This window comes from Ciconia boyciana, chromosome 18 (genome assembly GCF_034638445.1).
Source record: "Ciconia boyciana chromosome 18, ASM3463844v1, whole genome shotgun sequence".
NCBI lineage: Eukaryota > Metazoa > Chordata > Aves > Ciconiiformes > Ciconiidae > Ciconia > Ciconia boyciana.
Window position 1 is genome coordinate 3,365,261 of NC_132951.1, and position 278,811 is coordinate 3,644,071.

At 50.7% G+C, this 278,811-nt stretch overlaps 9 protein-coding genes and 2 long non-coding RNA genes across 27 annotated transcripts; 3 read left to right on the forward strand and 8 right to left on the reverse strand.

The window, feature by feature from the left end:
* Positions 1–12,036: 12,036 nt before the first annotated feature.
* GPSM1 (G protein signaling modulator 1) lies at positions 12,037–93,864 on the forward strand. The gene is made up of 14 exons (XM_072882957.1): positions 12,037–12,192; positions 39,320–39,541; positions 40,083–40,218; positions 40,513–40,655; positions 42,195–42,318; positions 43,427–43,542; positions 43,822–43,977; positions 45,719–45,827; positions 48,876–49,002; positions 62,965–63,035; positions 66,636–66,815; positions 89,168–89,327; positions 92,651–92,859; positions 93,319–93,864. The coding sequence occupies exons 1-14, from the start codon at positions 12,134–12,136 to the stop codon at positions 93,505–93,507; spliced, it is 2,001 nt and encodes a 666-aa protein (XP_072739058.1). The 5' UTR covers positions 12,037–12,133; the 3' UTR covers positions 93,508–93,864.
* A 1,733-nt stretch (positions 93,865–95,597) lies between these two features.
* Positions 95,598–100,782, reverse strand: LOC140661189 (uncharacterized). 2 transcript variants are annotated; one of them, XR_012045661.1, is made up of 4 exons: positions 100,559–100,782; positions 98,255–98,465; positions 96,515–97,733; positions 95,598–95,864 (listed from the first exon to the last, which is right to left on the reverse strand). It is a non-coding gene; the product is annotated as an uncharacterized lncRNA (long non-coding RNA). The 2 variants fall into 2 exon arrangements; XR_012045660.1 differs by lacking the exon at positions 100,559–100,782 and having other exon boundaries at positions 98,255–100,538.
* Positions 100,783–101,132: 350 nt separating this feature from the next.
* Positions 101,133–102,806, reverse strand: DNLZ (DNL-type zinc finger). The gene is given in 4 exon segments (XM_072882959.1): positions 101,133–101,408; positions 102,070–102,209; positions 102,541–102,729; positions 102,732–102,806. Coding segments are annotated over 4 exon segments (555 nt in total). The 5' UTR covers positions 102,792–102,806; the 3' UTR covers positions 101,133–101,242.
* Positions 102,807–103,062: 256 nt separating this feature from the next.
* CARD9 (caspase recruitment domain family member 9) lies at positions 103,063–115,683 on the reverse strand. Of its 2 annotated transcripts, none has more exons than XM_072883065.1 (14): positions 115,529–115,683; positions 112,251–112,419; positions 111,836–112,059; positions 110,558–110,695; positions 109,783–110,108; positions 109,179–109,358; positions 108,831–108,980; positions 108,223–108,348; positions 107,909–108,100; positions 107,301–107,342; positions 106,633–106,678; positions 105,127–105,197; positions 104,305–104,387; positions 103,063–103,382 (listed from the first exon to the last, which is right to left on the reverse strand). In XM_072883065.1, exons 3-14 carry the CDS (start codon positions 112,017–112,019, stop codon positions 103,286–103,288), a joined length of 1,635 nt encoding a protein of 544 aa, XP_072739166.1. In that variant the 5' UTR covers positions 112,020–112,059; positions 112,251–112,419; positions 115,529–115,683; the 3' UTR covers positions 103,063–103,285. The 2 variants fall into 2 exon arrangements, with proteins under 2 accessions (XP_072739166.1, XP_072739165.1); XM_072883064.1 differs by having other exon boundaries at positions 108,831–108,983.
* A 227-nt stretch (positions 115,684–115,910) lies between these two features.
* SNAPC4 (small nuclear RNA activating complex polypeptide 4) lies at positions 115,911–136,699 on the reverse strand. Of its 3 annotated transcripts, XM_072883320.1 has the most exons (24): positions 136,561–136,699; positions 136,134–136,286; positions 134,148–134,188; positions 132,949–133,107; positions 132,281–132,406; positions 131,322–131,400; positions 130,702–130,783; positions 129,748–129,852; positions 129,078–129,150; positions 128,630–128,794; positions 128,247–128,394; positions 127,127–127,233; positions 126,746–126,840; positions 125,919–126,013; positions 125,214–125,299; positions 124,099–124,491; positions 122,965–123,054; positions 122,492–122,723; positions 122,316–122,386; positions 121,891–121,989; positions 121,628–121,655; positions 118,859–120,969; positions 117,379–117,494; positions 115,911–116,417 (listed from the first exon to the last, which is right to left on the reverse strand). In XM_072883320.1, exons 2-24 carry the CDS (start codon positions 136,171–136,173, stop codon positions 116,378–116,380), a joined length of 4,581 nt encoding a protein of 1,526 aa, XP_072739421.1. In that variant the 5' UTR covers positions 136,174–136,286; positions 136,561–136,699; the 3' UTR covers positions 115,911–116,377. The 3 variants fall into 3 exon arrangements, with proteins under 3 accessions (XP_072739421.1, XP_072739419.1, XP_072739420.1); XM_072883318.1 differs by lacking the exons at positions 136,134–136,286; positions 136,561–136,699 and adding an exon at positions 135,214–135,564; XM_072883319.1 differs by lacking the exons at positions 136,134–136,286; positions 136,561–136,699 and adding an exon at positions 135,214–135,562 and having other exon boundaries at positions 115,912–116,417; positions 117,364–117,494.
* A 1,390-nt stretch (positions 136,700–138,089) lies between these two features.
* Positions 138,090–140,201, reverse strand: ENTR1 (endosome associated trafficking regulator 1). Its single transcript, XM_072883327.1, has 4 exons — positions 140,015–140,201; positions 139,640–139,924; positions 138,808–139,055; positions 138,090–138,201 (listed from the first exon to the last, which is right to left on the reverse strand). The coding sequence occupies exons 1-3, from the start codon at positions 140,126–140,128 to the stop codon at positions 138,927–138,929; spliced, it is 528 nt and encodes a 175-aa protein (XP_072739428.1). The 5' UTR covers positions 140,129–140,201; the 3' UTR covers positions 138,090–138,201; positions 138,808–138,926.
* A 115-nt stretch (positions 140,202–140,316) lies between these two features.
* On the forward strand, positions 140,317–146,650 carry PMPCA (peptidase, mitochondrial processing subunit alpha). Its single transcript, XM_072883325.1, has 13 exons — positions 140,317–140,470; positions 140,600–140,802; positions 141,019–141,098; positions 141,447–141,529; positions 141,855–141,949; positions 142,112–142,212; positions 142,621–142,884; positions 143,122–143,214; positions 143,481–143,599; positions 144,087–144,177; positions 144,301–144,363; positions 144,606–144,750; positions 145,083–146,650. Exons 1-13 carry the CDS (start codon positions 140,418–140,420, stop codon positions 145,250–145,252), a joined length of 1,560 nt encoding a protein of 519 aa, XP_072739426.1. The 5' UTR covers positions 140,317–140,417; the 3' UTR covers positions 145,253–146,650.
* An 85-nt stretch (positions 146,651–146,735) lies between these two features.
* INPP5E (inositol polyphosphate-5-phosphatase E) lies at positions 146,736–158,953 on the reverse strand. Of its 4 annotated transcripts, none has more exons than XM_072883322.1 (11): positions 158,794–158,953; positions 156,823–157,890; positions 154,863–154,986; positions 154,019–154,116; positions 152,609–152,733; positions 152,334–152,453; positions 151,833–151,940; positions 150,710–150,871; positions 150,002–150,117; positions 149,403–149,593; positions 146,736–148,275 (listed from the first exon to the last, which is right to left on the reverse strand). In XM_072883322.1, exons 2-11 carry the CDS (start codon positions 157,677–157,679, stop codon positions 148,143–148,145), a joined length of 2,034 nt encoding a protein of 677 aa, XP_072739423.1. In that variant the 5' UTR covers positions 157,680–157,890; positions 158,794–158,953; the 3' UTR covers positions 146,736–148,142. The 4 variants fall into 4 exon arrangements, with proteins under 4 accessions (XP_072739423.1, XP_072739425.1, XP_072739422.1 ...); XM_072883324.1 differs by having other exon boundaries at positions 149,403–149,539; positions 158,812–158,952; XM_072883321.1 differs by having other exon boundaries at positions 158,812–158,952.
* Positions 158,954–159,419: 466 nt separating this feature from the next.
* On the reverse strand, positions 159,420–190,966 carry SEC16A (SEC16 homolog A, endoplasmic reticulum export factor). 9 transcript variants are annotated; one of them, XM_072883536.1, is made up of 33 exons: positions 190,824–190,965; positions 184,014–186,599; positions 182,712–183,245; positions 181,974–182,119; positions 178,841–178,926; positions 177,766–177,901; positions 176,773–176,971; positions 175,449–175,626; positions 174,531–174,673; positions 173,600–173,661; positions 173,225–173,363; positions 172,728–172,970; positions 172,304–172,401; positions 171,504–171,585; positions 171,195–171,312; positions 170,841–170,952; positions 170,441–170,549; positions 169,814–169,954; positions 169,584–169,697; positions 168,737–168,941; positions 168,298–168,546; positions 167,519–167,607; positions 166,407–166,454; positions 166,067–166,225; positions 165,746–165,823; positions 165,458–165,514; positions 164,639–164,750; positions 164,163–164,300; positions 163,377–163,477; positions 162,941–163,015; positions 162,282–162,341; positions 161,306–161,380; positions 159,420–161,071 (listed from the first exon to the last, which is right to left on the reverse strand). In XM_072883536.1, exons 2-33 carry the CDS (start codon positions 186,522–186,524, stop codon positions 161,003–161,005), a joined length of 6,666 nt encoding a protein of 2,221 aa, XP_072739637.1. In that variant the 5' UTR covers positions 186,525–186,599; positions 190,824–190,965; the 3' UTR covers positions 159,420–161,002. The 9 variants fall into 9 exon arrangements, with proteins under 9 accessions (XP_072739637.1, XP_072739636.1, XP_072739635.1 ...); XM_072883535.1 differs by having other exon boundaries at positions 175,449–175,503; positions 182,712–186,599; positions 190,824–190,966; XM_072883534.1 differs by having other exon boundaries at positions 175,449–175,566; positions 182,712–186,599; positions 190,824–190,966.
* A 703-nt stretch (positions 190,967–191,669) lies between these two features.
* LOC140661202 (uncharacterized) lies at positions 191,670–195,917 on the forward strand. The gene is made up of 3 exons (XR_012045662.1): positions 191,670–191,990; positions 194,278–194,430; positions 195,484–195,917. It is a non-coding gene; the product is annotated as an uncharacterized lncRNA (long non-coding RNA).
* Positions 195,817–240,469, reverse strand: NOTCH1 (notch receptor 1). 2 transcript variants are annotated; one of them, XM_072882989.1, is made up of 34 exons: positions 240,259–240,469; positions 238,463–238,544; positions 220,678–220,940; positions 219,959–220,297; positions 216,510–216,632; positions 216,122–216,355; positions 215,823–215,978; positions 215,517–215,702; positions 214,948–215,061; positions 214,277–214,390; positions 212,990–213,223; positions 212,548–212,658; positions 211,577–211,769; positions 211,179–211,324; positions 210,732–210,845; positions 209,613–209,732; positions 209,113–209,265; positions 208,420–208,648; positions 208,055–208,256; positions 207,796–207,949; positions 207,369–207,553; positions 207,039–207,171; positions 206,467–206,586; positions 206,245–206,357; positions 205,124–205,695; positions 203,964–204,392; positions 203,016–203,164; positions 202,175–202,391; positions 201,729–201,819; positions 201,287–201,452; positions 200,251–200,546; positions 199,762–199,909; positions 199,552–199,649; positions 195,817–199,096 (listed from the first exon to the last, which is right to left on the reverse strand). In XM_072882989.1, the coding sequence occupies exons 1-34, from the start codon at positions 240,314–240,316 to the stop codon at positions 197,627–197,629; spliced, it is 7,512 nt and encodes a 2,503-aa protein (XP_072739090.1). In that variant the 5' UTR covers positions 240,317–240,469; the 3' UTR covers positions 195,817–197,626. The 2 variants fall into 2 exon arrangements, with proteins under 2 accessions (XP_072739090.1, XP_072739089.1); XM_072882988.1 differs by having other exon boundaries at positions 206,467–206,724.
* Between the last annotated feature and the right edge of the window lie 38,342 nt (positions 240,470–278,811).

A 278,811-nucleotide genomic window follows, 5' to 3' on the forward strand; every position in this document is an offset into this window, starting at 1 on the left:
CTAGTAACAAAGCTCAAAATCTCTTGACTTACCATGTGTCCTGGGCTTAGTGTGACTGGAGTTAAATATGCAGTTTAGTACACACCTGGGTATATTTGTGACATTAAATATAAGAAGGAAAATTCCTTTTGAGCTGGAGAATACAGCATCCTTGGCAGCAAAGACTCAAAGCTCTGTACACTCTAAGCATGTTTTACTGTTCTCCACAGCTTTTTCTTCAAATGTTCCTTTGTTCTGCTTTAACCTCGCAACAAAGCATCAAACAGCTACCAAGAATGGCAAGATTTCAGCCTCTTCCTTCAAGAAGAGTTTTATGTTCAAAATCCAAATAGTCCAATCAAAATCTGGGAATTGGGTCCTCCTGTCCTTCCTCTGCTGCTGCCTGTTTCTTTGCCGTCGAGTCCTGCCCACACAGCAGATGCTGCCAGCCAGAGCTTCCACTTCCCTTTTGCATGTTTTCCTCTCTGTAGTGCTTTCCTTGGACCTTCAGTGGCTTTCAAAACACCTCCTGCCACCTTCCAGTTCTTTATCTCCACTCAGCAATTTGCAGGCCATTAATCTCATGCCTGCATCATTTGCCAATGACAGTGAGAAGCTTTTCTAATTACCTAGGCAGAAACTCTTGGGCAGGCTAGTACCTTGTGGTGTGTACAGATGCACCGTGAGAGCTCATCTCTGATGCACAACAGCTGTCTGGCATCAGAGCTGATCTGCTCTGTCCTGGTTGGGACACCAGTACAGGTGACTACAAGACGTTATGAGAGCAGAAGAGCTTTATATATCCCACTTACTAGGAACAGTCCCTGGGGCCATTGACCCTCTGCTCATAAGTTCACCTGCTTTCCCCTTGATTATATTTGTTTTACCACTAAGTGCCAATCCAAAATACTGTCAATGGAGAAGCAGCAGTAAGCTAACACAACAGACTGTCTTTTGCCTTGTTATGCTCTGTCAAGTCAGGTTGGCCTCAGATTTGCCAGAGTTTTATTGCTGCTATCCCCTGGGATGCCAGACAGCACAGTCATTTAACCCAAGATCGTTTATGACTGTGACTGGAATTTGTTTGTCTGGGCTTTTTTTTTTTTTCCTGCCTCTTCGGATAATAATGTAAACCAGCAAAAATATTGCCTTATTATTGACAAAATTAATCTATACGGAGCTAAGTGCAAAGGAAAATAGATACTAGCTGCATACCCATCTCCAACGGAAAATAAACATAGCATATGTTTGAAGGCTAAATTCTCTTGCTGATGTAAAGTGGTGCAGCCCTGTGCCAGTAAATAGAGCTATCCCAGTTTATGTAAGTAGAGAAGCTGACCCTGAGGAATTTCTGTTTGCTTGCAGCAAAGTTGGTGGGCGTGTTACCTCACTGAGCGAAAGAACAGATCCTGGCCACCTGGAAATGATGGTTATTTAGGGGCTGAGCCACCGTGAGCAAGGAATGCCACCACTACGCAAGAATTTGGTAAGAAAACCTGGACTTGGTTAATTCTGCTGTCTGGTAGAAAGGTAATAAGCTTGTAGAGACCTAGATAGATGCGAGTGAAATGTGCTGTCCTGTGCGTAGCCTGGACTGGAAGCGTTCCCAGATGCCCCTTTTATGTTTCTACAACAACATCATTTAGCAGCTCTCGAGTGCAAGTCGAAAGCAGCAGCCAGGAGGTAGACACACTGCTCTGAGGAGCCAAGCCACTACCTTCACTCCTTTTGCTTTTCCAAGGAAAAGTGAAGGGATGGGATTGTAATGTAGACTAACACTGTGCTTTGCCACTCCCAAACCTTTCATTCAGAATCAGGACTCTGCTCTTTTCCAAGAGGCCAACGCAGCCTTCGGGCTGCAATCAACAAAGGACACAAATATTTGATCTCAATAGACAACTTGAGCAAACGTTAATATTCATTTCATTCCTTAGGCAATACAGGCTGTTAATCACATAGTGTGATCGATACTGCAGTACGTTACACTAAAACATGACTGTCGTGTCAACCATAATGTTGAGATTTGCCAGCCCAGGAAAAATATCAAATATCAGTAGATAAAACTGATCAATAGGTAAACCAAGAAGAGTGGTTTATACGTAACAGAGCAGATTGTCTAATTACAGTTCTGACATAACGCAGGGTAAACACTCTAACTCAGTGAATGCTGCATCAGACCCAGAGCTTGTGTTTGAACTGCAGCATATTTAAACACCATTCTTCCAGATATCAGCTAATGGAGGGTGCATTCGACTCCTAAGAAGTTAGTTGTTCCACTGTTTAATTACCTACATTTAAACCTCACATCTTATTTCCAGTCTGAATTTGCCTAGCTGCAAGTTCTGGATGTGCCACTTTCTACTAGACTAAAAAGCTTTCTATTCCCAGAAATTTTCTTGTCTATAAAGTTAACTGTCACCTAAGATTAAGTCACACCTTAAAATTCACTTCAGCATGCTAAATCAATTGATGTGCTAATTTTGCATCACTCCTGTAGCTGATATTTATGCTCTTTGCTGCAGCGTCGCTTTGTGGTCTCACACTTGGTTTGTTAGCTCCCGGTACCCCGATAGCCTTTCCACAGCCCCTTCATTTCAGCATGTGTGTTTTCATCTTGTTCCTGTCATCAGAACTGCAAATGCAGTTGTTTGGCTGTGCTGGACTGTTTGGCTGTGCTGGAATGCGTGCTCCAAAGTGTCCCACCCTACCAAACCAACCAATCCCACCTCTCTCATTAATTGTTACTGTTATTCTAAATTTCATTTTTTACACAGACTTTGCCAGTAATGGCAGATCATTGATAAAAACGTTGAATAACATTGTACCAAGAGTAAATCCTTTTGGACACACTAGAAATTCCTCCATCAGATAATTACTTTTAGATGCACGTTACCAAATTTTCCATCCGTTTAATATAAGCTACATTGATTTTGTTGAGTACTATTTTTAACAGAATGTCATGCAAGATTAAGTCAACTGCTTTGCAGAAGTCTAAGTCTATTAATATCAGCAGAATTACCTTTATTAACTGAATGTATAATCTCCTCAAAAGAAAGATTGCTTGTTTGATGAGCAGTTTTCTGGAGCAATGGATTGACATTCCATGGCCCTTTTGACTGTGTCCCATTTTAGCATGGCACCAGTATTGGACTAACAAGGCTGAATTTACTTGAGTCATCCCAGTTACTTTTCTAAGATATTTCATTTCACTATTAGTCTCTTTTCAGGCCTTTGAAACTTTCCTTGTGTTCTGTTATTTGCTCAAAAATCAGCATTAATGGTGCAGAGAGTGTGCTGTGTGCCAGTTAGCAGTGCTAAAATGAGAATTATTACTTTTAGAAAATGCTGCTTAATGTTGCTATAATATTGTCCCAATATTCTATTAGAATGATAAGAACAGACTTGTCTTCAAGTGGAAGAAATGTAGAAAAAAATTTGTATATCCTGCCATAAACACTTAGCGGAGCTGAGCTGTAAATAGTGATATTTTTGCACTGGCTTTCATTGCTGATTAAGAAATTGATGGTTTAGACCTGAGCCTGTGTGGTTAGACTGCAGCTTTGGTTATAACCAGAATATGCTTCCTGTCACAAAGAGCTGGTTTGGGGACGGTGAGGGGTGACGCAGTCTGGTGCTACTGCAGGAGCCTCTCTGACCTTGCGGTGTGGTTGGTGACAGAGTCACTTTGTCCGCTCCTTCTGCTCCTTCTGTCTCTGATTCTCTGAGCTGTTGGTTAGTTAAATAGAAATAAACCCTGTCAGTTACACGGTGAGTGTTTGGAAAGCACTTGCAGAAGCTTGACTAAACAACGCAATTAAAGTGTAACTATCGGCAATCTGTTTTAAAAACAAACCCAAACACGCTTGCTTGTAATTAATGTCATTACCAGCAGTTACAATTTAAAAAGGAAATAAAGCCCCCTTCAAAGGTGAAAATCTGTATTTTTCCCCTGGGCTTTCAAGTATAACAAAAGATTACTTCTTATTTCAGTCAATGCTAACAGGAGGTTTTCCCAGACTTCCAGCAGGAGAAATTGGGTTTTTGTCCGTTGACTATTGGAAATTGAAGTTGGTTAAACAAACCCATTGCCATCATTGTAAATATGAGCTGATCATGACTAGGAGCTCTGGGGTATTTGCCTGAGCAATAAAGCTTTGATAAAGTGCCTCCAAGAAAAGCTCCCTGTTACTGCCATTCAAGTCTTCCAAGCCCGTAAAAAAGCCAGCATATTTCTGATGAACCACAAGAGAGACTCCCATCAGCCTCTTGGGGTTTTGGTTGAAGTCCTAAGAAGACCTCTTGAAGTCGGCACCTTGCAGGCTGTTAAATGCTCCTGCAGGAACAGCGAGCGGGCAGGGACCATGCTCTACAGAGCACGTGCCCCCAAGCAGTGAGAAGCGATGGGAATTTACCAAGAGATGAAAAGGAAGCAGAAATCCATGTGTTGCTTGAGCATGTCCAGCTTGCTGCAAACATCACTGAGATGCCTGGGGGCATGTGTGAGAGGCAATTAATAACGCCAAGACTGTTCACATCCCCCCCAGCTGGTTATCAAATATCATCCATCTTGGATATTGCAGTCAGCTCCAGGTTTCCCTCTAGGCCCATTAGTCAGGCTGGGTCTCAGGTAATTCATGGTCATGGCAAAGCCAAGCTGAAACGCAGACCACACCAGGAGCCAGTTTTGCTTCCAGGCAAGGAGGAAGGTGAGTGTGTCTGCAGAGACCCTGAGTGCCCTGCACTGGGGTCAGAGCAGCATTGGGGCTGCAGTGCCATGGCAGGCTGGGCCAGTCTCCCCTTGGCAAGCTGCATCCAGAGAGAGCAATGCCAGGGCAGAGGAGGACGCTGGCATGAGGGAGAATGCTGTTACAACATGCATCAGTTGCCTGTGCTTGAAACTTGCTGAGTTCAAGAGCCTTCCCAGCACTCTGTACAAACAGTCATTCTGCTCTGCGGTGAAGAGTGAGATTTCGGCTCAAGAGGAGGTGCTGGCTTTTTGGATACAAGGCATACATGACATTAGCACAAAGAAGTCAGGACAGTCCCCTCTGGCCCTGCCTAAAAAAATCCCCACCTACCAAGGAGGCTAATGTCAGGCCATAGGGTTTCATTGCATCAAACAAGCTATGAGATTGAGGGCAAGGGAATTTTAAGGGTCTCTTGCTATTTATTTAATGAAGCACTTTCAGTCAAGCTTGAAAGCTAGAGGAAGCGGATGAGTTCTGCCTCTTTGTTTGCCTGTTCCGAGGCTGAGAGGAGTATTAATGAAAAGGAAATTCAGGGACATCAGAGACACAGGATGTATAAATATGCACAAAGCTGGAAAGGCCAAATCCTCAACTGCTGTGTGCAGCCAAACATAAAGGAATGTAACTTGTGAAAACTGTTAAGGTCTTGAGGTGTGTTTTCATGCTGTACCAGGAGAAGAGAGGGGTGGACATGAGGGCCTCACCCTGGGGTGGGGAAAGAAAGTTAAGAGCACACTTGCTGTGTTACTACCCAGGTTCTGGGAAGGGGTTTGCATCCAGCTTTACTGCCCAACAGGCATCCTACCCACCACACCACTGGCTGGCCTGGGCAGCGTAGCTCTGGGTGTGAATGTGAGCCCCAGAGAGGGTCTCTTTGCTCAGCAGTTGTGGCTGTTTCAGGCATGCATGCACACAGCTAAATTATTCAGAGAAGCTCATTACTCAGAGCTTTTTCCAGGTCTCTGTGCTCCAAGAGGTTTTAAGAGACAACCACAGTCAGCAAAGCAGCTCTTCACTCTCAGGTGATCCTCCTTATTTCAGGTATGAATAATATTCCCGGCTGTGAGTGTCTATTACAGGTTATCTGGAGATTGTAATAGCCCTTTTTTCTTCTACTTTGGCGAGGAAATAATGGTTCCTCACTGAGTCCCATCCTCTCAACAGAGGAATTTTGTTGCCTTAGGAGCAGATTCAGTGGAAAGAAGGATTGCAAAAGCCCTTGAAAACTGTAATTCCTTTCCAGGTCCTGAAAAAAAGCTGTGTGGCATAGCCGTTTTATTTAGTCCTGTTAAATCTTCCAGATGCATGCAGGGTTCATTTCCCCAAAGGAAGGCATTGAACCTTGTTCTTAATATGTTGTTTTAAATAACAGGAATGGCTAAGCACTCCTGCTGAAACCCACCTGTCCCCTCACAAGTTTCCTGCATGGCTCTGGGCTGTTCTGAGGAGACTGTTGTTGCAACTCGTGTAATTATGTTTTATGAAAATCCCAAAGCCAAAGCAAACGTTCCTGGTTCAGGCAGGCTGTGTGTGGCCCCGATTTGCACACCAGCCTTCGCACCCTCCAGGGGCATTTCTATTATTCCCTTTTTCTTTAATAAGGCTAACTCCTCTCTTACCCGTGTTCACACTGGTTTCAGGCTTATTCAAAACTGCTTTGCTCGCAGCTCAGTAATATATTTAAGATCTTCAGACACTAATTCTTATTCCTTCCCCAGGAGGGATAGGTAGAAGTTACTTTGTTATCTCCACTTTACAAAGTAGCGTATGGCAGCACCAACAGTGATGTTTCACAAGAGAGCAGTCCTGGCCAAGGCTACGCTGCCCATCATCCCCTCCCTTCCAGTCCTGCGTTCTTCATCTGGTGCCTGCATCTGTGCAGACGCTTGCCCAACAAACTGGGGAGGAAATGGCTCTAGCTGAAAGATACCCACTGTGTATGCATGTGCGGAGCATTTGCTGGGTTACATTTCACTTGGACCAGTTCTCTAACTCAGTTCAGTGTGTGGCCACAAGAACACTTGTGCTGGACCAGTGCTCAGGAACCATGGGGATGGGCTAGGAGAAACAGTGGAAGCTTTGTGGGATTAGCTGTTTACTGATCTAAACCAAGTTTGAAAGGTCAAATGACCTGCCTGGTGGCACAGCCTTACTTAGTGACTGAGAAGAGCAGAGGTGATATAGATATAAATCTGTGTTTGGAACAAGAAAACTCCCTTGTTCGTTATGTCAAGGTCTTTTGACATTTGTGGATTTTTTACTCTATATTAAAAGTTAAAATATAAACAACACAACATATGCATACTAGAGTTTGTCTGCAAAGAAAGAGCACATGCACCAGCCTGATTTATCCTGTCTCTACAGGTTTTTGTCTCTTCACTTTTCGCCTTTACCATCGAAATGCTTTTGACAGCCATTGTTTCTTGCTTGCTTATTCACCTCTACTCACTGTAAACTACTATTGTTCGTTTTAAAGGAATTCTGCTAATTATAAATTTGCATCTACCCCCCTTCCTGCTACTTGAGCTAGCATTTAGAAGCCTGCACACAAAAAGAAGTTACATCCACTGAGGTACTTTGATATTAAAAAGGTGCAAATTTCCTCAAAGATATGTTTATCTCCATCTAAATTCACGGCTGTAGAACCATCTAATACAAGCCAAGACAAAGTTTCCCCAGTCTCGCTGTGTCATTCTTTTTAGGCTGGTTTCAACTAGTACTATTCTGTCTCCAGACTAAGATCATCGAGCTGCCTAAAACATGACGGAAGGGGGTAGGGAAATTATTACCATCCTCACACTGTTCTGGTTTGTCTACTTTGTCTGACTGATAGCGGATCATTTATAGCCTCTGTCCTCCTCCAGTCTGATAGCGGCCAACTTTCAGCCTGCTAATAGTTTAATGATATTTTTGCAAGTGGTGCTGCTAAAAGTCTGATTTCCTGTGTATTTGTCTCTTGTCATAAGATTCTTAGTTGAGTATGAACTTGTTGTGGTTTAATCCCAGTGGGCAACTAAACACCACCCAGCCGCTCGCTCACCCTCACCCCCAGCAGGTGGGATGGGGGAGAGAATTGGAAAGAAAAATGTAAAACCCATAGGTTGAGATAAAGACAGTTTAATAGGACAGCAGAGGAAGAGAAAATAATCATAATAATGATAAAAGAATGTACAAAACAAGTGATGCACAATGCAATTGCTCACCATCCGCTGACTGATGCCCAGCCTTTTCTCAAGCAGTGATCGCTGCCCCCCGGCCAACCCCCCCAGTTTCTATACTGGGCATGACACCCTATGGTATGGAATAGCCCTTGGGCCAGTCGGGGTTGGCTGTCCTGGCCGTGCCCCCTCCCAGCTTCTTACTGGCAGAGCAGGGGAAGCTGAAAAGTCCTTGACCAGTGTAAGCACTGCTCAGCAACAACTAAACCAGCAGTGTGTTATCACGTTATTCTCATCCTAAATCCAAACCACAGCACTGTACCAGCTACTAGGAAGAAAATTAACTCTATCCCAGCTGAAACCAGGACAGAACTCTAAAACAAGCCCTGTTCTGCTACCTGCCTACTAACATCTTCAGCTGCATAACACCATTGGTGTTATCATTGCCCCCTTCTCTTGTCTTGGCCGGTAATAGGTCTCTTCATCCTAATATTTTCAAGAATCTCATAGGGACCCTCTATCTTCAAAGCCTTGTCTTTTTGCCAAACTTGCTGAAAGAGAGTTAGGAGTTAAATGACTGTCAGTGGGGAAGAGGCAGGAACTGGATGCACATTTCCATGGACAAGGATCACCTGGGCCTTCTTTCACACCAAAAAGAGCACAAGAAAAAACATTCAGTTATACATCCACAGAAACAGAGACCATAGCCTGCTTTTCCTTGCGAGCTACCTTTAAAGGAATTTAGAAAACGGCAAACTTTTTCCAGTACGCTGGACAATAGAAAGGTGCTTTCAGAACCTGGCAGTTTAAAAAAAAAATGACAGTGCAAGATGATGGTGTTTAATTACAGCTGTTGCCAGTAAAAGTTGGCAATTACAGTGCCACTTCAGCAGTGATTTCAGCTGGGGTCTGTCAGCTTCGGGAACCTGAACTGCAGTGCTCTTTTTGCACAGAAACCCCAGCAGAGGCCACCAGCAATCCATTTCATGAGCTGCAGGAAGGCTTCCATGCTAATTAAAAGAGAGCTTTGTGTTTTAGAGGGAGTGCCTGACTCTAGTGTGTCTGGATGCTGAAGGCATCGAGGCAGTAGAGGAATGTTCCGATGTCCTAGCAATCCTTAAACGATTGGCAAAATTTGCTGGTTGACTACTGTATCACAGGTCTGTATTCCTGTCTCACTGCCTTCCCTTCAGCTTTCCGTGCCCTGTTGCTTTCATGGGTGTTTCTTCCAAGTGGTGGGAAATGTGACAATAGTTAGAGCTCTTTCATATTGTGTTGTGATAGCTTTGGCTATCAATTTTTAAAATAAATATGAAAAACCGCTCAAGAAGTTTTAAGGATCCTGCAATGCTATTGCTTAGCGTTGTGATTCTGCCTGTGTTTATAAGTGGAGACATAGAGACATTCAGCAACTAGGAGGAACAAGTCGATGCAGGTAATTTGGTAAGTCTAGCTCTTTACTAGGAATCAGCAGTGCCTGAAGATTGCAGGAACAGAAAGCTGTTGGAGGTGCAGAGGTACGTAATGTCTGACTACCTAACATGACCCCTGTGTTTCCTGTGATGGATTCTAGCCTATTTTGTATCCTACCCCCTCTTCCATGATCCAGTTCTCCCTTTTGCCACTCTTTGCAGCAGCCCTTTTCGTGTTTAAAGATTACTCCTCCATTTCCTCTTGATATTATCTGAACTGAACAAATCAATTTCTTTTACCTTTTTCTCATAGGTCACACTTGTCACGTTCATCTGGAGTCTTTCTAATTGCTCCGTGTCCTTCCCAACACATGACACAATGTGGACACAATTCACCAGATGAATTAGTGGCATTTTTAAAGTATTGGGGTTTCTTTCTCTCTGTACTCTTGTAATTTGCCTGTTTCATTGCAGCTGAGCAATGGATCTGAGTTGTGGCTTAGGTCCAAGTACTTGCAGGGAGCTTCTTGGCATGAGTATGTAGGGTTAACCAAACCCAACCCACAGCAAAGTAATTGAATTATTTCATCTAATGAATTCAAATCTATTGTGACCTGTTTGCCGCTTCTACAAGAAGAAAAAGAAGCTGAGTTTGTCAGTTGATAAATTATCCATTGCAAATTCATGAATTTTAAGGCCAAAGGGGACTATTATGCTCATCTTAGTCTGACCTCCTGCATAACCCAGGCCATGGAACTTGACCCAGTGATTTCTGTGTCATTAATGTGTGGGTGACCCATTTGCCCGGAGCTCTGTGGAATACCATATATCTGGCCAGAGCCCAAACTGGAAGCTGGCCTCCACCCTTCTTTCTTTTGCTCCCCTTTCCAGCATTGTTTCTCCAAAGGGCAATTACCCTATCTGCCCACATTCATTAAATGCCTACCCAGCGCTGTGGGCTTCGGGCAGGAAAGCACCCTCTGTCTCCCATGGTTGAGGAAGGGCTGTAGCCAGCGGCAACAGCAGCTGGTTTTCATCTTTTGCACTAGTATTCTTGACTTGAAGAGGGGTTGGGGGGTGGGAGAGATGCACGGACAAACGCATCTTCTGGAAATACCAAAATCTCTTAGGGCTGAACAGTTACTTGTTTCCCTGCGCTTGTGAACAGCTGCTTGTGCCAGGATATTTGTTGCTCTCAGTGAAACCACAAACCTGAGTAAAAACTGGCTGGTATGAGGCACAGTGTCCTGCACACCGACCTGGCCCGTGGGTTTGCCCACAGTCCCTCCAGCATGGCTTCTGTAGCTGGTTGCTCAGGGGTGCAGAAGGGTTCCTTTTTTTGGGGGTGGTATGGCATGTACCCAGGACACCAGCGCACCTCCCTGGGCAAGGAGGCAGCTCTTGGCAGGATGGTTTCAGCTTTCTCTGCTGTGGTTTATCTACAGAATTGAGACTATTCCTAAGTTAAGACACAGATATGGGTTTGTTTATGGGCTTTTGTTTTGGATTTAAATGACCAGTCAGTTAGCTCTGGGGAAAGAGGCTTCTGTGGTTTGCTAGTGGGGTGTCATTGATGACGTTTTTTCCTGAGCAGGACTTTTGTGCAGGTCCCCAGGGGGGAAACAGTCCGGTAGGTAGGGCATGGCTCTGGATTCCCTCTGACCACAGGGGTCTCATGTCTGCAGAGCAAGCTGCTAGAATCCACTGAAAGCCACAATTTATACCTACACTTCTTTGGGGTGTCTGTGATGATAATGGTGTTTAATCTGTTGCTGGATAAGTGGCACTAATTTACAGACAGGCTTCTGCTGAGTGACCAGCTCACTGACTTTTACAGGAGCATCTCAAGCCTTGGAAAACAGAGGGAGCTGGATGCAGCTTTTGAAGATGACCTGCATCCACCTTGAGACATTTGGTTGACAGTAAATAGTAAAGGCCCCAAGGCTCAACAGGACAGAGTTACCGCAGAAAGCAAGCTGCTGTGGGCTGGAGGGAAACATCCCTTTTCCTGGTGAATCCCTCACTACCAAAGACAGTAGCCAGACTTTGCTTCGTGGCTAAGTCTGCTTGTGCAGACTCATAGGGAGGGCATGGGCCTCTGTGGCATGCCCCTCCTGACTCACCTAAGGTAGACACAACTGTGCCAGGTCCTGCTCTCTGCTGCTGCTCCTAACTGCCTCCAGGTGTAGACATTTCCTTTCTAGGACAACAGGGCTTAGGCTAAGCAAAACCACAGACTTCTTATCATGGAATTAAGTGGCTACATATGGCATGGGTCAGAAATCAGTAATGCTGTGCAACCCCCCGTTTGTGTTAACATGCAGGTATGGTGTCTGCACCTTGCTGTGTGTGGGGGACTGCTGCGGCTCTGTCTTTCCCTGCTGTGGCCGCTCTGAAGGGAAGTGTGGAGGCACCGCAACGTGATGTTAAATACAGGGGGCACGCATGACCCGGGGCCCACCCTGCTGCCACGGCTGCCGTGCCGCTCCCCTACGCTGCGTCTCGGGTGGAGGGCTGATGGCGAGGGCAGCTGCGGGCTGCCCCGCCCGGTGCTCAGCCCCGCTCTCCCCCGTCCCACCGCGGGCTGCCCGGGCGCGGGCGGGCGGGAGCCGCGGCCGCCGGGGCGGGCGGCAGCGCCGAGCACGGCGGGCCGGGCGGAGGAGGAAGGGCCGCTGCCCGCCCGGGGCTGACATCAGCCGGAGGAGGGGCCTGCCCGCGAGTTTCTTTGCTCGGTGCATCACTTCCCGCCGCTGCCATACTCCGCTGCCCGGTGCCGGGCTGCAGCCGCGCCTGCCTCCGCCGCGGCGGGCGGCTCGGCTCGGCGGGGCCGGCGCCCATGGCGTGCCTGCCCGGCGGGGACAGCCCGGGCTCCGCCGCCCGCCGGCTCTACTCGAGGTGAGCGGGGCCGGGGCGGGCGCTCGGCCGCGGGGGAGCCCGGCCCCGGACCCTCCCGGCTGGCCCCGGAGCTGCGCCCGCCGGCCGCGGGGCCGGGGGCCGCGGGTTCGCCGGGGAGGGGAGGGAGCGCTCATCCCTGGGAAGTGAGAAGCTGTTGCACGCCTGGGGACCCAGCGGGAGTAGAGTGAGAGGAGAGGAGGGGAAGGACGTGGTGTTTCCTCTGTGGGGCAGCTCTTGCCTCGTGTGTAGGGTGGTGGGTGCTGAGGTTGCCGAGAGGAAAACTGTGGTTTTCCTTGGCACTAGCCCGGAGCGATCAGCTCCTTCTGTTAAGGAGGCTGATGCTGAAACCTGCTTTGTGCTGGGCATTTGCATGGGAGGCTCTCGGTCGCACTGCAGAGACTTTGAAGTCTCAGCTTTAAAATTGGGCGCTACAGGAAATCACACAAGGCTGGAGAAAAAAATAGCTTCAGGCTGTCTGGCGTTCATGAAAATACTGTATCTTGCCCATTCTTTTCATTGAGAAAAAGTCTGAACTAGAGTCAATTGGAGGCCTTACGACATTGCTTGAAGCGTTGATGTTTATGCTGTTCATCCTCATCGTGTTTTATTTCTCCTCTAGCAGTCAGAAGTGGAGGTAATGCTGTATCTGGACTAGAGGGGGGGGGGAAATGCTTGAAGTATATGCAATATTGTAGCTTTTCATCAATTCTCTTTGCATGCTTTGCAATAATTAGCAGGGCAGCTAGTGTATTGTCTAGTTTAATGAGTAGTGGTTCATTAGGACAGCGGGTGTTTCTTGTTTTCGTATTGTGTAGCAACTCCTGGGAAAGTGAAAAGAGAATGCAGAGTTAAAACCATTGGTCTGCCTACCCCGGTGGGGTAGAGCTGCAGAGAAACACACTGGCTTTTAATCAGACTGGATCTTTTTCTTTCTTTCTCTTTTGTTTTTCTTGAAAACTTTTTGGGAAATAGACTTTGGTCATTTTTGTGAAGGAAGTTGTCGTGGGGGACTGCATACCACTAACGTGTGCCTGTCCAGCACAGTGAACACTGCCACCGGCTGTTTAGTGAAGAGAGAAGTGGGAAGCACCTCTCCTGTGGCTTAGCCTGGGTGGCTCTGGCAGGGCGTGCGGAGTTAAAATTCCCTGCAGCGCTCTTCAGGATTGCTCTGCAGGCCTTGACCAGTACACGTGGATGGAGCCTCTCTGTCTTTCCTGCGCTGTTAACTGGAGTTGTAACTTAGAGTTTCTTCCTTAACTTCACTTGTATCGCAGTGTAGAAACTTCTAGCTTGAAGTGAATGACTCTCAACTCCATCCCAGAGGCATATCTAGGGTGATAGGTGGAACCTCAGGTGACTGTTTGGGTGGTAAAGCCATAATGACTGGTATCAGTCTTCCTCAGTGTGGTTTTTTTTTGCCTGGGAGCAGTAACTCAGGTGTAAGAACTGCAGAAGGTGCTTGTGCAGGCAGGGAGTGCCAGACCCCTTATCTGGGGGTGCTGGGGGAGGTAAATTCCTTCTAGGAAGAGGGATGGGGTGAAAGGAAGCATGTCACAGAGAAATGAAAGTGTTTATTCATTTTACTACATCCCTTGGTATTTCCCTAAATTCAGCCCATCCTAAACAAAGGCATCTGTTCTGTTGTTGTGTTCCTAGCAGACAATCTGTGTGGTGACGGGGCCAAACTCTTCTATTTAGAGAGACTGAAGTCAGGAGTATCTCTGCTGCAGCAATAATACACCATCTGCATTTTTGGAAAAGAGGTCCTGTGCAGCTCTTTACGTCAGCTCTTGCTAACCTTTCTGATGCCATTTATTTCATTGCTGTTGCTACAGCAGAACCGTTAGTCTCGAGGGAGACTTGTTGGAAGTGCAGGGCTTTGGAAGCAGTTGAGCAGTCGTGACTCTCTACAGGGCTGGCGTGTCTGCAGTGGCCAGCTCCTGGTATTGAATGTAGGATCTCTGGCCAGGGCTTGTTGGAAACATCGAGCTCTGTGATCATGCTCTGCAAACTTGAGCTAAGCAAGTATTACATGAGCCGCAGCTAATGCTTTACCTTCCAGGGGGTTTTGATCTGGTGCTAATTTAAGTGCATCCAATTCAGCTGTGTGTAACCTCTGAGGACTTTTGTTGGACAGAATCCAGGCTGTGGGAGCTGTGAAATACCTGCTTGCAGCAGGTGGCCTTCTCTTCTCTGCTGCTGCAGGTACAATCTCACTTGCCTCTCTGTGCTGGTTGGCTGACCTTGAATGCGTAGGAAGCACCAAGCCCATCAAATGATTCCGCTGGACCATAGTTCCTGAGTGTGTGTCAAGCTCATGCTGGGGACAACTCCGCCAGTGTCCGGAGAACTCCACTGGATTTGGCCCTTTGCTTTTAGAAGACCACTCTGGAGATTTCAGAGTCTGGGAGCGAGGCGTGGGCGCGTTCTGGGGAAACCATCGCTGTACTGCATTGACATCACGGAGACATTATTGATCCCACACAGAAAGAACATTAGATAATGCTGCAATCAGACCAGAAATGTATAAATCTGGCATGAAAACTCAGATGAAAGCACGTCTTGTTCCTCCCTCTTGGGCCTCCCTTTCCCTTCCCCTGCTCTATGTTCTCTTGCAGTGCTGCATATTTTCAGTAGAGCTGTTGGCTTTTGTAATGTTTACTAACTTCTCTTGATTGTGTCATAAACAGTCTCCGACTCGCTCATTAATGTCACTACAGTGGGTACCTGACCTGAATGTGCATCGGGCAATTAGAGTGTTCTCTCAGAGCACCACAGATTTTTCTAGAGAAGGCAACTTTCTCCTGTTCTGATGGGAAAACTGAGATGGAAGAGTTGTTGGGCTTCTGACATGGAAGGCAGTGAGAGAGGGCATAACTCGGCATGGGAGTTAAGGCAGAATAAACTGGTGTTTGCAAAGCAAATTGGGAAGAAAGTCCACCATTGGGGTGGACCTCCCTCTGGAATGGTTCCTGTTCATTTTGTACGTATCCAAGGGATCACAACAGCATGAAATATTCTTATCGCTTTCCAGGTGCTAGTACTTGTAAAGTAAACTTTCAAAACTTTGTAAGACTGGACTTTATATAATGCTAAAAGCAGTGTTGCCTTTTGTTCCTTCAAAAGCAAAAAAAAAAAGTTACATATTGCTTTCTTTTAAGATACAATGAAATACCACCTCTTAGGAAGAAGATGAATAATTTTTATCTGCCTCAGAGATGAAAAGTAGCACCACCAGCAGTGCTAGTTTTGGTGTTCATTAGGAATTTTACCGAATACTCCAGCGAATAAGCCTTCTAGTAGCAACAACTGTGTATTAACTTGGGCTGGATTTGAGCAGCAGTGTGATGACAGAGCTTTGTGCCTTGCTACAAATCCTCTGAGCCTGAGGGTTGGAGAGCTGTTGGCTCACAGGAGGATGGCAGAGGAAGAGTGCGATTAGCTTGTTCTGTGGGACTGGGGAAGGGCTCGGCTGAAAGGATCCCTTTAAACTTGCTAAAGATACCTCTGAACTACTGCGGTAGCAGCTATTGCAGACCCTGGAACTAGCTGAAGTGGCGGCAGGGTTCAGGAGAGGGAGCAGACCTCACCTGGGTGCTGAGGCCTAGGGTAGCTCTTCATGGATGGATGGGAAGTAACTACTTGGATGTCTTTGCCTTATAAAAATACTTGGAGTTGGTGCAGTTGAAATCTGTTATGTAAGCAGGACCTACAAAGAAAATACAATGTTCATGTGACTTTAACCTGTTTGAGCTTGCAGGCTATTTTACCTGCTGTTTGTGTCTGACTACCTGGCAGATTTCCCCTGTCTCCCTGTTCTGATGTTCCAAATTGCCACAGCTGTCCTCTTCTTGTCTCCAGGTCAGGATTTGCCTGCTGAGAACAACAGCGTTGCGAGTGCTGTGACTGAAGGTAGTCTGTCCTGGATGGGCAGGTTTGCAAAGTGGGGGCTAGTTGGCATCACAGTGAAAATATGGTGTTTTGCACCAACAGAAAGCTGGAAATTACCCTTTTTTGTCTCTTTACTCCATAGATCAAGCTTGAAATTGCTTGATTATTATATTTGCGAATGCTGTTTTAGAGGCTTCTAAAAGATTACAATTTTTCTTTTGTAGGCCTATGCAGTCAGTTTCCATTAGGCAGAAGGATGTGAAAAACGGGACAAACATTTCTAAAATAGCTGTGCTGCATAATAGGTGGCCTGAGCAAAAAATTATATGATAGCTTAGCATGCAGTATTGGTTTTGTTGACATCTGTTTTGGGACATTTTGAACAACTCACTCGTAGTTTCAGCATTTGTGAGTAATGTGGTCATCCCAAAGCGGAGCCAAGCAGAACATTTAGTCTCCACCGCAGCAGGGAGAGGGGACCCTTGCTGGCCGGGCCTTCGACTGGGAATCAGCGTCTGGCTTTGTTGCAGGTTTCCCCAGGACCTTGGGCATCCTTTTTGATTCTTCTGTGTTTCGCCTTGTGGGGTGCAGGGAGAGAAGCTCTCTTTTTCCTTCTCCCTTTGGTCTCTGACGTTAAACAGGTAGAGGATGTGCCTTGCACCTGCACAGTGCCTAGCACAGCCTGATCTTCATCTTACTTCTGACCTCTAGGTGCTGCTGCAATACAAACAATTGTTGTCTTCAGGGCATTAATTTGACTTGTATGTGCACATGTAAATCAAGTTGAGATGATACACTGTTTTTTTTTCCACGTGCTGGCTTGCACTTCAGTGACTCAAGTTATGCCAGACCTCCTGCTTGTTGTGCCTTGTGCTTCTGGGGTGAGAGCTGTCCCTCTGGATTCTTTATCCTGAAATACTTTGCCTTGTATGAGGCATTTGTGCCAAGCAGACTAGGAAGAGAACTTTGTGAATTGGCCATGTGTTCATGGGTTATACGGTGTTTGCTACTGTGTCAGCTGAAGTCAAATAAGCTCATGTGACTCGTGCATGGCCTGAGGGCACCCCTTCAAGCCGGTTCCCTGCGAGATGAACATTGACACTCGATTTGGTCACCCCAGGGCCTAACGGAATGGAGAGCTGGGTCTGGAAGCGAGGCAGCCTTTGACCCTTCCCAGCTGGGATGTTGTCTGTGAAGCACAAGTGAGCCGTGCTACCCAGTGCTCCCTGACTAGCTACTGAGGTGCCTTTTGCTAGCTGTTGCATTAATCATCAGATGCATCCCTCCTGGGAAAGTATCTGAAAGAGCTCACGGCAACAAGGGAGACACTGCCTGGAAAGGGTTCCTATAACCAGGAGATTGGTGGGGGGCTGGCTGGGGCTGTCTTAAGGACAGAGAAAGTCCTTGGGATTTGTAGTGGTAGCAAGGACCTCTTACCGCTGGATGGCAGTTGGATCATGGTGACCAGGTGTTGCAATTTAGTTGCCTCCATGGGTGGAGGGTCCCATTCTCACTCCTGCTGGATCCAGGTCTTGTCAGAGCTTTGGCTGGTGTCTGCAGCATCGTGGCTTGCTTATGCCACATGAAAATTTTGTGTGTAATTAATTTGTTTTCCTGGTGGATGTAACTAATTAGGGATCTGCTGCCTTTTATTTTCAAAGTTAGGGGAGCAGTGCCTATTATACCAAAGGATGAAAACTCTTTATGAAGGCTGAGAAATTGATTTGTTATAGAAGAGTGATTTTAAAATTCCTTTGTGGCTATTCCTCTCTTCAGCTGAATGCAGTTGAACCATGACGGCTCTGGTGATGGTAGCAGAGACTTGGGAGGTGATGGGAGATGAGAAATACCTGGGTGAAGGAGAGAGAAGTGGGCTGCATAGCTCAGTTGGCATTCCTCTCCTCCAGTTCAGTGATGAGAGTGTCCCAGACATTGGATTTATTCCTGGTACATTACATAAACCACAGCGGAAAGCCTTTCCTTGGTGTGTGCCTTGAGGATGAGCAAAATCATGGCTAACAGCAGGAAGGCTTAAAATTGGATATGTTGGTAAAAGGCTGGAGAATCAGATTCTTTCCCCACTGATTGAGGCTGCAGGCTTGGAGGGAAACATCTGCAGTACACTGTGCAGATAGGAAGGGATTTTTTTTTTTTATGGACTGGGGCTAATAGAATGACTTTGTTTTTTAAACAAAGCTCATCAGGATGGAAGATCCTGCCTGGATTCAAACCAGTAGAGTGTCTGTGTGTGTGTATGTTCCCATTAGAGCAAGAAGTCTCCAGCCCTGAAGGCTGACTGCCCTGAGGGGTGACGTGCCTGCTCCTGGTTCCCTGCACCAAGCTGGCCGCTCTGCTTGAGACGTTGCTGGTGCTTTCAGCTGGAGGGGTGTCTGAAGCTTGAGCGAGGACAGAGGAAAGGCAGTGGGGAGATGGCAGTTGTGGGGCAGGGCAGACCTTCCCTTGCCGCTCTGCAGGACCACCCTGCTGCCACCTGCCCAGCCCGCCTCGTCGTGCCCCGAGGTGGATCTGGGGTGACCCTGGCTTGTGTCCTGCATAACCGGTGACTTCTCCGCTTGTCCTGTGGCTTCCTGCATCCCTGCTGTTTTAAAGTGTCCCCGGGGCACAACTTTGTTACTGCACCATAATCATGTGCAGTTCGTGCTCTCCCTAGAGCAAATACTGGTATGTCACAAGCCTCATCTCCCTGTACTCCTGTGTTCCAGCCCTGCTTTCTACTCTGGGCTGCCTTATCTCCTCTCCAACAGATCAGGCCTTCTGTCAGTAGAGAATATAAACTGTGTTTTTTGTGCTGGTGAGGTTGCTTTTTTGCTGTCTTGTATTTTTGTGCTTTAGGTGATGTCCAAACTTGCATTCAGCCTTGCTTGAAGAACAGGTTTGAATTCTGTCTGGTCTTATGCTGCAAGAAGCCACCAGCAGCAAGTTTCCTGAAGTGGAGGGATGCATCTTATTTAACTCTTGATGCTGTTATGCTTTAAGAGCAATTTTATCTCCAAATTGCTGCTCAACTATACCTAATTTCCCCATCCCTCCCAGTCCTGCTCTGCATATCACTTTGATCAGCCAGCCCAGCTTCCAGAATTCAAAGCCACTTCTCTGTTATAAAAAAAAAATGCCAACAAAAGCCATGAAACAAAAATTCATCCTGTGTCTGGGCATGCAGGCTGCGTAGCCTGACCACAAAGTGAGGGTGTTGAATTCTGGGCCTGGGCTATTTATGTTGTCAGTGGGAAAGCTTTCCATTGACTGAGCTGCTCCCTCCCTAAAGATACTTTTAATTAAATGTTATTTGACAGATCTGACTTTCTAACTGGCTTAGATTTAACTGGTGTAAATGGAATATTTTTTTCTCCCCACTGAAAGCTGAAAAAAGTAGGACTAATCTTGTTGGAAGGCTAATTGCATTCAAAGTCACGACTATCTGTTGTTTAATGTAGTAAGCTGATAGAGTGGTAAAAAAAAACCAAACACCCAACCCCCCCCCCCCCAAAAAAAAAAAAAAAAAAAAAACAAAAAACAAAACCAAAAAACAACCTCACAACCAGAAAGGTAACAGTCCTGCCAGTGCTTGGTGAGGAGAAGGGGAAAGGGACACCAGCTGCCTGTGGCTTGGAGCAGCAGCTCTCTAAACAATGCCCAGCAATGTTATGCAACTGCCTAGGGAAGGAAGTGAAAATTTATCATTACAATGCAGTTTCAAGGGCAATATTAAATGAGCAATTTGCAGCACAACCCTGTACTTAACTGACTTAACTAACTTCTCCTGGGATAAAATGACAGGGCTGGTAAGGGCAATAGCCGTGGCCTCTGCTCCCACCAGGAGTGGAACGAATACAGGCTCTTTTTAGAACCGAATCTGAGGCACTGGGCTGAGAGCCCTCAGAGTGGGCAGCCAAACCCCACACCAGTGTAATGGCCTGATCCTGCAAGTGCCTCACTGATCCCTGGCCCATGGAAGCCTGGGAAAGGGGGAGCAAGCACGTGCTGAAGCATCTCATTGATATCTGATTGCTCTTCCTTATTTCAGTGGAAGCAATAAAAACTCCTCTGCAAAGCCCTAGACATTGGAGCTGCAACACAAACCCTGAATGAATTACTTGGAACACAGTGCTACTATCTGATTGCTACCTTCAGGGTAGAAATAAATAGCTTAAAAGTCTTCTGCTATTCCCAGTTTTCTTTCATCAAGAGGATTTTGCCCAAGGATGACAGGCACTGGAACCACAGGCCTTTCCTTTCTAACTCTGAGATTAGAAATGATATATCTAAAGAAGCTTCATTTTCAGCTGTGAGTCAGTAGCTCTGTGCAGCTGCTAAACCTGAAGGAATTTTGAATGAAGAATATTGGATTGTCTTGTCTCCCCTCATGCTTTTCTGTTACGCTTTGCACTTACACCCTCTGGAGCAGCCAGAGGAGCTCTTCTCTGGGAGTTGGGGGCTAATGCATCTTTCCTCCAGATGTTGCAGGAGAAAGATTAAGAAAATTGATTTAAAATGGGGAAAACACCAATGTTATAAAAATAACATAACTCAGTGTAGAAGCCGTTTCATGTTGAGCCCTGGCTCCACCTGAGAGCAGATGTTTTGTCTTGGAAGCTGCTTTTAAAAATGCATGGATAAAACTTAGTGCCATCAGCTGATATGTGCAGTTTGCTCTCTGAGCTGCAGAAAATGACGGCTGTGTTATGCTCCTGGGAAGCAGCTTCGAACATGTGCCATGCAACAGGGCTCCTCTCCTGCCCTGGGGATCCAGCTCCATTTCCCTCCCGTGCTCTGGCTGCCAGGGAGCAGACCGAGATGGCTCGTGCGAAAGCGAAGCGCTGCCCCTCTGAGCCCCTTTCGTGGACGCCGTGCAAAGCTTGCTGTGGACGTGGGTCTGGCTGCTGATCCATGATGAAACCTGGGGCAAGTTATTTGATTTGCAGCCTTGCTCATGCTTGCCTGCCTTGTCTAGCCTGTGGAGGAATGACTTCTGCTATAGGATTGCAGCAGACTCAGCACAGCGAGACCAGCTTTACAATGGGGCTTGCAAGTGTTGTGGCAACACAAATAATTGATAGTTGTGTAGAGTTCCTGAGGGGAAGCTCCAGCACACGGCTGGGACAGGCAAGTGGTCCATGTGTGTGCGGTGGAGTTTCTCCATGCCTTGAGTAAAAAAGCTGCTCAGCCGTGCATATGTACAGGTAGAATGGAGGGCTTTGCTGTACCAAATGGCTTTGCCAGGTTATGTGTTTCCATGACTTTCTTGAGGCTCCTGTGATTTTGCAGACCACCAGGCTATACTTGCTCTTTGGTGGGTATCACAGCAGGTGCCTTTTCAGAACGCTGGCCCCATACAGCACACTGGGGCTTGGCTGGCGGTACCTCCCTGGGCACTTTGGTGTAAATTGGTATGATTTCCTGTGCTCTGGCTTGGAGCAGCTTGAGTGCAACTTAGCTGTGGAGCAAGTTTCTCCTGTTATCCACACTACAGAGTTGAGGTTGTTCTTTGTGTACTCCATCCATGGTACATCCATTCATGCCTGAGGAGGTTGGAAAGTGCCGATTAATATTTATTTCTCTGGGGCTGTTTGTTAATTACTGTTATTCATGGTTTGCATTACGGAACTGCCTAGTGTCCCATGCTGCTGCGCCAGACTGAGTGGATCCTGGAAGGGTTATATCCGTTCCAGGGTTTCAGAGTGCTTGGTAAACATCAGTATTTTATTGCAGCCTTTCTGGGAAATATTGTTTCTGTTTTCAAGGGTGAGAAATTGTATAGTCTTCAGGGTGAAAGAGAATATAGGTGGCAAAGCTGGGAGCTGAACGTCCTGACTCCCACTCCTTCCCTTCAGCGCTTCCTTACCCATGTCACAGTGAGGTTAATTGTGAATTGAAGAAGAGACCTTGGCTTTGTCTTTTACTGAACTGTGCAGGGCAGCGCAGCACTTGCATTGCACGATATTACAACAGTTCTGCTGTTCTGCTTAATATGGGAGGGAGCAAAAGGCTGTTTAGAAGGAAGTTGCCAGCTGGTGAATTAAAGACCAGGCTCTGCCCATTTACAAGCTGTGCCTTGCAAATGCGGTGGGAACACTGCAAACCACAGGCCCTGGGAGAGGAAAAGGAGCAGCGTGGGTGGCCATGGGGTCTGGTCACCATGAAGAGTCCAACTCCAGATATTGGCCTGAAGAAAGCAGGAGAACAGCCCCAAGTTGTTAGAGTGCTCAGGCACTTGTGACTCTACATATTTATCTGTCTTTCAGGCTTTGAGAAGAGAGCAGTTAATTTAAAAAGAGAGAGAGGGGCACAGAGAAAAATGTTCCCTGTCAGAAAATTGCCTGCAAGTTAAATCGCGTTAAGACCTGAGTGGAGTTCCTGGGTGCCCTGCGTTGAGGGGTGGTTGTCTTTGGGGTATGGTGAAAGATGGAGAGAGAAAAACACACATCTCTCTTCTTACAGTCGGGCAGGAAGCTTTTGGGATGGGCAGTGGCTGCCAGTGCTTTGAGGAGGGTCCTGTCGTTACTGTAGTCCAGCCATGTTCTTGTAAAGTTGTTATATCACAGCTGATACTGCATCAGAAAACAGCCCCTTTTTTAGCAACTGTCTGCAGAGATTTGTATTGAGAAAATGGCATTGGGGATTGTATCTTGCTGCAAAACACAGAGGCCATCAGATCTGACTTGTTTACTGGCCAAGCTTTCTGCAGCATGAAGGCAGGAATATAAACCACCAGTGACTAAACAAATGAAAATATCTAGCATCATAAGCAATGTGTGTTTCTCTTTCCTTTCTGACAAATGAGCCCTTCTGATTTCAGCGAGGAGTAGCTTGCTTGGGAAACCTATGGGCCAACATCTCATGGCGAGTGAACGGGGACTTACATACATAAACGCAGATGAATGCCCTGGAATCGTGAGACTCCATGTGTGCCTCGAGGCATTTCCTGGCCTCTGAGTTCAGCCGAGTGTCTGAGCTCCTGCACGGGTCTAAATAATAAGGCATACGAGTTTGCTGTGACGCACCCAGAATTTTAAGGCTGCAGCCCTTGGCCAGCTCTTGTATCAATTGCTTCCATCAGGGCTGTAATCCAGGAAATTGCAAGCATGAACTAGTTGGTTGATTGAAGTCTGTGGTTTGGTTCTTTCCTGGGTAAAGCCACTGGAGAAAGGGAGGCTGTCGTGTTATCTGCATTCATCCCTTTCATGTGCACTGCTGGGAGTGCAAACAGCAAAAGTGTGCCAGCAAATACCACAGGCTCTGTGAGGAGATTGTGTTCAATGGGGAGCTTTGACAATGTGTTCAGGTGTCTAAGGAGTTAACAATGAAATGGCTGAAAGTACCCACTTTTTTTCTCTGCTGTTCTGGAAGAAAATGAAAACTTGCTCTGCAAAATGTACGTTTCCTTCAATAAAGCCATTCTTTGGCATCAGTGTTTTTGGCAGAAATTTGTCATCAGTCATGCCATTGAGTGAGCATTTTGCAGAGAGTTGTGTGAGAGATCAGCAGCGGAAAAAGAAAGCCTGTGAAAGCTGCATGGGTGTCTGAGACACTGGCCTCCAACAGAGGTGTCCTGCCGTGCCATATGTCTGCAGGAAGGAGTGCCAGGGCTGCGTGCTGTGGCTCTGTCCTGCCCCGTGCCTGAGGAGCACGTCAGCTCACCGGCGAGCAGACGTCCTCCGCTACGTGGTCTGTGCTCTCTGTGACTGGACCGGTCCTGGCCCCAGCATCCAGGACTCTCCCTGTCCCCGTTTTAAAGCCAAATACACAGTGACACAAGGATGAGGAATGAGCAGAGAAAACTGTTGTGTGACCTGCCCTTGGCTTCCCCCCCACTGAACAAAATGACATTCTCCTGTGGTGGAAATCTCTTTCTCTGAAGGACCCTGGGTGAGGGTGTGATCAGTGTGATTTCAGGGAGTCCTCCCAGGTTTGCTGAAGCAGGGTCAGACTCCAGCTGTGCTCGGTGAAGCTCCAAGCCCATGTGCAGAGGGCAGAGCTCACCTGCCCAAGGCTGGGGTGGCTGTGCTAACAGCAGCCTTGGGAAGGGAAGGAAGGAGACGCTGTACAGACCTGGCTCCAAACAAGAACTGAGTCATTTGTCAAGGCTGACGGCTCGCTCTCAGAGCTGGTTGCCTGAGGCTAACATGGCATGCAGACAGGAGATGTAAAAGTATATCTATCTATATACACACACAGAGGAGAGAAAAGTAACAGCTCAAAACGTGTGACTGGAATTAAAATAAAAAAAAATAGAATTCCCAATTAAAGCCATGTGAGTTGGAGGATGTAACTGCTCCTGAAAGGCTCGTAGAGGCTGTTTGTACAGCACAAATGCAGCCACTCCATAATGCCCTGGATTAGAACAGGCAGGCTTCTCCAGCACACGAAATCCGTGTGGAAGCAGTGTTGTTCCTGCATGTCAGCAGCTTCCACAGCCCACCACCCTTACGGGTTAAGGTAAGGAGCTGTCTTGTCACCTGTCTCATCCTCCCTGTCGCTGCTGCCTGTGCTCCTGAAGTGCCTTTCTCTGTGCAGCCTGCTGCTGTGCCATGTCTTTCTTTCACTGCTAGATGATGATGTCTCTATGCAGGAACAGAGATTTTTTTCTGAAGACATGCATTATTCAGTAGTCAGGATAAATGAACTCCCTTGATTTGGGCATGTGTGTAACCCTGATGCTATATTCTCCCTTCTTTCACGAGCGTAAGGGAGGAGGGGAGCAGTGAATCCTTTCAGTGCTACAGAGCAGCCTGTGTTCTGTATAAAGCCATTGCAATGCCTCTGAGGTTGCAACAAGGAGCTAACCTAAACCTAAAATAGGTCTGCGGAGAGATCTCCACTATCCGTTCCTGCTCGTTGTCTCCTTAACTGCGTGTTTCCATCAGGCAGGTAATACATGATATAACATCACACTTTTGGCTTCATCCTTTCTATGTGCACCATAACATACACTTGCTGTGCCAAGGGGGACTGTGCAGCAGCAGGGAGGGTAAGAAAGAAATACGGGGGATGGAGGAAAAAAAAAGGAATTGGAAGTTAAAGCCATGAAGGACGTGGCCTTAGGAAGCTTGATTTGGAAAGGGTGTCCCCTTTCCAAAGGGTATCGGGTTCTAGCCTCTAACCCCGCAGGTGTGGCTATAGGTGCGGTGCGGCTGCGTGGCTGGTTGCCGCTACATACAGCGAAGGCAGAACACCCTGGTAAGCCGAGATCTGCTCCTGCTCTCAGCTGGACTAGGAGCCTCACCTGGTGTCCTAGGGATGGGAGGGTGTCTGCTGTGGCATAAGAGTAGCTGTTGCGTCAGACTGGAGAGAGAAGTGCCAAGGTTTGGAGGGAGTCTAGAATATTTTGCTGGAGTTGGATGTGCTGCAGGCCTTTACCCTACTTTGTGAGGAAAACAGGAAGCTTTTTGGCATAGAAAAGCTTAAAAATCTGGTGCTTCATCCTTTTATTCCCCTTACCAAAGGCTCAATTCCAAGAAACACATAAAAGAACATAATTTTGTTATTTTTTTTCATAATAAGTTTTGCAATTTGCTTAAAAAGCAAATCATTGTATGGACTAACTCATGATTTTGTGATAGCAATGAAAAAATTATTGGGGAGAGTATTAACATTCTTGCTGTATCCAGGAAGACTTTCCATGAAACATGATGTTTATACAAATTCCTCCTATGGAAGAACAGGACCAGAGTCCATGTCACAGATTCAAAGATGTACCATGCTTTGTATGTGGCAAACTCGTACAACAATATATGCTTGGCTGTTATTTACACGCATGATTGAATTTCACTAATACCATAGCGTTGGAGCAAAACCTGATGTGGTGCTGTGTTGGAGAGGAGCAGGGTCTTGCCTCCGTGCACTTGATTCGTACAGACGTTCAGTGCAGCGGTGCCAAGAGTTTCCAGGGTAGATGTTATCTGTGGAGCTATACTAGGACAGAAGTGCTAAAAATTTGGGAAAATGCGGTGGAGGACTAAGCCACACAATCCTCTGGAAGAAGTGAAACCAGCTTGCAGGATGCTGGAGCTCCAGGGTTCCCCGCAGATGCAGCAGACACCCACCACAGACTGTGCCGCACAGTGCTAGACGGTGGGTCTGTTCTCCTTGGATTAGCAAAGCAGAGCGTAATTCTCACCTTGCATGCGAGCTGTGTTGCTGTGAGGCGATGGCCTGGCCTTCTGGGAATCCTGCCACGCTCTGATTTATGGGCTTGCAGATTAATCTGATGGCATGTATAGATTTTTCCATAATGGCATGAAGAAACCAAAAGCACTTTTGCTGTTGTTCTGCTGAGTCTGGATTTGCACAGAGGAGCCTCAGAAACTGTGTCTAGAGATGCTGGCAAGGGCTGCAAAGGACCCCTGGCTGGTATCTGAGCTCTTGGAGAGCTTCTGTTTCCTGGTTTTTCAGACAGATGTGGAATGTTATCTTTACAAAATCCAGAGGTGTGCCCTGTGGCTGTGCAACAGCCAGGGAGAACAGCAGTGGCCTGCGCCTGAGCGCTCTCACTGTTTGCCAAGGCAGCCTTTTAAATGAATGCATGTGTCTGGGCTGATTTCCGATTTTTAGCACCCCTGAAATTTTCAGGGAGAACATGACAATGCTCTTAACAGCCCTCAGAGTGTGAGACAGCTGCAGAAAAACAATGTAGAATTGGTGTAATCTGCTCTGCTACAGCTTTGCCAATGAAAATCTGTCCTAGTGTCTGGCGTCGCTTCCAGCCTGGACGCGAGCTCTGCCCACCTGCTCTTTGAGACCTGGGAGAACTGCCATGTCTGTTTTCCTTAGCAGCTTTCTCTGGTTTGGGCACAGAGGACTGTAATCACCGAGGGAGGAACCATCACGGGCTCTCGCTGGCATGCTCTGGCTTGCTGCCACCCTCTTCACTGGCTTTACCAAGTGGCAGTTTGAAAAAGGAGTTGCTGCTTGTTTGGATTCGCTGGATTTGATTGCTTGGTTCCTGCTAATTGCTTTTCAACAAGTTCTGCAGAAAGTAAAGGAGGGCCAGGTTCATTCTGTTTCTGTCACTAGATCACATCCAAATCCCTTTCAAGTGTGAGTGTTGGTGCAGAGCATCCTGAGCAGTCTCTTGGTGAGCTGTGATGGCTCAGCATCTCCCTGGCTCAAAGCCTGGATGGCCCGGGAGCATGAGATCTGGGGTATGTGTAGATAGATCCCAAAGGCCTCCCTCTCTTGGACCGAAATACTTGGCTTGGGGCTGAAGGGAAGCAGATGAGACAGGAAAGGAACAGAACCAAACTGGCTGTAGGTTGCTGAGGAGTCAGTGGAAAAACCGTGGTGTGGACTTTGTCATTGTTGCCTTTTATCCTGCATTACGACGACAGTCCGTTTGCCGTGCCCTGCGCGTGGATCAGTGGTTGGCATGGGTATGTGGGTAGGAAAGAAGCGGTGTGCAGGCAGTGCCTGCAGCCTCTCTGACTGCTGGCGCTGGGCAGATGCAGGGGAGGTTTGGGATGAGGCCGTGCGTGTGGAGGGGGCATGGACAGGGGGCTGGGTGGCTGGGACAGGCAGAGGTGGCTTCCTTTGTCTGGCCGGGCTTAACTGTAACACAGTCCCTAGTGTTGCTGGGACTTGGCAGCATCTTTTCAATATGCAGTTGTTTTCCTGCTGCAAGTCCATGCTCCAAGGCAGGAGCAACTGGCAGGTTGAGAGAGGAAGGAGAAGGGGGGGCTGCAGTTGGGGAGCTTGAACTGAGAAAAGACTTGGGCCTCTGGCCTCTGCATTTCTGGGAAAACAAGACTTGCTTTCACTTGGCTTCAGAAAAGTAGTCTGGGTGTGCAGGAAAGGAAAGGAAATCTCCTAAGGCCCCTTGGCCTGTGCAATTGTACGGCACAACTGAAACAATTGTGCTGGGTGGTGTTTGTGGTGCTGAGCCTGCCGGCGGGTGGGGGTGGCAGGATCCCGGGACAGGCTGCGATGCTTTGCAGTGAAAGCTGTCTTACAGCTTGAGTCCCGGGCTGCACGCTCGCTTTGTCTGACCTGAGCTGGCACCGCTGTGTTGTAGCTTCGCTGTCGTCCCTCAGGACTCATCCCTGGCTCTGATGAAGAGGACAGGAGGGGCCAGGCAGAGCAGCTGGGCTGGGGTCCTGGCTGGCCCCATGGGAGCTGGCCGCTGAGCCCCTGTTGTGTGTCTGTGGGAGGCAGGTGTGCAGAAGTCAGTTGTGGAAAAGACGTGTCTGAGTCTGGACACCTCTCGTCTCATTTACAGTGCTTGTAAATTTGGAAAGAGAATCCCCCAAAGCAGAATCCAGCCATTTTCAGTTACAAATTTGGCATGAACGAACCCCTGTATATTGGTGGGTAAAAAGTTGAATCGCATAAATAAAATGGGTAATAAATAAATCGGCCATTTTCATTGTATAGCTGTTGATGAGCTATTTGTTTTTCTAATGTATATCATAATTTTAACCGAGTGTATTTTGTAGCAGGAGCAGTATGCTGATTTAAATCGCAGCATATATTTTAGTGAAAGGATGTGTTGACCTAATTGCCAAAGTAATGTTATAATGAAAAGCCATTCAGACTGCATGTCCTCTCTTGCCCTCTGGTTTCTGGAAGTGACTGAAGGAAATAGCACTTCTCTTCTGGTGAAATCGTCCCAAGAGTGTTGTTTCATTGCAGCGTGATGGATTAATTTCACTGAAGGCGCTAGCATTATACAAGAAAGCAAAACGCTCTTGGAAAACTCAGGAAGTTTCCCTTGCTGTGCTGAAATCACCGAGTTCATTTCCAGTATCCTCGGTGACAAAATCTGAATGCCTAAAACTTCATCCTGATGCAGGGGCTGTTGTGCTTGCTACTCTGCATGGCAGATTTCAGATGTTGGAGCTGTTACCTTTGACTGTGGTCTGCAGGTACGGGGGTGAGAGAAACTCCTGACAGCACAGATTGAGCGTCCTCCTTTGTGCCTCCGGGGAAGGAGAGAGCATCATAGTCCCCTAGCATTTGGCAAGCTAGTGCTGCTGGCCTCTACGCTTATTTTCCTTTAGCTCAAATGGCAGCTGGTGGTGGTGGTTGGGCTCATACCCTGCTGATGAGCCATGCAAAGAGATTATGATCCAGGCTCTTCAGGTTTCACTCTCACTCTTCTTGAAAGCAAGTTCTCCTGCACAGTCCCTCTTCCGAGGCATCTTGATCAGTTCATGTGTTTGGTGGATTTTTTATTTTTTTTTACTTGGGAGTCGGAACATGTTTTAATGAATTAATTTTCAAATTGGTATCTCCTTAATCATCATTTCCTTAGACCCTGGAAAGTATTTGCATCTTATAATTTAAGTGCTTTGAAACTGCGCATCAAGTGAAACTGTTAACCAGGACGAGATGAAATTCACATTTGCACCTTAATCCCATCTGAGCTATCTCAAATGCTGCCAGTTAATTACATCCCACCATGATCCTTTGATATTTGAGTAATTTTGGAGCACAAAGGCTTAAATTTGTGTTCATTGCCTGTTAGAGGTTTCACTCCTCAGATGACACAGAAAAATTTCATTGTGTTCTCTGTTCTTGCTATGGATTAAGCTGTATTTGTGGGAAGGATTTGGTATATGGATTAAAGATAATTATTTCCAGTGTATAATTTATTGAGAGCCCAATCCTTCCAGGTGTAGAGCAGGTTTCTAGAGGTCATGAGTATCTTAAGCTCCTGGAGTTGAGAGCATCTCTTTGGGCAGAGTTAGATCTTCGGTGATCATTTGGCATCACCGGATGGCACGAGCCACTGGTTAAGCTGGTGGCACGAGCTGTGAGAGCATCCTTGCCTGGGTGCAAAAAGCTGTGCCACAACCCCAACAGAGGCTCCGGTTTGAGTCGTTCACTTGGTGCTTGCAAAGGAGGACCTGGCAGAGGTGCTGGGAGCCAAGGCTCCTGGGTTCCTTTCCATTCTCTGCAGCTGACTCACTGTGGGCAAGTTATGTCTTGCTGTATCTTAGCTTCCTTCTTGCAAAACGGGGTAATAGCTACCCTTGCACCTTTGCAAAATATTTTGCGGTCCTTAGGTTGAAAAGTCTCTACGTGTACCAGTCTCTTGGCATCATAAGTTGCTTCACAAAATGCTACTAAAACAGCACGTAACTCCTGTCTGCCCTCGGTTCTCACCATCCCCGTGGATCAAAGCCACAGAGGTAGTCGTTCTGCGTGGCGCTTGGTCAAAAGGAGAGTTGTGTGCAGCCACAGGGGAGTTGTGTGAGCAGGAGAGTGCTGGATGACTTTTGCTTTCAAGCAGGCAATGAGGAGTTTGAATTTGAATTTCTGACAATGATGCAGCTTGTTGGAGCCATTATGAATTGAAATGGGGTCTTATTCAGCTTTGCTAATAAGAGGGTAAATGCAACTAAATACAGCTGTCTTCCTCGCTGTCATTTGGTATTTATTAGCAAATATGCAGTGGAATTGAATCCCCTGTAAGTACTCTGCAGCTAATGGTAGATAGCAATTAACTGAAATGACTACTGTTGAGCACTGATGCTACCATCAGTGAGTGGAAGAGGAAACCTGGAGCCGGCGCAGAGACCCAGTGGCTTCCAGAACTCCCTGTAGTTTTCCCCTCTGGATTGCCTGTTTCATGCCCTTATCAAAAGACTGCGGTAAAAACCGCTTCATCTTGGTACTCCCTGGAGCTCCAGCTTGAGCAAACACTTCTCAAGCAGCACTAAGTGTGTGTGTGTGGATATATATTTTATCATTTTCATTTCGGGGGTCACTGAAAGGACTCACTGCAATACCGCTACCAGTGAAAGTGTGTGGAGTGGAAACATCCTCCCCTCCAGGTGTGCTGGTGGCACAGAGCTGCCCCTGCAGCACCTCACATGCTTCAGGAGATGTGAAGGAAACTGGCCCAGATGCTTGGAACTAATTCAGAAGCTGGGAAGGACTGGGTGCAGCATTCATTGTTCCTTCTTTGGCCTTTCCTCTCCGAACAAAACAAGAGGTTTTGTTTTCTTCCCGTCACTAATAAGGTGACATGTAGGTCAAAGTGCCGCAGAGGTTCTGCCCTCCATTGACTGGAGGGAAACCAGCTTCCGTGTGCTGATTTCAAACTACCAAAACTAGTTTGAGTCAGGCTAATTTCAGGTATATCTTGATTTGTTTGTCACCCTTCCCTACCAGCCTGTGCTTGATACGGTGCCTCTGTGGAGACACTGCTTGTCAGGAGGGGATTAGTGCTTGGGTTGTGACGTGGGTGGGAAGCGAGGGGCTGTGCTGCAAGGAGAGCTGTCAGCAGGGTGGAGAGGCATTGCTGGCTGTGTTGCACAAGAGCTGGTCTTGGGAATGAGCTAATTGAGTATTTTCATTAGTGCCCTCCCTGCAAAACAGAGCAGGTTGCTAATGGGTGTGTTGATGATACGAGGTACGAGCAGTGCGGGGGAGGATGAGTATTGAATAGGAGGAACTGGATGATTGATAGGTCTGGTGTCATGGCAATGTGATGATATTTAATGGTATGAAGTTGCAAGCACGTGTACTTAGGAGCTAGTAATAAGATTTTCTTCCCAGAGATGGGAGCTCATCATTTGGGAGCAAGTGAGAGAGAGAGGCGGCTGCGTATGTACTGGTGGCACAATGACGTGAGCCCCCAGCCTGTTGCCAGGAAAGCCTCGCTTGATGAGGAGCGAGGACCCTGCCTGGGGCAGAGTAGCCAGAGAGCAACTGCCCGAAACACGTTGTGAGAGTGCCCCAGGCAGAGAAGAGCAGTCTAGTCCAGCTTGCAGTGCTGGCCCAAGGCTAAACAGGTATAAATTCACCATGAATAAATTCGGGCTGTGCATCAGGAGGATCTGGGATAGCTTTCCTCATGTAGGGAAGCCCATGAAAATAGTCAGACCCTTCATCAAGCGCAGCATGGGCTTTGGACAGGAGAAGCGTGAGCTGGCTCGTGTGGGATGTGAGCTCCCTCCCTCGTGTCCCTGCATGGTGAAGGGGGACCGTCCCTGGGGAGTCCGAGCAGCTCGTCCCTGGCTGTGTTATCTGGTGGTTCAGAGTCATCGGCTGCTTGGCCTGTACAGGAGCTGTGCAAAGGCCAGGAAAGGAAAGTGCTGAAGGAGAATAATTCCCAGCTTGATTACTTTCTTTAAGGATGTGCTGCCAGTTAATTATTTAAATGCATATTTAGTTAGTTAAGCCAGTGAATATACATTTACACTGAGCACTGGATAAACTTGATCCCTTTTTGATTGGGAAAAAATGTTTAATTGCCCCTGTCATCAGTGCTCTGAAATTACATTTATTTTTGTATAAAAGTCAATCAGATTGCAAGTAAGATGCTAAAATCTGTTGCTTCATTAATTCATATCGATAGCTATACTAAGGGGAGTTTTTACTACTGTTGGTGTTTTTGGTGGGGTTTTTTCTGCCTTACCTCCTGTCTGAAAGCTTGGGTTTTATTCCTGACTTTAGAACTACAACAGCTCTGGGAATGAGTTTTGCAGTTGCCCCGGCTAATATGTATCAAATACCTCTAAATATCTTTTTTTTTTTTTTTTAAGGCAGTTTCACCTTGCAGGCAGGAAGAGGCTCTCTTGCCCTGTGGGATTTACAATATTTAAGGCAGCAGACAACTGTCTCCTAGCTCTGTCTTGTGACATGATTATTTTCTGTGTAGCTTGATGGATTTGTTGTCAGCAGGGTAAGTGCTGTGAGCATGACAGTCCAAACAAGGCAGCCCTGAATATGTGAAGGGGAGGGTTGGAGTAAGTACAAGTTTAATTGCTGGACACTGTATGGTCTCCTCTTTTTCTGCCTGCCTGGAGCGGACGTGGGGTTGAGGTGCAGACCTGAGAGGTGGGATATCGCTGTGTCCTGCTCTGGCTTCTGTGGCCGTAACTCCTGGGCTGCAGGAGCTGCAGCAGCCTGGAGCTTCGGGTCAGTGCATAGCCCATGATCCTGCAGAGTAGCTCTTGGCTAAAGGCAGTCTGCGCTGTTGTTTTCCAGCCTAGCAGGGGGTGGACAAGTGTGGTGATGTCCATGCAGTGTTATTTTCTTGGAATATTTGGCAAGAGAGGCGCAAAGATTTGGGGGAGAGCGGTGTGTTGGAGGGTCTGATTGTAGGTAGCTCCAAGCTTCTGAACACACGTTATGAGTAGTGTTCCCCCTCTGGGGACCTGTATCATCACCCAAGTCCTAATTATAGTGCTGTTTTGACAGCAGTCATAGTGATCATTGTTAATGGCACTGATAACCCCTTGTGCTCTTTGCTTTGTTTCTTACTTGGCAGTGTTCTCGGAATCCCCAGTGCTCCCGGGACCCGCGCTGCCTTCTCCATGTTGCTGTGTTACTTGAAAACGTTTGATGCATGAGAGTCCTTGCGTTTTGCTTGTGCACCTTTTGTAAAGGCGCATTTTTGCTCTTAAGGCAAGGCAGCCAAAAGGCAATCTGTGATAACAAATCATTAGCTGCTATCTGACAGTGATGGATGATCCTGGGAAATCTTGGTGTTAAAGGCAATATCTGCTCTTCCTGTCCTTGTCGGCTCTTTCTGCGTTCAGATCAGTTATCCTTTAAAGAAGAAGTTGAGGGGGAGGTAGGGTGGCCTGCCCTGTGTTGGGTTGGGAAGAGATTTCCTCATCCCCGTGGTGGAAGGTCACCCTTTTCTGCCTCATATGAGTGTCAGAAGCAACATCCATTCCCGGGTTTGAAATTCGCAGCTGTCGCATTGATGGGGGCCGAGTGATCTGCCAGCATTATGCCACTCACTCATTCCTCTGGCAGAATGCTGTGCAGATTGTCTAACTCATTTGTGGCCAAACATTGGGTTTATATTTGGCCTCTTACTGCTTTTTAAAAAATGTGTTCTTTTTGTTGTTGTTTCTTAAACACCTATATTGCCCTTTTTGAAGTACCTTTTGCAAAAGGATCTCAAAGCGCTCTGGGAGCCACCTTTGTTGCTGTTTTACAGATGTGTACGTAACCCAAGGTGTGGAGGAGCTGTGGGACTTGCTCAGAGCTCCAGCTGGGAACTGATGGTGGGACTCTTTGCTGTACACACCAGCCCTGTTCTGATTTCTAGATTACAACTGGTGTCTTCAAAACTTTATTCTTGGCCAAAACCTGGCCAGACTTAACGTGGTCTGTCTTCTCCACATGTTCAGAAGAAAACACTCTGCTATATGTGGTATAGTCTTGGTTTGGTCTGGGACTTGATCATCTGGGAAGGTTGTCAGACCTTCCTGGCTGCTTGTGGTGGGCCTGGAGTCTGGGATGTGACTTCTACCAATACTTGGAAATCCTGCCTATCTGGAGGAACACGCAGATCTGTGTGAGTGGTTTGCACTGATCTAGGGCAAGGCTTATGAACAGGGGCCGCTCCAAGTGAGCATCTCCCCTCCCTGTGTCTTTGTTCAAACCCACAGGCAGGGACATACCATGCTGTTAGCTAAAAGGTTGAGTGGTGGGGGAATTGCATTAACGAGCTCTAGCATCTTAGCTGTGGAAGTAAGAAAAGCAGCTCGTGTTCTGCAGTGTTTCTCTTCTGAACCACACCATATGGCCAAGCCCAGCACCTTCAGCTTGTCAGCAGTAATTTGCTGGCTCGGGAGGGACTGAATCTTCTTTTCTGGTATTAAGACGTGAATAGTAGGTGCTTGCTGAGGTGGTACAGGCCCAGGCGTGTTGCCTGTGTGTCAGCAGAGGAGAAACTTAATACCTGGGGGGTGGGGAGGTAGAGGGCTCTGTCTTCTCAGATGGGGATGTTTTGGAGCCCATTTAAATGGGCAGGGATGTGCTCTGTGGGATCTGCCTTCTCCTGCTTTTCCCCAGTTGGAGGACTGCTCAGATAATTTCTGGAAGTTGCCAAGCTTCCTGGGTGGCAGATGGATGAGGCCTCTTTGGAGCCTGTCAAACTAATGTGTGCTTCTGCCCAAAGATGACCCTCTTTTCTCTTTTGGAGAAACCCTGAGCTCCTCACCTGACAAGGAGAGGTTCATAGCTCCAGAAGTCCTTCTGCTCTTGGAGCAAAGAGGCACCAACAGGAATAGCTGATGTGACCACAGAGGCAAAGTGCTTTGGGAAGAGACCAATTCAGAAAGGAGGGAGCTGCTTGCCTTCGACTCTGGCCATCTCATGGAGTCTTCTAGGGTCCTTCTTCTTCCTTGGGCAGTGCTGAAAATATGTGAATGAACCAAGACGCTCTCTTGTTTCTGAATTTCGGCTGTGAACTCGCCTATCTGGTACCTGAAACCAACAGTGGACAAAGGATATTCTATTTCTTAGAGGAAAGAAGACATTACTTTCTCTAGTTCTCCGGAAACAAAAGCAATGCTCCTTTCCCCTTCCCTTTCAAGGGCAGCTTATGGAGGTAAAAAGAAGTGTCCCAGATAAACAAAATTCAAGATTCCAGCAACTGATACTGATAATGTTGCTTGGGCAACATTACTGATAATGTTGCCCAAGCAGATGGAGTGACAACTGGAGAGCAGTTGAAAACTGGAGAGCAGTGCATGTTGTACGGACATGAAGATGTCATCAGCATCTTCAAAACCCCGGATCCTACCTGTGAACTTAACAGAGAGACCTGGCTGCAAAATTGTTCCAAGCAGACCTCAGCCTCACTGCTTCCTTCTGCCAGTGGGCTTGGAGCTCTGGGTTTATGTTCAGAAAATGCGTAACCCGCAGAAGAAGAGGTAGGGGAGGGCTCAGGCACGTGCTGTGGGAGGAACTGGGGCTGTAACTTGACTCTGTCTTTATTCACAGTTTTCCCTTCCCTTTGCCAATCTGTCAAGGTGGTTCAGGTTGGTCACTGGAACAGCGGGTTTCTACCTTCTGCCTAAATCACCCTTCTGGTCTTTTCTTCTGGAGAGTTGAGCTATGGCCTTTGGAAGCTGTTGTACGGGTAGTGTTTCAGTGTGCTTGAGTTTATTCGTTGACCTTTAGTTGGTTCCTCTGCCCTTGGCACTGTGTTTCTGAGTGCTTTTAAGCCTGCGGTGACTGAACTGCAGGTAAAGTTGCTTCCCAGAACTAGCTCTGGCTGTGGGGCCCCAAGGATGTGGGAAGGGAAGGTGGGTTTTAGAGGTGGGTTGTGTTTCTATTAATAATTGGTATCCTTGACTCCTGTCCCTTTCCATGGCAGCAAAGGCTTGGCGGAATGTGATGCAGAGAAAAAGCCTCCTCTCCCTTCCCCTTGTTTGCTTAGGTCCCAAACTGAGCAGTGATGTTAATTAGATCAGTCAGATATGCTGCAAAGCAGCCTGTTCAAGGACAAACAGATTTTAATTACAGGCTGTGTGCACTGGAAGGTCAATGTCACTGCCTTGTGCCTCAATAGTTACTATGGGAACACCAGGAAAGCCCCCAGAGCTGTGAGTGTGTGCAAGCATGTGTGCAAGTGTATCAGAATGCAGGTTCCGAGGCACAGATTTCACTTCTGCTTCTGTTTCCACCAGCAAATATGGCCTGAGCAAGATGCCCCCTTTGGAGTGTGTAGCTGGGTTTTGTTGCTGTAGGGTTTTCTGTGTTGTGGGGATGGGAACTCCCACTTCAAGTTGTTCAAATCACACAACAAGGTTGATCTGAGCTAGACTGCAATACCGTGAATTAGGGAAATTGGTCTCCAGCTTGGTTTCTAGACTGCTTACAGTTGGTGAACTTGGCTTCTTAAAGAGAACCTGGATTTTGGGAAGAGCTTTGTTTGTGTTGAAACTTGAACTGAAATTATTTTGAAATTCGCTTCTGTCTCTGCCATCTTCTCACTGGAATCAAACGTTAGTTCCTGTGATAGTGGCTCATTCCTGCATTTCAAGTCCTCTCAAGATTCATTTCTGCTAAGCTGCCTGAATTTAATCTTGCTGATTTGAGTGTAAGGTGTTCCTTGTCTTTCTTCAGTCCCAAGCCTTCTTTCAGCTGTTTGGGATGTATTGGCAGAGACTTGTCAATACCTGATGATGACACTAGATAACCACTCTAGCGATCTACAAACCATGAATGTGCCTTGGGACTGATGGAAGTTTGGTATGATCCCCAAATGGGTCCCTCTAATTCAACACGCTGTAGCAGAAGCTCATTCTTACTAATTTTCATGTGGTCTAGCAAGAGGATCAGTAGAGAGAAGTTAAACGTTTTTAGTATTAACAGTCTTAATGTTTTTATTTCCCCTATCAAACAGAAGTTGAGGCAGGGACTGATGCTGCACTGGCACCACAAGCAGCCTTCTTGCGCAAGTAAAATAGCCGCTCAAATGCGGGCTTTGCAGTGAGCTTGAAATCAAATATTTGTGTGGGAGTTTGAGGTGGGAGCTCAAATGAGCTACTGCACAATCCTGCGCTCCCTCTTGTAACTCGGTGGTTTTGGGGACAAATGAACAGTGAGACAGGAGAGGTCACAAGTGTGTTGGAGGGAGAGTCTGAAACCAGCTCTTTTGCTTTTTTTGTTTGGACAGTCCTTGTGGGTTGTCCTGCTTTGGAGGATGCCGTTGGGCTGCCAAGTGTTGGGTGTTTGGAGCCATACGGAGCCGACTCAGCAGGGAGATTGCCAGGCAAATAGGATTGGATTTTAGACAGTTTATGCACTGCTCATAGAGGAACTGGCTTTGTTTCCTGGCAGCTGAGAAAACACCATTCTGCCTGTTTATAGGAAAAATGTGTCGGGATTGGTATTTTGTACGTGCATCTCCCCGTGCCCCTTCACGGCAGGGGGAGGCAAGTGCTGGGTGCAGACTTGGGCAGAAGATACTGGAGCGCAGACCTGGAGCAGGAGGAGCTCTGCCCTGCGGTCAGTGTCCATGGGGGCGCGGGTGCACGGTGGCAGGTGCTGTCCTTAGGGAGAGAAGCCCAAGCAGCGCAGAGTGCCCCGGCTTGGCCAGCCCACCTCAGCCTCGGTCTGCAGAGACCCGGTTGCAGGGGCTGGGCCTTGGCACATCCCAAGGGTGGCTTTGGGGGAAGCATCTTCTAGGGCTCAGCAGGAAACTGCTGCAGGAGACATCAGGTGGGCTGCTGCTATTGCAGTGATGATGAGCGAGGTGCTCTCTTAGTCTAGGTACCACAGTCAAGCTTCCTGCAAGTGCTCTTTGAGAACAGAATAGAAACCGCCTTCGGACATTTATTATCTTTTGTCTGACCCTTGCTTTTCTGACTCTAGACAAATGGGCTGTGTTTTTTCTGAGCAGATGTCCACCTTTGACTTAGATAGTTTTGACTTTTAAAAATACATTGAGCAGAAATGAAAAAGCCAAAAAGAGCAGAGAAGCGTCTGAATAGAGGAGCAGGAACGTGCTGTGTCCATCTGCCTCGTGAAGGGGCTGGCTTTGCAGCAGGCAAGACACTTACAAATGTAAGCTTTCAAACACGCGCTCTGTCCCTTCTGAGACCTGGAGGATACACATGGCCTAATGGGGATAGCTGTAACTTAGGACTTGGTGGAGCACTCAAAGGAGCACATTTTCTTTCTCTTGAAGCAGTATCACTGGTCTCGCTTCTCTCCGCTGCCTTGCAGAGCACTTGCTGACAGCACAGCATGCACCGTTGCCAAAGGTGGTCGAGAAATGCAAGGGAGGAAAGCTAGCCTGGAGGCCAATGTGCAGAGTGCCTGTGGAAAAAGTGACAGTGGGGGAGTTAATGAAAAGCAGACACCGAGCACTGGAAGCTGCTCAGCCAAGAAATTCTGCACAGTCCAGGGTTTTCTCTGGTATCCAATAAAAATGTGTTACAATTTGGCTACCCTCTCTGTTATCCTGGGGAAAGTGGTGCAGGAGTGAATAGCCTGGGTACATGGCTTCTGCATTGTGCACCACCTGGAAGAAAAACAGATGCCATGTTACTCTTGTGATGTGAATGTGTGTCTTGAGAGCCAGGAGCCCCGAGTTTCTTGTCCGGGATCCCTACTGGGGAAGGGGCTGCCTTTGGCCGCTTGCCCATGCAGTCTGTAAATCTGGATGCTCTTGTGTCTCATGCCTAGGAGGTTGGTTTCTCAGAGGGGCTGAGTGCCCACCATGTCCACTGAAAGCTGGTGTCCGTGCTGCTGAGGTCTGCCAGCTGCCTGTCCCCGAGTTACCATCGCCCAAACAGTGTTTGACCTGGGGCTGGTGCCTTGGTGCTTGGGGCTGAATGCAGAGAGGCAGCTGCTGTCTGGAGGGTGGCTCCCTCCAGGATTTTTTTTTTGTAGGGTTTTTTTTGGTGCAGTAAGTAATTAAAGGTGTACAATGAAGTAAACTTTTTAACCATTGCACAGCAGCATGGGTGCACTGCAGTCTTAACCCCTTTAGAAATGACGGTCTTGCTTTTGGCAGAATGGAGGCATCCTGCCTGGAACTGGCCCTGGAAGGAGAGCGCTTGTGCAAGGCTGGGGACTTCAAAGCTGGGGCAGCCTTCTTCGAAGCAGCGGTGCAGGTGGGGACAGAGGACCTGAAGACTCTCAGTGCCATCTACAGTCAGCTGGGCAATGCCTATTTCTACCTAAAGGAGTACTCCAAGGCCCTGGAGTACCATAAACATGACCTGACCCTGGCCAGGTAAGCACGTCAGCAGTGCTTCGTCCTAATTGGACGCAACTTGTCAGGGCTTGAGCGAAGGCAAGTTCTGTGGGGTCTGAACCCAGCAGCCTGAGAGAATCTGCCTCAGAAATAAGCATCCAAAACTAGCCCTGAGGCATGGGGTGACTGTCCCATGGAGAACTCAGGAGGCAACAAGAATGGGCCAGGTACCTTCAGAGCAGGGAGGTAGAGAAAGGGATATGGATGTGAGGATGGTGCTTGGAGCAAGAGCAGGACAGTGTCTCGTTCTGTCCCCAGGTGTACTCATTGTAAGTACACCTGAAGTCATTAGCGCAGTTCACCCGAGACAGCAAAAAACAAGAATCTGTCTTCAAAATTGAGAGCTTGTATGAAGCACTGCAGTCAGGCATGTGTGCTGGGAACTGCTGGATGTGGTGTACGTACCATGCAGCGCTTGCTGCAGCTTGGCTCACTGCAGCTTGAATTCTGCCTCCAACAGTTAGTGAATAAAAGTCTGTGAGCTCTTTAACACCTCTTCTTTCCTCTGGTCGTTTTGTAGAACCATCGGGGACCGCATTGGAGAAGCCAAGGCAAGTGGTAACCTTGGGAATACATTGAAAATACTTGGGCAGTTTGATGAAGCTGTCGTTTGTTGCCAGAGACACTTGGACATTTCTCAGGAGCAGGGAGACAAGGTAATTGGTTCATGGCATCCAACAGGAAATAACTCCTAGCTTTAAAAATAATCTGTCTGCAAGTCAGTAAATGTGATATGAAGGTGGGCTTTGGAAGGAGGTGGAGTGTAAAGCTCTCCCTTCTGGCTGCACCGCAGGTCTCATGCTGCTGACAGTAACAACTGCCACGACAGTGAAGATGGGAAAGGAAAATGTGGGCCTCCTGGCTTTGACCATCTCTGCCCAGCAACGGAAAGGTCCATATTGGGATGTGAAGTGTAATATCTCGCTGTTCCCTGTTCTTCCTCCCTTTAGGTAGGTGAAGCCAGAGCACTCTATAATATAGGAAATGTTTACCATGCAAAGGGAAAGCACTTATCTTGGAACATGGCCCAAGACCCAGGCTACCTGCCTCAAGAAGTCAAGGAGACGCTACAGAAAGCTTCAGAATATTATGAGTAAGTATGCAAGCTTGGCCAAACCTTCCTCCTGCAGGGAACAGGGCTGGTCAGGCATCAGTGATTGCTAAAACGCACACAGGTACACCTTCGCTGAGCTCATCCTGCTCAGTTCATAATCTGTATTTGTGGTGTTCCTGTTCTGCTGGCAGCTTGCAGGGTCTGCAGGTTAGCTGAGCTCTGATAACTGTATGATAGCTGTATGGGGTGCAAGACGACAATTTTTACTGAGTCCTATTGGAAGCATTTCTCATAGCGGGGATTTGTTTCCTGGGCCACTGAGGATGTGGGAGCTCTGGAAGATGTTTGTTGCAAAGAATGAGACTGTGGGCTCAGTGTTGTTGAAAATCAGGCCACTGAATGAGATTTTGCATGTTGTAATGAATTAGGAATATTTTCCTGAGATGCCAAGTTATGATGGCAAATGAATCTCAAGGAAGGTGAGAGAGGGACTGCAAGCTTTTATAAAAGTAGAGCTAAAATGCATCCTGGCATTGCCTTGGTAAAACTCAGGGTAGTCTGAAGTATGATCATGCAATTAAGTTCAATAGTCTGCTCCTTCTCAGAGCTGTATTTGGAAGCCAAACTGTTAGCTCCTGTAGCCCCTGCTGCTCTCTGCTGGCCTTGATGAGAATGGATCCCTGTGTGTCTCCATTGCTGGGGCCACGAACAGAGACTCTCCTTCACCCAAGGGAAGAGGCTTTCACTTGAAGTCCCGGTTGTCCTTCTCATGGCTCTGTAGTTTATCTTGCTTGTAACATTCTTCCCTTTCCTAAATAGTTTCAGGGATCACTCTGATGTCCCACAAGGAAGGTTGTCACCAGACTTCTGGGCTAATGTTTTTCTCCTTGTACTTCAGAGTTTTGCTTCAGTAATGCAGGTTTTTTTTAAGTAGCCTTCTTAAATTAAGAGAGTGACAAGATCTTATATCTATCTTCTCACATCTGACGATGTGATAGTGCCTATATATAGCTCACCATCCTTCTTCCCAAGAATGGTGCATGTAGCATAGCCAGTGGGTAAATTTGTGCCAGCTGAGAGCTCTACGCTTCCCTATGTGTGCTATATGTGTAAAGGGGGGAAAAAAACAAGGTAAAAAGATGCTGGGAAGCTCCATGAGCAGAGCCCTGGCGTGGGACTGTGGATCTTGCTCCTCTCCCCAGGTTTGTCCCTGTCCTGCTGTAGGTAGTCTCCTTTCTCCTATGCTCCTGGTTCTCCCCTGGCCATTTCTTATTTAATGTGGGATCCTGTCAGACCATCGGTGTGTGAGCACTTGTGCAGTTCCTGTACACCGCTGCAGATTGCCTGAGGTTGAGAGAGCAGCAGGGACTTGCACCACTGGATCTGCACGAGCTCCCAGAGCTGCAGCTAGCATAGGTCACGGGACTTTCACCTGCCCAGGGATGCACAGGGCAGGCGGGTGGGGAGGGACCATGCCTTCGCCAGGGTTAGCTCTTCGCAGTGCAAGACTCTTCGCTGTGTCTTCTGCAGAGAGTGTTGGCTGTGTCTCACCAGACGTACTGCTCTGACTTCTTTCAGGAGGAACCTGTCCCTGGTGAAGGAGCTGGGGGACAGAGCTGCGCAGGGCCGTGCTTATGGCAACCTCGGCAACACCCAGTACTTACTTGGCAACTTCAGTGAAGCTATAGCCTTCCATAAGGAGGTAGGAAACTGCTGCACCTTCTTCCTTGGGTCAGGAGCTGAGACTGGCTGTTGAGGAGCAGCCTTTCTTCTCACCAGAGCCCAGGAAGTACAGGGAGGTGTTTGCCCTCAGCTGTTTTTCTCCCTCCTGTGTTGTACCTCAGGATATCTAAGGGCAAATTGCAGCTGGGCCTAGCAAGCTTTTTCTGCTCTTAATTTGTATCAGTCTAGATTTTAACAAATGCAAGCCATGAATTTAATTCAGCTGCTGAAAGAGCTGTTGATCAGGAATAAATGTTGCTTGTAGAACATAACTACTTTATAGAAAGCTTTACACAGGGGTGAGGTGACACAGTCCCTGCCCCAATTCAAATGCAATTCAGCTTCTATTTCAGAGTACCTACCAGTTTCCTTGCAGTGGAAGGTGCTCAGCACCTTGGAAAGTCAGCCCTGTCACAGCTCTGCTGATTTTTAAATGCTGGAGGACAGCAGCCAGCAGTGCTTTGGGAGAAGGGGCTTGAAAAGGAGCAGGAAAACTCTGCGCGGTATTTGGGATGAGGAGCAGGTGCTGCAAAGTGGAGGGTGAGAAGTGGGGAAGCGTGGGGAGCAGGGGCACGTGAGAGGAGAGGCAGGACCGAGGTGCAGGTAAGGGCAGAGGTCTGGGGAGCAGCTGCAGCGCAGACGGTGAGATGGAGCGCGCACACGTTGATGTTCATTCTGTGCCGCAGCACCACGCAAAGTGACGGCCTTGTTTCCTGCACATTAGTCTGCCGGTCAACCACATCCCTTCACAGCCTGACCTACAGCTCTCTGCTCACCTCTTTATTCAGCTGTTGAAGTATGTGTATAACTCCTTTTGCACTTCAGCTAAAGAGGTGTGGACTGACCAGGCTGGAGAAGGAGTTAGAGGAAGATGCAACATTACTCCCGCTTTTCCAAAGGCCCTTCCTGATCCTGAATTGCAAAAGAGGGAGAGGTTTCCTGCTGCCTCCAGCCCCAATAGGCCTGTGCACCACTACCTTGCTGGGTGGGAGCTTTGCAAACCAAGAAGTTAATCTCCCAGAAAAGTTGCTGTGTAACAGAAACCTGGCAATGGCCAGCCTGTACTCACTAATCTGTGTCTGCTGCAGCGCCTTGCTATTGCTAAGGAGTTTGGGGACAAGGCAGCCGAGCGGAGAGCGTACAGCAACCTGGGCAATGCACACATCTTCCTTGGGAGGTTTGACATCTCTGCTGAGTACTACAAGTAAGTGCCAGGGGCTAAGGCAGACTTGGGGCACGTATTCCCTGGAAATCCTGCCCTACTGCAGTGCATTCATAGGTTCAGGGGGATGTGACAAGGGACCTGGAGGCCGATTGCATGTGTGGTGCTCAGCAGTGGCGAGTAATACAGCTGCCTGAGAGCCTGCAGTGTGTTACAGGCATCAACTTCAACGCAGCGCACGCCAAAGCGGTGACTTTCCTGTTGCCTTGCGGAGGTGCCCTGCAGTGACCAGGTCTCTTCATTTCCACGTGTTCCATGCAGGAAAACACTCCAGCTCTCCAGACAACTCAAAGACCAAGCAGTAGAAGCCCAGGCTTGCTACAGTCTTGGAAACACATACACACTGCTTCAAGACTATGAAAGAGCAATCGAGTACCATCTAAAACATCTGGTGATAGCACAGGAGCTGGGAGACAGGTAAGGAACTGCCTCAGGAGATGGCGTTTGTGCTCTGATGGGGTCAGAGCACTGGCCCTTCCCTATTTACTTACTGTTCTCTACTGCTGGGGCTACAGAGCAGCGACATGTATTCTTGAATGCCTTTAGAAATCTCTCTGAACCCAGGCTTTAGTCCAGTCATCTGTCAAAAATTGTAACACGACTGACACCTTTAGCATGTCATTCAAACCCAGAGGTTATGCCCTTAAAGCTCTGTCTGCGTGGGCTGAGTGAGATTTTTAACAAGAGGTACTTCAGGAAAATGCATTGTATTCAGTGCTTTGCCATGAGGCTACTGCTGTTTTATCCCAGAATGGCCCCTCTAAAACTCCTTCAAGTTCACAAAAATTGCATCTTCCTTAGAAACTGTGTGGTTAGGGCATGCATACATACATGCCACTTTGTCCTGTTGCTCTGAGATGATGCTGGAAACTTCCATGTAGAAACAAGTGATGTTACATAGAGCATGTGGAGATGACATATTTTGCTTCTTGGCCTCATTCCTTCTTCTTTAGGAGGCTTGGCCTCTCTTTTTTTTTTAATATATATATTTTTTATGAGAGAGTGGTTCCTTTCTCCTAGATGCTTTCTCTGTGATCCTGGAGCCTTCTTGCAGCTTAAGTGACTGTGCAGCCACCTTGTTCAGTGTTACTGCTGATGGCTCTTGGGAAGCTGGGTGTCCTCCACTAGATGGAGCAGAGACATTAAAATGGGAGATCTGTGGCACTGTCGGGGCACTATCTGCTCAGAGAAGGTATAATCCCACCCAAGGGTGAATCATGCTGTGGGGGTGCAGGCTTGTGGGCTCCTGCATTTCTGGGAACACACCCTATGAGCAGAAGGTATTGAACAGGGTGACAAGAAAAATGTTTAAATGCTGATCAACCCGCCCAAACCCCTGAAAAGGGAGTTGCAGTCATGCTGAACCTCCCCCTGCGCCCCCATGTGCTTTTTTTATCCCATCACCCCCCACATCTGCTCGTTTGCAGAGCTGAGCAGGCTCTGCTGAGCCGTAGTCTCTGCCTGTCTGTGCAAACAGGTGCTGAAATCTGCTCTAGAGACACCTCGGTGTCTGGCTGGGGCTGGGGGTGAGGGCTGTCCGGGGCAGGTTTCATATTCGCCTCCTTTCTCTGGCTTCTGAAAACAAGAAGCAGCGCCCTGGAGGCCTTGTAGAAACAGGTCAATATTTGCTTGGCTGTTGCATGCAGTTTCAGTTTGTGCATGCATCCTGGGTGACAGAGTGCTGGTATTTAGCAGGAGAATGTTGCGTGCCCGCAATATTTCCTCCTTGCTATGTTCTTGTTAATCCAGCTCTTGGCTGTTGTTGAACAAAAGGGCTGGATGTTACATGCCCTCTTGGTGCATTGTGCATGTCTGGAGAGGAAGCCTTGCTGGGCGAGGTGGAAGCTGGACGGGAGCTCTGGCTTCTGTTCTCAGGCTGGTGCTCACAAATGAAGCCACGCCATTCTGGGCCCTTGTTACACTGTGGGTGCAGGCCCATTTCTGCGGCTATTGCTTATCCTCCGGCCTTACTGACCTCAGCATGAGAAGAGCGTAAGATGTACAGTGCATTTCATTTTCCTTTGCAGAACCTTTAGGTGAAAGCAAGCATAGCCAGGAGGCCTGGCTGTCGGTGCTCTCGAGAAGGAGGCCCTGAAAGGGCTGCTGTGCTGCTGGGTTTGCCCAGCATTTCTGTGGTTGACAGTTTCCTGTTTTGCAGGGTGGGAGAAGGAAGAGCCTGCTGGAGTCTCGGAAATGCCTATGTCTCTCTGGGGAGCCATGAACAAGCTTTGCACTTTGCAAGGAAACATCTTGAAATCTCCCAAGAGGTAAGAGAAGCTGGTTCAGATCAGAGGGAATCAGTCCTCCCTGTTGAGAGACTTTATTTTATGCCAATAACTTATATTAATGTAGTTCTCTTGCTATGACGGCTCTGGAAAGCCCTCGTCTATGTGCTGTTTGAATGGTGTCTTTAGGAACTGCAGAGCTTGGCTGGAAAATATTCTTTTTATGGGAGGCTCCCAGCCTTCCCCTTAATTACAGCTAATACGTTTGCTGTACATTGCTCTTAACTGATATTCCTGGGTGAGAAAGGACCTGGGGACTAGTTGTCTGGTCTGCTGGCCAAGCTGTTGTGCAGCCAGCTGGTGTGAAGGATCTCAGATGCCTCTGAGTGTCCAGTGTGTTAGTAAGACCCCCCCTTTTCTGAGCACAAGGCTGCGAGATCCTGACTGAGATGGACCTTGTGATTCTAGCTGTGGTCTGACCCAATTTGCTGGCAAGTTAAGTACCTGGAGAAAACAAGGCCAGCTCTTACCTGGTGGCTGGGTGCTCTAAACCTGCTATAGTTTGCACTCCAACAGAGTGTACGTGTGACAAGTTTTTTCCTCGCAGTGGAGCTGGCGGGGGGTCCTAGCTGTGAGGTGGCCAACTCTAGCATTGTCCTAATACAATCGATTGCTGATGCTGGACGAGCACAGCCTGCAGCTAGCCCTGTACTGCTGCCACACCATTTGGGGTTTCATGTGTGCAGCTACTCTGGTTTTCACAGATGTCCTTGCCCAGCTAGCTGCAGCTTTCCTGGGGCAAAAACATACGGCATTTTTAGATGGCTCAGAAGTACAGAAAGCAAGAATGCCATTGTTTGCTCTTTCCAGTGTGTTATGAGGAAATCGGCCGTGGCCTCTTTAGTCTTCCCCAGATGAAGAAATTGCCCTATTGAAGCACTAACTGAAATCACCATATGTAAGTGCTTTGTGTGTTCTCCTGCCTGTCTATTAGGTTGGTTAAATCTTGGGGTAGGGCTGACATAGCAGCCTAATTATGTATTTAATTATACTTATCAGACATGCAGAAGAAATACTGTTCTTTGGCCTCGTACATTTTAGGACAAATTAACTTTTTCCAGCTTTCGTCTGCTAGGACTGTTGCAGTGCGGGGCTGATTACTCAGGACCAGATGGCAGCTCGGCAGCGTGCAGTGCAGCTGAGGGGCGATGGGAGGACAGGAGCTGTAGGGGTCCTGGTGACTTCTGGGGGTGGACGGGAAACCCGACGGGGTGGGGGTTCATAGTGGTGTTATCATTCTGGGGTGATGGCTGTGATTACAGGGCATGTCAGGAGTAGGTTACTTGTGGCAGGTGGCTAATAAACTCCCCCACGTCATTAATTATGGAGCAGTGCAGAGATTGTCCGTTTGTGAGGAGGGCCTGCATTAGCTTCTAGCAGCTAGTGATTCTGTTAAAAAACTGATGTCTTATTTTAGCCTTGGGAACCAAGTGAGCCACTTGTGCTGTTGTGGCAAGCACCGGCATTTTGCCCAGGAAAAACCTAGTGAAGTTAAACCTTTGCACACTGGTGCGTTTAGCTCACTTCCCATCACCCTCTCCCCCTTCTACCCTGACATAAATCTGATGGTGACATTTGAATCCAAATGAAATCTGCTCAGGGTAAGCACATTGGAAGCTGCTGCAGGATGATCAGAGGTTACTGAAAAATTTCTTCTGAAACAGCTGGAGTGAAGGATGTGTACCTAAAAAACCTTGGAAGCTGTCCCAGCTCTCAGACACTGCTCCGGAGTACCTTTCCCATCTCTGCGTGTGGCGGGGGGCTCCTGGGAAACTGAGACATCCGAGCTGAGGGCAGAAACCAGGGCTCTGCTATGGTGTGTGTGGTATGTCCTGCCTAGGATCGTTGTCCTGCCAGTGTGTTCCTCTGATGTTAATAGGGCCTTGGAGAGGATCTGGAATGAGTGGAAGTCAGGGAAGCATTGAACAGAGCATCAAGGACTGTGAGACCTAACCAGGACATAATAATTTCTCTGGAGATGATGTCAACAGCAAATCTCTTGTAATTGGCAGGGGATTTACGCCTGATGATAAGCTGTTTGATCTGCCTCCCTTTACTAGTGCTTGGGGCTTTGTCATAAATAATGTGGGGATTTATGATTTTGTTCTAGGATGGCTCGCACTGCAGTCTATCTCGAAGGACCACAAAAGAGCTGTTGCAAGGCATTTAATAGCGGGTCAGGCCTCTCCAAGGGAGCAGCCAAGGTCTTCCTCTGTAACAGAGGCTGCTGTTCCTCTAAAGATTAGAAGCTGATTCTGAGTGACCTCTCTGTGTTGGCTGGTGATGTGCAAGCACAGTAATTTTCTTGTTTGGTTAAACTTTGAGGAGGGCCCAGCAGCATGTCTTATAACTCCCCAGTTTAAGTAGCAGGAGCCACTGGAAAGATCTCTTTCTGGACATGTAACATCATCTTCCTCAGCCTCAGGCCGGTGAGAGATGGGAATTTGGAAAAATTTGGACTGCAAAAGATTTTGGAGCCTTGTGTGGGTGGGATCACTAGGAACAACTCAAAGCTGTATGGACCTGAGCCAGGAGAGAAGGACTTTTAGAGCATCCAAGCCCTGAGTGTGACACTGCCCACGTGGCTGATAGTAGTGTGGCTGTCTAGTGCTCAGTAACTATGGAAATACTTGAGGAAGAGGGTTGAGAGTTTCAGGGCTCTCTGCCAAGCTATATGCGGCTACAGGATGGACCAAATGTGCACGTTTCCCTCTGTCCCACTTCTGTAGCAGTGGGTAAGCTGTGTCCCCTCGGTTCCTTGTACCAAACTCCACAGAAATGCGTTTTGAGGTACAGCCAGTACGCAGCACAGGATACATGGACCCTCTCCCAGATTACCACTGAGGAATAGTTTTGGAGAGTTGCTTTGGTGTTGAAAACTGAGCTGTGTGGTCTCTCAGAGCGTCTCCAAGATCTCTTCTGGCTGGCTGTGTTTTCTTTGGTATGGGACTGGCAAACCCTTTGCTAGGGGCTGTTTGCATAGAGCATGTTGCCTTTTAACCAGCTGCCCTGTTGGTTTTCACTCTGTAGATTGGGGACCGGAACGGTGAGCAGACAGCACAGGTGAACATGGCCCAAGTCAAGTTGGCCCTTGGCTTGGGCCCCGGGGATGAGGACATGGGTACAGCTCATCACTATTCTGGCTATGAAGCACAAGGTGAGTTTCTGGGCTTTTGCTGGCATTGAAAGGTCTCATGAAAGATGTGGTATGGTGCGGGGGGAGGGGAGGTGTTTGCAGGTGGGCAACATGGGAGGAAATATGAATGCCAGCGCAAGATGAGGCTATCAAGTGCCTTTACCAGAAAGGAGACTGCGGTATGTTTGCTCTGTGCTTTCCATAAGCTGCAAGGGCAGGGAAGGATCCGCCTCAAAAAGGGCACAGAACGAGTTAATGGAATTAATCTGCATTGGGAATGAAATTCCATGTGCCAAGCAGCAAATCAGCTTTTGTCTCTCTTAAAGCTCTGCAGGGCCCTTTTAACTGATTTGACTCATAAAGCAAGCTTTCAAAAGGTGACTGGCAGGGATTTTTGGCTGCTCTCCTTCTGATGAGCACCCAAGGAACAAGCACGGGCTGAAGGCAGGTTGTGAGCATCGGCACGCTGGGCGCTGTCTCACCCCTGGAACACCTGCAGTGATGCCCAACTTGGAAACAAAGATGTGGCAAGATTTGGGCACAGCAGACAAAATGGCTTTACTCGCTGCCCTGGGTCATTCTGCCTCTGCTCCCCAGGGAGCAGGAGAGCACAGCTGAGTCCTTGCCACAGCGCGCTGCCAGCCTGACGTGTCCCCGGCTCGGGGACTGTCTGCCTGCCCTGGAACTGCCCACTGCAGACATTTGTGGGTGCCTGGTATGGGGCACTTCCAGCTGGTTGCTCTGTCACTGTGGACAGACTTATTAATTCACACAGACGAAACTGCATCCCGGGAGGTGCTGGCTGATTAAGTATGACCTTGTAGGTGCAAACATGTTTTCTCAGGCAGTGTGTTCTCTTTCCTGTTGGTAGAACTGGCGTAAAGAAGATGATGCTCAGCTTGAGGCATGGTGTTCTGGGAGGCAGAAAGGCTGGCTGCGTGTGTTTGCTCTCTGTATTGATCTTGAAGGTGTAGCCTGCTACGTCAGTGCTAAATCTCTCCCCGAGAAGTCGAGCTGTGGGCGAGGGAGCCAGCGTGCCCTGCCGTGCCCCAGCAGGAGCTGCACTGGAGCTGCTTTCTCAAAGGCCGTGTGGGCCACGACGGCTGCCCCAGTCTCCTTTTGCACGTCAGGTCCATCTTTATAACTGCTGGGAAACTTATTAGCTAGGGCCTTCTGTTCATTCCTGGCACCTCGTTAGGGACTTCCTTTTGGCAAATTATTTTGCTCTGGAAGGGGAACAGGAAATTAACCTTGATGTTGCTGCTGCTCCTGGGACGGAGTGAAGTGTGGAGGAAACGAACTGATGGGGTGCCAGGTCCCTCGGGCTGGGGAATGGAGGGGTGCAGGAGGACAGCACCAAGGACTGCATGGGCTGCATGCCGAGACATGTTTGACTGGATGCATGAGTATATTGTGTGGAAGAGCTGCAGCGGGAAGGAGTCGGGCCAGATTTATCTGGGAGAGGGGCTCTGCAGCTCTGACCGTATTGCATAACCAGGATTGCACAGCCTTTTCCTAGCTGGAAATAATAATAATAAAAAAAAATAAAGCGAGAGGGTCTCTGCTCTTATAACACACTCCCCATTGTATCTGAGCTTGAACGCAATCTGCTATGGACTGGCCTGGTGTCCCACTGCAGGCAGGACAGTGTGCCTTGGGGGTCAGGGAGGGTCTTGGTCCCAGCAGAGCCCCTCCTGGGAGAGCTGAGCCTGGCGCGTGGCAGTGTTCCCCACACGGGTGGTGACACAGCCCCACTGTCTCCCTGGCACAGCCCCACCGACCGCCTCTCACAGCACGAGACTTGGAGAGCGTGTGGCACTGAAGGGTTGGGATTTTTGCTTAAGGCACGTGGCAAGCCTGGTCAGTCACTGGGCTTAGCTCTGGAGGTGAGGCAGGGCAAGGCAGAGCCAGTGTGTGGCCCAGGGGCTGCTCACTGCCCTCCAGTGATCCAGATGTGCCTGTGCTGTGTTAACATCTGGAGCCAGTAGTGATTTTTCTCTCATCTGACAGAGCAAGAGCCATGCCAGTCTGTGTGCATGATTGCCGGAGGGTGGGAAAGAGGGGCTGAGCAGCCATAGTCAGCAGCAGTGTTCACTGGAGGTTGCAGTGACCTCGTTAATCTGTGGTGTCATTGCTCACGTTCCCAAGGCTGAGGCTGTTGTCAACAGAAGGACAAAGTGTTCTCTGGAGGAAAAACAGCAAATGACTGAGGCTTGCAGTGTGCGGAGGGAGGGAGGGACCGCAGGGCCCGGGGCAGGTTCCCTTGCAGAGTAGGGCTTTTCCAGTCGGCGGGACGTGGGGGATGCTGCCCCTCACCAGGTCCTGGGAACCTGCTGGGGAGGTAAAAATCAGCTGGGGAGGTAAAAATCAGCTGGGGCTGTGCAACACCATCTTGAGCAAGGAAGGGAGCGTGAGCGTTGCAGTGCTCAGCCACGTGCGGGCTCTGAAGCATGCATCTCGGGTGGGAAAGGTGCTGTCCCTGTCACGTGGAGATTTCGAGTGAGGATGGGTCTGCAGGGCAGCCTGTGGAGAGGAGGCCTGGCTCCCTTGATTTCTCCTTAGCTTTTATTCTGGCTTCAGCTCTCTTATTCTGAGCTTCAGTGGAGGATAAGAGAGGCCACCAGTGTGTCTCTGAGCCCTTGAGAAGAAGGGAGATGTATTTAATGGCTGCCAGGAACTTTGGTACCCTCCTGTGCACCTATTAAATGATTAGAAAAGCATAATTATTTATATTATTAATAGCAGCAATTTACAGCAAGAGGAACATCTGTTTCTGTAATAGGAAGCAGGTGAGAGAGTTGAGATTCAAGTTGACTTCTGAACCAGCCGTGCCTTTTGATGTCAACAAATCTCATGGTGAGGAGAGCTTTCAAGTCTTTTTCCCTTCAGATTATTTTCCCTGCTTAAGGTTATAAAATGTCTGCATATTCATAAGGATGCTAAAATCATCTGATAGGGCAGGCATGTTATAAAACACATTAACTTCATCAAGCAGGTAGAATAAAGTTTCATAGCAAACTTGAGTTCTGGGAAAATCTGTTGGCTGAGAAACCCTGAGCCGGGCCATCAGACTGTGATGTCCTTCACAGGTTACTTTTGCTTCTAAGTCTTGGGCATTGACCTCCGCCGGGGGCCTGGGGGAGGAAGGAGTGTCTGATGTTTTCCTCTGCTGTTTTGGCTCCTCTTCCTGAGCTCTTTGTGATTTTAATTAATATTCTGAGAGCAATTGGACGTCAGAAGACAGAGCTGCAGGCCAGGGAAGTGGGGCAGTGCTGCAAAAGTCTTGTGAAAGCAACGACCTTGTCAAGAAATGCAAACACAGAGAGCTTAAAGCAACAAACCAAAAGAAGCTAGAAAGTAGCTAAAACATGAAGCAAATAAACAGAGGTTGTGTCCGTTTCTCCAAATGCCCAAAAATGTGGCCCTGAAAACTGGTCTTGCCCTTTTTCTCACACCACAAGTTAAGCCTCGAGTACTGGTAGGCTTTTGCCTTTGGAGAGAAGTAAGGGAACTTGCTGTGCCTATGAGGGAGTTGTTTTGTAGGGGTGAAGACAACCGTGAACAACAAGAAGTGCTGCCTGGTGCTGGGAGATGTCCCACAGTGCAAACAGCCGGCTCTGCCCTCGGCACCGCTGCTGGATGCAGGGTGGGTGCCCGTGCCACCCTCGCTGGCTGCCCTTTTCTAGATCAATGGGCTTGGGCTGAGGTTTCAGCATCTGCTCAGCAAGGAGTCGGCTGTTCCTAGTGCTCTGTGGGCAGCCGTGAATCAGGAGCATGGAGCTGAGCCTGGTGGCAGTGCCTGCCTGGGCTGTCCCTGGGTGGGTAACGGGTCTCTGGTGCACCCTAAACAGAGCGCTGCCTTGCAGCGTTCCCCTTTTCAATTCCTCCATGTCAGCTCTCCCCTCTGGAGGCTGGCACTGGCCGGGGTAGCCTGCCAGCTGGGAGGGGAGCGCAGAGAAGGGGCTCAGCCACCACCAAAGGGGTGGAGGTGCCGGACAGAAGGCAGAGAGCAGCCCTGGCCCAGCCTCAGTGCCTCTCCAAAGTGAAAACTGAGTCTGGGCTGCTTTTCATTTGTTCTCAGCAGCGCGTCAGCCTTGGTCGTCATCTCTGATGGCAACGGTACTGTTAGACACTGAGCAACACCTCTCCTGGCAGCTGGGTGTAGGTGGGGAGGGATGCAGGTGTTCTAGAAGGCGTTGGCATGTAGATGCTTTCAGAGAATTGTAAGCTGGTTCCTGGCATGGTTTCTGTGCTGTTTGCGGCACGCACACGCTGCTGCCCAGCCATGCTCAACAAGCTCTGAGGGCAGGAAAGGACTCGGCCGTGAGCCTGACTTCCCCCGCTCTCTCTGCACATCATCTGCTGAAAAAGGGTAGGCACAAGGCGAGTCTGCTTGGTTGGTGTTCAGGAGCCTCGGTGCTGGGTACCGCTCACCCCTGTGTGAGAGGCAGCCGTGCTTCAGATTGTATTCTCAGGTGGTGAAGTGGGCAGCTGAGCCTGGGTGGGCATGAAACCCCCTTCTTCCTGAGCAGTAATCAGCTCTGTGTGGCTTTGAATGTGGGTCTTTGCATCCTCAATGCAGTTTTGAGCTTGCCTTCTTCACAGGAATCTTTGAACCTTTGGATCAATTAGACAGGGATAGAAGAAACCTGCTTTTATGTTTCCCAGCCTGTTTGTTTGTTTTTTGTTTGTTTGCTTGCTTTAAATATCTTTGAAGTATCTAAGAAGTGTTTAGGGCTGCTGAAATATGCTAGATTGACCAGCCCTCTATTGACGCAAAGCAGGAAGGAGGCAGTGCTGCTAACCCGTGCCAGCCTGTACCTCGGGCTGGGATGCTGCCCAGGGACAGGGATATTCCTTCTCCATGGTTTGCTCAACCCTTCTGCGAAGGACTGTGCTGGGTGACAGCCGAGAGATGTGGCCCTTTGAGACCAGCGTCCTTCTGCCAGTGGGACAGCCCTGCTTGCTGAGACTGCGATTTCAGTGTCTAGGTAGTGTTTGCCTTCTGCTCAGCAGTGAGCACAGGGATCACATTGCTAATGGCTTCAGCATGGAACCTGCCTTGTTCTTACTGGTCAGACTGAGTAAGCACAGCAACTGAAATTGCTTAATACTAAGTATTCTCAACTCTATTTGAATTTTCCCAAGAGCTGATGGGCTGCAGCTCAGCTGTTTTTCATTCTGAAAATGAAAGCCCGAGGCTGTGCTGGTTAATTGTACCTGCTTGTGCAGGATTTTGATGGATGAGGTTGTTGACTGGAGCAGAGTAGCTTTTGGCCCAGCGGAAGGCAGAATGCAAGGTGGTCTGGTTGCTTTATTGTGCTCTAACAGATGCTCAGTGGAGCCTTAGCTTCTGAGCTCAGAGGAGCGCTAGCGCAAATGTTCCCACGTGCCTCCCAGTAAGGCACCTGCAGGAAGACGTCCGAAAAGACCTGAGTCTGTGGTGCTCCTTGCTGTGATGCTTGAGGGAGCAAGGCAGGAAGGACAGGAGTGCTGCTTGCATGGGGGGCTGCTTGAGTGAAGATTTAGGACTTCTAAAGGATGCCTCTTCATTATCTTTGTAATGAGTTACCTCTGCTGTTACAGCTGTTAAGTCATTCCAGCAGCACTGATGGGGGAATGAACCTCTGAGTCATCTGGATTTAAACTGAGTAATTTAGCACTCAGTTCAGACTGCCCCAGTATTGGCTTTATGAAGTTCTAAGATATTCTTCTCAAAGTGTTAAGAAGTATTTAATGTTCTTCTTTCATCTTGCTCTATACGGGACCCTCCTTCCCAGCTTCAACCTAAGTACAGCAAGACTTCTCGGCTCATGGAAGAGGAAATGCTCCAGGACTGGAGGAGAAGATACTGTGCTAATGAAACTCAGGTTCTTGTTTTATCTCGATGCCAGGGGAGACTGCCAGTGCTGGAAAGGAGGATGAGGAAGAGGCCAGTTCTTGAAGCCTGTAGCGGAGAAGGTACAACGTGGCTTTTGGCAAAGCCATCTCTTAAATCAAGGGACCTCTTGTTGTGGGGAGAGCTAACTCTTTGGAAATTGTCAGTTCCTTACACAAACTCCTGCTCCGAGCTGGGAAGCCTGAAGTTCCCTTTGGCTGCTGTTCCAGGCTGCTGCAGCCATCCCAGCTCTGGTGTGTGCTGTCTGGTTCTCGAATGAGCTTTCCACAGGCAGTTTTCTTTGGTAGCAAACGTGTAGGAAATGCCTATGGTTGTGATGATCTTCTGTCTAACAGTACAGTATTACTATTGGGAACGAGATGCTTCTGCTTACTGCATTTTCTTGCAGCACAGAGCAAGAAAGGGACTGAGAAGAAGAAAGTTCTTTCTCACCCAGCTAGAATTACTTTTTATCTCATAAAGGTTTTTGTATGGATGACCGTGGTTTGCTTTGGCACTTCACTGAGCAAGGCAAGGCCAGACCTTCAGCACGAGTCACCGTTATCTCTTGGCTGACCTCAGGCACCATAGTCCTTCACTCAGCAGCAAGGCTGGCCCCTAGCCTGGCAGGGACAAGCACTCAGACAACAGACCTTTGCTTAGCAGAGAAACCTGGCAGCTTGTAGAGACAGAGCTCATGAACTCAAAGTCCAGTGTGGCCAGCCATGTTCCAGTAGCTGGAAAGTGCCTGGCTGCTGCAAGCTGATGACTGATTCACAACAGCATCCAGGAGGAGGGATCAAGTACATTGCCCCTTGTTTTAGAGGACTTTACCGTGAGTGTTTGATCACTGCAATGCTCTGACATGTGCGTTGCTCTTTCTCTTGCCCTCCCTGAGTCAGTCTGTAGGACACAGCTGCTGTAATTGGGCTTGTCTAGCTGCTGGAGATGTTGCCTGTGTTAATTACTGTGTGTCACTTTCCAGCTCAAACTCACTTTCTTTTTGATCTCCGCTTGTTCAACACAAGCTGATAATGGAAGATTGGAGGTCATGAGACTCTGCTATATACTGGCAGAGAAAATCCTGCTCTTAGAAGAAAGGCAGGTGTCCCTGCCAAGCCTTTCACACTGTTCTTGAATTAGCCCTGAGGTTACATGCCTCCTCCTAGCCTGCTCCACCCAGCTGAGTCTATCTCCCAGAAAATCCTCCTGTCCCCACAACTGTTAAGCTGTTAAGCAGACCATTGCCCTGGGGGAGGTTATGGTTATAAGACACTGCCTCTAACATGGCTCCAAGCTTCCCACAAGCTCCAAGGCTTGTATTTTGGCTGTCAGGTGTTGCATGATTGGCTGCTCTGCGTTTTCTAGATCCTGCAAACACACACCAAAATACTTCATTCTTTGACCTGAATTGCCAACACTTTGTTTGCAAATAAGCCTTATTCCTTATTTATTTGCAAATAAGCCTTGCTCAGTTAAAGAAAAGCTAATGCCCATTGCACGTGTGTGGGAAAACTAGAATCAAAGATGTGCCCAACATCATGGCAATTAGCAATAGTTGTAAGGCTACAAGAGGTGAGACCACCTTGTACTCAAAGTTTGCAGCTTTCCTGAGCTACACTGGTTTTGCCCCCACTGGGGGAAAGTTAACTCCCTTGTGCCGTCTCTGTCTCCAAGGAGGACTTTTGCTCTTACCTCTTCCATGTGGATGTGAAGGCTCTTCTGGCACGTGGTCCAGAGTGTCTCCTTATTCCCTCTCCCCATCTGAGAAGCCTCTGTGCTAGCTGCTCACCCTGAATGCAATCGGCCAAATGTCAAGGGGCTCCTGGCTGCCGTGTAGATGTGCAATATTGCTGTTATTTTCAGCCAGTTGTTCAGCTGTCAGACTGGGTTCTGGAGGATGCAAAACTCGGGTGACACATACGCAAAGCATCTTCTGCCACATCAGGCAGATGAGCATCTTGATTCAAAAGTAACTTCTCTTTATTACCGCATATTGTATATACTTTTTTTTTTAAAGGAACAGTTTTGCCATGGAGAAAAAAAACCTGCAAAATTGTTTTTCTGGAGAAGGTTTTTGTAGTGCTCAGGATCTGTCTGGAAGGCTGATATTTGCTCAGCTGTGTGCTGTCTGTGTGCCAATGAATACAACACATCAGAGCAAACATGCTGGAGCCCGATCTTCCCAGCAGAAGAGGTTTCATTCCTGTCCTTTTGGCTCCCAGTTCTGATACTGGAGACCTGAGGATGGAGGGCCTTGCATGGGACTAAAGCGTTCCTGAGGAAGTCTGATGTGACACCGCACTGAAAACGACCTCCCCGCAGCTTTCCCTGGCCCTTAGCTATGGGTTGACTTTATTATTTTCATTTGTACTATCCCTTCTGTTGTAAGCCATACCTGCTCTTGACTTTTGCCTGGACTGTGCAGCCAGAAAAGCACTTGGGTAACTCATACGATGAAAAATGTTTTGCCCAGCTAGCCGTATCCTCAGACACAGAAGGGGCCAGAGCTGTCCGGATTCCCCTGGTCCTTTCCTCTCTAAAGGATGGTGGGTAAGCAAATGGTCCTTCCCATGGATTGACACACCACACAAGACAAGACAGTATCTCAGTTAATAGAGGTACAGAGAAATAACCTTTTCATGAAAATACAGCAAGTGCTTATGCCAAGATTTGTCACGTTCTTTGTGGTGCAAAGCTTGTGCTCTGTGGGGTAACCGCTGCCGCTGAGCTGTGCGTGCTGCTCAGCCGGGAGGGCTGGAGGCAGAGGGGAATGATGTTGGCCATACAACCTTTCACTGTTGGTCTTCTGTGGAGTCCACTGTCAAGTTTAATTCTGCTTCCTCTGGTACAGCTACCCTGGAGGGATACAGCGTGTTCCCAGCCTGCAAATAGAACTGTCGCTCGCTCTGCGTCAGGGGGGGTTTGCTTCGTCTCAAACAGGGATGGAGTAGGCAGCTCTCCAAGCTGCTGGAGATGGGGGAGAGCCTAGGAGTTATCAAAGCACATGTCAACTTGATGAGAGCTCCTGGCAGGGCTCCTTGAGTCGCTGCTACGCGTGTTCTGCTCGATCGTGTCAACTCTGAAATCTCAGGAGCGCCAGTTGGATATGGAGTCTGTCCACAGAGGAACACAACTCTGCCCACACTGTCTACCCAGCTTTGTCCTACTGCAGATTTACATGGGATGATCCCATCACCGTCCTACGATAAAACACTTCCTTGCGTTTTCTGTGGCTCCATCTCACTTTGTAGCAAGGTACTGCTAGAGAATTTTTGCTACGTGAGCATTTCTCCTCTAATTGGACCCTGAAAACCAAGGACTTGCCTGTTGGAGGGCCTGCCTGTGGCACAGGAATGGAGTCCTTCCCTCTGGCGACCGTACTGATCCTGCCCTTCCAGGCAGTGTGGAGCTGGTGGCAGATACCAAAGGGACAGGAGAAGAATGTGGGGGGAAGATGCTGTGCTTGCTGCGTGCACCAGGTCAGCTCTCTGGTTTAGCCTCTCCATCAGACACGCAGGGCCCAGTGTTGCTCTACACTGATCAGCTTAAGAAGCCCAAGGAAAGTAGGGAGCACGCACTACCAAACTTCTGGCTATGAAGAAGAGATTGTAGATGAAGGTTCCTGTATCCACGGCATCACAGGTAGCATGAGGATGTGCAGAGGGGCCATCGCCATCTCTGCAGGGTGGGGATGTGAGACAGAGAAAAAGATGGGCATCTGACGTGGATATGTTGGGTTAGTGTCCCAAAGATAGAAGAATAGGGAGTATTTGTGAGATGGGTGGATATGAAGGAGCTGGAGGAAGCAAAGATGTCTCGTATGCATGTGAGCAAGCACACAAGCATTCCCCTCTGCTCTGTTGCAGTAAACCTCCCCCTCCCTGGAGTTCATTGCTCCCTTCCAGGGAGGGAGGTGACTACTTCATCAAGTTTTAAAATACAGGAATGTGAAAACCGTTAAACTCACCTCAGGAACCAAATTGCAAAAGCAAAATGTAAAAAAAGAAAAAAAAAAAACAACAAAACCCCCTTCGTTCATGGTGGTGTTGAGATCATGGGGGGGGGAAGAGAGATTTTTGAAAAAAAATATTTAAAAAAGAAACAACAACCCTGAGCCTGAGCACTGAAAAGAACAACATCCGAGGAGCTCCAGGAAAACAAGGCATGAATACAGCCAGTCAGTAGCATTGCTCAGCTGATGTTCACAAGAAGGTTTCAACTTGCTCTGTTAGAGACCTCAGTAAACCTTAAAGACAGAGAGAGCATTTAGAAATGCCCCTGAGGTTTTCCGTTACTCTGCAGTAGGCTTGGTAAACACACCAATAAATACTGGAGAGAGAGGAAAAAACCTTCCAGAGGAACAGACCCAGGTTTTCAGCTGCTCAATCTTTTGCATCCACGGCTGCTGCTGCCGCTGTTGATCGGCACTGGGGAGAAAGAGGCAGAGTTGAACTTTTGCTGAGTATTAGGCGGTGCTGCAGGTATTTCTGGGAAAAGTAACTTGGAGGAGGCTGGAAGTTACATCTGGAGCCATCTGAGGGAATGTCCTGGTGGGAGACAGAAAATTAATGGGACTCCTTCTGTCGTGGGGTGCTTGTGAGTATGGAAATCTCTCTGCTGTCCTGGAAGATGAGTATGCGTGGGCTACCGAGCCTGTCTGCTGCGAAGTAAAGGGGAGAAGCCCCTGCAAGTGCGGTGGGAATTGCTGCCTGTATCGATCTGGTTTACGATAGCCCTGACTGATAGGTAGCCTCTTAATTCTTTTAGCTGCTCGTTTTAATGGCGCTGTGTGCTCCACCTGCGGGACAGCTAGCAGTGAGTGGGGACCGCAGGACCGTGGGCTTTTGTGAGACCAGCGTTTGGCCCCGGCACTGGTTGTATTTTCTTCTGGAAGCCAATAGCTAGGTTGGATGGCTCTGAAGTTGAGTTTGTAACTCCTAACTTCTTCCTCTCTCAGCTCAACTGAACGTGAAATCCATATGGTAACAGAGGAACACCAGCATCAAAACAACTGAAAAAGACAAATTGTTCTGCAGGCCCTAATTGCTGGGGTAGTCTCAGCTGACTACGTATATTAAATTAACAAAGGGGAAGGCAAGTTTTCTCAGATCAGAGATTAATGGTTTCTGGCCAGCGATTTAATGCTATTGCAAATGTACAAAAGCACCTGAGGACGGAGGTGTATAATTAATGACTCTCTAGGCTGTTGGAAATGATGTGTGTTTATCTAATCAGACACACTTTGCTTCTTTCTTGCTTTCCTGGAAGTTGCTGTTAAAAGCCGCTGTGACGCACGCTCACTTCCAGATGCTGGCCTCACCTCTTGGGCATTGCTTTGAAACCCAAACATACCATCTGATTAAGAGTTTGTAGGTGTCTGTTATTCCAGACCCACCTCGCTGCTCCACACGTAAGACTGTAGGTTATTCCGAGGGAAGCTGAGAACCATGAGCAGCGATAGCAATGTCCAGAACGTCATCCCGTGTAACTGGGAGCTACCGGGCACAACCCGCCGCTGCCTTCCCCTCGCTGAGCTCCTGCCTGACCGACGTGGCAGCAGCCAAAAGCCCTTCGCTCATTTGTCAGCGTGGGAGGACTTGGGGCCGGTGGCAGCCACCCTGCCCCTGCACAGCCGCCTCCTCCCTGCTGATGCCCACAGGTTGCTGGTGGGAGCGTGGTGGAGCGATAGGAGCTGGGTGTGGGGTGTCTTGTGTTTCCTACCGAGTTGGTACAGGACCTCGGCTTTGTTTAAGAGCTCTGGGTCCTGCCAGCTGAAAACCGGTATCGCTGATGCCCTCGAGGAGTGTAAGCATGGGCAGCATTTAGCACACGGAAGGGGAGTCCTGTATGGAGCGAACCGGTCTCTCTGGCAGGGTGGGGGGCTGTGCCTGCCCTCCGAGAGTGGACAGCCGTCTCCATTTTATTGTGGGAGAGGGCTTGGGCTTGATCACTTGAGCTGTCTTTGCGGCTGAATGCGCAGCCCGTGATAATAGGCGCGTTCAGCTACCAAATACCCGTGTCATTGGTATCCAACAGTACGAGCCTTTCCCATCCTGCTCACAGGAGGTGCTTAAGATATGTTAGCAAACATAAGATACCTTAGATAAGATATCTTAGTAAACATAAGCAAAGGTTGGAATAAAATAGTAAAATTGAGAGTTCTGCCTGCTTTGTTGAGGGCAGCAAAGTCCTTTTTTTCCTGCACGCTCCAAAGGAAGGGCAGTCCCGTGTCTGAACCCTTGCCAGTGTCAGCAGCAATCGCTGACCTTCCGGGATCAAATCCTGTTGTTACTGAGCTGCTGCCAAGTGAGCAACTGGCTTTGCAGTGCGGAAGGGGGTAGAGTTTGGAATGGCGACTACATATCATTACACGTTTTCCTTGCTCCATAGCCTTACGGTATATTTACTTCAATATCTCTTCTTCAGCCCTGATGTCAGGCCCTTCTGAACTCAAAGCCTGGTAACGAAATCACCTTAAAATGAAGCTGGTGCTAATGTGCTTTTTGGAGTAGAGAGACAGAAATGTGCAGAAACATTTTGCTGATTTGAGTCTTTACGGCTGCAAGAAGTAAATCACTTCAGGGTAGCGAAGAAGTAGCGAGGGGCAGTGAAATTAACTTTAGGTCATTTATAGCTAAAACGCAATATATGTGCATGACCCTTAGTGAAGTCCCAGCTGATCTGAGCTTCTCTTTGTATCTCATGAAGCTGAGTAAGGTTGGACTTTTCAAAGCAGCAGCATCTTCAGAGTTGCTGTAGTTTAGATACAACCGTGGTCGCGTCTGGAGCCCTGGCTGAGCTGGATGTGTGTTAGCGCAGGAATCCCTGCTACCTGGTGGCTTTTTCCATTTAATCACTATGTTCCGCTTACAGTCAGTCTTGAATTGGTTTATTAATTTTGTGCCTTCTCTCTCAATAAGTTTGCCCAATGAGCAGCTCAGTGGTACCCTGGGTTCGTACAGGGTCTGTGGGGGCTGCTGTGAGATAAGCAATGGTGCTGGTAGGTTGTGGTGGGAAACTGGGGGAATCTTTAGGTTTGGTGAGTTTGCTGTTGCGGGAACCACACAAAGCTCAGTGGTTTCCGTTCTCAGAGCTCAGCATGGGGATGGGTTTCAATTCACATGCGTTCATTCACCCTCCCCCAGGGTTTCCCCTGAAGCTTGGAAGTTGTCATGGGACCTTGAGTCCAAAGCTTTCATTTCTGCCCCGTTTGGTGTTGCTGGTGTGGGATGATGCAAAATTCAGCTCAAGTGAACCTTCAGGAAAGATCAGGGAAGGGGAGCAGGAGGGTGAAAGGGCAGAATTTTTGCCAGCCGTGGTGAAGGCATCCCAGGGCCATTTTGTAAGTCCTGGGTGTGTTGGTGAGCAAGGCAATAGAAGCCTGGAAGCAGGCTGGAGAGAGATAGGGAGGTAAAGAGAGTTTGGAAAGCAGGAGTCGGAGCTGAACTCTGTTTCACCTGCTCTGTTATTACTAGAATACTACATTAAAATGAATTTTATGAGATCTCAAATAAATATAATGAAGACTGCCAAATTTTCTGATTTCTCTGGCAGCTTCAGGGCAAGGTTTTGCTCCCCTTAAGGCTGGGCCTATGATAGATTTGCTCCTTCACTTAGTTTTCCAGCCCTCATGACTGTAGAGAAAAACTCAAAGCTGCGTCCTAGATACCTTCTTTCAGTTAAAAACATGAAGATAAAGCAACCAATCCACGCGTTTATTAAAACGTTTATTTTTGTTATAATTTTTCTCAATGTCAGTCCCCTGACTTTTGTTGTTTAGAGTGGGGTTTGTAACTCCTGAGTCCCAGAGACGTCATTTGAGATCAGGGTCATAGTGTGACCTAGCCACTGGTTCGATAGCAAAAGCTTCACGCAGCCCTAGCTGTTGCTGACTGTGCTGTGATAGTGTTTTGAAAAAGACCCAAAACAATAGAGGAAAAAACCATGTTTGAATCTCAAGGACAGCACAGCTGCAGCATCTTGTCGTTTTGACTTTGTAGTTAACAGGAGTGGAGGGTCTGCCCCGGCTGAATTTTATCTGTGTGACATTAGTGCTGCCAGTGAGTGACACCCTCCTGATGTGAGAGTGCGTTGTTTTGCAGGAGCCAGGCCAAAGAGACTCCAAAGGAACAGCATGGACAGCTTAGACCTCCTGAAGTTCCCTTCTGAAAAGGTAAGCAAAGATGTCTGGCCTTAAAGATTAAATATCAGTAGGAATCTGTAATAGCTTGTTGACTGTCTTCATTTGCGGAGAAGTATGCAATTAGCAGATATCATTGGAGCTGATGGGATTAACCAAAGAGGGTTTCTAGAGAGCTTGGAGGAGAGGAACAGCTGGTCTAACTAAAGAGGCACTTAACAACTGAAAGCTGAAAAAGCTACTTTTATGGTTTTTTGAAAAAACAGCCTTTTATTGAGAGGATAATCGTTAGCATTTTAGCCCCTTTAGTGGCTGGTGGCAAATCCCAACGCCTTATTAGCCCAGCGGAGTGCTGCATTCAGCACAAGTAGGGAAGGAGAGGTCAGAAGCAGGAGATGGTGCGTTGCAGGAGGCAGAGGGTTTTGTTCAGGGGCTCTAAGGATTGCCTCTGCTCCGGTTCGCTGCTGGAAATGTCAGATCCAAGCAGATCAGCATTTTCTCAGTGTCCCCAGGACAAAGGCTGTTTCTACAGTCAGCTGGGAGGCACTGAGCCTTTACACCTACAGGGATCATTGCAGTTTCTCAGAACATCCTGCGCAGGATCGCTGCCCAGCAGCAGGCACTGGTGCTGCCGTGGGGCTCAGTCATGCCTGTTCCCAGAGGAGGTGGCCAGGCGGGCAGCCATGCTCTGCCTTTTTGGAATGTCTTTGGTGCAAATAACTTACGTTCATCCAGCACTTTCCGGGCACAGCTCTCCCGAGTGTCCCAGGGAGCATTCCCCCTTTTACAGAAGTGTCACAGTGAGAAAAAACGCACCCAAGTTGCAGGTAGGTGCAGATGGTCGATGGGAAACCACCTCAGGCTTGCAAAACCATCTGAGTGCCTAAACATCCCAGTAAGCGCTGGGAGGGCCAGAGAAAAGCTCCTCCCTGAATTAACTCTCTTTGGGAGTTAAATGCCAAACACACTTATGTATTTTTATTAATTCTCCCAACTGCCTGCTGGCCATTTTGGCTCCTGCCTGCTTTAACCAGTACGACTCCATCTCTGGGGTGTTGATAGCCGGGGCAGTGATGCCTGATGCCAGGGAGACATTGGATTGTGTATTCTCATCAGAGCAGCATGGCCCAGAGGACTGGCAGGGAGAGTTTTGCTGATGTGTGATTTGCTGCTAGTGCTGTTAATGCTGTTGGTTTTCTACTCTTTGCTGTAAAAGCTGAGCCTTGTTCAATAGTTCAGGCAGGGTTATGGGATTTCAGGGATTCCACAGGGAGGATGGAGTAAACAGGAGCTGTGGGTAGTCCGTAACCGTGGAGTCAGACGTGAGTTGTCCCGTTCCCCCTGCAGTGGTCTTGTGGGGTGTGTACAAGCTCACCTCTCCTTGTGAGAGTGTTTTGGATGCAATTCCCCTGCTGCGGCTCCTAGGGAGAGGTGATTACAGTCATGGGAGAGGGTTGTTTGCTTCAAGCTTGCTATGGTGAGGGTGATAAGATTGTGAAGAATAAATCAGTGGAGTGAACTGTGATCTCTCCAGCACCCTCTCGTTATCGGCTCGCCCTCTCTGCCCTTTGTTTCTGCCCGAGATAGCCTTCAAGTCAGCAGGGACTCCTCTTACTGCACAGGCCAGAAACTTGTCCAATGCCTCTGTATGGAGTCGTGTGTCTGGGCAGAGCATATCTGCCAGGACGCACCCGCGTTGGCTCTGAACGCCCCAGCAGATAGCGGGAACGCTGCTTCCCTGATCATCCTGCTCTCTCCAACCTCTGCCTTATTCCTTGTTTTGAGCTCCTCTGGTTTTAGCTCCCAGCCATTGGTTCTTGTTTAGTCCTCTCTCTACCAGACTAAAAATCTCTTTATCACATGCTGGTTTTTACCCTGAAGGTGCTTACATACTGTAATTGAGTCATCTATTCTTTTTGTCATGAACTAAACAGTTTGAGGGCTCTAACTAAGGCAGTAAGGCATTGTAGGGCAGTTTCTTTCCAGTTCTGAAATCCACTTTTGTGTCTGCTTTTCAAAATGTGGACACCAGCCTGGCTGTAGTTGGTCCTATCGATAGCATCTGGGGAAGTTAATCTCTTCTTGCTTGTTCTCACTATTCCTGTTTGTATTGCAAGGAATGGAAAAGTCTTTTTGGCTACAGCATCCCACTTGAGCCGTTGGTGTGCTGTGACTTCAGATCCTATTCAGCATCCTTGGCTTTTCAGTGTACATTCCCTTAAACCCCAACCTCGTGGGCCCTTGGGTTATCTCCTGAGCGGTGCTCGAGCTTCTTTCAGCTGCAGGTAGTTGCTGCAGTGAGGACACCCTGGGGAGTCCCCTCAGTGCTTTATGTATGATAAAGAGGTGGTTTGCAGCCCCGAAACACCGAAGCCCAAAGCATCAAGCAGGTTTGGGCACTCGGTTCCCACTGGTTATATGTAAAATGCCTGGTGCCTTTAGTAAGTGTCTTTGGAGCGAAACGCTGAATACTCTTGCTGGTGCTTCTGTACAAGGGCCTCATCTGCGTGACAGCAGTAATGAGGCTGTTATGATAATACAGGCAGGGCCATTAACCTGAGTCTTTTGACAGAGAAGGGGTAGAGTTGTGTGTGTCTTACGGGAAGGGGGTGAGAATGGAGGAGCCAGGCGTGGGGCAGGGCCTGGAAAAGCAAAGTGGGGAGCTGCAGCGAGAAGGGACAAAAACTAGAATTCAAGAGATGCGTAATCTCTGTGACCTCAGTTTCCCCACGCGTTACGCGGGGGTGATAATCCTGTATTTTATATGTCTATGGGAGCACTGAGCAGAAGCATTTAGGAGAGCAAAGGAGGACAGCAGTGAGACTGCTTGTACCCATGTGCTGTAGTTAGTCATGTTACCCTGCGGTCCGCACATACTTCTGGTAGCATGAAGGCTGGCAAAAGAGCTGAATGTGACTCCAGCCATTCATGTTAATCTGCCTTTTAGAAAACCATTGGGTAAGGGCCCTTCATCTTGCTGAAGCCAGTGGGAGACATTGAGGCAGGCAATGCTCCGTGTGTGCTGGGAGCCAAATCATAGAGGTGGGAAATGCTGTGGAGCATCTACCATAGCCGTGTTCCCTGGGGCACGGTCAGGTTATCCGTGGGTCAGTGTGGGCTGCAGCACGGCTGAGTGCTGGGAGGAAGTGAAGATACAGCAAGTGGAGGCACTTGTGCCAAGAGTTTGGTATCCTGGGCAAGATGAGCTTGCCACTCTGTTTGGAAGACGTTTTTATGAGTGCAGTTGCCAGAAATCACTAGCAGCAGTGACTGCTTCTGGCCCTTTTCATCCGTCATTCCCTATGCCTGTAAATAAACCAGCCATGTCTCTACCTCCATACCTGGATTTTTTAAGAGGATGCTACTTCTCCCTGACTTCTCCCTGTGGAGAAGTTGACTACTGTGTGTTGTTTTGGTGATGCTTCCTCTCCACTCATTAAAATCACCCGCTGTGGAGATAGACAAAATGTCCTCATTTAACTCTGCACATCATGAGTGGCAACTCACACCAGCTAAACTCCACGTTAACTTCTTGCTTCTGTACATCTCCTGTTCTGTGGACACTTGCCAACAGATCTCCACATAAACCTGAGACAGGCAATTTTTGTAATTACTGTTTCTTGCTTTCCCAAGGACCAGAATGGGGACAGCCATCACGTGGGAGACCTGAAGATCTCTGGAAAAGAGTTCTTATCATTACCTGCAAGGTCAAAGAAATACCGGGAGCACCAATCCAGTTCAGAGAGAAAGTCCCAGGGGTCGAGTACCTCCCCACTGGATACCAGCGAAGTCCGAGTCCAGGTGTCACAGTCGGTAGGAAGATGTTTGTTTCCTCCAGTACTGATCTCAGAGTTTCTTATAGCATATTCGTTCTTACCTCATTCCTAACCTGGTATGGGGGTGGCAGTGTGGCCTGTTGGCTGGAAAACAGAGCCTCTATATAGCTCTGCTGTTGACTGTTTGGGCAACTGTAGGCAAATCATTTTGCCTTTTTGAGCCTCAGCTTCACTGTCCGTTAAGGAGAACAATGGTACCAACCTCCATCATGAACTGGTTTATGAGAGCTTGGTATTTAGTGGTGGTATTGGTAACCTTCTCTTGAGGGATGAGAGTTTAGACCTGAACTTTCCTGAGTTTGGGGCTGTCAGGATGCGATGCTTTGAATTCCAGAAGAACACAGCAATTTGGAGCCCTTGCTGTGTGGAGCCTGGCTTGATCAGCCTCCTGGGATTCACGAGGAGTGGGCTTGTTGCCTTCAAGAAACAGAGCCCTTTTCAGGTTTTTGATGAGCAACCAAAAATGGTGGTTGCCTTTGCCAGATCTGGGACCTTAGGTATTGTTCCCTCTCATTTCCTGATCACATTGATGGTCTCCAGGGTGGCAATGTGTAGAGTGGTCTCTTTGAAGTCATCAGTTATTAGGCAGAGATGATAGAAAATCATTATCTAGGAGCTTCTCTTCAGAAGCAAGTTAGGTGGAGCATGCTTCCTAAAGAGCAGGAGCTGGCAAGAGGAGCTGGCCCTGATGTCAGTGATTTATGGGTTGCTGGCATGCAGTAAGTTCTGTGTTGGGTCTTGAAGAGCTGACTCAGTCTGTGCTTGGTTCCCCGGAAGGTGGTGGGGATCCGTGTCCTGGAAAGGCTCTCTACATGCCTTTTTGACGTCTTTAGCCTGAACAATTGAGCTATTTGGTAAGCCGTTATCTTCCGGTTGTGTTGATGTTTGTTGTGACACATGGCAAATACAATGTACTGGGGAGGTTTCCTGCAGCTGTGTTGGTTTTGTTCTCAGTCCTGGAGACAGGGATCACACCCACAAATGGTGGCATGTTTCTGGATCGTGGGAGGGGGCTTGGAGATATTTGAACTCAGTGATCTCAAGGGAGAAGCCCCAAGTCCTCAGCTTGTTGTTGCCAGGAGATGGAACATAACAGCAAAGATTTAATGATTGCATGGGTTCTTGAAAGTATTTGGGCTCTTGCTTTATATGAGGCTGTAACACACTCTCCAGTCCTGTGATCATGCAGTGATTCCAGATGGAATAAATCCAAGCCAGGAAAGATAGGCCTATTTTTTCTTGGTATTTACAAAAAGTAAAATAAAATATTTTCATCCTGGGTAAGAAAGGGTCTGAGCTGCAGAGCTTGAGATGAAGCCTGTCTGTAGAGTGGGGACGCTTGAAAGTGTTTCTAGCACTGAGTCCTTTGTTCCCGCTCTGCGGGTCACGGGGAGAACATGCACATGCACGCAGGTACAGCAGGACATATGTACACATCCCTTTTTGACCACGGACATTCCTGATTTTCAGTTCTCTGACCACTGGAGACAGGATCTTTACACCAACTGGGTTTTTCTTAGACTTCTCTGAGCTCATTCTTCATTCCCAACAGTGCTTGTGGAAATGTTCTAATAGGAAAAGCATTTCCTACTGCTCACCGGTGCAAACATGATCACTGAGAAGGAAAACAAAGCTCATCTGAGCCAGAAAGGAGACAGCAGCACGGGGGCATCCAAGGCAATACAAAGGCAGAAAAAAAAACACTTCTGCCAGAAATAGCCTTGTATTTTTAACTCAGACGTTCAGCCAGAAACCAAACAGAAGTCATACTCCATCCAAGAGCAAGGCAAAAAACATTCCTCAGGAGTGTAGCTGTGAGTACATAGGCTGTGTCTAAGAAAAGCCCCCATGGGACATTGCCAACCACCAGTGACCTCGTGATAGTACACATGGGGGTTTGGTGAATGTCCATGAACGAGCAAGCATAGACATACACGCTCCAGTCACAGGAGGTGCCTTTCAGACACCTGGGGCACCTGCTGGTTCCTGACTCTGATGGAAGTGTGTGAGCAGACGAGGGACGCGCTGCTCCTCCACCCTTTGGGGGATGGAGGACCGCGCAGCAGGGATGCAAAGCCCAGGGTTCGCTCTTGCAGAGGGGTGGCTCGGGCTCTGCCTGACTGCTGCAGTCTGATTCTTTCACCAGCTGTTCTCCCAGGGCTTCTTCCCTGTGTGCCCTGACTTTGCAGTCTGTGTGTGTTAGCTCCCCGCCTGCTCTGGATTTGCGAGCTGAGCCCTGAGAGTCCATTTTTAGTTCAGTTCCCAGGCATGCCTGGTGCACAGGGTAGTGAAACCACGGAGAGTGAATTCAACAGGATATGCAGAGCAGCAGTGTGTGGAAAAAAATGACATCTTCCTCCTTGCAGACACTAAACGTGTCCCGTTTTATCCCAAGAGAGAATAGATCAATGCACTCAACAGTGCTCTTGGCTGGAGAAGGGTGGCTGCCTGTCTTACGTTTTAAAGAATGACCCTTATTTGGTATCTAATGGACTGTAGTCCGTACCCCATAAAAATGACAGTGACAAGTGTTTTATTGGGTTTTTCTTCAGGCCAGTAGATATACAGAGTTAGGTAGCGTGGTTGCAGTCTTTGCAGGCAGATGCTTGGAATGGCAGAGGGAAGTTTGCTTGGCAGAATGCAGGTGGGACACCAAAGCCTCCCAGCATTGCTCTCGGTGAGGCAACCTGCCATCCTTCTTGCCAAGGAGGCCAGAGCCCCCAGCTAGGTTTTGCCCCTGCCTGTGCACCCACAAAGTGAAGGCAGGTGTATTTACATCCCCTTCCCTCAGAAATCTGAGGGGAAGGGGATGTAACACCCTCAGAAATCCAGGAGCTCCCCAGAAGCCAGAGCTGGAGAAGCTCAGGAAGCATTTGAAATTCTGCTCTGATCCCTGCAGTGCCTGGCAGTGCTGCGTGCGTGCTGTTTGTCCAGGCAGAGGAATAAATGGTCTGTCACCCCTGTTGCAGGCAGCAGAGTCCTGCCAGCACATGGCTTACACCAGCGGGTTGTCTTCAGACCGTGCCCCACCACACATTAAATACCCTCCAGAAAGGGCTTTTTTGCCAGGAGAGCGTCTCTGCGGTATGTTCTGGTGGACGAGGCTGGGTCACTTCAGGTGAATTTTGTTTTATGTTGGTGCTCCCAGCTGACAGTTAGGCCAGCCTGACTTTGTGGCATAGGTGGCATAGATGACAAGTCAATGTCATCTTGCAGGTACTTGCCAAAAGGGAAGCAACCCATTGCCTTGTGTTCTGCGTTTGTCCCCGTCTGTCAGAGGGCTACCAGGGCCATGTTGGTCTGTTGTATGGGAGTGTGGGTGGGCTTTTTTGAAAAGCTGTAATTCCCATCCATGTGAGACTTTTTAAATCAAATATAGCAAACCCCACCCAAGATGGGAGAGAAGCTTTCCTTGGTCAGGCTGTTCAGACAAGAATCCCCCCAGAATCCTCATTTTCTGAATGCTCAAAGCAAAAATCCTCTTTAATCCATCAGTAAGCAGCAAGTCCTTAATTAGAGGTGAGCTCTAATGGTTGATTTAAGGTGCTTTTATGGGATGCCACAATATCTGCTGTCCCATCAGAAGGCATGACTGTGCATGCAGTCCTGTGCGCTGCTCTCCCTTGGTCGTTTTGCAGAGGGGAACTGAGGCTCTGCTCAGGGATGCCCAGGAAAAAAACTCATCCCAGGACTCCCAGGCCCTAAGCCGAGCGATGTAATCTCTGGGTAAGTCCTGCTGTCCGCGCAACCACTGACCTCCTTCCAAAGGGGCCTTACTGCAGCAGGCAGCTCCCTGGGACAGGGAGGTCCTGCGGGTGCGGTGCCTGAGTCAGAGCTCCCGGGTTCGCTGCCCATCTCTGCCACCGACTGCTTCTTGTTTACCTCCCTCTTCCCCATCTGTGTGATGGGGTGATGCTGCTTCCCTGCCTACCCTAGGGAGGTTACAGAGGCGTGATGATGGCTGTAAAGTTGTTTGAGCTTTGGATGGCAGGAGCTGTGGTGGTGTTATTAGCATTGGTGATGATGATGCTAATTACTGAGCTGCTGGGAAACTCCCCATGGGAGGAGGCGGGAGAGGGGAGGGGAAGCAGGGAAAAGTGAAGGGAGGCAAAGTGAGCTCGGGGATGGAGAGGAGCCTGTCCGTGCTGGCAGCTCTGTCGGGCCCTGAGAGAAGGGCTCAGCCTGTTGGCAAAGCTGTGGGGATGCTGGGATGGATAGGAGAAGCCATGGCCCACGTGCTGCGTAAGGTAGGAGAGCATGCCAGGGCCCGCGGCAGGTCCCTCCATGCGGCTTAGACCTTCCTGCCACTGCTGTGCAAGGTGCTGTTGTTGCACACGATGGAGAGCTTGCACAGGAGGGTCGTGTCACTGGCGGGGCAGAGACGGGCTTCCTTACCCCTCCCGTGGCCCCGTGAAGTTGGGGAAGTTCCCAGCCGTGGCTGGTGGTCACCGGGAGGAGAGGGACTGGCACTGCCTGGGTCTTGGGGACGGGCAAGGGCAGGGTCCTCTTTGCCTTTGAGGTCAGGTCTGGAGCTCCCATGGGAGTACTCAGGGCTGTGAGTGCCTGGTTCTCCACAGGCAGAGCAAAGGTGGGTTTGGTCTGGGAGAAGCTGGTGAGGGCGAGACGCATTTGGTCACATTTTCTCTCTGTTGCAGCAGAGCCCTGAGCAAAAGTAGCCGCATTAGATGGTCCCTGTGCCTGCAGTTGCAGGCACCCAGATCCGAGTGCTCCCTGGGACTCGTGCACCGCACACCTTCTGAGTTTCCTCTCTTTTAAAAGTAACATCAAAGCAGAAGGTTTTGTACCACATGAAGCTTGCAGACATCAAAGGCTTGCTCATAAATTTAACCCCTCTGCTCTGCTGTGGAGAAGGTCATGATGCTCCAGCTCTTGATTGACTTAGTAACAGCTGTATTTTAGAGGGTTACTAGAAGGATGGGGTTTTTCTAACGCTTCAGAGATACCAGAGGTTGTGTGTCCCTCACTCCCATCTCTGAGAGAGCAACCACTGTGGAAAAAGGAGAGGGTCCATGGAAAAAAGGGGCTGTGTATTCTGGAAAAGACTGCTTAGGGAGGGGCTGGGGATCTCCCCCAATTCTGGGCCTTGCGTTTAAGGTCAGCACCGAGCTAAAGTCTCTGAGGTCAATGGGACTGTACACGTGCCAGAGTTCAAGGGCTAACGCACTTTATTGGGTCAAGGTCCAACAGCTGGAGCAAAAACCATGGAGAGAGGTAAGGATCAAACCCAACCCTCTCCCCTCCTTGGGGATCCGTGCTTTAGAAATGGTCCTGTTCATCTAGACTCTCCTCTTCCCAGGGGAGTGCATCAGCTCAAGGGAGTGCTTCCTCGCTCTTCAAACCTGTCCTCCACCCTGTCCTCAGCAAAGATTTATAGTCATTTATAGTCAATAGAAAGAGGAGCCGTGTTTGATTGCAGTGATGACTTGCAGAGATGGGTTGCTGATGTATTTAGACACTGAACAATTTGCAAGCATGCTGCATCACCAAACATTCCCTAGGACAAATGTTTTTATAAGACCTTTTTTATGATTACAGTGACAAGCAACCATAAAAGAAGGGAAGATTTTGTAGATCGTACCCCCCCGCCCCAAAGGCAGGTTTCCAAAGCTCTTTTGACGGTTTTCTCTCCCAGGATTTACTAGGGTTGCAGGAGCGATGCACAGAGCAGATGCTCATGGTTGACCCTCTGCCTGGCCTGCAAGCAGGAGAGTTCAGCTCGGGGAGCAGAGCTGGAGGGCAATGTGGCATCCGTGGCAGAGCCGGGCAGCGAGGTCCTGCCTGTCCCTGCTGAATCATGTGTTGTCCAGGCAGCGCTAGGATGTCAGGTGCCCCCGTCCGTCCCCTGTGACTTCACGGTGGCCTGCAGAATTGGCCAGATGGACGCTGAGGTGCAAGGATAAAGACACCCTCGGGGGCTTCCTCCCAGACACTTGTGCTCTGGCCCCAAAGCATCTTTTCCCTGGTTGTCTTGTATTGTTTGAGAGAAGATTAAACTGATACTTCCTTGCAGTCCCTCAGGAGCATGAACATGGGGGATTGCACCAGGCAGCCTTTGCTGCTCTGTGGTGGCTGTCTCTGCATCTTCCCTCTCTTTTAAGATGAGGTAGCCTCTTTGTCTCATTGATGTGTAAACTACCGCAATGCAAGGGCAGTGCAAATGCACACCCTCCTTTATCCCACAGCCTTTATGTTTTGTTTAACTCCATGGGTATAATTATGCCATTATCGTTGGTCAGACTTTCTGGTGTAAACGTGCTCAGAGAATCCAAGAGCAAGGGGGATGGAGAGGAAGAGAGAAGCCAGAGTCAGGGAGAGGGAAGGCGGCGGCTGCTAAATTTAAGACTGTTCCTATGACATCTGGAGGCTGCTATGCTGGTGTCAGTCCTGTTGGAACTGAACAGGTAAACACTGAGCCACGGCTCGTTCTTTATCTTCCTGTTCAGTTTGTGGGACCTTCTGTAGTGCTTTTGGGCAGACACGGACCTGGGAGAAGAGGCTGTGCTATTTCCTAGCTGGAGGCAAGATGCGCCGGAAAACTTTCTGGAGGGCTCGAGTCTGACAGGTACTGGGAGGCTCTTCCAGGGATTCGGGCTGTTTGGGGAAGCAGCCAGTGGTCTGGTTGCCTCCCCAGAGTCATCTTCAATTGTCTGACCTTTCTTTCCATATGTCTGTATGAGTCTTTTTGTTAAGTTCTGGGGCCCTTCTTTTCTTTAGCTCCTCTTTTCTGACTCAGGTGGGCTGGTTGCACGGATGCTGCATGAGCTAGGAGAGGTTTAAAAAACGCTCTCCCAAATCTGGAGGTGCAGCAGAGCCAGACCAAGACTCTTGCGTGTTTTGCAGTGCAGAGCCCTGACACACGCTGTTCCTTGCTGGGACTTTGGTGCTAGCATGGGAGGCAGGGAAATAAACGGGTAGATAGAAAATCTCTGCAAGGTAACTGCACAGAGATGGGGGGGAGGCAACAGCATTTTCTGGCTTGCACTGCCTCTGCTGCATTCATTGCCTCAGAGGTAAATTATCAGTTTCTTCCTTAAATATTAACAGCTGCCAGGTAATGAATTCCCCCTCTCTGTTTCATAATGGCACTAAAATTGGGATTTGCCTTGGTTTTCTCTGTAATTATCCAATGAGAGTGTGTAAGTGAGAGGGAGGCACGGCAGAGCTGGGCCTTGCAGGCTCTGCTGCAGGCAAGTGTCGTGCCTGGGGGACTGAACCCAGGCACGACCCTTCCCAACGGGCAGCTCTGCTGTGCGGGGCTGGGGCTGCACAAGCAGTTACGTGAAGCTTATGGTTTTACGATCCTTCATTAAGTTACTTTTCCTCATGCAGAGGGGTGGGTTTGGGAGGTAGGCTAGCGTACACAGTTGGAGTAAAAGCCAGAATTACCTGCCAGGCTCCTCAGCATCCTGCGGAGGAGAAGCTGGTCCTGGCGAGGTGTGGCTGGGAGAGCGCATGGGGAGGGAGCAGCGTCCCCGGCAAGGAGAGGTGCGGCAGGAGCCGTCCTGGTCCTCCAGAGTGCTGGGGCCAAATGCTGCGCTTGCCTCTCTCTGGGCACCCCCCTCCTCGCTGCCGATGCCACCTGCAGTTTGGACAACTCTGTGACTTGAGGTTTGGTTTTGTGAGAGACCAGCCGTCTTCAAAGAGCTGTGCACGGTTCCCTGTGCTGCGCTGCTGAGTAACAGTCGACGTAGTGCCAGTCCAAGGCTTTTCCTTTGCATCCTCTGCCTTGCTTATCTGGGTGGCTTCATTAAAATCATCCCTGCAGAGTCCAAAAATGGGAGCCCAGAGACTCTGCCTTACATGTCTTGGGCACAATGTAGACAGCTGCCTGGCTTGATTTGAGAAGCAGCAATCATCTCTTCTACCCACAGCTTTTGCTTATGAGAAGGTTACGGGCACTGGCTGCTTTAACCACCCTTTGCAGCCAGGTCCCGGGGCGTCTCTGCTCAGAGCAATGGGCTTTGCAGCACTGAGGAGACTCTCAGCTGGTGCTGTTTTCATTTTGGGAAAGTGACTGCTCTGCTACGGAGCCCCTGAAAGTGCTGTGAATGGTTTTGACATTTCTGAATTTAAGCCAGGAAAAGGCCAGACTGACCTCTGGGTCGCCTGTGAATATTTGACCCTTTTGGGTGCTGAAGCAGGAGAAATGACCCCTACAAGGTGAACTGCGCAGCACAGGACAAGTGTTAACTATTCCCTCCCCTACATCCTGCAGACAATATGGAGGACAAAAGCTAAGTAGAAAAGAGAACCTGTCACCTCTTAGAAGGGGCAGATAACTCCCACGTGCTATGTGGGACAGGACTGATGTTGGCAGGGCAGATGGTATCTGTATGGGCCGCAACATGATCGGTGTCCTTTATCTGGGGCGGCGATGGGTTGAGGACTGCTTGCTCAGGGCTGGTCCCAGAGCTGCCCTTGCAGCGTCCTGCCCACATTTTGCTCCAAACAGAAGCAAGGCAGAGGTATCGCTGCCTCTGTGCCTGTGTGTCAGCCCCTGGGCCTTGTCCTTGGTGAGATGCTTCAGTTCTTAAGGTCCCAGAGATAAAGCTGAATTCCTTATCTTCCTGTTTTTGGGATATTCCTGTTGCTGGGACACCCTCTTTCTACTTTTTCCCACTATGCCGGTACCTTGTTTTTCCTCCTCCCAGACCGAGGTCAGGTTGTGAATCAAAGCTGTGCTGTGAAAGGAGATAGGAGGCAGGATTTAACACAAGCCTGTGCTTGTGCATCAACCACACGCAGAAGAACAACATACTGGCTGCCCCGTGTGCAGGATGGCTGTCCAAGCCCTCGGCTTTGCAGAGGTTACACCAAGGACCCAAGGTCTGGATGCTTCTCAGATCCCTTGGGCTGGGGATCAGGGAAAGCATGTCTGAGACCCCATATTCCATCCATAGCAGGCTAAGTGTGGAGGCCAGTTTTGGAGCTAGAAAACTGTAAGAAAGAGCCTCTTACCAGAGGAACCTGCTCGAGGAAGGAGGTAAAAACTGAACTGGTTGTCCAAGGTCCCTCTTTGTTTGAGATTAAGACAGAAGGTCTACAGACCGGCTAGTCCAGTGGTCCAGGCTGGAGCTGACTAACCAAGCTACCAAAATACATTCTTCTTCCCCTGACTCATTGTAACTGAGTTCTCAGTTATTGGCACTTTGAAGCCATAATTGAGGTCTGCTTTCCTCCTTGCACAGCTTTTTCTCCCGGCAAATTGTCAGCCATCAAGTGGTATGAGACAGTAAAAGAGATGTTACACTCACCATTTCCTAGAAACTGTCACTTTAAAGAGAACAATACTAAAAAGAGGGATGAATTGGAGCCAGACCTAGAGCAATAAAACTCCAAATGTTTGACTTCTTTCAAAATCTGGAACTCTTCATTCATTTCTAGGGTCTCTGCCGTGCCTGGGGCACTTTGTACGTTCACAGTTCCGGCCTCTCGCGTTTAATAAACTGCACATGCCAGAAGAGCTTAAAAAAATCATAGCCCAGGTTCTCTTTGGATGTAAATCAGCATAACTCTGCTTAAATCACTGGAGCTGTGATGACACCAGATGACACAAGGGCCTCCAGTGACTGGAGGATCTTGTTTGGTTTTCTTGCATGAATATCTCTTGCTCAGGCAAATGTGAGTGCAAGGGGTAGCACGGCCGTGCCTGCGTTTTGCCGGGGTGCCAGCAGTGACCTGCATCCGTGCCAGCGCTGGGGGCTGAGGTCCCAGCCGTGGCGGGTGGGATCTGGCATTCTGGCATGTAAGGGAGCACCTGATGGATCCAGCTGGTCTCTGTGCGTGGCCTGAGGCTGGGAAGGGAGCGTGGTCTGGCTGTGCTTGCTGGAGCCCTGCCGTGTGCTTTTTCCATTGGTTGGTGAGTCTACGTACATAATCTTTTCTGTATCAGTAACTTCTGTTTCTCTTTACGTGAGCTATATTTAAAAACAGGGAAATGCACCCTAATAATATGGGTTTTTGATTTCATTTAAGGACAGACCTGTAGCAGTGCAGGAGCGTGTATAATGAGACCAGTTTTGTCTGTACCTTATCTTTGATAGCGGCTCTTACCAGCTGTTGGACAGGGCTACGGCGCTGGAGGCTCTCCCAGATGACACAAACGCAGCACAACCTTGGGGCAAGCTTGGCTTTTGTCTGTTATTGCCCAGCTTTGGGGAGGCCAGATCAGCCTGTGAGCAGCTTGTCCCGTGTGGTCACTTGGGCATCCTGCCCAGAGGCCACCCCGCTGCCTTCGTTTGTCACCAGCGCAGCTCCATCCCCGGTGTTCGTTTGTGGTCAGACAGGAGAGTTCAGCGACCCAGGCGATGGGCAGTAACCTCCTCTGCTAGTAGGTTGTTCTCTAACCCACTGCTTATGGATAGACGCGGTCCCATCCAATGCCAATCCCCTCTTCTGGATTTAGGATAGCCTTGGGGTGAGCGGAGGTTTGGGGTCTCTCTGGGCTGTCCTTGTGTCTGTGCTTGGACTAGGTGCAGGAAACTGAGGCTCCCTGCATCCTCCATGGTTGCAGGAGTAAGGAGAAGGATGTGAATCCATAAATCAAAGGAGCCAGAAAAGAGGAAGGTTCGAGAGCTGTTTCTTGGAGCTCTCATGGTAAAAAAACTGTCGTGGCAGCAGGAAGGCTCCCTCTGTCCCTGTACGAGTGTGAATGCAGCTGGCGGGGGGGAGATGTCAGGGACAGAGGTGCAGGCAGGCAGATCCCAGCTGGACAGGAGAAGGTCTCCCGGCTTTTGGCAGTCACTGCTGGCTGCCCGCTGGGCAGGGCACAACCTGCGTCTGGGGTTAATGTGGCAATCACGAGCTGCTGCTCACACCTCACCTTCAGCCTGTGTCCACGTTTCCCATTAGCAGTGCTATTTTTGAGCCTCCCAAGGCAATTAACACCAATTAATCTAAAAAAGCCTAAATAATGGTTTTTCAGAGCCCCCGGCTCATTCCTGTTCCCCATGCGGCCCCAGAAGATTGCAGCCCGAACCTGGCAGAGAGCTGAGCCCAGTTAAGTGCTTTGTGTGCAGGAACTGCTGGGGAAGCTTCCTGGGGTGATGTGCAATTAGAGAAGGGCCCCGAACGATCCCATGGATCCAGCTCTTCCATCCTGGGTCGTGGTGTCTGTGCCACAGAGAGTTGCCGTTCCCTGCAGTGCTCTTTACGCTGGAGGAGAGGAGGAACCAGGTTCTGCAGATCGGTGCAGCCCTCTCTTGAGAGCCAGCAAAGAGTGAGACCACTGAATAGGCTTGGGTGCAGGAGGTGCAACTCCCCTGGGATGTGCAGAAAAGTCCCTGGGGGATTTTTTGCCTGTATCTAAAGCCATTTCCATCCTACTATTTTCTGGGCAGTGAAATGTGGAGCAAATCAGCCTCCCCATCTTTGCCTTCCCCAAACGGGGTGTAGTTTCATCTTGCCCTTTTAAACAGCACGTACCAGAGCAAGAGCTGCTTTTTGCTGATAGGAGAGGCTGTTCCTGTGTTTGCATGTGATTTTTGTCTTACCTATTTAAGCTCTCCTGAGAAGGGCTGTGTCTGACCATCACTGAAATGGTAAACCCATGGGTACCGGCCCCAGGATCCTCCCTGCCCCCAGCAGGGCCAGGATTTCATGTTTTGTGGGGTACCTTGCATAACAAGGCCTTGATCTTGAGCGCGACCTTCAGGCATTACTGGAAGATGAGTAAATAATAATTAAGATTTGGGCGTTTGCTGCAGTGAAGGGTGTTTATATGCAGGTTAGATGTGCGTTATGGGTGCTAATGTAGATGGGTGTGTGCAGATCCACCGACTAACTTCACCCGATCGTTACCACCCCTGGTAAAGGTGCTGCATCTGTTCAGCTGCTTTTTAAAACAGCGCTGTGCTAAGAGCAAGTAGGTGTCTAAATAAAAGTATGTTTCAAGAAAGCAGCACCATTTTGGCAATCCAGAGACAAGTAGGCTTTTTTGTAAAGCGTTTTCAAAGCAAATTGTCAGTAGGTTCCAATTTCAGATGCACCAAGCGCAGTATATTGTGGGGAGGAGGGCATATCTGCTGCTGGGGGAGCGTTGGATCATTTCCATCGCTGAAGAGGAGCGTGTCCTTCACTGGCAGCGGGCTTATAGGCACCTGTCTCCTCCATCACCTCCTACTCCTCGGTAGGGCTGGAAGTGGGGAGGTGGTGGTGCGGTCTAGTGGATAGAGTAGGTGACTGGGAGTTGAGCACTATATATTAACCTTGGCTTTTGTGCTAATTAATCAAGAATATGGGTTATATCCTTTAAAGCAACGGAGTTATTTCGGTTTAGCAAATTACTGCTGCTCAGCTGAGACTCAACAGCTGAGCGTGGTCCTAGTTCCACCCCCCTCCAACTGCAAAGTAAATCACTGCAACTAGTTTCAGCTAAAACATTGTGCTTTGCTGCTCGGGCGTGTTGTGGTGCGCACAGCCAGGTACCACAGCTCTGCGTGAGGGCGAGCATCGGTTACGCTCCAAGAACTTACTGCTTGCTGGCATCTGCCTATAACCTGAATTGTTCTGAGCAAGTAGTTCGGGTTCACTCCCAGCTTTGGTATTTAAGGGATCCTCCAGCTTTTTGATGGGCCAAATTGACCTCTATAGCTGCCCATCTTCTTCCATAGGCTGGAGAGACTGACCTGGAATGATAATGCTTCTAACTTGTCTCCTTGGTTAGTAATTTAGGCTTCGGGTGCTAAATCTAGGCTTGTGTGTTTCTGTTAAATGGTGACAGGGAAACTCAGCCTGGCATGGTAAATACTGTCAAAACCTGCATGGAAAAGTTGCTACATTAACTACAGAGTATTGCTGTAGCTCTTTGAGGACTGTTTGAATACACTGACTAATATATTGCCTCCCAAAGAGAAACCAGAAGTAATTTCCATGCCGTGGATGCACTGGTCTCAGCAGTGAGGGCTGGCTACCTGACCTGTGATTTCAGGGTAGATTACCACGTAGCTGGGGAAAAAGTGTAAATCCAGTATTCATAAGGTTGTTGCACAAAGTGGCCAAATCTGAGCACGGTGGCACTAGCTTTCAGGCAGTCGGATCGGCACTGCAAGTAGCAGAGGTCTCAGTAACACTTCAGCCAGACACCCACACAGGCACGCCACACTCTGTCTCAAAATAAAATAAAAAACGATATTGTCACCTGCTGTTGATCCAAAGGCATGGATTTAAGCCGTGTGTGGCAGTAGGGCATGCTCCCAACAGGTCAGCAGTTACTGTATTAGGGAAGGAGGGAGCGTGGGTGAGTTATTTTGATTTTGTTTGAAACAATAAAGCCCAAGTTATTTGAAATCTTAACAACAGAACCAGCTTTTAGCACTGGCGTTTATAGGGATGAGTGGGCGAGTTGTTTAAAGGAAAAAAAGTCTTTGAAAACAGTCCAAGTAAGGGTGATAATTTCATCCTACAAGGGAAGCGCGGTGCGCACGTCCTGTGTTTGAGCAGCGTGTCTATGTTCTGCACCAGGGGCCGTGGCGGTGCAGTTTGCAAAGCACGCTGAAGGGCACACGTGTGCCGAGGGCACCCTCAGGCGCACGCTCACAGCTCCCTGGCACGAGAGCTGGAACCTGAAGTTGCAGGTGGTTTCTCTGCAGATCACGGATGTCTCTCTCGCTCTCCTTTGCTGCATCCTAAACCCAGATGCAAAAAGTCGTTTCCTCTTGCTGCTCCAAGCCCTAACCTCCTGTGTGTGGGCTCTGCTCCTGCGTTATACCTGTCTTCTCCATTTCACCCTCAATACCAGCTTCAGATGCCCCCTTTCATAGTTGTCCCAAGTCGACTCAGCTCTTCAGATAAAGGGCAGAGTCTCAGTTCTCGTTCATTCCCCTCTTACCCCTCTCCACCGAAGTATCCCCTTACCCCCTCAGCCCCCCAGCAGTGCAGCAGCAGGGAAACGGTGGCTGCAGCACAGACGTTCAGCTCACGTGAGCTGCAGCAGTGTCTGTGCCCCCGCACCGAGCGTGACGGCAGGCAGGTCGGATGTGCCCTGCCCCTTGCCCTTCCTTGCCCCTTCTTTCCCTCCTCAGTTGTTGTAGCATTTTTAAAAATTAAATCACAAACTAAATTGAAGTTTAGTATGTGAGCTCCCCAGGCAGCAGCTTAGTTTGAGGCCAATTCCCAATTGTCTCGCCTTCCATAGCCTGTGGCCAGAACAAAATAGGTGCAGAGTAATTGCCTTTTGCCTGCTCTGTCCTGATACTAGGGTTTTGCAAGGTCCTGCGTGATGGAGAGTCGGCCTCTTCTCCTGGCACACGCCAGATGGGGCTGCCCCACAGGATGGATCCTGGCCAGCATCACTGGTGCTCCGGGACGGTCCATCTTGCATGTCTGCAGCATCCCCACCGTGGCAGTTCTGCCCGTGTCTCGTCAGCACAGGGCATTTTATCACTTGTTGCTTCAGAGCTTGTGTTTGCCCCTGAGCACAGCCTGACCCCCTCCCGGGCAGCCAGATCGGCCTCGTGGGCACCGATGGATTCGCAGTCCCTGATCGCGGCTGCCCCAGCCCTGCTGCTCTCCTTCTGGAGATGCTTTGTGCATCCGTGATGCCTTGCCCTTGGGTCCAGGATCGTTGCGAAGCCCAGTGAGGCTTCACAGCCCCTCTTGGGGATAGGAGGGGTCTGGGGGCTGAGACCCGCCGTGCCCTGCAGGCAGCCTGGCAGGGGCCAGGGCCAGGTACTGAGCCAGGAGTCCTGATCTCAGGCCCCACACAGTTTCCATGTTTTTAATTACTGTGTGACTCCTGGAAATAAATTTACTGGTATGGAAAGGCACGGGCAGTCCCCCAAAGCTGCGTTTGTTCAGGATAAAGAAATTTCCTACTTTTGTGATGAAAAATGAGAGAGAAGTGTAAGAGGAGAGCGTGGACAGAGAACTAAGAGTGCCAACAGGGCTCTGTCCCCATTTTGCCACTGCCCTGCCAGGTGGCCTTTGGCAAGCTGCTTGTCTTTCCAGTGACGCATTTCACTGTCAGAAATTCACATTTCACATTCACGTTTCACAAATGGGAGGTAAGAACAGCTCTTCAGCTGTTGCGTAGCATTTCCATCTTTCCATGTTTAAAACCTTATTGCAATTAGAAATTTCCCTCTGTTAAACAGTGGCACATTTAAATTAAGAGATGCTGAGCATCTCTGAGCATCTTTGGCTGAGCATCTTTGGCTCTTGCAATAAGACAAAGAAAATCACGTATCTAATACTATGAGGAGCAGGAGGACTATCAGGAGCTAAAAATGGTCCTTCAGTTTTTTGGTGCTTTAAATCTGAGTGATCGTATTGTGTCTGTATGTGCACAGCGCATTTACTGTCGTGGTGCGTGTGCCTGTAGAGCTGAGTGTGTTTGCAGATGTAGTTTAGGAAAATTGATCCCAATCTATTTTTAAGGTAAAGTGTGTGTGGTGGGTAGGAGGTGAGGAGGTGGAAGGAAAGCTAAATATTCACATAGCTCCACTGTGTGTTTTAAGAGCATCATCTAATAACACTGGGATCGTGGCAGCGAGGTGAGGGAGAGACGAGCGCTTCGCTGGAGTCCACCCCCTCGTGCAAGGGCACAGGAGTGACTCCGGGAGGAGCGTGGCGAGCAGGGCTGTCGCTTTAAGCTGCATCTCGCACCCAGCGGGTCATCGGTGCTGGCGACGTTCTTCACATGGCTGCGCGCTCCGCATAAATCCCTGCTCCGGCAGCCGGAGGGGAGCCGGGGAGAGCTCTCTCTGGCTGCTGGCAGTAGCTAAAGAGCATCGAAGCGGCAGCCCCGCATCACCAGCCTCTGCCCTGCGAGGTGAGGTCGTTCCTGCCCGTGGACATGTAAAAGCTGGAGCCTGGGGAAGAGCTGGCTGCCGAGGTCAGTAAGTAAAACTCGGTTTTTGTTTGTGTTTCCCTTCTGTCCTCTGAAATGAGAGGCTAGATCGGGGGTGAGAGGAGGAGGTTGATACAGAGCTACAGAGATTTACTCGGGCCAGGACTTGGATATTGCCTATGCATGCTTGTTTTTTTAAAGTTTGCAGGTAGCTTTAGTTTGAACTTTTTATTATTAATATTTTTGCAACTTTCTGGGAAATAGATGCAAGCAATGCACAGACTGCTCGGGTGTGTGCCGATGTCTTACAGCAGAGCGTGGCGAGTGCAGTTGGTGGTTTTCTGTGCCTGGCTGTGCTTACTGGGGGAGGACGGGGTGTCTGCCAGCCAGCCCTGCCTTTCGGAGGGAGTGTGGCAGCAGTGCTTAAGGATTGGCATTGAAAGGGAAGTGCTGTCCTCAGCAAAGACTGGACAAGTTTAACAGCTTTTCTGACTCTGAAGATGACGGTCTCATCAAGGAGTGGAGACTCCAGCCAGCACCAAGCTGTTGGTGGCCAGGGACTGGAAGAGCCCTGCTCCCGAGCCCAGAGACGATGCTCCAGACATCTCACCTCTTGGTAAAACAGGCTGAGGCTTTTGGCCAGCGGTTTCCTTCCACTCCTCTCCTCCAGCCCCCCCTCACCTTCTGGGAGGCTCTTTCCAAACCTGCCCTCCGGTGCCTTTCACCAGGTGAAGCGATGAGGTGGGGAAGTTAGTTCAGTGCCTGATGCACCTGCGAGGTGAGGGGCTTTGGGGCTGTGGCCATGCCAGCAGTGCTGGCCCCTGCGGCGATTTCCTCTGGGGCGAGGTGTTGGGGTGATGCAGGGATAAAGCAAAGCCGCGTGCAGGGGACTGGCAGGCAGTGGGGCAGCCCAGGATAAAGCGCTCCCCACACTGGCAGTCACCAGCACCACCCCAGCCTCGCTCCTGCCTGGTGATTTTGGGGTCGACTGCCTTGAAAACAGAGTAGGTAAGCAGCTGTGATGCATCTGGTTTATAGAGGGAGAGACAGATAGGGCATGGCACGTGGGTGTAGATGTGTTGGGATGAATATCTGCCAGGCCCTGGGCAGATAACTGCCTGCTAGAACAAGGGGCACAATTTTTCCGAGAACTGTCTGCAGTCAAGAGCTTGACCGTGGGGACAGATCTCCGGGTCCTGTCCCAGCTCTGCCACTGCGTCACTGCGGACATGGTCAAGTCACTTCACCTCCAAGTTGTCTCCTCGCTCAGATAAGGTGAGGAGGAGGAATCGGTGGTGGACATGTTTAAATGCTAAGGCAGTGCTCTCTGAGGGGCTGCTGTGGGAGTAGTGTTGAAAACTGCTGCGTTATCCCTGAACCTGCTGCCATCCTCACCTCGTCCCTGATCTTTCCCACACACCAGAGCCAGACCGTCTTCGAGCAGCAGCTCCCGAGCTCAGTCTACTGTGCCAGACCCGCCAGGGTCCCTCTGCCACTGGGCAGCGGGTCCTGCCCGCAGGTAGGGCAGTGCCGTCCCCCTCAGAGCGCTGTGTGAAGCCGGAGTGAGCAGTCCTGGAGCTTGACGAGTCCTTGCTGCATCGGGACAGGTCTGCAAGAAGTTGAGCCTGGAGGAGAGGAGGGGGGACCAAAGGCCGGCCAGCGCCCTGTGGGGACACCGGCTGCAAAAAGAGAAGCTGATCTGATGGAAGAACAAGGTTTGGCCCTTTGGGTAGCTCATGAGAGTGTCTGCAGTTTGTTCTGCTGGGCAACGCTCCCTTCGAAGGGGACATTTCACCCGTGCATGGTACAGCAGGTGCTTTTGGCCTATGGCAGCAGCAGGAATTGCTGGGGGACGTGCCCTGCCTCTGCCAGCGCAGAAATCATCTGCTGTGGTCCTTGGGGGCCTCTGGAGCCACGTCCCAGAGCGCCCCGGGGGTACGTTGTTGTGAGGCTGCGATCGGACAGGCTTTTGGTGGGGCTCAGCAGCGAATGCAGGGAGAGCTGCATCCTGTCCTGGCTGCCGCTACTTCCTGGGGAGCCCTCCGGCTCTGCCCGAGCTGACTTTAAACCCTGTGGGAGCAGCAGGAAGCTGTGGGAGAAGCTGTCATCACCCGAGCCATTCGGTTGAGGGTATTTCTAACAGCAGGTGCCAGTGCATGGCGGGGGAGCGCAGCCGGGGCCAGAGGTGGGTATGGGCTGCTCGGGTGCCAAAGCGAGACTGGGGACAGGTTGCTGCTGGGGAGCAGCATTGTGGAGCGGAAAGCCCAAGCCGCAGTGCTGGTGGCATTGCCCTGCTCTGCCCAAGGAGCTTACAACGAGAAGCTCCTGGCCCAGGTTGTGTGTGCGGGGCCAGGCAGGAGGAGCCCCGTCATCTGCCTGCCATGGAGTGCCGTGTCCTGCTCCGCAGGACCCTTGGGGACCTCAGGCATGGGAACACCATGTGAAACTAGCATGGAAATAATTAACACGTCCTCTGCCGATCCCAGGGTGGGGCTCGGGAACATGTCAGAGAAAGGCCCGTCTCTGCAGAGACCCCGGTGGGCAGCAGCGTCTAAGGGTGGAAACCCTGTGGGGCATCCGTGGGCTGTGGCTTCGGGTGTTGGGAGGTGGAAAGTGTTTTAGCTCTTGCAGTTAGGCCTTCTACATTTGTTTAATAGCTTTCCTGAATCTGAGTGAAAATGGCCAAGGGGGTTTAGGCACAGGAGTCTGTTCGGACTTTGTTTTGCTTTGTCTGGGATCGCTTCAGCCTTGGCCTCACCTGCGCATCCGGAGCAGCCAGTCTGAGGGATTTCCCCATGAGATGCTGGTCTGTGCCCGGGGCGCAGAGCTGGGCAGCCCAGGACATTCTCGGCCAGAGACAGGGAAAGGTTTTATTTAGCCTGAGTGAGAGCTTATTGGAGAGGAAATAGGGTGCATTTGTGCTCTGCAGAGCAGCGACCTGCAGCGGAGAGGCAGGGGCTTGGGGCAGCCCCAGCACCGGCTGCCCTGACCCCTCCTGAAGAGCCGACAGCCCCGGGCGAGCAGAGGGGCTCCCTGGGGTGGCATTGCTGCAGGGAGAAGAGTGGCAGCAGGCTCCCCATCGCTCCCCGCAGCTGCTGTTTGCTGCCTTTCCAACACTTCAGCTGTGTTTTACACATCCTGGATCTAACCTGGCAGGTTAAGCAGCGTGCTCATCCACCAGCAAATAAATGTGTGCAAAAGCCTGGATGCCTTCCAGTGAGGGAGGCCTGTTTCAGATGAGCAAGTCCTGCTCCCAGGCTGTCCTCAGCCAGGTTGCTCAGTTCCCCGATGAGACGGCAGCGTCCAGTTGGAAATGGAAATGAGACCACTCACAGAAAATGGGAACAAAGCTCTGACTCCCAGGTATGGGGCCTTCGCCTGCCTGGGACGGCGGCCATCCCTGTCCTGCCTGGGGTCGGGGAGCAGGAGCAGAGGCTCCGCGCTTGTCCTGGTCCCTGCATGGGGAGAGACGTGCGTGTCTGTGCCCACGCTGAGGGTGAGCATGTTTGCAGCCGAAGCTGCCCCGGGGGTGATCTCTGCAGTGCCAGCAGCTGCCGGTCTGCAGGTGCCAGCAAAAGCCCTGGGTCTCTCTGCCCAGCGCAAAAGAGGTTGGTTTGCCGCTTGGCCCGTGATGGAGGCTGGCTGACCGGAGGAAAATAACAATTGCCAGAATTTGAGCAGTTGCGGTGCTAGAGGTGGAGGATGGGTGACGAGGCCAGGCAGGGACACCAGCCATGGGGTGAGAAGGGATCTCGGGGCTGGAAACCAAAGCTGCTGCCCAGGAACCATTTAGGGCTCTGGGTCTTGGGCCCGTGGTGACCAGTTGTTGCGTGTCTGTGCTATCGCAGGACTGTTGCTCGGCCCCATTAGGGGATGCCCTGGCTCTTGGGAAGCCTCCTGACCGTCCTGGATGTGCCAAGCCCTGGACAAGCACAGCTCGGTAGCAGACGGTGGGCCCCAGGGTGTGATTGCACATCCATCTGCCCTTGCAGCTCCTTCCTTGGGGCCAGGAGCAGACTGCGAGTGGAGGGAGCCAAGCGCTCCGTGCCTTGTCATATTTGGGCATTTTAATTAGAGAGGTGCAGGCCTGGGGTGCGGTTTGGCTGGGGCAGCGCCAGAGGGAGCCTGGCATCGGCGGGTGCTGCTGCGGGCCCTGCGGCACCCCACGTCCCGGGCTGGCACAGCACGTGCAAGCCCTAACGCTGGCCCGCGGGCACTGGCTTCCTGCCCCTCCGGGTGCCACCGTACCGGGAGGTACCCAGGCATGCCGCCAGCCCCGTCCCATACTGCGCATGCACCGGCTGCTCTTCCTACGGATTCAGAGCATCCTTTCCTCTCCCAGGCATCAGAGCAGAGATCCTGACACGGGAAATTGCAGGGTCCCTGGCAGGAGGCACCCCGGGGGAATCTGGTCTCTGCTGGGGGGAAGCCCCGAGCTGGGGGCTCTGACCAACGCGCTGCCCAGCTGCTCCCCGCAAGGCAAAACTTCTCCCGTGGACCTGCAACTGCTCTGATTTACTCTGTGCGTTTGCAGGGAAGCTAGAGGGAGGTTTGGTGTGAATGAGCCGGCTTCTTCCTCTAGCCTGAAATTTGGGTCACACAAGCCAACATAGCAGAGCTGAGAGAGATATCGTTCTTTCTCGGTTCAAGCCCAAGCAAGCTTTGATTTCCAAGGTGCGACTGTTGATGGTTCAGAGGGTCTGTCTGAGCTGCTGTTTCATTAGTGGATCAGCATGTGGAAAGAGGTGAGAGGGGTTTTTCCCCTCCCTGATCAGCTCCCACATTGCTAATGTTCCTCTCTGGCCCGCTGCTAATTTTGACGCTGCCCTAAATAGAAGCTGAGTGCATCTCATCTGCTTCGCTTAGCATACGGGAAAATTGTTTCCCTTCATTTACTGAATCCAACTTGCGGCTTTAACCCTGTCAGCACAAGGCTCTCCCCAGCCCAGACCTCCCTTGATGGGCTTCGTGTGCCTCTGTCCTAGTGAAGAGTGCTCTGCTGGGCACGGCACCGCACGTGGTAGGAGAGGGAGGGCTCCCGGGCTGCCCAGGACGGCCACGGCAGAGCTGGGAGAGGGGCTTTGCTTCATGAACAGCCAAGGAGATCCCTTTCTCCACTGAAAGGCCTGGCACGCCTGGCCAGCTCTGCCTGTGCTCTGGGTGGGGTGTGCTGGGACCCAGTGCCCCTTCCCAGACTGGCCTTCCCCGGCCCCGTGCTGGAAAATAGCTCAGCACAGGCAGACCCAGTTGTAGGAGTTTTTGGTTGGTTTCTGTTGTGGTATTTTTTTCCAGCATCTGGTGGGACCAGCTCAGCATGCAGGGACCCTTTCTGAGCCTGGCAGATGCCGCTTTTATCGCTGTCTAATTTTATATCCCATTCTGAGCGGCTCCTCGGAAAGATCTGCCGTTCCTACTGCACCGGCCGCTCGAGAGCAGGACTCTGGGTTTGCTCTCCCAGCACGGGGCACGCAGCCCCTCTCTGCGCTGGAATCGCACACAACACAGCGCTTTCGAAAGGCTGCCTTGAACGTGAACCCTTCTGCAGCGTGACTTAAATATAACACTGTCTAGTGCAAGGTGCTTATTTGGGGCTCTTCTGCAAGAACTGTTTTCCTGAAAAACTATAATTTTGTGTCATTTGCAGCTTGGTGACTGTTACAAGTGGTGTGCTGAGGACACAGGAGCGCTGAAAAGAAGCATTGGGAGTGCGGGGGGCAGTGGCCTGCAAAGGTTAAATTTAGCTGGTTAGAAAGGACGGCTGAGTGCTGGCATGCCTGAGCTCGAGCTCAGCCTCAGCTGGGCACACGACGGCACTTCAGCCAGGGCGTCCGCATGGTTCCCCCTCGTCCCTCGCGCGGTCCCTCTCTGAGCTCACCCCTTTGCCAGCCCAGAAGCTCCTCTTCCCCGTGGAGCTGTGCCAGGATAAATGCTGTCCCGTCCCCTGTCCTCCCCTCTTTCCCTGTCAGCCTCCGGTTTGTTCTGAGCGCTCAGGATGCTCTGCAGCAACGGAGGCTGCTCTGCGCGAGGCTCGTCTGCTCGCTCGTAGGAAGGAGCCCAGCTCTGGTTTGGGCTGCAGAAGTGCCCAGAGCCTCTGGGGTCAGCCGCAGCATGAGTGACCTGGTGGAGGGGCTGCAGCTCTCCATGGATCCCCCTCTCGTGGAGCACAAGTCGCAGAGCAGCTCTTCACCCCGCTCCCACTCAGGGGTCCCTGCCGGAGAGGGGACCTTCGTGATGCTCTGCCTGTGGTGTCCTTTAGGAGGATGGTGTTGGATTGTCCACACCGAAGGGTGGCAAGCGAAAAAGGGAGAGGTTATTTCAGAGCCAGGAGAACAGAGGGACCAAGTAGCTTGACCCCTGGCAGGCTTCAGGCTGTGGCTTGGCGAGCTGTGGGCACAGCTCGGCCTCTGAACAGACCAGGAGAGGGCACGATGCATTGCCGAGGCCACGCCAAACGGAGCGATTGGACGTGGGGAGCTGTTTGGGGCATTCTGACTCTCTTCTGTATTTTCCTGTCTTTGCAGAAAATCAACCGGACCCCTTCGGATGAGGAATGCTTCTTTGACTTGCTGAGCAAGTTCCAGAGCAACCGGATGGATGATCAGCGCTGCCCGTTGGAAGAATGCCCATCAGAGGCTGCAGAGGCAGCTGCCACACCGGTCCCTGCCCTGGAAGAACGGATATGTAAGCACCGATGCGTTTATAAGTCACTATTACTATGGGAGTGATGCTGCTCCCATGGTGTGGCCAGCTGTCGTGGTTTTACTGGGAATCTTGTGATGTTTTGCTCAAGCCTCAGCTCTCTGAACTTAGCAGTTCTTTGGCAATCTCCATCGTTATTTAAGGAAGAAAGAAACATTCTTATGTTAATGGTTGCTGAGGGAAAGGCTGGAGAATATGAACTAAGGCTTGGAGAGTAAACCAGCAAGAGAAATGCAGAATATACTTGGATTTTTTCAGTACGGATCTTTTGAAGGTCTGGCCTTCTGAACAGTGGTGTTGGCACAAGGACTTCTGCCTCTGCCAGCATCTCCAGGAGGAAAATGCTGACGGTCATTACTGAGGGAGCCTTGTAAGAGCCTGGAGAGCTGGGGCATGCAGAGGGCTGGGGAGGGCTTTCACAGGCAAGTTAAAGTATTGCCAGTTTTTCTCATAGTGTTGCTATGGAGGAAAAACTTCTGGATTTTGTACAGTTCTTGGATGCTGTGGTGATAGGTGCTGTGTAAGAACAGAGAAGCCAGAAGGATGGATAAACCAGAAGGATGGATAAACGGTAGGAAGCTCCAGCAGGCAGACAGCTAGCTCACCCCTAGGAAGAACAGGGATAAATTGAGGAAGCTGTCTGACAAATAGATGGGACAGGAAAGGCAGGTCAGGTCTGTGTTTGCACTTCGGTTTCATGTCTTTTTTTAATGATATGGTGTTGAGGTCCTTTGTTTAAACCAAGCTGGAGAGAAGCACTAAAATGTGCAGGTCACACTTGCACACTTAAGCACCATCACAAAGGGCTCAAAAGACTTCATTTGAACTGATGGATTTGTTTATTGGTTTCCAAATGAACACGAAGTACAAACAGGAGAGGAGGAGACCCCTGACATCCCTCCGAGTGCGGCAAGAGCCGCAGCACAAGACTGCTCAGAGGAGTAGGTGCCAGGAGCAGGGGAGCAGGGGCTGAAGCGGCAGCGAGTGCAGAGCAGTGCGGAGAAGGTCAGGCTGCGGCAGGAAGGCAGGTTGGCTGTGAGGTGAGCAGGTTTATATCATCTAAAAATAGGATGGAAATGAGCATCGCTTTTTCAAGATACACATTTCTGATACAGAAGTGCATTTGGCTGTAACAGCTGTGTAATTTAGGAGACTGAGTTTAAAATACGAAGCTTTATAAAGAATGTACAAGTAGGCACGCGTTCTGTTCAGCTCTCATTTGGTCTCTAAGCCTTTTGGACATGTTATTTTCAAGGTTTCTTTGTGAGCTGAAGGGGAAGAAAGTCATCTTTGCGTCAGCACTGAGATTTTTATGTGTTCCTGCAACTCCATGAGCTGGGGTTCTAAAAAGAGCACGTTGTGTCGGGAGGCTCGGGGCACCCTCTCGAGTGCTTTGTGCTGGGACAGTAACACTGATCGGGCTGGGTTTCTTACAGTTTTCTTTTGCTTGTCCCTGTCCCAAGCGCAGTGTCTGTTACTTGGGAGCGTTTCACTGCCCAGCAGCTGCCGGGAGCCAACAGGCTCTTTCCATTGAGCGCTGCCCGAGAAGCATTGCCCGGGCTGGGGGCTGACTCGCTCGCTTTGCCGAGATCCCGGCATTGCTCGTGTGCTGCGTTTGAAAATCCTCCCTCTGTCCCGTTGTTGCTCTGCCCCGCACGAGCCCCTCGGTGGTGCCAACGCGATGCCGCCCAGAGCCGGCGTGCCAAGGCCGGGGTCGCTGCCTGCGCGGGGCTGCGCTCCGGCCGTGCGGGGCCCGATGGCTCCTCCACTGCTCCACCCCCATGGCTAGAAAGCACCAGGCATGTTGGGTGTCTGGATGGGATACTCCCCCCAAGGGTTTACAGAGTATAGACTGTATGTGTAGGACCTGGACTGGTATCCCCCCCCACCAGCTCGTACCAGCCCCCTCCCGGCAGACTGCACCCAGGCTGGCTCCGCTCCGCTCTGCGTGATAAGAACCAGACCCTACGAGTGTTTTCCTCACGCGTGCCGTGACGCAGGTCCTGCAGCTCGTGACAGCTGGAGCATCTGCAGGGCTCACCTCGGCAGTGCTTGAGCTGGCCCAAAAAGGCCGGGCTTCTGGGGGGCCTGGGACCGATGCGCCGCCAGGTGAGTGGCTTAGCCAGGCCTGGGCTTTGCCAATTACCTGCCTGTACTTACACCTAGCCCTCGGGACCGTGCAGGGTGCCTGCCACCGAGCCACACAAGTGCTCAGGAACGCTGCGCTCACCTGCAATGGCCGGTGTCTGCCCAGCCCCGTGCCCCGAGCGAGGTGCGGGTTGGCCCTTGCGCAGCGGGTGCCTCTTGGCTCGAGGTGGAAACCCGAGTGGAAGCAGCAGTGGAAGCTGCCTGTAGTTGTGCTGCAAACAGCAGTGATTGCTCACAGGCAGTGGTTAACATCTGGGCACTGGATCTTCTGGGCTGAGGTGGCATCTTTGGTGTCCTCCAGGAGCAGTAAATAGCAGGGAGCCCCTCAGGGGAGGTCCAGCAGCGGGAGACGTGCACATGGGGTTCTGCTCTTTACCCTGCCAAGACACCTACTTCCCCCCTTTGCTGCCTGATGGGTTTGTGTGTGCGTGGCAGGCTTGTTGCAGGAGGCGTGCTCTGGAGCGTACTGCACGGTTTGCACAGCCCAGCCCCATAAATTGGATGTGTTCGTTTAAGAAGTTTGTTGGCCAGGGAGCGTGCTGGAGGCAGCGCGCACAGCCCTTCGGGGAGCTGCACCCCAGCTGGAAATGGGAACTGCAGCTCTGCTGAACCGGAGCTTTTCTGCTTCCCATAGGGAAGGCAAGGCAGAGGGTCCCGCTAAAGGCCTTGGCTGCTGGCCTGGGAGCTGTGCGCAGGCAGGCTCCTCGCAGCCGGTCCTGCTCGCCCTTTGTGCAGGACAACTGCGGGGATGCAGCCCAAGGCCTTTTTGGGAGGTGGGTACCAAGGGCTGTGCTATAGCACTGGCCTTCAGAAAAGGGAGCGAGTGGTTGCGAGATGGGGCGGTGAGTTTTGCTCCCCATAACACTTGTTGCTTTGATGGCAGGCGTTTGCTCGCTTGTGTTGCCAGCACTGGGATTGTTCCTGCTCCCCCTCGCAGGGTGGAAGGAGATGCCGATGGTCACGCAAGAAGCCAGCATGCTGTATGGCAAACCCCTGTCCCTTGGGGGGAGCGTGTAAGGCTCAGCTGCAGCCCGGTTGGTTGAACAGCAGTTTGGTGATGAGAAGGATTTGGGCTTTCTGCAGACAGCAGAGCTGCAGCTCGGGCATGAGCAGGCAGAGCTGTGACCCTGGTGTGTGCTCCTCTTCCCCGCTCGCAGCACAGTCCTCCTTAATGGCATCTCCGCAGACAGAGGAATTCTTCGATCTCATTGCCAGCTCCCAGAGCAGACGGCTGGATGACCAGCGTGCCAACGTGGGCAACCTGCCAGGCCTCCGGATAACACACAACAACCTGGGGCACCTGCGTGTGGAGGGGGATGCCCAGGAGCCCGGGGATGAGTTCTTCAACATGCTCATGAAGTGTCAGGTACCAGCAGGGCTGAGTGGGCTGCCGAGCCGGAGGGGAGACACTAGTTTCTCCCACACAGGCAAACGCAATCCCCTGATCCCACCTGCCCTGCTGCGAGGGGCTGTGGCCAGCAGCTGCCCACCCGCAGCCCTGGGCATCAGGCAGGTACTTGTCTTTGCCTCCAGGTCCTTCTTTTGACCCTGTACTGGGGGCTGCGCTTTGTCACCGCTCTAAAAGAGAGAGGGTGGCTGGAGAACCCACCTTCCACACAGTGCCTACAGCCCTGGGCTGGGTCACTGCTCTTCCCTTACACTGCAGCCCGCAGCGGGGTGCAGCACTGCTGGTCCGCTGCCCTGTGCCCCCGATGGGGAGCGGGTGCTCTGGGCACCTCTTGGGCACTGCCCCCAGCCCTTTACTTCCATGACCGTACTGTCTTGTCAGTAGTCAGTCCTAAAGCCTGTTCTCCTCCCCGTGCAGTCCTCCAGGATAGATGACCAGCGCTGTGCACCGCCAGACTCCATCCCCCGTGGCCCCACCATGCCGGATGAAGACTTCTTCAGCCTCATCCAGCGCGTCCAAGCCAAGCGCATGGACGAGCAGCGGGTAGATTTGGCCTCGGCCCAGGAGGAGGCAGGAGAGGAGCAGCAGAAGCCTGGTTCCAGCTAAGAACTGGGGTTTGGTTTGGGGGGGTTGTTTTGGTTTCATTTTGTTTTTTAAAAAGAAAAAAAGTGTAGGTGGTTTCAAACCCGAGTGCTCCTGCGCTACCACAGACTTCTCCCAGGCGCCGCGGGGAGCTGCACCTCCATTGCATTGCACCTGGCCGCTCTGCGGAGGCAGTGTTACAGGACGGCCCACCAGCTGGGGGACAGTTTTTAACCAAGGGGGTTTTTTAGGACTCACAGCCACTGTAACACTGGGCACAGCACGAGGGAAGAAGACTTTGGCAGCCCCTTTGCTCATCACCTAAAAACCCAGGAACTTGTCCTGTCGGCCAAAGGAGAAGCCCAGAGTGGGTAGTTAACGCCAGCCTTGATGTCTTTTATTTCCACAATGCTTTTAATTTAATGGGGGAAGGGAAGAGCACCCTTTCCGTTTTGAAGTCCTCCTGTCTTGCCTGCATCACGAGGTGGTACAAATTGCTCTGGATCCTTCCCTGGAACGTCTTGCTCGGCTTTGTTCTTTCTACAGGAGGAAACGAGCCCAAGTCAGAGGCTACACCAGACCTTTTAAACCTCAGCCCTGCCCCAGTTGCAGTCATGGTCCCACACACCTTAAAGTTTATTTTGGGTTTGCTGAGGACTGTGCAGCGAGCCCTGCGACACACCCTCTGCTTCCCCAGCCGCAGGCCTGTGCAGAGCTGTACCGGGACCTCCTGAGCAGGAGCAAAGCCTTGCCCGCCCTGAGCTTTAGTGGGATTTGGTTCCCTCTAGAGAACAGCCGTGCAGCAAAGCCCAGCTTCAGCCTGGGACAAAGCCTGAAAGGCAACTGCCAGCTGTGCGGCCCAAACTGCAGGCCTGAGACGGGGGCCTGTGCCTGGGAAGGGAGGAAGGAAATCTCTCTGCCCATCTGTTCAGCACAAGGCAAACTTGGGCAACTCATCGCTTCTGGTGTCACTGAGCCAGAAGTCTTGCGCAGGATTGTCCTGTGTGCAGGTGAGTGCGGCTGAGGCAGAAGCCTGCATTCAGCAACGACCTGCTGCGAGAGCAAGCAACGTTTTCTGGCCGTGGCTTGTCAGGAGAGCAAGCAGAATCATCCTCTCCTCGCTTCTGTGTCCAACAGCAGTCGGGGATAATAGCCCTTCCCTCCCCTTGTTTCTCCCAAACCAGTGCTGAGCTGCTCCCTGTCCCCGCAGGCCCCGGCAGAGCTGCTCTCAGCAAGGCACTCCTGTTTTGCCCAACCTGTCTCCAATCAATGGAGCCTCACGAGAGCTCAACTGGGGTGTTGGCTGGGAAGTCAGTTTCCCCCACACACAAGCGCAAGGGTCTACATTTATTTTCATTCCTTCCCCTTTTGGAACAGTTGGAAAAGCAAGCCCAGGGAGGAGGGGAGCAGGGATCTAACTTCAGGAGGGGGAGTATTTTTTCTTGGCTTGACCAGATAGGCTGTCTCGGACTTCAGAAACTCCAGTAATGAGTTCTGCCAAAGCAGATACGTTCCTATAGAGAACAAATCAGCACTTTCTATTTGAAATGCATTTGATGGAAACATTTCCAACCAGCAGTTAAGATTTTTAGACCAGTGATGCTGCTCATCGGGCATTTAACCTGCCTGCACTGACCATGTGGAGGGGTAGCTGCATTTTACCTGCTATGAGGGAGCACTCACCTGCTACACTGCTGCAGGGACTGCTTGGCCGAGGCGCGGCCTCCTTCCTGGGGCTGGTCAGAGCTCTGGAGAAGGGAGAGGAGGACCTGCCCAGCCACCTACGTACTGACCCAGCTCGCATTCGTAAAGAGGAGGAAAACATTGAAGATGAAGATGACTTGACCAGCTGCAGGCTCAGGCCTGTGCAGCTCTCAGCCAGGTGGTGAACTGGAATCTGACCGTTAAGCTTTCAGAGGTGTTAATTATTTGCCATATACTTGAATGTATGAGCTTATTTATTTTTTACATGTGCATTTGCTAATGTCATTTTAATGGGGAATTTCCAACCCACAGGTACTTTTTTTTCTAAAAAATAATCTGCCAAATGAATTAATATATTAGAAATGAATACAGCTCAAGGGGAAGGGGGGGTTGTGCTTAATAAATATTTGTGTCTATGCTTCAGTGACAAAAAATTAATTTCCATTATTTCTTGGCCAGCCTGCCTGCTTTGCCGACAGCAGAGCTAATGCTGGCCCTTTGGAATGGGGTTGGGTGGCGGTCTCTTGTGGCAGACACCACTAGGTGTAACTGTTAAGAAAAGGGTGTATGCACGCACCTGCACATCCCCATACGGTAAGAGCACACAGGTCTCAGGCAGCAGCCACCATCCCCAGCTCTGCCTGCCTTAAACGCACAGCATCTCTCTGACTGCGTGGCTGTGGAGGGAGGCACACAGCCCTGAGCTTTCCCGGCCCAGAGCAATGGCCCAAGCCCCGAAGTTACCAGGACGACAGGGCAAACAGCCCTGCAGTGGCCGAGAAAAGACCAGCTTTTCTCAGTCAGCTGGAGCCCTCCTTTCCTTTCAGGCCCTGCCTTGGGGGCTCTGGCTCAGCCCTGTCTCGGTGCCTGGCCCAAAAGCTGTCTCGTTTCCCTGGCGGCAGCTACCAGAGGAAAAGGGCAGCAAGTGCTGCGCAAAGCCCTGGCATCAGCCCTTAGTGAAGATACTCATAAAGCAGCAGGCAGCAGCGCTAGCTCATTCCAGCACAGCAGGCCATTAGACTTCGCTAGAAAGTGGGCCTGAGCAGCAGATTTTGCATCCTGAGCCCTGTGAGGATAAAGCCAAGTCACAGCTGGTCTTCCCACGCCTGGCTAACTTGTGCTGGCCACTGCCAGTCCTGATCAAAGATTAATGAAGAGCCACCAGCTCGTTCTCATCAGGCATTCTTGGTGCCTGGACACAAGCAGCTCTGTGCTAGAAGTCTGTGTGTGACTTGGGGACAGAACCATGCCCCCGGGTACGCAAAGGACAGAGGCCGAGATTCCCAGGAACAGGTGAAATACCTGTGAGTGAGTGATGGGGTCTCACCTGCGGTCTCTCTCTGTCCTTAGCAGCTGGGGAAGGGAGCACATGTCTCTCAGAGCACCTACCAAACAGAAAGATAGCCCCTGTGAGCAGGAGGCAATGGCTACAACTCAATCGCCAGAGCAGCTCACAGCCTGCAAGGGTCACTGCTCTGCTGCACCCCGCGGCAGCAGAGACAGCAGTCTGCCAGTGTCCAATGCCAGCCCTTGCCTCTCCCACCCTGCCAAGCCACCCAGGCCAGCAGAGCTTGGTCCCACGTAGAGAAGAGCTCTCTCATGCTGACATCCGCCGGGCAGACGCGGGATTGCCGGGGCCTGTGCAGCGCTAACAAGGACCGACTCACTGCTCGGCTTTGGATTAGCGCTGCAGCTGCAGCTGTAAAGCGCGAGTTACTACAGCGCAGGGTGCTGTCCCTGGTGCAGGTCTGGAGGTGAAGAGAAACTCTAAAAAACCAGCAGAAATACGGGATACTGATCTCTCCTACTCAGCTGTACACATGCCATGAGAGGCACTTACGAGACAGGGCTGATGTCAGGCTTGTGGGGATTTTTGTATTGCTCATCGGCCAAGTCACGTCAGGGCTGAGTCTCCGCACTTACCTCACCCCTCCCCAGAGCCTCGTGCTGTTGCTGCTCCAGCCGTCGTTGATCTTCATCTGGTCTGCAGGAAGGGATACGCTGGCCCAGAGCACCCAGGCACTGTAAATTTCAGTCTGGGGTTGGACAGCTTTTGGCAGCTCTCCAGAGCAATCTCCTGGGACCCTGCTAGGCCAGGGGACAGCCATGGGCTAAGTGAACTAGTTAACTAAGTTAACTGAATATCCCAGCCCAGGGACAGCGTAGACACATGCACGCAGGGTTTCTGAGTGGAGGGCTTGCTTACCCTGGCCGTGCCTCTCTGCCTGCACTACAGTAGGACATGGAGGCCCAGAACCCACCTATGTCAAACCCTATGCAAGCAGCACAAATAAGCGATGATTCATTTTGCAGCCCCCAGTGCCCCTCCTCACTGCCTGCACTGATGCTATAGAAAAAGAAACGTACCTGCCCAGTCGCCACTTCATTGAGGCAGGCAAATCCCCCGGAGAGGCTCCCAAGTGGCTCCTCGGTACAGCTGAGCCCTCGACAGCACGCTCAAGCGTGGCGGGGTTTAGGACTGCCACCTCTGCGTAAGGCAGCAGGAGGCACGGTCCCGCGCAGCACACACAACACGTTCATGCACGCTGGTAGCAAAAAGCAGCAGGGGGTTATGCCACGTAGCCCCCAGCGAACGAGCCTCTGCACCCCCAGCCTCCCTCTTGTTTGGGCCTGCGCAAAGGCCTTCCCTCGGCAAGTTCCGCCACCACTCGCTTCCCAGCCCCGCAGGGCCCCCATCTCAACCACCTTTACCAACCACCACTGCCTTCCTGCTGAGCGTGGGCCAGAACACCGGCAACCCCCACAGCTAACAGACCGACCCCTCAGTCCCACACTGGCCCGATTAACTCTGCAATTTGGCTGCACTACAAAAGGAGGATTTGCTCAAAGAGGCAAAGTATTTGCCATTTTGCAGAAAAGCTCTGGTGGGACAGGATTCAGGAACAGGATCCAGGAACAGAATCCATCTCTTAAGAGCCACAGTGAAACGCTTCAAGGAACGTGCAAACAGCTTTATGTTTGCTGCCCGTCCTGTGAATGCTGCCTTGCCCCCCCTTGAAATCGCTGCCTCTCCTCCGTGCCACAGAGACACAGAGGAGTGTCTTACCCTGGTCGGCTGCACCTTCAGTCGCTCTCCTCTGCTCTGCTGCACCAGGCCTTCACGTCACTTTTTCCCCATCTTGACACACCTCCAGTTCAGGAGAAAGGCTGCTTCTCTTCTTCCCGCTCCCTTGTCTTTGGCTAAAGCAAGGTCTGCTGGGCTCCTCCTAGACAAAGCATGCTCACCTCTGTCCCCTTTCAAGAACAGACACACTTCCCTGTGACACAACATTTTTCAGAAAAACCCACTTCAAAAGGGAGCACAAAATTCCTTTTTCACCTGCAATCTATTAGCAGCAAAACCTTCTGTATTACATGCAAATTCCCTCACATAACTGCAACCCTCTCCCCTTCCAGCTGAAAGCCCCAGAACGTTTTGTCACGAGAAGCACCGATCTCCTGCACTGCTGCAAACTGCAGCCTCGGTGCTTGGTGCTAACGAGTCCCTGGGGGCTGCACGCCACGCACGCCCTGCCTGCTGCAGACCCTTCACAGGCAGCGGTGAGCAGTGAGCTCTCTGCGCTCCACACCGGCACCTCATCCTGAAGATTTGCCCACTTCCTGTGATCTGCTGCCTCCTGTTTTCATAGAATCATTTAGGTTGGACTCCACCGCTTCCCTGGGCAGCCTGTTCCAGTGCTTGATAACCCTTTCACTGATGAAATTTTTCCTAATATCCAATCTCAACCTCCCCTGGCACAACTTGAGGCCGTTTCCATGACGCTGGCCTGAACCTTCAGAGCGGCAGCAAAACATATGCCACCCTCCATCCTCAGATCTGGGTGCTGCAGAAGGCAGCAGCAGGCCAGCCTGCTGCACCAGCACCCAGCTGCAAGCCCCAAGGCACAGGCACCAGCGCTCTGTCCTGCCCCCAGAGAGCACCTCGTGCCAGAGGACGCTGGGCCAAAGAAACACTAAAATCTAGTAAGAGCCAACATGGACTGACTCTGCTACGGTTTTTACTGTAACGCAGCAAAAACCAGCACCACCTTTCTGTAGCTGGGGGACGGTAACAGGAAAGAAAGGTAAGGAAAACAGTATAAAAAAGTCAGGTTGTAAATGAACTGTTTCCGAGGCAACGTGGATCCTGCAACAGCTGCACTGTTCCACCCCATCAAAGGCATTAGTGCAATGGAAGCAGAATGTGATTTTCAGGTTAAAAGGGAATAAAATAACCACTCTTCCAGCAGAGTGCTAATACATGCCAGCAACTCACAACAAGGTGAGCAGGCAGCAATGTTCCAAGATGCAAGACTCCTGTTTCTTAATTAGCACATGGATCACTCTAGCATCTCGTTGTCTCAGAGTGCACTGTATTTCACTAGGATCTGAACACGCACAAGCCGGCTGCCGGATGAAGTTCCTGCCCCTCAACGCTGTTTCATCACTCTGAACTTACGTACCAACAGGAAAACATGACTACTTTCCTGTCGCTCTGATCCATGCTTATAACGCAACACATATAAAATTACTATGAACGCTTCAGATGAATGAAGTAAACTCATTAATACATGCAATGCCCTCCCTGAATACTTGGCTGATTGATTAAGGACCACCAGCACGCTTGGCTGAAAGAAGTGGGTTTGTTCAGCCCAGACACACAAAGGCTAAGAGGGATTTTACTGTCTTCTACAGCTCGCTAATGAGAGGGCGTAGAGAACAGAGAGAGGCTCTCCTCAGAAGTGCAGAGTGTTTGGAAAGAAGGTAATGGGTGCAAGCTGAAACACAGGAAATTTCAGTTAGGTGTTGGGCTTTTTCACTATGGGATTGGTCAAATACCAGAACAGGGAGCCAAAGAGGTTGTGGGATCTCCATCCTCAGCAACATTCAAGACAAGACCCTGAGCATCCTCCTCTGAACAAGGGAGCTGGACTAGAAACCGCCAGAAGTCTCTTCCAATTCTTTGACTGCAAGTTTAAAACCATAAGAAAGCAGATACTTCACTGTATTTCAGGCTAATGGACCTCGAGAGAAGTTAAACTTTCATGCAGGCAGAGGAAGTGAGCCCAAACAAAGTGCAATATGATCACCTCGCTGCCTGATTCATCACTACCTGAGTGTTATGTGCTGGTAAACACCTACATTTTTCATTTCTTAAATTACTATTCTTTCTTCTAACTGATCTTAACATGCAGCAGTAGCGTTAATGAGCACCTCAATATCTGTCAAGTAACTCTAAGACAACTTTCTAGGTGCTCTACTTATCTCCAACATGCTTCACAAATATTAATTTTGCCTTCACGCCCATCCTCCCCCTCAGCAACAAGGAAGTTGCATAACCCCAACGCTGGGGAGCCGCTCGCCGACTCACCGCCCCAAGTGGGATTCCCGAGCGCGGGGGCTGAAGCTCCCACAGGGCGGCTCACGCTGTAACCCACAAATACAGAAGACTTTCAGCCCTGATGTGAGGGGCACAGAAGCGAAACTCTGGAAGATGGCAAGGGAAGGAAAAAAGCAGCACACAACTGCAGTAAGAGCTAGTGATCTGGCCCTCCTGCAGGGTCTTTTTGGCTTTGCAAACTCAGGCAGGGTCGGGGCATACCTCCTCAGGTGGTTCCAACTGCCTCTTCTGCTCAGCTGCCCTACCATGGGATGCACCTCCACCAGCTCTGCAACCGGCTGCTGCTGTGCAACACCTGGGCCAGGCCAGGAGACATCGCTAAAGCCTCCAGCTACAGCTGCACCTCCCTAGGCCAGAGCACACAGACAAAGAATTACTGGCTCCCTTCTCAGCAGAGAACAAAGCAGGGCTCCTACCCTGCTGAAGCACTGAGCATTGCCTTACAGGCAGCAAAACAAGTACTAGGAAAAATATCCACACCCCATTTCTAAAAACATTAGCTTGATCAAAGGCAAAACTACGCAAGACAAAGAGACACAACAGAGAAAGACCAATGCCCAAGTTTATTTTAAACACAGAAATTTCCCATTGACATCAGGGAATAAAGGTTAAGAGTCTCTCTTGCCGTCAGCAGAACGACACAAATCCCATTTGTCAGGTCTGTCCCTTGCCGCCAGTCTCTGCTTCCCCGCTTTCTCCCTCTGTGAGCTGACCTTGAGACCCGGTATCTGCCGAGCTTTCCAGCAGCAGTTCCAAGGCTTCCTCACCAGCCACACGTCTCACCTTCTCCCCTTTGGCTGCCAGGATTTCCTCGATATTCCTTAACAGCGATTTGAAAACCAACAGTGACACCACAGCAAAGGCCGGACCTAAGACTCAAGCGCAGGCTCTTGCGCTCTCTCATGCTTTGCTCTCAGGATTAACACTACGCAGTGAATCACAGACGAGCGTTACTGCAGTAGTTCTCCATAAAGAGTCTGGGAAGCAGATCAAACCACCCAAACCTTCTGGGACTATATTAATCCATTAGGATCAATAATTTAGCAATTACGGCTAAACAGAAATTTTTAAAGGTATCTCAGGGAGTTAGAAATCATTGAAATTCAGCAGCAGATGAGTCTACACGTTTGAAACGCTTAGCCAGGGAAACCTAGCAGTGATCTGGTAAAAACTGAGGGAGAACAGGAGAACCCCACACGCAGCATTCAGCTGCTGGCACCAGCAAGGATGCCTGTGTCTCACGCAGCTGCTCTTGCAGCTTTACACCATTTATGCAGATCCTAGGTTGCGATGGTCAAATTACAGGAGATTATAAAGCTCGGTCCATGTGCTTTAAGAAACTGGATGAAACAGAATTATACCCAGCAAAACCTTTGGTTTTTCTCTGAACCACGTTTTAAAAGCACTAAAGAAAGAACGTATCAGCTGAGGAGGATCCCGTTACAGGTCCGCAGTCCCTGCCTCGCTGCTGGCACACCTACCTCTTTCCTTCCAGATCCGAAAACCATCCCAGGTTATCCGCTATGACGTGGTGATTCCCGCAGCCGGGACACTTCACTATCACCACCCCGTTATGGTAGGCGAGCTTGGAAATTGTTTTTGCTGATCGGGTCTGGCAGACCTACAAAGCAAACAAAACGGATGTCATGACCACGGTAACTGCAGCTTCTGGGTCTTTTAAGAGAAAAACATTTTATTTACCTGGTTAAAGGGTTTCCTCCCCCCTCCCTCACCCCCGACTATTGCAAGGCGGCCTGACCGCCCTACGAGGCCGTGTAGCTTTGCACTAACACGCTCCACGGACCGGATCCCGGCGGAGGCCCCCCCCCGCCGCCCCCCGGGCAGGGGACTTTTCTCTGGGAAGAGCCGTTCACCTCAGCCCGCCGCGCCCGCCGCCGCCCCGGCCCTCACACGCCGCCCCGGCCGCGCCCCCCCGGCCCGCCCCCGCCCACCTTGCAGGTGTACACCAGGCGGTAGTGCGCGGCCCGCGGCTGCCCCGGGGCGGCGGCACTGCAGACCGGGCGGCGCGGCGGGCGGCGGAGCGGCGGGGCGGGCGGGGGGCGACGGGGCCGCCATGGCGGCGCGGCGCGGAGCAGGGCCCCGACCAGCGCCCGCGCCGCGCGTTGCATGGCGCTAGCGCAGGCGCGCGGAGGGGGCGGGCGCTCAGGCGGCGGCGGCCATATCGGGTGCGGGCAGCGGCCATGTCGGGTGCGGGCGGCCGCCGGCCCCGCCGCGGGAGGCCTGAGGCCCGGGGCTGGCCCCGGTCACCGGCCGGGAACCGAGCAGCACCCTGGCCCTTCGGTCGGTGGGACCGGCGGCCTCCTCCCTGCACAGGCCGAGGTTTTTCCGGCTCCCTGCAGGAGCAGGGCCTCCCCGGTCCGCAGGGGCATCGCACCAGCGAGCCTCCTCAGGCACAGAGCGAGCGCCTCACACACAGCCTCATACTTTGGGCCCGCAACTGTTTAATCCTGTTTATTGTATTTGTGCACCGCCCACCTCTCCCATCACCGCATTTCTGAGAGAGAGATGGATTGAGGGGATGTCAGAGGTAAAAAATACAGTCCCATTGCAAACATTAACTTTTCATAAATGTTTAGATGGCTTTAAAATCTAAGCAGTCCGCTGAGAGAGAAATAAGGAGGGCATCAGCAGCCCCCAGACCAGGCTCGTGGTTCCCTCGCAGGTCGGCTCCTGCTCTCAGGAGCCTTCGGTGTCGGTGTTGTCACTGCCACTGGTGTTCTCCCAGTCGGCCTCGTGGTGTCGGTCCTTCGGTACCCTTCGCATTGCTCTTTTTCTGAAAGCAAGATTAGACGTTTCATTTTTAGAAGATATTTTCTGCAAACAAGTGGCCTTTGAATGCTTTGGGGAGTTCGCTACGGAGGTTCGGTATGTGTCAATCCACTTAGTGTTTAATCGAACGCGAGGGTTTGCACACACACCCAACAAAGCTGTGACTGGTAGCGAGCACAGGGTAAAGAGAAATGGTCTAAATCGATGAAGACATTCTTACATTTCTTTAAGTGTGGTGTACTGTTGATGCTTAGTTGAAGAAGCCAAGAAATCCTACCCCAAATCCTTTCTTTAATAAAAAGAGTATCGTCAACAGTCATAAAGAGTCGTTTACAGTGCCAGTAGTAGCACTTCTATCTCACGCTAGAACTAAGATCCCTGTTTTACAAGGTTTTCATTGGTCTCATGCTCCATAAAGGCAGTGATCAGTGAAAACACCAGGCATTTGGAGAAGGGGCCTCCAAACGAGCATTTGAAGGGGACAGAGGGTGGAAATCTGCTCCCATTCACACTCGTGGGAGCTTGGTCTTGAATGTCAGCAGTAGGTCACATTCTGGACATTCACTGATGGACGCGTTCACTGATGGACAGTGAATGTCAGATTTCACTTGCATGGGAGAAATCAATCAAATTTATTAAAGTAGCAATTCTTTGGAGGCACCCCCACTATGCTGTAGAACCATCTGCATGGTCCAGAGCAAATGCGATCATTGCTATCTTGGCTACCTCTGGCACTACACCAGGAGTCTCAACCAGTTCAGCTAGAAGCATGAGCGTCTGAAGATAAGATCTGTAATGAATGTATGCCCTCCATGAATCAAGCTTGGGAACAGGGGATGGACAGAAAAGAGGAAGTAGATACAGCAAGCTAATCAGTTAAGTCACACGAGTCCATCTAAATTAGTCCTGCTTACTAAAGTCCATACCTTCGGTAACGCTCAAAGCAGTCCTTCATCCTCCTCCGCTCCTTTTCTGCCAGTTCCTCGTTGGCTAAGCCACACTCCTTGAACTGGAAAAAAAAATCCAAACAAATATGAACTGGATTCCTCTGAAGATCAGATCAATGTTAGCAACAGGTAGTGCAAACCTGCTCTGCAAAGGTGGCCGGTTTTGAGGCTGATGTACTGCATCTGGCCTCTGCAGACCACCCAAATAAGCTTGGTCATTTCTCCTCTCTGACTTGTTTCTGTGATGAACCATTTTACATTTAAATGAAGGAGAAAAAAAATGGGAACCTATGCCTTCAGATGACCAAGATCAGCTGTTCACTGCCAAAACCCTTATCCAGGAAAGCAGTTCACCAGTCCTGCATCTGCTTGGGCCTGCAGAATGAAGTACAGCATGTTCATTTCTGGGCTGTCCACTATTGTATGTGCAGGATGGTAATACATCTGTTTCACATAGTTTTACCATCTTTATTCTCTCCTATTTGTCGATTTGGGATTCTGTTTCCTGTACCAACAGTAATACTGCAGACAATTAAATGGAAAACCTCCATACCCAGAGACGAAGGCCAGAAAGTAATTAGAAGAAGTTTCTAGGCATGGATGGAGAAATAACCACCATAAGTGTTCTGCTGTTCAGAGCTCACCCTTTTTGGAGAGTGAATTTTGCACAAAGTGCTCCGATTTTGGAAAAGCAGTAGCTGCTTACATGCTTCTCAAACCTGGTAAATCCATCATTAACAAGAACATTAAAGATCACAAACCCCAGTCATAGTAAAGAAGAGCCCACAAAGATTCTCTTACACTGGGTGACTCTGGAGGCAGACTGCTCTCTCGAGTGCTAAACTGCGGGTTTTGTCCTTTGGGGCAATCTTCTAATAGAAGGAAAAATCACAGCTTTAGTCATAGTTGCCATTGTGAAGTAACTTCTCCCTCCGCCAGTTCGTCAAACAGCAATAGTTGTAATGTAACAGCTGCCCAGCACGACACAGAAGCAACAGCAGAACTGAAACCAAGCCTCAAAACGTTCAGGATTCAGTCCTGTGATCAATGCACAAGTCACTTCTCATTTTACTTGAACCCTGAATCTTGCTTAGGATGATGGAGTTCCCCATCAGGCTTAGAAAGAGACAGCAGCTTTCTAGTTTCTGCTCATGCAGGAGCAAAACGAACCTTTCCAAAGCAGCACCTCTGCTTAGCATCATTAAAAAAAATAATGTTAGAGTTCACCACGAGAAATCATGTTAATCATTATTTTAACCATAATTTGTCCCTGTGCCCTAATAACAAAGTTGTGCATATCAAGGCACTTAACATCAGACCATATTTTAGTGAAACTCCTTATGTACTGATCAGGTATCGTGATACATGTTTTTGAACTGAACGAGGTAGAATAATAAAAGGCTTTTTGGATCAGTGTTGTTTAGCTTTTGTGAAAAATCTCCCCTCTCAATGAATGAAAAGATCATTTAGATCTTCCAGGAGATCAAAACAGAAGACTTCTGCTGCTGTCCTACTTTCCTTCCTTTCTCAACATGTTTGGAAAGAGAATTTCAAGTTCTTAGAGAAGCCTATTAATTCCTTTCCACACTGCTGAATCATTTCCACTGGGGATGCCACAGAAACAGAACCGGTGACAGCGTTAACTATGTGGTTCTGCTTTTGCAAAAATAGCCTGCAACATAAAAGGGAAGAGGGGAGGAAAAAATCCCTGGAGAAAGCCACATGGTCCAGCTGAAGTGAAAGGATGTTTGTTCTGTTCTCAGCTCTGCCACAAATGCAAGAGGAGTGGGGGGGAAAAGGGACCTGGGAGCTATTTCTCAAAGGCACCGGGTACCAGGTGATTCTTCCTGGGCAAATCCAGTAGACAGACTACCTCAAAAAAAAGATCGAGGTCCTAGGATGGTCTAATGATACCACTTTTCCCAGGTCATTCAGCTATACGAAAGACCCTTTCAGAGACCACATAGTAAAAAGACAGCCTGGGGAGCTTTTTCCTCTCAAAAAAGCTTTACAAGCATTCACTGTTCCCAGCATCTGGAGACACGTTCTCCTTTTTATAGGTGAGAAAGATGGTGGTGTGGCAGAATGCCTTGATTTATGGGTACCTATTCTGAGTCATCTCAAGGCGGTCTTACTCAGAGTGCCAAGCCCACCCCACTGAGAAGCATCTCTCACAAACTGAGTCCCCAGTCAGACTACCTGTTCTTCACTAAAAATAAAACCCAGGAATGTCTTTTCCTGTCCCTTTGAAACACTGGACCATCCTCTCAAGAATTCTACTCTACGTTTTCCCAAGAAAAGCCTTACTTTTAGTCGGTTGTGTATCTTCATCTAGATGACCGTGAAGAGTAAGCTATGGGACAGAAACAAAGCAAGAACATGAGAACTGCCCCTTATTCTGTCTCACACAGTAGCTAGGAACAGATGGAGGAATATAAGAAACAGGACACACGTAGAACTGACTTCTCCTTAGTGCATCTTGCTGTCAGCAAAACAGGAGTCTGAGCCAGGAGTTACAGACCTACTCATGGATTTATCCTCCATGAATAGATCCAGTTCCTTTGGACTCATTTATACTTTTAGCCTCCAGACAATGTGACAATCACTTCCACACTGAAGTTATGAACTAAGTGAAAACTCTTTACTACAGATGTCCCCGGGTTAAGACTTATTTTTGCCTGTTCTCCCACAAGAGACACAATTAGAAGCAACTCAAAATAATTAAATTCCCCTGATTTGCTTGGACTCAACAAATCTTGCTGACTAACGCCATAACTGTGTTCTACACTTAGAAACCTCAGGACACAGGGAGATTCTGTCACTGGTCTGTGTTGCTGCCTCTGTAATTTTTGATATCACTGAAATGAGCCTAAGCCATGGATTGAAAACTGCTATTACTCAGGGAACTGAGCACAAGTGAGGAATTTGAAACCATCCCAGAAGAAAGTAAAAGGTAAACAAGGCAGCCTACTCACTTCCTGGGAATCTCTGGAGGAGGTATCGTCCAGGTCAGAGTTCTGAAATAAAACCAGTATAAATTAATCATTCCTCATAAGGAAGGAAGTGGTAGTAAGAGAATATACAGGAGACTGACAGCTCCAGAAAACAGGGAAGTGTGGAATTCCTCCCTCCTACACTCCTGTCTGACCACTTGGACAAAGTATACAAGATGCCACATTAATTAAAAGCCCTTGTATATCTAATCTCATTCCAGAAACTTTAGCACCCTTACACCCTGCTCCCATTTCCTCCAAAAGGCTCATACACGGTCTCTAAATAGAGTTCACTCTTTGGTGGTTGAGGATCCCCTCGTCATCTTTGGACATGCTCCAAACACAAACACAGAAGGCCTCAGCTTGCATCAGTCCAGCTTATCCATGCCTGGAACCAGGGTGAGGTAATAGGAACCATCACATCTTTCATTTTTCTAAACTCAGCATTTGCCTGGAAACGGTTACCCACGGAGCTGGCCACTGCCTGCTGAATTCGAACCGGTTAGGTGCAAAGGGCTCCGAACAGCCACACTCTGGCCCTATACGCAGCTTCCCAACCCATCACATGGATGACAACCCCGCAGACATACCGGTGTGGGTAGCTCCAGTTGCAACCTCTTCAGCTTGGCTTCAGTAGCCAGTAACTGACTCTCCTTTTGGAAGAGCTGCAGTTGCAATTCGTCACATCGCTCCCCCAGTTCCCGAATCTGCTTGCGGTAAGCATCCCTCTCAACCAGGTTCTTAGAGTATTGCATGTAGAACTGTTCTCGGGTCAGGAGTGCCTGGCGTAAGGGACAACATGTTGTAGTATGTCACACAACAGTATATTCAGGGTTACAGTATCTGCCTACTTCAAGCAGTGAAGCAGGGATTAGCAGCAGCTCCAAGAGGAATGTTTTATCACCTGGTCTCTTTCTAAAGCCACTTCCTCCATCTGCTGCAAGACAGCTTCGATCCGTTTTTTATACATCTGGGAGTCCTTCCTCAGAGACGTGCACTGTAGTTCAAGCATCTCTTTTTCCTCTGCATACTGTTGAGACAAGGTCAAAAGCACCCTGCTTGTGGGCAGAGCCTGAGCTAGACTCTCACCACTTCTGCTCTGTGCCACAGATTGCTATGGCCAGACCTCCATGCAATGCCAAAGTTCAGCCAGACTGCCCAGCTGGAGCAAGGCCAACCAGAAGGTTGGTCAACATGACTAGGAGGACTGCTAACATGATGGATTTACATGTACCTGAGCTGTCAATCATCATAAAAGCTCCCATTACCCTCCAGGCTGAGGCAGGGACTGTTAATTAACACAGGCATTAACAGGTAGCAGTTAATGCCACAGACACAGAATGCTAAAATATTAGCGTGCCTTTTTTCAACAAACTATAACAGACACTAGAGTAGGAGCAGCAAGGATTGCTGCTGAGCAGCTCCTCTGCTCCATAGGCAAGACACTGCAGGTGCTTCATCTGCCTATCTTACCCACTGACCCTCAGCAGGGATTTGCAATGCATCACATACTTTGTCTTGGAGCTCCTCAGCTTGCCGCAGCTCCTTGCGAAGGCTGTAAATGGTGTTCGTCAGCTCCCGGCGTTCTTCTAGCATCTGGCTACAGTCATTCTCCAGAGTCTCACTGGAGAGGCTCTTCTCCAAATTCTGTTCCCTGGCAACCTGCTGGACAAAAAAAAGTGAGATACAGCAACCATCTAACTCCATATTAACTCTCTCCCCACAGTCCTATGTGCTCTATTTGATTTGGGAGAACAAGGCCACAGCTGACCCACACAATCTTCAGTGCAGCCCCATCACTGCCCTGGCTGCTAGAAATAATCACTTCTCAGGAGTCCATATCCAGCCACCCCCACCAACCTGGAGGGTGTTCTCCAGCTCCTGATTCTTGGCCAAGAGCAACTCCTTCTCCTGCTGGATCTCCCACATCACCTCGTGGCTTGGACGCTGCTCTATGGCATGCTTCAGTTTCATCGTGTGCTTACGCTCCAGTTTGCAGTCATCCTCAGCCTTCATGAGGCTGTGCTTCAAGTGATCGATCTACAAGAAGGTTCAGAGCTCATCACTAACAACGAGAAAACTCTGGCCTGCAAAGGCAGTTCTCACTCCATTCCCCAGACAAACATGGGACAAGTTTCTCCCCAGCTTTGTTTTCCTCAGGATGCTCGGTGCTCTGGGGACCAGAGTCCTGCCTGTGTACTAAATGGATACAACAAGTTGCTCTTGTGAGAGGGCCCAGTCTTGAATGAAGGGAAGACTGTTAATTCTTCACAGCATAACTTGTAATACATGGGCCTATTGGGCTGAGCTAAGGACCACCAAGACATGCCACCTGCTACAGAAGGTGCACAGAACCTCATGCTGGACTAGTCCAGACCATCCTGGGCAAAGACAAGTCTGGTCCACAGCACAGCCTTCCAGGGATCAGGTAAGAAGCGGGAAGCTTTAGAAAAGGGTGACTGACCTCTAGGATCAGGTCCCGGTTCTTCATGAGGGCAGCGCTCTTCTCCTCGCTCTGTTTGGCATAGCTCATTGCCAGGTTGTAGTTCTCGTCCTTGCACTTCCGCAGCTCCTTGCTCAGGCTGTCCCTCTCCTCCTTCAGCTTCTGCGCCCGCTCTTGGTGCTTGCGGAGCAGGCTGTCCCTCACCCACATCTCTCTGATCGTGTCCTCTTTGGTGTGCAGCCACATGGTGAGCTCCTGGGCCTTCCGCCGCTCCTCGTGCACGGTGCTCTGCAGCTTCATGATCTCGTTCATCAGGAGCTGGCTCAGGCCGGATTCCCCGGCGGTGTCTGTTTGGTGGGCAGGCATCAGCCACCACTGTCCTGTCTGCTCCCCAGACACACATACAGCACAGGCTCCCACCCACTTATCACTGCAGCTCGGGATCATCACACGCCATGAACAAGCATGCAAACCCTGAGGACACGCGTGATCAAATTATCCCCGCTGTTTCGCCCCTGCTCTGTGTCTTTCTACACCACAGTGTCACTGACAGAACAGGCAGAAGGAAGAATTGATTCTTCTCCTTCCTCCTCCACCCTCCCAGGTCCAGCCTGTGACACCAGACAGCAGGGCCATTCTTGCCAGAACCCTTCCAAAGCACACAGGGAGCAAGCCGGGGAACACTCCCGACTCTGCTCACCAAAGCTGGGGAGAGGCAAAAGCGGAGGTGAATCCCCCCTTAATTTGCACAGCGACACCAAACGAAGAGCTGTTTTTTTCAGAACACAAACATTACCTATAATCATAGAGAAAACCCTGCTGGGCTCCTTGCCAGTTATTTTCTTATACAGTTGTGGATAATATAGCTCAAGACTCTCCAGAAATGCCTCATAGCCCTTTTGTCCCGTTCGCTGAAGAATGTCCAGAAGAACACCTGAAATAATAGCAACAGGATAGTCTATTCATTTATCTCCTTACCTATTTCTAACATAACAAAAAATCGCTCCACTTTCTCTACATGCAGATTAAAGTCCCTGGGATCAAATTCCCCCAGCCAATCCTAAGCCAATTGCCCAGTAACTATACAAAAGTATTTTAACTGTGAAGGAACAGTTAAAACTTAACCCTTGTACCTAGCTCCTACTACAGTGTGTGCAAAAAGCAGATCTCAGAAGAGCACTTTATGTTACCCTGCTGATAATTACAGAAAAGGTAAGTTAAAACAAAGAACCATGGCAGTTTCTGCAGCTTGAGGCTCCACTTCCAAATACCAGAGGCAAATATGGGAAAAAAGGGCCACCAGTGTAAGAACACTGCATGTAACTAGAGAGGTAGCAGGGACAAGCTTAAGACAGCCTGGACTAAAAAGACTTTGAGCTCAGTTCCCTACTTTGTCTAGAAATACTCCGTACCAAATCAAGCCCAGGGGGCTTCTTTTCTGTGTTCTGCAGTTTTCCAATCTGGAAAACAGAGAAAATAATTTTTTTTCAATGACCCTCAGTAATTTATCCATAAGTGTTAATCCAATCCAAAAGATGTACTAATAGCATAATGAATTCTGTCATTCTCTCTGGTCAGAACAAGACCAGGACCACATAGAACAGTCACAAAGAATTTACTTAATGTGCTGCCAGCGTTCCCTCAAACACCAGGAGATAGGAACAAGGGACAACACATGCTGCATTAACCTTGGAAATCTCCCCCTGCAAAATTGTTACACAAGAATAGCCTTGTGGGTCAAACCCAAGCAACTCCCTCCCTTATGCTAATCTAGAGATCCAGAACACCAAAAGCTGCACACGCTCTGTGTTCCCATTACCCTTGCACAGCTCGGGAACGCATCGATAGAGCCATCTCCATTCCTCCTCTCCTCACAATGATGTGCTGGGGAAAGGGAGGGGAAAGGGGCTGCGTAGCAGTGCCTACAATGTCTGTGTCTAAACACAGGCAGATGGTAACCTAGAAGCAATGCGTTCCTTCAAGGCCCAGTCCGTTAGCACTCTGTTTCAATCTGCTCCCAAGAGCCGACAGAGCACGGGAGCGTCTACGGAGCCGAAGACTGCACTTCACCCACCTGCCTTCCGTTTGCGCATGACCAGGCTGGGGTCATTAAGAACTTGTTCCTCATCATCATGGCTGATCACTTTGCACTGGCGAAGATAGGGTGTTATACGGGAAGGATCTATGACAGAGATCAGCTTCACGCGGAAGTTCTCCAGGTTATTCCAACATGTCTCATCATTATCTTCTTCCAACATGTTGGCAAGTGAGAAGTATTAGTGAGCAGTGTTGTCCTGTCTTGAAAAAACAGAAAACAAACAAGCAGACTCTAAGCCTCCTAGAGTCATGGAGGGGTGCTAGTGAAACCAAGTCTGTTAACAAACTGAGAATGGAAAAGTGTCTTTTCGATACAGGAACACGTCCCATGTGGTCTTTAACTCAGCGCTTGCAAATCACCTGCAGAACCCGGTGACACAGTACAATCATACCTGAAAAAACAGCGTGGTACCAGACTGGAGATAGCAGCAGCTGCGAGGAGGCTAGTGCCAGTGCTGCCGACACATACGTGAAGGAGAGCTAGTGTGAAATTCTGAGAAAACAGAAGTCACCAAAGCTTGATGATCTCCCTCCAACCAGCTGAATATCTGCCAGATCTCACTGCAAGAGGAAAGTGGAACTATTTAGCAACAAGTCCACTGGTGATGGGCACATCATCAACACTCATTGAGAGCCCCACGAACAGAGGAAAATCCAACTAACTCTAGGTTCCCAACAGCATACCCCAAGAAGGTGTTGTCAAACCTCACTGACTTCACCATGGGTTCTCCAGATGCTCAGCTATACTTAGAATTAAATCTTTAATCCCAATGAACAATATAAAAAGGGTGGAACACAACACAGGATAAGCTGATGGCAAACCGCAACTTTCCAATTTGAAACTAAGCATCCTCTGAAGTGAAAACATCTTTAAAGCTCTCCTATTTAGCTGTTACCTGTGCTTTATGAACACTTCACACTCTTCCTCCTCCATCTCCCAGCATTCAAGGTCCCTGTATTCTGTCTGACCACACAGTCACTAAATCTAACACCCACAAAAGCCTCTGAAAATCCCCAATGGTGACAGCCTTAACTGCGTTCAGCTGTAATCATCCAAAAGCTGTTTTCCTGCATGCTGTACTTTATCCATATGCAACGAAGGGGAACACACAGCTGTATATGATTTTCACTGTAAGTACAGAGGTGCAAATCATGCACCAGGAAACCAGGAGGTCAGCTGCCTTTCCCACCCACCTCACAGATTCCACCTGTGCAGCTTCAGGAATTTATGCTCACAAACACCACCTGCGTGACTAACACACAGAGACACCGAGAGGCCACGGAAGCATTCCCATTGACGAACAGTGCTTCTGTGTGCATGTGTGTTTGTTGGGAGCTTGTCGCAGTGCTCCCCTGCAGCAGCTGTACCTTGCGGTTACTAGTTACCTTCTTCCCAACAAGAGCCTGCTATTAACCACAGGGTCAGAAAAACTACTACTTCTTAGGCTGGAAGTGTGCAGGTAAACAGATGCAGAAAACCCAACACTTCTATACCCAGGCTTCTTTGCCTTTCGAATAAGAAACTGGCATTATTTTTATTTCTTTGCCCCTTTGTGGTCAGACTGTTCCGTAATGAGTACCTTCAGAAATCCCAGTCATTAATTACTATGCTTATATCACACATGTGAGTTCACTGCAGTAGCCATTGTCATTTCCAGTGGCTCAGGAAGGCTGCCAGAAAGCTTAGTATTCACGTTTTTAGTCATCTTCTTTGGGGGCAGGAAGAGTAGGAACAGAGTTCTGACCATCAGCAGCTATACAGGGGCTGGGGTTTCACACACATTTTACTGCATCTCTCTCCAAGGTCATTTCAAACCTTCATTGTTTTTCTGCTCCAGCACAGAGAAAGACTCCAAACATCTTCAGCACATACTTGTTACACATTACATTGTCAGTTAACTTCAGTGAGCTGGACTGACATAGAACTAGTCATTACTTATCATGGAGAAAATACTTTGCTCCACCTGACATCAAAGCAGCCCCCAGCAGATTACAAGAAATGCATTCCCCTGTTGATAAACACCACATCCTTACCTCAGAGCTGTAAAATAAAAATTTTACCTTGTTAATATAAACCATTCTGCATTACATGGACCAACCTGAGCCTGTGCAGTCAAAAGCCTCCTTGTTTCCTCTCCTGGTCTAGCAACACTCGTCTGTGTCCTGTCTCTGAGAAAACTTGTCTTGGATGCAGCCTCCCTTTATATTCTGTCTAGAGCAAAGATCATTCCAGGAGCAAAACCGGTTTTAGAAAAAAGGGGAAACTACTCAGCTACACTCTGAGACAGGAAAGGGAACAGGGTGCGGGGGGAGATAAAAAAAAAGGGAAGCCAGAATGGGTGATGGGGTAGGAGAAAAACGGTAGTCGCATTGCGAGTCAGCAGCATTACATATGCAGTGATTTTAGACTCATTCCGGCTTTGCTTTCCAGTCTGTACCACTGAAGTACCAGCTAGGGTCCAGAAAGTTTCTTTGTGTAGTGGTCAGAAAGACTAAAAAGAGTGAAGGTAACAGGCATAGGTCTGTCCAGCTGATTTCAGGGGACAAAACAAGGCACAGTTAGAAGAAAGAGGCTCTTCAAACGGCCTTTCACTGTTAACATCTTTAACAAGGAAAGCAGGTGGCAGCAAGAACTCTCTCTTGGTTTAGAGTTCAGCTGAAAAGGATGATTTCTATAATGATGCCTCTAATTTTGGATGTCCTTAAGCTTCAAGCATAATTGTGACAACTCAGTATTTTGAGGGAAAGGGAGTCAAGTCTTGGCAAAGCAAGGAACATAACCCACGATTCCCAAATTACAGGCTGTGGCTCTAACAGTAATTAAAGGAGCAGCACGGCAAGCAGCATTGTGATGATGTTAAGCATCAACATCATACCTTTGACTGCCTCCCCACCTTCCCACAGTCCTCGAACTGTAGCTGCAACAAGCACTCACTAACAGTCTGTCTTAAAAAAGTCTTGAGAACATACACGCTCTGATAACCATGGCAGCATGACACATTTTCCCATTAGCTTCCCACTCTACCCTTTGTTCTGCTTTCTAAGTTTCTGGAGTTTCTCCATGTTATCATTAGGAGTGGGGCAGAGATGCTCAGAGATTCTTTAAGCCTGTGCTTCTTGTTAAGCATTAAATTAGCTTTATGCTAAAAAAAAAAAAAAAGATACAGCACCTCTATGAGCTATGCCCTTGCTGAAGGTAATCAGAATGTCTGCTAATTGACCAATCTAGCCTCAGGAGTTTTTGTTCTATAGCAACAGATCAGTTTAATCCTGAAAAAGAACAGAGCTGCTTCTTTTAGTTATACAAAGTTTTTCCACAAGCAGTAAGATTACAAGGGCTTCTCTTGAGCAGCATTTGCAAAGGACAACAATCATTTAGAGCACGGATCACATTTACTACCAGTGCCTCACGGTAACAGCCCTGTGGTAAATAGCACACAACTGTATGGCAGAGCTTCTGCCACGTCTGAATTTCTTGGAAAAATGTTATCTGTACTGGCTTATGGAAAATAGAGTACACTGCAAGAAGAAAGCCATTTCAGAATCATTCCTGTTGCTCCATGTCTTGACACCCAGTTACAGCAACATTGGTGCTCACTGTCCCCCTGACCCCAGCTCTGCCTAAAGGGCCCTCGTAGAAGAGTTGCAACTCACAGCGCTCTAAACTCACCACTACACTCTCGGGAAGCTTAGCCAGCGCAGTGGAATGAAGCTTTCTGCAGCACTTTCCCACTAGATTTTATCAGCTTTGACTCAGCTAGCTTTGCACCTCTCTGTAAGACAGAAATTGCTGTTTTATGAATGAAGAAACAAGTTTTTGTTAAGTGATTTGCTAACGTCTGTATGGTGCAGGCTGTGGAAGAATCAAGAAAGAATCCAAGCCTAATTGAATCCTGCAGTTTTAGCCGCATGCATATTCATTTTCCACATTCTCCCTGTTTTTCATGCAGCCTGCAAACTTCATTTTTCTCATTAGCAATCACACTCATACATACATTATTAAAAGCGCTATTTACCAGAAGAAAAACCACACAGAATGCATCAGTAATTTTTAAGTGAGAAAAATAAAACATCTGTATTTCAACAAATACTCAAGACTCATTTTGATACAAAATTAATCTGCTGCTTATTCAGCAGTATCCAGTCAGTTAGCTATCAAGCAAAACCACTGTCACAGCACTAAAAAACACCCAATGAACAACGTATTCTGAACATGGATAAACATTCACATAAATAGGGGCTAACACAAAAAGGAAATAAGTAACCATCGTTGCTGGTTTCCCCAGATCTCCAGCAATCTTTCCCCCTGGCATCTATGGCAGGTGCTAGTGTGGAAGAGAATTGGCCTATGCCTGAAAGACTTCCCTCCAGCCATTCTGTTTCATTTTTTGCAACTTGTCTAAAGATGCAGACTTTGTTAGGCGATGGGAGAACCAGTCCAGCCATTTTCCTCTCTTCCCCAGGTCCGTCTAGTCAGTTTGTCAGAAGCGTTAAAAGTGAATAGTGCAAAGAGTATCTCCTACTGCCATGTAGGAAGGCAGACCTCATTCAAGTGAATCCTGTAACAAAGCACAAAAAACTCCTATTAGTCACAGCATTTTTATAGGGAAGCTGCCCTTTTGGAGTTTCTAAAACCAGTTTTAAAGAAAAAACCCAAACAGTCTAATCTGACAACCATGCGAATCAAACACTGTCAATGTTCATTCGGTCTATTTCACCAAAAGCCTCAACAGATATTAAGACATGACACACTTGTACCCTATAGAAGCTGTCCTGTTATACGTGTAGAGAAATGAAGCCATATGGGGGGGGAGAAAAAACCCCACAAAGTTGTTCAAAGATGCAGTGTTAAAGACAAACTCCAGTGAAGTACCCACTGGTCTTAAGCCCCAGCTTCCCACCAGCTTTTAATACTATTCTTCACTTCAAGACTGACAAGCCAGGCTACAGAGGGCAAACTACACAGAGAGCTGCTGCTACCAGCCCAGGATCTAGGGGATTGCCTGACAACCCTGAGCAAGGACATCTTACCACCAGCTTGCTGGAACCTGCAGCAAGGATTTACTTCGGCTTCTGCTGCAAGTGTTTAGCATTCACACACACAAACCCTCTCGTCAGCACTAGCTGCCCAGGCTTTCCTGTCCCACCAATTATGACCCTCTCCTAGCCTCATTTTAGCAGCCAAGCCTGTAGAGTGCTACCAGCTAGGTATAATACTAGTAGGCAGTAGCATGGACTAAAAGGCTGCCACATGTTTGAACTTCATGACTTTTGTATATAATTTTATCACGCAGACATCAACTTTCCCTCCCCCTGAAAGTCAATTAGCCTTAGTCTATGATTAATGGGTGATTGTATAACCCTGTGTCCTAAGGGAACAAAACTCGAGATATTTTCAGTCCTTTCCTAGGGTCATGATTCATTGTCTAAGCTGTACAACAGACAAATGCATGTCAGGTTCTCTTCTCAGGCAAGAAATACAAGATTCACTGAGTAGCTACTAACACATTCCCTTCTCACATCCTCCTCCTTTTCCTGAAGCGGGCACTTCTCCTGATTTGAGGAGCACTGGCATCAGTCACATCAGTGCAGGAGTCCAAGACAGATCGTGCAGCATTCTCTTCGGCTCCCATGCCCTGCAACATAAGCAGAAGAGACTATCAACACCATGAGAGCTGGCATAATTGCAAAAGAACCCCTTCAGCCATCTTTTTATTTTAGGGACCTCAGCAAGATTTCCAAAACAATCTTCCATTTACCTTCAAAATTAAGCATGGAACAACAACATTCTATTACCAATGTCACAGCAAGCACAAAATATCCCAAAGTTTTCAGAGCGAAACCTTCAGCCAACACTGGCATTTCTTCCTGTTTCTGCTACCGCTACCAAACTAGAGCAATTCCTGCTGTAGTTTCTGTCTGGGCACAACCATTCGTTACAGAGGTTGTGGGGACAACCATTTGTTAGAGAGGTTGCACGCCTGCCACAAGTGACACTTTAGCTTTCACTGCTGGAGCCAGACAGTGCCCCAGACAACACAGGTCAACACAAACTTTTGACTTCTCATAAAACATACCCCTACCACAAACGTTTCACTGAAAAGCACCAGGAAAACAACCTGGCTATAGCATTAATAAAAAGAGTGGGAGTGAGCCTGGCGGAAGATGTCACAGGACAGAGGTTGGCAGTAAGGCTATCAGGCAGTGAAGGATTGCTGGTGACTTTTGGACCAACTGCTCTCAGTTCAAACTACACTGAACTTGGCCCAGACCGAGAAGTCAGAGCCAGAATAGAAAGATAACTGCTGGCTTTTACTATGGGAAAGCTCTGACTTTTGGGCAGCTTTGCCATCTTTCTGTAGAAACAGCCATTTACCTTGTTTATTCATCTTCATTAGTGTTCTGTTTGTTTATTTTGGAGCCACAATGAATTGAAATGCAAGTTTGAGCTACTCAACTTCCTGGCATGTTCTGTAAGAAACAGTACTGGGCAGTAATGCATTTAGCTTAAAAATCAGAGACTGATTTTAGGTTGACATTATGGCTTACATTGATCCATATACTCTAATAATCTCTAGTCATATAAAACAATTCAGGATGAAGACCTCAAATGGCAATAGGAGCAAACATACACAATTCCCCTGATATTACTGGGGTTTAAAGGACACATACAATGAAAGACAAGGGCCCAATTTCAAAAATACAGAAGTTGGTGCAGCAGATTATAAACTGTAAGAGGAAGGGAGCTTTGATACCCACTTCTGGGAACTATCATGTTAAGTTTAATGTGCTACATAAGACACGGACTTTTACCCTTGTGAGGATGAAGGGCTCCCAGCTGAGCGACAGAGCTTTTCCTTTTATCAGCTGCAAAACTACGTTTATTCAAAAGGACCACATTTCTGCTACACTTAAGAACAGTGGGGGTTTCACCCTGGATTCCAGTGCAGTATTTAGCTGGCAGTAACTTTCTGCTTTTAGTCCCTGGCACCTGTTTTACCTGATTTAGTAAATCAGCATCTTTGTCTCCAGGCTCATCACCAACTGTCCAATCCAACCGTACACCTGTTAATTCATTCCCACAACTCTCTTCCTCAGACATTTCCTTCTCACTCTGCCACTCCTCTTCGTCAGTCTCTTCATATTGCTTCCTGCTGGCTGACAGAGTTGTTGTCACTTTTGGGGGAGGGAGAGTTGCTAGTACAGCTGGGAGTGTAAAAGCTGCTAGGAATCTGGCTTTCAGTAGGAGGTAAGCAGGGTTATCACCAAGTTTCTGCTGCACCAGTTCTCTGATAGCGTGCAAATCAACCCCAGTGCCCTCCTCCTGACTGGCATCAGAAGGCAGAAGACATGCTGCTTGCTCTTCTAGAGCCGCCTTCTGCAGAAGTAGCTTCGAGAGGGTTTTTAAGTTGCACAGAAAAGGTGGCAAATAAGGCAACCTGGTTTGCAGTGATGGTACCTGGACACCTTGTTTCCCATTCAGCCACTCCTTCACTAGCCCCTCGTCTTCAAGGGAAATCAGGCTAAAGTCAAGTAGATTCTTTTCTGCACTGGAAGTGGTTGGCTGGGGTGGACCGTCAGCAGGCTGCATAGTCGGAGGTTTGGAGGCAATAGGTCTATTTTTCAATGCTTGTGCAGCAAAGCAATCAGAGTTCCTTGGGACATTGTTATGGGGAACTGGATCTCCCGGCTGGAGCACAATCCCTTTTGTGATGATGCTTGGACTGGTAGATGATCCATTTGTTGTAATGGAGTCATGGCTCTTTCCCAAGCTAGTGAGATTTGACGCACATTGGGAATCAGACCCTTGAGTGCTTGCAGGCAGCTGCGTTTGGGGCAGCAGCACAGCGTGCAGGGCTGGTGCATCAGGTGGAAGAGCAGTCTGAGCTGCAGAGGAGTCAGAAGCCTTGGAGAAGCCATCTGAACTTGCAGGCGTTGCAGAAGAAACGCTGGATGTGGTGCATCCAGGACTCGCTGAGGTCATAGGTAAGAGAATTGTGGAATGGTTAGCTGTCTTTCCCAAAGGTACTCCTTCTGCTAACTGGGCACTTGGTGCTTTCTTCTCTGCACTGCTGGGGTGAGGCGTATTTGCTCCAGCTGGTACCGGAGGCACTCCTAAGCCAGAGACATTGCCATTGGAAGTCACAGTTGTCTGACACTGACTTCTCACAGCAGCAGCTGGCAGTCCTTGGGGAACACCCACCACAGTTTGTACAGCAGTGGGAAGCAAAGCCTGTGGCGTTACGACCCACGTGAAAGGCAGTATGCTGTTGGGAATCAAATGCGAACCAGTTTGTGGAGTTACAAGAGCAGGCAATAGATTGACTGGCCTCTGTTGTGGCCCGTTACTATTCAGCTCACAGGTAACTGGTGTGGAAAGAGACAATTTGTTGGTGCCAGACTCGATGCCAACAGGCACCACTGTAATCTGATGTGGCACAAAAGCTTGATTTTGCAACACTACTGAAGCTGGACTACCAGCTAGGACCTGACCATTGCACCCTCCCTGATGTGGGGCCTTCTCTGCTGCAGCTGGATTTATGCCTGGAAAAACGCCTCCTTCAGCGTTACTTTGCGAAGCTTGCCCTTTTAGTTCCTTATTGGATTGTAGTTCTGTCCCTTGTGAGGAACCAGGGCTTTCCGCAGTTTCTGGCACTGATGAGGAATGGTTTTCAAGCGCAATCGCAGCAGAAGTTGAACCTGCAACAGAAGTAAATGCTGGCAAAGCAGCTGGTGCACACTGTACTTGGCTATTTGTACAACCAACTGCTGCAGGTTTGTTCCCTGCTTGTGCAGAAGGAACAATTTGCTGTGGTGGGTGCTGGATTATCAGAGGTCCTGCAACCAGCATCTGTGGGGCAACAAATACTGTCCTCTGCATAGCTTTCTTAGCCCGGGATTCTCTTAGCCGCTTCTCTCTCAGTAATTCTGAGACAGTTTTAGGCTTCTGCCTTTGTACTTGGGCTGGAAGAGCTCCCTGCATGGCAGGAGTGCTGCTCTCAAAGACAGCAGCGGAAGTCTCCCTTGCTTTTAAGGCAACAGGTCTCCTGACAGCATTCCTTGGTATGCCCCTTCGGGAGTTCCTCTCAGTACAAGATTGTGATGAATTGCCTATACAGGAGGGGAAATAAAATTAAAAAAATTAAAAAGATGGAACAGTATTTTCAAAAGCCATTCCTTAGCTATTAAGCATCAAGTACCGTGCACAGGAAGTAGCAAAATTTCTGTTTGTGAGAGCTCCTACAACACTATAGTCTCAATTTAATCAGGCCCCATCCTGACATCCTTCAGATAACTCTGATGCAGCAAGCTTACCACTTGTTCAGTAACGATGTAATTTTCCCCAGAAATTACAGATGAGCTAGGAAAGCACCTTAACACCACACTTGAGGAGCTGTACTGGTCAGCACTATAGTGGCACTTTGCACCAGTCAGGAGGACAACGACAAACTGGGGTTTGGTTTTGGTCAGTGCCAGCACATTCACTACAGCCTACAGCCAGCACCTTGCTGGAGAAAAGCGTAACAGCGATAGTCTACAGAACTGGTGGCCCAGTGCCACTGGTCCCCCAGCCCTACAGTATTTTTTCAAGTCCTTACCAAAGGGTAACATATTTAGCCAATAACTGAAAATCCAAGAGCTAGCAAAAATGAGCATGACAATGTAGTTTTGTTCCAAAAGTTCTTCAGTTAAATTGGTCATTAATGTAACGGTGATGAATTAAGTGAAAGTTCTTGCACATCATAAAAATAAATGTTCTGGTAGGTACCTGAAGAAGTGTCCATATTTTGGGAAGCCTGCCAAAAAAATTATATTAAATTATACTTCTGAGATATCTAAAGATCATTAAAACAGCACAGATTTGAATCAAGCCCACATCTGCCAACATCCTATATATTTTATTATGCTTCTGAACCAAAACAAACTGGTAACACACACACACAAACAGCACCACTGGCCACACACAGTGAAAAATCTCTACTTTAGTCAAGACTTCAGTGGGAAAAGCTTAGAAACAGACGTGTGCAATACCTGCTGAGGCCTTTTTGCATTAGCCCTAAGAAGCTCTGACTGCCTTAGCCTTCTCTCACGAATAATCTTCATGCAGCCATTGGTATCAATCTGAAAGAGCTGCAAGATGAGAGTTTCATTAAAATTTGATTGGGAACAAGAATGTTCTGGTAGAGCCAGTGACAATAGAAGATGGATGGGAGAGGCTTCACATGCAAGATTCTGGGGACGTTTTTACGCTTACAGAAAAAATCCTCAGAGTATTAGATTTTGGATGCAGGATTTATTTAAGAAACATCATATGCAAGCCATGAGGTCAGATTAATCCAGTAACTGGATGATTAGTTTAAGGAAGAAAGATAAACCATTTATTTAAGCATCAAATACAGAAATAAAGATTACTACTGTTTGAAAGCAGCTAATGCTACTAAGACAGTAAAACCTACCTGAATGAAAAGCGCAAACAGAGGAGTGCTCACGAGGCTGACCGACTTAATCTTCTCTTGAATAGAATCAGCTACAAAAAAATGCAACATCGAAATCAGCTGGGCATTCACTTACAAGATGTCAGAAAGTAGGGACAAAAAGCAGGAGAGTACTGTCCCTGATGGGTCACCACTACCTTTTGTCTGATGAAAAGCCATCTTCCCAGTTTGGAAGGTGCAAGGCAGTAGTACGTTGCCCACCCAAGGTGTCACTGCCATTAGAAGCTTTCTGTCAAGGTTCATTTTTCTCAAACGCTCTCTCTCTTGACGATAAGTTTTCTCCGTGATGTTCTGCAGCCCTTGAAGCTTCTGGCCAACTCCAGATATTTTTGTTAAAACGGTGGCAGAAGGTTTTAGTATCTTTGATTGCTGTGCATGAACAAATACATAATGAGAGTTCCAATTAGGAAGGTTCTACCACACTTAGCCCCAAGACAAACTATTCATGGGGCAGTTATGGGGAAAAAAAAAAAATAAAAAAAATTATGAGCTTTTCCCCTTGAGACTACAGTGCAGGAAGGTTTGTGATTCTATCAAAGAACATTTCCCACTAAATACAGCCTGGCAGTGCTCACGTCACAAGAGTAGTCAAGACGGAAAAGGCACTTACAAGTTTCCTCTGAAAGCACGTGTTATTTCTTAATACTCTTCTCACATTCTCCAGGGTAACTCGTAGCACTTGCTTTCCACATCTGGAAGCCTTACAACAAAAGTGTACAAGAAAAAATAAAAGGAAAAGTATTTCACAGAAAATTACTTGCACTGACTTATACACAGAAGGTACAAAAGTTTTCAACCCTCCTGCTGTTGGAAGTATCTTATTAAATGAAATCAGCCCTGAAGTGCAGACGCTTACGTTACCTTTTAGTCCTTGTGCGTTATCACAATACCAAATCTCTGCTTCATAAAAGCCTTTGTGTGAAGTATCTACAAAAACCTACACTGAGGGTCAAAATTTATTGGATGATTCTCTTTGCATTTTTTGGCTTAACAGTACAAGGGAAGGAACAGGAAGAGGTTTGGAAAAGCCACTGACTCTTTCCTAGACTTCTACTAGTAAAATAATGCTGTATCTGTAATCAAATTAAAGCACTTGCAACCCTTGCATACCATAACCCCCAGAACACACCACTTCTGTCACCAACAAACTTGTCATCAGTGCAATTGGCCCTGCTGTCTAGGGCACATGTGCAATTCTTAACACAAAAGTCAGAACATTTTTGCTTACATGAACTTAAATACCAATTTTGACATTTAATATTTTGCTAAGGAGTATCTTTCTGCAAAAATGTGCTAGGAGGGTTTGTACTGTTTCAGTGGCTGATTAGGGCTGAAAACCCAACTCAGAATCAGACACAGATGTATAAGTAACTTAATTCTTCCAAACTTTAAGCCTATACGCCCTAGTCACCACGGTAGAGAGACACCACAATTCACTGGATAATTCTGCTTTATGAAGATATAAAAGAAGTTTTGTTTCTGTGACACTATGGGTAGGAAAGCACACAGCTATCTTCTAGGTAACGCATGGGGAGGCAGTGCTAGAAACTCCTGTTTAATGCCACAGCTCAGTTTCCAACAGCACCCCCAAATGGCATAGTGAGAAAGCAGCCAACAGAGGTGTGAAAAAGATTTTGCCATCAACTCGTCACATACTCTCTTTACTGCAGCAACTGCACTTCCTGGTCGCTTCTGATCTAAGCTTCAATCCCATCAAGAACAGACTGAGAAACCCAGGATTCACCTTGTTGATTACTTCTATTGGATTCTTCACAATGACGTCCGTTGAATGTGGACGCGCAATGCCCCTCAGGAGGGTGTTCAACTCTGATGATTTATTGGCAACTCTGTCCTTGTCTCCATCACATGTTGCACTTGGAACTTCACTGCTACTGGTCTTTGCGTCAGCACTCGCAGGAGAGAAGAGGGATGGAGTTTGGTATCTTCCTTTGTTTGACTCCTGCATATCTGTCCGTGTTGGTATCCACAAATCAATGCTGGGAAATTCACACTCTTCCTTGCTTGTTGTCTCCTCCTCTGAACTGTCTGCTAAGTCCAGTTCTATGTCTTCACTGCTACTCTCTGAAGAGCTGGAACTCTCTTGCACGTGTCGGCGTTTTGTTGGCCTAGATCTTTTCTTCTCAGTCAAAAAAAGCACAGACAAGTTTTAGCCAGCGTTCACCCTTGACTTGCAAACCTCTCAAATCAGTAAGTTAAAAAGTTTAATGGGGCAGTATCCTATCAGTAAGGTGTGACTTCCAAATGGACAGTTCTGCTTTACTTCTGCTAAGATTAAGCAAATCCAGGACAATTGACAATTGCCTTTGGACCCATATTTTTATTGGTTTAGATTCTTGTATGCAAAGAAAAAGCTACAGACAGAGCCAAGTTTGTGTTAAGAACTGGTGCACGTGGAAGTACAAGCTAAGTACAGTGCCCCATCTCGACACATTTTGGTTTCCATGAACCCTTCCCTCGGGCAGGTTCTTTGCCAATGGAAACAAGACTATCTTTAACATGGTTTTAAGCAGCCAGAATTTCTGGAGTGCCTGGTACCAAAACTGGCAACTCAGGAGGTACATACATGAAAACCTAGGTATATCCCATCCTTACAGGCACTTCAAGGCAGTAAAGAAATTCTGGATAATATACAAATACATAACTAATTAACTTCAGACCTTCAGAACAAAGGCTGCTTTAACACATCAAAAAATTAGACCATGAACATCCATGACAAAAATCATGATTGTGTGAAATCAGTGCCAATTTTTGTATTGATTTCACAGGATTTCACTTTCAGTTTAGAGAATCTTAATTAGAAGAAATGAGCCTGTGACATAGCAGGATTTTGTACAATACCTTAGACCCAATCATGAGTTTCCACTTGCTTAGACATTGGGAGCCCGTCCGATGTGGCAATTCGGAAGCTATTTTACTCCAATGACCTAAAAAGGATGCAGAGTAGAGCATACCTATTAATGCAACAAACTGAGCGACAGGCCTTTTCAATGCAGAACATTATACACATGATACATTTCCTTGTATACGAGACAGACTTACTATATGAATGGATGTCAAAACCTTAGTACCCATTAGTGTTCTTTGATCAGACTTTGCACTACTATACACTCAGCTAAAGTGAGAAACTACTAGGAAATGAACCAATAACGAAAACCCTAGCAGGACTACACACTCCCTTGCAGCAGTAAGAGAGTGCTTAGAAGAAAGTTTAAACTGGATGCTGAAAAGCTTCTATTTGTGTAGGAAAGTTGTCTTAGAGAAAATAAGACAACCCTTTCACAGGGAACTCACCCCTCTAAACTGTCATAGCTCCGACACCTTGCTAACAGAGCTATAGAACTCTTTTCTGCACAATCCCTCAGTAACTGAATTTCCAGGAACAGACTACACAATATAAGGAAGGTTGCAATCATCAGTATGAAGCAGAGCCTGCCAGTATCAGCTGCAGGGCTTAAAATAAAAGAGAAGAAAACTTAAATGATAAATTCCTTAATAATACTTACTTCTCTAAACTTCTAAAGATTAAGCCACAGAAACACTTACCCAGGCCATGCTTCTGAACCAGTTCAATTAGCTGCTCCTCTTCCTCTAAACTCCACTTGCCTTTCTTTACATCACAGTGCAATGCTTTTAAGTACCTTCAAAATGAAAACATTAAAGTAAGGAATATGCAATCCTGCTTGCACAGTTCGATCATCACTGCATACTCCGAGGCTGAACAAAACCAGCATTCCTTATCAGATCTTTCCTTTTTCTAAGGGGTCCCATCCCTACTCCCTTAATACAGCACAGCTACAATCTCTTTGTTCTCAAAAGTATCAAGCCACATGATTAAGAATTACAACAAGCAGCTGTAAAACGGGTCACTGAAATTAGGACACACTGTACTCCGAGTCTCCTGAGGTTGGGTCCAAGGCTGAAAATTGCTCAGCACCTCATTACTGGCGTTCAGTTACAGGAAGTCACTGACTAGATCATTTTCACGATACACAGACAATACATGGATGACAACCTTCCCTCCCTACATGCACTCAATTCAAGTTTAATGACCGCTTCGCTTTATTTTGAACAACGCCCTTCCCAACTTCTGCTAACCCACAGGCAACTATACTGAGGGAGTAGCATGCCACAGGCAACAATGCACTGTTCTCTCTGCTAAACTCAATTTCAACTTTTTGACTTCTGCGTAACTACAAATGCAGCGTTATGTGGAGACAATGTTAGAGACTATATTTAGACCATAACCACTTTTTACAAAACAGTCCTTAAGGTGACACTGGTTTAAGCAAATCAAACATATTTGTAAAATAAGTTGCATCTTGGCTCTGTGTAGTAAACTTGAAAGCACAGTTGCTACACAACGTACTTACCGATCTCTGCACTGAGCATCGCTCCTCCCTGGCACTTCTGTCCGAATTTTATACCAGTCACGCTCTCCATACTTCTTAACTGCAGCCAACAGCATCTATGTTAATCAGACAAAGCAAGAGTTGAAATTCTCATCAGTAATATTCCTAATAGGTCTGAGACAGCAACAGTTGTATTTGTTTCCAGTGTGTTGTAAATCTCTGAACAGAAGTGTTTAGGAGCTTCTAAGCCCTCTTGACTTGTAAACTGCCCATCTTAGTCCGTTTTACATTCCCTTGTGCCACTCTTAAAGCTCAGATGTATATAGCCATGCAACATCTCAACAGTCTAACCTTCCCACTTTTTGCACCCTGCAATTTTAGGCATCAGAGAATGAAGCTTACAGCATCTTCCTCTGGTGTCCAGGGTCCTTTCTTCAAACTGGGGTCCACACTCTTTGTCCATCGGTAAATCAGCTGAGCAGAATCTCTTCCTTCCATGTAATAAGCAACTAGAAACGCACAGGTGTATTTTAAAGTCTGTTGCAAACAGTGTTTCTTCCTTTACTTACATTGTTACTGCAATATTTTCAAATAGCGGATCGCCATAAGAAGCATTTAAACCTCAGCTTAAATACTTAAACAATGGTACACAACAAGAATTGAAAGAGCATGGCATACACAAAATGCTACTATTTATAATGGCATTATCCATACTAGACACAGGATGACCCAACAGTCCATCTTGCAACAACAGAGAACTAGGAAAGGTTTCAGCTCCAACAAATATCTGACAGGTTCAAGACACCAGGTGTTACACTCGCAGGCTTGGATTTAGGACCCCAGATACTTGGTTGTATTATCTCTCAACTCTACTCCTCGCTACTCATACTGCCTCCCATACTTCTGAGGAACAGAAGCAGCAGTACTGACCCCCTAGAAAAGGCTTCTGGTCACAGCACTGAAAATGCCAAAACAGCTGGCCGTGAATGAATACTGGCTTTCTAGGGAAGAACTCAGATGATTTTGCTACAAAAAACAAAGCTCACACCACCATCAGTACTCGTTAATAACTCTCAGCCAGCTTCAATCGAATTTCAAAGATGGATAAAGGTTCCAAGAGATACTAAGTTCTTGCTGATATAATGAAACTTCCAGGTAGGTACAGGAAAGGCATAAATCACTGCTCCCACCAAGGAAAAAGAGGGAAAACTCAACCACCCTCTTTCATTCATCTCACCGACTTGGGGGCTTTTAGAAATCAGTACATCTGTAGTTTCGGATGAGCCACAGCACTGTTGTGCCTTGCCTAGACCACAGGCTAGAATGGTAAGGTGAAAACACAGAACTGTGACTATCCTAGAAATGGAAACATTCATAGGAAATAAAACTTAATTACTTCCTTGAATCAGAGAAGGCTGGGTGCTCTTGTATGCAGAAACATTAACAGACATAAGCCTGGGAGAATTAAAAAAAAAAAAATTTACAGGTGAATGGAAGGCATTTTCACTTATAGGTCACTTACTTTTCTTGTATGGGATATGACTTCCTACTCTCATCTCTTGAACAAGCTCTAAAAGCATCTGATCTTCAGCTTTAGTCCATTCTTTCCTTTTCAAATCTTTGTTATAGATTTGATACTTCTGCAAGCACTGGAAAGGTGTCCTGTTTGTCTTAATACAATGAAAACAGAGATATGCAGATAACTGGTTATTTATGAGGACAAAATGCAAGAGGAAAAGGCTACAGTACCAAACCTTTTTGGTACTGTTCATGAACACTTCTCAGAAAAGCATGAATTATCAATGAATTAACATTAATGTTGTTTCCTGAAAATTGACATGAGGCACAGTTAAGTCACAATTAACTGACTGGTCACCTCTTGTTTCTGAGCTCAGAAGGCCTTACCCCCAGCTCCTGGGCTATAGTTTGCCAGTCCAGATAACCGTGTTTAGCAGCTATCTTCTTTAGCCTCTCTATTTCCTCCTCAGTCCATTCCTTTTTGTTGATGCTTGGATGCTCCCAATTTTGCCAAAACTTCCTCAGTTCTTCTGAACTACGCTGTCCATCAAACTAAAAGAAACAGCAGAAATCTGTTTTGTCTTGTAGCTGGGAATGAAACACCTGAACAGACAGGGACACTGATATACAAGGAATATATTTTGCATTCCAGATATGTCTTATTGCTAAGTTTTCCAGAATTAAATCATCAATTTAACAAGTTGAGATCACATAACAGTCAACTTTGAGAAATGCATGACGGGAGCAGTGGATGCAAACCAGACCAGGTCAGGTAATTCTCAAGAGAAGGGACACAGATATCAGAAGTAAAAACACAGCTGATCTCCCAACTTACGTGGATGTTTGAAATTTTCTCCCAGTCATGCTCATCGAATCTGTTCCCTAACAAGTCACTTTCTGGGAGTTGGCTAAAGCAGAACGTACAAAGAGAAAGAAAGAACCACATTAAATGGTTAATTAAACAGTCACTTTGTCTTCCTGATCTTGCTTAATCTTGTTACTCCCACCTGTTACTGATTTCCACAAGAACTGAACACTTACTGTCTCAAAGCATGGGTCTCTAACAGAGTAACTTTGCCCAAACCAATGTTTCTTCTTGAAAAACAGTCCCCTACAAGATGATGTTGGTTTGGTTTAGCACGAGAAACCATTAACGCAATATCAAAATACATTGCTCCAGGCATGTTAATGAGCAAAAGCTCAGAACTACTGAGCTCTCTGCTTCCTTGTTGCTAAATCAAGAACCATTTAAAACGGCACCTCTACATTGGGTATAGATACTGCATTTGTATATCAAGACCCAAAACACAATTCTTAGTATACGAACTGTGGAGACAAGAGCTCTACAGAGTTTGAGCAGCACTTAGTTTTTTGCAAGCCAACACAAATAAAGCTTTCACCAAATGTCATATCTAGAAGTACTCGAGGAAGAAGGGAATTTTAAGAGATAAACTCCAAGAACAGACTTTCATTTTCACCAAGAACATAAAAAGACGACTTCTCACTTAATTGCCTCTATTTCTTGCTCCACTTCTTTGATTTGCTTTTCCAAGATCTGCTTCTCCATTTCAGTCTTGACTTTTTCCAGTTTCTGATTCCAGTAACTCATCCTGTTCAAAGACATTTTTATCATTACTTAATATGACTAGATGGGAATGAGGTCAATGGCATCAGAAGATGTATGGCAAAGACGGTTTCCCCATCAGTATCATTCTTTCCTTCAAAGTTTATTTCCACACTACACAAAACTGTTGTTGTTCTATGTTTTCCCACATGGCACACTCATTGGCCTATTTTTGCCCCTTAAATGCAAATCATTGATCCAGAACAGGTCTCAGATTAATCATTTTGGTATTTACAGAGAGACCCAATGGTTACTGCAACAGCAACAAAACTGTACCAGCTCCAGGCACAGAAATCTCTCACTGGACACACCATTATGACTTGCTACATATCACAATTTCAGCTTCAAGCCCTGTAGACTATTTAAAGTTATACTGCTGTGTCAATGGGAGGAAACAGATGGCTATAAAATGCCACAATACAAACCAAAATCTCTCCACCTGTCAGATACCCACAAAACAATCGTCAAGCGTTTACAACCCAACCCGAATGCTGTAACCTCTTTCTTATTGGTCAGAACATTGCAGTCCAAGACCCTTCGGCACCACATGCACACACAGATAATATCGATGTCAACGAAGAACGAAAGATGCTGCTACCTACAACAGTGTTACCCTCGGCACTGCTGCCCAGAGGACAGGGGAGTTTGAGGACCACCGCTGTAATTCACAGAGCGGTTCTCCAAAGTATCTCTGCTGAGTTTTGTAACCTTACTGAATTGCAAACAGTTAATGCAAGAACTTGCTGAAGGAAAGTGGAATCTCCGTATATATCCTCTCCTTCCTTCATATGTAATGTTCTCATCAGAAGAAAGAAGATTTTTGCCCAGTACTTACTTCAGTAACTTTGGTTGAAGCAGGCGCTGCAAGCGGTCACTTACGACTGATTTCTGCAATAATGTCTTCTCTCTGCTTTTCCCTAAACCAAACAAGGTAATCGTGCATTCAGACACTAGTGAAAAACCACTGCCAAGAAAAAGAGAGATCCACTGCTTTCAATACCCCCGTTAAAGTATCCCCCAGGTCTTCAATAAGAGTTCCCCACCTAAATCATTAATGTCATGTCTGACTTGGGCAAGTCACAGCCTCTTGCTCAGTTTTAGTTCCAAAGAGACCTCAATAAAGATCATCACCCAGGTGTCTGTAACCATCTAGAGCTGTAAGCGTCCCTTGAACTCTCATCTGAGCACTACCCTTGCATGATCTCATTTGGTTTTGGAGTGCTCACAGGAGTTGACGCATCAAAACAAATGCAAATGAAAGAAGAAAGTCATTAATGACTCACTGAAACAATTTATAGAGCATCCCATTTATTTTTAACTACTTTTTTTGTGAAGTCAAGTCTGAAATATCAGAAGTGTTGACGTTTAACTGCAAATGGGGGGGAATTAACAATATGAATATATACATTTATTATAGCTCTTATAGAACACTGAACAGCACATAGAGTTACTTACATTTTGTTGAAAGCAGTTGCTCAAAGGATTTTATGCCCTGAGCTGCTTTTTCCTTGGCATCTTCATTGGAAGGAGGGCCCTAATGAAGATTAGAAGGGTTAGATACATTAGAAGAGTCAGATACACAGAAAAATTGCCCTTTCTTCTTAGAACCCTAGCATGAACGGCTACAAAAAAGACTGGTAACTCAAACTTGTGCAAACCGTCACATTCAAACTGCTAAGTTACCTTTATTAGCACTAGCTCACAAGATACATCAGAAGACATAAGAAAACCAATACAAATAGATACTTCAAGCAAGTAAGTTTGTCCGCGGTTACACAGCACATTCTCAGCTCAGAGCCAGGCCTGCTCACATTAGCTGAGAGTTGGTTGAAGAAGCATTTTGAACACGGGGACACGTATTATGCATGTTTGTACCTACTTAAGATGCACTACCAACTTGGGTAGGATTTAATAGAAAAATTACCAGTCATTGCTTGAATATTATATTAATATATGTATGGTGACAGTTGACATCTTAGCTACAACAAAAAGTCAAGATCTCCTTTTGCTAGTGACCCTTTAAAAACACATTAAAAAAGTAGTGACATTTGCCTCAGAAAACTCAGTTGCAAAGACAATCAGATTTCAATGAGTACTTTAAACAACAGCATGGAATTGGATCGTGGAGATGAAGACAAACAATCAAAGTTAAGTTGAAAACAAGAAGGTTCAAGTGCCCCGTGGCTGCAATGCCACTCCTCAGGACTCACTTTCAGACATCACAGCCAGACACGCGTCGAACGAACATTTCCAGAAGAGGGTAAGTAAGCAACAAGTGAGGAAAAAAAAGGTTTCAAACTGAGCAGTGACATTCACAGTTACACAGTTGAAATGTAACACAGTTTTAACACAGTTACACTTTAAATCTATCATTGAAAGAAACATCAGTATGTAACCTAGTTCTATTTACTTACAATTCCTGTTGTTTTATCCTTAAAGTATGGCTTCATAAAATGACCCAAAAATGTATTTGCTGGTAGATTTCTACCATCTCCTGCCTTTGCTATTTTTGGACCACCAAGCTCGCACAGGATTTCCTTCTGCAATACAAGAATTAGTTAAACAGTGTCTCCTTCAAATTCCTAATTTCAGAGAGCAGTGGCTGAGCCATCACAAACATCCCAGGCAGGGTTCAAATTTGCAGCACCACACTGTAAATCAGTGTACGTGTTAAAGACAGGATTTGAACTTCCTAAGTTTGTACAGTACACTGCTGATGATTAAAAAAAACCCCAAAACTAACTTGCTACAACAAGCTAAAATATAAGATATAAAATACCCTAGCAGTAGCATTTGTGGTGATAAGAAAGCATGGAAACATCAGTCAAATAAGCCATTCAAAATGCCAGTCAAGTGACATTGGTTTGAACTGCCCTGAAAAAAATGAACCTGGTTCCTGGCCAAGCAAGCTGAGCACTGAGCATATGAATAAGGGACTATGACTGCTGCAGCCGATTCCCCTGGTACCTGTGATGGATTAGGAATGTCCTGGGAAGTTTTACTGGGCTTGGTGGGCAGGGGAAGATGGCACATGGCAACCAGAAAAGCACAGGAAGGAACATTTTACTCCCGTTTTGCTCACCTGCTGTTCTTTGTTTTGTGCAATGAGAAGCTCGACTTCCTCAATCTTTTCCTGGATAACTTCCTGGTACACGTGGTTCATCTGCAGACATGTTTCTGGATCCTGTGGCAGACTGCTTTCAATATCATCGTCACTACTGTCATCTTCTCTTTCCATTTCCTTGAAGCAAATAAGGCATGGGGGGGGGGGAAGGGAGAGAAATGCTTGCTTTAAAAGCAGGTATGTAACATAATTATTTTTGTAACTCAATACTTCTATTATCTTACAAAACTGATTTTCAAAAGAATTAGAGGCACATAACTGTTTGTCTCTCTCCCTGGCAGCTGTTTTGAACTCTCCCAGAGGCCGAGTTACCAGCCTCGCCTAGCTCCCCTTCGCCCTGTTCATTGGTGCAGCCTGCTGCTATTTGAACCAAAGTCTGACTCCAAACCTTGCCAACACCTGGTCTTGTGCCATCAACTGCAAAACTGTAAGTAAACTGCAAAACAGTAGTACTTCACACTGGAGCTCTTACCTGCTAGATCTGTACTTCAGAACCACCCCTTCAAATTTCCACCTCATTTGTGCTTCCGCTGAAGCAATTCTTCCCTTACATGATTTATTACCACATGCTTTGGACACAAAGCAGGGCTGACTGTTTCATGAAAGTGCTCTGCGCCTGGGTCCAACCTGCACCAGCAGATTTGTCTTCACAAACTAACTTTTCCTTTCCTGCGCTGTACAGGCATTAAGATATTTCTCTGCTACATGTTTTTATAGGAAGTCTGAGAAAATATTATGTTTAAAACAACACCAAAGGTAAACAGATTTGTAAAAAGTCTTAGAAGTAATTTTCCCCTTATGTGCAAACCCAGTATTCTTCAGGTACAAAGAAGTAAAAGATTTCTTGATCACAAGCTGATGATTTCTTTCTCAGGTGCAATTGCTCTGCAACGTCCCCAGAAGCTGGTGTGTTTCCAGTGACAGAGATCAGCAAGCACCAGAGCAGTGAGGCCTCTGATCCCTGCCATTTGTTTTCACATGAAGAAGTCTGTCTATTACACGTGAATAACAAAGTTCTGGGCAGGAATAACTAAACCTCCGGGTCTATTCTTAATCCTTCCTGAGCTGCGGAGTCAAGCCAGCTGCCTAGATTTCCCCAGAACAGAGTGAAATTCAATAGACAGATGGAAAGACATGCTTAAAAAGAAAACAGTTACCATTTCAGCACGAGAATCTGAGTCATCGTCTTCACCATCATCTGTTAGACAACAAAAATACAAAAATGCTGACTGCAGTGGGATAAAAAAAAGGAAAGCTTCAAAAACAAAGACCCTTCAATTAAAGCATACAGAATAAAGCACCACATAGTATCTCAGACACGACCATTAGAGTTTTTGGATACTGCCAATATTGTCAGGTAAAAATGATATTTAATTATACTCCACATATGCACTTTTTTGTTCTAGAGTAGGAAGAAAGAGCAGCTCCTGATAACTATAGTAACAATCAAGCTGCATCTTGGTCCTACACATCACGGCAAAATAAAGGCTCCAGAGTATGCAGCCAAGTGAATGTTCCAACCCAGTAAAACCCATAAACTGTGTGACCACCTAACAGCCCTTCCACACTCCTCAGCAATATTTGATTTTGCATTCAGTGTGGCTGCAGAGCTCTGACATATGTTATTTGGCCTTGCATGATCAAAACACAGGTGGATGAAGCAACTGTGACAGCCACCAGACATATAGATACCCGAACTATTACCACCCCCTCTTAGCTTTGAAAAAAATTAATTTTAGAAGGCACAGGCAGGCTGAGAAATGGAGCGGCTCACACAGCAAAGTCTGCATTGTCCATTCAGACGGCATGGAAACGGCTGTAATTTAAATACTGACAGTATTTGGTGGGCTGTTGCATTTCGTGAGTCAGCTCGTTACCACCTGCCCTGACTAGAAACCTCCGTCGGGAGGCGTGATGGCTCTCTAAACCTTCCCCCGCTAGCTTGCCATGGGTTTCATCATGAAAATATGCAAAACATCGGTGCAAGAGGCTTCTCCTGCCCGGACGCTTGCTAAGGAAAGCCTCCAGGAGACGCCTCGCCTCCAGCCCTCCAGAATTCGTTCCCAGCACCGCCCGTGCGCAGCGCCTGGCGGAAGCGGGGGGGTTAACACAAAAACGACGCGACCCCCTCTCCCGTCGCGCCAAGAGCCAGAGCAGTAACTTAATGCAGGAGCAGCAGCGCCGGTGGGGGTTGGAGAGCGGGGAGCCCGCGTCCCGCCGTACCCGTGCCAGAGCTGAGGCTGGAGTCGGAGACCGCCACCTCGATGCCGGCCCCGCCGGGCTCCAGGCTCCGCTCCAGCTCCTCGATCTCCCGCCGGATCTTCTCCCGCTCCGCGTTCAGGTCGAGGGCCGCGGAGGACAGCGCGGCCTCAGCGCCGGGGGGGCGGCAAGCCCCGGCCGGGCCCGGCCAGCGGGACATGGCGGCCCGACAGGCTCCCGGGCCTGGGCCGCACCGCCTGGCCGCGGGGCCCGCCCCCTCTCCCTCCGCCCAATCACTGCTGGGCACCTCGGTCAGCTGAGCCCCTCCGCACGTGACGCTGCCCAGCCAATCGAGCGCGCCGCCGATGCCGCGGCGGGGCGTGGCTGGCGCACGCGGCCGGCTGGAGACGCCGCTGGGTCCCTGCTCCCCGCCCCGGGCCCGCACACCGGCTGGGCCCGGGCCCGCACACCGGCTGGGCCCGGGCCCGCACACCGGCTGGGCCCGGGCCCGCACACCGGCTGGGCCCGGGCCCGCACACCGGCTGGGCCGCCACCGCCGCGCCCTTTAACAGCGCCGGGAAACCCGTCATACAGCGGCCGGGATGAGGGTTACAAACCGCCTCCGGAGGCCGAGCCCCGCCGCACGAACCTCACAACCCCTTTTCCCTCCACGGCAAGGAACACCCTGATGGGGAGAGACAGGCAAGGGGGGTCCCTGTCAACAGCCGGGGTGCTCGTGGGGTCCCAGCCAACAGCCGGGGTGCTCGCGGGAATGCAGGGTGCGAGGGGAGGAGGGCCGTGGTCCCAGCCTAGCAGGAGAAGGGACGTACTCTTGTCCGTTGGGGTTTTAGCAACGCAGATGGCGGGTAGGGATGGAAAAGCCGGTTCTGCAGGAGCACTAACAGCTTCGCACGCCGTAATGAGGTTGGGTATCAGAAATTAACCTTTAAGTAATGATTTCTGCATGAAAACAAAGTGCTCCATTTGAGTCCGTTTTGTAGTTTTACCGTCCGTCTTCCGACACTTCAGAAATCCTGTCTATTGATTTAAGGAGATCAGCGACGAGCTGCAGCGATTCCGCTCCGGAGACCAGCTGCCTGGAATGTGGGAGAGAGACAGCGTTAGACTGAGAAGGAAGTAGCCGGGCAGCGTTTTGGTGGTTAAAAAAATAAGACTTTCACATTCTAGTTATTTTTATTACCTAAACTGGGAAGAAAAGACAAGGGAGGTAAGTAAGAACATGGACCAGCTGATCTGGCATACAGAATACAAGAACCTGAGTTTCAATCCTAAAAAAACCCACTGGGGACATGTAGTTGTGACCTCAGTATTTAGACAAGCATCGGGGAGAGTCAGCTTAAAACAACTCACTTTATTGAAGACCGGGAGTTTGTTATGACTGTGAGAAGGTTCTGTAAGGCAACGTCCGCGTTTTGTTTCACCACGGCCAGACTCGCCGACTGGCCCAACCTCAAGGCTTCGTTCTCCGTCTTGTAATTCTTCAGCTGAACCTAGGGAGGAAACAAACAAAAACTTTATATGAAAATAACCACAAAACTCCAGTAGATACTTTGCAACTAATGAATACATTCATATAGCCATTTATTAGGAGCAACAACTAACGAACAGATCCCATAACCAGACTGCCTAGAGAGAATGTCTTCTCAGCTCTGGAGGGCACTCTCTGACAGAAAACAACAACACAGAAGCCTTTATTAAAACTGAAAATGTACACAGCATTTTCACGATAGCCTGCCAGCCAGCAGCCCTCAACTCTGCTTGTTTCCCTGAACCAATCCAGCATTAGAGCGACGGTGGGGATGGAAGCTGTTCCCCAACACTGATGCTACCGTCTGCCACTACGCAGGCTCTGCTGAGCTACCTGTAAAGTCCCTCAAGCTTCTCTCCCTTCTCTATCAAGCACCTTCCTGCGGCTAAACACCCATTTGCCCTCTTGCATTACGGCATTCACAGGTCCCAAATATCGAACAGCGTTTGAACATCACGTGAAACTTCAGCAAAATTGTAAGTGAAGTGCCACACGTCCCAGAGATGGAGTTAACAGTCTGCGTAGAGCTGGGGTGTTCGAGTCTAGAACGTCTTCTACGGCATTTGCTAGGAAAAGCGAGGCATACTCAAAATTTTTCAATATCCTTTTTATAGGCTCAATTTCAAGGTGTACGCTTTCAGCCCCAGTACATTCAGTAAGGCCTTAAGAATACTGCTTCGTACCTGAAGTAACGCATTTTCCTGTTTCAGTTTTGTAGCATTGTTTTCTGCTTTAACAGCCCGTTTCTGAAATAGAATAAAGATTATTTATATCATAGCGGTGCTTAAGACATAGCAGGCAGTTTGAGCTACGTAGGAATGCATGATTCCAGCACGTAACTTGAAGTGATATGGTTTGTGTTATACCACCTCTTGTTCTGAATGCTTTACGAGATGGGGATAGTGCACCCAGTCATGTCTGATCAGCTGCCCCCTCCCCATTTTTCCTTTCAGGTATCTTCAAGTGCCATCCATCACTTCTGGACATTAAATTATTTATCTTGCACAAGAGGAAAAGGTATTTGGTATAAATAAGCAAGCAGGAAAAACAGGAAATACAGGAGGTGTTTTCAGAAGGCTGCAAAAAAGCAGTTGAAAGTGTTGATGAATCTGAAAATGGTATTTCTGCAAAGACCTCCCTTATTCTAGGTAATGAAAGGAGTTCTAGACTGGGACACAGTCTTGTTATAAGGGAAGAATCTGAACCTCTGTCAGAGCTGTTCAGTGCTCACATGGGCAAAGCAATCACTTCAGCTTCCCTCACTCTCCTGAGATGGGAAGGAAAAGGAGTGGAACTACACAGTTCCAACTGCGAACAAGCTTCTGCTACTACGGCAAACGCCAACACTTACAGTCATCAGCTGGAGATTTTGTTCCACGTGCTGCACCATTGCTTCCAAATCCTGCGCTTCTTTTTCTTCTTTAATTTTGTTTTCCTCAAGCTTTTTTTCTAGCTTCCTCATCCTTAAAAAACAAGAGGCAATGTACAGTAAGCACTTGTAACATTAAATACTTTAGGGAAGAAAATTCTAGGGAAGGATCATGAAACTCATTCTTTCATGTTATGAGAAAAATGAGGTCTTCCCACAGAATTACACTTCTAGGCTGTGGCTCGGGGGATTTCTTTGTTCAACATCCACTAGCATTAATGGGAACTATACAGCTGAATGCAGAAAGGCGATACAGAAAACACAGCCGTTCACAATCAGTCTAGATAAGGGTAATTCTGAAACAAATGGTTATCCCGTCACCATGGAAGTACCAGCTGCCTCACTGCGAGGACCAGCGCAGTACAGAGGATTCAGTCGGGAGCTTAAGAAATTGCCACCCTAGATCGGTCACCAGGTTGTTTAACATCAGGAAATTCAATCTCAATATCAAGTTGCTCACCAGCAAAAATAAAAATGCTTTTCTTGCTTCAAAGGAGAGAGACTAAGATTCATTATTTTGTTAATCTGAAGCTTTATGAAATGCATCCTGTCATGCCCTACCCTCATTTTCACTAACCACCTAAACTGCATGAAGCAAAGCCACACAAGCACACTCATCAGATGTCAGCTTGCTACTTACTTTCCAAGCCTTTTTCAATAAGAAAACCAGGTTTGTTAAAGTTTTTTAATAAATAGCACAGATTTCAACTACATTTTTCTTCTTTAAAAGACGTTGACTGTTTCCAGTGAGCACCTCTTCTAAGACATCTCCTTGCTTATGTGGTTACTTTCCCCCATACTGTGGCTTACGCACTTGTCTGCTTGAGTTTCAGAGAAAATCTGAAGCTTATTGATCTTGCTTCTCAAACTGGCATTCTCTTCTTTTAGCTAAAAAAATAAAAATTCTCATTAGAAATGAGGGTGTAGTTTCACAACACTACTAACACTCCAAGACCAGTACCAGAAGAAATATTCAGCTTTAACTCTAGCGCCAAAAAGTCTTGCGCTTTGTATTACATTCAAGCTTACTTTCACACCTAGTTTTCCCCTCTCAAAACCATTTAACTTCCCTAACCCTGTGGGGCACAGAAATGTGGCACCAAGCAAACCAGTGCAGATGTGACTAATCAAATGCTGTTAATTCTAAATCAATATGACCTCAAGGGAAAGAGCATGAGGAAGTCACCTGGGTCATACCAAAAGCAGTAGGGCAGACAAGGTACCAAATCCGACTCATGCTGTAGAGCAGTTTTTCAGACCTACTTCTCTTCCACAAGCATCTCTAACAACAAGCTGCCACGTATTGTGCAGCCCTTGCTGACAGCACGCTTTAATAACACTGGGAGCTGACACCAGGTTTCTGTAACACCCTGACACACGAGCCCAGAGCTCGCTTGACAGAAGACGGAGCCCGCAGGCAGCGTTTGTGTCCGCTCTGAGAAGGGTGCCGGGAGGACAGCCGAGGTGCTTACCTCCTCGTAGCTGGGCTGCCGCAGGGAGTGAAAGCCCGGCCCCAGGGGGGCTCCGAGGGAGGCCGCGCTCGGGTCCTCGCTGCCTGCCAGCCCCGCGCTCTCGAAGAAGGAGCCGGCGGAGGGCGAGGCGGGGCCCGCGGCGGCGAGATGGGCCTGCTCCACGGCCAAGGGCTGGTAGCTCTCGCTCCATTCCTCCTCCTCCTCCTCGTCCTCGTCCTCCGCCCCTCCGGGCGGCACCGGATCGGGGAATAAGAGGGGGGCGAGGCTGGGGCCGGGCCGCGCTGCCTGCAGAGGGGAGAGCAGAGCAGACGGGCTGAGGTGGGCACGGCCACCTCAGCGCGGCGGGGCCCAGCCGCGCCTCCGCCCGGGCCCTACCTGGCGGGCGCCGCCCATCTCCTCGCCGCTCCGGGCCTTGCTGCGGACGAACTCGTGAAAGGAGAAGGGGTTGGGCTCGGCCGGGCCCGCCGCCGGCAGCCCGCCCGCCGCCATGGCCGCCCCGCCTCGGCCCTCTCCGCGGCCCGGGCAGCCACGGACCACGGGGCGGAGCCTCGCCTCAGGGCGCGCCCCACCTCCCCTCAGAGCAGACCAATTAGCGAGCGGCCACCACAACCTCACCCAATCGCGGCCTCACCCGAGTCCCGCCTCTCCGGGGAGCTCAGCCCCGCCCTTTTCCCCGCCCACCAGTCCCGCGGGGTCAGCGCGGCTGCGCAGTGCCGCCTGCCCCCGCACACACGAGACCCTGCGCCGGGCGGCACCGAGGCTGCCGGGTGACGGCAAGATGGCGGCCGCCATGGCGTGGCTGCGGCGGGGCGCCTGGGGCCCGGCCCGGCGGTGAGCGCTCCCTCCGTCACCCGCGGGGGGGGGAGCGGGGCGGGGGGAATGCAGCGTCCGGGCCCGGCCGCGGGGGAGGTGCTGCCGGGGCGCCCAGCCTCCCTGACGGCGGCTCCCGCTGTCCCGCAGGTGTGGGCTGGCGGCCGGCCGGAGCTACAGCGGCGGCGGCGCCTACCCCAGCGTGTCGCTGACCTGCCCGCTGCCCGGCGTGCCCAAGGCGGTCTTCGCGGCGGCCGAGGGCCGGGAGCGGTTCGAGACGCGGGTGACGGTGCTGGAGAACGGGCTGCGCGTCGCCTCCCAGAAGAAGTTCGGGCAGTTTTGCACCGTGGGCCGTGAGTACCCGCGGCCGGCAAGGGGGGGGCTGGGGGGGGGCACCGGGCCGTCCCGTCCCGTCCCGTCCCGTCCCGCTGCCCCGGCCTGAGCTGGCCTGGCCAGGGACGCGGCGGTGACGCTTTGCCTCCGCCGGGAACTGGGTGCCTGGCCTGTGTGTAAGGACCGGGGGGGGGTGTGTGTGTAAAAGTCACGCTGACTTCTCTTCTTAACGCTAGTTCTTATCAATTCGGGATCAAGACATGAAGCGAAGTACCTCAGTGGCATCTCTCACTTCTTGGAAAAGCTGGCCTTTTCCGTGAGTACCGTACTTGTCGTAGCGGGGTCCTGGAGTCTGTGCCGTAAATCTGCGCAGCAGCGAGCGACTGGGGAAGTGCGAGGGAGCGGCCGAGGGCAGGGCCCACTCCTCGCAGTGGCACTGTGGGTTTGATCTCTTTAAATAGACGACGGTGGTATTCCTAGTTAATTATTGTGACTGTAATTATATTTTGAAAGTGTGTTGTGCTTTCACCTCCAAGGTTAGTGAATATTTAGCAAACCATTTGATTTGAAGGATGTAGGAGATGATGCTTGTTCTGGGCTACACCGGAGGGTTATAAACAGTTATGGCTTTACTAATTAATAACACTGGTATTTTCTGTCTTAGTCCACAGCTCAGTTTGGCAGCAAAGATGAAATTCTCCTCACCTTAGAAAAGCACGGGGGCATTTGTGACTGCCAGGCATCAAGGTATGATGCTCTTTTCTCTGTGCTCTGTTACCAGAGTGGTTGTAACACTGACAGTAGTTTGAGTTGCTTTTTCTGATGTGTGACAGTAAAAGCCACTTTTTGATTCTAAGCAGCAGAAATCCATTTGTGGTGACTGCTGAGAAGCTACAAAAGTGAACCTGAAAGGGTTATAAAAGCCAGTTCTGTTTCCTTTTGAAAGCATTTCGGAGTGGTCAAAGCAGATAGCGGTCAAGCAGCTTTCTCTGTGATTTCCAGATGCACATTGGCTGAATGATCGTAGATGTGACTTCTCAGTACAGAACCCCTGTGTCTGCTTGTGTTGCAGGGACACCATAATGTACGCTGTTTCTGCTGACGCCAAAGGCCTGGACACAGTGGTCAACTTGCTGGCTGATGTAGCGCTACAGCCCAGGTTATCAGGTCTGAGAACATAAGTCTCTGTCTCAAAAAAAGACTCCCAATGCATGACTTGCTATTAGGTTTCATAATTCTTCATTAGATCGTGCTCATCAAGAAGTTATCCTGTAGCAATTGGGTATTTTGCGTGGTGGTTGTTACCTCTTGCTTTTTCTGTTATTACAGATGAAGAAATTGAGATGACTCGAACGGCTATACGATTTGAGCTTGAAGACTTGAATATGAGACCTGATCCAGAGCCTCTCCTCACAGAAATGATCCATGCGGTAAAACACTGGAAAAGTCTACCTTGCGTGCAGTCCGCTGTCTGAGATACGCTGCATTCTGTTCCTCAGTTTTTCCTCAACTTCAGGGTTTATTTTAGACTATTCTGAAAACAGAGTTTTCTGTTATTCAATTAAATTTCAGTGGTGAGAGGGAGAATTTTGCTGTCCCTCCGCTTTGAAATTCTACATTCTACACACATTAAAATTTTAACCTAAACTAAATCTATAACTTCTCTTTGTTGACATGGGCGACAACATGTTGAGTTATGCTGACATTAGTGAAATGCTCAGCCTTTCCTCTCTTACATGTCTCAAACAGGTGGGCATAATTCTAAAACAGAAAGAGAAGGTTTAGTTGGAGGAGGGTGAAGTAATATTTGTTACTTTAATGTATCTGTTTCCTTTTAGGCAGCCTACAGGGACAATACAGTTGGACTGAACAGGTTCTGCCCAGTGGAAAATACTGACAAAATTGATCGAGAAGTCCTGCATTCGTACCTGCGCAACTACTATACGCCAGACAGGATGGTGCTTGCCGGGGTGGGAATCGAGCATGAGCAGTTAGTGGAGTGTGCGAAGAAACATCTGCTTGGAGCGGAGCCGGTGTGGGGCAGTGCGCAGACCAAGGATGTGGACAGATCTGTGGCTCAGTACACAGGAGGCATTGTCAAGGTAAAAGGAAGGCAGAGATGGCATCGTGCCTCTTCCTGTCTGTTGGAGGTGCAGATTTGGACTGGAGCTGATATCTCTATAGGCTTTGCTTTTCTAAATTACATACTGTTCATGAACATGAGCCTAAATGGCCATGACAGCCATTATTTGGGTGACAGGTTAATTACTGGGAATGCATCAAGCTGGATACAACAGAGGTGAAAACTGGTCCTAATAATTTGTCTGCCCTTCCCACAGGTTGAAAAAGATATGTCAGATGTGAGTCTGGGCCCTACTCCCATCCCAGAGCTCACCCACATCATGATTGGGTTAGAAAGCTGCTCATTTTTAGTAAGTATTAACCTAAAATCCTTTGGTTTGGGTGCCTTGTACTTGAAGAATCCCAGAATACGATCTCATTATGTAAACATTGGCACTCTGGCTGTTGTTGCTGCATGTACAGACAAGCAGCTTTTTCAGTGACAGTTTGATGAAGGCACTGACCTTTACACTCTTCTTGTGCCATGTTTCTTTCTGACTCTCTTTCTCCCTCTTTACTCATCCCAGACCCTTGAGAGCTCTGCTATTAACTGACTGAATTTCTTGTTGCAATTCAGGAGGATGATTTCATTCCATTTGCGGTATTAAACATGATGATGGGAGGTGGTGGCTCTTTTTCAGCTGGAGGGCCCGGCAAGGGCATGTTCACCCGACTGTATCTCAATGTGCTCAACAGGTTTGTTTGCCTTTCTGTTTAAGGGATAGCAGAAACAGTCTTCTCTAGCAGGTTCACATGGAAGGCTTCATCTTTTGAAAGCCAACACCCCCAGGTTTTACATAAGCTTATTCTGCTTGAAACATGTGGGACTGATTTGTCAGCGGGCATGTTGAGAGGGTGAAAGTAAAGGGCAGCCGTGACCAGGAATCCTGTCTTCCTCCACTGGCCCAATCCATCCTTTAATCAGGGGATATTAACAGAATTGGCAGTAGGTACCAGTAATACTGCTCTGTATTGTTCTGGGTTTGGTCTCAAGGATGCAAGTGGAGAGGAGGAAGTAGATGGCACATGCAGAAATTGTCCAGAGGCAGGGACTGACAATTCTCATTGGCACTGCTGAGTATCCTGAAAATGCACTAGAAGGGGACTCACTGTCCATGTTTGTTTAATTTTTACATTTAAATTCCGTGTTTTAAATTTTTAAATACCGTTTGTATCCTCACAGGCATCACTGGATGTATAATGCAACCTCTTACCACCACAGTTATGAGGATACAGGCCTCCTGTGTATACATGCCAGTGCAGATCCAAAACAGGTATATAGTCCTGTATTCAAAGACAGGTGTCCTTAAAAAGTAATTGCATCACTCATTACCAGACAGTAATATTAACAGAATAAGCATTGTTCTAATCTTCTTTCAATTATCTGTTTTTTCTAGGTTCGAGAGATGGTGGAAATCATCACAAGAGAATTCATTCTAATGGCAGGAGCAGTAGGAGAGGTCAGCAGCCTAACTTGCAGACTATGCAGATGTCTGAGCTGAAATGATGCATTGCACTGGCCTTGCTAGAATGAATTTTTGTAGATACGTATGTTGCGTATTTCTGTAAAAGAGTATAGTAACTTTAGCAACACATTCACAGAGAGGAAGGTGTTTGCATAACTCTTAGATGGTATCTTGTATTAGAGAGCAGTGGCCAGACTTTTTCTGAACTTCTGTTTGTATTTGCTGCTCATTTACAGGTAGAACTTGAGCGAGCGAAGACGCAGCTGAAGTCCATGCTCATGATGAACCTTGAGTCTCGGCCAGTTATCTTTGAAGATGTGGGAAGGCAAGTGTTGGCAACAAACACAAGGAAGTTACCTCATGAGCTCTGTGCCCTGATCAGTGAGTAGACAATGCTTTTCCTTGCCTTGACTGAATTGTAGGTGCGGTCAGGGCGGGGCAACTTAAAACATGTTCTTGTAGCACAGATGAACTGCCTTAGAAGGCCTGGGGGCATAAATACTAGAGATATATATTTCAAACTGATCTTCTCAATTGCTTGCAAGCTAGCACAATGCTTATTTTTGTCAGAAGGAAGGAAAAAACAAGCATGGTAGAGAAGGTCTAGAGCAGTTGGTTTTCTGAGCACGGGGTCTGACTCAGCATCATAATAAAGCTGCTTTGTGCTATTTAGAACGTAGTTGTCATAACTCCGGCTTTTTTTTTTTCTGCAGGTCAGGTGAAATCTACTGATATCAAGAGAGTGGTCACCAAGATGCTTCATAAAAAACCAGCTGTGGCTGCACTGGGTGACTTAACAGATTTGCCCACTTACGAACACATCCAGGCCGCGCTTTCCAGTAAGGATGGGCGACTCCCTCGGATGTACCGGCTCTTTCGATAAAGCAGTGCATCCTGCACGTCTGACAGACTTGCTTCTTTTTTAATATGTTTTTGAGATTATAATATTGCTGCAAACCCTTCCACCCCCATCTTTCCAGGCATACTGGGCAAACATGGAGCTATGCTACAGCTGAACAAAGCTGCTTCAGAACACTGGACTGTGAAGAGCTCGTTATGTTGGGCTTGAAGGCCCACCCTGGCTCTGGATGAGTACTTTGACCCTCTAAGTAGGTTACAAGAAAAGATGGGTTTATACAGCCTTCTCTTGGCACTGGGGAGAACATAGCAAGCCAAAATATTCATCACTACAACTGAAAGCACGTATCTGAGAAGTAAGTCACTGCTGTGTGTTGCCGCTTAATCATATCAGCAGAAGTGGGGCTGTCACACTGGAGGCCCTGGTGTGTGCCCTTCTTGAGGAATGTGGTGGCATGTTAGAGAGCCTGGCTTGCATATCTGAATTCAAAGAATATTTATAGCTGTTACCAAGGTGAACAAAATACTTGGTCAAACTGAATTAGGAAAAGAGTAGTTGTTATCCATGTGAAGTTAGGTAACAAGTTTCCTGCAGTCCAGGTTTTGTTACAAGCATCATGGATCCATTTCATCAGTGTAATTTACCAACTGTAGTACTATTAGAAGTCAAATGTCTGTAAATAACTTCATAATTTTGCTAGAGCTCAGAGGAAGGTAGACCTTATGGCATAACTAAGTTTCTATGGAGTTCATCTACAGAGACACTATGCATACTGCTACATGGACACTTTAGAATGAAAGCGATCCTATTCTTCAGGTTTTTCACTTGCAATTGAACTATGCTAAAGAATAAAAGTTCTTTTACTCCAGAGCTAGTATACAAACAAAGTTATTAAAGGAGTTGCTGCTGTTGCATCTTAAACTTGTACCTACTTTCTTCATTGTCACTCAGATGAACTTAAGGCTTTGCAAAGAAGACGACAGAAGTGTCAGTCTCACAGCAGAGATGCTGCTCAGCTAGGAGTCAAGATCAACAAAATGACAACATTTAGAAAGCTTATGATCTTGAAAATGACTGACACCATGTTACAGAAAGACATGAAGCTAAGTACCATGCATTTGACCTACTGAAGAAATGAAGACCCAAAAGAGAGGAATAAAACATTTGATTTACATAATCCCCTAACATACGGGCTTAAGAATGTAGACAGCTGCATTGCAGCACTTCAGTGGCTAGATGTGTATTGTAAGGAGCAATCAAGCTGGGAGCAGAACACCGCGAGGCAGCTATTACCCCATACCTGTCCTCATGCAACTAGAAGAAAACATGTTGCATTGCTTCTTGTGGAACCCACAGTATGGAATTCCTATTCAGTTGTTGTGTATGTTTGTAAGAAAATAAAGAGACCTCTCAATGACTGGAGCAAGTAGTAAGAGTTCTGAAATTCATCAGCTAATGGCTGGGTTTCTTGAACCAGCAGGTGAAATGTGCTTTGTTTGTTCAATGAAATCTGTCTTGCTTTCCCAGCTGGACAAATGGCTCAGGTCACCCGAACGGTTAGCATGCATCACACAGTCAAAGAACTCTAGTTCTGACACCTTCAGTGAGAACCAGCTCTTATTGCAGGTTATTTCATTCATTTATTTTTATTCCTTTAAAAAGAAAGGAAATCCAAATACCTGATGGCTACAGACAGGTCAGTGCCATAAATGTTTGTACCGCAAAACAGAAGCTCTGTCTTGGACAGGTTGCATAGTTAGCAGCACTTCCTCCAAGTTGTTTGCACGGTGTTTTATGTACTAAGGTGATTAATGATCCAGCCAGTCTGTGCCCATGAAGAGTTTTTAAGTATTAGCTGTACTTAACATTTTACCAGTGCCATACTGGTCCATGTAGTATGTTTAGCCTTAAGACAACACTACTTCAAAAATAGCAAGTTATTCACAGTTCACTGAATTGGAAAAATAAAAACAAAAGGAATTAACTGTAATCAGAGGTAATGGAACTGCACTGATCTGACTCGCTGCAGTTTCTCCACATACTTCCCTAGTACTCACTTGACATCTTAATCGCTTTGGTGAAGCGTTACACAGTAGCTGTACTTAGGCCATTATTTTCAACTCAAGTGTCCTGCTGCTGAAGGCAGGTAGTGTTTTTATCACCCCTGGGGAGCGCAAGTGAGTTAAGAAAGGGATTGTTTCAAGCAGTCTTAACAGCCAAATATATGGTGTGAGAGATTGATATTTACCCCCTGAGTAACAGAAGGCCTATAGAATAATTACTGAAAGGCAATGTTTCTACACTTCGAATGTACAGTGGTACATTCACGCGGATCTTGCTGTAGAGGACCAAAAAAGCCCAACACAGGAGCACCATTCTTACACAAAACTGCCACAAGTCCCCTAACTGGTCCCTGTTACCCATTTTACAGAATACCGTACACCTGGCTACAGGTAAGGAGAAAAAAACCAACCCCACACTGTATGTAAGCTTACTGTATGTAAGCTAACCAGATCAAATCAAACAGACAAAAATTTTCACCTTTCTGCAGGCTTTTCTTAGGTCCCCTGCCTGCAGTCACGCCAATTCCAGAAGCTGTGCCCCCTGTGTGGAGTCATCTTGGAACCAAGAGACTGCATCCGGTTGCTGCCAAAGATAGTACTGTTAAAAATAAATCAATTACATCTGTTGGGATGGATGTCTTTAGGACTAACTGACTCCATTTTCTTCAGCAAAAGCACTTGAGCTACATGGATTAGCTCATGCAAATGAATCCAGGATGAGGTTTAAGACATTCTTCACAAGCCACAGCAACTGCCAGAGGTGCTTAAGCAGACAATTCCCTGCAGAGTTTGCCATGGCCTGAAATCCTCTTTCCAGGCACCTCTAACACAAGTGTTGCAGAGTTCTCAGCTCAGGAAATGCTACATACGCTGCTGGATTTTTGGTCCTTTTGTTCTTGCCGTTTCTGAAGTTCCCTTGTAATCCGCCTCTTTATTCCGATTAAATATAGTTCTCTGTCGAACTGCCCCGCAGCAAGCGGAATGCTACAATATAAACACAAGCAATTAGATCAGGGCACAAATACATTCTTGTTTGCCCAACATTTCCCAACTGGTTCATACAACAAAGGCCAGAAACCTAATTTTTACTTTCTTAAGGCATTCAGCTACTGCTGTGGGAGAAAATGGGTAAAAAAAAAGTTCTTCTTCCACAGCAACAAGTTAAAGTTTTTCACAATACATTTAAATGAAGAAAATATCGGTTGTAAAAGGCAAATGTACTTTCAATTTAAGCATGAACAAGCCTGCGTTCATAAGGGACAGACGTGGAGGACATTCTTTATGTCCCTAAACCAAAAAACCACGCATTTGAAAAGCTAAACTAGCTTACTGTTAGCTTGGTGTATTCGCTGGTATGGTTCACGCACAACAGTTCTTACCTTGGTCTGTTCTAGAGAGGCCAGAAGGAAACCCTAGCAGCCCAGCTTCACAGACTCTGCAGTACTTCTATTTATTTAATGGGTATTTAATGCCCATAAACAGTAATAAAAAAAATCCCAATTCTAATTGCACTGCTGATCAAGTGCTTTAAGAAATTACCATTTTTCTAGATACCTGGGTCTTGAAATCCCTGAGCATGCTACTTACAGAAAAAAGACTAACTAAATTTCAGTCACTTAACCAAATTTTCTAAGGAGTTCTACTAGCATGGCAGCCCACAGTGGGACATTAAGAAACTTGGAGGATCTCAAAATACTCCACTGACACACGGCTATGTTGAAATGCAGCCACCACTGGGGAGAGAAAACTGCATTGATCCCAAAGAGGGAAAGAGGAACAGAGGAGGAAAGCTGTCCATGCTGACAGGAAAAACAGAGCGCTGCATCTCAGATGAAACAGAGATTTATAGTCGATTGCAATGGACCTGGTTTATCTCCCTCAGGAGGATTACGGGACCTGGCAGCAGGGATTTCAGTGCGAGGTTTAAGTGCTCTTACTGCTCTGACCACTGAGAGCATATATTGGGTAAAAACCAAACAGGCTGCAGAGAGCTACATGGGATTAACTCTACTTCAGGGACTCTCCTGAGAGGACAAACTCTGAACAGGAGCATATCCTCAGGATCACTGGAGCCATGTGCTGTCATACAGGAGGTACAAGGAGGTACTAACTTGTCTCTGCCAGGCCTCACTTTCACACGAAACAAGGCAAATACAGGCCGATGGTCTGAAGTTTTGATCACAGGACAAGATGAGTACTTGACAGCGTGGATGTCATCTCTGTACCGACTGCGGTATACCACTCGATCCTGGGAGGCAGAGAGAGAGGGGAGACTGATGGGAACTCCCTTTGCACATCCACCCTGGAAAGAAGCACTGGTTCACAAGAGACAAATCCATTCATTTATCACACTCCACTTAGTGAAATTAAGTGTCCTGGACAGGGATACATGCATGAAGAATGTGTGCCTCATCCCAACAGCGGTTCTGCGCCCAGCTCTGAGTGCAGGGGAGAATGCACTGGAACAGGATGTAAGGCAGGGAAAATAAGATTAGCAGCCTGTGCCAAACTCCCCCTGTGCTCACAGATTCAACAATCCTTTCTTCCAAACCAGGTCCACATGCCCTTAAGGAACAAATCTCAGCACGACTGTATCTCATGCAAACCAGCTGTGGAAGGCAGCTTTGTCTCGCAGGTGAGAATCCCCTTTGGAGGCAGATGTGAGGCTGAGCAGCCCTTCCAAGCATGCTACTCTGAAATCATCTCTTACCGTGTAGGAAGGAGTCCTTTGTTTGGAAGTGGTGTCATAGCTGTCCTTTCCTATGTCAAACTTGTAGGAAGGACGGAAATGAATGTCAGCCTCTTGGAAACCTTTGAAAATAGACCCTGTAAGGGAAGGGGAGAACAGCATGAACAACAAATTCCTCTTTCCTAAGAACCCTGCGCACTTTCTGCTTTTATTCAACACTGCTTAACTAATGCTGGCTAGAAACAACAGCCATGTACATACATGACTAGAAAAGCCTGGGCTTGGGCTCCAGAAAGGGAGCAAGCTCAAGTACTTACATAGTGAAGATAAAAAATAGCCAGTGGCATTTAGTCAGTGGCTATTTAAACAAAGAACACTCGGTGCATGCACTTCCCCTTCCACTGAAAGCTCATGATGCTTTGCAAATGCTAGCTATACAAATCTAAATGCCCTAGACACTGTGACAGATGATGTCCAGTTTATAGAGGAGTCAGACGAAACAGAGCAGTAAATGGCTTGGGAGATTACACTATATACAGCAAAATGCTATAGCAAAAAGTCCCTTGTACAGACTGCCACTGTATTTGACAACTGCTGACTTCCTTTTTTAGGGAACTTAACACGAGAAAGCAGGAAAGGTCTCTAGGAAATAGGGATTTGGCTGTAACTATTTCTCTGCGTAGATATCTCTGTTCCTGGTGGCTAGGGAGAAAAACAGCCATCCCTCACCCCTACTCATTTCACTAGTAAGCTGGTCATATGCCAGTAGCTTGGACACGTCTGTTTCCAGGTTCTGGTTCAAGATGGAATCCACAGTCTCACGATCCTTATTTAGTCGGAAGTTGAAGTCACCAAACCAAAATACTTCATCAAACCGAGTGGTGACATCACCTGCAAATTCAAGCCAGAAGTGTCAGTATAAAGGTAAACATCCTGAAAAGTTCTGAAAGCAAGAAGAAATCCCAAACTTTTCTTCCCTGAATCTCCTTTTGACTTTTGAGGAGAATTAAAGTATATGATGTAGCTACGTGCTCATTAAAATGAAACTCACTTAATTCTTTTGAAGTGAGAGCTGTATGATGTATAGCTTACTGAGAGTGCTGCTAGATATGTTCAAGGAACAGGCATAAATTATTTCTTTTTACTACTAGGAGATATAATACTTGAGCATGTTTTCTCCCTGTGACCATCACAGAATGTGGTAATAAAAAAACCCCAGTAGAAAATAGAACAGAAATTTTAAAAATCACAGAAAAAGCTGAAAAGAGACTAAACTATCTATAGGACCTAAAAATAGCATGAACAAAAAACCTAATGCTACACTGCAGATAAAGAGTAAATTCGTCTTTCCAGAAAAAGGGCTTAGCTATCTATCTAGATGTCATGTTAACAGCACAGTATTAAGAAACAATAATAGAATTTGGCAAACAATACGCTGACCTGTGTAAATGCAAATTGAAATAATGTTCTTTCTCTTAAGTTTTGAAATAAAGTAATTTCTATTTGTTCTAGAAAACACTTGGAAAGTGAAACAGATCCATAATATTGATAAAAATTACACCAAAATTATCTTATTGCTGTTCTGAGAAAAAATACATCACATGACAATTCCTTTTGAATTTTCTCTCTCCCCCCTCATTTCAACTTTTTCTCTTGAATTCCCCCCCAAATTATGCCCCACCTAAAAAAAAAAATCATGTGAATAATAACCATGCTCAGACAAAAGACCTGTGGTTTGTTTTTATACCATCTCAAATTAGCACCCTCATTTTCTCTTCCTTAGTGCAGACTGAAAGACAATGCACAAACTCTGTCCGTTTGGGCTCCCACACAAGCATGGTTTCACACTTACTAGAACTGGATCGATACGGGTTTGTGTCTGGAACATTCTTGGGAAGTGTAAGGGCTTGAATGGTTTTATTGTAGTCCAGTTTCCTCTCATTCACCTTACTGTCCCCAGCTGAAAGACAGAAATCCCATTACTGCCAGCAATGCATCATTTTCATTCAATTACCATTTTTGGTTATAACAGGAGCTTCCAAAGGACATCAGACATTTTCCACATGTAAAATGTAACACTGACCCAGGGAGCACACAGACTGAAAAATAATGACAGAAAGTGTGGAAAAAGGGATACGATTGTGCAGAGTGCATTTCTGTTTTTCTAAACACAGTTCTTTTGTAATTCTGAGACCAAAAAATCCTCCTCCCTTATTGTTCTCAGCTCAGCAATCCTGAGCTTTGACTTCAGTCTCTCCTGCTCCTCTCTCCCCTTGCAGCTTTTTTACCTTTGTGAAGCAACCCCCCTCCTCCCTCAATCAGGACACTTCTAACAAGATTGTAAATGTCTCACATGTAAAGTGGGAGGTGATGAAGAGAAAGGAGGTCCCAAAAAATGTGAAGCAGATTCCCAGAGCTCCCTTGGTTTTGATCTGAGATACAATTCGAGTTGTCACCGTGGCATACTCTACTTCTGCAAGGAGAAAAAGAAGCTGCTGTTACCGAAAAGACTCGAGAGACAATGAGCAGGAAAGTTAGGTGAGGGACAGCCCTGGAGAAAAGGACAAGACACCCGATGGCAGCAGTCCTTTCACCTCCCAACTCTCCAGCTCTTACTGGACCACACACCTGAGCAGAACCAGATCAGGTCCCTCCGAATGAAGACCGACATGTACAGCACCCCGTGAGCAGCCGAGTAGAGCATGACGTAGTGGGGGCCTAGCGTCTCTTGCAGGCGAATCTCCCACTCTCTTCTGCAGGAAAGAACAACAGCTGGATCACGAGGACAGTACAAGAGACAATAACCAGGAAAGGAAACCAGCACTGTGAAAACAGAGCAATCCCTCTGATAAAGAACGTCAAGTAAGCGTAAGCAAAACCTCCACTGCCACAGCAATGCTGCAGTGAAGGCTGGTCAGTTTGATGTGTAACTTCACACATGCCATGCAGCACACTTTCCACATTGGTGAGACAGTATTACTGCCACTTGTCCTGGTTTCAGCTAGGATAGAGTTAATTTTCTTCCTAGTAGCTGGTACAGTGCTGTGGTTTGGATTTAGGCTGAGAATAATGTGATAACACACTGATGGTTTAGTTATTGCTGAGCAGTGCTTACACTGGTGAAGGACTTTTCAGCTTCCCCTGCTCTGCCGGGTGCACAAGAAGCTGGGAGGGGGCACAGCCAGGACAGCTGACCCCGACTGGCCCAAGGGCTATTCCATACCATGTGGCGTCACGCGCAGTATAGAAACTGGGGGGAGTTGGCCAGGGGGTAGCAATTGCTGCTCAGGGACAGGCTGAACATAGGTCAGCGGGTGGTGAGCGGTTTTATCACTTGTTTTTTTTCCTGGGTTTTGTTCTTCTCTCACTCTCTTGTTATTCTCCTTGTCATTACAATTATTATTATTATTATTATTATTAATCATTAAACTGTTCTTATCTCAACCCACGAGTTTTCTTACTTTTGCTCTTCCGATTCTCTCCCCTCTCCCACTGGGGGGGAGGGTTAGCAAGCGGCTGTGTGGTGCTGAGTTGCCGGCTGAAGCTAAACCATGACACCACTGCACCGAGCAGCTTGCAAATCTGAGGAAAAGAGCGTCCCACTGGGAATATACCCTAAAAAAGCAGAGTCTGACATGAGGCTTCAACCTGCTCTTCTAGGGTTGGTCAACCTCAGACAGACTAGAAATTTGCAGCAATGTACTACTAAGGAGCACGTGACTGCTAACGCTAACAGCCAGCCCGTGAGCTAGCTCACAGCCAGCTCAGATCTATGGTACGATGCCCCCAGAAATCAGACGGGAGTTTTGCTATTAGCTGCCCTGACAACAGGACCAAGTTCTGTATTTACAGATTTTTGTGGAATTTTCCTCTAAAACCCATTTCCCCCAGTGCTCATGCATTGGAACTCAGAGTCTTATTAAATGGGTTGTTTATTGGAAATATTAAGAATATGAGGGAGACTATTTCCAGACTAATTAAAAACAAAGTAATTAGTTAACAATAAAAGAGGATGGTTCATTACATTGTTTTTGCTACCTGTCTGGACAGCCTTCTTGAACCCCAATGACATACATGTCCTGGGCATAGTCAGGATCTGTTGGTAATAAGAAGTCATCCAGATTCACTGGAAGTTCCTATTATTAAAAAAATAGAAAAAGAAAAAAGATAAAATAGCAATATTAGTTATGCAAAGATTTACTAGAAAAGTACAAGAAAAGTCCAGGCTAAGCTACAAGTTCCACAGCATATGCAAACAATTCAGGCTTCAAAAAATAGGTTAAGTGATAATACTAAAAATTCTCCTTCCCAAAGGCAGACTTCAACTGCTGCTGCTCCAGCAGTAACCAAGATTCCACAGTTCAGCCGTGTGGGCCAGTAATGTGGTTTCTAATTTCCTGTGATGCTTACATTTTACCAAGCTCATAGGCTATTTACTGAACACCCCAGGAGTTGCTTGTGTTCTTCGAAGCGTAGCTTCTCAGACGGCTGGTAGAATCAATCTTGAATTCCTAGGCTATGTAAAAGTGTAGGCAGGAGGCTGTGTTCTTTATCAGAGATGTTCTCATCATAAGCACTAAATCGTCAGTCATCTTCATATGACCCTCATTGCAACAGAGCATAAAGGAGCTGCCACAAAAAGCCAGAGTGGCACTAGCAAGCTCACTGTTTTCACACCTCGTATCTGAGGAACCCCGTTACAATGACTCTCTCACTAAAATGAACATGCATGAGAGGGCCTTGTAATTTGATAGAGACGATGAACTCAGGTTGGTGAGGAACATAGTCACGAACAGAAAAAAAACATTGCACCAGTCCTTGCAGTAAAGATGGGGTAACTTTACCACTGCCAAAAGACCTGTGGAGACTTATGTGCCCATACCTTCTGACCCTGCATGTTCCAGGTGGCCACAAAAATTCCAATATTCCGATCAGGGAAATATTTGCTAAGTTCTTCTGCTCCCAGTAAGGCACCACTCGCCAGAAGGCTGCCTTCCAAATAGCTCCTGTGAACAGAAGACCCATAAAAAAGCATCTAAGGAAATGGCATGACAGTTGGAATAATGATTTGTAACACTTGAATCTTGAGTAAATCAAGAACATACCTTTAGCTCAAGAAAATGGCATTTAGTATTTATATATTGTTCTGCTTGCCTAAAGTTCCTTATAAAGTTCCAGCCCTTATAGAGAGTTCATGGATCATGCGCAAGAAAACAAAACTATTGTCATAAAACCGCCTTTTCAAAGCCAGGACTTGAGTATGATGGTGAGACTGATGCTGCACAGGTTCTATGATGAGCAGACTTAAGCCATCCAAAGTCTTCAATCCCCCTAGTACTTACCGCAGACACAAAATGAAGAGATTGGTTTGATATTTGAGTATTTTGAAGCAGCTCAGTTTACTTAAAACATGAAAATAGCTCCACCATTCCCAATGTTCTGGCACCAAGTTGCTCCTAATCAAGGATTCAAACTCACATTCTTCCTTCAATTTAGCTTGTCAAATCAGCTTTCAAGTAAACGATTTATTGAGTCCGAGGTCTAAAGGAATATCACGTTCGAAAAGGATAGATCTGCCCCACACCGCCTGCCTCTCCAAAGAACACGCTGCTTACAAAAGCAAAGGGTATTGGCAAAAGGACTGCAAGTTGAATAAGCATTTTTAATCTTGCTTAAGCTCTGCAAATAATGATGACAGCATGATGTCAGGGAATACTGTGCAACCCCCTGGCCTACCCAGCCGCTAACCTGACTCCCAACGGCTTTGCAGAGGGAAGTGAAAGAAAACTCCTCATGGCAAACAAGTAACATCTATCTTTGGGGCTTTTCTAACAGCTATTAACACTTTAATTTATCTCAGAATTATTTTCCCCTGTTCCACTGACTCCCACACTTTGGATCAATGATCAGATTTATCCCTTGAGGTCTTGCAGACTGTTGTGTATCTATAACATACAAACTTCAGCTGAGTACTTGGTATCCTTTACCTTTTAACATGTTTCCTGACCTGCAGTATTATCAATAATACCCGTTGTGGTGTTTCTGCTGTGCGCTGGCAGGTCTTCACAAATAGAGGGTCTGCAGCCAACCCAAGAAGAGGATTCGGTATGCTAGCAAGCAAATTAATATACCCACTTCAGTTCCCTCCAATCAATAATCTAAACTTAACTAAGAATGAAGACAAATGAGCAACCAGAGCAAGAGGTCAGGGCCACATTAGGAGAAAGTGCTGAGATCTGAGTGGAATCACACTCTTCCTCAAGAGATTCCTGGAAAAGCTGGGGCAGAGGAGCTCCTGTGGGACAGTGAAGCAGTTCACAGTACATGATTTATCCTGCCAGAAGCCAAACAAGCTCAACATGTGCAGAGAACCCTCAGGACCTTACAGGATTGTGATAGTACTGCATGTACTGCATGATAGTTTCAAGCTAAAATACTTGGGGTTTTTTCTTGCCATTTAACATTCCAGTTCAAGCCCAATGTACTTTTAGATTTTTTTTAAAAGAAAGTTTTTCCCAACTGTTAGCATGCACAGCTACTGTTTCTTCATTTTCAAAACAGATTACTTAAATATTACAAGCAAGCTGACAGCAAATCAAACTTACATTTATGAAAAGCAATGCCCAGCTGAAAGGAACAAATATAGAGTATTTATACTAATCTCTTCATCTTCAAACTGTTTCCAGTCTCCACGGCAGGTTAAACAACACAGAACACAGAACAATTTTTGTGCTTTAGTGATCGGTCTGAAGTTCCCTGCCTCTGCCCAGCAGGATTCCGCAGGGCAGCTGGCTCCCTGCTAACACACCCCAAACTTTGCCACGAGAAGCTGGGGGACATACCTGCTTCGAACATCCTTGGAGCGAATGGGAGTGAGCAGGCTGAACGTAGATTTCATGGAGTCTGTGGAGCAATTATCATAGACCATCCCGTTGCCATGTAGCCTGGTATCGCTCAAGCTGCTGCTTACCCTCCCAAACTTGTGCTGAGAATAATGTCGATAATCCATATAATCTGAGTCAATCCTATTAGCTGTCCTCAGTGTATGAGAGGCCACATTGAGCTCCATGGGTGGCAGAGGTCGAGCCGGCATTATTTGGGACAGCCGGGGTTTGCCACCTACAAACGCTTTCCCCCGCAGAAGCCCACCAAAGGCACTGGAGATCTCGGAGGCTCGTTTCCCCAGGTCAGAGGTGCTTCCTCTGCTCTTCCCCACGGGACTGGCTTCCGAAGCGTCTGGTGAGCTGTTCAAGGAATTCTGCTGGCAGCACTGATGGCAGGGGCTTGCCCTACTCCTGACGGGAGGGCTGAGGGACGCTTCCTGCAGAGAACCGTTTGAGGAACTTGTCTCATTGGGATCAGTCAGACTTTCCTGACTCGTTCTAAACCGCCTCCACCTCCTCCAGCTTTTCTCATCCAGAGATGCAGCACGCTCCAGCCGGGGTTTCCGAGGAGGCCTTGGAGTGATCGATTTAATTTTCGTATTAGCTTTGAGTTCATCTGGTAGAAGCTTTAAGGTTTCATTTAAAGAGGTGCCTGCACTTGGAGGATCTTCAAAGGTAAGCACCCCATTGCTACCAGCCTCCTTCTTTGCTGCTTTACCAGCTTTTTTAGCATGCAGGTCCTGTACTGCTCCACCCTCCGTGCTCTGAGTAACACACGCCCCTGAGTGCTGTGCAAATCCATTTGGAGTACTCATTCTCCCCTGGGTACCAGCTATGGACGCTGCTCCATACAAAAACCTCCTCACAGCATAGTTGCCTTCCCTTGCTTACCCCGTAGGTTCACAGGGCTTTAACCAAGCCAGAAAGACATGGAAATTGAAGACAGCTCAGTCTTGAGTTGAGAATGAAGGGCAGGTGTATGCGTAGGCAGAAGCATTGTCTGCAAAATTTCAAGAGGCGGGATACCTGGATTTCCCCAAGACAAACATGTAAGAATGAAAAGTTATTGAGCTGCGAACTCTGCTCCTTAATCAGAAAGCAAGCTCCTCACAGGACCTCCCTCTAGAACAATTCAAACCTTAACGTGACCTTGTTAAAAAAAAAATGTTATTTTCTTTTTTTTTTTTCCAAGGGCAGAGCAGCAAACTGACTTCCCCGCTGCTGTAGGCATCACAGCTGCATACAGACTTCTCTAAGAAAAGGTTGTGTATACTGTTAGCATGAAAGGAAATTAAAACGGCACATAAATCACAGCTTGTTCTCCTTGCTGTACAGTGAGTCACCGGTACGACCAGCCTCCAGGCTGCCCACAGCACTCGGTGCCAGAGGCCAGGAAATTTCCAGTGATCTCAGCTTCTACCGCGATCTCACAGCGGGGAGATCGCTGCCACCTTTTCTTGCTTTGCGCCAACCCCCCGCCACTGCCGCTGAAACTGAGAAAATATCTGAGGAGGAGTTTTAGGGATACGGAATCGGGGTTCAAGGCAAACTCCTACTTAGGGGGGAAGCACCTCGTTATTCTGCAAAGCAAGCTTCCCACCCGCAGCGGTACGCTCTGTAGCTCTCTACTGGAAATGCTAAATCCTGTTAAAAAGCACCAGACGCTATTTTTGTACCCGAGGTGAAGCCGCCCGCGCCCTCCGCTGACCAGACAGGAGGGACAGCTTTGCCAGCTCCTCACACCTCGCCTTCTCGCCGCCCCGCTTCGCCGCGACCACGGCGGCCCTGACAGCGGCCGCGCCAGCCCCAGCCGAGGAGAGGATGGGCGAGACTCCCCGCGGCCGCGGTCACCGACACGCGCGGGCACCGGCGGCCCCCGGGACACCACCCACGGGCCGCCCCCCGCGGACGCGGCACGGACGCGCTCACCGCTGAGAGACCACTGACCCGCTCCCGGCCCGCGGGGCCCGCTGCCGCCCCGGCGGAGGCCGGCTCCGCCGCGCTGGCCTCGGCGGTACCTCACCCGGGAGGCAGGAGGCGAACCGGGCCCGGCCGGCTCCAGCCGCAGCCCCCCCTTCCCCCCCGGGCCTCAGCGGCAGGGCTGGCGGCTGCCCCGGCCCGGCGGGCGGCGGTGGAGGCCGCCGCAGCCCCGCTGCGCGCCCGCGGCCCGGCCGTAGCAACGGCGGCGACGCTGGGCCCGCCCCGCGGGCAGCGGCAGCGCCCCCTGGCGGCCGGAGGAGCGCGCCGCCAGCCCCGCCCTGGGGCAGCGATACAGCAAGGAGTAAATCGCGTAAAACCACGGCTGTCGCGATCCGTGCGAGACTAAGGCGGCGTTTAAATAAGCAGCTTAAAGCAAAGCATTTTACACTTCAAAGAAAACAGAGTTGCTCCTATTAAGTCTACGGCTTCAAATTGAAGACACCTGTGCACAACCCCGAGGCTGAAGCCGGTAGCACGCTCTAGCTCCCTTCCTTTAAACAGATTATTTCCAAACATAGAGAAAGAGGTTCCTGCACCCAGCTTGCTGAAGCAATAACCACAAGAAGTAGTAAAATGTGAAAGTGCTCCAGAGCGCAAAATATTTTATTTAAGAATTTACAGTGTCAAATCTTACACTTAGGAAAGATAGCCGCTCCCAGCTCAAAGGAAGCCTTCTTGAATTAAGTTGTTTGGCAGTCTCTACTGAAAGGAGAAAATAATCAGCAGCCTGGCTGAACTAGAGGAAAGCCAAGAGTCTGACTAGGTTTGAATTATAGAAAAGTAAACCACACCGACTGCTGCTGACCACATCTGGAATTGAGTATGGACCATTATGCAAAGCTTTCTAATCCCCCCAAACAGCATTTCACTTCGGCTACATACAAACTTTTTAGGACATACGTAAGGCTATCGAGATCTCAGAAAGGTGGCGTTATTCAGGAAAAGAAAAAACAATCAGGGACCAACACTGGCAATTTCACATTCACATTATTTCTACTCATGGGCAGAAATTCAAGTAAAATCAAATAGTTTGGTGGCAAGTTCTAAATAAAATATGGCCTAATGATTTAATAAATATGTAAAGTTTATTTCTCTCTTTGCAGATAATTCAGATTCTTCAGTGAATATGAATGTTGCATATCATGGTTTTCAAGATTTCCTATATTAAACCTAAAGATTTTGAAGTCCATCGGTAGAGGTCTAATCCGTCTACTTTTAGTATGTTTGAAATTCAGCTGTTAGCTATTTAAGACCTTGGTTATTTTAGTAAAGGAAATTCAAGAACAGAGTATTATGCTGATTCTGGCACTCAACAGGAAAAAACCTAAACAACTTTCAAGCTGTTACCACCTTAATTGTACAGTGCCAGCAGTTTGAGAGAAAGCAAGTAACCGTATTGCACTTAAAAGAACACTCACTCGTCAAATAGTACAGCATTGGCTATTATACAGAGAGCTTCTTTCAGACTATACAATTTGCTTTACAAGTAGTCTAAACCACAACTACATACATACTAGGTAAGATCCAAATCAAATTAGTATTAGATTACAGTCACAGTTTTCATTCAATATAGGTCAATTTATTTGGATGAGCTGTGGCCCCCTCCCCCCTTCAGAAAACACACCAGCATGAGGCATCTCCCAGATGAGCATCTCCAGTTTCATACACTGACAAACCCAGCCCTGTCTGATAAGCATTACAATTGTGCATGGTCCTCTTAAGGCCACAGAGTGTTATGTTACAATGTGGACATGTTTTTCCCCCGCTGGGAGGGGAGCATCCTTCAGAAATTAAGGAATCCCTGAAACTATGTCTTCAAAGGTCACACTAGTAGGTTTAAAATAAACTTAAGGAATAAATTGCCTATGCAATTTACAAATAGTTTTTGTAACAGACAGCAACTATTTCCTCCCTTGTGTCTACCACAGCAAAGCTATTTCTAGCCAGGTTTTTTTAAAAGGAAAAGTTACATGTATTTCATGTTTGGTAATGATTTATGTAGATGAGGTGCAAGTAGGGAGACCCATTAAAAAAATCACCCATCATTAAATTTCTGTCATGTCAACTGCAGCTAGTACTGATACCATGTGCCATAAGATTGAATAGTTCTTTGTATACTCAGCGTGAGTGAGAACTCCAAATACAAAGCCATTGTATTCTACTTCAGTGTTGGATACTTCCTCTGTGCAATTCTTCCCAGCCTTGAACTTCCAGTGGCTGCAGGAGACTGAAAAAGGAGAAGAGGAATTAAAAAGTGTTCTGTAAAAGTGTCAAACTGGAGACAAAATACAAAAGCTGGCAATAAAGTTTTGAACGCAAACCTGTTAACTTAAACAGGTGCTAGACTGGTCTATGTGCACATTTAACACTACACGCAACAGTCCAGATGAAGCTACTAAAACATAAAATCATGGTTTTGTTCAATAGTTCTGTTCAAAGTAAAGATGAGGTCCTTACTCACTTGTGCAAACTGAGAAGGATTGTAGAACGGTACTGTTCCTGCTGAAGGTCCCCCCGAAGGTGGTACAGGGGCAGGCTAGAAAGTAGGTAGTACTGAAGTTACAGAACTGCAGAGCTTCACTGCCTCTCAAATGTGGTTTGCTTAGTCATACAGAGCAAATATTCACAGTAATAATGCCAACAATATGGACAGCGCAGCATATTGTAACAACTGCAAAAAGTGCTGGTACGGTTTGCATCCATATCTTTAATATTACTTGCTTAACGTAGGAATTGGCAAAAGAATGTCACATGCATAAACTGTAAATAGCTCTGAAAATCCAAAGCATGCAAAACCAAAACAAGACACCGGTGCGACTTCACTGAATTAGTACCTTCTGCTTTTGTTAGTAGACCTTAGGACTTGCCCCAAAATAAACATTCTATGTCAAGTTTTGCTTTACTAAGAAATATCAGAAATAGTTTGTCACCCCTTTATGGTGAGCCCACAGTACTGGAACTTACAGCAGAGATGAAGCATTCCTTTAATTCCTACAGGGGCTTTTGCAGATGAAACAGACAACGGTATTATTACCAATTTGAGACTGGCACCAGCAGAATGACAAGGTTTTGCTTGTGTGAGTCTTTTTAGGAGGTTTTTGGGGGGCTTTTTTGTTTGTTTGTTTAAAATTAACTGACTTCTTTGGCATCCCAGGGAAGAGCTGATCAAAATTATTAAGTGAATCTCTTAGGAACATGAACATAAACAAAAAGCATGCCTGGATTACATGCATTCTCATAAATACAAAAAACTCTGAAGACCCTGTTTGAGTGTTAAAAGGAACACTACACCATTAGTCACCTTTAATGTTATTTCTGTGAAATGAGAAGAGGGGAAAATGACTAAAAGTAGCATTAGTAAGTATTTGAGCAAATGCAAAATAAAGAGGGGAAAAGTAAATAAGTTAACATAAATGAGAATGGCCAGCCACATGTACCTGATTAAAATGCTGGCTTACTTCACGTGATAATGAACTCATTGAACTAGAGCGCGAAAGCTACAAAACAGCAAGAACACACAAATACAAAAAAACACAAATAAAAAAGTCGTCATGCATGTCACTGCCCCAAGCTTTCAGTTGTTTTATTTAATTTTAAAAGTCTCACTGCCAAAGGTTAAACCAACTTCAAGTTAAAAAAAAAAGTAAAGCCAGAAGTTAGTTTAAATCAAAAGGACTTCTTAAAGCACAAAATTATGGAGATATAGAAAACATTTAGTAGGAACAAAGGTAATGTTACTCTGCCTAGCACATAGCAATCTATTCTCCTCTGTGTCTCACACTTAAATATTAGTGAAATTACATGCATGCATGGAGGCAAGAAGAGATCCTCAAACTGCTATTGACATTTTACTCTGAAAAAGGTTTGTAAAAGTCTATTTATAGAGAAAAAGGAGATCGCACTACAGAAATGTAGGCCACAGAGGTTGAACTTCTTGTCTGGACTTAGAGGTTTTTTCTGTACAATTTTGGAGGCAGTCATACGATTCCATCTTGGCTAGTTATCAGCAACTGAATCCGTTACTTGTTGTTTTAGATGGCCCATGTTAAAATACGCTGCACAGGTCATTAGCTAACTACTTTGAATCAAGCCTTACCTCGCCTGATTGGGAGCCATCAGGGTTAGAAACAGGAAGTCCAGATCCAGGAGGAAGGATTGCAGGGTTTAAATACTAAAGAAAAACAATGCACTTTTGTTAATCTTCGTTGCTATGATGCTATTTCAAATTTCTGCTGTATTGTTCCCACTGAAGCAAAACAACATTACAATACATCAAGCCAGGTGAAACGTGCAGTGTATGGCTACTTCCTATGTTATGTTCTTGGTCCCTTTGGTCACTTTTCACGGGCTTCCAACTTCCATTTTCATTTCGTTTCCCTTCTCCAGTTTTTAGCCAGAAGGCAGGCATTGTTTGTGTATAATAACAACATGCTTTGTACATACTGTGGCTATGAAACTACTATTCAGAATCATGAGGGTTTTTTAACCAGAAGTTTGAATTATATATACACAAGACATTCTTTCTAACCCACCTCTGGTTCAACAGCTGCAGCAGGATCTGTGTTGGTTTGATTTGCAGCTGGTGTGTGCTCCGCTGCACCACTCCCTTCCATCGGCTGGGGTTCCCCTGGAACTACAAAGGAAACGGGATTTAGGCAAACACACCATACCAGGGCGTTTCACTTCACAGAATGAGAAGCAGAGACATCAGCAGAACTGAATTTCTACAATACCAATCTTCTCCCAGGAAAAAGGTAATCTAAAGAGGGCAGTGTCAATGTCTCTAGATGCCCCGGTCTTGTTACAAGTCTGCAAAAGCAGGCGATGCATACAGCTCATACAGATAACCTTGGTGCAACAAAGTATGTAGCGAAAGCAGGAAAAAAAAAAAAAGAGATGGTAAGCAAAGGTGCAGGTAAGACCTCCCCCTTTCTTTCCCCAAATAGCAATCCTGGAACTAGAAACAGGTGTCAGAAGTGAGCATGAGATACTGAGCAACACAGGAATACTACACAGTTCAAATTTTGCTATTTGGATGGCCTAGCCACTCCGCAATGCGGGGGCAGGGGGCAAAAAAGGCAAAAAAAGAGAACACCTTTGTTTGCAGCACACAGAGCTGGGCTTTACTAATCCATTTGTTTTACTGCAGTTCCCAGACTAATTCTACTTCTAAAACAAATTGGAGTGAAGGAGATTGAACATTCTTAAATGTTTGTTAAAGGCTACATAATACACACCCTGGCAAAAGTGACTGAGATGACTGTATAACCATAAATAACCATACAACCGCCTTACAATTTTATCCACTCATGACACACCTGAGTTTGGAACAAATACATTTGCAGGAATTGGCATTGGAGCCAAGGGAGCAAACAGGTCTGATGGTGCAGGAACGGCACCACTTGACTTGGTTCCACCTGGATTCAGGACGTCAACATAACGGGCTCTGCTTCCAGCTAAAAGAGAAAAATCCAGAAGTAACAGAAATAAGCCTTGTGCTAGTCAGCCCTATGTCTATTTCAAACAGTCTGCCGGTTAAGCCGTCTTTCAGAATCAGAAACTAATGCTCCAGGAATACGAACAACACTACCCTAGTCACAATACAGTTGTGACAGCAATCTCGGTGCAGAAGCTAGGCACAAGCAAAGCCAGCAATAGCCACAGCTCCATGATTATCACTGAGTTGCCAACTGTTCCCAAACAACTCCAGAAAAGCCAAGAATTCTGCCTTCACATCTTATGCAAGAGAAAATCCAAAGTCTTCCATACTTCAAGCATCAGTGTTGTCTGTTACCTGCTCTTCTGGAGAACATGTTGACGGGGGCACTAGGTGGGCCTCCAGATCCAGGTGGAACAGTCTGAGGAACTTTAGGAAATCCTGTTGGAGGTGGCGGCGGAGGCTTACTCTGCAGGGAGAACAAAAAAAAAATCCAACCACATCATTGACTGAGAGTTTTAAACCAAGTATCCATCTGACTTCTCCTTTTCCTTACCTATTCCAGAGCACACAAAATTGGGTATACAGACATAGGTCTTGTAGTGCAGACCAATATTCCTCATCTTCCATCTGATAACTTAACTAATGTTAAGTGGCATTTCTACAACCCATCTACACTCGCTCTAAAAAGAAACATTTACAACAGTGGTTCTTATCGTTTGTTTGTGTTTTGAGACTGATCCTTGAATGACAAGGATGGACAAGATGTGTGATTTTCTTGGCTTTACAATGCATTACATTTTTAAAACTATAGAATCTTCCTACCCTTTTTCCCTATATTCTGTTTGCAGCAAATCAATTAACAAGCGATTGCCTAGGTGATGTCAACCTCTGTGAAGAGATACACCAGACTAAGCTTAGAGTAAATTCCCTTGTAAATTCAATCATGATTACTGGATCCACACCAGCAACTAAAGACACAAATGGTTCCATAAGGATGTAGACTACAAGAACATGTAACCTGTTTATTAGTTTCAAAAAAAAAAAAGTTGCACATTTTAATCCAAATTCAGTAAAAGGCAACTCTTAAGAGCCAATAACAGATTAAAGAAAATTGTGCGCCAGTATAGATTTCAGTTTTGCACTTGGAGAAATAATGAGTCCTCAGATTTTTACCTCTTCTTCTGGTTCATCCAGATTAACCCAGCGTTGTTTCTGTTCATCCCAAACAATCTACAAGGAAATCACAGTCAAAGATTAGGAGTTCCAACACAGCTGTTAAGCCAAAAAACCCCCCAAAACAGTAACTTTTTTCTTTTTAAAAGCCAGCCTTGGAATACGCATAATCTTGACAGTTTTACACACATTTGTTTACTTGTCAAAACAATGTTCATTGCTGTCATCCAGGAAAACATTTTGAACACATTAAAATGTATAAAGGTTTTTGTGATTTAGGGGCCTTACTGATTTGTTCTTGTCATCAGGAAGGTGAGCTTCATTCTTTCCTTTTCCCATCAGCCAGCGTAACCAGTTTGCACCAGTCTAAAAATAAATTCATCTATTCAGTTAATTCTCTCAACACTGTCTTTACAGGCAGATTAAAAGAAACATTCATGCAACAATTCATTTTCTGTTAGGGACTTCAACTCTGAGCCCAGAGTTGCACCTAATAAATAGAAAGAAACCGTTTAGTCAGGACCTCTTAAATCAGTACCCCGGACCAGGAGTTACCTCATATACTAACAAATCTCCTCTAGCTATAGCTACCCTTCGTAGAAAGTTTACCTTTCTAGGTGCTGGCTCCTTTTTTATTTCTTTTTTATTCTCTTTCCCTACAGGAACAGAGGGAGAAGGAGAGGGCTGTTTTGCTGCAGAGTTGGATCTCTCTCGTCCCACAGAATGAGCAGAGGACTCTGAAGTTGTTCGTGATCTTCGCCCATAGCCCTGTATTACGAATATACAGGAAAGTACAAAGTTGTTACTGCTGAGTGATGCATTACATTTCATCTTGCTAAACAAATTCCTTCTTTGGAAAGTTAGTAATAGAAAGAGATACAAAACAAGTAAAAGTAAACATAAATAAGAATGAAGATTTAATGAAAGAAACAGCCTGCTCGTGGCATACCATATGTGCTGAAGACTGAGATGCAGATCTGGATCTTCGTCCTGGTGCCTGGTTAGATACAAAGCCAGGACATGCTTAATAAGCAAGCAGCTAAATATCTGACACAACATTCACTTTTAATCAAAAATTCCCACACAATTCAAGATATTCAAGCTGGTTATTTGGGTACTTCTATCTCCTCTGCCATGTAGGAGGTGCAGAAAGAGAGCTGAAGTCTGGCCAAGTAATTGCACTATCATGTAACTGGTCCATTAAAAAGAGTTAAATCAGGGCACTGCTGTGCACACTAAGCAGCCCACAAGAGGAATGATATAAAAATGCTACACCAGGGAGTGGTTGCTGCATTTTTTTTTCCCCTCCAACATTACGTTGTTCTTCTAATGTTCATATAGCAGCTCAAGCATTAAAAAAACCAAAACCAACACCAAAAATACCAAAAAACCCCCCAAAACCAAAACTGTTTCTTCTGTAAGTACGGTTAATTTCTAGTTAAAAAGCCTCCCCATCCTTTATCAAGTTGCCAAATGTATCCCTATTAAAAATGTTTATATTAATTATTTAAAACAATTGTCACTTCAGGAGACTAAACTTCCAAAGCAGATACCAACTTCAGTGATATTTAAACAGTTAAAATACCATACATTTAAAAAAGGGGGTTGGGATTTTGATAAACACCTTCCACATTTCCAGCCGTGACCAAGTGGTAGTCAATACTATACTTTTAAAACTCAGTCACAGAACTGTTCTTTAGGGCTTGCTTGCCTCACTTGCTGATGTATGCTACAAGTTCTTCTGGCTATGGAAGAATCATTCTGGGAGATGGGAGAGGAAGGCAGGGCAGAGAAAGACAAATTAAACTCTTCAGACAACAGCCTGATATCCTCCCTCCCCCTTTAAAAAAAAATAAATTATTTTTAGAGAGGAAAATCATGGCTAAAATTTTTCTACTAGTTCTTCATCATTTATTCCACTGAAGGGGAAGGACAGTGGGGAAGAAAAACTATGCTTCAAGTCTTGCTGAAGAAAGAGACGGAGCCTCAATACGCTCTTGTGTTTGCGAAGATCTGCAATGCAGCTGACACTTGCTGAAGAGATGTATGAAATAGAGATACCATGCTAGCCATTCTGCCATAGAAATCCTCCTCTCTCTGTTCAGGGAAAGAGTTTTGTGAAGGAGACTCCGGGGCAATTCTCTGCATTCCTTAAAAAACAAATTAGATTATGTTAGCAGGGGGGAACACAACAACAACAACAAAGCAAAAAAGCCTCCAAACACCACAACACCACTTTTAAGGCAAAAGTTTTCACTAGTTATGAATTTTGTACTAGAAAGAACCTGGTCTTTTAAAGAATGTGAACTGCAGTTGCTATGATTTTTTTTTTTCTCCTGCATGGGTATTATGTTTGTTCTAAACACAGGTCAGAGCAGGCTGAGGGATGCAACCATCAGTATGGGGCAGTTTAAGGTTCTTCACATCTCTACAACAGCTCTGCCAAACTTGCATATGCCTGCCTTCACACGTGCCAGGTTCTGCTGTCACAGAATTAAAACTTATCAGGATCCTAGAAGCTGACGTCCAGAGACAGAAATCCCTGAGGCTCCAATCACAGACCTTGCAAACCGAACTGCCAATCCCAGCGCACTCAGTGATTACCTGTTAGGGTCTAAATCATAATCTGCTGAGCCTGACCTCTCTTTTAAACTAAGCCAAATAAACAGAATGAATACTATAACTTTCCACAGAAGTTTCTGTACCATTACGTGGTGTTTCTAAATTTCATTACCCAAGACTTGGCTTCCTATTTTCTAAATATTGAGATTTTTGCATTATTCCCCAAAATGCTTCATTCCCCTTATAAGGAAGGAAAGCTGTTTACTAAGATCCCAGACCTGTTTCCAGGTTTGTCTGCTCTTCTGACCGTGGTTCAATTTCTTGTGGTGGCCCTCCTGGTGGTAATGCTGACCCTAAATACAGCGGTGATGGTTCAGTTCCATACGGATTTGAAAATCCTGGAGGTGCAAAGCCAGGTCCTGGACCAATAGGCTGAGAAGCCACTGAATAGAAAGGGACACTTCGGACAGCTTCCTGGTCACCAGGAGGAACCATAGCAGCTGACCCATCAAGGACAGCCTGAGGTACTGCAGCACAAAAAAAGTTAAGAGTTATAACTAAACAGAAATTCCAGTGTGTGAACCTTTTACCCTACAAATAAAATGATACAATGCAGAAGTGAAATCTGTTTCTACCACCCTCTTAAGTGGTTTCTTATACCAGAAACCTGAAACATTTATTTTCTCTCTGTCATGAAGAAGGATATGAAACACTAACCTGAAGGCATCAGCTGCACGCTTTGCATCTGTTGAGCCATATTGGGTAATAAGGATGCTAACAATGCATTTTCAGCACCTGGACCCATGTCACGGCCAACTCCTGCTCCATCACATTGACTAGCATGGTCTAATTCAGAGCTTGGTGTACTACATGCATATGGTGGTGGGGTGGATCTGTCTGTGTTATAAGCTATTGCACCCTCCTGCACAAAAAAGCAAGATCTTATTAACTATACCAGACATTAAGTTGATAACCAAGGGAACATATAGCAAAGGAAATCTGAAGAGTGAAAACAGCACACAGGTTTTTTTAGTGTTTAGTCAAAAAATTAGCTGTCAGCCATTTGCAGGCCAAGTTCAACCAAATAATTTAAAGGTTTTTTGCTGGTTTTTTTGTTTGTTTTAAATGGAAGCTTAGTTAATTAGCTCAAGGTTCAAATTTCTAAAAGATCTCTAAATAAATAGTAATTATTTCCACTCTGTTACAATCTAGCTACACTAGTTCACACACAAGTTGTTTTTTTTCTGGCAAGCAGATCTTCTGCTTACAGCAAGAGTTACTGCAACCTAACGAGCCTTGCAATTCTCCTTGCATTACAGTACTAAGAAAAGCCTGTCTCATAGTGTACACCACCCTTTGACTATTCTGTATTGAATCTTAGGGCACTAAAGTGTGGTAAATGCACTTGGTTTAAATCATAACACTTGCACTTTATGACACGAATATATCATAAGGTCACTTCATATGTTTCTGTAATTAGCAGTATAAACAAAACCATTTTAAAAATTGGATTTACACTAATCCTTAAAAGAGAATACTTCATGTTGAAAAGTACATTCTGTACCTTGATCTGTCCATCCACATGTCGAAGCCTTACTAACCATGAAGGTTCAATAAAAGATTCCTGTTCTGGTTTTTCTTTTATCTGTGGGTCAAACAGGCGCAGTTGTGATGACATCTACAGGAAGAAATCATTGTAAAGTTTAAGTTAACTAGCCAACAAAAGGCAACTTTAGCCACAGCTTTACCACCTACAATATGAAGCCATAAATACTTAATTCTTCCTTATGTTACCTGGATTAGCTGGCCAATAAGTACAGGTGAATAGTAATGCGGATCTTTAAGGACAGTTCTGGAAATCACTTCACAATAATGGAAAGCTTGAGCAGCAAGTCCCATTTCAGCTAGTCGGCAAGCATAGATGAATTTGAAAACCTATGGAATGCAAGCAGGTGAAATAAACCAAGCAATCAGAACATTCTTAGAAGTATCAAATGAAAGGCAGTCTGTCATTTCAGTTGAAAGCTCAGATATCCCATTATCACATCTATACTAGGCAGGAAAAAAAAAAGAGGGGAAAAAGCATTCAGTTCTCCTCTTCCACCCAATGTATCCAATAGAAATTATCCATTTGTCTACAGCTAATGCCAACACACTCTGCTGGATCTTTCTTTTGGAATATAGCTATGATAACAACAAAATTTAAAATTCAGAAGTTCAGAATACACAGATGAAAAATGCAAAAAGATTTAAGTGACAACAGGAAAAAAGCCATCTTGCACTATGTTATCCACTAATATTTCATGTTACAGTGGATAAAATATTTGCTGTGCTGAATACAGCATGTGAGAGATTAAAACCTTGCATAAAACATGCCAAAATAAAATAAATAAATTAAAAAAAAAGGAAACAGCTCTTCACCTGGAAATTGGGCAAGCAGCCAGGCTGAGTTCCTAGTGACTGTGCATATTCATAAGCTTCTGTTCTTTGAATGGCTTCATTGGTGGCAAACTTAAAAAATGGCAAGCTACTTGGAATGGGAGAGGAAAAATATTATTTAACATTGGGATTATATATGCTGACAGTAAATAAAGACAATCAGAAATAAAGTCAGAAACATAGCTCTTAGACACACAATATCAATAACTTCTACTCCTCAAACAAGGACAAGGCATCAAATAGCTATCTCAAAACCAGCTGTGGCTAGTGATGATAAGGGGAGCAGTGCAACTCAGTCTCTCACGCCATTAAGCTTTCATTTTCGCATCTAAAAAGTCACGTGTTTTTTTTTTTTAAAAAGAAAAAAAAAGGAAAGCCAAACCTATGATTTGATCCAATTAGGACAAGCTTTGTTGTCTTCCTTGTGTAAACTCCAAAACCAACTTGGGCCATAAGGTAACAAAAATGAGCAGCATCCAGCAGGCCTTTAGAAGCTGTAGAGAAATAAGTGACAGAACTCAGCATATTTTCTCTCGGTAGCACGTTGTAATTCAGCGTCCAGTATTGTTTTGGCTTTGCATTCAGATACCTTCACAATAGAAACACACCCATATAAAACTGTTCCACTTTACATTTTACACAGCAATTGCTTGTTTTCAAAAAAATAAGCTGAGTAATTAAAGCTTTCAGAAAGCTTTTCCTTCAGTCATCACCCTGTTCATTCCCCAAGAGTTACCAAGAGTGTCTCCCATGGTAGCAATGGTCCTGGATTCCAAGTCCACATTACTGGTCAAGTTGGATAACACCATTGCTAGATGAGGCCTCCAGTCTCCCCATTTCTCATCTCCACAGCACTATAAAATTAGAAGAATTACTTAAGTCAAATCAGTGACTGGAGCTCTGCGTGGGTGTTTCAACCTAAAAAGGACTAAACCAACTCATCTGACAATTCTAGGAAAAGCACATGGAAAGATTACTGTTGTGAACTACACTACTCACTGCCGTACCTCTTTAGTCTCAACCGCAGCTCACACTTGAATCTTACCGTGGATGCAGCTGGCATCCTTCCAGACATGAGCTGGTAAACAGTCTGCAGAGGGTCATTAATTGGGAGACTGTTGGCAAATCTACAGAGACATTATACAGAAAAACAAAACACAAACATGGGGTAAGCAGTTAAAATGTACTTGAACACTCAGTGGCAGTTAATCTAGCTTAGTTTAAGAGAAGGAAGTGCTGTTTGAAAATACTACACTGAATAAGCAATTGCCCAGTGCATAATGTTCAAAAGCAAAACATTACTAGTTAACTGTATCTGCCACTCTGACAACGGTCAGTCCAAGCTAGGAAAAAACCTCAAGATTCTCCCCATGCCAGCTGACTAGACTTGGTACATGATTTCACAAGCTCAGGAAGCCGAGAGAAAGTTTTTCTGTCTACAGACAAACCATGCACCAACACATCTGCTTCTTTCAGGCAAGGAGAATGACGGGTACAACAGAGTCACTTGGCTTTAACAAAGTTGACAGTTGGGTTTTTGCACAGTTTTCTCGAAGCCTGACTAACAGCACCTGCCAAGCAAGCCCACAGATGACACTGTTCAAATACCCCTTAAATGGAACGAGTGGCATAGAATAACTCTCAGGTTTCAGTTTATGGCCAGAAGGCCCCAGAATAAAAAGTAACAGATGACAACTGACAATACAGGTAAAATTAAAGCATAATTCTTGCATGAGCTACTAAGGATAACTCATGATTTTGACATTAAGATTTCTGAGCACCAAGTCTCTACCTCATTAGCAGAATAGGTAGTGATATTGTACTAAACAACAAGCAAAAGAGTACCTGGTCATAACTCTTGCATGTGTTCTGCTGTCCATTTTGCTGGCAAGTAGCAGAGCATGACCCCATAAACCATGCTTCATGGCAGACTCCAAAGCATCCTAATTAATACAGAAATTAGTTTTCTGGGAATAGCTTCACATACTACTCAGATAAACAATGATTGTTTTACAGTAGTACTTTGTGACTGAATGAAAACACATTTGTTTAGATCAAATGCCAATATATTAATATGATTTTGGTTTATATTATAAACTGTAGGGCATAACATTTTTCCATACCAGTGTAGTGCAGTGCCACGACATATTACATGCACTGCAACTTGCAAAAATTATTTTAACTGACGCCTGGAGCTTTAAGATTTGTGAAAAATAAGTAAACAAAATAAGGCACATGCAGTATTTGGAACAACAGTATAAACATTCACCTTCTTGCGGCCATAAAGCAGCAACTCTCTGAATCTCTCTGTCTCTTTCTCAAGACTGTCAATTGTGGTTTTAAGACTATCAGTGAGAAATGAGAGCTGGGCTTCACCAGATTCCTCTTCCACTTGTTCCAAAGCCTCATTAGTGAAATCAATCAAATTTGCCTCATTAGGGGACTTCCCAGGAAGCCACACTGTTTTATGATCTCGGAGCAAAAGTTCAGCCAGGTCTGTTCCCACAACAGTCTATACATGTAGAGGAAAAAAAAAAAAAATTCCATTATTTCAACCTTGCCTTCATTTTATTTGTCACTTCAACAACAACATGTGAATATCAGCACCTCTGAGCACCTGAAGACAAGTGACCAGTTTACCTGTTCCATCAATCTGTGAACTATTCCAAGATAAGTCACTATACGCATATTACTGTCTTTTACATAAATACCATTTTGCGTATAAAATATTTTAGGATAGATAAAAATTCAAGCAGTGAGACATACCCCATTCTGCCTGCACAACAGTACAATAAAGTCCCAAAGCAGACTTGCAGATTCTTTGTCAATTAAATTTTTGTTCTTAAAGCACTGTGTAGCTTTATTTTGTGCAAAATTAATAACATCCACTTTATGGGTGTCATCCCTGAAAAAAAAAAAAAAGAAAATAATAAGAAAAAAAGTTTTTAATGAGACAAATTCAGATCATTATTGTGATTAGTATAAGGAACAAATTTAAAGCTCGTGTATTATTTAAGCAGGTGAAAAGCCACAATTACTTCAAGTCAGTTTAAATCCTGTAATTTGCAGACAATTAAAAGTTCGATGAAGAAATGAATTCTGAATGCATGAAAGTTATTTCTGAAATCTGTAAGAACATACTTAGCAAGAGGACCAGGAAACGCTCTCATCTCTTCTTGCTCTGGAGAATGTTGTAACATAGTCTAAAACACAAATATAAACCATAAGAAATTCTTATAGCTATGAATTTTGCTTTTTAACAATAAAACCCCCAGACCTGAACATAACCCATAGTGCAATCAAGCCTATTGCTCTTAAACAAAATACATATGGTGACTTGCAACCTGCACAAGAATAACAAATGATGAAATCTACTTTACATGGAAGTTATTCTATAGCAAAATATAAAAAAAATCTTCCTCGCATCTCCTTAGTCATAGAATAGAATCATAAAATCATTTAGGTTGGAAAAGACCTTTAAGATCATCGAGTCCAACAGTAAACCTAACACTGCCAAGTGCAATAATTTTTCTGATGCTGTTCTAGTACTTGTGTACAATTCTACTCCCTTCTAGCAGTATTTTAGCAATGAATTCTACCCCCATCATGTCAGCCCCTCCTTCCATATACGTTACACGACTTGGGTATTGCATTTCTTTGTAGCGGCACAAGAATGAAAATATACGCATGATATTTAATCCCCAGTCCCTCTAGCTGACAAGCAGTCCTTAGCCCTGCAGAGAACATACGAGGACAATGCTGTCTCTATGAACAGCAATACATTAGAAACAAAACAACATAACTCCAGTCCTTCTAGGAGGTAAGGATTTTACCTGAACAAAATTATAAGGAGGTGGATGATCCAATCATGACTACTACATCTCTCAGAGGAAGAGAATTTTTAAAGTTACTGTTTTACTTACAATTACAGCCCAAACAGGTAAATATAAAGATACATGCGTTGACATAGAAAAAAAAAAGTCAGGAAGCTATAGATCCAAGTTTCCTACTCCCCTTCCAAAAGGAAGGCACCTGTATTCCACCACCTCCCTTTTTTTCTTTTAAACTTTACCTCCATACTGTGTATTTCAACCAGAGCTGGCTGTCCTTCTGAAGGCAGGTTTGGCAGCACTTTTATTAAGAAGCCCCCAGGACCAAACCTAGCACAGATATGAGGCACTGAAAATTTCTCAGGCGTTGAGGGCCTTAAAGGTGCTGAAATGGTAAGAAATATAAAATAAGAACAAGTAACCTGTCTTGCAACTAAGTAAACTTGCTGATGTATTTATCCAATTCAGTAATCCTGCAGTACTAGTGGAAAAAACCCTGCCATTCAATTTGGCTAAACTCTTTAAGCAACAATTAATCAGTTCCATTATAGTCCCAAAGATCTTCTGAAGATTTGCAACAACAAGAACAAAACTAGACTATGGAACTTTAAAATCCACTTATTTTTTCAATGTAGGGGCTTTGGTTGTTTGTATCGGACACATTTCTGTGATCTCTGTACAAATATATGACGCATCTTCAAAGAGCTAATGATATACTTCAACATACTCTGGAAAAGCTTTTGCAGAGAAACAGTGTTTTGTTCCACACCGAAAGGGTAAGAAGAAATGATGGAAAAATCTGAAGTTTAAGTTAAACTTTAATCGTTCCCCATGAAGCACAAGCAGTGTAGTTAAAAATCTATCTAAAAAGACATTTACAAACGGAAGTATGCAGTTTAATAGCAAACACTGTCTAGCTACTACTGTTCTGTGATACACCCAGGTTTCAGCAAGCAAGTTATCCTTACAACGAAAAGGAAACAAAACTTTGCTCATGTGTACGTACGCTAAAACAGCATTTGTTTTCCTGTTAACAGCCTCAATGAATACATGAAAGGCATCTCGTACACTACAAATACCAACAGAAGCGCAAACTACTATTGGTAGACAACCTCACAAGCACAGCGCCTTCCCTCCTCCTTCCCCAATGGTGCCAATACCTTGTTCTACAGCTGACCATCCAGTTTCGGTCGGGTAGCCATAATCTGTAAAAGGCTGTTGTCCATCAAAGTTAGCAGCATATCCGCCATATGGATAATCTGTGTGGAGCGACACTGCCTGCGCAGTAGTTTCATACGTATTAGCCGTTAGATCATGATTACTTCTATACAGCTGGCTCTAAATAGATCATATTAGTAATTGTTAGCAGAGAGCGTGAAGTTACACAAAGCAAGCAATACTGCAAGCATGACTCAAGATGGTAAGCACTCCCTCCCAGCTTCGATTCTTTATATTGTTTGTAAGCCAGGCTTGCTACATCACTGCATTTGAGAAAGCTACCCCGCAAGACACCTGCAGCAATAGGCTATAGAAGATAATTAATATATCTTAGCTTTCTCCTTCAGTGTTTTTACTACCACTCGATCTGTTCACATCCAAGTATGTTCAGTTCTCTCACAACAGAATGTCTATGTGCTTGTGTGAAGAATAACATTATAGAATGAGTTACGGGGTTCCAGTGTTGCTGTATCAGCAGCTATGGATCAGAATCAATGTTCACCTCTGCTGTAACACTTTGACAGAAAATCTCAACTGATTAAACCTGATGAATGCCTAAATGACTTCAGGTGCCTAAAGATTAACACCTAAATGATCTCCAATACTACTTCCAATATTACTAAATGAATCGGAGTTCAGACTGGAAAACTACCTAACCTTCCAAGACACATGATGAACCAACACATGAGGCTACAGCTAAAATGACCCACTCCACTAGCAAAGACTATACCTCAGAAATTACCCAAATATTCTCTGTGGTTTTCAGGTATTTGTACTTATGGCATAAGTAGATGAGTAATCAGTTAGGTTTGGTTTTTGCTTTTGAAGTCAAAATAGCATCATACAAATATGGAGTTAGTCTTTTAACAGATCCCAAGTTCAGTAATAGCATTCATGCTTGTGATGAGAAAAACGACATAACACAAAGCCAGGCACATTATCAACTACAGCCAAGCACAGTAAGGGCAAAGTTCTCACAAACAGCAAATGGACTCAGTAGAGGAAATTTTCCATTTCTGTGTGTGTGGCAACTTGCACAGCTGAGTGCTGATTTTGGTTAAAGTTCTCTTGACAACTGTGATAAATATTAAGTTCAAAACTATATTACAAAACAGCCTTAACTTACAGAACAAAAGTTTTCAAAATACATATTCCCCAAGCTAAACCCAGAAATATTTCCATATTTCTAATGTTTCACCCACCCCGACCATAGAGAAAGACCCAACTCAGCTGAAAGAATACTTGATGTGACCATTTGAAACTCACTTGCTGAGAACGAGAGCTGAAACTACTCTGGTGACTGCGAACACTGCGGGAGCTACGGAGACTATGACCAGAATGCTCACTGTGGACACTGCGTCTATCAAATTCATCACCATAAGGATCTCTGTGGGGTTCAGATTCATCATCAAAACTTCCAGTAAAACGAGGATCATATCTCCAGTTATCTTCATATCGGTCATGTCTGAAGAAGAAAGAAAAGTACAAAACAAAAATGAACATAGCCACCCCTACCCCTGAGGGAACTGACTTCACTGCATACCTGTCAAGAAGAAAACTGTACCTAACTTCAGAAGGGCTTTTAGATTATTTCCTAGATTGAGGTTTTTATTACAGTAAACAAACTGTCATTTCTTCAAGAAGTTCACCCAGAATATTCAAGATCAAGACCAACATCATACTCAGAGTCTGTTCTAGGAAAACCCACAGAATGTTCACCCGATCTGAAAACAAGTCCTACTGCCTTAAATCCTTTTCTTAACAGTGATGTGACAGCTCATCTGTTTTTCCTCAATGACCTATGTTAAAGCTACAGAAAGGACTAGCAACATATATCTGTGAAATATGTGTAATACTGCATTTTAATAGTCTGTTACAGTATGCATCTGCATTCCTAGAGGATATTGAGAGGATTTTACTTACAAAGCTCCACAATCGACTGAAATTCTGATGCCTGATACAACTATCACAGCAGTTCATAAATTTTGATGGCTTTGGGGCAGACCTTCAGCAAATAAAGTAGTATTTCTGTTAGTGCACAAGCAAAGCCTCAGCCTTTGCCTTAACACTTACTGCCAGAACTTAATTTTCTGGTGATGCATTTGACTACGGGGGACTCAGCCCTGAAGAAACCAGTACCAGATTCTCTGCCTTCACTCAGACATACACACTAGTTCTCTGATCGTCATCAGCACCTAGGCCCTGTGCTGCCCTAGATCTGGAAAGAGCACTGAGAGAACATGGATCGAATGGACAAACCTGTTGCCATATGGATACGCTTCTCTCTTCTGGTAAGGGTTGTGTTCAGCATCATACCAATACCTCTGATCATAACTTCTAGGATCTCTGTATCTGGGGTCATATGCTGATGAGTAACGTTCCCAACGACTTGGATCTTTGGAAAATAAAAAAAAATGGTTTAGATATTGGAAGCTGTTGCCTATAACCTTTTTCTACTCCTTTCTCTTTAATTACATGCTGATTTGGTCCTGAAGCATACAGCAAAACCAAAATAATGTACTTAAAGCTTCATAAATATGTAAACTCATTTTTAGTTAAAAAAACCCAAACAAAAAAACAACTAAAAAAATCAATTTCACACCTTTTGGAGAAACATGGTTATTACAGTTAGCTAGATACTCTTGAAGGGACAGTGTTTACCATCAGAGAGAGATCTTTTCTAACAACTTTAAAACTTGATCATAACATGATAACAACTCAACAAGTATTAGCAGAACCTTTGTGATCAGTCTTCAGAGCATCATGCTAAATGTCTCAGGATGCGGACAGATGTTGCTTAAAATCCTCCCAGGCACTATATAAGCAATTATCTTCAGATTACCAATGCCAATATGTCTCTGTGAGCATTCAGATAATTATGGACAAAACCAAATTCTAGTCATGAGTCAATTCCTGTCCACACCCACCTAAAATTTACTGTAGAAGTCTGCCTGCAGGTTACACACCAAGGATACACCCCAGCAAATGACAGGCTTGCAACACATTGAAGAAAACTATTCTGTAGACTTACAATGGTGTGCTTTCACAATGGAAAGGCAAATTGAAGGCTGGCAGTGAGGAAAAAAATTTTTATTTACTACTTCTACTGAAGAAAAAACATACAGGAAGGATGGCACGGTATTAAGAACTGAAGGAAGCCCAAAGATCAATTTTCAGCAAGTACAGCTTTATTCGTGCTGGTTGTGGAAAGGATATCCATTTTATTAATATGGAAAAATATAATGTCTGATCTTAAAGTTCTTCTTACCCACAAATTTTAGTTTAAACCTGCAATTTTCTATAGAAAAATTCAGAGTTCATTTTGACACCTTACCTCCATAATCATATGAGTTTGGGTAATAGCCTGGATAATAATCACTCCATCCACTTTTTGTATAATAATCTTCAGTATACCCTTGCCTGAAAGTGCACAGGTATAAAAAGTTATTATTCCTCCTTCAATCTCTTCTAAAGTCAGCAGGAGATATGAAGAACTATATGCCACAACTGAGTAGTAAAGTTTCATATTTAAAATAATGCATTTACAGGAAATCAAGGAATCATAAAATTAAGACTTTACAAACCAATATATCACTAAATTGTTGTGTGCCATAAAAAGCTGACAGGCCTTACTACAAAAATCACTAAATTATTGTATAAACTGCTTTGGTGGTAAGTTTAATTACTTAGAGACAACTAATCACAAAAACTACTGCTATAATTAGCATCCTTTGAACCGTCTCAACAGAGGAGTCAGTAACTTAACAAGTAATGAAATAATTGCTCCCCCAGCTTTAACAGTGTTTTGTTATACATCTTATGGTGACGAAAAGAGGACTACAGTCTGGAGAAGAGGTCATGAAAATGGGTCAGGACATGAACTAGCACTCTCGCAGATGGTTCTGAACAGAGGGTTTCAGCCTCCAGGGCTGCCATTGTAGCATCTGTCACCAGTGTTAAATAAAGTCAGAAAAGAAACAAAACCAAAATGCACTACACCTTTCTTTGGGTACCTGTCCAAAGAACTCAATATTGTATCACCTTGTTCGACTTGGAGCCGATGCCAATCTGTGGCTGGCAAGCACACGGAATACTAATATTGGAGGGCTAGCACTACTGTAACTCCAGTGCTTTATTTTCATTTTGCACTCAGTCTCTTTCTCAATCTCAGCTTTTCACTAGATGCAGCAATGTTCTGAGCGTTAGCACAGCCTTACATTTAATACCTCAGTGAATAAATGAGATAGCATTGAGATGCAACTGTAACACAGCGCATCACTACACAACTAATTTCAGACATCTTCTAGGTTATTACCCTTCTCAATAGGCTTGGATGGACAGAAGTGTGTAGGAAAGGCTTGTTTTTCATTTGAGCAAATAGAGAGGAGCGAATAGAAGAAAATACTTATCTACAGAGCCCATGTTAGAATACTGATTGTCCAAATGAACAGAACAAGCACAAGAACCTGACTAAAACCAACACATCAAAGTAAGAGTCAGTGGATATACAAAAGATAATTGGAATACTTTTGATGGAAAAAGAAAGATGTGGCCATTACTTGAAAAATCATGAGCCTTTATTATATGCCATTTTTAGGACACCATCCCACAATTTCTGAAAAAAGCTAGAAGATGAATCTTAGATGAAAAATGTATTGTGTCTACATACATGTACATATATGTGTATGTATATACATGTATGTTTATACCTACACATGTGTATATACACGTGTGTATACACTCACAAACACACATATGTAACACGCACAGGAGGTGAAGATACTTAATGCCAACGTGGAATGATGGGAACTTTCATGCTCCTCTACAACTGATCGTATAACTGATAGTGCAAACTCCAAAGTGGCCAAGCAAGTCAAGTGATGCTCCTCCCTGGAACGTGTGGGAAGTTTGCTAACACAGCATCTACCTCTGCAGAGGAGGAGATTTGATCTTATCAGATCAGGTTTATCCACCTAACCAATCTTCTCAGTGTCCTTCAGAAAGATGTTATTCCCCTCCCCAAACAGAGTTTACAAAGCTGCATCATCAATATTGGTACATTAAGGGCAAGTTTCACACACGCTATCACACTGACTTTGCCACTCTTAGGCTCTGCTGCCCTGCAGTACCATACCACAGTCCACATCTGACTGCACTGTCACATTGCACATCAACACTGACAGAGCTATTCATAACGGGCTTTGATCTGCCCAATGTCACCTATAGGAATTTCAACCTCTTATAAAAACAGTACATAAGAAGAGTACACACCTGGAAGTGCTACTAGAGATTATTATCTCACAACAAGATCTCACAGTGCACTTAGATTAACTTAAGAACATGATAAAAGTTGCCATATGCAGCTACAGCCATTGTTTTGTATTGCTCAAGGCCAATATACACCTCCTGTAACCTTCTGGAGGTGGTAAGCAAAATGTTATGTTTTTAATTTGAAGACTGCTCCATGAGCGAACTACCAACAACAACAGACAAATACTACAAAGGGTTTCATCATTTCCAGACAGATAACTTGGCTTCTCTCTTGGAAACCTGCAAACCCACCCATGAGATAATGCAACAGTACCATTTCATCATTAATTTGAAGTTCATACAAATCACTTATGCAATAATCATCAGAAAGCAGTAATCCCTGGAAGGTAATTTGCTGCTTCCTGCTTGAGAAATACTAGAGATTTTGTTTATGCTTTTCATTTAATATTTGCAAGTAGCATCTGAATACATTGTTTCTCTCTCTCAGTTTGTAACCAGCCAGACCAAGGCTTTTAAGTTTTCCTAATTCACATGTTACCTGCATCAAAACCTGTAGTGAAGTCAAGTGGGTGAAACATGCCCACACAGCACCTTTGCTACGTGGACCACAGTTTGAGAGTTGTGTGAGAAAGCTTATCCACACAGCTGAACTAATCATCAGACAAATAAACCTCACACAGCACCAGGATGTTTTCGCTTGATTCACCATCTGTATTCTGAACATCTGAAACACTGTGTATCAGTAGGCCACACATACTGCTATACTTGCAAGGCAAATCCCAGACCAACGTGCAAAAGTGCCATTTATTAACAGAACTAGGGGATACTGCTTAAATGCTAGCCAGAAACTAAACTACTATTGATTAACAAACCCATGGCCTACATCGCTCTTTCACAGCGCACATGAAAGAGCTAACCTCAGCACCAAGTCCATCGCAGTGACTTCCTGCCTGGCAGAAATGCCAACAACCACCCAGAGAACTGAATGAAAAGAGTAATAAGGCTTTAGCAACAGAAAAGACTGTGGAATCATATCCTTTTCAGACACGGCATTTGATACCGTCCATTCCTATGGCAGCATACAATGAGTTTTTCAACTTCCTCACTGCGGCTTATGCTATAAAACTTCAACAGGCATCATTACATTCACTGCTTCAGGATACACCAGATCGTTACTCAATTTAGGAATTGCATACCTAGAAGGCGGCCTGTCAGAGCAGTGACTAGCTCTGGAACTAGGACGTTCAGGCTCAGAATACCGATAGCTCCCAGGCTCCATATAAGCAGTGCTGGTGCTATCATAGTGTCTGTACCGTGGGTCATACTGTCCATAGCTATCCTCCTAGAAAAGAGATTGACATGTAAGGCAAGAGGCTTCCCGCCTCCAGGAATAAACCTTTAAAAACAAACAAATCACCGTACATACAACTGTGATACCTGAAGAGATGCAGATCAATAGACTACAGTATAGCATAGACTACAGTACAGCTTTCGATACATGTTGTGGCAAGTTATATTCAAGTCTATTAATATCCTAAACTTAAGAAAAAAACCCATTATGTCTAGACTAAAGGCAGTTCAACCACTATGCTGGCCACTCTGCTAAACTGTCAATAATCCAGGCAGCAGATGGGAACCAAATTTGAACACCTGGGCAGCTAAGACAGTTATAACTGCCAAATTTTTCCAAAGAACCAAATAAATTGCTATCAGCGGACATCTGTGCCAACTGGAATCGGCATTAGCAACTACTTTAAGTTTTTATAATCTTTGTAAAGATCTGTTACTGCTACCTGGATTTTCCCTCCAATTGAATACTTAACATGAATGCTATACTGAATGTGGATCATGACACAACTGGTTAAACTCATAATTCAAAGATGAAAATTATTAATACATACTGAGGGTGGAGGAAGGGAAAAATAAAAATTTACCATGTAATAAAGATGAGCTGCTGTTCTGGGGTCTGCAGGAGGATAAGGTGGAGGATATGGAGGCTGGTAAGCATCATAAGGATGTCTGTAGTAGTAGTAAGGGTTCTGGGGTGGACCAAAGGCATCCTGAGGAGTCTGAGGCAGGGATGGACGCTGCAGGTCTTGTTGCACATTTGGCATGACCGACTGACTGGTGGTGGTAGAAGGGGCTGTGGAAGTTGGAGCACCCGATGGCTGTCCAGATGCTGGCTGCTTATCAGAACTCGTCTGATCATACCTTGTTGTCAGCTGTGCTGAACTTGCCTCTTGGGGACCCACAGGTTGAGGATGGTTACTCAGCACCTGGTTCTCACGCTGCTGTGATGCTTGCATGGCTTTAGTCCCTGCAGCAATCTGGTAGTTTGAAGGAACTGAGGACTGCCCAGATGATGTTGGTTGCTGCATTTGAGCTGCTTGTATTTGTGGTTGAGATGGCAATGCTCCCTGTACAGCTCTGTCTGATACAACAGCCTGATGCTGTACATCTTTTGTCACCTGTTGATAGAAATGTTCTTTGTCATGCATCTCAGGACCCACCTGACCAGCGCTACCAGCTGACTGTTGAGGATATACTGGACCACCAGAAAGTGACTGAGTATGCACCTGTACAGAATTACTTGCACTGCTTTTCTCCAACGTCCGTGATACTGTGAAGTCAAGCACTCCAGCAGCTTCTTCTTTGCTATTTGAATGATTTGCAGAATTATTAGCCTGTACTACAGAATTAACAGGAGGGACCAGTGCACTTGCACTTCCACTGGGGAGATTCGTCCCAGGAGAAACGGATGAATTAGACCCTGGCTTGCTAGCAAATTCGGGAATAATACCTTCCATATTAACACTCTTTTGCCCTTCTGGAGCCAAATTAAGCGGAGTTTTCATAAGCAAGTTTGCAGGCTGATTAGATGCAGTATCAGAGGAATTAACAGGGCTTTGTAATAAATTATGTTTTAACAGATTAGTATTTGGAAGTGCATTAACTAATAGAGATCCAACTTGCATCACAGGTAATGGCACGTTTTCCCCGGAAATGATCCCACCAGCGTGTGAAGTTTGGGGACCCATTGCAGGCTTGTCCCCAACCCCAGAGTCCTTCATTGGCTGATTGTTTTCATTGCTGCTTAGCTGATTAGATAGAGAAATAGAAAAATTAATTGGCTGAGCCAAGTTATAGCTTTGATTAGGCTGAGCAATCAGGATAGGCTGATTTTGCAAAGACTCTGTAGGTGGAGAAGACAACAAACTTGCATAACCAGAACTTGCCTGAGACTGAAGTGCCTCCTCTTCTCCCATTTTGGGAGGATTCTCAAGATTTTCAGAAGATATATTTCCATCTTGGGAAAGCTGCACAGCAATAACCCCTGGTTTACTCGGCTGCTGATTAGACAGGCCTTCTTCAGGTGGCTGAATGACTTCTACAGTTTGTTTGGCAGGTATGTACACTGCAGGAGCAGCAGGAGCTAGAAGAACATTTCCCCCAAAATTAGGTAACTCATTATGAGCCCACAAAGTTGTTGCTGGGCTATCACACTTCTTAACTGCTCCCTGAGCTCTGGTTGAGGACCTTCTCTCAGATACTGATTGTATGTTTTCCATAACAGGTCCAGAGTGCAACATATTTCCAGCTTCACCAGTGACTGCAAGAGGCAGTGGGTGTACCTGAGGCATGAAAATAGTTTCCAGATTATCTGGTGGCTGTTCAAGATTGCCTGGGGATGCAGCTGGCACAGCTGTATTTTTCTTGATATTCTTTTGGTTTGAGTGGTTCTCTCTTAATTCAACCACCATCTTTGCTTGGTCAATCTCTACGGGTTTTATACCAACTCCATGGGACCTCACAGGTTCAAAAGAACTATTTGCACTTGTCTGAAACACTCCTGTAGGCTTAGGAGGACTTGGAGTTGGAGGCTGGGATAGGTTACCATGGTAGTTCTTGCCCAGGTTTAGCTCGCTTGAATCGCCTCCCAAAGGAGAGGAGTCAATCTGTTTAAAGAAGCTAGCAGAAGATTCTTCGTCAGGCTTCCCACTTTCTTGCTGAATAAACGTACCGACTTGCTCTTGAGGTCTTGCTGAGCTAGAAGCGCTCCTATGGCTAATGTTGCTATAGTTTGAAGATACACTATCTGGTCGGACAGGATGAGGTAATGAATCAGGTGCCTCCAAATTTGGTCCTCCTTCAGCATGGCTCACAACAGCATTCTTTGGAAGCATCTGACCTGGAAAGGATCCATATCTGTACACATCAGGACCAGCAGCAGGGGATGAAGCATTGACGTTCTGTGGTTCACTTGGCAGCACTTCTTGATTCTGAACGCACTCCAGGTTCTCAACATTTTCATACTGTGACCCACCATTCCCAGACATGTTACCTATACGTGCCTTGTCATCACTAACAAACATAGAGTGCTTAGCGGCCTGTGTCTCCTGCTGACTTACAATTTTAGGAAAGTACTGGACATCCATTCCTTTTTGTACCATCTCATTGGCTGAACCTGTACCAATCTGCGCCTGAGAGAGAACGTTAGTTGCAACCCGCTGAGGATGCACTGGCTGGTGATACAAGGATGCTGAATTTGGCTGACAAGCATCAAACTCCATTTTCTCAACTATGTAATTTTTTTCAGATGAAAGTATTTCTTCATTTTCTGCCTCATCCCCTTTGAAAAACATGGAGAGAGTTCCTGAATCTCCATCTGTGGGAATAGGTCTATTGGATATTTCAGACATATCTGGAGACTGGTTTTTGGGGTTATTTTCCTGAGCTGTGGGAACAACAAAACTGAAGTCTTGCAATGGTGGCTGTGGGTAAAACTGTTCCTGGTATGGTTGACTTAACCAAGTGTTAGTCATTTCTGTGTTCTGCCTAAACACATTTCCAGGCTGGATGCTGTTCATGTGATAATTGCTATTTGCAGAGCCGTTTTTCCCATTCTTTTCACAACCAGTGGATAAAGGCGCTTGCATGATATTTTGTGGAATACCTTGATGTACAGGACCCTGCTGTAAATTCGCCTGTGGAGGAGGATGAGAAGCACTAACAGAAAACTGAGAAATGTTATGAACGTCAATTTGAGAAGATGGCTCAGGATAGGGCACAAAATTTCGAACTGGAGACTGCAGGTTACCTTGAACAGGCCTCCACTGAGACATAGGCTGCTGAGGAGGTGGAGGGAAGAGCGCTGTTGCATTGGGTCCTGAAGGAACATCATTTGGATCTCTACTAACATCTTGTCTACCTCCAGGTTTGTTTGACGCAGACACCATTCCAGGATGCACACTAAAAGAATTTTCAACTGCTGCTCCTGTATTATAATGCAATGGTACTGCAGGCCCATGGAGTCCAAGATCTGCATTTGGATGCACTTCTGTAGTACTATTTATAACATATCCTGGGGACGGCGAAGGAATCGGAACATTAGAAAACGTACTGGTATTTATTCCTGGTTGAGATACAGGAGCTGACAAAGACGTATGCGGCCCATGAGGATTGTCCCCTGCACGTGACGGTGAAGTATGCATAACGGCTGGCTGCGGAAACACCGCTGGGGAAGAACTTTGCATAACCAATGCATTGCCCTTGGATGGATTATCTAAAGGGGAACCCTGTGGAGTTTGTCTGCCAAATGCAAAAGGGTCTGTCACAGGCTGCACTGGGGCAGCTGTTGCATTTGCTCGTCTACTGAGCGAGCCGTTTCTCCAGTACATGTTCCGAGCAATGCCTGCAGGAGGTGGAGCTGCCGCTCCTGCTGGAACAGTCTGTGGAGGTTGCTGCATGATGGCCTTCTAGCAGGGTCAGGTGCTAGATGACAAACTAGTAGTGGATGCTGGAGACAGATTCCTTCTTGCACCCTGTTAAGGCAAAACAGATGACAAGTCAGTTTCTCTTCTCGCAATACATGCAGCACTTAAGCAATTTTTATTTTAGAAACAAAATTACTCCAAGAACCTGAAGTGGAAAATATCTCTCCTTTATACAGAATGCACAAGAAATTTACACATAACATTGTATTTCTAAATCCAAGTCCGGTATTAATGAAGTTTAATGCTGTGTGGTAACAATGCACATTATTTAACAATCATATTAACAAATAGCTCCAAGTAAGAGTAATTAAACACAGTTCAGCCCTGTACAAATGTTAAAATCTCAGACTGTTAAAGTGCCAATAGTATTATACTGTTACGTATCCCCAAATTTGTTTTAAGCAGAAGTATGCATCATAGACAAGACACAGCAGCAGTCAGCCTACAACAGAACCTGCAAGCACTATGGCAAGCTCAATTTAATTATAAAGAGTTGAGAAATTATTACCTAACTCTAATTCTGTTAGAGATGATCTTCAGCTCTGTTGCACTGTTGCTCAATGTGAATGGACCTTTTTACAGGTAAGATGAGAAGCAAGCATCTCAAGAAAGAATTCATCAGATGTCATCCCCCTCAACAGAACAGTTCATTTTTGGTTTAATAAAGAAAACACTGTGTAGGACAGTAGTGTTATTTGAGAAAGGCAACTGGGTTTTCATCACAAATATTCTCTCTTCTAGATGAATGCTGCATAATAGTAAAACTGCATTTAAGAATATAAAAGACAATCAACTCCCCCTACCTGTTAATGCACCAATGTTCTTGCTTTAACACTAGTGGGACTTTGGCACAGTATCAGTTACAGCTATATTTCAAGGTGAAAAAAAGACAGGCACAGAAGTATTCCAACTCTGCCAGCAAGAACTCCAAACGATACCAGTTAGGAATCTGGTACACAGGAAGTTCAGTAAATTAATCAGGAACATGTACTTTTCACTCTTATCATCCCTTAACAATCTGGGGAGGAGGGAAGCTGACAAAACTATAGAGTTCTTCTTCAGTACTTGTCCAGTTCAGCTCAGTGAAGCTTTAGCAACACACGATAGTCTTGTTTTCTAACAGTACACAACAAATATGGTTTATATCATGTAGAGTGAAGTACCCATGGCAATTGTTTCATACCAGATGCGCTTCTGTTTATGGAAGACAGACAAAAGCTGTGCAATTTTTAGTTGTTTGGTTTGTTTGTTTTTTGGTTTGTTTTTTTTTTTTAAGATTCAGCATCTTGTCAGTAAGTAATAAAATGGGAAGCCAGAAAAGTCAGATGTTTGTAATCAAGCCAAAATTTTAATAGCTATAGAGAAGTTAAAATGCAAAACACTTCTGGTTTCTGGTTAACAAAAACACATATTGAGTGAAGACTGCATAACTACATGTATTTCATAAAGATCTGTAACTAAAAAATTCCAATAAAAAGCATACTGACCGGTACCACAGCATGAGCTATACAGTCATTATCGGACATCAGTACAACTCACCCTTGGGAAAAATCTCTTCTACTCATCACTGCAGAATCCAACAGTCCTATGTATAATTCAGGTCCCTCTTTCAGAGGGCCTGAAGTACCAGTCAACAGAGGCAGTGTCTCTCAATTTCTCCCCCATATCCATATATTTCATGGCCGTATCTTAAGTTACAACTCTGTAAATTTGTTAAAATTTGTGTTTTGTTAAAATGGGAAAGACGACCAGAAACTGACTTCAACAAAAAAGCTTGAAATAGAAAGCTTCATTAGTTCATGCATTGCTTGCATTTGTCTCCAACATTCTTTTTAAAACACAGCTGCCTATTGAATTCCTATCAAGGAATACTTACAAAAAAGGTTTTAGTGCTTTGCAATCTTTTCTCCTATTACCTCCTTCTCCAAGGTTAAGGTTTTCCAGCTGGCCATGCTTACTGCCAGCCATGTCAGCAGGAAACCCTGCCTAAACACCCACCTCAGTTACCACATGTTTAAGAAACCCCAGGCTGTTCTGGACATCCCCATTTATTTTTCATCATGTCCTTTATTGTATTAACCTAACTGCAAAAACTCCTCCCTCTCCTCCAAATAAACTAGTGTTTTTATGCAACATACTGCGAAGTGGGGAGGAAAAAACGCTAATTAAAACATCTGCCAAGACAGTTACCTCCTGGAAAGCACTAACTTAACCGAACAAAATGTTGGTATCTACCTAACAGTTCTGTTCTTAATAGAAAAGTTGCTTCTGAAATACAGTTGAGCACAAAAGCCAACTGTTTTTACAACTTAAATACCCACTTCCAAATTTCTAATGTGGACTTCACTCCTCACAGTGACGTATCAGATGCACACAAAGAAAAAAATCCTAACACTTTACCACATTTTTGTAACAACCAGTACCAGTAATTAGCTAATTAAAATAAGTGTAGAGTGCTACTTCAAAGCACTGGCTTGCCATTCCTCTAACAAGATCTCTAATGTTGCATTACAGAAGTTCAATACGAGGGTATCAGATTCCCTACAGAAGGAAAGTTAATATTAACAGACTGCACACACTAGTAAAAGCACGCAAGATTTGAAGAATTAAGTCCAAATAAAATGAACGTGCCCATGTCAGGTAATTTAAACAGAAGATATCAACTCAGTGATACTGACCCTCCCTGCCACCAATCCAGTATTAACAGAAACGCTCATTTGAAGAAATTTATAAGGGAGAGATAACTATGTAACTTAAGAGCAATCCATCTCCGCTTTATCTAGTTTGGAAATTCTTAACTTTCAGCAGGTTTATTAATGGATAATGCAGAGCAGCCTGCTAAACATTAGTCACCAGAAATAACAATTGCAGAAGTTGTTTCCAGACATGCCATGAAAGTGTTACCAAAGAGGAAAAAAGAGATTAAAACTACCCGCTAGACAAGGCCATCAATAAATTACACCTGATGAGCTCTGTGGCCATTACTGGTTTAAACTCCTCTATGAAAACTTATCTGTATGAAGGATTAATTTATTTGGGGGGAATTAATTTAATCCTATCTCCAAGGGACATAAGCTAAGTAAATTACTCTTAAACAAGAATAAGTATGCCCACAAAGCAGGTTACAGAATACTAATATTAATTCTCATGTGTGCCTATACATACACACACACGCTTGCACCCACATGTGCATATACCAAACAATAAATAACGTGTTCACGTACAGATTCCTAACAATGAGAACAAAGTGAATAAAAAAAAGCCGCTGCAATCCCAAAGACAAGAATAGCTGGAAAAGGAGATTTGCAGCTTTAAAATCAGTATCTGGGACACTAGTTTTTCAGATTTTTTTCTACGTAGACAGCCGCACTTCTGCACACATGTAGCTGACGCTCAGACTGAACACATTCTACACCTTTAGTACCGCTGATAGCTTCCTACCGGCTTTCTCATAGATGGCAACCATAGCTACAAATGTTATTCAGCAAAGAGCTCTTTGGGAATCAAAAGCACAGAGCTTAATATGATTCACAGGCAGCAGCAGCATAAAACATTGCCATTTGTTTTGCAAAGGAGACTGACTACCGGTCCATCACACCAGCAGGTCCCGAATACTTTCAGGCAACTGTCCTACTGAGTCAGCACCAGTTGCTACTCCAATAAAGCACAGACCTACGATACTCGACAAGTCGAAAAAAACAACCCTCAGTTGCGAGAAGTATCGCGTGTCGTCAAAGGAAGCACACGCTAACGAATGCCAGGCCATACTCCTGACCGCAGGATCTCTTTTTCTCTCCCCAGCCCCATGAAATATTACTCGGAACGCCTGCAGCGTGTGCGCCTGTCCCACCGTGGCACTCGAAGCGACCCGGAACAACCCAAATCCCGCAGGAAAGACGCCCCGGCAGCACAGCCCCGCTGACTGCGGCAGCGTTTCACCGCCTCGGCCCTCCTTGCGGCATCACAACCTGCCCCAACCGGCACCCGGGGCCGAGTCCCGGGACTGCCAGCGACCCGCCACCTCCCTGCGCTGCGGCCCCGGGTGCCACCGCCCTGAGGCCCCACCCGCGCTGAGGCACGGCGGCGCCGGGCAGCTCCAGCCGCACAGAGGGGGCACCGGCCGCCGCCAGCCCCGGGGCCCGCAGCTCAGGCCCTGCGCTCCTCACGCAGCCCGCCCGGGATTCCCAGCCCTCCGGCTGCCCCCGGCCCGGCGGACCCCTTCCCTCAGCCGCCCCTCGCGCTGCGGCAGCGCCCGGCCCCGCCCCGCGGTACCTGGCAGCCCCCCGCCGACGGAGGCCCCTCAGCAGCGGGCGCCGCCCCCCCTCACGGCCGCAGCACCGGCCCCCTCCGCCGCCATCTTGGAACATCCGGCTGGGAGTTCCGCCGCCGCCGCCGACGTGTCACGCCGCGTCGCGCGATGACGCCACGGCGCGTGCGGGCCCCGGCGCTGCGCGCGCTTGTTTGTGTTTCTCTCCCGCCGGCTCCCCCCGCCCTTCCGCGTTCCTTTAAAGGGAAAAGGGGGAAGGCAGAAGTGTCGGAGGGTGAAAAAAAAACCCAACACTAAGGGCGGAAGCGGCCTCGACAGCGACCGCCTCGCAGCGCCACGGCCTGGCGCAGGCGCAGTGCGGCTGCGGACTCGGATGTCACCGGTTCGAGTCCCGGCTGGGGCGGCTGCGGGCGCGGCCGGTCCCTGCGCCTGCCCGGGTCGGCGCGATGCTCCCGGCTGTCCGCTCGGCGGGGCCCGGGCTGTGGGCGTGCCGAGGGGACCCTTCTCCCCGGAGGGGAGCCGCGCTGCCAAGCCCCTGTCCGCCACGGGCCTCGCTTCCACCGGTCGGGGTTTAGCGGAGCGCGGCCCCGTGGGGGTCCTGGTCTCCTCATCAGCCGCCGGGCACGACGGGGTGCGGCCCGGCCGAGCGTCCACCGGCACTTCCGAGCCCTCGGGTTTCCCGGGGCGGGTGCAGTGGCGAAGGCGGCCGCCAGGGCGGGACAGAGGACCGCCGGCCCGGCCCCGGCTAGGCCCGGCCCGCGGCAGGCCTGCGCGGCGGGCTGCAGGTTGAGCCCGGTTCTGTCAGGGCGGGAGCTGAAGGCGGAGGGGTCGGGGGGACGAGAGGGAGCAGGGCGGTTCAGGAGAGTGCCTCGGGTCGCTGAAGCTAAGAACGAGAAAACCTGTTTTTTTGGAGGAAGAGGCAAATGTAAGAAACTGTTACTTGCTGCAGAGCGAGGTCCCTGTCCCACAGGTCTAATAGGGGCTTAATCTGGGAAGGGACGTCCACCGTGGGAAGGGATGTCAGCCATGCGAGCGCTTGGAAGGCTGGCATACAAGTGTCCAAAAGCTCAGCGTAGCCGATGCCTCGGTTCGGCCCTGCGGCACGCAGCTATCCCCGGGAGCGTTACCTCAAAGGCCGACTGAAGCACTTCTCCGGAGAAGCCTATGTTTAGGTGGGGGTTTTTTCAGACAAGGTCATAGCATGCTATCAAACAGTTATGTGCAAGTCTAAAGATTGTACTCCGCCCTACTCTGTCTCTTAGCTCTGTCTTGAGGGTCTATTTTGCAGAAACACGAAGCTTTTAAGGGGGGGAGTCCCTATTCAAGCCTAAGAAGGATGTGTCTCATCTACAGGCGGTGGCTGCTGTGCCCGTATTGTCACACTCTGCACCCAACAACAAGCCTTGGAGGGGAAAATACAAACGACCTAAACAAACATCTTAATCAAGGGTCATTATCAGCCCAAGAGCTGTTTCTGCACGCTTGATCATTAAAGCAGGGTAATATCCTCAAAGCCCAGTCCGAGCAGGGGAAGCAGCACTTTGATGCTGGTGTGGGAACCAGAGGCAGCGCTGTGATTTTTAAAGTGCCTTTCATCTCCCCCTTTTGTAGGAACATTCTTATAAACCAGCTTGTCAAATACAATTTCCCTACACAGGCATGAATTGCAGATAAAGCCCTGGTCCTCCCTTGATATTTCCCCCCAACAGGTGTAATCTGAGGAAACATGATTTTAATTAGCCTGATTGGCTTTTTAAAAATACGTATGTATTCTGTAATTACCATCAACAGCTTGCATCAGTACCTATAGCTATATATTTACATACCTAACCCTCTTCTTATACACCTGTACCCATACATACACAATGCAAACACTAATGATGGGCTCTCACCTTCGCTCTTCTCCTGATCAGTATGTGATGATAAAGAATTGTCACATTAAGACATTCAATCCCTTTTTACCCTGAAGCTTTCTAACTTATTTGCTGTACTCAGCAAATGCAGCGAGTTCTGGACTTGGGAGTGACCCATTACAAATAAAAAGGCTTGCTTGCGGGACGAGGACAGCGTGTGTCCTTTTCTCCTGCTTCATCAGCTTACTTGGGGTACAACACAAATGATACTGACCTTCTCCCATCAAATTCTGATCAAATTCAGCCTTCGGGTTGGAGGCAACCGTAAACATAGCCCTGCCCCAGGAGCTTGCTATTAAAAGCTTGCTCATTCTCTGAGCTTAGAAACAGGGAAAATGGCTAAAGGAGAGTTTCTCTTATGAGCATCGGCATTCTGTATCAGGTTAGCCAACTCGGACAAGCTGAGCTTTATTTATTTACTCATTTAGTTGCTGTGATTGTTCAAACTACCCCAGCCACATTAACCCGTGCGTAATGCGAGAGAGGCTACACCTTAGATGAATTTGGCTCCTTTTGTACATTCTTTAAGGGGGTGATTTGAGCTGCAGTAACACTTTGGCAATCAGGGTTCAAGCAGCTGTTAGCAACTTTCTGAGCAAACACCAATAGCCTGGAGGTGAAAGCAATACAGAGTAGCAATTTCTAAATGTCCCATCTAATTGAGCAGGAATAATGGAAATAAAGAATAAAAAAAAAAAACAAGCCCTCCAGCATGTAAACAAATAGTTCAGATGCACCGATTCCTCATAGCATCGACGTACTTGCCATCAGAATAGCTCGGTGCGAATCTTGTTTTACGCAAACACTTCTGAACCCTTCCCTTGGCATGGGATATAATTTTAGTGCTTCTCAGTCTTTTTCACCTGGAATGCTAAAACAACTGTGCTTGCCATGACCCACTCATTCCTCTGCATCTTCTGTTGACATGAGAGCTTGAAATTCAGCTCCCAGCATCTTTACCAACATGAGGTAAAGACGAGCTTGTGGTTGGACAACGTGGGTTGGTTGGAGGGGACTGGGAAAAGGCAAATCCTTCTGGATAGAGAGTTGGTGGGAAAGCCCTGAGTGCGGAGGGAGGGTTTGAAACTGGGGCCATTTCTCTCTTTTCTCATTTAACTTTGCCTCGATCCCAACTGGGGATCTGTGACCCCACGATTATCTCATGTACCCACTCAGGAAAGCAGGAACGAGGGACTGGCAGGAGTTTGTGGGTCACCAGGCACCTTCATAAATGTAAGAGTCCTTGGGGGCCAAACACTTAAAAACTAAACTGTGTATCCTTACCCCTTTACTCCTTAGAAAACCTTTTCTGACTTCTAGTTTGAATCAGCTTGTGGCCAATTTATTAGTATCCTTTTTGTTTTGCCTCTTTCCCTGGTATTTAGCCCCCTCTCTCCTCATTCTGTCTCTCTGACCCATCCTTGGGGGCAATTACATGCTTTGCAGCCCCTCACTTCTTAAATGAGCCACATGTATTGAGTTGCCTCTTGCAATGTCACGTTGTTTTGCATATCCTCATAACCCCTTTTTTTTTAATCCATTTCAGGCCAAATTCCCGCCTGGACCATGAGTGACCGGAGTGTTGCACACTAGACGAGATAGGAGAGAGCCTTACTAATGCCCCACGTTGGCACGAGCATCTCCCAGTCTCACTGGCAGCACGGAGGCATGCCGTGCTTGCAGCCAGCCCCGGGCACGGGTACGTGTGGGAGAAGCCTGGAAGGATGGGCTGTGTGGGAACGTGGCTGGATGTTCCCAGGCATGATTCATGGACAGCACATGTGCGAATCGCGGTGAAGGCAGACACACTTCATCTAGTGTATCCCAGATGGGATGCAGAGAGACACAATTTTTGGGAAGAGCACGTCTCAGGAAGCCCATCTCCAGGGTGTCCCTTGGGGTAACGAGATCCTCACTGGTGAACCACATTTTGCAGTGGGAAGAGGGATTTGTCCTTAGTTAAAATACCCCTTTCCACAGAGTTTGCAGGGAGCGCAGACTGGCCCATCGCCTCCTGATCTCTGAAGGTGCTGCGTTTCACTGCTGCTGGGTGGCCATAAAATGCCATTGCTGCAGCACCAGCTTCTGACTGCTTGTACAGCAAATGTCTGGCAGCCCTGAATCCGTCTGGGGCTGGATACCGGGTACATGTACACACATGCCCAATCCCTCCCCGGCCGTGGAGTGGAAAATACCAGCATTCCAGGAGTTACCAGGCTTATCTGATTTGGGAGGAGGTCCAGAGCTAGGCTATTTATACCCAGTTATGTGGGGACTTTGCAGCTGCATTTGGACTACAGAGTCCCTGTGGGGAAGAGAAAGAATTAAATTACCTTAAAAACCTTGAGTGCAGCAAGGACAGCAAACATTTTTGTGCGGCGTTTGTGCCCGGAGTGACATTAGTGAAACTTTCCCTTGGGTGCTGCTGCCCCTCGGTCGTGTCGTCCGATGGCTTCCCAGTTCCTATCTGTGCAAGCCACCACATCTGAGAGCCCAGCCATGTGCTCAGCGCTCTGTGTGAAGTAGGAAGCAGTATACATAACTCTTAACACCACTCGTCGAGGGCTCTGCTTCCATAGGCACTATGTAATTAAAAGCACGTGGCCATTTTTTACCCTTGGCGGTCTCATCAGCCAGAGAATGCTCCTAAAAAACTGATCAGAAAGCACAGCTTTAAAGTGACAGAATACAGTACTTTGAACACGCGTGAGTGACGTTCTTGAAAACAACTTTTCAATGTTTCCTCTTTTAGGTGCTGACCTAATGGCAGAGGCCTGAGAGGACATCAGAGCATCCACAGCACAGGTAAAGGGCTACCTGGGCAGAGCCCGTCCTGGCCGAGAGCCTCACAGAGCCCCTCCTGCCTTGCTCAAACCAGACATCTCAAGTCAGTGAGAGTTCTGCACAAGTTAAGGAGAAAATTTCTTTGTCCAAAGCCCTGCTCTGAGCTTTAACACAGAGAACAAGACGTTAGGAAAGTGCCAGTACTTAGTGCTGAGAGGCGGCCCTGCAGTATTGAAAGACAGTGGGCATCAAGCCCAGATTTCAACCGATCCATAACAAAAACACTAAGTTCCAGTTTTAGTAAAATCTAGATGCCCAGAAGCATCATTTATTGCAAATCAGTTAACCAAAAAAAATACATCATTTTTGCAAACTACAACTTTGCAGGTAGATAACTTTATTACAGAAGATATCTTTTCTTAAACTACACTCTAGTTTATAAAACATAGGAAGATTCAACACCGCGTGATGTTTTTATCACTCATATTAGGCATGTCACAATAACAACGGTCTGAAATGTTAACTAAGATGAGTGCTCAGCAAGGCGCTGTGCCTTGAGAAATATCCATTTTATTTGGTGTTCTATAAAAAGGAATGAGGAAAAGGAACCCTTCTTCTTAGGTTCTCTTGATTAACTGCTCTCTATTTGCCTGCCCCATACACATATCTAGTCTTAGGGTGTCTGCTTGCCTTTGCACCCGAGTGAGTGATATTCCAACACCTCTATAAGGTGATATATTTCTGATATATTTAAGACTTGTTCATTTAGATTTTTGAAACAAAATCCACCTTTTCTTAAAAAAAAACATATTTACAAACATTAAATCTGCCACAGGCTTATACTATATTTTACATGATACACAGAAAGAGTGTACATCAATATAAAAAAAGATGCATCACTCCAGACTAACACGAACAAAATGTTAACGTTTCACAGCACAGACTCGGCCGTGCTGTCCTTCGCCCTCCTGTTTAGCCAGTCCAGCGTCCCACCAAAACCGGCAGCGCTTTCCACTGAGCACCCAGCAATCGTGCTGCCAGAGGAGCTGGATACGGGCGAGCACTTGGTGGTGGCAGTGTTATAATGCTTTGTAATCTCACTCAGGTTGTCTGCATTAATAGACACACCTTCTTTAAAATAGGCAGGCCATCCTTAAAATAAGGATGTGGTTTACAAGTTTATATTGGCATTTATTTCTTAAACAGTTACTCAAAGGCAAACACGAAAACAAAAAACAGTAAAGATATTCAAAGTAAAATTAAGTCTCCTTTGTGTATAAAATCCACAGTTAATGGTTTGGTATATACTCCGTAGTTCTGGGCTTGCTCTCTTGAAAGTTTGGCAAATCCACTTCTTTTTGGTGGGGGACAGTATTCATGTTTTGTATGGGGTTTTTTTAGCTTAGAACCTGTTCTTACAGGTCTATAATCCTGATTATTTTTTTTTAATCATAAAAATCATTTAAATATATATATTTTTATATATATAAAAACAAGAGAGAACAAAAATTTCTATCATTCAGGCAAATGTACAACTATATAATACTGAAATTTAAACAAAGATTCATGACTGGTACCATAAAATGTCCTCTCAGATACAATGGCAAAGGAAACATTTTAAAGTACATTTCAAAAATCCGTCCATACTTAATCCCCCCCCCCGCCTCCCAGGAGTGGTATTTTTAGTCAATTTTTCCTTCCCCTTTTCTTTCTCACCTCTCTTTCTGAGTTGAAAGAGAAAAAAATAAATTAATGGCATTTCAGAATCACAAATTGCTGCTTATAGCTTTACATAAACATTTCCTCTCAAATCAAACACAATGAATCCCCCCAAACAAAAGAGAATGTCCTATAAAAACCTAATTTTTTGATTTCCTGAAACACAACTGGTGTCCCACATTGAGTTCTTAACAATAGAACATATAAATAAAAAGGCAGTGTTTTCATGTAAAATAAAAAGTACATAAATAAATACTAAAAAAAAAAAGAATTAATTTGTCTTTTTATTTTTTAATAAAAACATATTTTAAAAGGATCCTTTAATAAAAGCATCCAACGTCCTTTTAAAAAAGATCTCCCTCTGAGCGCCAGCGTCTCTGAAACACCGTCTTTTACTTGAAGGCTTCAGGGATGTGTCCCATCTGCGACTGCATACTCGTGGGAGGGCTGGAAATGCCCTCGGACCAGTCGGACACATTGGAGTGAGGAGACGAGCTGGACCACTGGTCCGGTGACTCCGGAGATGGCGTTAGAAAAGGGTGGTCGGGCACCTGGAGCTGGTGGCTGGGGGTGTTGTCCAAGGGGGAGGAATAACTGTGCTGGGAAGGTGGAGTTAGAAACTGCGTGGTGGTCATGGGCTGGGCGAGGGAGGATGGCAGAGACGTGGGCAGCATCTGGGAATCTTGAGGCAGGATCGTGTGGACTGCCATGGTACTGCTGCTCGCCGGCTGCATGTCGGGCTGGCTCAGCTCGGTACCAAGGAAATTTTGGCCGATGTGGCCGCTCGTATTGGAGCTGGGGTTGTGGTGCTGCTGCGGCGGCTGCTGCTGCGGCTGCTGCTGAGGTTGCTGCGGCTGCTGCTGCGGCTGCATGTTTTGCTGCTGGAGCTGTTGCTGCTGCATCTGCTGTAGCTGCTGGCTCTGCATCAGGTGAGGCTGGGAAGCCAGCCGGGTGTTGGGCATGGCCTGGTAGCTCATCATCTGTGACAAGCTTGTGGTGGGCAAGCCGTTGTGCAGGGAGGTCATCATGCCGTGTTGAAGGTTTTGCGTCTGCTGATGCGCCCCTGGTTGCATATTGCCTCTCATCGGGTTGTACTGATTCTGGACCATGCCGTTCTGCAGCCTGGTGAGCCAGTCACACTGCCCGTTCAGACCGGCCGCTCCGCCGACAGAGAAATTCATCGGGGCGTTGCTCATCACCGTGCTGGGGCTGGAGACGGGGAGGTGAGAGAGACGCGGTGGCACTGAATCGAAGGCCATCCTGCTGGAGTTTCCCATGGCCATATCCTGCTTCCCCGCCATGTTGAGGTGATTGATGCTCATATGGGCATCAGGCATGCCTGGCAGATGATTCAGAGGCATCGAAGGGGACTGCTGAAATGGCGAGGTCATCAGCGGAGGAGAGGCAACATCTGACAGGTACCCATGGGGCGACTCGAGGGAGTCCACGGGAGACAGCACGCTGGAGTTGTCAAGCAGACATCCTTTTCCATCTTGTGATTTTTTCCTCCGGGCTTTGAGGTCTTTGGCATCCTTGCCATTGCAGCTCAGGCCCTTGGTACTCGGCTTCCTGGCCTTCTTGCCCTGGACGGCAGGTTTCAGGTTGCCGATGTAGCTGTTGGGAGAGCAGAGCGGTGGGGACAGCGTGGGTGCCCCCAGCGGGCCGTTGTGCAGCGGTGGGCTCCGCACCAGGTTGTACTCGTCCAGCAGCCTCACGATGTCGTGGTGCATCCGCTCCTGGGCGATGTCCCGTGGGAGCCGGTCCATATGATCCGTGATGTCACGGTTGGCAAAATGGTCCAGCAGGACCTTGGCGGTTTCATAGCTCCCTTCTCTGGCTGCGAGGAAGAGTGGGGTCTCCTCCTAGAATCCCAGCAAAGATGGTTAGGTTTAAGTTCACAGATTCTCCTGGCTAACGCTATCCTGAGCTCCATGCTCAACACCGTGCAGTTGGGTGGCAGAGACGGTAATCGTCTCTCCTCTGGTGAGGTTTTGCTACTGCTTGTTCCTACCCTGCTGAGCCATGTCCTGATACTGGTATTAAACCAGGAACCCTACGAGTGACCCAGAACATGCGAGGAGGTGGCCACACTAACGCCGTACCACACTGCTCACCAAGCACTGCACAGCCCCTCAACATCACCCATAGGATCAAATCCCACAATGCTTCTTCGAGATAAATCCAACAGCTTCGTTCACAGCAGAACAATCAAATCAGTCCCAGTGCCAGACAGTGTTGTATTTTAGGCAAAAGGTACCCTTTAACAGACTCCCCAAACGGTTCTTTCCTTGCCTACGTCAGCCCAGCAGACCCCTACCTTATTGTTCTGCATATCCTTATTGGCACCATTCTTCAGGAGGACTACTGCGGCTTCAACGTTATTCACAGCGGCTGCCCAGTGCAGTGCTGACTTGCCTACAGAGGAAGACCATGACATACAACATGCATTAGTGAGTGGTAAGAGTAACAGCAAGCAGCCCTTTCCTTCCACCTCTGAGGGAGCCCGTGTTTTAGTTGTCTGCAGTACCTAGATCATCCACGGCATTGACGTCCGCATGGCAGTTGATGAGATCATCCAGCATGCCCTCCACAGCCAAGCGAGCGGCCAAGATCAGAGGAGTGGTCCCGTCGTGCATCCGGGCGTCAAGATCAGTTGCCCTGTTCCTAATCAGGATCTGCCGCGACAAGGGCCAAAGCACAGGAAACACAAACGTTAGGAGGGAGCAGACACTCCAGGTACCCAGCTCTCAGGACCTGCAACCCCGTTTCCCGAGGCTGGTCCCTCCAATCTCCCCTCCCAGTCCGGGGGTGCACATCCGAGGGCAGCTACGGGGTTGCTGCTTTGCTGTGCCCTGCCTTGAGACAACATGGGCTTCAGTTTTCAAGACTTCCACCCTGCACCTTGCCAGGGCAAGCTGGAGACCCTGCGATAAGCTCAGTCCTGTCACTGACCCAACACGTAGCACCAGTACTTTCCCCAGAAAACCCGGAGACCGGTGGCAAAAGGATCAATTACCTGGAAGACTCCTTGGGCATCGGCAGAGACGGCGGCGTGGAGGGGCGTCCTGCCCATGTTATCCTGGATGTTTGCATCGGCACTAGCTTCCAGCAGGCGCTTGGCAGCGTCCGAGCGGGAGTACCTGGCAGCCAGGTGAAGCGCCGTCTCGCCGGTGCGGTCAGTCTGGTTGTGTAAGCTGGCGCCTTGGTAAATGAAATCCGAGATGACGGCGGGAGCATCGTCTTCCTCTTCGCTATTGCCTGTCTCCAGCCCTCCTCCGCTGCAGGAGGCGATCATGAGGGGGGTGAAGCCATCTGAAAAGCACAGGGGAACTCGGTGAAAAAAGGCTTTTTACCCTTCTGTAATGCAGGCGGCTCAGCAAGATGCTCCGTCTGTGATAGATGCTTATTCTCGTGGGTGCATCGAGACTGAGTTCCTGACTGGTTCTAAACATCAAACACGAATATCCTTCCTCTGATATGGATCTGAAATTCCTTAGTGGTATCTCACCACTCACTGCTTTTCCTATTTCATCTGCTAGCTTGCATGCTAACATGTAGGGTGCAATTTATAAGGAAGGTTGCTCAAAGCAAACTTGAGCACAGTACAGTGCAGCCTTAAGTATTTTTATTATTTCAGAGAACAATTTCACAGATGTGGAGAAGACCAAATGTTTAGAATAACTGAAAGGCCTATTAACTATTAATATAGTTAAAAAACTGAAAAGAAGATTGTGAAATGTGCAGTTTGGTGGGAGGAGAGGAATCTAGGAGTGGCAGAGAGATAAGCTGGATGATTTAATAGCTACTTCTTCTGTATTCTCTGATTTCCATCTCGGTGATTAAACAAAAGGGATCTCATGGAAAGCCAGATGTGACAGGGACTCTCTCTAAATCATGCACAACAGCAACCGTGCGATGCAGAATGGCTAGCGGCGACTCTGTACTAGAAATGGAGACAGGTAGGGCTGTCTGGGACTGCTCATCTGCAAGGGGTAAGGGAGGATTTTAGATTAGCTGACAAGCAGCACAGAAGCGAAAGGAGTCCACCTTACCGGGACCTCTGACGTTGACATCCATACAGTCTGCATCGATTTCCCCCTGGGGTGGAGTAGGTGCCATGGAGGATATGCGCAGGTCAGCGGCATCCAGGTGCTGCTGCGTCCACTGCCTGTGGTCCGTCTGATCATCCGTGTCAGGCAGCATCGCCTGCCCGTCGAACTGAGGAATGACAGCGGGAAATGAGCACCGAGCAAAGCACACAAGTCAGGGTGGGAGGAGGGGGCTGAGCTCTAGCGGGGGAAGCTCTGCAAGTCTCGAAGGTGCGTTTGTCACATGCAGGTTTGCAAAGGAGCCGGCAGCAGCGATGTGTAGCACAGACTGGGCTCCTGAGGGTCCCTCTGCTCTGCTGCTTTCCGCAGCGCTCTGCCCCTTCCATGACAAAACCCAGCGAGTGACTACTTGCAGCACAGAAAGGGAATGTGGCAGTGAGCTTACCCTGAACTTCTTGGTGTCCAAGGTCTCCTCATCACCCCACTCATTTTGGTTGTCATCCATCAGTGTGCCGTCTGAAGCATTTTTGAGGGGTCTTTAAAAATAAAGCCATACAAAAAATTAGCTCCTCTGCAGAAACTGGTCTGTGACGGACTGTGTTTATCTACATGCACAAACTGAAAGAAGAACCAACAAGGCAATTTCCAGGAGGTTCCCCTCAGGTTGCCTTTCATTTTTTACCAAGTGCAAACAGACCACGAAGCATTTAAAAACCTCCTCCACATGGGATCACTGTTTTCCCCATGCAGAACTTTAAGAAACCTGATTTTTCTCCTCCCCGCTACACCAATATGATGCACTAGAGAACCAAACTCCGATGGGTTCTTTCAGAAGAGCCCCGAGCAGCCCCACTGCGCTGGCTTTAATGGGTTAGCAAGCAAATTACTCACTTCAGTCCAACAGAATCCTCCCCAAGTGGTTCTCGTCGCTTCTTCTTGCTCGACTCTGTCACTTTGAAGCCTTCTGGGAACCAAAGCTGCCCATGCTCCCTGCGCCGCTTACGAGACACCAGTACTCCCACTCCAATGCAAGCAAGCAAGACCAGCACAGCCACCACCACGTACATAGGATACAGCTGGGAGTTCTTCGTGGGCTCAGCTGTTTCACCTACAAAACAGCGGGGCACAAAGAGATGCTGAGACATTAAGTTGCATAGCAAACCAGTGACAGAGTGGAAATGAAGGAAAATTAGTTAATAGAGGTACCTAAGTCTGATCTAAATCAGCCCCCCCAAAATAAGGTCATTTTATACGCTATTAATCAGAATTGCAAACTATCGGCAAATTCTCGGCTGCACAAGCCAGCCTGCATCAGGAGACAGCTTCACTTTTTTCTCCTTTAAGGAAAAGGATTAGCAAACTTCAAATCATTGCGCTTGCATTGAGCTGTTAAGACAAAAGGATTTAGGGGGGATTTTCAAGATACAAACTTCAACTCCTTGCATGTCACTGATTGATTTTGATTGGAGCTGGTTGGGTTTTCTTTTTCTTTTCTGTTTTTTTTTATATAACTTTGATAGTGATAATGATTTTGAAATAAACCTGGAATAAGCAAAAATAATAAACTGTTTTTGCAATTTTTTTAAGAACAGACTTAAAGAAAAAAAAAAAAGATGCAAGGTTATTAAAAATCAGACTGTGCTCAAATGCAGCCAGCTGACAGATAACTAAACATGGATAAGGCTGGAAAGTTTTGGCTGTCCCTCCTCCCCAGCCGACCAGCCGTACTTACTTTTAACGGCTTCTATTTTGTAGGGTATGTTCAGGTTGCCAAGGGAGGCCAAGGCGCCCAGGAACGCCGCCACATCGGTTGCACTCTGGAAGCACTGGGAAGACGACTGGATGCACTGGCGGTTATCAATTTCCAAGTAGACGATGGATCTGTGCGAGAGAAGAGTCAATGAGAAACACGGAGCAATGACCATGCTGAGAAGACAGATGAGCCCTGTCTCCCTTCCCTCCTTAACCCCCCATCAGTGGGAATTAGAAGGTGGGAACCCATCTCCTAGCTTCCCTGTGGCCCAAGCCCTGCAGCTCACACTCATGGTTTATTGGATTTGCCTCAATGAATACTGTGAAATCTAACTCCTTATCTACAGGAATGGAAGGGAGTCTCTGCTTCACAATGTTTTAAAATTACCCAGACACTACAGTGTCTTAAATAATGCTGTTTGGAAGCCTTCAGATCTTTTCATAACAGTTTCGCTGCTGTAACTCCTTTGCTTTCAGTGGCTTTTGATTGAGCCCACAGAGAGGGAGAAGGTTAGATCTATATGTTTATACCAAAGATCTCCAAACACAGTTTGCAGTAATTGAGTTTTACAACAAAGCTCTAGAAAGCATTTCCCAGGGAGAAACTGAGGCTTAACTTAATGACTTCCTGAAGTCAGACAGTCGGTCAGGCCAACCTCTGCTTCCAGGTCCCACCCAGCCCAGCCCCAGCTCCCAACAATACACAGGACTCCGTCAATCGTGAGAGTCGGCGCAGCATTGTATCAGGGATTCCTGAGCGATCACTCGCTTTTCCCACATGAGAGCAAAATCCGGTTTCTATTCACACAGAAAGCAACGTCTAAATACAATTATCTGGCCTACATCCTTCCCCTTATAGCGTGTTACTATTATCAACACAGAAAACAAGTGCTGCTCCGTGAAAAAGGAACCCATTGGTCCCCCTTACCCTCGGATGTCCATCTGATCGAGCTCTCTCTTCTGCCTTCTGCCAGCCCTGGAGTAGAGGCTGCTCTTTACTTTGTTGATGACAGCGCTAGACATATCTGACCAGTCCTCTGTTGACCTCTTGATGTAATGCTTTTTCAGCTCCTCCTCATTGCCATAGTATGGAAAGATCATATACTCTCCCTTGGGGTTCTTCTTGAAGACCACGTTGGTGTGCAACACGCGGCTCAGCTCCCGCAGGAAGTTGAAGGAGTTGTTCTTCAGGTTCTCGGGAGTGATCAGGACCACCACCACCAGCGTGCCATCGGCAAGCTTCTCTGGCATGTTGTTTGCACAGTCCAGACCATCCCATTCGCACTCAAAATTATTGCAGCCCTGGTCACAGTGACCATCTGAGAAGTGATCTTTGCAGTACTGATCGTACAGAGGGCTGGGCAGAAGAAAAAGAAAGGCAGAAGAATGAATTAGACCGAGTACTGTGCATATTACCCATCTGCTGAGAAAATACGCAGTGGTCCACAAGGACCTTTCCTCTGTATAAATATTCTTCATCCTGACAGACACTAAGCCAGTTTACACAGAAGGCAACTGTTTCGTGCAGTGCTGTGAAGCATTCACCTCTGCAGGTGGAAGACAGCAGCTGTTAAATTATAAGTTGCAATTTAGGTGCCAGAAAAAGGGACAAATTACTGTGACTCAGAGAAGACATGGGGACACAGAATAGTTACTCAGACCAGAGTTTGTCCAGGAATCTGGGATTAAGTTCCTGCTGTTGCCAAAGACAATGCTTGGTAAATGCCTGGATGTTAACATCATTGTTTTCTGGCTGCTCTTCCATCTGAGGTCTCCCTACACTGAAACTCACTGTGTTACTACTGTGAGTTGAAGAATTCACTTCTATGGCATGATACAGGCAAGGAGAGGGAAGCCGTCTGGAATGAGCCAAACCCAGAGAGCTTCCAAGTGTATATGAACTCAGTAAGACCACAGGGAAGTGCGGTTGCTTGAGTTGCAGCCCCATAGGCAGCAGAACAGAACGTAGAGAGTGAACAACAGGTCTGCACTTAGGAGCTTTAGCAGATGCAACCAGAAAATACCCCCAGACGATCAGCACAGAGGTCATGGCTTTAAAACAAGAGGGTCAATGAGCAAGTCACTTACTTGCACTGCCCTTCATATTTCTGGCAGTCAAATCCATCGTACAGGCAGCCAGCGTTATTGCACTGAGAGTCGCACTTGCCATCGTTGAAGTACTTCCAGCACTGCAGAGACTGGGAGCAGTTCTTCCAGGGGTCATTGAAATTGAGGGAGCAGTCGCCCCCGTCCCAGCCGCAGGCATGGTTGTTGCATTTCCCATCGCAGATCTTGTTGCCGGCATACCCCGCGCAAACCGCAATCTCGCATTTCTCCTCAATTTTGGGTGGGATAATATCCTGTCCGATCCCACCTTGGAAATCAAAGTCGAGGATGTGGCAGTTGAGGCCGTTGAAGTTGGCAGGACAGTTGCACCGGTAGTAGGGGGAAGCATCGCTGAAGAACTCGCAGGTGCCCCCGTTGTAGCAGGGGTTGGACGTGCAGGGGCTGCTGGCCGGGTACTGGCACTCGGGACCGGTGAAGGCCGGCGTGCACATGCACTTGGAGCTCTTGTGGATGGAGATGCAGGTGCCACCATTCAGGCAGTGCAGGTTCCCACAGGTGCGGGAGTCGTTCTCACAGGTGGCACCCACGAATCCCTGGGGAGGTGAGAGCAAGGAGGGAGTCAGAATCACCGACGCTGTCCTACAAGCAGCCTAAGACGTGTGTGTTCTGGGAAACTCGGCACAAACGCAGTGAATCGGAGCACGGCTCTGGTGCGTCCTCTGAAACTAGCGATGGGCAAGAATAATTTAGAATGTAAACCCTGTCAGAGCATCCTCCTCAAAATGAAGGGAGCTCTTCTCCAGAGCTGCCTGCTCCCCCTGTACGTGCTGCAAATAACGGTCAACCAGGCAAGAGTCTGTCCTACAGAGCCGTGCGTTGTACCTGCGGGGCCAAGCCACCTCCTTCTCCCTGACCTAACCCAGCCTCCTTGCAAGCGAGGAGCGTATGCATATATGGATACACCTCCCTCCAGTGAGCACCCACAGCAAAGCATCTTCTCCTCCACGCTTCCCCCTGGCTATCCCAGCCAGGGAAGCCTCAGGGGCTAAACTGGCCCCTTGACTGCCTCTCTGTGCAAGGGGCTGACTTGCAGGGCCCGTGCAATATCCCATGCTCAGAGCTGGAGAGGAGCAGGTACCTACAGGGGGGCATTTGCAGATGAAGCCACGGCCGGTGTTGCTGGCAACCGCGCACGTTCCACCGTTCCGGCAGGGTTTGCCTTTACAGCCATCCACCACGGTGTCGCAGCGACGGCCTGCCAAGGGAGAGGAGCACGTGAGGAGCGGAGGAAGGCGTGTGAGACGCGCGGGGCGGCTGGGGGCTGCTGGGCTGGGTGCTGGGAGCAGGGCGGACGCGGCGCTCACCTGCATAGCCAGGTCGGCACTCGCATTTGTAGTCATTGACCCGCTGCACGCAGTTCTGGGTGCCGCGGGCGTCGCAGGGGTTGGACAGGCACTCGTTGACGTCTCCCTCGCAGCGCTCCCCTACAAAGCCAGGGGGGCAGATGCAGCTGTAGCCACCTACCCGATCCGTGCACTTGCCATTGTTAAAGCACTTGGGCCCCAGGGTGACAGGATCAAAGAAAGGGCTGCAGTCATCCACATTGATCTCACAGTGCACCCCTAGAGAAATGGGGGAACAACCCACACAGCTCATCAAACAGTATCGGGGTGCCCGGTGGTCCCTTGTGTGAACCTTCCCTGCGAAGGGGCTGAGCCTGACCAATTCAATGGCAGTCTGAGCCACCGCTCTGGCAGGAGGCACGCAGCACCGCGCAGCTCACGTCCAAGGTTGCGTGGCCTTGATGGCTAAGCTCGCAAGCAAACACAAACCTCTACCATTGCGTTTGCTTCTGCTAGCCTGAGCAGCTAATGAGCAGATACCGAGGATATCTACGCTCAGCCCACTAATGCCCCAGCCTGGGGAATTAATTTACCTTGAGTTCCTCTGGGGCAGGAGCATTTGTAGGTATTGATGAGATCGATGCAGGTTCCTCCATTCTGGCATGGGTGGGACAAGCACTCATTGATCTCCTCTGAGCAGTTAACTCCATGATAACCAGCCACACACTACAAGGAGGGAAGAGGGGAACTATCAGAGAGGTTCACTCAGTTCCCACACGGCTGCAGGAGCACAGCCAGCACCCCAGCCTTCAACTTGGTAAAGGGGCACCGAGCCAGCCTGAAGCTGGGGCAGCTCCTTGGGCAGCAGAAAGGCAGTAAGTGGTGCTTTCTCCCTGTCCATCTCTGCCCCCCACGGCACCCACCTCACAGGAGTAGCCTCCCAGGTAGTCCGTGCAGGTGGCTCCGTTCTGGCAGGGGTTGGGGGAGCACTCGTCCACCTGCTCCTCGCAGTAGCTGCCGGTGTAGCCGGCCTGGCAGCGGCAGAAGTGAGTGTTGCCAGTGTCCACACAGAGCCCTGAATTCCTGCAGAGATGTGCTACATCGATACCTGCCGGGGAGAGCAGAGTGAGACACGGGGACCTTGGTGACACCCACGCACATCCCACCGGGGATGGCAGCCAGAACTGCAGCCTCAGGGGGTGCACGTTACAGCAATCCTTGAGATCTCTCTGGTTGTGCCAAAGATCCCCACCAAGAGAACTGAGCATGGCCCTGCTCAGAGACCAGCACAGGGGGCACCTGGGGACCCCACCCTGGCCCTGTGAGGCCGTACACGTGGCAGGGACTTACCTTGCTGCTTAGCAGCCACCTCGCAGGAGACACTGGGGACATCGCAGTAGAGCCCTGTCCATCCGCTGTTGCACTCGCAGCGGTACAGGTTGTTGGTCTGCCAGCACTTGCCTCCGTTTTTGCAGGGAGAGGAGTCGCACCAACGCACCAGGTTCTGGGGGGAGCAGAGCAAGAGATGGGGGTCAGGACCCAAATCCCCACAGCCAGCATGCATGGACGGACACTGGGGTCAGCAGCCAACAGCCCAAGACTCCTCTACCTGGCAGTTGAGCCCGGTGTATCCCTGGGGACAAGTGCACTTGTACGTCCCGTAGCTGTCCTGACACTTGCCCCCGTTCAGGCATGGCTTGGAGTCGCACTCGTTAATGTCATGCTCGCAGTAGCTGCCCGTGAAGCCGGGCGGACAGATGCAGGTGAAGGTGTTGATGCCATCCACGCAGGTCCCACTGTTGAAGCAGGAGCTGGGAACACAGACATCACGTCCCAGTGAGTCACTGCTGGTCGTGCTCCACGCCAGAGCCCCCACAGACCGGCCCAGGGCTATGGGGCAGCGCAGGGACCTCAGCCCCTTGCTCCAGCCCCGACAAAGGCTGTGCCCGCAGCGGAAGCCACGCTGGGCTGTACCTCTCTGTGCAGTCAGGCGTGTTGTTCTCGCAGTGGATGCCACTGAAGCCGGCGGGGCAGGTGCAGGTGTAGCTGTTGACGCAGTCGGTGCAGTTTGCGCCGTTCTTGCAGGGGTTGCTAGCACACTCGTTGATGTCCTCCTCGCACTTGGGCCCACGGAAACCAGCCAGGCACTCGCAGAAGAACGTGCCGATGCCGTCGGAGCAGGAGCCACCGTTGTGGCATGGATCTGGAGAGGAGGGACGTGCATGTGAAGATGCAATGGTCCAGCCCCGGCACAGCAGCCCTACCCGGGAGCTGCCATGCAGCACTGTCCCCGCACATGCCCCCCGGCTGCGTGGGGGGACAGAACAGAGCCCGTGGACCAGGCAGAGGCCAGCCCAGCCCCACCGGGGGACTGGGAAGAAGGAGGGCACATGGGACACACTTGCTCACTGCCTGCATGTCACTCTCCCCCCCCCGCCCCAGCCTCCTTCCTGCCAGCTCCCCTCTGGCCTTGAACTGACGCAGCTTGACTGGCACGCGTTTGAGATGCCCAGAAGCCCGAGCAGGGCTTGCAGCGTGGCTCAGGACAAAGCAGCGGATGGGGCTCGCCGGTGCACAGGGAGGAGGATCCCAGCCGCAGGAGGGGCAGAGAAGCCAACAGCTCGGGACCAGGCTGAGTGCGGTCCCCGGAGCGGCCCCTGCTCTTACTGGGCTTGCAGTCGTCGATGTCGGTGTCACAGTTGCGGCCGGTGAAGCCGGTCCTGCAGGCGCAGCGGTAGCTCCCATTGATGTTCTGGCACGTGGCTCCATTGCGGCAGGGGTTCTTCACGCACTCGTTGATGTCAATCTCGCACGTCTGACCTGCAGGACAGAGCGGAACAGGGACTGCATGGGCTGGAGGCACTGGCAAACACCCCAGGGACAACAACGACATCTTGGGGACCGCTCGCAGCAAACCGCCCTTGCCAAGGGGTGCAGGTGATGGTCGTGTCCCATCCACCCGGCTGAGCCGTGGGCAGGTCAGGACCCTCCCCGAGGCCGGGCACCGTGCAGGCGTGCTCCCATCTGGCAGGGCACGCAGGCAGCCGCCTGCCCGCTGCTCCCCAGCCACGCTCCCTCCCCTCCACCTTTCACTCCCCGAGCAGCAGAGGAGAGCGGGGCGCCGGGGGAGCTGGTGTGCTGAACCCCCGGCCGTGCCGTGCCCCTACCTTGCCAGCCAGAGGGGCAACTGCAGGAGAAGCTCTTGTAGTCCTCTGACTCCCGGCACTCGCCACCGTTCTTGCAGGGGCCACCGGCACAGGGGGCCAACACGTCCTCGCAGGTGGCTCCTGCACAGGCGAAAGCACCCGCTGACACCCTTTCGGAAACGACGGGTGGCCCAAGACTCCACTACCCCTGTCCCCCGCCCTGGGCTGCTGCCAGCCCTGGGGCAAACTCTGGGCTTCCCCACTGCCCCAGGGCAGCCCCGCTGGGGCCATCTCCTCCATCCCTGGTCCCCTGTGACCCCAGGCCCCCCACGAATCCTTTAAGGCTTGGCAATCTGGGCTGCATTAAAGCACTGCACACTTCCTTTGGCAGGGAAGCGTTGCTCAGGGTGTCTTTCCCCCCGTGTGCTCCCCCCCCATCCCTCTCAGCTGCTTTTCCTGTTTACGTCCAGCCAAGGGACACGTTCCCGCCGAACCCTTATCTTCCCTGTCAGCCAGTATCTCCTGAACTGGCCTTTGCTATTTTCCAGAGCCTTCCCCTCCCTGCCTGCCCCATCCCCGTCCCCCCAGGGGTTTCTATGGCCACTACCGAGGGCAGGAAACAGCTCACGGCTTCCTGCAATTGTGCACCGGCTGCTGCTCTGCGCGAGCGGAAGCGGGAGGCTGGCAAACAGGAATTGGCTCAGCAGAATCCCCCGGCCCCTCGCCCTCGGCTCGCTTTTTCCAGCGCGAGCATCGTGGCAGAAGAACGGGGCCACCAGCAGCGCCGACCCCCCAGGGTGATGGGGTGCGAGTGGGGCGGCCACCTGGGGCTGCTGCCCCGGGCGCAGGCTGCGGCCGAGACACCACCTCGGTGCCCTCCCCTCTAGGAGGAAGAGGAGGAGGGAGGAAGCTCTGGCTGACCGCTTCCCAAAGCTCCTCCAATTTTCCTCCAGCTGCGCTGCGGCATGGGGAGGTGGAGCTGCAGCCATAGGCAGCCCCATGGCGGGGCAGTGCGAGGGAAGCCTCCGTGCTTGGTGCCGGCTTGTTGCACGTGCAGAGGGGACAATTTGCTGTCACACCCGAAGCAGCAGCCCCGCAGAGCCCCGGCGAGGGCCTGGGGGGACGGGGCACTCCCCTCACCTGTGTAGGGCAGGAGGCAGTTGCAGGTGTAGCCGGCGACATCGTCAATGCATGTGCCCTGGTTCAGGCAGGGGTTGGAAGCGCATTCGTTGATATTGGTCTGGCAGTTGGGTCCTGTGTTAAGAAAAATAGATAAAAGCAGCTGTGATGGAGGTGGGCTGGTGGGAGGGGGCTGAGGGTACAGTGGGGATGTGGTGACAATGGCAATTGTCACCACTCATCGCCCTGGAAGAGCCTCCTGCTCTCAGCTCCAGTCATGGGCGCCCAAACTCTGCTGCAGGTCCCCGGGCTGGCTGCACTGCCACATCTCCCAACCAGACCTGGGGTCTCCACCATCCCCACAGCGAAGCCTCCAGCCCATCTAGCATCATGGGGATGCCCACCCACAGCTCCCAGCCAGGCCCCAGCGTGGGGGGGACGGGGCAGCATCCCTGGCTGCACCCTTACCGCTGAAGCCCTCCCTGCAGGTGCAGATGTAGCCGCTGGTCATGTCCTTGCAGGTGCCACCGTTCATGCAGGGATTGGATTCACACTCGTTATTGTTAATGTCGCAGTTTGTCCCACTCCAGCCTGGGTCGCAGTCACACCTGTAGCTTTGGGGAAAAATTGGGGCATAAAGCACAGGATCTGGTCCGACCCGGCCCTCCTGGCTACACCAGCCATCTACCCAGCAAACCGTGGCTCCTAATCGTGCCCCTGCAGGTAAACATCCCCTGGCACTAGCACAGAGCACGGACGAGCACCGGCACAGGGGACGGCTGCTCACCCTGCCTCTAACCCTGATTTTGCTGGGTGGCCCTTTGGTCCCAGCAGCCCCCCAGCAGCCCCCATGCCCTCCAGCCTACCCGTTCAGCCCGTCATGGCATTTCCCGTGGATGCAGGGGTTGCTGTTGCACTCGTTCACTTCGGACAGGCACTTGGGGTCGTGGAAGCCCTCGGGGCAGAGGCAGGTGAAGCCGTTGATGCCGTCTTTGCAAGTGCCCCCGTTGTGGCAGGGGTTGCTGGAGCACTCATCGATGTTGATGTTGCACATGCGCCCTGGGAAAGGGGGGAGGTGAGGAGAAGTTACCCCATAGGATGCACAGCACGGCACGGCGGGCGCATGCCACCCCCCAGGGACACCCACTGGGAAGGTCCCCCTCCAGCCACCCAGGGAACAGCTGCCGGGGGCTTGAATCTCGGGGCACACGTGTGCTGGCTGCGTAGGAGCGGGCTGCCCTCTGGGTAGGGTGACTTCACACCCCTGCATCGCCCGCCTGGCTTAATTAAACATGACTGGGAAGAGGCCATGCCCTGGGCTCGTTTAGTCCAGGAGCGAATAACGAAGGGAGACGGTTTCAGCCTGTAACCCTACCTGCCGCGGCCGACAAAGCCAGGCTTTATTGTGGCTCTCAGGGGGCAGGAGGACAAGGGGCCGCGCGAGCGGGGAGAGGTGGGGGCTGCTCCCATCAAAGCCCTCCGCCATTTCCAGCAGTGATCAAACAAACCAGTCGGACAAGGCGGCAATCTGATACTCATGGGAGTGGGCGCAGTGGGAGTAGAATTCGCGGCACCAGACACCCCTTTGATTTCAGCCTGAGCCGGGGTCACCCTCCTGAACAAGCAGGAGCACTGGAGGGTGCAAAACCTCTGGCAAGTGGGATGGCAGCATCTCCCCTCCTCGCCGCAACCTCACCCCAGCTGCATGGGGCACCACCAGCTGCAGGCATCCCTGCACCGCCGCGGGCACAGGGGACACCCCAGGGCTCCCCGGCGCGAGGCTGGATCCAGACCAGGTCCCCAGGGTGCCACGGTGGCCGCCATGCCCTGCTCTCACCTGTGTACCCCGGCTCGCAGGTGCACTCGTAGCCGTTGATCTTGTCGATGCACTTGCCATAGTCGCAGGGGCTGCTAGCGCAGTCATCCAGGTTGATCTCGCAGTTGGGCCCTGGGGAGGAGAGTGGTGCCGTTAGGGGGTCCCCGGCCCCGCTGACGAGGCAAAACGAAGCCCGCTGGCACTGACCGCTGCTGCCACTCCACAACAAAGCGCCTCTGCTACAAGCGGCTCCCCGGCTCCTGGCTGGGGCACGGTTCCTGCGAGAGCCGGGCACCAAACTGGGAGAACTCGCCCTCCCCGAGGATGCCCCCGGCTGGCCCCAGTATCGGGGCGGCTGCTGGTGGCAGCCCAGGGCCAACCCGCCCAGGGACGGGGATGGGACCAGGGTGCCACGCGGCACGGCTGACCCGCGTGGACCCCCTAGGGGGTCCCTCCCGCTCACCCGTGGTCCCTTTGAGGCAGAGGCAGTTGTAGGCGTTGTTCCTGTCCTGGCAGGTCCCCCCATTTTTGCAGGGCTGGCTCTGGCACTCGTTGATGTTGATGTCGCAGCGGTGGCCCATGTAGCCAGGCTGGCAGATGCAGGTGAAGGCGGCGATGCTGTCCTTGCAGGTCCCATAGTGGCACGGGTCGGGGTCGCACTCATCGATGTCGATCTCGCAGTGAGTGCCCGAGAAACCTGCCACCAGTGGGAAGGACGCAGGGTCAGGACGGGGGACACGGGGTGAGGATGGGGGATACGGGGTCAGGATGGGGGACACTCCTTCCCACCCTGGCCAGGTGTGAGGCAGCGCACCGGGGTGGCTTGACCTGCCCACCCACCCTGCCGCGAGCCCCGGGACCCCCGTGAGCGGGGCGCAGGCAGGGGAGCGCCCTGGCGCGCCAGCAGCGGGGCTGGTCAGACCCCGGCTCGCGGGCTTTGTCCCGGGGCGCACAATGACCCGCATTAAGCCGCCTCGGCTCAGGAGCGGGGCCCCGCGCTCGCCCGCGGCTCGTCCCAGAGTGCGCGGGGGGGCCGGCCGCAGGCACCCCCGAATAATAACCTCCCCCCTCGGCATATCCTATTCTCCTGGCCGGCTCCCTCCCTGCCGGGTTTGGGGGTGGAGAGCTGAGGACAAAGTACAGCTTTGACTAGACCCCGCCAAGCCCACATAGCAGCTTTTCATCGGGGCTTGGCATTTGCAAGACACTAATTAGAGGCCATTCAGCTGGAAGATTTCTGGCGGGAGCTGCTCCACAAAAGAGCCACTGTTTGCCACCAGGGCTCAAGTCATCATTTTGTGCAACCGCTCCTTGGGTTTCGGTCGGCGAGCCCCCGCAGCCCTGCACCTTGCGTCCCCATAGAGGCAGCTTTATTCCTTCCTTCCTGCCTTCCCCCTTGCTGCTGCCCGCCGCTGAGGCGAGGAGCACGGCGGGACGGCGGCTGCCGGGCCACACCTAATGAGCGCCGGGCTCGTTACGCCCGGCTCTGGGGCTGGCGGGCGATGGGGCTCGACTCGCTCCGCTGACGCGTGGGACAGGGACAGTCCTGCCCCACGGGAGTCACATCAGCAGGGACCAACCCCGCTGCTGGGGAGTTCGGGGACACCCCCACGGCGGGTGCTTGGGGAGGTGGGCGCTTGTTAATAATTTGGCAACGTGGCTTTATGGCACATCGCGGGGCAGGAAGTGGCTTGTTCCTGCCCGGTGAGGCGGGACCCCCGGAGACCCCCGGGATGCGGGGACCCCTCACCTTCGGTGCACTCGCAGCTGTAGGTGTTGGGGCCGTCCACGCACTTGGCACCGTTCTTGCAGGGGGTGCTGGCGCACTCGTCGATGTCGAACTGGCACAGGTGCCCGTTGAAGCCTGGAAGAGAGCGAGAAGTCACGTCCCCGCACAGCGGCCGGACCCGCCAGCCTTCCCCCTGCCGCCGCCGGGTCCCCGCGTCCCGGCCGGGGCGCCGGGTTTCCATGGGGACCATTGAGAGCATCTTATTTACATCTCTAGAGGAGCAAAGTCTCTGAACTTCAAAACCTCCTTTCACAGATTAACCGTCTCCCCATTCTCCGCTCCACCCCGTGACTTTGACACCGCATTCAAAGCCGCTGGTGCAGCCCCCCCCACCCCGGCCCCCAGCCCTCCTTCCCAAAGAGAGGCCTTTTCAAGTGCAAAGCCGTGGGGTTTAATCCTCCTTCCCCTCTCCCATGGGCCTGACCTGGAGCAGCATCGCCTGCGCGGGGCTCAGCCCCTCACCGCCACAGGGGAACCCCGCACCAAAAGCACCGAGAGGTGCTCAGCCCCCTCTCCCCATTTTGGGGGGCTCCGAAATTTAAGGAGCCCATTTTCAGCTCCTTCCCGGCTCCAGCTGGGATGCATCACAGCTTTGTTTCCACCGTGATGGCAGTGGGACGGATGCCACGTACCAGTGGGGCACTCGCAGTGGAACTCATTGATCTTGTCGAGGCAGTTGCCGTTGTGCAGGCAGGGGCTGCTGGCGCACTCGTCCGTGTTGATCTCGCAGTAAATACCCTCGTAACCTGCGGAGAGACCCAGTGCACCGTCAGCACCGCGGCATGGGGCCGGCACAACGTGCAGGATGGGCTGGCTACGCCAGGGCACATTTGGTCCCCCCGTCTTTACAAAGGCAGCTCAGGAACTGTGTTACAGGTGGTGAGATGCGATGCACAAGCTGCTCCACGGTTGTCCACCATGGATCTCTGTGACCTTGGCTTGATCCGAACCAGCAAGGTTGGGAAAAGGAGTCCAGAGCAGGGCTGAAGGTACCCAACTCTCACCTCCCATCCCCCCACTGCTGCAGGAGACCGCACAATCTTTACCAAGCTCTTTCTTTTCGGTGCTGTCCCCGGGCACATACGCCTCCCATGGCTCCTCACCCAAACCAACACCGAGCTGAAGCTCAGGGGCACCCGGAGCCCTCCCGCCGCCCGCACCCAGCACCGGGGCAGGGGTCTGTGCCCACCACCCCACCCACCAGGCATGCAGATGCACTGGAACTCCCCGATCTGGTCCAGGCAGGTGGCATCGTTCTGGCAGGGGTTGGAGAGGCACTCATTGACATCGATCTCGCAGCGAGGACCCGAGTAGCCCTGCAGGCACTGGCACTGGAAGGACCCCTGGGTGTTGATGCATTTCCCTGCATGCTCGCAAGGGTTGGCTCCTGCAACACACAAGCGCGGCTCAGAGGACACGTTCCCGGCTGCATGTGAGCTCCCGGCTGCACCGGTGCTTTCCCCAGCTGCTCCTCTGCCACTCGTGCGAGCTCAGCCCCGGCGCTCACCCAGCGAGCACTCGTCCACGTCCTGGTTGCAGGCTGGGCCCATGTACCCCGAAGGACACGTGCAGATGGCTTTGCCGTTGACAGGGTTGGTGTCACAGTTGGAGCCCTCATTGCATGGGTTGCTGATGCAGGCGTCATCGAGGTGGCACAGCAAACCTGGGCGGCAAAAGGCAGGTGCACGTCAAGGGTGATGGTCACACAAGTCACCATGCACCGAGACCTCAGCTAGGAGCCAGGGGACATGCAGGGAGCTGCCACCCTCCACTGCGAGCAGGGGGTAAGATGGGATGGGGCCTCACCTGTGCGGCCATGGGGACACTCGCAGTAGAAGGAGGCGACCCGGTCGTGGCAGGTGGCCCCGTGGAAGCAGGCGGCCATGGCGCAGTCGTCGATGTTCTCACTGCAGTCCTCGCCCGTCCAGCCGTTGACGCAGACGCAGTTGTAGCCGCCGTGGTTATTGTGGCAGGTGCCCCCGTTCTGGCAGGCGTTGGGCATCAGCTGGCACTCGTCCACGTCCTCAGTGCAGTACTGACCTGCCAGGGGACGGGGCACCTGCATGAGGCTGGCACTGCCCAGCTCCTGCAGGCTCCATGAGCGTCACTGTGAAGCAGGACAGCTCTCCCCACCTGGACCCCGGCACCCCCCGGGGCAGCCCCGTGCCACCCTCGCTGCCGGTGACGGTGTTACCTGTCCACTCGGGTGGGCACTGGCAGTTGTAGGTGTTGACGCCGTCCACGCAGGTGCCCCCATTCTTGCAGTTGTTGCCCGGACAGTCATTGATGTTCTCCTCACAGTTCTGGCCCGTGAACCCTGCGCGGAGGAGATGTCTGCCATGATGCCAACTGACCAACCGGCTGTGCCACTGCCTCAGCCCCCCGCCACCCCCCTGCCGATGGCAGATTGCTCGTTACCGGGTGCCGAGCGTGCGCCAGGCGCTCCCAGCCCAGCTTTGAAGCCAGCCACCCGGTTTCAGCCCCGGCCCCCTCCCGCTTCTGCTGGGGCCTGGTTCTGCTGCGCAGAGCCAGAATGGGGCCTGCCAGGGCACCATTGCCGGAGCCTGGGAAGCGGCGGCGGCTTCCTCCATGCAGGGCAGACGGGGCGTCCCCGGCGCAGGGCTCGCCTGCCAAAGCCCCCGGCTCTGGAGACGCTCGCCCCGAGCGGCAGAGGATCCGGCTCAGCGGCAAGCTGGGATGAACCGGGGCTGCTCCCATGAAGGCTTGCGGCACCCGGTGCTGAATCACCGACTTTTAATTTCAGATGTAAAGAGCCTCATCAGCAGTGCTTCCCCCGGAGGGGGATCCAAGTCCCTGGCAGGGTGAACCACCGCCCCACGCGGTGCTGCGCTAATCCCAGCCCGCCTCTCCTGCGGTGAGCCCAGCTGCTCGGGTTTACGTTATCGCCTCCACCTGATAGCGCGGCACGCATGGAAACCGCGCCGCCCCCGGCCTCTCCCCGTGGCGTCTGCAGCAGAAATGAAACGGCCAGGCCCTTCTCAGGGCATCTGCCAAGCCACCCCATCCCCCTCCAACTGCCACTTGGGTTAAGAGCTGCATTTACTGTAAGACCCCCCCAAAGCCGCCAACCCAGCCACCGTCAGGCGTCAGCCTTCCCAGGTGCTCGGGGTCGGGACGGCGATGCCAGCCCGCGGCAGCTCCCCGCGGTGCCAGCGTGCACCTGCAGCTCCCCCAAACTCCCCAAGGCGTTCTGCAGGCCCAGACCAGGCTGCTCGCCCGCGCAGGCAGCTCACAGCGTCACCTCCGCCTCCACGGGGAAGGGACCCGGGTGCCCAGGCTCATCCTCTGTGGGACCCCAGACCCTGGCCCAGCTGGGGGTCTTCCCCTCGCTCTCCCCGAAAGGTCGTGTTTTTCTCTCCCCCGTAGCCTCCGCCCCATCGCACGAGGAGCACCGACAGCTATTTACGATTGTTGGTAGGAGTCCAAAGCAGGTAACATTGATTTGCACCTCATTTTTAAGTAGCTGGGCTGAGACTGAACAGCAGTAACTGGCAATGTCCTAGATACGAGGATTAACTCATTTTGAACCATCCGAATGAGTAATTAGTACTGCAATTACTTTAAACTCAGGGTTACATTCTACAGCGATGGCATGATAAAACAGCTGAGATTAGTTTAACTTGAAGAAACCCGGTACAGCCAGGCCTCTCTGGGAATGAAAAGGGGACATTGTTTCAGGTCTGCTGCGCTGCATACCAGCGTATCAATCACCCTCTTATCATGAGAAACAGCCCCCGGTCTCTCCTGCCTCCGTCCGAAGCCGACGCAGCTCCTGCAGCGAGCCATGGCGGAGGTGCTGAGGGACCCCCCGTCCCCCCGGAGCAGGGGCTGTGCCGTGCCACCCCACGGGAGGCAAACCAGCTCGTGCAGCATGCAAATCTCCTGGAAGCGGCCCACGAAGCCGCAGCTGGGCGTGAAAGCGCCGATCCCCCCCCGCAGCAGGGATGCTCCCCTAGGGCCATACCTCACCCCGACTTGCCCAACGCTTGGGCTGCTCCGGGGAAAGTGCTTCATCAGCAGAACGGCAGGGCAGGGCCAGCGCCGCTCCTCCTGCCCCCTCCACCTGCCCATCCCTGTGGCAATGCCGCTCCGCCGGGCCAGGGCTCAGAGCTGCTCCCGTGGAGCATCGCCCCTGGCTGCACCAGCTTGTCCTGGAAGGAAAGGCCTCCTTCCCTAGCACTGCTCACCCGGTCGGCCCCACCACCTCGCTGCCCCTAAGGACAGGAGCTTTGCTCCAGCCTGGGTGAGCCAGCCTGGAGGGGAAGCAGGAGATCCTGCAGGGCCCTGTGTATTTTGGGTGGTTAACGAGTCTCCTGAGTTATTGCAGACGAAAGCTTTGGGAAGGGGATTGAACCTCTGAGCCTGTGTCAGAGATCAAGAGAAGATCCCCCGTGCTGCCCCGCAGGGATCGCGCATCTTCCCCCGGCACCAGGCTGGGCTGCCGGCAGGATGCGGGTACGTCTGTGCCGGCTGGCAGACCCCATCCCCACCCCGATGCCACGTCCCCAGCAGCGGTGGGGCAGGAGCTACAGCGGAGGGCGGCTGGAGCTCCCCGCGGTGATGCCGAGCATGGCCCAGGGTGCAGAGCAGAGAAGCCGCCTACCCCTTGCCCTGCCCCAGCCCCTGCGGGGCTACGGGCAGCCAGAGGAGATCAAAGCAATCCCACGAGAGACTTCTCAGGCAGCTTAGCGCTGCCCACAGCTTCCTTCCAAGGGAGAGGGCAGATGCGTCCCCTCCATGTCTGCTGCAGCCGGCCAGCATGGCTGGCTCGGGTGAGAAATGGCACTCGCCCCCCCGGCAAACACAGCCTGGTCCGAGTGTGGGGCTGCACCGGGCGGCAGCAGGGCTCTGGGCTGTGCCGGCTGCCTGCTGGCAGGAAGCTCTGCTATTTCATTTCTCCAGCCAGCGTGGGGCCGGGGGGAGCGCGGGGCCGGGGGGAGCGCGGGGCCGCGCTCAGCCCCTTCCGCTCCCGGCCCCAGTCGCCCCGCAGACCGCTGCCCGAGGGCAGAAGCGAAAGGGCTTGCTGGGGTCAGGGGGCCCTTTCACAGCTGCTTCTCTTTCCCCCGGCATGCAGGGTGCCAAGCTCCCTTGCAGGGTGCTGAGCTCCTGGGACAGCCCCCGCTGGGCCCCCTCCTGCAAGAGCCCTTCATTTCAGAGGCTGTAATTCAGCTGGGCTGCTCCGGCGCTTGCCGGAGGGAGCAGCAGCGAGCACGGAGAGAGTCTCCCTTCCCCAGCTCCGTTCGCACTCGGAAACTTTCCAAAATAGCTATTCCGGGCTAATTATTCCATTCTGGAAGTGGATTAAGCTAAAGCGGAAAAAGGCACTCTTATTCTGGAATATGAGCATCCGCACAGGGGCCTCTGCTGAAACAGTTCTTTTGGAAGAGCTATTTTGGTGAATCACCAAGTATAAAAAGCCCCCAGATGACCTCTCCTCTTCGGGCATCGCTGCCCGAAGTCTTCCCAAGTGCAGGTGGCACAGCGAGCCCACAGCCCCTCGTTTTTGTCCCTCCCAGAGCCGTAACTCGGGGGAAGATCGGGCACTACTTGTTTAGGGCGGCAAAGGGGCCACAAGAGGATCCCCTATCCCCGTCCCCCCCCCCCCGCAGAGGCAGCCCCTACCTGGCAGGCACGTGCAGTCGTAGGTGGTGTCTCCGATCTGGCGGCACGTCCCCCCGTTCTGGCAGGGCGAGGGGTTGCAGGGCACGTAGAGGTGCTCGCAGTTCTGCCCGGTGTACGCTGGCTTGCAGGAGCACTGGTAGGTGCCCACCTCGTTCGTGCAGCTCCCGCCGTTCTTGCAGATGGGCGGCGAGATGTTGCACTCGTTCACGTCCTGCTTGCAGTTGGCCCCGTGGAAGCTGCTGGTGCACCGGCAGATGTAGTGGGCTTCGAAGGGGACGCACTGGCCCCCGTTGGCACAGGGGTTGGAGGCACAGGGGTCGGCCTGCTGGCAGGTTTTGCCTGAGGAGGGCAGGGAGGGAGGATGAGGATGCAAGCCACAGCTCAGGCATTCGGTGGGAACGATCTTTGTGCTGGGGTGCAGACCCGGCTCTGGGACTGTGTTAATGGGGGGGTGCAACTAATTCCTCCCACCTCTGCCCCTGTAAAACCCTCACCCGTGCAGGAGGCTTGCAGCTCACCCAGCCAGGGACCCTCCCAAGCCCCTGCTCAGGTTTGCAGACCCTGCTCCTTTTCCCCAGCACCGGAGCAAGCCGAAATCAGAGGCAGCACCCTTCTCCGTCCGCAGGGGTCTTCCAGGAGCAATCCCCGGCGTAGGCTGCCCCTCTCCCTGCCCCATCCACGTCACCGTGTCCCCACGCTGCGCGGCGGCACCGCCTCACCTGACCACCCCGGCGGGCACCGGCACTTGTACTCGCTGAGCGTCAGCAGGTCGCAGGTGCCCCCGTTGCGGCAGGGGTTGCTGAGGCAGACGTTGTCGCGGGGCGTCAGGCAGAGCTCGTCGGTGAAGCCCACGCGGCAGGTGCAGGTGTAGTCCACGGTGCTGCCGCGCACCACCGGGGTGCAGGTGCCGGCGTTCTTGCAGGGGGAACTCAGGCAGGGGTTGGGCAGCTGGCACCGCTCGCCCACGTGGGCACCGCTACACCTGGCAGGGGCGAGAGATGCCGTCAGCGGGATCGGCCCCGAGGGGCTGGGGACATCCAGCCACCCCAGGGACCGGCTCCGGGAACGCCTCCCCCAGCCCGACCCCGCGCTGCATCCCGGCGCGTCGGGTTTGGCAATTGCAAGGCTCTGCCCTGGCCACGCTGGGCTGAGAAGAGGAAGATGAAAGAGGTGCCGGGAACAAAGGCGTCCTCCATCGAGGAGCCTGCACCGACTTGCAAAACCGCAGCCTCCAGTGCTGACGTCCCGCTTCTCATCGCAACATGCTTTTTTTGCCCCCCCCCCCGTTACTGAAGAGGAAACCGAGACACAGGGGGGGATGTGGTGGAGGCGGGAGGGGCACCCCATACCTGCACCCAACCCAGGGCACCTACAGACCCTGAAGGAGAGGAAACCCTGCAGTGGCCCACGGGGCTGAGCAGCACGGGGATAGCCCTGTGCCCCTGCCTGCACCAGGGTCCCCGCTCCATCAGGGTGATTTTTCTCCTCCCTCCATCCTCAGAAATCACTCAAACATGACCAAACACGGGCTCAGCGTTGGCTGGTAGCAGGTGGGACACGTTCCTGCTCCTCGCAGCTGGCTGAGATCTTCCCCCATGACAAACCCTGCACAAGGAGGGACGAGTGGCCCCCGCTGCCGCGTCTCTCTGCGTAGGGGGCCCTGAGAAAAGGCTCCCTGACGTGGCTACCGGCTCGACCATCTGTCACCGTTGGCCAACAGGGCTGGAGCAACTGCCTGCTGCAGGACCGGGGCAGAGGACGGGGACACGACGCAAGGACAAATCCCGGAGAGGCTGGGCAGGACACAGGGCCGGCAAAGGACCCCACAGAGCGGGGAGCTGCCCCCCGGGAAAGGGAGAACAGAGCAAAGCTGTGCACAGAGAGACCGAGGGCACTCAACATCCGATGAAGATCCTGGGGACAAGGCCCTTCGGCACCTCCCCAGCACAAACCCTCCTGTGCAGCATCTCTTGCATCGCGTCTGCAACACGAGATGCCACGCGTTTTGTCCCCAACCAGCTCTGCTCACATTACACCGCTTCCAAAGGGGGATTTTCTGCCCTGGCTGGGCTGCGCCGAGCAGCCGTCGCAAGTAGGGCATGGGAGGAGCGAGACGATGCTGGCACGCTGCTGTCCCACGCTGCGGTGGCAATGCCACCGCAGCAGAGCAGGGCACGCCACGCTCAGCTCATGCTGGGCTGCCGGCTGCTATCAGAAGCCTTGAGAGCAGAAATAAATCTGGGGGCAGTTGCATGCATTGCCGCGAGCTCAGGGTAAGGCAACCTCCGCGGGAGGGGATGGCCAGGGAAGACGACAGCACCCGGGCACTGGGGGACCGTGGTCCCCGCTGTGCTTTGGCAAGTCGGGGCCCAGGGCACCCACCACGTGCTCGCACCTGTCACCACCCGAGCTGGTGGGACCTTGCGTCCCCGACCCTCGTGCGTGGCCTCCAAGGCTCCCGCGGCAGGCAGTCCCCCTGGGGCGAGCAGGGAGGGTCCCGGGGAGCGCTGCAGCCCTGCGGAGCACTCACCTGCAAACCCCACCGGCCTGCAAACCCCAAAACAAGACCGTGGGGCTCCTCCGGTGAAGCACAGCCAGCAAACCCCCACCCACAGCCAGCCCCAGCCCGGAGCCGCTGTGCTCTGCCATGCCGTGCCGGCGGCAGGACCACGTTTCAGCCCCACTCCCCCTCTCCTCTTCCCCTATTTTTTTTTTTTTAACCCAATTCTGATTTCATTGTTGGGGATTGTGTGAGAATTTGTCAGGATTCGGAGACATTTTGAGTTAATGAGACAGCATTATCCAGGCCAAATGAAAAAGAAAATGTGTATAATAATAAATCAGGGCATCTGCTCGGCACACAAAGGGCGTCGGGGAGCAGGTGTGCATCCTAATGAGGCAGAGCAGCTGCCGGCGCCCGCGGCCGATGCCCGGCTCGCTGGCGGCTCCAAGCCTGGGTGCCACGGCCGCGGGGCAACGGCGCTTCTGGGTGGCTGCGCCACGGCCCCGCGCGGGGGAACGCGAGGGCTGGGGCCGCGGCCGCCTGAGAGGAGCCATTGTGCGGGGCCCGGGCAGCCGGTGCAGGCACGCCACCGGCAAACCGCTCAAGTGTGCAGTCATCTGTTAAAAGCACCGCTCTCCCCCGCCTCCCCGCACCACACACGCTTTTTTTCTTAAAACAATCCTCCGGGCTCTCGCGGCGGCTGGCAGACAGGGAAGCGTCATGAGATTCTCCAATGGGAGAAAAAGGCGGAAAAGAAAAAAAAAAAAACGAATAAGAAAAAAAAAAATTGATGCTGGACAAAGAGCCCCGGGGGCAGCGCGGGAACCGCCGAGCGCGCGGGAACCGCCACGGCGCGGGCTTCGGCTCATGGCAGTGCTGCCATGGGCAGCTGGGACGGGGAGGCGACGCTCTGCATCCCAGGCCGAGCCGGGCGGCCAGAGGGACTGTCACTGGGGTTGGGGTTCCTGCACCGCGGGGCTTAAATGAGGCCGGGACGAGGGGCACGGAGCCGAAAGCCCTCCCACCCAATTAGTTTTCGGACCGTTTCCAATTTCAGTGCAGGCAAGTGGTGGTTTGAGCTCACGGATGGAAGCCGGAGCAGAGCCCAGCCCGAGCCTGGGCATGGTTATTAGTCAGGAGGTTAATTAGTTATCAGAGGAACTCCCCGGGGGGGCAGCCCCTGCCTGAAGGCACAGGGGGCTTGGGGCCACAGGCAGTGCCCGGGCTGGGGGCTGCCTGTGCCAGGCTGGGCTGCCTGGGTGCTTCCCAGGCTTTTGCTTCAGGAAACCCCTGAAGTTTCATGGAGTTTGCAGATTTTTTTAAAATAGCTTTCTATTTGTTTGTTTTAAGAGCTGGTTTATGGACGCAATCAGCTCAAGAAGTGAGGAGGGTGCGGCAGACGCCGGGGAAGGGCTCGGCACAGGTCTGCCCCGGCCAGAAGGGGCTGAGCTGAGCGATGGGCACGCGTGGGCAGGCGGGACTGGGGTACGCTCATGCATCACATTTCTCCTTCCTGCAAGGGGGGTATTTCCAGCCACTGAGAAGTGCCGGTGAAGCAACTCCTCAGAAAAAAAGCGATACAACACAGGCACCCTTAAAATCCGGTAGTCACTACTATAACCCACGGAGGAGCTTGCATCGCGCAGAGCGGAGCTGCGCAGCACAGACCCACTGCGGATGCCTGGTGATTCCCAAATCACAACCACAGCCGTGGCGGGGACGGGGACAGCCCTCACATACCTATTGCACACACTGCACCAGCTCAGGGAGCCCTCTCAAATTCCTTCCACGTTTTCTAAGTCATCTCAGTTTCTTTTCAAGGTTTCAGAGCAAAAGGTCTCTGACAGAAGGGATATCACTATCATGATAGCGATACCACTGCTCAGCAAGAGTACGAAACAAGGACACTGGACGCTCCTCTGCTCACACATGGCAGCGCCTGGGACATGCCCACGGGCAGCCTCGCACCCAGCGGCTCCGACACCGCTCCTGCATCACCTGTAGAAGTTTCTGCACAGAAACGCTATTCCTGCCCACGTTTGCAACAGCAAGTCCGAGACTAGGCAGGGAAGAGCGTGGCTGTGGACTGAAGCCACGGGATGAACTTCGCTGTTTCCTCCCCGTGTGGGTCCCGGAGCTCACTCACCGCCGGAGACTCTCGAGCTGCATTTAAAAGCCCAATGACTGCAACAGCTTTAGAGAGTCCTGGCTGCAGAGGAAAGCCTGGAGACAAGCTTTGCATGCAAAGCAAGAGATCAAAAACCAGGTGAAGAATAAGGCCAGCCCAAGACGTAGTTATTTTTCAGCTCTCCCAGGTCTGGAAAGTCTGGATTCAGCAGAGCCAGGTTCAGCTCCCAGCCGTGCTGCAACCTCATCATGTGTCCACCTACTTCTCCAGGGGCTAAAAACCTCTCCTGAAGTTCAGCCCAGGGAGCTAAGCTTTATTTTCTGTAAAAAACATACTGGCGTGTGGTGGCGTGAGGGCTCCCAGGTAAGCAGACGTGGATGTCCCCACGGGCTCAGCCAGGCGAAGATCACCCTGTGGTTTTTCCTTTGGCATTTCCCAAGCGAGGGCTACCCAAACCAATCCCCAAGGAGCTTATGGAAATTAGCATAAGAGACATTAAAGCTATGCTTTAATTATAGATATATGTGTTGGCAGAGGACAGGGCGGGTGCTCCAGGATCAAAACAGCTCAGAAGGACCATTAGAAACCAGCTTTGAGGTGGTGAAAGGCGGCTGAGCTCCCTGGGGTCCTGAGGAGCCTCCGTGAAATCCCTGGAGAGGCCAGCGCGGCCACGCTCCCAGCCCCACGCGTGACGCACACCCCGTTCCCAACCCAGGCAGGAATGGCTAAAAATACTGGTGTCTCTCCCTCCCCTGAGCACGCAGCTGAGAAACGTTTCCGTTGACTCATTAACCTGCTGAAGAGGCATCAAACGCTCCAGCCGCGACCCACCCCGCCGTTTTAAACAGCGACGGAGGGTGATGGCCGAGCCCTGCTCCAATGCACGATGCTCTCTCTCCCAGAACCGTGCCGGCACAAGGACCAAGTCAGGGCGGACAGTCTCACAGCTCTTCACTTCTAGGATATTTTCTCCATGACCTAACCAAGGGACCGGGGCTGTCACCGAAGCACCAGGCAGGACAGGCAATGCAGCAGCTGGTCCCCATCCCTGCGGATGGGGATGCTGCATGTGCTCCTTGCAGGTGCGAACACACTGATTTACACCCCCCCGAGCATCTGGGGCTGCCGTCCATCCCGGTGGCTTTTTGTTTCGGGGAGTCAGGCAGAGGCTGGGGGCTGGATTCCCACGACACGGGGCTGTGACGCGTCTTACCCCTCCACGCTGGCCCCGAGCAAGCACCCGTGCCCGGAGCGCAAACCGCTGCGAGGGGGGAGGCGCAATTAATAATGCACCGCGCTCCCGACCCATAAATCTCCGGCATGATTCACGGGCGATGTGAAGGGTGATGGAGAAAGCCTTGCCCAAGGTCAGACAGCAAGTCCCGGGGGATGGCCTGGGAACGGGAACAGCGGCCCTGAATTCCCACCCCGCTCCCAGCGCCGACCCCAGGCCAAATCTGGATCTGCTCAGTGTGGGCACGTGCATTTGTTGTGTCTGCTGCACATCCGTAACAAGTTACAAACAACGGCCCAACGCTGCAGTTATTTCAGCAAGGCTCCAGAAAAGCTCGGCAAATCATATAATCAAAAGCACGAATGAGCCGCAGAAATATCAGACAGCCAACACGCTCTGCTGCCACGCCGCTGCCCCAGCTTTGCATTACGCGTGTTCTTGCCCGGCTGCCGTGGCTTCCAGCACCCCCCCATCACCCCACGAGCCGTGCTGGCAGAGTTGGGGTGCCCGTCCCGGCCCCCCACCAGCCCGCGGCCCCCGTGCCGGCCGCTCCGTGCATGCAGCTCCGCGCGCGCTGCCGGCCCTTTGTTCGCTCCCTCCCCGCTTGCAGCGCGCAAGGCTTTTCCTCCAACCCACCAGCAACAGGTTTTGTCCCTCCGCAGCAATGCAGGCACTGAAAGCATCCCGAGGCAGATGTTTCTGCGACCTCTGACCCAAGACTAATGTTTTCCTTTCTGCGCTAAGCTGCCATCTGCCACGGCCGACACAGATGACACCCAGGCGCTCCCACAGCCCACCCTGCCCCGGCATGGCTCCCGCATGGTGGCACCGGGGCTTTGTTCAAATCTGGGATGCGTCAGCCCTGCATAAGCACAGCCCAGGGGCTGGGGGGTGTTTCAGAGGTGCTGGGTGCATGGGGGATGCAGGGGGCTCGGCAGAGGCTCAGCCTGCATCGCCCCGCAGCTGAGAACGGCCACGCTCACACCACCCACTGCTTTCCTGCCTAGCCCCTGAGGGCCGAGACCACAGCAGGGCTGGAGGTGAAACCCACCTCGGGCTTAAAATCCACAAAATAACCCAACAAGCAAAATGAAAACCAGGTGTAAGCTGGAGCACGGCCACTGGACGTGCAGGAGCTGTCCCCCGTCCCCTTCCCAATGGCGGGGCAGGTCCAAGGGGCAGCCCCGCTCTGCGGGTGGGGACAGGGGGCTGGCGGGGAGCCCCATCCCAGCCGCTGGCCCCGCGTCCAGGCTGCCTCTTATCTGCGCTGCCATCACATAACCTCTTCCTCACCCTCATCTGCTGGAAGCATGAACGGCCGCGGTTGTTTTCCCCAAGGTATGAGCACCGTGGGAAAGCCGAGGAGGGGAGGCTCAGGTCTTTACTCGAGCCCCGTTTTGGGGGTACTTGAGGTTAATGGGGCCAGGAGACTCCCTGGGGCAGCAGCGAACCCGGGCGCTGGGTGCAGGGTCTCCCCTGCTGGGGGGAGCAGCCCCCACCCCGACAGCCGTGTCCCCAGGCGCAGGCTGGGCTGTGGGGGATGCCGCTCTCTGCTCCGTGGTACCCGTGGCCCAGAGCAGCCATCCCAGACGAGCCGCCCTCCCTGCTCCCCAGAGTCCCCGGCAGAGCCACCCCAGCGCAGAGGTGGTTCAGAAACCACGACCGTGACCTTGCGTGGTGCAGAGGGTCCCCACCGAGGAACCGTCACACACACAAAGCCCTCTGCACCAGCAAACGCGCCGCGTGACGGAGCAGACGCCTGTGCCAGCGTGGTCTGGACCCTGCGGAGCGAAGCAAGTGGCCAAACGTGAGCAGGACACTCGGATTTCACGTGTTTGCTGGCAACGGCTGAGGGAAGGAGAAATATCCAGCAGGAGAGTTTCCCTTAGCTGCACATAGGACCACAGCCACCGCACGCTGCTCCCAGCTGCAGAGCGGTGACATGACCCTACCCCATCATCCCCACACCTCTCGGGGTAACCGTCATCCTTGGGCTTACGAACGGGAACCACAACTGCCTGCTTTCACACCTTCCCCTGCGCAGCCCCAGCAGCTGCAGACCCTGGGCGTTAAACTTGCTTTCCATCAGGCATCCACGCACAAGAGTCACTTTTCCAGTTGTGCCAGTGGCTTCCCACCTGGCACAGCCTGGAAGCAACGCCCCAGCTTTCTTCTGAAGTTACACCCTTCCCCCTAAGACACGTTTGCTCGGTGCCAGCCTGGGGGACCCTGATGTCCGCCAGCTCCAGTCCGACCAGAGAAAGGGCCGGTGCTCAGGGATATGTCCCCGTGTCACTGAGAGAAGAGATCTGCTTCTTACTGCATCTTCCCATTCCACTTTATTCCATCCATTCTTACTCCATTGCCTCCCCACGAGCCCCTCCCGTGTTCCTGCACAGAGCATCATTGGGGACCGCAGGTGCACACGACTGTCTACAGGACGGCTTCCCAGCGGCGTCAGCCCGCCTTGGAAACACCCCGCCGAGCGTGGGAGCATGCTCCGGAGCCAGGGGAAGGCAGACAGGCCTGGAAAACAGTCCCGCTGGGAAAGCAGAGCTCAGCACCCTGCACGCTGGTCCCATCGCCACCCTGCTCGGGGTGGCACGGCACCCCTGGAGCCAGCAGAAGGAAGATGGGTGCAGGGAGATGGGGAACGCTTTTGGACGCTGCCCTGACCTCCCTGGGGCACGTGGGGCCGTGGATGCTCCCTCCTGCCCTGGCAGCCGGGGGCTGGCGGGGGCCACTTGAGCCCCCTCCCGGCAGCCGGCACCGCCAGGCTCACCGCACCTCACCTGCAGCTTCGCTCTGTGGTTTCTGGCACACGTGTCCGTTAAGAAACCAAAGGCTTCGCCACGGCTCCCAGGAGAGCCAAGGCAGAGAAGGCAGAGCTGCCCAGCTCCCCCTCGCCCACGTGGGGCACCCCGACCAGGCGATGCACCCCAAAGCTCCCGCCAGCCCTGCCGCGCTCCCCCGGCGCCGGCATGGCTGCACAAACACCTCCGGCAGCCGCGACGTGGCTCCCAGCACCAAAAACCAGTGCTAGACCAAACTGGTGGTTTTTTTATGGAGTCCCATCCAGGCCCTGCTTTATTAAACACTCTGGGACACCAGCCTGGGAAAAAAACAGAGTTTCACACAGGGAGGGTGGTTGGCAAAGCAGCAGGTTACTTCGAGTGACATCAGGTTAATAAAGCAAGAGCAGATCTCCAGTCTTGTTTAATTAAAAAAAGCAAACTGCAATCCGAAGTCTTTGATGTGTTTTTTTTTTTTGTTCCATTTCATTTTTGACCTAGCCCAAGCCATCTAATTGAGATTTTAAGACCCAGACTTTCATCTGGAGAGAAACTAAAGGAATTCCCAAAGCTGGATATACTCACAGCCAGGAGTGGGGAAAAACGTGCTAGAGCCCTGTTCCTCCTACCAGCGTGAAGGGCAGAGGGAAAAAAAATGGCTGTGTTTCTTAAGCAGACATTAGTCAGGATAGTTTGGGAATCAAAGTTTCCATTGTAATGAAAAACAATATAATCCCATTACTAAGCAAAGTGGCCAGGCTATTCACTGGGTGGTAACCGGCTACCTGGGAAGGAGCTGCCTTTCAATGGAGCTTCATTCACAATAAACATGAAAGATGTTGAAGGAAGAGACCAAGACAAAACTCGCCTCATTCCCACCCTCAACAATGGCTGCTATGAAATATTTGTTTTTCCCCCCAGTTGATGTTTTTTATATCCTCTGCCGGTGTAAATCCGCACAGCCACATGGTTTGCGGGAGCGGGCTGCCCTGCGCAGAGCTCTGCTCTCCCCGCTCATCCCGGTCCCTGCTCCTTCTCTTGGAGGAGCCCATTTATGGGGTGACCGTAAAGGACGTGGTTCAGCAGAGGATCCCCAGGGAACACAACCTGGGCTGAGGCCGGCAAATGCCTCGCCCGCGGGGCAGGGGCGAGCATCCGGGGCAGGTCCTGAAGCAAGTGCCCACGCTGGTGCCTGGCGTGCCTGTTAGACACCATGAAGGTGCCTGGCTCTTCTTTTCCTCCGTGGTGCTTACAGCAGCTGGGGCATTTGAGAGCGCCCGCTGCAACTGCTCCCTCTTTTGACTTTTCATTTGTAAACGTTTTCCCTTTAAAAATGTTTTATTCTTTAAGCCAGCAGAAGGAAAAGTCGGAGTTTGGAGGAGATGAGGAAATTCCACCTCCCCAGGCCACCCGCCAGCCCAGCACTGCTGGTGCCCGAGGCCACTCTCCCTTCCCCATCCCTTTTGGGGTAAATGCCCATTTTCACCCGCTCTGGACGCAGTGCTGCCCACACTTGCTGCCTGTGCAGGGTGAATTCACGCTGCCTTGCTCCCAGGAGCTCTGGCACGCACGCAGTGCCGGTGTCACCATCTCACTAAGCAATGATGAACTCTTTTTTTTTTTTCCCCTTTTCCCCTCAAACCAAGTTTTGGCTAAACACCGCGCTGCCGAGAGCCAAATATGGAAAACTCCCACCCGGGACACGCGTGACCCCACCATCCCACTCTTCTAATCCTGAACATAAAACCTGAGATTAGGATCTGAACAGCCACCGAGAGTTTAAACAAGCTATATTTAGCTCCGATATTTATAAAGAGGAGGAGATGGGGGTTTTGCAGAGCATATGGGTGCCCCTGCAGCACAAACCCTACCGAAAGCCAGAGCAATTCGTGCCGGGGCTGTTTCGGTGAGACAGCGAGTAGGCAGAGATGGCAACAGCCGGATAGCGATGGATCCGGCTCCCCCCAACCTCACAGCCACGAAGCTGCAAGGAAAGCAAAGCTCCTGAAAATAGTTATTAGCAACAAAACCCTCGCTCCCTTGGAAACCATGGCCTGAGGGACGTAAAGCACCTCCGAGCAGACGGGTATCTGCTCCCGGGATCTGTATCCCGGGATTTCTGTTGCTGCCGAGTTTAACCAAGGAAACGGCGAGGGAGGGAGGGAAGACTCTGCCTCCGACACCTTTTGCCGGCAGAAATCCCTGTGTCAACATGACGCCCTCGCCGAGGGAGCAGGGACAATGGTGGTGGCTCTGCCCTCCGGCCGCAGCCCGCATTCCTGCCCCCCTCCCCTGGAAACCCCCCTTTTGTGGGGAGCAGCAGGCCCTGTGAAAGGGCCGTCTGTCGCCCTGCCTTTTGACTTGGAGGTCTGTGTCTAACATTTTAATAGGGGCTGGGGGCCGGGGAGAGGCCCCCCCTCTCCCGGGCCGCTCCCCGACAGGGTCACTCTCCCAGCCCATCCCGAAGCCGGCGTGCGGGGCTCTGGCCGCCGACAGGCAGCAGGCGCGAGGGCGGGAGCCGGTGGCACTGCACATCCCGCTGTCGACAGCCACATTCCTCCACCTGCCCCGAGAGGAGCTATTCCATGGGTTAACCGGCCGCGAGTGCCTTTGGGGGGGTCTTTTTCCGATCCCCCTGCGCAAGGAGGCACCGGTTGGGCGGGAGCAGTGGGGACGTGCTCTCCTCCACGGCTGCTCATCGACAGCAGATAATTTCCATCTTAAAATAAACCACTGCACACTCACAAACACTCCACCCCCCAGGCAGCGATGCCAGCGGGGAGCGTATGGTCCTTGGGGTCCCCGTCGCCCCGCTGACACCGGCTCCCTCAGCAAGGGGACACGGGACAGAGCAGTTGACAGAGTGAAGAGCACCAGTGCCAAAGGCTCCTTTCGTTGCTCCTCTTGGGGACAGTTGTGGTGGACAGGTAGTGTCACATCCCACGAGGAGCCACACAGGAGGATGAGGAGGAATCGGCAGCAGGAGGTGAGGCTCAGCCCTGCAGCCCCAGCCCTTGCAACAGCCTGGGACTGATCCTGCACAGCCCTGGAGCTCCAAGCAAAGCCTGGCACCGCTGCTCTCAGCTACGCCGACTTTAGATCAAGCCCAAAGCAACAGGATCCCTCGCCATCGGCACCTCCTCCCGGCACCCAGCCCACCACAAGGCCGCTTGCCTGCAGGGTGCCCCTTCTATTAAATAAGGGCAATGTTATAGCATCATTAAAACTTAATAAATCCATTTCCCATATAAATAGCATTAAATTCAGATTTTGGGGAAGGGAATTAGGGTGAAAACTTGTTAAAAGAAAATTACTTCGGCGCAAATAAATTTTTGCAACTTGACTGAGCGTGAAAGTTTCCCATTAAAATGCAACTCCGCTCCCTTTGCTGGAAATGTGCAAGAGCCTAATAACCAGGGCCTAAACATTAACTGTTTAACTGATTTTTCCAATATTAACTCCAGACTGCCATGGGGGAAGGGGAGGACGTGACGGGTGAAAGCTCGAAGTAGACATTAATTACTGCTCTGCAAGGGAAGCACACCCAGCGCACACACCGCTCGCAGGCTCCCAACAGCCCTTTGCAGACCCAGACGCGGGACATCACCGGCCGCGAGCAGGGCACGAACCCCACTGCGCGTGGGGCGGTGGGCAGGATGCTGCTCCATGCTGGGGCAGGGCTCCCCGCAGGACCCAGCCAGACACCTACCCCCTCAACCCCGCACACGGGCTTTGGTCGCGGTCCTGATCCTGCATCTCTCACACTGAGCACTGCATTTACCAACAGGCACCTCCATCACCTAATTCACCTCCGTGAGCTGGGATGCGCCCGGCAGGTCGTGCTGCTCCGTCTCTCACCAAGACAGGTTTTGATGTTCAGATAAGCAACAGCACATGGGGGGGAAACTGAGGCACCAAGCAGATCTCGCTTGACGTATGTGGAAACCCCGACATCGTCCCATACTGCAGACCCCTGCGCGCGGGGCACTCACCAACACAGGGAGGTGAGACGAGGCGACCCGATCCGCTGGATGCACGCTAGAGCTGTAGACAGAGGTGCTGCAATGGGTCCAGGCGCTGCCGTGCACCGAGGAAGGCAGAGGCCAGACAAGGGCGTGCAAGTCTGAACGGGCACCATCACACCTCGGCCAGACGGCCAGCTGGAAGCAGTGCCGAGCTGCTCTACCAGCAAGACTTGGATGTCAAAGCAAAGACTGGGGTGTCCCCAGGTGGGCATCTCTAACTGTCCTGGGGCTCTCCAAGCAGGCAGATGGGAGCTGCCACGCTCTGGTGTCACTAAGACCTAGCGGAGTGCTGCAAAGACTTCCCAGCGTCACATGCGATAGATGTGCAAAGAGAGTTGTGCTATTAAGTCCAACTGGGGCTTCCTCAGCCCTTCAGAGCCCCTGCTCTGCAACCCTGATCAGACCCTGCTATGCCGGCGGTGCCAAAACAGGGCCCTGACCCTCACACGTCTCTGCTCCTGCTCCCGGATGCCTCCGAGCTCAGATACCCAAGAACCAAAACTGCAACACCCCCCTCAACATCAGAGTAGCATTTCTACTGCTCATTCCAGATCTTTGGCCGACGCGAGTAGCTGCACTTCTACCCCAGACCAAAGCACGAGCACCGCGCTGGGCTGGTGAGCGCCCAACACAACTCCCATTGCCGACAGTCCTTGGATGGCAGTAACACCGACCCACCGCTGACGATACCTGTCAAGGCCAACCCCGAGGAGCCCAGCACTGCAGATTGGAGCCCTTCCATGGACGGATGGACTGGGGAAGCTGGGATGCCTCTGCAGCAAATCCAGGCTCATGAGGGCACTATGCAGCAGGGCAATGTCAAGGACCTGCAGGATTTTGGCACAGCCACTTCCAGGCACTGGGGCTCGGCGCTGCGTGCCAAGGGCATGCAACGAGATGAAAAGACTATTTGGAAAGTATTTGGAATCACCTCAAACCTTCACCTCTCTGGCCTGCTGGTCCTTCTAACTGTGGTCCCCAAAGCAAAGGGCTGCAGAAGGTCAGCCCAAGACCGGCCTGGGGAGCGGTGAGCGAGCAGCCCAAGTGCCCCATGGTGCTGCCCCATCCTGGGCAGCAGCAGGAGCTGGCTGGACACAAAGTCACGCACCTGCAGTGAAGCAGACGGACCCCAACCACCTTTCTGGTCCCTGGAAAGGAGGCAGGACTCAACCGAGACACCACTACAGGTCTGCTTTCCAAGGAGGATTTTAAGTTGTATCCCAGAGGCTCTTCCACTCCACAGCCCCAATACATGGTCTAAAACCTTCACCTGGAGTTTGGCGACACGTTAACCGTGGAGAAGTCTCCATCCAGATCCAGAGCTTACCAGCTCTCGGTAACTGCACCCCGAGGCTACTCCCTCGTTAAACACACTGATGCTCTATAAATTTCACATTCCACTCATGTACACACGCCGTTACCATTCAGGACACCTACCAACACGAGCAAAACGAGGGTCAGCACACCTCCAGGCCTGGAAAGAGCAGGTTAATTTCCAAACAATGTTATTTTAAAACTTGCTAACTGCCTGCTGATTATGTTATCCAAGCCCTTAATTGGTGAATAGCTTGGCCTTGCAATGACCAAGCATGTCTCCCTCATGCTACATACAATAAACCATAACAGCCTTGGAGGTGAGACCAGGGTGTGTAGTATCAGCTGGAACAAATGGACGTATCGTGGCTTCCAGCACATAGGAAGACAGCAAGTCAGAGATTTTGGAGGAATAAAATGTAGCCTGTATGACGAAGCGAGCCACCTCCAGAAGCTGTCCATGGAGCAGAGCCCCGTGCACCGCATCACACCACGGGATCACGCATTTAACAGCTGCAAGTACCTGGCAGGGAATAGCCCCTCTGATCTCAGGTGGTGATGGAATACCACATCCCCTCTGGATCCTGGGGAGCCCCCGAGCGACTTCATCTCAGCAGGCATCACCCCACCTCTCCTGCTCATCTCTGTGCCGCAGGTACCGCTGAGGGACCTACTGAGATATCTCCTCCTGAGCATGACCCCTGCTGGCCCCTGCCCAAATGCAGTACAACCTTCTGGCCATCACAAGTATCAAGCCATGAGAAAAATCAAACAAAAAACCTCAGCCCAACCAATAAAATCCTAGGGCAAGTCAGCAGGAGTCAGTGGGATCACCTGAGACAACTGATAACCATCAAGACACCTTGCAGAGAGGAGAGATGTAAACAGAGATTCTTCTAGAAAAGAGCTAAAAAATCCCGCTGCTGTCCCAGTGACCTCACCAGCAGGGCTTCTCAGCTAAGTTTCTCTTCCACTGGAATCCGCAACAGGTGATGCTTTTGTATTTTTAATCTACCCTCTTACCCATTTCCACCTTGCTCTTTCCGAGAATGAGATCAGACTCGAAAGAGCCATCAAGAGTTCTCAACATGGCTGAATCACCGCTCGTCTACTTCTTTAAGAGCTTCCTCTGGGTGATTGTTCAACACTCCACCCTCTTCCTCTCCAGCACGGAGACTGCATTTTTTCTTTGTTATTATTTCATGGAAATAACGTTGGGTTAAAGCACATGAGAAAAACCAAACCAGAAGGAAACTTCCGCCCTTTACAATGAGATAACAATGACTGAGCAGTTGAATAACTTGAAGGGCACAGAGAGCTGCAGTACTCAGATCACTCCTCGGTGTTCCTGGTTGTCTCCTAAAAGAGTTTTGAGCTAAAATAATCATCTCTTCCTGCTACGGTCCCCCTCTGAATGTTTCTTCCAAGGTTTCTGGCCTGCTGCCTGTGGAAGCTGGTGGTGGCAACGGGCACCAGCTCAGGAGCCATCGCCCTGGCTGAACTACAACGCCGCGCTGATTCATAAACAGAGGAAGTACTTTAGCAAACCGACTTTTCCCCCTTTTCAGCGCAAGCCTAGTGATTAATTTAACTTATTTTTTTCCTCTGCCGTCTCTTTGGTTTCTCTAGGCAAGAGTATGACAACCCAGACGCAGCTCCTCTGACTTTAATGGTGAAAGGCTGGTGGAGCGGGGTTTGAAACTCAGCCCTCTTTCATGCCATCTGCTTTTAACTAGCGGAGCAAGGGAGGTCCTGGGAATAAATGTCACATGGCACAGCAATCTAAAATCAGCCCCGCTCATTTGCAGGGATGCCAGTCAAAACTACGGTTATCCAACAGTCTAATTAGGAGCTATCACTAGAAGTCAAAACGATCTTTTGGAAAACCTTCTCATTTTGTCTGGGAAAATGCCTTAGTGAAGGGCAAGTGCCTTTTGTGGAAAGCCACAGCTCCCCAGTGCTGTGAATCCACACTGCAACACCGCCGCAGCTATCATCTGCAGACCGGAACTTTTAAAGCTCCAGATCTGGCGCAAGTGCCATGCATGGGACAGAAACACCCCGCACCTTCAGCTGGGGTCCATGCAAGGTGCATGAAACTCTGCTGCTGCTGCTCTTCCAGCACTGAAAGACCTGGCTACCCCTGCCAAGATGGAAAACAGCTCCAAAGGCAGCTTAATTAGGCCGCTTCTGTCGCGAGCCCTCCAGCCGATCAAATGCTTAGTCCTCTCCATTCAATTAAAGCCCCGCGTGCCCTGGACTGCTTGGCAAAGGGACAAGCAAGATAAGGCGCCCAGAGTTTTACAAACTATCACTGTAAAATAATAAAGGCAGAGAAAGCTCCTCATCTCACCCCGGCGATTCCCTTTCCATAACAGGGCTGATAACTCGGTTTTGGTGTTATCAGAGTCGTCTTCACGTAACCCAACTAGCTCTCTCCCGCCACAAACGCCGGGACGCTTGTCCGCTGGAGTAGCGTCTCCCTCGTACGCTATTTATTTCACTCCACTTTCTAATTGGATTTGTGGAGGCAGCACAATGGGGCTTTATGGCCAAACTTTGTTAAGTGCCAGGCCGAGCGGAGATGTGGCCAGCAGCCAAAATGGTGCATTTCACGCAGGCGCCAAAGGGCAGTGCCAAGCTTTTCTGCGTCTGGTATCTGTGTTCTTGGCTCTGCTTTGTTTAAGAAGCTTGGAAGCAAAACTCCTCGTAAAGAGATATTCAAACAAGTGAAAAACCAGGATTTTGCGAGCTGCTATCAGATACCTTGGAAAGTTGCACCTCCTCCAGTCTGGCAGTACCTCTAATATCTGCCCCCATCGCCCACGGAGCGTACCCTGCACGGGACAAGCGCTTTAACGCACTGAGAGCGCACACCTTGGTTTCATGCAAAAAATAACTCGCACGCACTCGTGAAGCCATCCCGGCGTCTGCAGCCAAGAGAGAGGCGGTTATTCACAGCTAGCAATGAAGAAGTTCTTTAAAGTTAACTTTTTCTCTTAAAAAAAACCCACTCCAAGCCTGCTTTGGAGGCTTCTCCTCCAAATAGAGCTCGCACACATCAGATCTAATTAGATTCCATCACCATCTGCACATGAAATGTAAATCAGGAGTTGCAGAGACTTAAGAAAAAAAAGGGAAGAATGACCACAAGGAAAAGGAGGGGTGTAAGGTTGGGGAGGGGGTGGAGGGTTGAGCATTCTGGGAAGCCATACATGATTAGTCACACAGCATTAATCTGCCTCCCTTAACAATAGCTGCCGAATTTCGACCGAATCCCAGCTGTCGCTCTTTGAATGAAAGAAAACAAGATTTAGAGCGTCAAGCGTTGGTAGGGGCTTCTGTGCAAAAAAAAGTGGCGTGCATTCATTAGTGGCTCACAAAGGGACCCAGCCTTTGTCCATTAAATTGCTCATGTGCCTGATTGATTTGCTGATTTATTTGCACCAAAGGGTTGGGGGGCTCAGCTTGGAGAAGGGGGCGGGAGGTGCCCAGCTACTGGGCAGAGTAACGGCACCCAGGCGGATTTGCAAAAAGCAACACACATTGTCAAGGGAAACTGCCATTCAACAGGTTGGGATTGGAAATGCCTTCGGGTTCCTCCGATGAGGACTTCCTATTTGGAAATTTGGGGTGGGTGGGAACGTCTCCCCGCCTGCTCTCAGCTCAGGCCACGTTCAACAGGCAGAGGGGAAATCTGGCCGGAAAACAGAGCCTTGCCCATTCACATTTCTTTTATGGAATAGTTTTAAAAAGGGAGCTGGAGTCTTATTCATTTCTCTTGGTTATTGTTCCCTGGGAGCCTGGAGTGAATCGGCCATCGCTGTGGTGGGTCGGCTGGTCCTTCAAAGAGTCCCAACGCTTTACACATCCGTTTCCCCACAATCGGCTTGGAGAAAGCTCCTGCCTGGGTGCCAGGTCCCACCAGGAACGCTGGGCTGGACCGCAGCTTGGCACCAGCACCGGCAGGGCTGCGGGAGGAGGTGGCCCTGCTCCCCCGCCTGCCCTGGGAAATGTCCCGCAGACCCACGGACATCAACAGGGCAGCACCAGCAGCCAGAGCTCCGCCATGAAATCGCTCCTGAACATTTATTGGAGACGTACTGGACACCGCACCACGAACTGACAGGGTGCAAGGGACTGAAAGGCAATGCTTCGGGGCCAGGAGGGAGTAGCTGGAAGACAGACAGACAGGCAGCCTCCCTCCCCACCCGACGGTCCAACAAGTGCCGCGGGCTGACCCTACCTCCTGCTCCATCAGCAGGGCAGCCTGCATAGGTTAACACCAGCAAAACATGGCCCTTTGCCCATGTTTTTCCACCCAGCTAGGAACAAAGCCCGATCCTGCCAAACTCGCGGCGACTCCTACACAAGCAGGTTATTCTTGCCACTCAAGGAAAGAAAACGCATCTTGCCCTATTAAATCCAGAGCCTTCAAAGCAAAGACAACATGCATGTCAATACTTTGGTCGGGGGAGATGAAAATCCTCTGGCTCCTCCATACTTACTGGCACACCTCCGTCCCATTGAGAAAAGTTTCACACTTGCCCCCGTTGAGGCAGGATTCGGCAGGCTGCGTGCATCGTAAACCTGCAAACAGAAGGAGAGCGTTAGCCACAGCGCAGGTCCCGGGCAGCAGCGGGAAGGGGGGCTGCAGCCCCTAGCGTCACCCGGACCGCGGACAGGCTCGCCGAGACCCCCGGAGCGTCCAGCCTGGTGATATGGGGGCTGCAGCACCCAGTGTCCCCCACCCGCAGGGTGATGGAGGCGGGCAGGGCCCGCACGGCCCCAGCACCGAGAGTCTCGCCTAAAAATAAAGTCGGGGTGGGGTTGAGGGTAGGCTCTGCCTTCTCCTGCAGCGGGAGGAATGACAGAGAGAAACCCCAGATCAGGCTCTTGAGTGACAAATGCCATTTGGGAAAAACCATCTGCCCGAGGGCCCATTAGTTATCATTAACTCAGTAACGAAATGAGTCGCCCGTCACAACTTGCTATGAGTAAAGGTTTCATTGTCTGGCCCTCAGAGCCAAATTCTACACAGTTACCACAGCAACTTGCTGAAAGTACCAGAATCGCTTCCGATTTCCACCCCAGCTGGCTCTTCCCCTTCTCTGCCCCGCTAGCTCTTCACGGTAACCGGTTCTGCGACACGCGTGTGCAGCCCGAGCAGTTTCACATTGAGCGACTACAGCTTCGCACCGCCACCGCCAGAAACAAACTTCTCCCCCGATGGCTGCCGAGCCCCACGCACCCCGGGGACACCCCGCTGCGCCCGGGGCTCTGTCCCCAGCCCCGCGTGTCCCACGGGGGATGGAGTGGGGTGGTGGGGACCACTCCGGCCCGGCACAACTTTCTGCAAACTTTGCCTCCCGAGGAGCCGGGCGCCAGGCATGGCTCTCGGCCCGGGCCTCCCCGGGGCGGAGTGGGGTGAAGGCAGCCCCGCTGCCTTCCCTTCCTTCCCTTCCCAAAATCCTCCCAGGACGCTCCTGCTCGGGAGGAGGCTGCTCGCTCGGCGCCGGGGTGCGGGGGGGGGGAGCGGCGGGGGGGGATCGCAGGGCCCCGGGGGCATCGCAGGGCCCCGGCCCCCGGGGCGGGCTGCTCCCCGCTCCGCCCCGCATCTCCAGCCGCTTTTAGGGCTCTTTTCCCCGGCCTCGACCGGCCGGCCCCGACGGTCGCCCAGCGCTTTGCGGCCAAGCACCCGGACCCGCCCCGGGACCGGCGCCGGGGGGGGACCCGGCTGACTTTCAAGAAACAGGAAACCGAGAAAAATTTGCAAAACGGTCAAAAGCTCTCGCGGAACAACAGGCAGGAGCGCGGCCGCCCTGCGCGCCCCTCCGCCGGGCCGAGCCCGTCCCGAGCTCCGGCCCCCCCGCCTGCCCGCCGCGCCCTGCTCCGGCCGCCCGCGGTACCGAGCTCCGGTCCCCCCGACGGCAGCGAGCGCAGTTCCCCGCGCCACCCCCCGGTACCGAGCTCCGGTCCCCCGCGGCTCCGAGCACCGTTCCCCCGCCACCTCCTCCGGGGCACCGAGCCCTGCTCCCCCCACGGTTCCGGCCCCGATTCCCCCCGGCGGCGCCGAGCTCCGCTCCCCCCTGCAGGAGCTGAGCCCGGTCCCCAGGCATCCCGCGGCACCGAGTCCCGGTTCCCACGGGGCCCCCGCGGCCCGGACCCCCCCCGCCGCCGCGCTCCGCCGCCCCGCGGTGCCCAGCCGGGACCGGGGCACACGCCGCGCCCGGCCCCGCTCCCGGCAAACTTCCTGCCGGGCGCTTGGGGCGGCCGGTCCGGGGCCCGTCGCGGCGGCCCTCACCTCGCGTTAGGGCGGGCAGCAGGAGCACCAGGAGGCCGGGCGCCAGGAGCCGCTCCATCCCGCTCTGCTCCCGCCGCTCACAGCCGCATAGATCCGCGGGGCCTCGGCCGAGCCGAGCCGAGCCGGTGCCGGTGCGCGCTGCCCCGCCGGCAGTCCCAGACACACCGCGCCCCAGCGCCGAGCGCAGCGACTCCGAGCGCCGGCGCCTCCCGCGGCTGCTCAGCCCCGGCGGGCCGGGCCGGGCCGGGCGGGGGGGCGGGGGGCGGGACGGCGCGGGGCGGGACGCGGCGGCACGGCGCGGCGCGGCACGGCGCGGCAGTGCACGGGATGGGACGGGACGGGACGGGACGCTCCTCCCTGCCCAGCCCGGGGGGCCGCCGCTGGGAAGCCCCTTCCCGCCGCGGAGGGTCCCTGCGTGGGACGGGAGTGGGGCTGCGGGGTCCGCGTAGCCCCCACGGGCAGCCCCAGTGCGGCCCCAACCCCCACCCCCCCGTGCAGCCACCGGACACCCCCGGTGCAGCCCTCCCGGGCAGCCCAGGACACCCACGGTGCAGCCCCCCCATGCAGTCCCCACATCCCCGCAGTACAGCCCCCCAACCCCGTCCCCAGTGCAGCTCCAGCACAGCCCTCCCATGCAGCCACCGCAGAGCCCCAGTGCAGCCCCGGACACCTCCATGCAGCCCCCCGCCCCAGGCAGCCCCCACATAGTCCCAATGCTGCCCCTGGACATCCCCAGCGCAGCCCCAGACACCTCCAGTTCAGCCCCCACCCCAGTCTCGGAGCAGCCCCCCATGCACACCCTGCATAATTCCAGTGCAGTTCCCCCATAGTCCCAGTGCAGTCCCAGTACAGCCCCCTCCCAGCCCTGGTGCAGCCCCTTAACCAACCTCAGTACAGCCCCTGCACAGCCCCCCAGTGCAGCCCCCCCAGCCCCTGCACAGCCCTGGAGACACGACCCTTGCTCAGGGTCCGCAGGAGGACCCAGGCCCCCAGCCTGACCCGCAGCGTGTCTGTGCAGGAGCCCTGGGCACATAAACCATGGGGACACACGGGAACAGGGCAGCGGTAAATGGCCGGTGACACCGGAGGACCAGGACTTGGGCTGAGCATCCCCCGAGGGTCACAGGAGAGCTGAGCGCAGGGTGGGCTCAGCGGCAGGGGGTGGGATTCACCCTCTGACCTGCACCACAACGCAGGTGCGCGCAGGTACGCCGAGCCATTTCCTACCCGCCTTCGCCATACGTGCAGGCAGCTACCCGTGGAGCTGGGGTCGGATGTTGTTTGGTTTGTGCTGTGAACTAATGAACTCGCAGGCAGAGCCCTGGCCAGCCCGATGCGCCACATCAACAAATAAACAAATAAATTAGGAGAAGCAGGGAAGCCAAACCCCAGATGTGTGCAGGCTTCCCATGCATGCAGCGCTGCCTGTGGGTCCCTGCGCCCTCATCCCCGTGTCCCCACAGCCCCGCTCCAGCCCCCAGCCGTCACCGTGCCGCGGTCGAGCCTGGCACACCGAGCTGCCCCAGAGCCTGTGGGATGGGAGCGTGGACATCTCCCACCCAAAACCCAGCCAGGCCCTGAGCCTGGGGATGGGCTTAAGCACTTAAATTCACGTTTGCCGGTGTCAGCCGAGGGCTGTGCCTGCGGGGGGGTGCTCAGCGGCTGTACCCACAGAGCACCGCCACCAGAAACAGCCTGTGTGAGGGTGCTACCGAGTGATGCTTCCTCGCGGGGTTGTGGAGGCCGACCCTGCTCAGCGAGGCTCACCGCGACACCGGTCCCCTGCGTCACGCCACGGCAGCCTGGTGTCTGCCACTGCACCGCGGTGCCTGCAAAGGGGGGGCAAAAGCTCAGAGCACACAGAATTTGGGGTACTAACTGCCCCGGGGATGGGGGCACTTAAATCCCGTCAGCCTCCTGGTCTCCCCCTGAGCCCCTCCGAGCGGTGGCTGTTGGAGGCCATCGGATGGCTCTTTTACAGCTCTCAAATATGGGGACGTGCGGGGCCAGCTGCTGGCCTTCGGCTGAAAGCTTGGGAAAGAGGAAGAGGAGCAAGGGTCGGCAATGGGTTAATGGGAAGGAGGTGACACTGTTGTCATCTGTGTCTCTCATCACAGAGCACCTCTCCGCCAGCCCCCATCCAGTCCCATGCCAGGCCCGGTGTTATCCCACTGCTTCCTGTTGTAAATTATTTCCAGAGCAAGTGTGAAACAATTAAATAAACCGAAGGGCAGAGTCTGTTCGTCAGATCAAAGGACTGAGCCCTGCAGCGGTACCTCACTCCCGCACTCTCCCCTCCTTCCCTGCTCCTCCTGCATTCATCGCTTTGGGCTCTATAACAGTGCCCTGATCAGGGTTGGGGAGTCAGGGCTCTGAGCGGAGCACGGTGCCGCTCAGGGTTCGGGTGCCGCTGGGAGCTCGAGCCCCCTCGGAAACCTTAAAGCATCCCGGGGAGATGCCACTCACTGCGCTCCGCCATGGCGGAGCAGGGGCAAGGCCGGGCCATTGGCACGTTTCAAGAGCAAATAACAGATGCCAAAGGATGCGAGCGCTTTGCTGCAATGCCTCTTCACCCTCATTTTCTACCCTTGGCAGGGAAGTGGGTGCTCCCCCCGTTTTATCCTCCCTGCAGACATGAGTAGGATGGCAGCAGCTGGGCAGCGGGATGTGGCCCCTGCCACTGCCCCGGCTGAGCAACATCCCTGTCCCACCACGACCATGCCACCGTCTTCAGCCTCAGCCTGGGGCAAGGCAGCTGCGAAGTTTCCACCGCTCGGGCTTCCTTGGAGATGGAGACTTCTGCTCTCTTTCTCTCCATCTTCTCCCTTTCTCCCTCCCCGCCAGTGAGCAGGGAGCATCTCGGCTCTACCTGCCTGGAAATACCGCCCGTAACTTTGCCCGGGCTTGTTCTCCACATGCAGAAAGCACCGTGCGTTCAGCTTAGCTGTGCTTGGGGGCTTGCTCCCCGAGAGTTGAAGGAGCTCCCCCGGCCCTGCCAGACCACTGTGGCTGTGCCAGGGTACACGGGGCCATCGGGGTCCCTGCCATGCTCCGCGCCGTCTGGGGATGGAGGGTTGGTGATGCCACCTGCCGCGCAGCGTGGCGGAACGCGGTGGCAGGAGCGGGTGGTGGAAACACCCAGCCCTGCCTGCTGCCCCGGCACTGCCGCGGCGGGCACTGCCGGATAGCCGGGTGTCCCTGGCACCGGCTGCTCTCGAGGTGCTGGACACCCACGAGCCTGGGGCTGAAGGAGCACGTGGGAAGCCATGTGCGAGCCCTGGCCTCTGCGGCGGGGAGGGTCTGCCCGCGGCGGCCAGGGGCAAGGCTGCGGATAAACGCAAACACATCCGTGCGTGCAGCCGCACAGCCGTGCCGCCTCGCCCCCTGAACACGAAAGGTCAAATACATCTATTTATTGCCATCACCCGGGGGCTGCCGTGACCCCGCGGCAGTGGGACGGCTCTGCACCGGGGAAGGCTTTGCCATGGGGGAGGTAAAAGGCTCCTCTGTGGTTTCCCACGGGCAGGACGGGGGCACGAGCATCTCGGGGCGAGGATGACTCCTCCAGCCAGGCGTTCTGTGAGATGCCCTGCTTTAATCTGGTGCCTTCCTTTGCCTGGTACAGGGGGGATCTGGTGCAAGATCCTCGCAGGGAACCTCCTCGAGTTTCCTTCTCCCAAACGCCTCCCCCAGAGACTCCTACCAGTTAAAGAAAAAGGGGAGGAAGGGAAAAGTCAGCATTCAGCATAAATCTTTTTGCAATAAGAGGTGAATATGACATAAATCCAAAGAAACTTCTTATTTTGAGTGGTCTTCAGGGGTTAAAAATAATGGGATTTTAGGTACTTTTAAAAATAGCGTTCATAAAAGGCTTTAATAGAAACCTTGGCAACTGTCCATGTGATTAGTGATTTAAAAACATAAAACCTCCACACATGTTTAAAAGTTTTAATAAGTTAAAATTAAATGAGTGAAACTCTGGGAATATTTTTTTGTTACTGCAAGCTAAGAAAATTATGTCCGTTAAGCAAAACTTAATACAAATATAAACAGGTAATGCACATCTGTAAATTATTTTCATGTCTCCAGGGGCTGGAAAAAAACCTAAGTGAGACCAGCATTCTTATATATATTTTGCCTTGACAGCTCAGGAAAAAAATTGCCAAAAACCAGAGTTAGAGCACTGGGCTGGCGTGGGAAAGTTGGTTTAGTGAGAAATTTGCCCTAGGCTATTTAAATAAAAACAGGCGTTTTTTTAATGGCAAATGCCTGTTAAATACAACCAACGCGGCTTCCAATCGCCTGAGTAACTAGTGTGCCTATTCCTTCTTGACACTTTCATCTCTTTATCATCACAATCAATATTTTGCTCTTATACATTCAGTGCAATAAAAATAGGACCGATAAGGCAGACATCAAACCGAATCTCTCCTGCCTTCCTTGCCGTGCTTGGTTTGGCATTCCTCTGCTGGCTGGTTTTTGGAGCAGCACGCAGGGTTAGCCCTCCTTGCGCTGCTACATGCACCCGCACCCTTGCTCACGCTCTCAAAAAAAAGCAATTTTTAGGAATTAAGCGTGAATCAAAGTAGGTAGAGCATCCTGGAAAGTCTGAGCAGATAAAAATACAGCTGGTCATGGAGTCTGCGATGTAAAACTATCCCAGCCAAAGCTGCCCCATAATGGGATTAAGCTGCGATTCCCCGGGGCACCAGAGAAATGAGGCTGGATTTGTAAGAATGGTCTAAGTCCTGATTTTTCTTTTTTTTTTTTTCTTTCTTAAATAGCCGAGTGGAGGCTTGTGAATAGACGGCCATAGGATAACTCACACCAGTCGCGCCGGCCCTCAGGCACGGCGGTGATCCTCTGGCAGCACGTGCCCATGGAGGATGACTTTCCTCCTGGCAGCGCTGTGGGGATTGGTCCCACCAGGGTGTCCGGGGTCGGGATGGGACAGAGGACAACCAGCCCTCGCTGCCGTGGGTGGAGGTTGGTGCCATGTGTGTCCCTGCCCCAGCACGGCTGCTGCGCCCAGGCTTGGCACCCACGGGGTTTTCCTCCTCACGGGCTGCTGAAACTGGTTTTAATTGCAGTGTTGCTTCTGGCCATAATTTCTCAGTGCGTAAAGTCAGCTTAGTGACTCTCACCCACGGGATTGGCAGCAGGTGGGGAGATGTCCCAGAGGAGCAGATTTCCCCGCACTGCTTGTACCTGGGTGAAAGGTGCTGCTGCACTATTGCGCTATAAAATCTCTGTCATGTTTAAAATAAAATGCCTTTATGGGCTGTGAAGGGAGAGCAGGTGTTGGGCAGGCGTCTCTCAGCCCAGCCCCGGCCTCGCCATCCCCTGCGCTGCTCTTATCCGCCTCCATAAAACAACCGAAACATTCGCTGCTGTGTAAACAGAGGCCCATGGGGTTTATGGAGCTGCGGGTGACAATGTGCCCGTCCCCGAGCCCGTCCCATCCCTGTGCTGCTCCCTTGCGGGTGCCGGGGCATGGGTGCACCCACCCGCAGGGGCTGGCTCGAGACGCAGGTCCCCCTCGTCCCTCAGTGCGTGCCCCTGTCCCCTCCATGCTTGTTCTTGTCCTTGCCTGCACCCAGTGCTGCAGACCCTGTGTGTCCCTGTCCCCTCCCCTCCCTCGCCAGGGCGATTCCTCGGGGTGTCACAGGCACCCAGCTCGGGGCGGGGGGTGGCTCTGCACCCACTGGCTCTCGCCCACAGCGGGGATGCAGGCGGTGACCCCGGCTCCCTCGAAGCGCAGACCCCAGCCCAGCCTTGCCCCCGGCCCTGGGGCTGCGCGGGACATGTCTGCACTCTGCGTTTCACGTGCATCTTCTTTCAAAACCATCCGTTTCTTTGCTTCTTCTTCCATTACTCCTTTTCCTGCTGAGGCACATGGAACTTTTTGTCATCTCAGCACAGAAATTGCTCACCAGAGTGTGTGGAGGGGCCAGGATCAGACCTCTTCCGATATTTACGTTAAATAATTGAAAACCATCGCTCGCAGCAGTGAAAACCCAAGCGTGATTCTCTGCACACAAGCCCGGGCATGAACCTGATACTGGATTTCTGGACCGCCGTGCAATGCCAAGCACATCTGAGTTACTCTGGCATCCCTGCAGTTTCACCCGGCTCTGCGCTGCTGGGATTTGCCTCTCCCAGGGCAAGCGCTCAAGAAAGACGTCATGCCACGCGGACACTCGCTCCGTGCAGGTTTTCGGGCAGGTTTTTTGGGAGACGTCGCTCCCGGAGACCTGGGCATGCCCCTTCTCGCTGTGCTGGCCTGGGGGGGGGCGGGTTGCAGGGTCCTGGGATGGCACCGATGCCAGCAGGTAGTTTCAGGGGCTGTTCAGTGCCAGCTCTGTTCTCACTGCAATGGGATTCAGGATTTAGGAGCTCCTGTGCCGGGCTGAAGCCAGCTGAAATTCTTAAGCGATTACAAAAAGAGGGTGAAAAAGAGCTTTCCGTGCCCCAGCCCTTGCTGCTTGCTCCATTCGCGGGCGCTCCCACCCGCTGCCCCCTCTTTCCTTCCGCATGGAAACAGGAAGATTTGGAGATGTTTCATTTTGCGGAGCGGCTGCAAAGCAGCTCTTTTCCCCCTCGAAACGCATGCCGAGGGGACCGCGCATCTTCTGCGCCGATGCAGAGCGTTTTGGGCTATGGGCGCCCGTGATGGCAGCCCTGCTGCTGGGGTGGTGTGGGGGCTTCTGCGTGTCCCCCCCCCACGGCCGGGTGCATGTGAGAGGGCTGCTGTCAGAAAATGCTTCCCACCCAGCTCTGACCTTGGTGCCTCGCGGCAAAAACACCTCCTGGAGAGGGGCCAAGCATAATAGCCAGTTCCTTCTACTCCCTTCCTTCCCAGGCAGCCACATTATCACAGGGCTCGGCTGCGAATCAAAGCCAGGCACACGAAGACGGGAACCAGGAGAAATCGGCCGAAAGATGCCGTTTCCGCTCAGAGAGGAGAGGCTGTGGGGCACCAGCTGCCTCCCCGGAGCCTCCTGCTTTATCACGGGGTACCCCATCACAGAGGGCTCCATGCCTGGGTGGGAGGGAGGGACGACCCCCCTGAACCACACCTGGGTGCACCCAGGAGCCCCAGGAAAGCCCCTGTCATGCCCAGCGCATCCCTCATGCTGGGCCACTGCGAGTCCCGTGCTCTGTGCCACAATGGCTCCCACGGGGCTGGCTGCGCTCGGGGGCTTTCGTGGTGCCGCAGCCAGTGCCAAAGGGTTTGGAGAAGTCCCAGAGCCCCTTCCCCGACCTCTGTCCGCTAGCAGCTGTAGGTGAGCGATTCATTTCCTGGAAAATAATTGCAGATTTTCTTTAGAATTAGGCTGAAAAATAAATTAACAAAAAAACCCCCTGTGATGCCACAACCCTTTGTCCCTCTGTGGGGTCCTCTCTGCGGGGAGGGATTTCTCCTGCTTGGCAAGGGCTGCTGCCCGCTGCCTCCCTCAGCGGGACGGGGGCTCTCGCTCAAGCTGTCCCCCCTTGGGGTCCTGGCTGGCCCACGGGGCTTCCCCCCATCTCCACATATAGGGATGGTCCTGCTGCCCCAACGCCATGGTGCAGGCACAGGGCTGGTGGCACGGGCTGGGCCGTGTGCCGCACCACCCACCGGCAGCACCTCTCCCCGCGGCACGGGCCGGCATGGGTGGCGGGCTGGGAACCGGCCGGCAAAGAGGTGCCAGCAAGGTGTGAGCCCTCCCCTGCCACCCCGAGCTGCCGACTTCAAAGCCCGGTGACTTTTCAAATGCAGCGGCTCTTGCACAGGGTGGTGACACTCACAGCCGGGAGGAAGCGGGGAGCGCGGGGGGGATCTGCGCACCCCTGGCCAGGGGCTGGAGGGATGGGGCCAAACCCCCCTGCCCCGGCATGCGGGGATGGGGTGATGCTGCCCAGTGGGACCCCCATGCCACCATCAGCTCCCCACTCCTGCAGGAGCCTGCGCCCCACCGGAGCGGCGTCTGCCCCAGGCACGGCCGGGCAGGGCTCTCGCTGCCGCCTGGACTTTGGAGCGTAGGAGCTGTGCGGCAGCCCAGGCGCTGCCGAGGGCAGCGGCACGCTTGCTCCCTCCTGCTCTGGCACCGTGCCACGGTGTGCCCCTGTGGCACACGGGCTCTGCCGCAGCCCCGGCGCGGTTGGAGCTGCCACGTTGAGAGCCACGGTCCCCGCTGCACCGTGCGGGGAGCTGCGGGCGCCCGCGAGACGATGCTCCCATGAACGTCCAGCAGCAAAAACACATCAAAGCCCATCCTGATGGCAGCGAGTAAACAGGAAGGGAGAGAAAGACAAACACTGCTCCTTGCAACTGTCGGGGGAGAAAAACAATTCGCTCTCCAGGCGGGAGAAGGTTTGCTGCCCTCTCAGCTGCAACCCCATGGAGAAATGTGGCAAATGAGCCAAATGAGCCAAATGAGCCAAAAGGGCTCGGGACCACCTGCCCCAAATGCTGCCGGGTGACTGCGGGGGGCTGAGCCCTGCCGGCGGGGGCTGCGGGGGTCGGGGTTGCCTGCGCGTCTCCTGCTGCCCACGCATGCCGGGGCATCGTGCCGAGAGCTCTGCAAGCACAGAGCAAAGTGGTTTTGGGAAAACTGGTGGAGACGGGGCTGAGCGGGACGGCAGCTGCGCTTGGTTTTGCAGCAACAGCGCAGAGCATCGCAGGCTGCTTCCTCGCCCGCTGCCCCGGTGCCTTGCAGCAAGGCCGGTTCCCAGAGCTGTCTGAGGGGGCTGCGCCAGGGTCCGGTAATAGGATTAGGGGCCTCCTCGCCTGGTCATCCCATCCTAATCCCGCCGGGAGGGGAAAAGTCAGGCTGGGACAAAAGGCATTAGCCATCCGCGCCTGGTCGTGGCCCGCTGACCTCTGCGCAGGCGGTGGGGACAGGACACCAGCCGCAGACCCCTCGCTGCTGCCACGTGGGTGGTCGCAGCCGCCGGCCAGGTCCCCGCGCTGCAGGGGCTGCCCACCGGGCTGGTGGCACATGCTGCCACGTCAGGGCCCCAAGCGCGTGGGGCACTGGGCACGGGAGCGCTGCGCAGCGCTGGCACGGCTCTGCTGGGCGTCAGCGGGACGAGCTGATTCACTGCCTTGGAGCAGCTGCTGTCCAGCAAAGTTCCTGTTTTTCAGTGAAATCCCCAACTCTGTGCCTGGAAAAAAACAAATGGGAGCGGAGCAGGTGCCTGGCCCTGTGCAGAGCGGCTGTGAGGGTTCAGCCCCGGCTGTCTGTTGAAAACAGAAACTCCAGAGCTGGACCAGTCCACACTGACAAACCGATGAAAGCAAACTCAAAAAACTCCCCCCCAAAAAACCCCCAAACTCAAGGGTTTGGGAGGGAGTCAAACCCTCCTGCTTTAGAGCATGAGCCAAACTCAAAAGGTGGGAAAATCAAAATTAAACTTTCCTTGGAGAGGAATTAGCCCCCATGTGCCTGCTGCCCTCCACCCGGCATCGCTGCTGCCTGCCGCACGAGCCCACGGCAGCTCCTCTGCCCACCCCAGGTCCCCAGGGCAGCCCAGCAGGTCCCCGTCCCTGCAGAGCAGGGCAACATGGCCAAAACGACTTCTGCACCCATGGGAGCTGATTCAAAGGGTGGGACCTGGGCTGTCCCTGCCGCCAGGCTTTCAGTGTTCAGGAGTTATTAACGTGTCTCTTTGCACGGGCACGGCGGTGCGGGAGCGAAGCGTGGTGCCCGGGGAAGGGGAGCGCATCCCCACCCCACAGAGCTCCCAGGTCAGCTGGCAGCAGCCCTGGGGAGAGCCCGGGGTGCATCCTGCAAAGTGCCTTTAGGGAACACGGAGGAGAAGGGCCCAGCCGGGCTGTTCCCACACCCCAGCCCGCAGCCGCCCTGGGGTGACACCCAGCACAGCACCGCTGGGGTATCGGGGCGGGCACGGGGTGAACGGCACCCGCGTGAAAGAGGGTTGGCTTTAGCCTGTGTGGCTTCGGTTTGCTGAGCGGGATGTTTTCAAACCTGCACTTAAGGGAGGAGGTTTGCCAACGGAAATATGTAACTGACTGTAAATAATAGCTTTTATCTGCAGCAGTACCCGTGAAATGAATAAGCTCCCCGAGAGCGGCAGGGCAGAGCCAGCAGATCTGCACAGGTGACAGTGGAGGGTGTTGGGTTACGGGCTCCCCATCATCGCCAGAGCCCCTCGATGACTTGTGACAGGTTCATAAGCTGAGAAATGTGATGCTTTGCAAGGTTCAGTAAATATTAGGACTACTCCTCCCTCTTTCTGGTGCAGGTTTAATTGTTAGGGTAACTCACGAGAGCACAAGGAAAAAAAAAATCTGGGAAAATAGGACCTGTTAAATAGAATCCATTAATAAAGAAATAATTGTTCCTCTGCATGTGATTCAGACAGCTGCCTAATTGTTAATTACCTCGATATGAGAATAACAGGTAATTATGAGGCTACATCACGAGGAGCTGACTTTTTTTCTTCCTGCTTCTTTTCTTTTGGTGAATGCTGGAGACGGAGCGTGCCCCGGCAGGTCATGCTGGGACTCGGAGGAGAGACGCTCCCCAGGCAGGGTTCCTCCTGCCGGGGTGAGGTGGGAGCTCCGGGTCACAGCCACGTCCTGAAGCTATTGCTGCTCTTGGACATAGATCCCAAAACACACAACTGTCCTCAGCAGGGGAGCCGGGGACCAGCCACCGTCCTTGTCTGTGAGACCCTGCCCACACGGAGCCCTGACCCGGCTCTGCACTGAGCAAACAAGAAGCAAAAGTTATTGGTGACCTTGGCTGTCAAATTCCCCAAGATGACTTTATTCAAGAGACATTCTTGAAATATTTTGTTCACATTTGCCTGTTGCAAAATGTGCTTTCTCTTCAAGTGCACACGCACACAAGTACACACACACTCAAACCCACAGGCACGCGGGTGCAAACACTCACACCCCCCCCATGTAGGCACCAAGCAAGTATCCGGCAGACAGGACTCTGCCTTAAGTTTTTTTGGACCAAGAAACATTGCTGAGTTCCATTTTCTAGAGGTGAGAGGATGCAGAGACAGACAGGCACTGCTGAAGGTGGGGATAACATCTGCGCAGTGACGATGCTGCTGGTGATTTGCCATCACCGGTTTCGTGCAATTATTGCCTTTGGCTTCTTCCAAAGACGAGATGCCAGCCAAGAGATAGCCAAGCAATGGGGAAATGGGGACAGATAAGTGTGGACAGCAAGAGCTGTCTGAGACCTGATCAGAGGAGGAGGCAGCCCCAAGCGTGGTCCTGTTCTCGCTCTCCCCTCTTGGGGCCAAGTGCCTTTAATCCCCTCCATGCAGTTTCCATTTCGGCTCACTGCTGCACTTCACACAAGACACGGGAGTGCTGGTGACCCCGCGGCAATGCAGCCTGTCTGCCTGCCAGAGAGCCAAAGTGGGGTAAGAAAACAGATCGGGGCTGAAGCTGCTGCTCAGGAGTTGGCTTCAGTGCAGCCAGTGATGGAGAGGAGCGAGGAGCGTGGCCGCAGCCCTTGCTGCCTCCCATACTGGCTGTGCACGCTTCACGGGCCTGATCCGGCACCAGTAAAGCCAATGGTGTTTCCTGCATGCAAGGGGAGCAGGTCATCGGTCAGCAGAGATCTCTGCAGGGTGCGGAGTTGATATCAGTCCTGGAGTAGGCGACGCGTCTTTTCCTTCAGCCATGCGGCCAGCCGGTGCCGGGGAGCACGAGCCACCTCGGGGTCTTGAGGCTCTGGGGTTACCCAGATGCAGGCTCCTGTCCTGGCCATTTCCATCGCCCTGAGACGAGACGCTTGCAGCAGCCTGGCAGAAGGACCATGCATCCTCTTTCAGAGCCCCAGCTGAGGGACGGCAGCTGTCTTTGCCCTGCGAGGGTGAAGGCGATGGGGCAGCGCTGGCCCTGCGCCCGTTCTTGCCCTTGCTGGCGATGGTGATGTGCGAGCGAAGCGCTCGGAGCCAGCGCGGGGCAGGACGGCAGCCCTGGCCCTGGGCACGTCCCGCTGCCAGCAACGTGCTGGGGAGGGAGGGATGCTCTTCTTCTCATCCCAGCTTCCTGCGGGCAAAAATAGCTACGGGCCTCGGGTTCCTGTGTATCTCGTGTATTTATAGCGTGAATGGCTCCGTAACGCTCTGCCCTTTTGGCTCTCACCTGCGTTTCGAGGAGGAAATACCATCTCCCTCCTGTGTGTTCGTGTGCGTCTTTCACACCAGCGAGGCCTCGGCACTTCCCACAGGCACTACATAAATCAGGTCCCGGCAGCAGGACCTACGTGACCACGTTCCCTCTGCGCCGGCTGCCAGTCCTGGGGACAGCGCCCGTCCCGGGTGCGATGCCCCGTGGGCGCAGCAGTGTGGGAGGTTTTGGGGTGCCCAGCGCTGCCCGGCAACACCTGCCTTTGCACAGCAAGGGCAAAGTCTGCGGGATGGCAAGATCCTTTTCAGAAACAAAAAAGAAGGAAGCCTGCAAGCCAGCTCCCGGCTCAGCGCTGCCCAAGCGAGCCGGGGCCGCAGCCACCGGCATGCGGCAGGGCAATGCCTGCCGGCTTCGCTCGGCTGCCCGGGGGCCCGGTGGTGCTGGTGAGGGCAGGGCTGGCACAAATCACCACCCACAGTGGTGACAGGAGTTTATTTTTCTAAGCAAATCGCCAAAGAGGCTAAATATACATTTTCCATTCAGTTCCCCAAAGCAGCGATAGCCTGGAGCCTAAAAATAAATCCCTTTTGATTGTGCCTGGGCCAGAATTAGACTGCCTCCGGACCAAGCCCTGTTCAGCTTCACCCCAGCCTGAGCCCTCTCTCTCCCGCTGGGCTCCCGGTGGCGTGGGACGGGGTGGCCCTGGGTCCCCCCCACCTTCCCTGGCTCCAGCCCCGGAGGTGCCGCGGCAGCACGTGCCAAGGAGCGGCGGTGAGCAGAAGAGTGCCTGCGGCCAGCACCTGCTGCAAGACTTATCTGCTGGAAGAGCTCATGTTTTGCAAGGCTTTCCCCAGCCCAGGGCATGCCAGGTGCCGGCCCAAAACCCAACGCGTCCCCCGGCGCTGCCTTCCCTGCTGCACCACGAACCTCCAGCCCCGGCTGCTGCCTCGGCCCCGGCTGCCCAGTGGCTCACAGCCCTGCTTTTGGCCCCTGTCCAGCCCCACGGGTTTTGCCTGTACCCAAGCATGCAAGCGGGGTCTGACTGCTGCTCCTCTGTCCGACGGGTGCCCACCTTGGAGGGCTCTGGGGACGCAAGGGGCCAGGCTGAACTGTGGGTGCCGAGGGGTGGTGAGCCCTTGACCACCCCAGCCAGACCCAGCTCGTCCTTCCCTCTGCTGTGTAAGTCATAACCGCTGTTACATCTCAGTGAAATAACACATTTGAAAGAAAGGGAGGGAAAAAAAATACCCTAAACCCTGTAAAACTGAAATTGTAGTTCTCCCGGGATGCAGCGTCTGAAATATTCCCACAACCTTTGCATAATGCATTGCTCATGTCAGACCTCGGGAGACAGAAATTAATAGCTAACAGCAAGCAGGCATGGCAGACACGTGGGCTTTCCTTCTCTCCGCGCTCCCAGGGGCTCTGCGCTCTGGGGATACTTTTCCTTTACATTCAGCTCAAATAATGCTCATTTAAAGACACAAGAAGAAAAAGACCATAGAGGAGTCAAAGAGTATTTGTGCCAAACAGGAAATATTCAATAAATGTTTATCCTCTAACACAATGGTGGGGTTTTGAAATTTTTCTATGGATGCGATTTAAGGTTGAGGGGGCGGAGGGGCTTTTCCTCCCCCTCCAGCCTCTGGATGAGCGAGAGCCAAGCTCGGGCTCTGCCCGCAGCACCGAACTCCCCGTCCGGGCAGCTGCTCCCCGCTGATGGAGGTGCGAACCGGACCACGCCATCCCCCTGATTGCACCCACGCAGGGATGGGGCAGGAGTTAAAGACTTCACCATCAGCCAGGACACTGCCCTGGGTGGGGTGCTCCTTGCCTCAGTTTCCCTGCCAGGCCCCCCTGTTCCCGGGAGCACCCCGCAGAAACGGGGCCGTGCTAACCAGCCCCCCTGCAAATCCGCTCCTTCCCTCCACTTTCCTGGTCCCGGCGGCTTTTTCCCAAACCTTCCTCCCCTCCCCCCCCAAAATGTGAAAAAATAGCTCCATCTGGATGCTGTTTCCACCCAGGCACAGGCCCTGGGGCCGGGAGCCAAGAGAGCAGTGCCTGTGAACGGCAGACGTGGGAGCTGGAGAGGATGTGACGGGGAAGCTGTGAGAAAAGCCTGAGGTCGGCAAACCTTCAGCCTCGCCGTGGGAGCCGCTCTCCCTCGCAGGAGAGGGCTCAGCAGCCGGGGACGCGGGGCGATGCCAGCCCTGAGCCCAAGGGACGGTGGCACTCCGGGCTGGGGGTTGGCGGGGAAAGGTGCAGAGGGATGGGGAAAGGAGTGACAAATCCTGCCCAGCAGCTCTGTGCTGAGCCGGCACTGCCCTGGGGCCCCGTTTCCATCCCATTTTGGAGCGGGGCATCCCACGGGGCCGCAGCAGTGGCTGCTTCGGGCTGTCAGTGTGGAGCAGCCCCAGGGATGCTGCACCACTCCTCCAGCAGCAGCTCCAGCCCTAAACCCTCCAGCCACCGTTCCGGGCTCCCCAGCCTTGGCCATAGGAGGGGATGGGCCGGCTGCCCACTTCCCAGACTTCCCACGCCAGCACGTGTTATTTATGACCCCCAGGTTTTCAAATTAAACATAAATTAGCGGAGGCCGGGGGGGAAGCAGGGGTCCCGCTGCGTGGCGACCACTGCACGGGGAGCAATCTGGCTGCGGGAAGGGGGACAGTCACAGCCAGCGCAGGAGGAGTTAAGCTGCTTGGCGTGGGGAAGCCACCTCCATCCTCCAAAATACAATCGACCAGGAAATAAACAGGAGCTTGTGTTTGTTTCAGTTCACAAGTGAAAAACAAAAGGATTTCCTGCGGGCCAGGGCGCCCGGGGTCCCGCAGCCCGGCCGCTGAGCCGCCCGCCGCCCCGCGCCCATTGTTCGCCCCAGCTCTGCCATGGGGGACATTGTTCCCTCAAAATGTCCCATCAGATAAAGGAGCTGAAAATGGCTCCCTGGGCTCTGCTGGCGATGAGTATTGCATGGCCACTAGCACCGGTGAGAGCAAGCCCATGGGTTTTATCCAGACTTTGGGGGTCCCAGGCGCAGCCCCCAGCCCGGGTCCTGCAGGGTCCCTGCAACGGCAGGCAGCGGGGGGGTCATATCCTGCCTTCCACCCCAGGACTGGGATGACAGGCAGGTAGAGATGCCCCAGCATGTTTGTGGGTGACCCCCAGCACCCAGCGAGTCCCCCCACCCCAAGTGGGGCTGCAGCTGTGGGCCGGACCCAGACCTGGGGGTCCGAGCAGTCGAGGGGTGCGGGGAGGTCCGGGACGGCACACGAGGGCTTCGCACCCTCTCAAAGAGGGTTTGTGTCTTCCTCTTTTTATCAGCTGAATCTCACTGAAGCAGTAAAACCTCATGTTTCCTACTGTTTAATGATATTTGCTGACTGTAGTGTCACAACAACCGTACCGGATGAGTGGAAACAAAATAAATGCTAGAAAAATAACCCTGCGTGGAGCCACATGGGAGTGCCGAGCACTGACGGCCACGGGGCTCCCAGCCGGCAGAAACCCCGCGCTGACGCTGATGCTCCTGGAAAGCAGCAGAGAGTCAAAGGGAAACATTTCTGCGGCCCCGGCCCTGGGCTGGGGGGACCCGCGGGTTTTTGCAGGGCTGCTGGCGGTGCTGGTGGTGGTGGTGGTGCCGGCGGTGGTAGCGGTGGGCTGCACACCTCGGTGTGAAGTGCTCGGCAGGGCTGCAGCACGCTTTCACTGCTGGCCTGATTGATGTGTTAAGAGCATCTGAAAGTAAGGGAGATTTTGCATTTCAAGTCATTTCCCACCTACCGCCTCTGAAGCGGGGTGAGAGCACTGCCAGGGACCCGCCCGGGGCTCCCTAAGAAACCCCCGTGCCCAGGTAGGAGGCATTTCAGCAGAAAAATAATAAAAAAATAAGAAGAAAAAGAAAAATAACATGGGGGCAGCTGTCAGCCTTTGCTCTCATCTTGCTTTCGGGAGCAGCCTGGCCACGCTAGTTAAGCAGAGGTCTGGGGCCGGCGTGGTGGGGCTGAGCTCCTCTCTGCGTGCCTTGCAAAACTCACGCGGGCTGGACTCGGGGCTCAGCCTGCTCGGGAGCTCACTCTGGGGTACAGGGTGCGATTTGTGGCTGGCAGGAAGGCTGGACCCTTGGGGAGGGGTGTCCCGGAGGACTCCTGGCGATGTCTGTCCTTGCCACAGCTGGTGCTGGTAACTGGCATCACCTTTCCTTCCTGCTGGGAAAGTGAACCTGCTTGAAGAGCTTCTTCCACTTTTATTCCATCATTAGCTGGTGAGCTTTGACAAGCCCATGCACTGGTGGCCTTGTGGTCTCTCCGAGATGTACATCTTTAACGTGTCCATTACCCCACTGGTAAATCACAGCGTGGACAAGCAACCAGCTCCTGCCGTTGGGTGACCTTGACCCTGCAGCTCCTGGGGGCATAGGGCAGCTCTGCATGCCATGGGTCCTGACCCTGTCCCCTGCCCCAGCTGCTGGGGACAATGTGCTTTGCTTGGCTCCGGCGGGAGCAGGAGTGATTTTAGGTGCCCAGCCAGCCCCTCCCCGGCTCCTCTGGTCGGGCATGTGAAATTTGGGCTCATGGTACCACGGGGGAGCAGCTCCCACTTAACTAAAACCCAACCGGCTCTGCAGAAAGGCTGCTGGTGGTGGCAGCTTGCGATGCTCATGCTGGTTTTGTGCTGGGGGTGTCAATAAACATCTAGAAAAGCTGAAAACCTTCACCTGGAGGTAACGCAGTGACTCCCCTGGGTGGGGGAACAACCGTGGGGACCCGCTTGCGTGGAGCTTGCCGGCCTGCAGCCGCCGGGGAACGCCGCGCTCTCCTGGCCGTGCCGCGGGCGTCAGGTCACGCCGGGAGAAGGTCCCTGGGGCGGCGCGGCAGCACGGCCGGGGCGGGGGGCGCGGGGGGCAGGATTGCCGCGGCAGCTGTGGCGGCTGCGGTGACTTGCCGCGAGCTGCAGGCTGCGAGCGCTTCCTGCGATTTGGCCCTCGGTGAATAAATAACCGCACACAGAAGCAAAGGCAGTGAAGGATCTCGGGCAGAGTAAATATAGTTCATAACTTCTGGGTTTTTTTTCCTTCGGTCTGATCCCAAGCCCTGTCTGTTTGTACTCTTGCCTTTGTTTTGTTTTGTTTTGGTTTTTTTCTGCTGTGTTTTTTTAACCAGCGTTTGATGGCAACCTCCCAACGACACGTTCAGGCTGCTGAAAGCGCCTCATTTTGCTGTGGCCGGGGCAGCAGCTTTCATTGATGGTTCGAATCACTAGGCAGCCTCTGGGTTGGAAAAAGACAACAATACTACGACACTCAGAGGTTTTTCAGAGCAAAACTTGCCAAAAAGGGGATAAAAAAAATGGTTTGGGGTTGGTTTTTTTTTTTTTGCCTTTGGCAACTGTAAACTAAAACCTCCCTGGGTCAGAATTGCTTCTCGGCTGATGGGAGCGTGGCTCCATGGCCGAGCCCGCAGCCGGCCGAGCTGGCCAGCGCCGGCAGACCTCCGCTCGGACACCCCGCTAACGCTGGCTGCCACAGGCCCCTCTGGTTTCCAACTGGCTAAATCAAGTGCCAAACCCGGTGCCTGGTTAACCAGTGCTCAGCTGGCGTTTCGGGAGGTTTTGCTTCGCAGATGCAGCTAATTGCCAGGTTGGAGCTGACGGTGCAACGCACGCCGGGGTCTTACCAGCGCTATAGGCTGCAAACTGCTGTGTCTGGCTTGGGTTGATTCACTTTCAGGCATTTCCCCCTCTCCACAGCTCCTCTGGGGATGTTTGTTGATTTTCCTCATCAGCAAAGTTAAAAATGGAAAGGCAAAAACGTCTCCTAGGTGGTGGCCAGGCGATGGGACACCCCGACCCTTCCCAGGGCTCCTGCTCTGATGCCCTCCTGCCACTTACTGCTGCTCCTCCTCGGCAGCTTGTCCTGGGGACACCGCAAGCTTTCGGGGGGTGACGGGGCATGCAGCTCAGAGCACGGTCCCAGCGTGAGGCCTCGGTCTCCTCTTGCTCATGTTTCAGTAGAAATGGGGTGTCCCTGGGGCGGTGGGGCTGGAGCTGTTGTGCCCATAGGCTGTGCCGGCACCGCCGCCTGCACTGGGGCACTGGGGGGATGGACGGGGGCCATCCCGGCTCCTTTTTGCAGGCAGATGAGAGATTTCACACTCATCAGCAAAGCGAGGCCTCGGGGGGGGGGGGAATAAAAATACCTGGAGGGGTGTTGCCTCTGGGAACGCTCATCCAGGGAGCTGGAGCAGCCCCACTGCCCTCTTCTGCCACCGCTCGCTCCCCTGTCCGCCCCGCAGGACCCCAGCCCAGGGGTGAGAACGTGCCCTTCCCCTGGGGCCGCCAGCGCAGACAGGCGGGGGACAGCCCCGCTCTGCTCGGAGGAGCCGTCCCTGGGGAGGAACTGAAACCTGCTCCTTAATGGCAGGGAAACGCTCCCCATTGGGGTGGCAGAGCTGCCACCAGCCTGTCCCTTGCCCTTCGCACAGCTGGTTGGGTTCCCAGAAAACCAGCTCCCAGAAGGTCCCAGAAATGGGGATTTTGCCCTGTGCAGCTTTGCAAACAAATCTGGGAATGATAATAGTGAAGTGCACAGCCCTGCTTTGGTGTCCTTTCGCTTTATTTTTCTTGCACGTTGCAGCTTTCCACCATGGCCCGGCGGTGGCTGGAGGGGCTGCATCACCCACAGCCCCCCTGACTGCCGAGCAGGAGCAGAGAGAAAGGTCTCCACGTCGGGGCAGGAGCTCTTCACAGGTATGCTGCAGAGGAGCACCGAAGGGATGCATCAGGTGCTGGCGAGGCCGAACTTCTGCTCCTGCCCTCCTGGAGATGCTTTCTCCTCCCTGGCTGTGTCCCGCGGGGCTGGGGCAGATCTGCTAGCCCAAATGTCCAGCAGCCCATCACCCAGGCCTTGAGCCTGCAGGTCCCATCCCACCATGTCCATGCTGCACCTCCTGCCAGGTGAGGAAATGCTTAAAGGGAAGCAACATGGCAGGGAAAGGGAGAAGTGGGTCCAGCCATACTCTAGAATGTCGCACAGATAAGGCAAGAAATCTCCCAGGACGAACCTGGGGGAGCGGGGGGAGAGGAAGCAAGGGGCATCCCCATGGGAAAACACATACATGTTCGGGCAGCGAGAACAGAAGTGCTCATTACTCATGAAAAAAACCCACAGAAGTTCTTTTCAGGCATCGGCTTCCAGTAACAAAGCCAGATTGATGGAAAAAAGTGCTTTTATTTTTCATTCGCCAATGGAGAAGCTAAAAAAAAGACGCAAAGAATAACTGGGGGAATGTAAAGAGTCAGCTGAGGGAGCTGGGTCCCAGGGGTGTTCAGACAATGCCTCCTGCCCCCGGGCTTTTAATTATTGTGCTCAGGAAATCAAACAAGCGTGCTATTATTTATTCGGAGGAGGCATTGGTTTCCGTGTGTTTTACAGGGGTTTGCCTGGGCAGCCCATGGGCACGGAGGGATGTTTCCTGCTGAGGCTGCTTAGTGCATGAGGAGGGACCAGCCGAACTGTTCTTGGGTTGGCACCAGGCAGGGGGTGCGTGGGAGAGGAGCCATGGCCCCACCGAGCTCCCCAGGCAGGCGGCACTGCCCGTTTCGGGGTGCCGAGGGGGCGAGCAGAGCCACAGCTTGGCCTTGGTGCAGCCTCATTTCCCAGCGGCTTGGTCACTGCCGGTGGTTGGCCATGGACCGCAGGGTCCGAGCCGGGACTGGGAGGATGCTCCCCAGCCCGCTGCCGCATCCCGGTGCCCAGTGGGAGGGTGCTGGGCATACGCCGGAGCATCCTCCCCTCCCGCACTCCCCTCCTGCTCCCCATCCTCCCTTCCTCCCCGCTCCCCCTCCTCCCGGCCCGCCGAGCCCCGAAAGGAGCCCTTGGTATGTTGTGTGAGTTGCAGCTCAAGTGAGTTTTATTCAGCTCCACTAACCTTGGCAGACAGACCCCAGGGAAAGGGACAAAAGGACAATTGTTTGCAGCAATTTTGCCCTCAATTGGTTTCCCCATCAGCTTGCAGAGCGGCACAGCCAGCCAGGCACTGCCTGACTAACAGCATTAAATTCAACTCGCGCTGCTGTGAGCAGGGGGGGGCGGAGGAAATTAAACTTTTTGGGGGCCGCTTCTATCCTTTCCATGCACAAAATCCGCAATTGAGGTAGGGAAAAGGGGTTGAGCCGAGCTGTCCCCGCGGCCCTGCTCCCTGGGTGGGCTGTGGGGTGGCAGCCGGGGTGCTGGTGCCTCCATCCCCTGCTCCGCTGCTGCACCCAGCTGTGCTGCACGCACCCCTGGCCGGAGCACGCTGCCCTCGGCGGGGACCAGCTGCCTGCACGCCTGCGTGGCGACGGGACGCCGACGGGCTCGCGCTCCAGCTGGAGCTGGCCCAGCACCGGGGCAGCGAGCCGGGTACTGCTCGTGCCGGTGCAGCCACTGCCGGTTCTGCTGCTCCCCATCACCGCATCCTCGTCCCGTGCCGGGCTGGCTGCAGCGGTGTTTCTGCGGGAACCCCAAACGGAGAGCGTCTGCGCTCCAAAGCATCACTGACGTGAGGTCAAGCTTGGCAGAGACCCTTCCCAGGCTCTGGAGAGTCTTTCCAAAGTCTTGGCTATGGAGAGGCCGTTGGGGTAATTTAAGCCGCCTTCCCGCTCGCCCACGGCTCGCCGCTGGCCCCCCCGAGCCTCCTCACAGCCGGGGAGTCACTTGAGCAACCGGCATGTCTCTGCCAAAGATGTTCAGTTTTAACCATAGGGATCCCAGCGGAGGGAGGGTTTGAGATGTGTTTCCCTACTGCTCATCCCCCCAATTCCAGCCTGAACCTCTTCTGATCTCTCCCTGCCGCCACCGTGCCTGGCTGGGGTTTGGCCCCTTAAGGTCCCCATGGGAGCAGGAACGCCCGCCGTGCCTCCACCACGAAGCTTCCCTGGCAGCAGCCCGGCCGTTAGGAGCAGGGAATCATCTCACATTGCTAAATCAATGCAGCCCCAGCCAGCCACGCAGGTGTGGCAGAGACCAGCTAAACCATTCACCACCATGCCCAAGACCGTGCAAGCAAAGTCATCCCAGGGCCAGAACCGCAGCCACCCGGCTGCCCCACCGACATGCTCCCCTGGGGAGAGCGGGTCCCACGGGGTGAGGAGGGGGGCTGCCTGGGAAGCAGGGGCCTTGCTAGCCCCAAAACCCCTGGTGCTGGTGCTTTGCCGAGCCGAGTCCATCTAGCTGTGCCTGCTGGGCTCTCCCACCAGAGCTCTGGCACCACGGCTCTGGAGTTGGCCAGTGCGGAAGGGACATGGGTGGTAGGTGGCCACGGAGGACAGGAGCCACAGGTCGGCCGGCCTTGGGCACCTCTGCCCTCCGCCCTGGGACCACGGTTGCTGTAAAGCCCAGTCTGAGATCCGGACTGTAACGAATGGGTTGGTTTTGGCTGGGCCCAGCTGGAAACCTGCCCGCACCATGAAACCAGCCTGTCTGCGGAAATGCGGTGGTCAGCCCAGCTTGGGGACCTCGGGCATGGAGCCACCCCCTGCCCACGCACCTCTGAGGCATGGGGTGGTTTTGGCAGGACGGGGAGGCCTGGCCGTGCTGGGGAGCTGGCTGGGATTAGCCCAACTGGGACCCTTCCTTTCCAACTCAAGAGGGTTTCTAGTGCTCCCGAGGGAGGTGCGAGGACCCCACATGCGGGCAATGTGTCCGCACAGGCAGCAAGGTCCCCGCTCCATGCGCCCTGGGACATCTCTGCACATTTGAACTCCAGGTGAGCGAGTTTTGGGTGGCTGCATTTTAGCGATGGGGAATATGCCTGGGCACATCCCTGCAGCGGGAGGGCGCGGGGAAGAAGTGCCGTTCCCCAGCCGCCCTTTTCCGTGCCGCATCTCGGCGCTGCAGGACGGGGCGGCAGGTGGATGCGGGGGCACCTGTGGCACTGGGACGGCATGTCCGGGACCCCACGGCCCCACGCTGGGGAGCTGGGTGTTTGCAAAGCTCACAGCTGCTGCTCTGCAAGGGGAACCTCATCTGCTGGCTGCAGCGGCGGTGAGGAGAAATCATAATTAACGTGGCCCCGGAGGCCAAATTCCTTTCCTGGCTCTGGCGGGTGGGAGCTGGGTGGGAGTCGAGCTGGGGGGGCTGCCCAGCTCCGTGGCAGTGCCTGGAGCAGGAGGGAGTCCTTGCATGAGGCACCCCAAAATCGATCTGCTGTGGCATGGCTGGGCTCGGAGTCTGGAGGTATTGGAGCACAGGTATGTCACATCAACAGACCGAAAGGGCCCGGGAGACTCTCTCTGTTGTTTATCTCCAGTGTAATTGGGTAATTAACAAAGTAAATGAATTTTGTTTTCTATCTTCAGGGTTGGATTTGGCATCGTGTTTGCCCTCGTTTCGGGGCTCTGTGAGGAGCACGGGGTGAAGCAGGGTGTGCAAACGCTCCCAGCCGTCCCTCCGACACCGCCCTGCGCTGCAGCGGGCACTGCCTGCGCCCGGAGGTGAGCCCCGGGTGGGCTGTGCAGGGCTGCAGGGCGGCTCAGCATCCACCGAAAGCCTCTGAATTTCCATGAGGTCTTTGCTCCCAGCACGCTGGCTGCAGGAGGGACAGGGCAGTGTCTCCAGCAAGCCCATGTGCCCTGACGTGGGACTCGTGGGTTTCTCAGGTCATTGAGGCTTCCAGCACAGAGCCTTTGAACCATTTGATCCCATGCCTTGGGAGGCAGGAGCTCCTCTGGCTCTGCCACAGTGGAGTCTGCAAAAATGCATGCCTGAAGTCTTTTGCAAACTTGGCTCTGAATTCCTACAGAGCAGACTTTTCGCTCCCCTGCTCAGACCCTCTTCCCTTGGCCTGTGCGGAGGGGGAGAGGTGGGAAGTGGAGCCTTGCGCTGTCCCGAGCCCATCACTGATGGAGATTTCGGGGAGAGACAGGATCTTTCTTGCCAAACCACTTTGCATCAACAGTCAGCCCAGACTGCTTTTGCTGCAGGGACTGGCAAAGGGAGAGGCTGCGGAACAAAGGAGGAACTTCTCCACACATACCACACACAAATATTTGCCATAGCAGCAGGAACAAAATAGCAAATTAGCAGCAAACGAGGTGATCCTGTGCTTGGTCCAAGTTACCCAGGTAGGAAAGTCCCACTTTAACGTTGCGCTGGGCAGGTGAAACGCATCCTTGGAGCAGCTCCAGCCGTGCCAGCGCAGCTGACACCAGATCAATGTATTCCTGCCGCTTCCTTCCCCAACGGCTGCTCGTCCACCAGCTCAGAGGAAAGGCAGGAGGGGAGGGAGGCAGCCCCCGGCGCGGGCAGGAGCTTGGCTGTGCCGAGCGGTGCTCAGGCGGCAGCAGGCATGGAGGGGCCGGGCAGCGGGGCAGCCGCTGGCTGGTGTTGGCAGGGAAATGCCATGGTAACCCGCCGGCGTGATGCTGAGCACCGCGCGTCCTCCCCGCGCTGGGGCTTGGGGAAGAAAAGGGGACAATGGGGCTGGAGAGGCAGAGCTGCCTCCCCAAGCTGTCCTACTTTGCCGCTCTGCCCCATCTGTGAGATGTCAGGCACCCGCCCGGCTTCGTCCTCCGGCTGCTTTTCCAAAGCGGGGCTGGAACCCCCCCGCAAGCAGCGTGTCACGGGGGGGCAGCTGCCCTGGGGGAGCCCCGCGCACTAAAAGGCAGCCGGTCTGTGGGGATGCTCGGGGAAGGCATCTCCGATAAGCGTGGATGGCCTTTCGGCTGTCGTGAGGGCGTGCATACAGCCTGCAACGAGCCACGGCACCTTCTTGGGATTGATATTTCTCTTTTTTTTTCTTTTTAAGCAGAGGCACGGACGTGCAGCCAAGTGCGTGGCCGGCCAGGCGGATGCCAACCCAGGTGGAAAACCCCAGACGGAAAAGGCACCTCCAACCAGCCTCCCCCGGTCATCAGCCCTCAAGAGCCGAGAAGACGAAGATCTTCCCATCACGGGTCCCCGCTTTGCCACGTGTGAGCAGATGCGGTGTGGCTCACACCTGCTCCGTGCACTGTGCCACGTCTCGGTGTTTTGCGTGGGCACGGGGACCTGCTGTCTCGGTGGGGTTTCTCCTACCGCCGCCCCCAAGGTCTGTGGGTGTGGGGTGCTCTCCCGAGCAGGAGGAGGGAGCCGGGTGCTCAGGGAGGCTTGCACGCCCCGGCAGGAGCCGTGTGGGGTGCAGGAGCATGCCCAAATCAAAGAGAGAATTTAATTAAGATTTCCGACAGAGCGAGATACTGAAATGAGCAGATCTGGGCCCTCACTGACAGAGACGGGGCGACTCCCTCGGTCTGCATCGGCACGCCAGGGATCATTTGCATTTTTAAACAGAGCGGTTTTTAATTGATATTGTGCTTGCATAACATGAGGAAGGAAAACTGTAGAGGCCTTTTCATGTCTGGGCCTCAGCTCTCCTGCAGAGCCCCGAGTCCCCGGGGGTGCCTGGCTCTTGGGTGCTGCCAGGTCTGGGGTGCCGGGGCAGGCAGGACACGATCCTGCTGCCTGCGGCGATGGAGTGGAGCTTTGCTGTGCTTCTCCCTCTGCATGCCCAGAGCCCAGCATCGCACAAGGGGAGGATGCGGGGAGGCTTGCACAGCACATTTTTGAAGTACTTAGGGGTAAATGTGAGCCTCCGGAGCAGGTCCCAGCAGCAGTTCGCTCCTTGCGCACACACCGTGCCCAGCATCTTCCCTGGGCGCTGGTAAAACTTTTGCCCTTGCACTTGGCCTCTCCCCAAAAATGCTCAGGTGTTCCCTTCCCCAGGCAGCTGCAGGGGGGATCCCGCAGAGCTGGGTGCACTGTCCGCGCTGGAGGGAGCCTCACCCGCTGCCGCTCCATGAGCACCCGGGCTGTGCCGGCGGCGGGAGGGGGAGAGACAGCACGGACACGCTTGCCGGGAAAGCCATTTGAGGAAACGACACCAAATAAATCAGGCGGATTCATTCAGATCCGATTCTGCCCCGGAGAAAGGGGCGCCTTTGTGGGGAGCGAGGCGGCCGAGCCAGCCGTCCACCTGCCTCGCAGCCCGCACCGCCGGCTCCGGCGCCAGCGGCAGCAGCTGGCCCAGCCGCCTGCCCCGGCGCCTGCCAAGGGTGCCAGCACGGCCCTAAATGCTCCCTTTGACGGCGTCCACCGAGGGCCAGGATGAGGCGCGGGGCTCGGGGCTGCCGGCCATGCAGCGCTGCCAAGCAGAGCGCGGTGGGGTTTGCGGCGTGCTGGCGAGGGTGCAGGGCGTTGCACCCCAATCCAGCTCGGCTCAGCCATCTGCTGCTGAAAGACTTTGAGCCAGGCGTCACCGGCCGCGGGGCAGATGCTCCCGTCCCCTCCAGAGCTCTTTCTCCCCGTTACTATCTTTAACCGCCTCACCAAGGGCAGGGGGACGCAGCCCCCCACCATTTGCTCTGATTCTTGGGATGCTCTGCGTGCCGCAGAGCCCCAACCCCAGCGGATGCTCCCCAGGGGGGGCTGGGAGAGGGGCTCACAGGCCTTTGATCCGCCCCACATCTCCCCCCAGTTGCCAGCCTGGATTACGGCCCTGGCTCGCCTGCACCCCATGCACAGCTGAGCCCGTGGACGCTGGCACAGCCCCGGCACAACTGCGGCCGCATCCTTCCCAGGCAGCAAGTGGCTGGGGTGGAGAAGAGAGGAGCCGCTGCTCATTTTCCTTCGTTGTCTGGCTGCTCCCAATGTTCTTCTTGCAGTTTGGGGACCTGGAGAGGTCAGGGAGCCGGGACGTGCCGGGGAGGGAGCCTCCCCCTCCGCCCCACCAGCTGTGACACCCGGGAGCATGCGCTGTTTCCGGAGAGGAAAATGACATAATTCATACCCAGAATAATTCCCTCCTCAGAGCAAACCCGGCCCTATCTCCTGACTGACAGTGAGGCCCCAAATCTCCAGCTCTTGTCTCAAATCTCTCTTGTTCCCTAATCTCCAGCTCAAGCCGTGAGAGACGGCGGGAGGCAGAGGAGAGGTTGGGGACGGTGGTATTTAAGACATGGGTATTGCAAATCAGTGCCAGTTAGCAGGGTAACAGCTCCAAAGATGGCAGACTCCCTAATTACATACACTTAGCCAAGATTTTTGGCAACCGCATCAGAAAGGAGCTAAAGCTGCCTAATTCCTGCCTACCCCCAAAATAGCCCCAAACAGACATGGCTGAGGCAGGGACGTGGCCTGGAGCTGCCCCGGGAGCGGCAGCCGTGGGGGTGGCATTGCTGGGGGGTCCTGCAGCCCTCACGCACCCCTTCCCCCCGTCACAGCGGCTCCGAGGGCGGTGGGGTGGTGGGTTTCGGTGCCGGAGCCCCCTGGGCCCCCCCTCGCAGCTGCCTGGCTGCAGCGGGAAGTTTCCCACCGGGGCCGGGCTGGGGCTCGCTGCTGCAGAGGGGCTGCGCCTGGTTATCTCCCCAACGAGGGGCCTGGAGCCATCAAGATCTGCTCCAAACAATCGCTTCCTTTCCCAGGCACCTTCCAAAAAAAAAAAAAAAAAAAAAGAACAAAAAACCCCAACAATAATAAAAGAAAAAAAAAAAAGGCAGACTTTTCCCAGTGCTGCCGCATTTCCCTGCCTTGTGTTTTCCTGCCCCCACACATCTTCCTTGCCCAGGGATTGTCCCCAGCTGGCTCGAGCGGGGCTCTCCACCACTCCAGGCTGATCCCTGGGGCTGGTGAGGATTTCTCCTGCTGTAAGCTGGCACGGGAGCATCCGTGCTCAGACCTCTGGGACCGGGCGAGCAAAACCCCGATGGGCCACCCTGGCACTGTGAGAGGGATGAGTCCTGCACCATGGGGATGAGTCCTGCATGCAGGGATGGGGCTGCGCCTTTCCGCTGTCAGCGTTTCAGGAGCCCTCGTGCAGCTCCGTTTTCATCTCACCCCACGCCTCCCCGCAGCTGAGCCCAGCACTCGGGTGGCTTTAATAACGACATCCCCTTCCCAGACGTTTTCCTGGTAAAAAGGGAAAGGCTGATGGATTTATGGGGTGGATTGCCCTTTCCCAGCTGCAGGACTCCCGCAGGCTCTGGTGGGAGCGTGAGCAGCTCCGGGACGGCTCTGCAGTGCGGCACGGCCGCTGTGCTTCACCTCAGAGCGTGGAAGTGGGGCTGCCAGGGCAGAGCAGAGGATGCGGGTCCCATCCTGGCATGGCTGTGCTCCCCGCTGTGAAGTGCCGGTTCCCAGGGCTGGCCGTCCCCAGGGAGCCCCGGGGAGGCAGATGAGGGGGCTGAACCCAAGCGATGCCTTCTGCTGCGGGGACCAGCCGTGTCAGCCACGGGGAGGTGTCCATAATTCACGGCAGCCCAACCCGAGCTGCTGGCGATCGTTCCCAGGGCCGGGTTTGTCACTGGGGACGATGCCAGCATCCATCCCCTGCCCCTTCCTGGCCCCTCAACTTCACAACCTGCACAAGGCAGGGCTCGACCCAGGCGCTGAGCTCCTGCCTGCTGCGAGCTACGTCCCAAGGTGTGCACACGCGCCTGTTCTTGCACGCACACCCATGCCTGCACACGTGCACGCTCATGCACCCACAACACCGCTTTTCTCTCTTCTTGGCTTGGGCAGCAGCAGGGGGGATTCAGGCATCGCTCTGCTCAGCACTGTGAGATTTTTTGTGACTTTGTGACTCTTCCCAGCGGGACGTGAGGCACCTGCACCGGGCATTTATGGTATTCTGGCAGTGACTCGCTGGCTCTGGAATCACTCGGCTTTGCAGCGCACATGAGAAACGTGGTTACGGGCACATCTAAACATGGTTTTAAGGGAAGCCCTGAGGCTGCCCTGGCTCCTGGCTGTGCCGTGGCACTGGCTGACAGGCACCCTCCGTCCGGGGCCGGCCTCGAGGGGGTTGCCTGCAATGGAAATGAGACGGGGCCACCAGCGCTTCTCTTTTTGGGGGCTAACGCCAGCCCGGGAGAAACATCCCTTCGTCTTGTCCACGCACAGACCAGGCTTTGCTCCAGCGGGCTGGGGCTCTCCTGATCTATCACTGTGCAAAGTCCTGGTGCTAATCAGGCTAATTGGTGCCAGGTGAGGAGATGAGCTGTGGGCCAAAGGGGCTCTGGGGCCGGCAAACTGCAGCATCCTCTCGCCGGTGCAGGGCGGAGGGCTGCGTGCTGCCCGCAGGAAGCGAGGGCGATATCTCCCCTTGGCTGCTATCTTTCTCTCTTGCACTCACAGTTTCCCATGCGCAGAGCAGCTGGCTCTGTGCGATAGGGCCAGGGCGAGCCGGGGGGAAAATACCCCATTTCCCAGCCTGGGGGCTTTGTGTGTGCGTGGACCCCCCCTGCACCCGGGTGCTGGGCTGGACCCTGCGCCTCTCCCCATGCCCGGAGGCATCCGGGGGCTGCGTCTGTGCTCCTTTTGGGGCATCCCTCTGGCTCAGCTCTGCTCCACATTTTGTCCTTGGTGCCCAGGGATGAGTCCTTGGGCTATAAAACCCCTTCTGCCCCCCGCATTGGCTCGTGCCCCCCGATAAGCATCCTGGGGTGCAGCGATGCCTGGCAGGAGGGCTGTGCCCAGCCCCGGGGTCTCGCACTGGCGAAGATTTATCTCCCGATGATTCATCTTCCCTCGTGTGGGAGCTGGGACCCGTTTTGGTAGCATGTGTTCCTGTTTGGTTGTGGCTTTGGTTCGCTTTGTGTGTTTTTTCTGCAGCAGCAGAAGCTCCCTGCCCCTCGTGGGCGCCTGGAGGATGTTTATTTCGGAAGATGGGCTGGGTGAGCGGCCGAGGGACCCAGCGCTGGGGCCAAACCTCCAATTATTTTACTTTCTCCGCAGTAACAACTAGACCTTGGTGGGAACAGAAGAGACCGGGTCCATTTCTGGCACTCGGTCAGGGCAGCCTGGGCCGTCCCTGGCACACAGGGAGGTGACCGAGCGGGGACAGATGTGTGCTCCTGGCGTGGGCGCAGAACACCCCATCCCAGCCGAGCCGTGGCATCTCCTGCGTGGGACAGCCACCGCTGAGCCGCGTCCACCAGGAAGCGTGGGCAAGGCTTTGCGTAGGAGCTTTTTTCCCCTGTCTGCTGTGCACGGGATTGCACGAACAAATGCGTTTTCCCTCTGGGCTTTCGTCGCAAGCTAATTATAAGCAGGGTTCTCCCGGCTCCCCGAGGCTGCAGCACGGGGCAGGGTGGCTGCCGGCTCTCCCCAGGCTGGGCAGCCCCTCGCCTTCCCCGCTGCGGTGATCCCAGGGACCATAGCAAGGCTTTTCCTGTAGTTTTGGGGATCCTCAGGGAGCAGGGCTGTGGCTGTGCCAGGGAAAGGGGTGTTTGTCCGCCTGCAGCAGGCTGGGATGGACCCACCAAGCTGAGCCGGGGCGATGGGCTCCTGTGCATCCCGAGGGAGCCGGGGATGCTCCTAGCTGCCCGCAGTGGCAATTGGTGCTTTCCAAGGATGGGGGGTCAGGATCGGCCTCCTCCAACGCACCGCCTCATTTGTCAGTAATAAAAATCAGCGTTTTTGAATCTGCAGTGTGGGGTGGGGAGGGAGGGTTTTTCCGAGCCCCTGGGCCAGGGCCAGGTGCCAGCGTGAGAACGGGAGCACGGCCAGGAGCCTGCCGGGGGGAGCCCCGTGGCGCCGGCTGCTCCCTCAGTGCCTGCCCCGCTCCTTGGCAGGGGAAACTGAGGCACGGGCTGCCCTCGCTGCCAGCATGGTGGTGAAATCAGAGCCAGATGCTCACCCCCATTGCAAGCCTGATACCTTAAGTGGGGTTTTTTCTTTAAAAATTGGGGTTTTTTGCATGTTCCAAAACCCTGGCTGTTTTGCAAGCTGAGGAGCTTTCGTAAGAGGAGGGAGGGGGAAGTTTTGCAAGTGCAGAAAACCCGCACGTGCCTTTTGAAACCAAGCCTGACCTCGGGGCCTGGTGACTGCGCCTCTCGCCTCTGCCTTCTCCTTTCTGCCTGGAAAGCCGAGGCTGAAGTGTCACTCAGGCTGGCCTGGCGGTAGGAAGGGCCAGCCTTGCCGTGAGTTTGTTCGGGCTCAGCTGAGCTCAGGCAGGAAGGGGAAACGCACTCACCTGGGAGCACCAAGACACGGAGCTGGGATGTTGTGGGGTGGTGAATGCAAAACCCCAGTGCTTTGTACCGTCTCCCTTTGCTCTGCGGGAGCCTCTTTGTGCTCCTGGGCTGGGCAGGGAGGGTGTGATGGATGTGACGGTGCTGCTGACCCACCCAAGCCTCCCTGGCTTGCAGCCAGAGCCAGGAATCTCCCCGTCCCCTATGGCCACATCTCTTGCAGAACCACCGACCCCCCTGGGGACACCTCTGGAGCCGTGTCTGGATCCGATTTGAATTTCAGAGCAGCAGGATCTGGCTGTGTCCGCTGATCTGCAGCGGTGGGGAGGCAGCAAACGTGCACCCTCGTGGGTGCTGGCGTGCACCTCGCTGGCGCGAGGCTGGTTCCTGCATGGAGCTCCCCGTCCCACGTCCCATCCTCCTCCCACCAGCGCGCGGCACCGGGGAGCTGGGCGATCTGGAAGGACTCAGTTACCTAATAGGAAGGGGTGGGGGTGGGTGTGGGTGTGATAAATACGCGCAGATAATTTTACTTCAGGGTAAGTCAATAAATTACTAAAGAGCCTTTGATTGTGCTCTCAGTGGTGCATGTTGATTCAAAAACCTAAGACATTTAGCCTCAATTATGTCTATTTGTGTGTCTTTCCTGCCTCTTTTTTTTCCCACACCTCTCCCACCTTGGCCCCGCTCCAGATTTCGCTCCTGTCCTGATAACCCTTCCAGCGGCGAGTGGGAGAGGATCAGCTCTTGGCGCAAATCCTCTCCGGCTTTGGCCAGCTTTCTGTGCTCACTTTGACCAAAAGGACAAGGAGCAAACGCTCCCTGCGCATAGGGCTGGATGCGGCCAGCCTGACGGGCAGCAGCCAGGGCAGTGGGATGTTTTGGGGCCAGCAGGGTTGTGGTTTCCCCTGTTTCCCCTCTGGCACGGTGCTGGGGTGATGGGGAGCCGGCCTTGCTCTGCAAAAACATCCCCACGCTGCGGGAGTGCAAGCCGTGTTTCCCCATGCCTGCGTGGGGGAGACGCTGGCCAGGCCAAGGGCCCTAAAGCCAGCTCCCCTCTGCATCTCCAGCCCGGCCAGCAACGCTCCCCATGGGCTCTGGCACGGCACCGCTCACCCCGTGCAGCATCTCAGCTGCGTGTGCTGGGAGCGAGCCCCCGCGGGGGCGGATTGAAGTGATGCTCAGACCACACAGGTCCCTTAAGCCGCCGAGGATTCAGCTTTAAATACAAGTTGGCACCAGGGCTGCTGCTGCTGCGTGTGCTCGGTGGCTCGGCTGGGGACGTGTAGCCACGCGAGGGAACAGCTTGCTGTGCGGGAGGGCTGGTGTTATCAAAGGAGCGAAAGACCGTGCCCGGGATCGGCTCTGCTCTGCTCCAGGGCGATGTGCACTGAGCTGATCCCGTTTCCTGGAGTGGAAAAGGGCCGCGCTCCTCCACCTGCCCTAAGGGCATCGCAGGGGCATCGCTGCTTTTCCTAAATCAGGAAGGTAAAGTCAGCCTCCAGAGTGGGAGTTCATGGTCAAAGCCCCTTCTGCAATGCATGGCATGAGCTGTCAGGGCCGTGTCATTAGAAACGAGCTCCTTCCATTGGAAAGATGCTTGCTTCTTTCTGGGAAAGCTCAGCAGAGGGTCATTAATCACCAGGCAGGGCAGAGCTGTCTGCTCCGTGATGGGGCATGGGTTTAGCACACGTACTGATGGTGGATGTGCCCTACGGCTTTCACCGAGGGCTCTGGGTCAGCTTGGGAGACCAGCTGGATGCTACTCCACGGGTGTGCAAGCCAGGTATGCAATAGGAAGCGGGGATTGCTCTGGAAACCAGAGGGCATCATTTCTGTTTCTGGACTGACTACGTACATGTTTGTGCATGCAAATTTGTCAGTGGCTTTTCAAGTGCAAATCTCCCGTGGAAACAAAAAGGAGTCCCGAAACTGGAGCACATGTTGCATTGAATTAAGCTGTTCTTGCAACATTTACCCAGAAGCTGTGTCAAGATCCTCCTTCCCCCATGCCCTGCGCCTGCAGAGGTGCACCCAGCACCTTGTTTCTTTGTGCTCTGCCATCTATTTTTAGCTTGCACAGAGGAAGCACACGTTACCCTGCGGTAACCACCCACCCTCAACAGACACTTCTGCTCAGCGGAGTTGACACACAACTCAGCCAAGTGTGCCTGACCGCTCGGGGCTTCGCATCAGCGAAGGTTGTTACCTGACGGGATTAGACAGAGAAAGGGAACGGCATGGGGACGCGGCAGGGACGTGCTGCGGGGCTGTGCCGGCACGAAGGGTCTGGCCCCCCTCCAGTCCCAGCCTGCGGGCAGGGAGGGACAGGGCTACTGCGGTGCAGGCTTTTACACCGGGAAGTAAAATGTAGTCCCTAAACATTCCCAACGTCCCTCCTGGCTTCTCCCAGGTGCTCGGTGCTGCGGTGCCTTCCCCCGGCAGGGTGCAAGGCTCCTTGTAAAGGAGACCCCATCCCATGGGTGCCCCTGGACAGGCTCTACCGGCTGCCAGTAGCTGCCAAAAGCTGAACGCAGCAATGTGGCCGTGCTCGGGGCTGAGCACCCGCTCCAGCTCCTGCAGGGCAAGTGGGAACCTGCAAAGGGGCATCAGCTCAAGAGAGCCAGGTCATGGCTGGAGCACCTCATCATGCAAACTGCCCTGGCTTGGCACAGCTCGATGCCCCCGGCACCTTGCCGCACGGCTAATCGGTGGGACGGAGCGGGTTCCTGACACGTCTGCAGGACAGGACCATGCAGCGTGGGTGACACAAGGCTGTGGCAGCATCACCAGCCTGGAGCATGTCCACAGCCTCCGGGCTCCGTACACCACAAGCCATTGAGTTACTACCCGGGGCTATTTTTACCCCCTGAGGCAGGCTCGCTGGGTCATTCCCGGTTCCTAATTGCTGTGATCAGACCTTCATAAATCTCACCCGAAAGAGGAAGTCTGGGAAATAGAAATCTGCCGCTGTGAGCGAAGTGAGCTGAGCTGCGGCCAGGCACCGGTGGCACCGCACGCAGGGACTGCTTTTGCCGGAGGAGGGTGAGAGGGACGGAAAGCACCGAGCGCTGACTTGCTACCGTTCAGACCTGGCATTTCAGAGCTTCCCACAGGGATGTTTTGGCTGACATTTTACTAAGGCCATTGCCGGGACAGCCTTCTTCCACCTCCTCCTCCGTTCCTGGCCTCTGCCTGCTTGCCCAAGCTCCCTGGTGCAGCCAAGCCGAGCTGAGCCGAGCCAAGCCAAGCCAGTGCAGGGGAACAGTGCCGGATGGAAAAAGCCAACCCTTGATCTCTTGCTCAAAAGTCGCACCACACCCAAGTGTCTGAAAAGGCTTCGTTGAACAGTTTGTTGGCTATTTTTGTCATTGCCTCTGCCCTTCCTGGCCAGGGCTGAGACCAGAAACAGTAATGCCACAACAGAGAGGATGAGACAGCCGTGTCCTGGGCATGGACGGAGGAGAAACACTGGGAGATCTTGCTAGCAGGGTGCTGGAGATGTTTGGTCATGATAGCATCATCGGAGCTTGATGCTCTGGACTTTCTGGGTTGGGTCCTGGTTGGACCCCACGGGGGGGGGTCCTGCTGATGCTGCTGGGGTTTGGTAGCGGGCTGCGGGCTGAAAAGGAGAGATCTGTGGAGATATGCAGAGCACAGAAACATTGCCATCTGCTGACATGTCCGGGCACGCAGCCTTGGACCCTGCCATGCTGCCGGTCACCATTTGCAAACGGCCTGGGCACAGGACACCAGCTGCTGCCCTCGCTGGGCTGACGTCTTCTCGGCCGGTGGCAGGGCAGGAGCATGGCGGGACAGGGCCAGGCGGTCGGCACCGATGCGCAGCGCGTCAAGTCATGGCCACAGCGGTGGAGGCCGAGCTCCGACCATGGTGCTGCAGGACCTCTGACTGCTCATGAGCCAGGAGATGATGGAGGTCGCCCTGCTCATCCTGAAAGAGTTAACGAACCTTTACCCTGCTGCAAAGAGCGACTTCAAAGTGTTGGGGCAGCATCCAACACGGCAGCCTCGTGCAGACAGAGAGGGCAAGTCTTGGTAATTACAGCCTCTGATGCAAGAGCTGCAAAGGATTTGGGAAAATGTGCACTTGGCTGCAAAAAAAGGTTTTGATTCCCCTCATCTTTTCTCCCCCTGAGCTCCCCCCGGTACCCTCCAGCTACAGAGCTTGGAGATGCATGTCTTGAACTGGATTTGCTTTGTTTCAAGTTCCCTGGGAATCTGGCACTGGCGTTACCCAGAGGAAGGGTGCTTCCAGCTTCCCAAGCACCGGGGTTTGCCATGGCGGGCAGAAAGCTGGGTGCTCCCTGATGCTGCGCCTGCTGAGAGCAACCATCGGCCCCCAAGAGTCGAGATGCAAGCCCAGAGCCTCACCGGGGGCCAGCCGGCAGTCCTGCACACCCCAGACTGCAAATTTATCCTTGCACGGGTCAGGGACTCCTGTGCGCAGCACTGACAGGAATGCAGGAGCAAACCGCTGCCCGTGGGCCGTGGGATGTGTGCTTCACCTGCCCCCGGAGGATGCAAGCACCCAGTGCTGGCAGCAGCGGGCAGGAGACAGGGAGGCTGGTGCAGCTCCCAGTTTCTTTGCAGAAGGAGACACCTACACAGGCAGGCGTGCCGGGGCACGCCGGGGCGGCCCGCGGCCTCCCGCCAGCACCTGTCTCGCAGCAGGATTCAGCCTCGGTGCGGGGATGGTATCAGATGGGCGCCCGGTGGCCCGTCCTCGCCGTGCCCTGGCACCCTGGCCCAAGGAGCGAGAGATGAGTTCACCTGGCCTCTTCGCCCGGCTTGTCCTTGCTCCAGCCTCCTCCCTCCCAGCCGGAGGATGCTGCTCCCCCAGCCCGCCCCTGCCTTCCCCCCGGACAGCCGCTCACCTCCCCGGGGCCACGGGCAGGTGCACACACCTCTGCTTTCCCACCGCCCGCCACGGCCCCCCGGCTGCGCTGCTGCCAGCGAGGGACGGGCTCAAGCTCTTAGGGGGGTAGGACGGGCTGGGGACGGTGTGTCAGGGCCATGAGCAACCCCAAAGGCTCCCCGCAAAGAGGCTGCTGCAGAGCTGGAGGGGCGAACAGAGGCTGGCGGAGAAACTGGGGTTCCCTGCCTAAAGTGGGTGCGTTAAAACCCAGAGCTGAGCTTTTCACCCGTGGGCCCTGCTGAGGTTGTCTGCAGACTGGCACCCTGGTCTAGGGCAGAAATGGGTCTGGGCATGGCTCGGTGCTCCCGGGTCCTGGGCCGTGCCTTCCTCATCCCCTGTCCCGTGCGGGAATCCCCTTTGCAGAGGGACCTGTGCCCTCTGCCAGGCTGGGCACTGGTGGTACCTCCGGGCACAGGGACTGAGGTGGCTACAGGGGTCTCTGCAAAGCCGAGACTGCCTTGGACGTCCCTCCAAATCTGTGACCACCATGGGGATCCCTGCAAAGCCATGACCAGCCACGGCTCCCTGCTCTGGGCTCCTTGCTCAACACGGCGGCAAGGGAGGGCACGACAGCACTGCTCCTGCTGGGTTTGCCCTTCCCTGTGACGGTGCCCGGGCTGCAGCAGCCCCCCGGGACCACGCAGGACATGGTGCTGGTGCAGCGGGGCCGGAGCAGCCGCTCCACGCTCGGAGCAATCCTGGCCAGGCAGAGCATCCATGGGGCACAGGCAAACCTGGGCGCATCCTGGCCTCTCCTGCAGCAAAGCAGCACATTTCCCTTTCTCAGCTTGGCTGGCGACCTGGCAGCAAAGGCAGTGTTTCACTCCTGTGTCAACATTTGAAAGAAAAGGGGGGAAAATAGTCATTTCTGTCAAACCCTGGGAATGTGGATGCCCCGAAAACAAACAGAAGCTCTGTTTCTTCAGTGAAAGGCCGTTGTAAATCTGGTTGGCTGCCAAAAAGTGATAAAAATGATTGCTGTTCTGGCACTAGAGAAGAGTTTTGTTGGAAATGTCGCCCCCCACGCACCCTCCCCCCAAATCTCAGTTTTATGAAAACACCATTTTTTATCAGTAGGCTGGCAGGCAAATGTTTGGCCCAGGCCCCCATTGGAGGCCAGATGCACCCAAACTGCCATTCCCAGTCACCTTTGTGTCATCCCTTGATTGACAGCTGTCAGTCACCACTCGTAGGGGCTGAGCGTGCTCTGGAGACCAGACTTCTCCCTGCCCTGAGCTTCCCCAGTGGCTTTAGTAAGGGTATTGCCCGGGGAAGGGTCACCCCATGCGGTTCCAGGGTACCACTCCCCACCTCGCAGCAACATTCTTAGTGCCTGGCGCAGGGGGGGATGCGGGATGGGCAAAGTGGCCATGCCGGGGGGTCGGGCCACAAGTGTTGTGGCTTTGCCAGAATGAGCTGCGGCCAGTCCCTGGGAAAAAGTCGCCAGCAGCTGCCTGCCGGGTGCGATCCCTGGCCCTGGAGAGCGCAGGAGGGAGGATGCTCTCCGTCTGCACTTACAGGGCTTTTTAAAGGGCACGGGGAAGACAGAGCGGTTGTGTCACCGGAGCTCTGAGCAGGACTTGTCAGGGCTCATCCCCTATTTATTTATGAATGGTGGCAGGTTTCCAGTGAGTTGTTTTCCTGGTGTAATATTAAACTCCCAACCTTGTGTTCCAAGGTATCGCTCCGGCTCGGGTACGTCAGTCCCAGCCCCACGCTGCTCCCCATTTCAGCCAGGGCGGCATCGAGCCCTTCTCAGCGGGGCAGGGCAGGGGCAGGCGGCAGCTCCGGCGGGATGCGAGCGTGCAAGGGCAGCTCTCGGTGTCCCCTCTGGCACGGCTGGCTGGGGCTTTCCGGGTGAACTCATGCGTCTGGTGCTGCCTGACAAGCGCCCTCGCCCTGGGCTAGCGCAGGGGTGGCAGGGACAAGGGGAACTTGCCAAGCCCTTCCAGCCACAGGGCCAGGCGCTGCCGGCATCACTCACTCACAAGGAGGAAGTGGGCTGGCTGTTGCACTCATGTACCTGCAGATCAGTTCTCTGAAAATTGGGTGGTTTAAGGGTTGGATTAGAAATACCTCTGCTCCAGCCCTGTTGCCTGTCTTTGCAGGGTCATATCCCTCGTGGACAGCTTTTGGACCTGCAAGGAAACAGCCTGAGGGCTGGACAGGGGCCAGAGCAGGGTTAAACCATGGCCGTGCAGATGTTTGAGGGAAGTGTAAGGGACTGGCCTGCCCTGCCCGGGCTCTGAACCTCACCTCTGGGCAGAACCCACCTATTTGGGCTCCCCTCCACCACCGCCACGCAGACAGCCCCCATCCTTCAAGGTCCTGGCTCGAGGAGGACAAGAGGAAAGGACTGAGTTGGGATCAGTGGCTGGGGTGAACTCATGGCCACGGAGGTGCACATCCCCAGTGCCTGGAGCAGCCAGGCGCTGCCTGCTGCGGGGACATGCCCGGGCACAGCCGCTTCCCCGTGCCGCTGCTCTGGAGGATGAGAAATCCCACGGTGCGGAGCCTCCTCCTCCGCAGGGAGCGGCGGAGGGGACCTGGCAGGTGGAGCGCCCGGGGGCACAATTCCTGATCAAAAAACCACACGTGTCCTGGCTCCGATAAGGAGGTGAGAGCAAACCTCCGGGACCCGAGCGGAAACACGCGTTTGCTGGGAGCGCTAGAGGCAAAAAGTGCGTGCCCTGCTTCCAAGGTGCGTGGTTGTTGCTGTTGCAGCTCGGACACAAACAACGATAGGAACCACGTGCATGTTTCAAATTAATTGATAGAGCACCCAATTACCCGGGTAGATTTACCTCCCCCTTTTCTGGAGCATCTGCATGTGGTGCGGAAGGACTGCTGGAGGCACTGCTGGGGCTGGGGCTGCTGTCTGAAGGCTCTCCTTGCCCCGAGCGGCTGCTCTACAAGGACATTGATTTTGAAGCAGGCTCTGCCTTTTTAGTTCAATTCCTGCTGTCTGTGGCTCAGCCTCATCTTCATGTAGGAAAAACTCCCTTTTTGCAATTGCAGCCTCACCTGGGGAAGGCACGTAGGTGTGGGAAGGAGCAGACCCCCCTCCAGTCAGCTATGTCTGCTCTTGACCCATGTCCCCATGGAAGCGCTGGCAGGATGCTCCAGGATATCTAGGCTTTGGATCAAGCCTGCATCCCTCTGGAGCACATGCCTTTTAACATCTCTCCCTTCCTGAGTTTTGCGTGGTGATGATCAGGCAGGCTAGTAACAGAGAGCAGGAAAGCGGCTGGTTTTGGAGGGCCCGGGACCTGACAAAACGTGTGTTCATTGGGGAGCACCAACATGCCATTGCTGGAAGCGTGGCCCTTCTGCAGGCAGGATGGGTCATTTCACACCGGCCAAGGACCTCTCGCTGCAGCCCTGCCTGCCCTGCAGCGTGCTCCTGCACCAGGCAGAGCTCCCAGCTGCAGCCCAGAGCAGGGCACAGAGTGGGGGGACACCGGGGGAAGCTGAGAGCAGGCGAGAGAGAGCACAGGGAGAGAGCGGGGCTCCTTTGGCC

What these genes read in the sequence shown, in the direction of transcription:
- SNAPC4 (XM_072883318.1), bottom strand. Translation starts at nt 135,409, where the DNA reads ATGTCCCGCTGGCCGGGCCCGGCCGGGGCTTGCCGCCCCCCCGGCGCT. An exon ending in GATGCTCAGTGCAGAGATCG is followed by an intron (nt 126,014 to 126,745) that starts GTAAGTACGTTG and finishes TTCATTTTGAAG; the next exon opens with GTACTTAAAAGCATTGCACT. An exon ending in GGTTCAGAAGCATGGCCTGG is followed by an intron (nt 125,300 to 125,918) that starts GTAAGTGTTTCT and finishes CATCCTTTTTAG; the next exon opens with GTCATTGGAGTAAAATAGCT.
- CARD9 (XM_072883064.1), bottom strand. Translation starts at nt 112,019, where the DNA reads ATGTTGGAAGAAGATAATGATGAGACATGTTGGAATAACCTGGAGAAC. An exon ending in AGCTGGAGAACACCCTCCAG is followed by an intron (nt 108,984 to 109,178) that starts GTTGGTGGGGGT and finishes TTTTTTGTCCAG; the next exon opens with CAGGTTGCCAGGGAACAGAA. An exon ending in AGATACACAACCGACTAAAA is followed by an intron (nt 105,198 to 106,632) that starts GTAAGGCTTTTC and finishes TCCTTCTATTAG; the next exon opens with AAGATTGCCCCAAAGGACAA.
- SEC16A (XM_072883528.1), bottom strand. Translation starts at nt 186,524, where the DNA reads ATGCAGCAACCTCCACAGACTGTTCCAGCAGGAGCGGCAGCTCCACCT. An exon ending in GCGTATCCATATGGCAACAG is followed by an intron (nt 176,972 to 177,765) that starts GTTTGTCCATTC and finishes TTTCTTCTTCAG; the next exon opens with ACATGACCGATATGAAGATA. An exon ending in ATGGCAGAATGGCTAGCATG is followed by an intron (nt 166,455 to 167,518) that starts GTATCTCTATTT and finishes GTATCTAACCAG; the next exon opens with GCACCAGGACGAAGATCCAG.
- PMPCA (XM_072883325.1), top strand. Translation starts at nt 140,418, where the DNA reads ATGGCGGCCGCCATGGCGTGGCTGCGGCGGGGCGCCTGGGGCCCGGCC. An exon ending in TGTGACTGCCAGGCATCAAG is followed by an intron (nt 141,530 to 141,854) that starts GTATGATGCTCT and finishes CTTGTGTTGCAG; the next exon opens with GGACACCATAATGTACGCTG. An exon ending in TAGAAAGCTGCTCATTTTTA is followed by an intron (nt 143,215 to 143,480) that starts GTAAGTATTAAC and finishes GTTGCAATTCAG; the next exon opens with GAGGATGATTTCATTCCATT.
- INPP5E (XM_072883322.1), bottom strand. Translation starts at nt 157,679, where the DNA reads ATGAGTACTCCAAATGGATTTGCACAGCACTCAGGGGCGTGTGTTACT. An exon ending in GGAACATGCAGGGTCAGAAG is followed by an intron (nt 154,117 to 154,862) that starts GTATGGGCACAT and finishes TTTTAATAATAG; the next exon opens with GAACTTCCAGTGAATCTGGA. An exon ending in CAAGAAGGCTGTCCAGACAG is followed by an intron (nt 152,734 to 154,018) that starts GTAGCAAAAACA and finishes TCTTTCCTGCAG; the next exon opens with AAGAGAGTGGGAGATTCGCC.
- ENTR1 (XM_072883327.1), bottom strand. Translation starts at nt 140,128, where the DNA reads ATGGCGGCGGGCGGGCTGCCGGCGGCGGGCCCGGCCGAGCCCAACCCC. An exon ending in AGATGGGCGGCGCCCGCCAG is followed by an intron (nt 139,925 to 140,014) that starts GTAGGGCCCGGG and finishes TCCCCTCTGCAG; the next exon opens with GCAGCGCGGCCCGGCCCCAG. An exon ending in GGCAGCCCAGCTACGAGGAG is followed by an intron (nt 139,056 to 139,639) that starts GTAAGCACCTCG and finishes TTATTTTTTTAG; the next exon opens with CTAAAAGAAGAGAATGCCAG.
- NOTCH1 (XM_072882988.1), bottom strand. Translation starts at nt 240,316, where the DNA reads ATGGAGCGGCTCCTGGCGCCCGGCCTCCTGGTGCTCCTGCTGCCCGCC. An exon ending in CTGCCTCAAAGGGACCACGG is followed by an intron (nt 212,659 to 212,989) that starts GTGAGCGGGAGG and finishes TCTCCTCCCCAG; the next exon opens with GGCCCAACTGCGAGATCAAC. An exon ending in GTGCCGACCTGGCTATGCAG is followed by an intron (nt 206,358 to 206,466) that starts GTGAGCGCCGCG and finishes CTCCCTTGGCAG; the next exon opens with GCCGTCGCTGCGACACCGTG.
- GPSM1 (XM_072882957.1), top strand. Translation starts at nt 12,134, where the DNA reads ATGGCGTGCCTGCCCGGCGGGGACAGCCCGGGCTCCGCCGCCCGCCGG. An exon ending in AAAGCTTCAGAATATTATGA is followed by an intron (nt 40,656 to 42,194) that starts GTAAGTATGCAA and finishes GACTTCTTTCAG; the next exon opens with GAGGAACCTGTCCCTGGTGA. An exon ending in ACATGCTCATGAAGTGTCAG is followed by an intron (nt 92,860 to 93,318) that starts GTACCAGCAGGG and finishes CTCCCCGTGCAG; the next exon opens with TCCTCCAGGATAGATGACCA.